At 38.5% G+C, this 210,385-nt stretch overlaps 4 protein-coding genes and 1 long non-coding RNA gene across 12 annotated transcripts; 2 read left to right on the forward strand and 3 right to left on the reverse strand.

The window, feature by feature from the left end:
* Positions 1-8,112: 8,112 nt before the first annotated feature.
* A4GNT (alpha-1,4-N-acetylglucosaminyltransferase) lies at positions 8,113-13,815 on the reverse strand (the record flags this gene model as incomplete). Its single annotated transcript, XM_081302068.1, has 2 exons — positions 8,113-8,727; positions 13,405-13,815. The coding sequence occupies 2 exons, from the start codon at positions 13,813-13,815 to the stop codon at positions 8,113-8,115; spliced, it is 1,026 nt and encodes a 341-aa protein (XP_081158194.1).
* Positions 13,816-46,441: 32,626 nt separating this feature from the next.
* On the reverse strand, positions 46,442-56,991 carry DBR1 (debranching RNA lariats 1). 2 transcript variants are annotated; one of them, XM_081301822.1, is made up of 8 exons: positions 56,657-56,991; positions 55,797-55,921; positions 55,061-55,141; positions 53,904-53,989; positions 51,694-51,918; positions 49,296-49,376; positions 48,489-48,634; positions 46,442-47,647 (listed from the first exon to the last, which is right to left on the reverse strand). In XM_081301822.1, exons 1-8 carry the CDS (start codon positions 56,851-56,853, stop codon positions 46,936-46,938), a joined length of 1,653 nt encoding a protein of 550 aa, XP_081157948.1. In that variant the 5' UTR covers positions 56,854-56,991; the 3' UTR covers positions 46,442-46,935. The 2 variants fall into 2 exon arrangements, with proteins under 2 accessions (XP_081157948.1, XP_081157949.1); XM_081301823.1 differs by lacking the exon at positions 51,694-51,918 and having other exon boundaries at positions 46,443-47,647.
* Positions 56,992-57,063: 72 nt separating this feature from the next.
* LOC308653609 lies at positions 57,064-73,116 on the forward strand. Its single transcript, XR_014023076.1, has 3 exons — positions 57,064-57,179; positions 57,467-57,598; positions 73,014-73,116. It is a non-coding gene; the product is annotated as an uncharacterized lncRNA (long non-coding RNA).
* A 3,419-nt stretch (positions 73,117-76,535) lies between these two features.
* On the forward strand, positions 76,536-179,022 carry ARMC8 (armadillo repeat containing 8). Of its 5 annotated transcripts, none has more exons than XM_081301013.1 (23): positions 76,536-77,162; positions 100,145-100,221; positions 106,505-106,549; positions 111,731-111,802; positions 114,495-114,637; positions 114,741-114,838; positions 117,901-117,993; positions 123,661-123,741; positions 125,632-125,707; positions 125,807-125,897; positions 127,573-127,633; positions 129,556-129,756; positions 132,239-132,334; positions 149,385-149,467; positions 149,776-149,857; positions 153,073-153,159; positions 156,436-156,528; positions 159,257-159,406; positions 160,376-160,471; positions 167,037-167,132; positions 170,692-170,764; positions 172,135-172,228; positions 176,582-179,022. In XM_081301013.1, the coding sequence occupies exons 4-23, from the start codon at positions 111,735-111,737 to the stop codon at positions 176,613-176,615; spliced, it is 1,896 nt and encodes a 631-aa protein (XP_081157139.1). In that variant the 5' UTR covers positions 76,536-77,162; positions 100,145-100,221; positions 106,505-106,549; positions 111,731-111,734; the 3' UTR covers positions 176,616-179,022. The 5 variants fall into 5 exon arrangements, 4 of the variants coding, with proteins under 4 accessions (XP_081157139.1, XP_081157140.1, XP_081157138.1 ...); XR_014022927.1 differs by lacking the exon at positions 106,505-106,549 and having other exon boundaries at positions 76,538-77,162; positions 176,582-178,631; positions 178,742-179,022; XM_081301012.1 differs by lacking the exon at positions 106,505-106,549 and having other exon boundaries at positions 76,537-77,233.
* Positions 160,483-202,317, reverse strand: NME9 (NME/NM23 family member 9). Of its 3 annotated transcripts, XM_081301015.1 has the most exons (13): positions 202,235-202,317; positions 201,743-201,779; positions 198,430-198,487; positions 193,594-193,697; positions 192,656-192,727; positions 190,796-190,912; positions 189,296-189,371; positions 186,598-186,680; positions 186,240-186,332; positions 185,220-185,374; positions 183,972-184,108; positions 180,412-182,043; positions 160,562-160,645 (listed from the first exon to the last, which is right to left on the reverse strand). In XM_081301015.1, exons 2-12 carry the CDS (start codon positions 201,773-201,775, stop codon positions 181,922-181,924), a joined length of 1,050 nt encoding a protein of 349 aa, XP_081157141.1. In that variant the 5' UTR covers positions 201,776-201,779; positions 202,235-202,317; the 3' UTR covers positions 160,562-160,645; positions 180,412-181,921. The 3 variants fall into 3 exon arrangements, with proteins under 3 accessions (XP_081157143.1, XP_081157141.1, XP_081157142.1); XM_081301016.1 differs by having other exon boundaries at positions 160,571-160,645; positions 180,412-181,986; positions 201,743-202,314; XM_081301017.1 differs by lacking the exon at positions 180,412-182,043 and having other exon boundaries at positions 160,483-160,645; positions 201,743-202,315.
* Positions 202,318-210,385: the final 8,068 nt, after the last annotated feature.

A 210,385-nucleotide genomic window follows, 5' to 3' on the forward strand; every position in this document is an offset into this window, starting at 1 on the left:
GTTTTGTCTTGCTTTGCTGTTCTGTTTTTTTGCTTTGTTTGATTTTGTTAAGGCCTTCCTTCCACAGCAGCCTCAGTCCTCTACATCTTGGGACAGTCAAGTGTTACCGCTGTTTACCAGTGCTTCCCCAAATCCTCAAGTATAACAGAGAAGCACCCAACGAGGCAAGTGTAAAGTAGAAAGTAGAAGGCTTTATTAAAGGACAGCAGAAAAGTCTTCTCCCCAGAGGAAGAATCTGCTAAAAGGAAAGGTGAGATCTTCCCTTTTTTATAGCTAAGGTCTTTTTTAGCTTTCCCACACTCATGTCCTTTGTTTCCCTTTATCTTGCAGTGATAGAATGCAGGTGAGAAGGCCTGCATGGGAGGTGGGAAATAGGTGGGCTGAAGGAGTAATCTGTTTGCTGGGAGCTGCTTCAGCATTAACATCCCTTAGGATGGGTTCCTAGCCTGGCCTTGGGGACATTAACATTTCAATTTCCGCAAGTGCTGCTCTGGTTTCCTGAACTCCATTTGATAATGGTCTCCATTTTCTTTATCTTACTCGATATTAGACTCGATGTACCTAACTACACTAACTACCTATCTGTAAATCTGGCTTCAAAAGCAAAAGTATTGGAGAATACATTTTGGCAAAGATGTAGAGAAACTGGAACCTCTGTGCATTGCTGGTAGAAATACAAATGGTAGAGCCACTATGGAAAAGAGGGACTACCAAAAAATCAAACAGAATTGCCACAGGGACCAGGCAGTGGCATTTGGGAGGCTGAGACAGGAGAATCCAGAGTTCAAAGCCAGCCTCAGCAAAGGTGAGGCACTTAGCAACTCTGTGAGATTCTATCTCTAAACAAAATAAAAAGTAGGGCTGGAGATGTGGCTCAGTGGTTGAGTTCAATCCCTGGTAACAAAAAAAAAAAAAAAAAAAAAAATCCATAGGCTCCAGCAATTCCACTTCAGGGTATATATACCCCCCAAAATTGAAAGCAAGCATTATTCACAATAGCTAAAAGGTAGAAACAACATAAAGGTACACTGGCAGATGAATGGATAGGCACATGTGGTATATACATACAATGGAATATTACCCTTAGAAAAAAAGGTAATTTTGATATATGCTACACCATGAATGAACTTGGAAACTTGTCTCATCCATTCAGGCTGCTATAACCAAATACCATAGACTGGGTAGCTTATAGACAACAGATGCATTTTTCACAGTTCTGGAGACTGGGAAGTCTAAGATAAAGGGATCAACATACTCAGTGTCTGTTAAGAGCCTTTCCTGATTGATAGTTGTTGTCTAGCTGTGTGCTCAATGGAGGAAGTACCTAAGTACTCTCTGGAGTCTCTTTTTATGAAGACACCAAACCCAGTCATGAGGGTTCCACCCTCATGGCTTAATGACATGCAAAAAGCCCACTCCTGATACCATCACTGTGGGGGTCCGGATTTCAATTCCATTGCTAGGGAACAAAACATTCAGACAAAAGCAAAATGTCATGCTGCTATGGTTGGATGTGTCCCTCAAAGTTCCCTGTAGTAAAAGATTTGTCCCCAGTGTGGTGCTATTGAGAAACTGATGTGACTCCATTTCTGAGAAACCAGACTCTACCTCAGAGCAAAGCCTGTCCAAGGAAGGGGGCATGACCCTTGTCCTTGGAAAAACCCACAGAGCACTCCTAGGCACATACCCACCCTGCTGAGTTGTTTGTCTGCAAATAACAGGAGAGATCTTTAGGGCGCCAGGTGTCCCTGACTCAGTTAGGCTAGGTGAGGACTCATAGCAACCCCCTAGTAACCCCCAATAAGCATGAGACAGAGAAAATACCTGGGATGCCAGATGACCCCCCAGTAGTTTATGGTGGCTGATAACATGTTGGGAAACCATGTAGTTTAGCACGTACACCCCTCGTGGCTTAAACCAATCAGTTCAAAGGAATCCCCTTCTTGTACTAACCAATCACCCCTACCCAACTTGTTTCCACCAGTGAATGTGCTAATCATTGTTAAGAGTTGTTGTTTGACTTTCCCATTGTGTGAAATGATTTGCTGTGTGATGTTGTGACTCACAGAGTATCCCCCCAAAACCTATAAAATCTCACTGAACAAAGGACCAGGACTCACTCCCTGGGATTGCTGCATCGGAAACGGTTGTGAGTCCAGGCTTGCAATAAAGACTCTTGTGTGACTGCATCGGATTCAGCTCCTGGAGGTCTGCTGGGATCCCACAAATCTGGCATTCTACTATGTGAATTCACTACCTTAACAGATGTGGCCAACTAGAAAGTCTCTAAATCATTGGGGTTGTGCCCTTGAAGGAGATGATGACATGCCAGTCCCTTCCTATTCCCTTGTTTTCTTCCCTGTTGTGAAGTGAGCACTTTTGCTCTGCCACATGGTCCTGCTGCCATATGCCCAAACCAATGGGGCCAATCAAACATGGACTGAAACTGTGAGCCAAAATAAACTTTTTCTCTTTATAAGTGATTATCTCAGGTATTTGCCATAGTGTCAGAAAGCAGACTAAGACATGCTAAGTAAAATAAGCCAATCACAAAAGAAAAAAACATTGTTTAATTTTACTTATACAAAGTAACTAGAAATGGTCAAATTCACACAGACAGAAGTGGAACAATGGTTACCTGGGCCTGGGGGGAGGGATAGGAGCTATTATTTAATATGGTTGCACAATAATGTGAATGTACTTAATGCCATGAATTGTACATTCACAAATTATTAAAATGACAAACTTTAAGTCAGGCCTGGGAACACAGCTTGTAATGCCAGCAGCTCAGGAGACTGAGCCGGGAGGACTGCGAATTCAAAACCAGCCTCAGCAACTTTGTGAGGCCATGTCTCAAAATTTTAAAAAGCCTGGGGATGTTGCTCAATCAGGGCTTAACCCCTGGGTTTGATACCTGGTACCAAAAACATAAATAAATAAATAAGGCAAACTTTATGTTATGTATATTCTACACAAATCTTAAAAGGTAAAATTATAATAATAAAGTGTACAGAACAGAGATCAGGATCAAGTGAAGAAGCCTAAATTAGCCTCTGCTCTGATGGAGAATCGTGTTCCTTTCCTCTTCCCCTGGTCAGAGAATCCTTTTCACTGGATGGAAGAGAAATATCCAGGCTTTGCAGTCAAAGACACGTCTAAGTTCTCACTTCCTAAGATGTTTAAATCCAAGAAAGTCTCTTAACCTCACTGACCTTCCTCTTTCTCATCTGTAAAATTGAAAAAATACTCTACCTAGCAAGGTTGTCATGAGAAAAGAATTGACTGATGTGTCTCTAGGCTCAGCAGGACCTGGACAGTCGGTGGGGTATCTTCCAGAACTCACACTATAAAATTGCTTGGACACTTGCTTCTCAGCTCTCTTCCCACTGTATCCCCGCACCCGCAGGAAGTGTACAGAAAGCAGCTCTCAGGGCACCTGTGTATGTTTGTGGGTATTCTTTCCACCCTCAATTTCCCCATGAGGTGCCCTCCTTTGCAGGGCTGTTTTAACACACAACCTAACAAAGCAGATTTAACACACACCCTATCCACCTTAGCCAAAATCCAAAGCCTCCAGCCTTGGCTGATCAAGATTTCCCACGTATATAACCCTTGTATCTTTTCCTTAAGTAGCCTCAGATCAGCATTCAATACAGGGGAGCTTTGAGTGCCTATTATGTGCTAAATTCTGTTCTTGGTCCTAAGAACACCCAAAGCTTATAGAGGACTAGACCACTTAGCACTGGGCAGCTATTACCCTCTGATGCCACAGCACTCAAAAATTTTGGTGGCACTAGTAGGGACACTATGTAGTCCATAATCTAGGAATAGGCCAGAAACTTGCCCTAGATGGCTAGACCAGGAGACATTCCTGCCACTCTGCGGAGGTGGGCTATGACTGTGGAGCACGAGAGGGCAGGAGGGTGGGTATTTCATATCTGCAGTTTCCACCTCGTCATCCTCAGTCCCGTGCCAGATCTGGCCCTCCGATCCAGTTCAGCCTGTCCTGAGCGTTCCCCTTCCTACACCTGGAGATATGTCAAGAAATAGTGGGCCACGTCTTGACAGCCACCAACTGCTAACATCACACCTCAGAAGCCAGCTCAGATCTCAGGCTTCAGGAGGAAAAATCTAGGGAAACTGAGGTCTCCCAGGGCCGAGACACCAGCCATCACTGTGATTGTAGGTCAAAGGTGCATTGTTGAGTTTTCATGGTGCTGATGTATAGACAGGCAGGCACACGATCTGAGGGCGGGTTTACATTAAAGTCTGATTTGCTAGTTTCTCTTGAAAAGTATGAGGCAACAAAGGATGTGTCTAGAGCTGATTAGAGCCCAGGGGGCAATTTTCCTTAGAGCCACAAGGGAGCCTATTCCTCAAAAGGTTATTTTGAAGAAGTCTGTGTACATGGAGAAGGGAACTTTCTCAGGAAAAAGTAATCTGGCCACTCATTGGCTGGAGGCTAATGGCTGCTGGCTGTAATCTAGCCACTCATTGGCTGGCAATGAGGGGGTGGGGGACAGGATCTAGAATGAACTAGTCCTCACCCTCCTTTCTGCTAGGAGATAACTTTCCTTTTTTGGGCAGGATTCCCATTTGTCAGTTGATGGAGCCGGTTTGTTGAAAATATAGCTGTGAAAACATTAGAAAACGACTTTATGATATAATAATATTCTTGTTTATTTATGAATGCATTAAATGGCAAGATCTAGCATCTGATCTAAAAGGAATGGGAGGGTAAATATTTCAAGATGTCTGCAACAACCTTAACGTGATATGAAAATACTTGTAATGTTTATGGCCAACAATAAAAATAAATATGTAAATTCACAGGCCTCCATCCCCCAATTCTGTTCACAGACTCCCAAGAATCTGTACCCCAAAATCACCAGGGAGAGCATATTAACCTTGTAATTCAGCTTAGAAGTTACAACTGATGACCCAGGACTTTGTCAATTCCCCAGGGAGGAAGGTGAACTTTCCTTTATTTGAAAAGATAAATGAATAGTAGAATAATATGGAAGCTGGCATGAAACCCAAAAGACATGAACAAAAAAATTACAAGTTGAATTACATATATGGTAAAAATCTAATAAATGAGGTTATAAACAAAGCACAGTCTGAAGACATTGCAACATAGTAATAAAGTACCTATACTTAATAAAGTATTATTATGTTACAAATCAACACAAAAGAGAAAACCCAATAGGAAAGTGGACAAATGATATTATGTAATTCATGGAGTAATAAAATGTAGATTGTCTGAAACTTGTGAAACACTGAACCTCACCAAAAGGAACATGAAAATTACATTGTTTAATTCTCCCTACCACTGTCATTACCACGTTTTGAATCATTATTTTTTTCTACTATAAAACTGCATTTATTACACAATACATTATTAATTTGTTTCCCACATTTTATTAAAAACTTATTTTACTGCCAAGCAAAAGTCACTATAAACTTCAATTTATCATTATTGTCACAGTACATTCATACAATCACAGACCAGCACGAAGAAACTTGACACTCAGGTTGACTTATTTGGTCTCATTGCAAGATACTTCATACATTTTTTAAATATTGAAAATATTTCTAATCAAGCTCCTCAAAACCCTGGTAGTTGGGCATGTTAGTTGAAGAACTATTTATCATGCCCTTTTCAGAGATGGATATGAAAGTCAATATGTGTGACTCTGCTCCCCTGCTGAGAGGGCAAACACCAGGAACCCTTCCCTGTGGAAAGCTGAAAATCAGCTAAAGTTCCAGGGATACAACCTCAAGGTCAGCCATGGGGGTGTCCTCCAAGCTTGACTGAAATGTCAGAGTAAAGGGCAAAATGATGGGAATAAATAAACCTGGGGCAGGAGACATGACTAGTGAATATTTTTCAATAAGACTATTAGCACAGTGATTCTCAGAGGGGAAAATACTAGAATGAAAGGAAACAGATGGATCTAGTTTCATAAAACATTGTAACTATATTTGGGGGGGGGGAGTCAATTTTGTCCTATAATGCAAACAACCAAAAGGAAGGTTCTAGAAAATCTTGGCCAGAGACTTTACCCAAGAAATATTCATTTTCATACCTCCTGAAAAGAGGAAATAAATTCATTTTTATTTTTTAATTGACAAATAAAAGTTACATGTATTTATGCTGCACAAAATTATGGGTTCTTTAAAATATTTTTTTAGTTGTAATTGGAACAATACCTTTATTATTTATTTATTTACTATGTGGTGCTGAGCATCCAACCCAGCGCCTTGTACATGCTAGGTAAGCACTTTACTGCTGAGCCACAACCCCAGCCCCACAACGTGATGTTTTGAAATGAAGGAGGTAAATGTTTAGGTGAACCTAAGAAGGGGCAGAAGTTTTAAATAGTTTGAGTTTGCAATTTGCTTTTATGAGCCAACTGGTAGCATAAATGCGTACATTGGGAAGGGGTAGTGTAGAGGATGGCAGATGCGGGAAGGGAGGAGACTATGCCAAGGACAAGTGGCGAGTGATTAGGATGTAAGTTCTGGGAACCCTCTGCTTGATTCTAGGTCTGCTACCTTCTGCCTCTAAACTAGTGTTTGGTGCACAGAAAGGAATCATCAATAAATACTTCTTGACTAAATTCATTCATGAATGTTGTGGTTTGGATGTTTTTGAGTGTGTCCCCCAAAGTTTCATGTGGTGGAAAGTCTGGTCCCCACTGCGGTGATGCGGAGAGGTGGCGGAAGCTAGGAAGTGGGCCCTAGTGGAAGATGGTTAAGTTATTGGGCTTATTATGTTTTATGAAGTGTCCTCCCAAAGCACCTGTGTTAGTGCACAGGTGAAATGATCGGAATTGGAGGGCTGTAACCTAATCAGTCCACTCTAGTTTAAATGGAGGGACTGGATGGTACTGTAGGTAGGTGGGTCATGGCTGGAGGAGATGAGCCTCTGCAGGGGTGCCATGGACGGGTGTGTTTTCCCTGCTGTCTCTTTCCCCTTCCCCCTCTCAGTGTCCTTGCTGCCAAGAATGGAACAGCTTCCTTCGGCCATGCCCTTCCACCATGATATTCTGCCTCACTTTCAGCCCAGAGCAATAGACTCAGCCAACTATGGACTAAGACCTTGGAAACCATAAGCCAAAATAAAATTTCCCTTCTCTAAGTTGTTCTGGTTGGGTATTTTGGTCATAGTAATGAAAAGCTGGCTAAACTAGGGGTGCTACTCTGGCAGAGATTAATACAGTTCTCATGAGACCCTGGTTAGTTCCTGCAAGAGTGAATTGTTCTAAAAAGAGGAAGCCTAGTCCCTGAGTCTCTCTGGCTTCCTGTATTACTACATGATTACCTCTGAGTGTGCTATTGCTGCCACTGTGGTGCCATTCTCCTTAAGGGCTTCACCAGAGACTAACCAGCAAGGGCAACCAGATCTTAGACTTTCAGTTTCCAAAACTGTGAGCTAAGCAAGTCTCATCTCTCTATAAGTGATCCAGTTTCAGGTATTTAGTTATAACAACAGAAAATGGACTAATATACCAATGTCAAAATCAGGACCAGAAATCAAGTCTCTCTTTCCCCTAGTCAAGGTTCTAACAGGTCCTAGAATTAATTTTACAGTATTAACTAGAACACGCAGCAAAACTATTAGCTGCCTACCCCAGCACCCAGCCTCTCTTGCAGCTACATTCTTGCCAGGGAGATGCAAGGGGAAGTTGTGATGGCACTCAATGGTATTTGCAGAAGTCTTTATAAAATAAGAGGTGTACCTCTTTTCCTTTATCCTATTGCCTGAAATGCAGACATGATGGGATGGAAGCCCAGCATGCACATGGGCCATGGTCTATAGTCCCTAAGGATGACAAGCAGAAAGATGTAAACCTGGGTCCTTGACAATCACCATCACCCTACCTGTACTGGATTGTCCAACTCCAGACTTCCTTTTCACAAAAGAAAAATGAATTTCTACGTCTTATAGCCACTGTTCTTTGGGATTGTTTTATTAGAGAACAGAGGAAGCTAATCCTGAGATGCAGGTAAGACCCCCCACCCCCAGGAGAGAGTAGAAATCAAGCAAAAGTATGGCAGTCCGGTAGTTTCCAGTGTCACATGCCCACAGTAACTTGTTGTTTGACTCTATTTGTTACCTGGCCCCAGCTTCCTGGTCACTAATCCTTCTGGGCCTTGGATCAGGTCCCTGTAGGTCCTGGGACAGTACTCACGAAAGAGATTTTCTACCAGTGTGTTGCTTCCTCGAACCACGGTCCTCCCCTCCTTGTTCATGTAGTTCCACAAATGCAGGGCATAAGAGTCATTGAAACTCAGGTCTCTGTCCCAGACTTCATAGTAACGCCTCCACTGGGGATAAGAGATTGGGTAAAATCTCTGGGGGTGTAGGAAGGACAAGTTCAGACACCTGAGGTCACTCAGCCCTTGGAAGTCTCCAAGTTTGCACCATAATCTCAACATCCTCGTCATCAAAATAGGACCTTGGTTGCCCCAAATTTTTGAATTGTAGTGTTCAACGAAGTTTTCCATGCATCCCCACAAGAAGGGGTGGTGGGGCAGGAACCCAAACACCCCATTACTAGAGTACCGAGAGGACTGAGCAGCCAGAAAGTTCTCCTGGGGAATAGGCCTGATGGAGATGACGTCAGTATCCATGTAGACACCACCGTATTTCCAGATGAGAGCCAGGCGGGATGCATCTGAGCTGACGTGGAGCCAATATGCCTGTGTACTGGCATTGATCTGTGGGAGCAGGTGCAAATCAGCCCCAAGCAGTGAGAAGAGGGAGGGGAGTCACAGTAGGAAAGCCAAGCCCAGAGTAGCAGGGGAAGGGGTACAATAAACCAGCTTCCCAAAATTGGATTTGGCAACAAGCCAAATTTTTCAAACTTCCCAAACTTACCTCCCCAAATTTTCCTTTAAGTGAAAATTTTCCTTTAAGTAAAAATTTGCAGCAATTACTATCAATGAAAAGATTTTTAGTAACTTTTAAAGATTTTCTGGAAAAAAATAAACCACAGCAGTGGAAAGAAAGAAGAAATCCAACAGGGATTTCACAATGAAATATCTGAGTCATTCTTCAGTGTGGGTGTACATTTTAACCACATATATGAAGCAGTGAAGGAAGAATCAAAAAGCCCTCAGAATGCTCATTGGTTAGACAAAGAGGAAAGAAGGGAAGGGAGGGGGACAGAAATAGGAAAAGACAATAGAATGAACCTGACATAATTTTCCTGTATTCACATATGAATACACCACCAGTATAACTCCACAATATCTACAACCACAAGAATGGGAAGTTATACTCCATGTATGTATGATGTCAAAATACTTTCTACATGACGCTGGGGATGTGGCTCAGCGATAGAGCGCTTGCCTAGCACATGCGAGGCCCTGAGTTTGATCCTCAGCACCACAAAAAATTAAATAAATAAAGATATTGTGTCCAACTAAAAAAATAAATATTAAAAAAAATACTTTCTACTGGGGCTGGGGTTGTAGCTCAGTCGTAGAGCACTTGCCTGGCAAGAGTGAGGTATTGGGTTCCATCCTCAGCTCCACATAAAATAAATAAATAAAATAAAGATATCATGTCCACCTATAACTAAAAAATATATTTTTTTAAAAAAATGCATTCTACTGTCATGTATAACTAAAAAGAACAAATAAAAAATTAAAAAAAAATGCTAAAAATTAATGGAGAAAAAATAAACTAGGAAACTAGAGGGAAAGTCAATATGTATGCTGGATGAGAAATTGGTTAAAGAATCTTTAAATGTGTGTATTCATTTGCTTCTTCATTGCTTTGATAATATTCATTGAGGGTCTATTTATTATGTGCCAACCTCTGTTAGAACTGCTAAGGATACAGCAGTGAACAGACAGGCAAACATCCCTACTGGGAGGGAATGGACAATAAATAAATAAATAAATACTCTGTTGGGTGTTGATAAGAACTATGAAGAGAAAAAAGCTGGGTGAGGGGGTTATGAAAGAGAGTGGAGCTCAACATGATATCAGGTTCCCTCAGAAATGTGAATGAAGTGGGTGATGAACCATTGCCATATCTGGGAGAAGAGGATTCTGGGTAGAGGGAACAGCAAGGGCCCTGGGGCAGGTGCACCCTGGCAGAGTGGCAGAGGCAGAGAAGAGAGCAGGGCAGGTGATGAGAATAGAAAGCGTAGAAACAGAGAGCAGTTGATGTAGGGTGGGGTCAAGACTTTGAAGTTATTCAGATGGTTTGGAAGAAAGGAGGGATGGGATCTGAATTAATTTTCAAGGGCTCACTTTGGCTGCTGTATAGAAAAGACCGTGATAAAGGGGTGAGAGATGAGCGGGGCAGAAATAAAAGAGCAAATGAGGAGGCTGTCAAAATGATCCAGGCAAGAGGTGATGGTGGCGTGGGCCTAGGTGATAACTTGGCTGGGGGAAAGAGAAATGGTTGAGTTCTGGCACATATTGCAGATAAAGCTGGAGGGGGAGTGAGAGAGAGAGAAGCCACAGACAACTGCAAATGCGGAAAGTGAACAAAACTGAAAGTGAATTTAAAAGTGAAATTAAAAGGAATGAAAACAAATCAGCATAAATAGCAGTGTTCCCACATGGGATGCTAATATTTTGGATACAAAAAACAAAATATACTTTTTTTTTTTTTGTACCAGAGATGGAATCGAGAAGCACTTAACCACTGAACCACATCCCCAGCCACTTTTTTATATTTTACTTAGAGACAGGGTCTCAACACTTTTTTTTTTTTAGTTGTAGATGGACACAATACCTTTATTTTGTTTGTTTATTTTTTTATGTGGTGCTGAGGATCGAACCCAGTGCCTCACACATGTTAGGTGAGCACACTACCGCTACCACTGAGCCACAACCCCAGCCCCAGGGTCTCAGCACTTTTTTTCTGAACTTCAATGTGTTGATTAAATGGTTAAACAACTGGGGCTGAGATTGTGGCTCAGAGGTAGAGCGCTTGCCTACCATGTGTGAGGCACTGGTTCGATCCTCAGTACCACATTTAAAAAATAAATAAAATATTGTGTCAACCTATAACTTTAAAATACATGTTTTTTTTAAAAAAGGTTAAACAACCACCTTGACTTTTGGTAAAAATAAACATTCTTTAAAATTCTAAAAAATCAAATGAAAGCAGGCCGACTAAACTTTGCAAAAATCTTCCCAAGTTGCTAAAAAATCATCACCTTGTTTATAATTGCTGAAAACCTCATAAATAAGAATAGATGACATTTACCAATACCTGGTCCAAAGATAGACAAATCCTCAAAGACAGGTTCTAAGATCATTTTTCTTTAAAAAATGAAAAATTTAGAAGGATCAGGAAGTTTAGTCATCTGTGCAAAGAGGAAGAGGTTGGATTTGAACCACGACTGGCTGACCTCAGACATCTACTCATCCAAAAGAAACAGGTTTTGATAAAAATAAGGAAGTATGATATTTTTGGTAAATTAGTGGTTGTTAGTGAACAATGAGTCGTAGGATATCAAAAACTGTACGGAACCAGAAGAGGAGGAAAACTGCCTTGATATAAACATTATACTAGTGCACCCTAAGCACAAGAGCCTCAACAGGGGTTTCAGAAGGAGGTTTGATGTTCTGGCTGTTGCCCCCACCCCCAATCCTATGCCCACAGTAGTCATTCCTAGGCATCTTCAAAGACTAAGATTGCCCAGATAAGTGTAGCAAACCCAGCGGTCACTAGCAAGTGATAGAAAGGTAGCCCCCAGTTATCCTGTGATCTTACTGGGGCAGAACTACCACAGCCTGACACCCTAAGGTAAGACAGTATGAATGCTATAGATATACAGCCTGCTGTAGTACCCTGAAGGCTCAAGTGGAACAGATATTTAAGAGTTTTGTATCTCACAGTCCACCTTGCTCCTAAAACCCAACACATAGGTGGAGCTCAAAGCAATGCCAGCTGTGCTCCATGTGATCAGAGATTTCCTTTTCTAAGGAGCAAAACACAATTTAGATAGTGTTAGTCTAGCCCAGGTAGGGGAGCACCCTCTAGCAGGCCCATACTGACAGCTGCAGGGAAAAAATCGGGTGTCCCCTTCACTCCCAGTGCCTGCCTCCCTGGCTTGCTGCATACCTGGCTTCTGCCCAGGGTAGTGCCACGTACTTGGCAGGAACCCTGCTGTTGCCAACTGCCAGGATCTAGCAGATAGCAACTAGGTCCGTTTTTCCACTTTCTTCTGGTAGGTCCCAATTTGAAGTCACTGGGGCCAAAAGATGGAACTGATCCCAAGGGCTGCTCCAGCCCTGTCCCCTACCTGCCTGGTCCTCCAGGCCCCTCCCCCTCAGGCCTATGATTTAATCCAAAGAGTGTTTCTAGTTGACTGCAATAAAATGCATGCATGCCCACCACCTATGACAGCTCACCCAGAGCCCAGGCAAATGTGGAAGAGTGAGGCAAGATTTTTTCTCTCTTTTATATAGATACTATAGTAAGATGAATAATTGCCACCCCAAAATATCTGATCCTAATTCCTGGAAACTGTAGATGTTGCCTCATATGGGGAAAGAAGCTTTTCAGATGTGATTAAACTAAGGACCTTGAGATGGGGAGATTATTCTGGATTATCCTCATGGAGGTCTAAAAAATTACTGATGTGCTTTAACAGAAGAATAGAGGGAGGTTTTACACCCAGAGAGGAAAGGAGAATTTGAAGATGGAGACAGAGCTTGGAGTAATGGTCTCCAGTCCAACAGATGCTGGCAGCCACCAGACGCTGGTAAGAAACGAAGAATTAGGGCTGGGATTGTGGCTCAGCGGTAGAGCGCTCGACTAGCATGGGCAGGACCCAGGTTCGATCCTCAGCACCACATACAAATAAAGGCATTGTGTTGTGTCCATCTACACCTCTAAATAAATAAATATTAAAAAAAAAGAAATGAAGAATTATTTTTCCCAAAGTCTCTGCAGGGAATGTGGCCCTGCCAATGCCTTGAGATCAGCCCAGTGAAGCTGATTTGGGACTTCTGCCTCCAGAATTGAAAAAAAAAAAAAAAAAATTCGGTTGTCACCAAGTTTGTGATAATTTGTAATAGCACCCATTGGAAACTAATTCAAGAACCTAGATAATATCCTCCAACTTTTTGCTTGGCCCACAAAGCCTAAAAAATATTTACTGTCCTGCCATTTGTAGAAGTTTGATGATATTTGGTCAAGGACTTTGCAATGGCAAATAAATAGTATTATTTTAATGTCAATTTTTAATTAATTTTTGTTTTTTAGTTACAAAATAAGAGTACAGACTGAATTCCTTACTCCGTTGGCCCTGATTCCTTACTCCTTTGACCCATCTGTCTGGTGAATAGTTGGAGTCATTTTGGGTGAGTCTTCGGTTGGTCCCTCCCAACACTAATTTTGTAAGTTTTCCCCCAAACACTTACTCGAGTATACCATGAATACAGGGGTGTGTCTTCCAACAGCTTTTTCATATCCAAAGGGAGGAGGAAAACATTGTCCAGGGCTGAGAGGAGGGAAAAGGCTGGGTAGCTGGAGTTTGAGGGCAGCTGAGTGGAACTGTTGAGACCTTTCATAAAGAAGGCCACTGGCTGCTCTGGATAAACCCTGGCAGCAGACTCCACGGCGCAGCAGACCAGTGGGGGTGGCTCCAGTCGCTCTGAGGTCTCTACAAATACAATGCCACGTCCATGGCTCAGGAGGGCTTCGGGGTCCTGCTGGAACTTGAAGGGCATCAGGCAGGAGAAGAAGCAGGAGGATCTCAGGAGGAACTGGTAGAGGAAGCCACAGGCAAACAGCAGGGTGATGGATAGGGAGAACTGGAGCTCCTTCAACATGTTCAGTGCTCTCTCCCAGCCTGCTCCTTAAACAACACCCACCATTCATTAAGCATCACATTCCCAAGTGGATGGAGATAGCACACAAGAATACCATGTGAGAATATCACTTAGAAACCTATACGAAAGAAATACGATCGAGTCGAGCAGTAATAAAAGGAAAACCTTGGCATAACCAAATTTGGGTTATCTTAGATTTAAGGATGAGTATGCATAGGAGAATAATTAATTTGTTGGTAGAAAGAAACTATTCATGAATGCATTATCTTAAGAGAATAAAGAAGAAAAGCCATATAATCATTTCAGTTCAATAAATGCCAAGACTGTGATAACATTTGACATCCATTCATGATTTTTTAAGAAGCATAAAAACTTTCTTCAGCAAATAAATAATGTCTATTTTAACATCTAAAATATCATACTTCATATGAAACATTTGAAACATCTGTTAATATCAGGAATGTGATAAAGATATGGCCACTATGACTGTTGTTGTTCAACTTCATTCTGCTAATTCCAACCAACACAATAAAGTGAAAGAAAGGAATCTGTAACTATGAATGTTAAAGAAGCAAAAACATCACCAGTTTTAGAAAATATGATTGCAGACCTAGAAAATCCAAGATCACTTACAGAAAAACTAATAGAACTAAGAAGAGAATTATCCAAGGAAGAAAATGGAATGTTAGAGAGTTAAATAAGTTTAAGATAAAGAGTTATCACACAGTTTGCAAGTAATGAAGTTACAACTCCCACCTGAGTCTGTCCAGCACCAAAGCCAGGCTCTGAACTGTCAAGTATCTGCCCCTCTGTAAATGTTAGCTCCAACTCCAGGAAAACGGAGATCTCAATTCTTGGGAAGTCTATTTTTTACAAACGATATAACTCTTCTACAAAATGCAAAATCAGTAAGTCAGAGCTTACCTTCTAGGCAGAAACTTGCAGTTAGCCAGTATTTGAAGTCTTAGAAATGAGGACAAGTTTTTTTCCTGGTGTACTTTCTGATAAATCACCGCCCAATCTTTCAGTCAACTACCCACAGGTAAGTAAATCATTGGCAGAGGATTAAGGCTAAACACAGAAGTTCCCTGGAAACTTCCCCCTTTACTAAATTGCCCCCCAAAACAGAGACCTGAGAACAACAGAGGCTTCAGAGGATTTTCAGTTGACCCACACACTAATCCAGTCTGACTGTGAATCTAGGAGAGCTTTAAGGGGTTCATTTCAGGTAGAAGAAACTACCATATCATAACATAAACCTGGAGCCAACAGATCCTGCACCTGATCAGAGTAGCTTGAATCAAATTCATGGAGACTAAGGAAGGTTTCATTGCCAGGCAATCCTATAAGTTGATCTAAACTGCTTCTTTGCAAACATAGGCTTGATTAAAAGAAAAGGAAGCCCATCACTACAAAACAGCAAAGGACAAACCCCAGTAGTTAGTTATAAGGCCTGGGGGTCTTTAATGAAAATAGACAGTATAAGTTACAGTGCCACAGAAAGGATACTTTTGCCATTGTCTCTCTTATCAGATAGAACCTCTTCTGACTCTCACAAACTCAGCTTTGTCACCCTCTACTGATGTGGCAATCTCCACCTCTCCCAAGGTGTTTTCACTCTCCAGTGGTCTTATTCTCATCACTCCTGAAATGAGCACTGAATATGCTCTTTGGAGCTATCCTCTGCTCAGAGAATCACCTGCTCTCAGTCCAGAGCCTTTTCTTAGCTATGTACAGGTATCCACAATTTCCTTTGGATGCTCTGGTATGAACAGCGAGGTCCCCTCCTGAGCAGACTGTGAATTCAAACATCACAGGTACTAGATTAAGCAAGTTAAAGCTGTCCCAATTGATGGCTCTGGTTTTCTCTGTGCCAATGAGCCCCCCAAACAGTTCTTGGATTTCCTTGTGACTCTTCCTTCTGAAGCTGAATTTCTTCTCTGAACTTCATCAGTTCTGGACTTAGTGTGCTTTGACATCTTTCCAAAGTTCTCCGGAAAGAGAACTGAGAGAATACATTGAATAGATTGGCTGCTTACTGCAAAGAGTAAGGGAGATAAATGCTCCTGCTCCCTGTTTGGGGTAATCAGAGATCTCCATTTGTGGAAATGATGCTTTCCTTGTGCCTGAGTCTCAGAAAGGTCACAAATCTTAGTGCCTTCCAGTTGCTTGCACAATGGCCCAGACCAAAGAACATGTGGATTCAAAGTAGAAAGCAGTGCAGTAGTTAGTGGTGTTGGTCAGGAAAGGGGTGATGTGAGCAGGACTGATGCAGTGAAATCCTGCAGGTCCTGTCTGAGCAGTCGGCTTAGAGTTGTGCCTCCATCTGTCACAGACTGAGGACCCAGGACATGTCTCAGGTCCCTTATAAAGTGCAGAAGTTAACCACATTCATACTCGCTGTAAGGATGAAAGGACTCTGTAAACCAAAGCAGCAACTCTCACCTTCCACTGGGGAAAAAGGGAAAGAAGGAGAAGAATAATTAATGAAGATGGTATTTACACTTTTGATTTAAAAAAAAAAAACATTAAGTTGTGTTGCTTAATGTTTTCAGATTAATAAAGTCTATGTTCCAGCGAATGTTTAAAAAGGAAATCCTTGACCCCAAGCAAGAGTTGACAAGATGTGTTCTGAAGCCAGGTCACAGGTACCTGGGGCCTCTTTGGGATCACAGCCTGATGTCCTTCCCTGGTCTTTCTTGAGAAGCCTCTTGTCGTTTGAACATCCAAGGGCCCTCACACACATCCATCAGCCTTCCGTCTAGTGAGAAGAGCAAGGCGGCCTTTCCCTCCTGCCACATCTGGTCTTTCTCACACTAACTTTCCATCTGTTCAGTCAGATGTCTAGCAGCAGCTCTTAATTTGAACTACACAAATCCCCAGAGGCTGCATAAGTGGACTTCAGGAAACCCTGAACCCTGGGGCCATACCTTGCAACAGTACCTTAGACCTGGGTGCCAATTACCCACAGTTTCTCCTATGTATTGACTCTCCAGGGCACTCTTTTCAAATTCCTTTGAATTTCTTCACTACATAATCTCAGACCTTCTCCAATCAGTCAAGCGACCCCCAAGAACTCCAATATAGGTACCTGAGTGGAGATAGACAAAGAGCTACTTGCCTCCGAGCGATGGATAGGGCTGAATAATCTAGTAGAAGTCATATATGCTTCTAGGTATTGTCTATTTTCCTAGGATTTTTTTTTTCTTTGTGTAAGAGAGTTCTTTCTCCAGGAAAGCATAAGCCAGACTTAGTCAATCTAAAAGTCTATAGAGTCTGGGTAATTTTCACTGACTGCCAAGACCTTAGGACAGGAAAAAAAAAAACCAAAAAACTCTGAATCCAAATTTATTTCTATTTTATAGTGTTGTCTTTTTGATGTTTGGAGATAGTGCAAATAAAAGGAAGACCAGGGAGGAAAAACACAGAACTGTAGAAGAAATTTCTCCAACTCTGAAGCCCTAAACATAACTTCTGATAACCTCAATTTTAAGTACTTCAGTGTTTGGGTTAAGCTCCCTCTTCTATAAAGGACCCACTGTATCAAGCAGGAAAAGTTAAAGGAATTTTTTATCAATAAGTATTTGTTGAACTGAACTGCACATGAAAAGTACACCCTGCAATTTTGTAGCTTCTTTGGACTCAGATTTACTGCAAGAAGGAAATGTTCCAGCAACTTCTCCTATTTGCTTTGGAGCCTTTGGAACCATAGTTCCGGTTTTTAACATTTGTTAAGCAAGTGGGACAGATAAATTTGTTAAAGCATTCAGCTATTAACAGGAAAAAAAAAATCCTATGTACGAAGTGATACCTTATCAGCATTACCAATTTGTTTCCCCGCTGTTCTGCTGTGGGAACAAAGACTGAGGGGTTGGATTTTCATGAATTGAGGGGAGATGGCTGGATAGAGGCATTTTATTGCACAGTAAGAAACAATCCCTTACATAGCACTTGGGAGCCCATGGAGGAATAATAATCAATGCATCCTGAGGAATGACATTATCTACATTAAATCCTAAAACAACAATAATAACAATAAAAACACCCATTTACTAAATCTGCTTGCCCTGTAGAAATATTTTGAACTATTTTACATTCCCCATAAAATGGTCCTAGCCTTGTGTTTCTGACTTTTTCTCCTCACTCAGCCATACCAGTCAAACATGCCCCTGTTAATAAACCTTACATAGCTATCAAGAATATGTTCCTGGGTTTGTTCTGGAAATTATTCTATTCACATGTGTAATCCCCCCCACACCTCACCTTTTAAAATTTATTTGCAGATAAAACAGTTGGTGGGGGATAACGGTGGGGAGATAAGGAGAGTAACTATTCTCAGGGAACAAATTATGCGCCAGACACCACTTTAAAGGTTGAAGCACAGTGTCCGCAAATACAATAGACACTAATATTGCTATATGTATATACGTGGCTGTATAACCAATGTGATTCTGCAACCTGTATGCTTGGAAAATTGAGAAATTATACCTTATTTGATTCAAATGTATGATATGTCAAGATCATTATATTGTCATGAGCAACTAATAAAAAAAAAAAAAAAGGCCTACAGAAAACAATGGCCTTTTTGAGAGTGGCGGGCTGTTCAAAGGGACTTTGTGGCTAAGCCATATGGGCAATAAGGTAGCTTCTTCTTCCTGTAAGGAACTGGGCACTTCTTAAAGCCACCTGCACTAGGTGTGCAGGTGGCACAGGACCTTTATAAAGACTGACTGTGAGAGTGAGTGCATCTCAATATGGAAGAAAGAAACCATTATGGGCTGAATGTTTCCCTCAAAATTCATATCTTTATTTATTTATTTATTTATTTATTTTGTACTGGGAATTGAACTCAGGGGTACTCGACCACTGAGCCACATCCCCAGTCCTATTTTGTTTTTTATTTAGAGACAGGGTCTCACTGAATTGCTTAGAGCCTCACCATTGCTGAGGCTGTCTTTGAATCCTGTCTCAGCCTCCTGCACTGCTGGGATTACAGGCCAAAATTCACATCTTAAAGTCCTAAACCTCAATGTGATGGTATTTGGAGGCAGTGTCCTTGGAGGTTCTTATTTTTAGATTAGGTCCCTTATAAGAACATCTTTCTCTCTCTCCACACATTTGCCCGGAAGAAAGGCCATGCAAGCACACAGTGAGAAAGTATCGATATACAAGCCAGCACCTTGATCGTGAACTTCCAGCTGCCAAAACTGTAAGAAATAATTAAGCATCCCAGTCTGTAGTGTTTTATTATAGCAACACGAGCAGACCAAGACAGAAACTCCATGGTAAGCTTACACATGTTTTCACAAAAACCTATTTTTGAGCCATCTGTAATGTTGAAGCTACTCTTAACAACAGAGGACAGGCCTCAGTGGGGAAGGGGAAACTGACTACCACATAAACTTGTAGTGGGTGGAACTTCTCTCCTTACCTGAGGCCTCTCTGCCTTCATACAACTCACCTGCTCCTGCCCCAACACCCCCACACACTATCTTCTTGCTATATCTTTTTTCTTCAAATGGAGATCTCTGGTCTCCCTTACCTCAACATCGCCTTGCACCCAGTTGCCTAGGCCAGAAACCACTGAGTCATTTTTGACTCTTCTCTTTGTTTACCCCTAACGGGCAAGCTATGTGAGTTCAGGTCCTCTGAGAAGCAGACACCAAGATTAACTGTTCAAGGATCACTGATCCTCCTCCCCACAGAAGTTCAAGGAACAGTGATTGTTCATTGGCCATTTTTTTCTGAGGAAAAACTAACAAGGAGGGGTGAGTGGGATGAACTACAAAAGCCCTCATCTCTGTGGTTGACCTCAGGGCTCCAGCTCACTCTCTCCCTCCTCCAATACTCAGTCTAAATCCCCTCGCTCTCAGAGCTCCCACCATCAGGCGTTGGTAGCTTAGGTTGTTGTGCTACTCACTTCTCTGAGGTTCCCGAATGCTTGGCAGCCGCACCTTTCTCAGTGCAGGATTGCTGCACATGTTTGTTCACCCCAGGAGATGCCAAAGTGGATCTCCTAGGTTCCATACCTACTCCTTCTTATTGCTATTATGGAAAAGCAGCCTCACCTCCTCCTGCCCATCCCAGTAAATCACTTCCACCAATGTAACTGCTCTTTCTACTTGCTGTTCCCCAGACACAAGAAGTTCAACACGTCCTGCAATTGTATGTAATTCAATGGGGCTCTTGCAGAATCACATGGCAAGAGTTTTCTCTATTTGGGACTAGAACCTCCAAGAGTGAAGAGCTAAGATTTGCTTCGACAAGAAGCATAGAATCCTTTAATAAATCAGTGGGACAGATCCTAATTATAAGCCCTTGATTCCTGGATTCTTCTTGTCCAGAACAGAGCACTATATACAGATTGCTGAACTGACATAAATACATTGTGTCCTGAAAGATGGCACTCCATTTTTTTAGAGAGTCTCCTCCAAGCTAACACTTCAGCTTCACCTTTATAAAGCCATTGCAAAATGTTGCCTCTGTGTGGTGTGATTTGTGATACAACCTGGAGATCCCATGGTCATGGGCCCACTCCTGTACCTCCATCACTGGAAAGTGATGGGCAAATGCATTGAAATCAGTAAAGTGAGCCAAGAAGATCTGCCCTCACCAATGTCTGGGCATCATCCTCTCTGCTGAGGGCCTGAGTATAACAAAAAAACTGAGAAAGAGTAAAACATATGACAGAATGGAACATATTCTCAGAAGAAATGAAGAAAAATTAAGAAGAGTAAGGGAAGGAGAAGGAAATTCAAGAAATGAGCATCAGCAGCAATTTGCGGGGGGCGGGGGGAGAATTTTTAACTATTTAGGAGAAGATAAGACAAACTATCTGTGAAAACAATACGCAGAGTTGTGTATCCATCACCATATTCTAAGTTTAAAACATTTCATCACTCCAAAAAGAAACCTTGTATCTTTTAGCAATCACTCCTTCTTATCTCCCATTCCCTTCTCCAATCCTAATCAACCAATAACATCAGATCACAACTAAAGGAAAGCAATCACAATTACTTCCAATTTCTCAGGACAAACTATAAAATCCAGGAAGCCTTGGGATGATGTGTTCCAAGTCCTGAAAGAAAATAACAAAATAATTCTTAATAAAGATTGTTGTATCCAGTAAAACTATCCTTCAGAATCAAAGCAAAAATAAAAACCATCTAAAATAAGCAGAAACTGTCATGACTTTTAAACCGGCACTACAGAAAAATAGTTAAAGAAATATTATACATAGAAGAACTCAAAAACAAACCCAAGTTCACAAATAGTCAAATCTCATTTGAAGAGTAGCTTAACAAATGATAAATGGGACCAACTTGAATATTAGAACTAAATCAAAATATCAGAAATTTAATAAATAATACCCCAGGACTGAAGATCAGCATACTATAGTAATGCAGCCACATCAATGTTCATAGCAGGTCAATTCATAATAGCTAAACTATGGAACCAACCTAAGTGTCCTTCAATAAATGAATGGATAAAGAAAATGTGATATATATATATATATATATATATTTTTTTTTTCCCAATGGAATATTACTTAGCTTTAAAGAAGAATGAAATTATGGCATTTGCCAGTAAATGGATAGAGTTGGAGAATACCATGCTAAGCAAAATAAGCTAATCCCAAAAACCCAAAGGTGGAATGTTTTCTCTAATATGCAGATGTTAATTCACAATAAGGCAGGGGGCACTAGAGAAGAATAGCATTACCTTAGATTAGATAGAGGAAAGTGAAGGGAGGGAAGGGGAGGGAATATGGGGATAGGAAAGATAGTAGAATGAAACAGACATTATTACTTTATGTATATATGTGACTGCATAACCAAAATATATATTCAGAAAAATAAGAGATTATATCCCATCTATGTATGATATATTAAAGTGCATAAATGCATTCCATTTTCATGTACAACTAATTAAAACAAATTTTTAAAAAAATTTAAAGAAATTAATAAACAATTTTCTATAAAAACATTGATGTAAACAGTCTCAACTTTCCAAGTAAAAGACATAGGCTGGCAGAATTGAAGGAAGAATAAGATCTAACCAAATTTTGCTTTCCAGAGATTCATCTGGCAGGCAGAGACAGCCACATGCAGAAAGTGAAAAGATGGAGCCCCACAACTAGCAGGAGTAGCTACTCTTGTGTCCAAGTAGATGTCAACTCAAAATTAATCAAACGAGACAAAGAATGTCACTTCACACTGGCAACAGGGACAATCCAACAAGAAGATATAAGAGGGGCTGGGGATGTGGCTCAAGCGGTAGCGCGCTGGCCTGGCATGAGTGCGACCCGGGTTCGATCCTCAGCACCACATACAGACAAAGATGTTGTGTCCGCCGAAAACTAAAAAAAAAAAAAATATTAAAAAAAAGAAGAAGATATAAGAATAGCAAATATTTATACCCCAAATGCTGGAATACCTAATTACAGAGAAAGAATACTACTCAGATTGAAGGCTTACATAGACCCCAGTACAATGATATTGGATAATTTCAAAATACCTCTCTCACCAACAGATAGGTTATCCAGATATAAACTCATTAAGATTCTTCAGGCCTAAAAATATTATCATTCAAAAGATCTTAAGAGATACCTATAGAGTATTTCATGCAACAACAGTTGAATTCACTTTCTTCTCAGATGCTCATAAACTCCATATTATACCATTTTCAGGCCACAAAGCAATTCTTAGAAAATACAAAAGAGAAAAATCGATATATTTTCCTTATCTGATCAAAATTGAATGTAATTGGAAATTAGCACACATACACACACACAAAAAAACCTACAAAAACTATAAACACGTGGAGACTGAACAATCTACTTTTGAATGATGAATGACTAAAAGAAATAATCAAGGGAGAAATTTTAAAATTCTTAGAATAAAACAAGAATAGTGATATAGCATACCAGAATCTCTGCAACACTATGAAAGTGTTTCTAAGAGAAAGTCTTATGCCTATGAATGCCTATAAAAGAAAAACAGAAGGATCACCGACTTAAAAAAAAAAAAAAACCTAATGATGCATCTTAAGGCCCTTAAAAAATAAGAAAAAAGCAGTTCCAATACCAAGAGAAAGAAGTAATTAAGACCAGGAGCAAAGTTGATGAAATAGAGAACAAAAAAGCAATACAAAGATGTTGGAAGCCATGTGTAAATTATGGGTTTGTTTGACAACATAAGGCAAGGAAGCTACTTTTCTGGGAACTCCTGAGTGAAACTCAAGAAAGCTCAGATCATGTTGGTGCCCTTCCTTAGCTCATAGCACTAGGTCCAAATGCAGCTGCCTGGAGATGGGCTTAACCTGTTAAGCCCCAAACAACTTGTTTTTCCCACTCTTATCCTATTTTCCTGAGGAAGCCTGTCACACTGAAACCCTTTAATATGTAAATAAAGCATAAATAAAGCATTCGTGGGTTTTACTCTTTTTTTTAAATCAGACCCATCAGATCTCTCCAACCCATAAATGCCCCCACTTTTGAATATATAATCCTCATCTTTTGTCTTTTTTTTTTTTTAATATTACTTTTCTAGCTTTTATTGCCAGCCGGCCCACATCTCACTGCCTCCTCGCACAGGATGCAGGCACAAAGAATTGATTAAATAGTTAGTTCTTTGAAAAGATAAATAAGATTGATAAATCTGTTTTTTAAAGAATTTTTTTAATATTTATTTTTCAGTTCTGGGTGGACACAACATCTTTGTTGGTATGTGGTGCTGAGGATCGAACTCGGGCCGCACGCATGCCAGGCGAGCGCACTACCGCTTGAGCCACATCCCCAGCCCAAGATTGATTAATCTTTAGTCAAGCTAACCACAAAAAAAAGGGAAAAGATCACAATTAATAAGATTAGAGATAAAAAGGGAGAAATCACCACAAACATCACAGAAATCCAAAGGGACCATTTTGAAAACTTATGCTCCAATAAATTGGAAAATCTAGAAAAAATTGGAAACATTTTTAGACACATGTGACCTGCCAAAATTGAAGCAAGAGGACATGGAAAACCTAAGTAGACCAATGACTAGCAATGAGATTGAAGCAGTAATAAAAAGCTTTCCAAAAATGAAAAACCCAGGACCAGATGGATTTTCAGCTGAATTCTACCAGACCTTTAATGAAGAACTAATGCCAGTGCTCCTCAAATTGTTCCAGGCAATAGAAAGGGATAAAACATTTCCAAATTTATTATATGAAGCCAATATCACACTCATACCAATAGCAGATAATGACACATCAAGGAAAGAAAACTATAGGCTAATATAATTGATGAATTTAGGTGAAAAAAGTTCTTTATATTAGCAAGTCATATTCAATGACGTATTAGGAATTTGCACATCATGACCAAGTTGGTTTTATTCCAGTGTTGTAAAAGTAATTTAATGTACAATAATCAACAAGTGCAATTCACCACATAAATAGAACTAAGGGGAAAAATTGCCGACATCTCAATAGATGCCTTTAGAAGATATAAGAATAGAAAATATTTATACCCCAAATGCTGGAATACCTAATTACAGAGAAAGAATACTACTCAGATTAAAGGCTTACATAGACTCCAGTACAATGATATTGGTTGATTTCAGAATACCTCTCTCACCAACAGATAGGTTATCCAGATATAAACTCATTAAGAGGAATAGAAGGAATAGAAGGAACTTACCTTAATATCATAAAGGTTACATATGACAAGCCCAATGTCAATGTCATAGTGAATGGGAGAAAACTGAAAGCATTTCCTTTAAAAACTAAGATAAGCTGGGGCTGGGGATGTGGCTCAAGCGGTAGCGCGCTCGCCTGGCATGCGTGTGGCCCGGGTTCGATCCTCAGCACCACATACCAACAAAGATGTTGTGTCCGCCGAGAACTAAAAAAATAAATAAATATTTAAAAAAAAAAAAACTAAGATAAGAGAAGAAGAGCTATTCTCACCAGTCCTATTTAATATAGTACTAGAAATTCTAGCCGGACAATTAGAGAAGAGAAGGAAATTAAAGGGATTAAAAATAGAAAAGGGAGAAGTCAAATTATCACTGTCTGGAGATAATATGATCCTATACTTAGAAGATCCAAAAAGCTCCACTAGAAGACTGCTCGAGATAATAAATTCACCAAAACCACAAGGTTATAAAATCAACATAAAAATTGGTAGCCTGTGTGTGTGTGTGTGTGTTGCTGGGAATTGAACCCAGGGCCTTGTGCATGCAAGGCAAGCATTCTGTTGACTGAGCTATATCCCCAGTCCCTCAGTAGCTTTCCTATAAACCAATCATTAATCTGCTGAGAAAGGAATCAGGAAAAAAATCTCATTCACAATAGCCTTTAAAAAATACCTACAAATAAATCTAATCAAGGAGGTGAAAGACCTCTACAATGAAAACTATAGGGGCTGCGGATGTGGCTCAAGCGGTAGCGCGCTAGCCTCGCATGCATGCGGCCCGGGTTCGATCCTCAACACCACATACCAACAAAGATGTTGTGTCCGCCGAGAACTAAAAAATAAATATTAAAAATTCTCTCTCTCCTCTCTCACTCTCTTTAAAAAAAAAAAAAGAAAAAAAAAAGAAAAGAAAACTATAGAACACTGAAGAAAGAAGTTGAAGAAGACCTTGGGAGATGGAAAGACCTTCTATGTTCATGGATCGGTAGAATTCATACTGTTAATATGGCCATATTATCAAAAGCATTACATAGATTCAATTCAATCCCCTATCAAAACTACCAACAATATTCTTTATAGAACTATTTAAAAAATTCCTAAAATTCACTTGGCAGAATAAAAGATCCAGAATAGCCAAAGCAATTCTAAATCAAAATTAGGTTTAGATTTTGTGCACCATTGGCAGTGTGTTGCACGCCTATAATCCCAGTTGCTTGGGAGGCTGAGGCAGAGGGATCACAAGTTCAAAGCCAGTCTCAGTAATTTAGCAAGGACTCAGTCAAATTAGTGAGACCCTGTCTCAAAGTAAAAAATAAATAGGGCTGAGGATGTGGCTCAGTGATTAAGTACCCCTGGGTTTAATCCCCAGAACCCAAAATCAAAAAACAAAAAAGCAATGCTGGAAGCATCACAATACTACAGAGCTATAATAAACAAAATCTGTGTGGTACTGGCATAAAAGCAGACACATAGACCATTAGAACAGGACAGAAGACAAAGAGACAAATCCAAAGAGACACAGTCATCTGCTTCTTAACAAAGATGCCAGAAACATACATTGGAGGAAAGATAGCCTTTTTAATAAAAAGTGTTAGGAAAACTGGCTATCCATATGTAGAAGAATGAGACTAGATCCTTATCTCTCACTTTACACAGGAATGATCACAGACCTAGGAATTAGACCCGAAACTATGCAACTCCTAGGAGAAAAATTAGGGACAACACTCCAACAGGCAGGAACTTTCTCAATAGAACCCCTGAAGTTCAGTAAATAATACCAAGTATTAATAAATAAATGGAATGACAACAATCTAAAATCTTCTAAATAGCAAAACATGCTGTTAAGAAAATAAAGAGAGAACCTACAGAATGGGGGGAAATCATTGCTAGCTATTCTTTTGACAGAAGATTAATACCCAGAATAAATAAATAATTTTTAAAAAATTATCACCACCTGGGGCTAGGGCTGGGGCTCAGTGGTAGCACACTTGCCTGGTATCTGTGAGGCAATGGGTTCAATTCTCAGCACCATGTATAAATAAATAAAAAAGTAAAGACCTATCAACAACTAAAAATATATATATTAAAAAAAATTACCACCACAGGGGCTGAGGTTGTGGCTCAGCAGTAGAGTGCTTGCCTAGCACATGCAAAGCCCTGGGTTTGATCATCGGCACCACATAAAAATAAATAAATAAATAAATAAATAAAAACAAAGGTATTGTGTCCAACTACAACTTAAAAAAATAAATATTTAAAAAAATTACTACCACCAAAACAACCCAATTATTAAATTAATTAAATTAAACCCTAAAGAGAGAAATAGAACAAGACCTTAGAAGATAGAAGGATCTACCTTGCTCATGGATAGGAGAGTTAATATTATTAAAATGACCATACTACCAAAAGCACTATAAAGATTCAACGCAATTACAATGAAAATTCCAATGACATTCCTCATAGAAATAGAAAAAGCAATCATGAAATTCATCTGGAAAAATAAGAGACCTAGAATAGCTAAAGCAATTCTAAGCAAGAAGAGTGAAACAGGTGGTATCACTATACCAGACCTTAAACAAAGCAATAGTAACAAAAACAGCATGGTGCTGGCACCATAACAGGTTAGTAGGCCAATGGTACAGAATAGAGAAAACACAGACTAACCCACAAAATTACAACTATCTTATATTAACAAAGGTGCCAAAAGCATGAACTGGAGAAAGGATAGCATCTTCAATAAATGGTGCTGGGAAAACTAGAAATCCATATGCAACAAAATGAAACTGAATCCCTATCTCTCACCATGCACAAAAGTTCAAAATGAGTTCAAAATGGATCAAGGACCTAGGAATTAGACCAGAAACTCTGCGTCTAATAGAAGAAAAAGTAGGCCCCAATCTTCATCATGTGGTATTAGGCCCCAACTTCCTTAATAAGACTCCTAAAGCACAAGAATTAAAACCAAGAATCAACAAATGGGATGGATTCAAACTAAAAATTTCTTCTCAGCAAAAGAAATAATCTGTGAGGTGAACAGAGAGCCTATATCCTGGGAACAAATTTTTACCCCTCACACATCAGATAGAGCTCTAATCTCTAGGGTATATAAAGAGCTCAACAAGATACACCAAAAAAATAAATAATCCAATCAATAAATGGGCGAAGGACCTGAACAGACACTTCTCAGAAGAGGATATACAATCAATCAACAAATATGTGAAAAAATGCTCATCATCTCTAGCAATCAGAGAAATGCAAATCAAAACTACTCTAAGATACCATCTCACCCCAGTCAGAATGGCAGCCATTATGAAAACAAACAACAACAGGTGTTAGCGAGGATGCAGGGAAGAAGTTACACTTATACGCTGCTGGTGGGACAGCCAATAGGGAAAGCAGTATGGAGATTCCTTGGTAAGCTGGGACTGGAACCACCATTTGACCCAGCTATTCCTCTTCTTGGACTATACCCAAAGGACCTAAAAACAGCACACTACAGGGACATAGCCACATCAATATTTATAGCAGCACAATTCACAATAGCTAAACTGTGGAGCCAACCTAGATGTCCTTTAGTGGATGAATGGATAGAAAAGATGTGGCATTTATACACAATGGAATATTACTCTGCACTAAAAAAGAATAAGATCATGGCATTTGCAGGGAAATGGATGGCATTAGAGCAGATTTTGCTAAGTGAAGTTAGCCAATCCCCCCAAAAAACAAATGCCGAATGTTTTCTCTGATATAAGGTGGGTGACTCAAAATGAGGTAAGGAGGGAGAGCGTGGGTGAAAATTACTGCTAGATAGGGAATAGGGATGGGAGGGAAAGGGAGGGAGAAGGGGAATAGCAAGGATAGTGGAAGGAGACCCTCATCATTATACAAAATTCATGTATGAAGAAGAAATGAGCTATCAAACTAAGAAAAGACATGGAGGAAATTTAAATGCATACTGCTAAGTGAAAGAAAGTGAATCTGAAAAATCTGCATAGTCTATGATTTCAACTGAACAGTATTCTGGAAAAAGCACAACTTCCCAACTGTCCCTATTGACAATAAAAAGGTGAGTGATTACCAAGGTGGGAGGGTGAAGGGAAAAATAGGTGAAACACAGGTTATTTCTAAGGTAGTGAAACTATTCTGTAGATACTGTTGTGTTCAATGTATAACATTATAATTTGGCAAAACCCATAAAAATGCATGACACAAAGAATCAGCCCTAATGTAGTGTGCTTCAACAATAATGTATCAATGCTAGTTCATCGATTGTAACAAACATCACACTAATGCAAAATGCTAATAATAAGGGAAGGTACAAGGAGTGTACGGGAACTCTTTGTAGTTTGTTCAATTGCTTTGTAAACCTAAAACTGTTCTGAGAAATAAAGTATTCATTAAAAATAATTTTAAAAAATTACCACCACATGGGGCTGGGGCTGGGGCTCAGTGGTAGCGCACTTGCCTGGTATGTGTGAGGCAGTGGGTTTGATTCTCAGCACCACATATAAGTAAATAAAAAAGTAAAGATCTATCAACAACTAAAAAATATATATTAAAAAAAAATTACCACCACAGGGGCTGGGGTTGTGGCTCAGCAGTAGAGTGCTTGCCTAGCACATGCAAGGCCTGGGTTTGATCATCAGCACCACATAAAAATAAATAAATTAATTTAAAAAAAGGTATTGTGTCCAACTACAACTAAAAAAAATAAATAAATATTTTAAAAAATTACTACCACCGACCTGCTTGGCGGACCGCCCCGCGGATGGAGTCTGGGGCACGCGCTGAGTAGCGGCGAGGTACCGAGGTACCCGAGCGGGAGTACAGCGATGCGGATTCTGGGGGCTCCTGCCAGCGGTGCACTGGCCGTGCTTAGTGCTGAGTTCCAGCTTTGAGACAGAGGAGAGAAGCGGTCCAGTTCGATTCTCGACACCGGTCGGACCACGGAGGAGGACAGCAGCCGCCATCTTGGAGAGCTGATGTAATGATCCCTGTTTTCTACTGATCTCAGCTCATTCAACTACAGAACAGGTGATTCCAGGCTGGTATTTGTCTCGCAGACAGATCGCTCAGGCTTGGGACTGGAGAACCTAAGGAGAATACTGTTTGGGGCTCGCTCCTGGCAAGGCGTGCGCCGGACTTTGAGCTGCCGGATTCTGGTTCCCCGGGCTGCTTTGGCCCAGGGCGGGGGAACCTGCGGGGACTGCATGCCGACGCCAGCTCCAAGTGGAACGTGCACTGAGGGGCGGCGGGGCTCTGACTCCCGGAACAGTTTTGGCCCGGGGCTGGGGAGACCGCGGGGACTGCGTCTCTGACCCTGCTCCTAGCGGAGCGTGCACCAAGCTGGGAGAGTTTGGAGAGGCTGGGCTCGGGCTCCCAGGGCTGCTTTGGCCTGGGGCTGGGGAACCCGTGGGGGTCGCTCTGTGGAGCCTGCTCCTAGCAGAGCGTGGCTGGGATCGGAGAGGCCGGGTTCTGGCTCCCGAAGCTGCATTAGCCCAGGGCTGGGGAACCTGCGGGGACTGCGAGTGGACGCCAGCTCCAAGTGGAACGTGCGCTGAGGGGCGGCGGCGCGCTGACTCCCGGAACAGTTTTGGCCCGGGGCTGGGGAGCCCGCGGGGTCTGCGTCTTTGACCCCGCTCCTAGCGGAGCGTGCACCGAGCTGGGAGAGTTTGGAGTGGCCGGGCTCGGGCTCCCAGGGCTGCTTTGGCCTGGGGCTGGGGAATCCGCGACGGTTGCTCTGTGGAGCCTGCTCCTAGCAGAGCGTGGCTGGGATTGGAGAGGCCGGGTTCTGGCTCCCGAAGCTGCTTTGGCCCAGGGCTGGGGAACCTACAGGGACTGCTTCTCGGTCCAGGTCCTGCTGGGTGCTGTGGGGGCCTGGGGGGCAGAGTGGAACTGCCACCTGCGCCCAGAGCAGGCCAAGTGACCCGCCGGCGTGGTATCACGACACCCCAACTGCAGTGGGGCCGAGGAGAGTAGCCGCCCACGCCTGGAACAGGACCAGCGACCCGACTACGCGGTAGCCAAGTCATCCTATTTGGAGTGGGGGCTCTGAAGAGCCGCTGTCTGAGCCTGCAAGGTAAGCAGACCTGCGACCCACTGGCAGGACAGGCCCGGCAGCCTGCCAGTGTGGTGGACAAGTAGCATCAAGGCAGTCACGTCACACTGGTTGGAGTGGGAGTTGAGCAGAGCCACCGCCCGTGTCCGGAAAAGGTCCCGCGACCCGTTGGAGAGGCAGTTAGGTACCCCCACTGGGAGTGGGGGTTGAGCAGAACTGCCGCCCGAGCCCGCAATGTAGGCAGATCTGCGACCCACCGGCGGAACAGGCTTAGAGGCCGACCAGCGTGGTAGACACGTCACACCAATTGGAGTAGGGGCGGAGCAGAGCTGCCGCCCACATCCGGATCAGGTCCAACGACCCGAGGGCATGGTAGGTACGTCACCACAATTGGAGTGGGGGCAGAGTAGAGTCACCACCCGCGCCCGCAGGGTGGGCAGACTTGCGACCAACCAGCGTGGTGGATAGATCACCCTAATTAGAGGAGGAGCACAGCCACTATCGGCCCTGCAAGAGAGATCTCCCAACTATACAAGAGCAATATAAATAAATAGGGGGAAAATTTCAAAAACACAACAGTTTCACCAAGCAGAAAGAAACGCGAGCAGTAGGAAAAGACAAGGAAAGAAAGGACCACAAGCAATGCAGGTCAACTCAACTCTAGAAGAGGTAATAGCTGCAACAGATGGAATGTCTGATAAAGAGTTCAGGATATACATGCTTCAGATGATCTGGAGTCTCAAGGAAGACATGAGACAGCAAAACCAGACAATGAAAGATCACTTTGACAAGGAACTACATAAACAAATCCAGGAAGTAAAAGACCAATTACACAGGGAGATAGAGGTAATAAAAAGCAAACAAATAGAAATCCTAGAAATGCAGGAAGCAATAAACCAACTTAAAACCTCAATTGACAATACTACCAGCAGAGTAGATCACTTAGAAGATAGAACATCAGACAATGAAGACAAAGTATTTCAACTTGAAAAGAACATAGACAGCTCAGCAAGACTGCTAAGAAACCATGAGCAGAACATCCAACAAATATGGGATAACATTAAAAGACCAAACTTAAGAGTCATTGGGATACAGGAAGGCACAGAGCTCCAAACCAAAGGAATAAACAATCTATTCAATGAAATAATATGAGAAAACTTCCCAGACTTGAAGAATGAAACAGAATCCCAAATCCTAGAAGCCTACAGGACGCCGAAAGTGCAAAATCATAAGAGATCCACACCTAGACACATTATAATGAAGATGCCCAACATACAGAATAAGGAGAGAATTTTAAAAGCTACAAGAGAAAGAAAGCAGATTACATTTAGGGGTAAACCAATCAGGATAACAGCTGATCTCTCAACACAGACTCTGAACGCTAGAAGATCCTGGAATAACATATTTCAAACACTGAAAGAAAATGGGTTCCAACCAAGAATCATGTATCCGGCAAAATTAAGCTTCAGGATGGAAGATGAAATTAAAACCTTCCACGATAAACAAAAGTTAAAAGAATTCGCAGCTAGAAAACCATCTCTTCAAAAAATCCTTGGCAAAACATTACAGGAAGAGGAAATCGAAAACAACATTGAAAACTATCAGTGGGAGGTAGGACAGTAAAGGGGGGAAAGTAATCAAAGAGGAAAACAAATCAGGTTTAGTAACATTAATAAACAAATATGGCTGGAGGAACAAACCATATCTCAATAATAACCCTAAATGTTAATGGCTTAAACTCACCAATTAAGAGACACAGGCTAGTTGAATGGATCACAAAACAAGACCCAACAATATGCTGCCTACAGGAGACGCATTTGATAGGAAAAGATATACATAGACTGAAGGTGAAAGGTTGGGGAAAATCATACCACTCATATGGACTGCGGAAACAAGCAGGAGTGTCCATACTCATATCAAACAAAATAGATTTCAAGCCAAAGTTAATCAAAAGGGATAAAGAGGGACACTGCATGCTGCTCAAGGGAACCATACACCAACAAGACATAACAATCATAAATATATATGCCCCAAACAATGGTGCAGCTACGTTCATCAAGCAAACTCTTCTCAAGTTCAAGAGTCTAATAGACCACCATACAATAATCATGGGAGACTTCAACACACCTCTCTCACCACTGGACAGATCTTCCAAACAAAAGTTAAATAAGGAAACTATAGAACTCAATAACACAATTAGCAACCTAGACTTAATTGACATATATAGAATATACCACCCAACATCAAGCAGTTACACTTTTTTCTCAGCAGCACATGGATCCTTCTCAAAAATAGATCATATATTATGTCACAGGGCAACTCTTAGACAATATAAAGGACTAGAGATAATACCATGCATCTTATCTGATCATAATGGAATGAAACTGAAAATCAACGATAAAAGAAGGAAGGAAAAATCATGCATCACTTGGAGAATGAACAATAGGTTACTGAATGATCAATGGGTTTTAGAAGACATCAAGGAGGAAATTAAAAAATTCTTAGAGTTAAATGAAAACACAGACACAACATATCGGAATCTATGGGACACATTGAAAGCAGTTCTAAGAGGAAAATTCATTGCTTGGAGTTCATTCCTTAAAAAAAGAAAAAAACCAACAAATAAATGATCTCATATTTCTTCTCAAAATCCTAGAAAAAGAAGAGCCAAACAATAGCAAAAGAAGTAGAAGGCAAGAAATAATTAAAATCAGAGCTGAAATTAATGAAATCGAAACAAAAGAAACAATTGAAAAAATTGACAAAACCAAAAGTTGGTTCTTTGAAAAAATAAATAAAATCAACAGACCCTTAGCCATGCTAACGAAGAGAAGAAGAGAGAGAACCCAAATTACTAGCATATGGGATGAAAAAGGCAATATCACAACAGACACTTCAGAAATACAGAAGATAATCAGAAATTATTTTGAATACTTATACTCCAATAAAATAGAAGATAGTGAAGGCATCGATAAATTTCTTAAGTCATATGATCTGCCCAGATTGAGTCAGGAAGATATAGACGACCTAAACAGACCAATAACAATAGAGGAAATAGAAGAAACCATCAAAAGACTGCCAACTAAGAAAAGCCCAGGACCGGATGGGTATACAGCAGAGTTTTACAAAACCTTTAAAGAGGAACTAACACCAATACTTTTCAAGCTATTCCAGGAAATAGAAAAAGAGGGCGAACTTCCAAATACATTCTACGAGGCCAACATCACCCTGATGCCTAAACCAGACACAGACACTTCAAAGAAAGAACTACAGACCAATATATCTAATGAACCTAGATGCAAAAATCCTCAATAAAATTCTGGCGAATCGGATTCAAAATCATATCAAAAAAATTATACACCATGATCAAGTAGGATTCATCCCTGGGATGCAAGGCTGGTTCAATATACGGAAATCAATAAATGTTATTCACCACATCAATAGACTTAAAAATAAGAACCATATGATCATCTCGATAGATGCAGAGAAAGCATTCGACAAAGTACAGCATCCCTTTATGTTCAAAACTCTAGAAAAATTAGGGATAACAGGATCATACCTCAACATTGTAAAAGCAATCTATGATAAGCCACAGGCCAGCATCATTCTGAATGGAGAAAAATTGAAGGCATTCCCTCTAAGATCTGGTACAAGACAGGGATGCCCTCTCTCACCACTTCTGTTCAACATAGTCCTCGAAACACTGGCCAGAGCAATTAGACGAAAGAAATTAAAGGCATAAAAATAGGAAAAGAAGAACTTAAATTATCACTATTTGCAGATGATATGATTCTATACCTAACAGACCCAAAAGGGTCTACAAAGAAACTATTAGAGCTAATAAATGAATTCAGCAAAGTGGCAGGATATAAAATCAACACGCATAAATCAAATGCATTCTTGTATATCAGCGACAAATCCTCTGAAACGGAAATGAGGACAACTACTCCATTCACAATATCCCCCCAAAAAATAAAATACTTGGGAATTAACCTAACAAAAGAGGTGAAAGACCTATACAATGAAAACTACAGAACCCTAAAGAGAGATATAGAAGAAGACCTCAGAAGATGGAAAAATATTCCCTGTTAATGGATAGGCAGAACTAACATCATCAAAATGGTGATATTACCAAAAGTTCTCTATAAGTTCAATGCTATCCCAATCAAAATCCCAACAGCATTTCTTGTAGAAATAGATAAAACAATCATGAAATTCATATGGAATAATAAAAGACCCAGAATAGCAAAAACAATGCTAAGCAGGAAGTGTGAATCAGGCGGTATAGCGATACCAGACTTCAAACTATACTACAGAGCAATAGTAACAAAAACAGCATGGTACTGGTACCAAAACAGGCGGGTGGACCAATGGTACAGAATAGAGGACACAGTAACCTATCCACAAAACTACAACTATCTTATATTTGATAAAGGAGCTAAAAGCATGCAATGGAGGAAGGATAGCATCTTCAACAAATGGTGCTGGGAAAACTGGAATTCCATTTGCATCAAAATGAAACTGAATCCCTTTCTCTCGCCATGCACAAAAGTTAACTCAAAATGGATTAAGGAGCTCGATATTAAATCAGAGACACGGCGTCTGATAGAAGAAAAAGTTGGCTATGATCTACATACTGTGGGGTCGGGCTCCAAATTCCTCAATAGGACACCCATAGCGCAAGAGTTAACAACTAGAATCAACAAATGGGACTTACTCAAACTAAAAAGTTTTTTCTCAGCAAAAGAAACAATAAGAGAGATAAACAAGGAGCCTACATCCTGGGAACAAATCTTTACTCCACACACTTCAGATAGAGCCCTAATATCCAGAGTATACAAAGAACTCAAAAAATTAGATAATAAGATAACAAACAACCCAATCAACAAATGGGCCAAGGACCTGAACAGACACTTCTCAGAGGAGGACATACAATCAATTAACAAGTACATGAAAAAATGCTCACCATCTCTAGCAGTCAGAGAAATGCAAATCAAAACCACCCTAAGATACCATCTCACTCCAGTAAGATTGGCAGCCATTATGAAGTCCAACAACAACAAGTGCTGGCGAGGATGCGGGGAAAAGGGTACACTTGTTCATTGTTGGTGGGACTGCAAATTGGTGCAGCCAATTTGGAAAGCAGTATGGAGATTTCTTGGAAAGCTGGGAATGGAACCACCATTTGACCCAGCTATTCCCCTTCTCGGTCAATTCCCTAAAGACCTAATAAGAGCATGCTACAGGGACACTGCTACATCGATGTTCATAGCAGCACAATTCACGATAGCAAGATTGTGGAACCAACCTAGATGCCCTTCAATAGATGAATGGATAAAAAAATGTGGCATTTATACACAATGGAGTATTACTCTGCATTAAGAAATGACAAAATCATAGAATTTGGAGGGAAATGGATGGCATTAGAGCAGATTATGCTAAGCGAAGCTAGCCAATCCTTAAAAACCAAAATCCAAATGACTTCTTTGATATAAGGGGAGTAACCAAGGACAGGGTAGGGATGAAGAGCTTGAGAAGAAGATTAACATTAAATAGGGATGATAGGTGGGAGGGAAAGGGAGAGAGAGGGAAATCGCATGGAATTGGAAGGTGAGCCTCAGGGTCACACACAATTACATATAAGAGGAAAGGAGAGGTTGTGAGGGGAATGGGAAAATAAACAAGGAGAGAAATGAATTACAGTAGATGGGGTAGAGAGAGAAGAAGGGAGGGGAGGGGAGGGGGGATAGTAGGGGATAGGAAAGGTAGCAGAATACAACAATTACTAATAGGGCATTATGTAAAATTGTGGATGTGTAACCGACGTGATTCTGCAATCTGCATTTGGGGTAAAATTGGGGGTTCATTACCCACTTCAATCTAATGTATGATATATGATATGTCAAGAGCTTTGTAATGTTGTGAACAACCAATTAAAAAAAAGAGGAAAGGAGGGGTAAGAGAAAAATAATACAAGTGAAGAAATGATTTACAGTAGAGGGGGTAGAGAGAGAAAAGGGGAGGGGAGGGGATGGGAGGGGAAGGGGGATAGTAGAGAATAGGATAAACAGCAGAATACATCAGTCACTAGAATGGCAATATGTAAATCAATGGAAGTGTAACTGTTGTGATACAGCAATCGGTATATGGGGTAAAAATGGGAGTTCATAACCCACTTGAATCAAATTGTGAAATATGATATATTAAGAACTTTGTAATGTTTTGAATGACCAACAATAAAAAAAATTACTACCACCAAAAGAACCCAATTATTAAATGTTCAAATGAACTAAACAGACACTTCTCAAAGGAAATACAAAGGGCCAAAAATATATGAATAAAAAATGTCCAACATCTTTAGCAATTAGAGAAATGCAAATCAAAACTGCAGACTTCATCTCACTCTAGTTAAAATAAAAATAACAATAAATGCTGATAAGGATGTAGAGAAAAAAGGAACTTTTACATTGTTGACAGGATTATAAATGAGTACAACCACCATAGATATCAGTATAGAGGTTCCCCAAAAGACTAGGCATGAAAGCACCATGCAATCCAGGTATACAACTATTCAGTATTTACCCTAAAGAATTAGTCATCATACTATGGTGATACATTCGTACCCATGTTTATAGCAGCACAATTCACAATAGCCAAACTATGGAACCAGTTTAGGTTTCCATCAGTAGATAAATGGATAAAGAAAATGTGACATATATACCCAATGGAATTTTATTCAGCTGTAAAGAAAAATGCAAATATATCAGTTGCAAGAAAATGGATTGAACTCAATAACATATAAACAAAATAAGCCAAACTCAGAAGACCAATTATCATATGTTTTCTCCCATATGTGGAAGCTAGAGAGAAAAAATGAAAAGAAATATGTGGGGGATCTCATGAAAATCAAAACAGTACAGTACAGTAGAGGAAAGGGACCAGGGAGAGGAAGAAGAAGAAAGGAAAAATACCAGGGGACATTGGCCAAATTGTATTATTATATTGTATGCATGTACAAATATGTAACAATGAATATCACCATTATATATAATTATAAAGTATTAATAAAAGGATGGAAAAAATATTTAGGTATCAGTTCATCAGGTAGACATTTGCATTTTTCCTACTCTTTGGTGATCATAAATAATGGTGCTATGAACATTTATGTATCAGTTTTTGTGTCCCACATTCTTCTTTAAAAAGCTTTATATTATTCTTTGGTTTGTCCAATCCTTTTCTTGGTGAACGTTTAGATTTTTTCCAGTCTTTACTATTACACAGAATGCTATAGTAAACAATTTTGTGTATATGTGGAAAACAGCTTGTGTGTGTGTGTGGTGGGTGAGGATTGGACTCTGGATTGAACCCAGAAGGTTGATGTTAGTCAATCACTGACATTTCCAGCCATTTTTTAAAAAATTTGAGACAGTGTTTTGATAAATTGCTTGTCTAGCCTTGAACTTGTGACCTTCCTACCTTAGCTTTCCAAGTAACTGGGATTATAGTAGTGAGCTACTTCTAGCTTATAAAGAGTTGCCTTTAGGGCCTATTCCTACAAGTGGGATAATACAGTTCAAATTAAAAGTTTATATTTTGCAAAGATGAGCCCTTTCTCTGTCATGTGAATTGCAAATATATTCTTCCAGTTTATCATTTATCTTTGCTTATGGTATTTTATTTACCAGTCAGAGGTTATGTACTTTATATACTGAAAATTTATTAGGTTTTTACTGTGTTTGGATTTTAAAATATAGTTTCATTGATATTTGTCAGTCCCAGGTTATAAGGTAATGTATCTGTGTTTTCATCTGGTATTTCTTCAAACTTAGAACTCTGATCTATTTGGAGTTTAGATATATAAACTAAAGTTTCTTTCTTTCCAAATGGATAGATAGGTAGACATCCAACCCTGTATATTTAAAATGTCATCTTTTTCTGAGTAATTTAAGATGCTATTACTTCTGGTCTTTCTAATCCGTGTCCATTCATGTACAAGCATCACCTGGTTTTAATTATAGAGGCTTCATAATTTTTTTGATATCTGACATATCCAATATACCACCATTTTTCTCCTCTGTCTTCCAGTTCTCTATACAAACACTAAAATCAACTTGTCTACCTACAGAAAAAAAAAAAAAAAACTGCGTATTGGCAGTCTGATTTGAATCATGTTAAAATTATTTGCTGACTTGGGATGGATTGACATGTTTAGAATTAAGTCTACCTATCCAAGAATAGAAGATGTTTTCCATAGCCTGCTTTTATATTTTTCAGGTATGTTCAAAGGCTTTCTCCAGTATAACTTTTACAGATGTAAAAGTATTTTTTGTTGGGTTTTTCAAGATGGCGAAATAAAGAAGGTCACTTTTCTGACTGCTTCATGATGTGAAACAAGAAAGCAGATAGGCAGCTTCTCAGCAAGGTTGGTAGGGGGAAAGAAAAGGAGATTTACTGAGAATTAAAGCAGATCAGGGACTCAGGAAGTTGGATATAATGAAATAAAAAAAAAATCCCCAATGCTGCAGCCACTGTGGCCAATAGCACTATCCAGAGAGGTCTCCCCATGAGCAAAATGGAGGGAATTAAAGGAACCCACATTCTTAGGAGGCCTCTGGCATGGCTCGGTATGAAGAGATCAGAGATCAAAGATACCGCCAGACTAACCTAAAAGGCATGCAGCACAATATACTTATGTGGGAAGGAAGCCACATTGCTCCCAGTTGCCCATGAGGACAAAGGAAGGAGCCATTTTGCAGCTGTGGCACAGGGGCTGGCAGTTGGAGGAGCCCATTCCTGGCAAACCCAAGTGGCCTAAAATATAGGCCTCGCAAAGGTATACCACAGGACATAGAACTTGCCTAAGGGACCAGAAGAAAGGGACCAAACAAGGAGGGGGGTTGACCCTCGATTCTTATTCTTCTTGATTCCTATACTTCTCTCCTGCGACCCGCGTGGGCTATGAACTTTGGGTTTTCCTTGCATGAAATGTGCTGGCTGAGAAATATGGCGAAAAATCACATGACGCAGAAGTAATTTTGAAATGCAGAGGTGGGATGGTTCTGTGACCTCGAGGGTCCTGTTTCCACAGTGGAGAGAGAGAGCATGAGAACCTGTGTTTTCTTTACTTATTCAAAGAGGGCTTCAAAAGGATTTTGATGGAATGTTCTTTTGCCAAGTAAGGTAGGAGGTGGGCTGTCCAAGCCTAAGGGTAACACCCAAATCCAAAGCTACAAGAGCTGTTCCACTAGTAGACTGAGGGCAGAGATCTCACGTCTTAGGCATTATACACATGGGAAAGCCAGGATTGTTCCCAAGGGGAGACCTAAGACCCCATGGTTCAGTAGTAATTTAAAAAAACACTCAAGTAGCATCATGGGTGGCATACCATAGTTTACACAGGAGCACACAGGTCATGGAAACCTGCCACACACACCGCCCCCTTTGCCTTGACTCCAGTGGCTCACAGGACTGGCTGGGCGAGAGGTTCATTTTTTTCAAAATGGGAGTGATTAAGTTTAGACTGAACCCAAGAGACCAGGAAACACAGGGTCCATGGGTGATGGAGGGACTAAGATTTGGTTCCTCCACTGCATGAATGAAACCCAAGAGAGATCCCTGGGATACAGTTTCCCAGTGTGGACCAGCTACTGCTGGGCCCTAGAGGTTCACTGATTTAAAATCTTCAAACCACTGAAGAATGTGGAGGCTACCTAAGCCTAAGCCCTACCTCCAGGAGCTCTGCCTATGGGATCTCCTCTCACACTCCTACAACCCCACACTGAAGGTGGAACAGATATCACTCTAGGCCACCCCACCTAACACTGCTGAAAAGGGAAATCAAGAATTTTTTGAACTCCAACAGAAACAATTCTTTAACTTTTAATGGAAATCTTTTTTTCTTTTGTTTTTTTTTTCTGTTTAATTGGGACCTGAATGATTCATGAAAACTTAAACATGTTTTTTCCTAACATTTTTTGAAGACAGTTATTTTTCATGGATCAGTATGTTGAGGACTTATGTATTCAATTAGTATATTTTGGTTTTGTTTTGTATTATTTTACTTTTAATTTTCTAAAATTTTTATTTTGTGTTTTGCTCTCTCACCTGTTTCCCTTAATTCTCTTTCTCACTGCTAATATCCAAATTTTATTGTTCTTTCACTCTTCCTATAATTTTTTTACTTCTAATTTCTCTCCTTTTCCCCCATAATCATCACATCCTACATCATTTCTGTTCTCTCCTTATTGCCATTTGAAATTGTAAACCCTTTTGCAAATATACTGGCTTTAGTGTATAATCAGAGCGTTCCTGTTTATTGGGACAATTAACATTGTAGATGTCATAGCAGGAACTATTTGGTTTAATGTTGTATATTGTTTGCATTGGTTGTTGTTATTATTTGTCTCCACCCTAGTGGGGAGGTAGTAGAAACTTTCAGGGACACTATCAGTCCATAGTGTAGAAATCTGCCTCAAATCCATACTGTTAGATGGGTAGACACACAAAAATATGAAAAAGCAAGGGAACACATCACCCTAAACAAACCAAAATACAATAACAGAATCCATCTACACCACAGTGGAAGAAATGTCAGAGAAGGACTTTAGAATGCCTATAAATCAATTCAGCTAAACTGATTGGTGAGGCAAAAAGATGATGTAAGGAGTGATATCAGAGATAAAATACAGGAAGTATAAAATCACTTCAATAAAGGCTAGAGATTCTGGGGGAAAAACTCAAGTAGAAATCCTTAAAATGAAGGAATCAATAAGCCAAATTAAAAATTCAATGGAAAGTATCACCAGCAGAATATATCACTTGGAAACGTAGTTTCAGGCAATGAAGACAAACTATATAATCTTTTAAAAAATATTTATTTTAGTTTTCGGCGGACACAACATCTTTGTTTTGTATGTGGTGCTGAGGATTGAACACGGGCAGCATGCATGCCAGGCGAGCACGCTACCGCTTGAGCCACATCCCCAGCCCCAAACTATATAATCTTGAAAACAAAGTGGACTGTGGAGAAAAGATGTTAAGGGACCATGAACAGAACTTGCCAGAAAGAGAGGATAACATGAAAAGACCAAATTTAAGATTTATTGGGATGAAGGCTCAGAGATACAAACCAAAAAATGCAGAATATTTTCAATGAAGTAATATCAGTACAAGAGTCTTACAGAAACCCAAGTATACAAAATTACAAACATTAACACCCATTATTATAAAAATGCCTAAAATATAGAATAAGGATAGAATTTTAAAAGCTGTCTGAGAAAAATGGCAAGTCACATTTAGAGGGAAACCAATCTGGATCTCAGCTGATTGCTCAACTCAAACGCTCAAAGTTAGGAGGCCTTGGAATAGTATATGCCAAGATCTGAAAGAAAATGGATGCCTTCCAAGAATAATACACCTAGAAAAATTAAGTTTCAGAATTGAACATGAAATAAAATTGTTTCTTTTATTTATTTTTTAGTTGTAGTTGCACACAATACCTTTATTTTATTCATTTTTTATGTGGTGCGGAGGATCAAACCTAGGGCCTTGCATGTACTAGGCGAGTGCTCTACTGCTGAGCCACAACCCCAGCCCAAAATAAAATTGTTTCATGATAAACAAAAGTTAAAAGAATTTACAACTAGAAAGCCTGCACTACAAAATATACTGAATAAAATATTTCAGGGGCTGGGGATATAGCTCAGCTGGTAGAGTGCTTGCCTCACATGCACAGGGCCCTGGGTTCAAACCCTAGCACCACAAAAAGACAACAAAAAATAATATTTCATAAGTAGAGATAAAATTTAAAACTGGCAAAGGGAGGATCTACACCAGAAGAATAGTCAATCAAAGGAGAAACTAATTCAAATTAAAATCAGAAATAAATCAAAATGACAGGGAATAAAAATCATTTCTCAATAACAACATTGAATGTAAATGGCCTAAACTCATCAATCAAAAGACAAAAACAGACAATTAGACCAAAGAAGGAAATGATAAAGAGATACAAATAGAAAAATAAGAGCTCAAATTATCCCTATTTGTTGGTGTCATGATTGATTCTATAATTAGAAGACCCAGAAAACTTCTAGATCCCATAAACTAATTCAGCAAAATAGCAGGCTATAAAATTAATACCTATGAATCAATTGCATTCCTATACACCAATGATGAACTAGCTGAAAGAGGAATTAAGAAAGCCATTCTATTCACAACAGCCTCAATAAAATAAAATATTTAGGAATCAATCTAACAAAAGAGGCGAAAGACCTCTACAATGAAAACTATAGAACAAAAGAAAGAAATCGAAGATGACCTTAGAGAATAGAAGGATCTTCCATGATCTTGGATAGACAGAATTAATATTGTCGAAATGGCAATTCTACCAAAAGCACTATACAGATTTAATGAAATTCCTATTAAAATTCCAATGGCATTCTTCATAGAAATAGAAAAAAAGAGTTCTGAAATTCATTTGGAAAAATAAGAGGCTGAGAATAGCCAAAGCAATTCTTAGTGAGAAAATCAAAGCAGGAGGCATCACAATACCAGACCTTAAATCATACTACAGAACCATAGTAACAAGAACAGCATGGTATTGGCATCAAAACAGACATGAAAACCAATAGAACAGAATAGAGAGAAACCCACATAAATACAGTTATCTCATACTAGACAGAGATGCCATAAACATTCATTGGAGAAGAGATTGCCTCTTCAACAATCCATATGTAGCAGAATGAAATTTAACACCTATTTTATTTTATGAAGGGTGAGAGCATCCTTCATAAAACTCAACTCAAAGTGGATTAAGGACCTAGGCATTAGACCAGAGACACTCCGTGCCTATTAGAAGAAAAAGTAGGCCTAACATTGCATTATGACAGCTCAGGAATGGACTTCCTCAAAAAGATTCTTTAAAGCACAAGAAGTAAAATAAAGAATCAATAAATGGGAAGGTATCAATCTAAAAAGCTTCTTCACAGCAAAGAATACAATTAAGAACATGAAAAGAGAGCCTATTCTGTAGAATGGGAGAAAATCTTTACCACCTGCACCTCAGATAGGGCATAAATCTCCAAGATATAAAAAGAACTAAAAAACCAACACCAAAAACACAAATAACCCAATCAATAAATGGGCAAAGGAACTGAGTAAAAACTTCCAGACCAAATACAAAGATCAACAAATATATAAAAAAATGTTCAATATCTCTAGCAATTAGAGAAATACAAATTAAAACTACACTGAGATTCCATCTCACCACAGTCAGAATGGCAATCATCAAGAATACAGTAAACATAAATGTTGGTAAGGATGTGGGGGAAAATGTACACTCATATATTGCTGGTAGGACTGCAAATTGGTGCAACCACTATGGAAAGCAGTATGGAGATTCCTCGGAAAACTTGGAATGGAACCACGATTTGACTCAGTTATCCCATTCCTCAATATATACCCAAAGGACTTACAATCTGCATACTACAATGACAAAGCCACATTAATGTTTATAGCAGCTCAATTCCCAAAAGCTATGTAACTAACTTAGGTGCTCTTCAAAGGATGAATGAATAAAGAAAATATGATTATATACCCAATGAAATATTATTTAGCCATAAGAAGAATGGCTTTGTAATTATGCCCTTAAATGGATGGGCCTGGAGACTATCATACTAAGTGAAATAAGCCAATTCCTAAAAACCAAAGGTTGAATGTTTCTCTGATATGCAGATGCTTACACACAATGGGGTGAGGGGGAGAATAATTCAGTGGATTAGACAAATGGAAATGAAGAGAAGGGAGGGGGGATGAGAACAAGAAAGACAGTACCACCAGTGAAACTCCACATATGTACAACCACAAGAATGAGATCCTAATCAAAATAAGTTATACGCCATGTATGGATGTCAAAACATACTCTACTGTCATGCATATCTATAGTACATTAATTTTATGTTACCACTTGTCTGAGGTATAGTGTTTTTTATAGATTTTGGTTTTGATTTAATGGTTTCTATCTACAAATCAGGTCATCTGCATTTGAATGCCTTTTTATTCTCTTATATTCTTTTATTGGATTATTTTGTTCTCTCCAAGACAGTGTTAAAACATAATGGAGCTGGGTACCGTGGTACATGCCTGTAATCCCAGTGGCTCAGGAGGCTGAGGCACAAGCTAAACCTCTCAGTGCTCTCTAAATACAAACTAGGGCTGGGGATGTGGCTCAGTGGTCAAGTGCCATGAATTCAATCCCTGGTATGGTATCAAAAGAAAAAAAAAAAAAAAAAACAACCCATAATGTAGATAGTGGGTATTCTTTTCTTGCTCCTTGGTTTTGAAGGAAATGCTTAGCTAGCTACCCATTAAGATGCTGGAGTTTGTTACAATTCCTGCCCCAACTCAGAAATGAATTCCAGAATTTTGTCAAGGGCCTTTTCATCATCTGTGTAGATCATTGTTTGTCCTTAGTGCTATTAACATGTCCATTCTATAAACAGATTTCCTAATAGTAAACCCACTTCTATTGATAAGATCAAAACACCTTAAAATTTACTATAGATTATTTCCTAATTTTTCTTTCTTTTTTAGTTGTAGATGGACACAATGCCTTTATTTTTGTGTGGTACTGAGGACTGAACTCAATGCCTCACACATGCTAGACAAGTGCTCTACCACTGAGCTACAACTCCAGCCTTTATTTCCTAATTTTTAAAGAACTTTTGCTTCAATATTCTCATGAGATTGATTTGTGGCTCTTTATTTACATACTCTTTCAGGTTTGGCTTTAATGACATTTTTTACTTCATAAAAATAGATCTTAAAACTTTCATTTTTTTATATTTGGGAACAGACTTTTAGATTTAGTAATTTCCTCCTGAAACCTTCTATATCAGGTAATTTTTTTTAATGGGGGTAAATCATGTATGGAGATTGTTTCTCTCCACTTCTGCTATGGCATCTGTAAATTCCATTTTCCTTGGAATTAACCATCTATGTATCAAATTCATAACATTATACAGACTCATTTTATTCATTCTGAATTTTTTTCATTATTTATTTTCTTTTTCTCATATTTGCATTTACTTGCTTTCCTGATTGGGTAAGCCAGAGGATGACTTTTTTTCTTTTTTAGAACATTTATTAATTCTAATATGTTTTATATCTAACTAACTTTTGCTTTTACCTTTAAGAGTTTCTGGGGGGAGTACAGTATTCCCAATGCCTTAGGCATGCAATATATTCTGGGTTTTCTTGCTAAAAAATGTTTTCTGGGAAAAACCACCAAATATCAGTTTTCATGGATTAAATCAGTGAATAGGAGAAATTTATACTTCCAAATACTTTACATAAATTAGAATCAACACATGGGAATTAAATATTCAACTCTTAAAAAGCAGGGTATAGAAGGAAATAAAGATAAAAGCCCCAAAGTCCTAGACCTTTATCAAATCAAATGCTGACAAGATGGAAACGAGTTGCTACATTATTTTTCTAAATGTTCTCCTGGATTTGGGCTGCAGGGAATAATGAGATTCTGGAACAATCTTTGAATCCCATGATTCCTCATCCAAAAGCTAGGGTGACTCTCCTCAGGTGGCAAAGGCATTAAAGCCAGAGACAACACAAGTGTAGATTTTCCACATAGATTTTAAAAAATACTTTTAACACTAGTAATCCATTATGCAGCATAAAGGGCAGAATTGTGAACTTAGCCCTTGTTTATAATTATGCAAAAATGATCTGTGTATAGTTACTATAGTTATATAAAAATTAAAGCTAAAATATAATAATTGAGCATCAACAGGATTACTAATTTTGGCAATTAAGTATAATACTTTATGTTTACCAATGTTCAGTATTTATAATTTATTTCCTGAAATCTTATCTACCATCTTCAATTTAAATTTATATTTGACAGACATTAAGAGCTGATTACGGGGAAAAATTATAATGAAAAGAAAGCATATATGATTATATATACAATAATGACATAACTTTGTAAAACAAAATATAAATAAATATGCTACAATTTACATTTTAAAACATTTACAGTAATAACTCCTTGAAGGCAAAAATCCCTGTTTTACTCATCTTTATAGCCCCAACTAACAGAAGAGTATTTAGCACAAAGTACACATGTAATAAGTATTTGATGGAAAAATGAAGTAAATGATGTCTTCAAAAAAGGGTAGTTGATCAAGTGAATATATGAAACTTTAATATGTTTATATTCAAAACATACAAAGGCCTTAAGACAAAGTCAATATCTAACTAAAATTCTCTTATGTAATTTCATTATTACAAAGTCTTTAATCAAAAAATTCAACTCTAAAAATAGGGTCTCAAAAATTACACATCTACATGTAGTACTAAGTAAATTGTCTTATGCATCATCATCATCATCATCATCATCATCATCATCTATTGCAGCATAGATTGCCTGATTCCTCCTCTTAATCTTCTTTCTCTGTTCAGGTTCATGTTCATCACTCCGCCTCTTCAATGGCATCTCAGTTAAGTCCTTTTCATTCTCCAACTCCACGGCCTCATCAAGTTTCCCTTCTCTATCAGTTGGTGAACCTGATGTATCATCAGAAGATACAATCATGGAACCTGGCAAGATCCTGATATCAGAGAAGCTTGCAGAAAAGTCAGAACCTTGATTCGAAGAAGGTTCTATGGATGGTGTGTTCGAGTCGCTATGTGCACTTACAATATTATCATCATCTTCCTCCTCTTCATCTAACATTATTTCATCTGGATTGATAGAGGATAGGGCAGATGTATCTGTATTGTATTCACTCCGGTCCCCTCCAGAGTCATTACTCTCTACATCATCCTGCTCTTCATATTCACCACATAAATGATGTTCTCCCTTGGCCTTCTGGAGGCTGACGTTAATGTCTGTGATGCCAAGCTGGGCACAAAACTCAGTAGTCTGAGGATTGATCCTATGAACCAGCTGCATTTGTGTTTGTGGCTTGTTAGGATCATAACAAGCAGCTGTTACACTAAAGTTACATGGAACTCTGAGGTCATGATTCAGTTTTTCCAAAACTTCCTTCATAGCTTCTTCTGTTGCACTATAGTCCCACCTACAAAAATCAGAACAATAGATTTTTACATTTTATCAACTTCACTCAACAAATGATAAACCTAACTATGGACTCCAGGTACAAGGATATAGAGTAAATATCTATCAAATTCCATGTAGTAAAATTACAGTTAAATTAGCAAAGGATCACTTAGAAATAACAAACAACTCTTAGAAAAAATCCTTAACTTGTAACTCAAAACAGTCACCATTATTTATTTATTAAAATATTTTTTTTAGTTGTAAATGAATCTTTTATTTATTTATATACATGTGGTGCTGAGGATTGAACCCAGAGCCTCACACTTGCCAGGCAAGTGCTCTAACACTGAGCCACAACTCCAGCCCCAGTTACCCTTACTTTTTAATGTGACTTCATTATAGTTTTATCCACACATTTCACTTACAAATTTACTCGGGTTGATGTTCAATAGTCCATTTGCTTATCTCCCTTGGAGGGAAAATTTGTAGTTTTCTAGACTATTACAGTCACTCAATTTTGCATTGTTCTTATACTTAATCAACAATGATTCCTGTGACTAAAAACAAAGGTGGGGCCCCGTAGCCAGTGTCTACTGGGGCCAAAGGCTGCAGTCACCCAGTCAGTCCCAAGCTGGGAACCCCAGGTAAGTACTGTGCCTAAAAAAATGTGTCACGTCACTGGGCAGGCAATTCACAGTAGGTTTGCCAAATACCCAGATTATAGCAAACTCTCTTATCCTGCTCCCTCCTCCTTTCTATAGATCAAACAAACACCTTGGGAACCCCAAAACAAAACAAAGTTGAGAGAGACATAATTGTACATGCAAAAGAGAAGGAAGTTCTAAAGAGGTCAGACTTACTTTGTATGCAGACCGTTATTTTCAGGCATATTCCATAGGCTTCCAGTCACATTAATAAGATTGTCAGTAGCCTTGAGAATAGTGAGCCATTCAATATCATACTCCAAGTAATCAGGAGCACTGGGGTCATGTTCTATTTCTAATACCTACAGAAAGAAATTGATATCTTTAGGTAATATAATGTATTTTTGGTAGTCCAAGAATTTGAATATTAAGAAAATTAAAAAAGAATTTAAAACAACTTAACTGTAAATCAACCATTTAATTTTAAAACATCAATATAACTTAAATAGCTTTAAAGATTCCCAGGGCTGGCGGTGCACACCTGTAATCTCAGCAACTTTGGAGGCCAAGGCAGGGGACTGCAAGTTTGAGGCCATCCTTTGCATCCTAGGTATACCCTGTATCAACATTTTAAAAAGATGGGGTGGGGGTAAAGGGCTGGGGATGTAGTTCACTGGTAAAGCACCCCTGGGTTCAACCCCTAGTACCCTTAAAAATTCTCTGATTGCTGGGGCAGCTCGGAAGGCTGAGACAGGAGGATTGCAAGTTCAAAGCCAGCCTCAGCAACAGCGAGGCATTAAGCAACTCAGTGAGACCCTATCCCTAAATACAAAATAGAGCTGGGGATGTGGCTCAGTGATTAAGTGTCCCTGAATTTAATCCCCGCACCAAAAAGAAAAAAAGAATTCTGATTATATAAATTACAAAGAGCACAAATAAATTCTGAAAGGAAAATCTAAAAAATATGTTTTTAACTATTGAAAGTATAAAATATATTATAAAGCTATTTCATTTTCTTTTTACCTGAAGAAAGTCTCTGTGTGGTAAGCACTTGTCCAAGGCCAAAAATTTGGTTGCTTTGGCAGTCTGTCCTTTTTCTGCAGCCTAGATAACATGAACCATGATTTAAGAAAAAAGTCCAAACATCACAGGTCAGTCATACATTGAATAGGACAGAAGAAATAATCTTTATTACACATGCCACATGCCTCTGAGTTTTGTGTCAAAAGAATAACTGTTACTTTTCAAAAAAAAAAAAAGTTCTATATCTACTTGTACAAAGGCAGGCAAAGCACTTAAAGTCTCTGGGCCTCAATTTCCTTACAAATTTCAAAGCAAAAACTGAAGATGATATTCATGTCAAATGAAAGCTTATAAAATATAAATCAAAGCATACACTACAAGGATAAAAGATAACTAAAGAGTGTAAACTAAACTGGCAGAACTAAAACTACCAAAGGTAGACGTACTGTATCCACAAAATAAAATACTAAGCACTAAAAAGGAATGAAATACTAATACTTGCTACATAAGTGACTCAAAAAATAAGCCAGGGAGAAAAACAGATGTCAAAACCTATTTATTTTAGGTTCCATTTATACAAACCATCTAGAAGAGGCAAACAAATTAGTCATTGCCTGGGGCTGAGGATGAGATAAGGATTGATTACAAATAGCCACAAAGGATCTTTTGGGGCAATGAAACTTCAGTATCTGACATCTGCAGAACTCTGGAATTTTACTTAAAAATCACTGAATTATGCATTTGAGATGTGTTAACAATTATGTTTCAATGAAGTCTTTTTTTGTTTTGTTTTGTTTTTTCAAAAGTGAACTGACAAAAGGAACCACAGAACAGAAACCACAAACATGAATGTTGTACTGGGAGAAGTACAAAAGTGACTCACTGAAACAAGGGACATGAAGGTTAAAAAAATAAAAACACAAGAAAGTAAGCTATTGTACATCTTGGTGATGACCAAGTACCAATTCTTTTCTGGGGAGGTACTGAAAAAGGTGGAAGAAGCAGAGATTAGAGGCAGATTTGGCAGCAAAGCAGTTTTGAGGAAAAGTGATCTTTGGTTTTTGAAGTGGCTAAAACAGAACAGCAAAGTCAGAGGAGGCTGAGGAACAAATAAAAAGGGATAAAACGTGGCATTAATTCAGGCTGACAACAGAAGATGAATGGGGAAAAAGCAGCACATCAGATGCTTCAATAAAAATTCAAGAGCCAAGAATGTTGCAAGTCCTAAGAAGCAGGAGAGAGTAGTACATTATGGAAAAGGACAGTGACATAAACAGGTGACTGGAACTGAGTGGCAGTGGCCTAAAGCTAAGTGGAAGAACTAACCTCTGCCCTTCTCTCAGTGAAACCTGGAGGTACTATTATATATTTCTGGTAGTCTATGAATTTTAGTATTACTTAAGAAAATTATTGTGAGAACAATAAGTCCACAACAGAAGCAGCCTTTGAAATGTTTTCAGATGAAATGACATTTTAGGGACATTGTTAAAGTGTACTTTTAACACAAAAAAAGTATGTGGTGAAGTAAATTTGGGAAGTACTACATATCACATTCCACTTGAGAAAGGCAATGCCCATTAGTGTATTAATAACTCCTGAAATTTCCATAGAAGACTTAAGAGCCTATTTAAAAGTATTTATTCTCTACTTTCCATTAAACATCATCACCTTTGCAATTACCCAAAGAAAACTCAAGGAGTCTTCTTAGATTCTCTTCTGTCATCAAACCCTGATGATTCTGCTTCCTCTCTCTCTAGAACCTGCTTCATTCTCCGTACTTTTTGTCTTAGACAGAACCCTCTCTTTTGCTAAAAGAGCCTCTGTGTTTCCCATTTCATATTACTCTAATCCACATACAAAACTACTGCCAAACTAATCTTTCTAAAATGAACATGCAGTTTCATTGCTCCCCAACTTTCTATATCATCTTCTGCTTTAAACCCCAACTCTGTAGTCTGGTCCAGAAAGCAGTTAAGATTTTATTCCAGCTTTATCTGTCCCTGTGCCTCAGCCACAGGGACTACCTGCAGTTTCCCAAATGCTCTTAGAACTCTAGCCTTTGCACATGTTGGTTCCTCTTATTAAAATACTCTTAGAATCTATTTCTTCCTAGAACTTCCAAGACTCAGCTCAACCTTGGAAACCTCTCCCTCTTCAGTTCTGCCACATCCCCATCCCACCACAATCTGGTTTAGGCATTTCTGTAGCACTTTACAACCAATCTTACACTGTTTTGTAATTGCGTGCTTATCTCTTCCCCACACTTTTGTATAGAGCTTCTCACAAGAGATGCATTACCTTTCATTTCTTTGTCTAACTAAAATAGACCAACAGTGCCTATTTCATAGATGTTCAATAAGCATTTGCAAAAGGAAGGAATACATATTTTGATTTCTACCTGATGCTGCATCAAGGCTGCAAATTTCACATGAAGGTGTGCAGAAAACCAGTAAGTAGGTTTTAGGTGCTCTAAAAGCTCCGAAGCAGCGGGACTTCCTAATGTGTTATTTTCCACTTCTTGTCGGAAAAAAGATTTGGTCTTAAGAAGTTGCTTCTTATTTCCATAATGATAAATACTTCTTGGCCAGTCATGAGATAAGAATATATCTATAGGCTGCTTCAGCTTTAAAAACAGAAAAAAAAAAAAGAAAAAAATTCTCAAAAACTAAAAACAACCCCTCCCTTCTTTCCACCAGCACACAACCACTCATGCATTTAAATATCTAGATGTATGTGTAATTCATTCTAGAGACAGTTTATTTAAAGAAGTAAAAAATATATATATATGAGGTTCCTCATTCATCTAGGCAAAGAGGAGCAGCTTTTTCTCTGCCTCAGAAATTACCCTATTTTCTGTGGTAAGGCAGAGCAGCAGAGACAGACTGATTAGACCGTCAATCAGGTGAAGTCTGTATCTGAAATATAATGATAACCAGAGTTCTTTTCTCCTTGGTAAAGAAATGATGATTTTGAAGATCCAGACAATTACATTACATTAACGTAACTGATATAGCAATCCCAAAGGCTTATCAGAAGGGGGAATAGGGAAGTAGCTCAGCAGTAGAACACTTGCCTAGCATGCATGATCCCAGGATCAGAGTGGGGTGGGGGTTGGGGGAGAGTGGAAATCTAATGGGTTCATATGGCATACACAAAAAACTCTCTATTTACTAAATAAATTAATATTTAATATATAAAGTGGCCAGCTGGTATCTTTATGAGGAGGACACAAAACACACTGCATACTTTACTTATCCCAGCACCTTCAAGTAATCTGAAATAAATTCTTGGAAAACTAAATTAAAACAACCAAAATAACTGGCCAACAATATAAAATGTAACCTTGATTTGACCACCCACTGAATAACTAGTATGGACAATAGGCATAGTGAAACTTCAGGGAAGGATAATGACTTTAAACCAGAAGTCTCAGTTGGGAAGTGATATCTAAGTTGGGTCTTAAAAGACTGGTAGGATTTAGACAGGTGAAAGGAAAAAGCCACCGAAGGGAACTGTATGAATGCCACATAAAAGTAAGGTGAGCGAGCAATCTTATGCCCCTGTGGAGGCTCTAGGGAGGGTGAAGGAGCCTGAGCAGAATCAGGCAGGTGCTTCCACTGGACTACCTGGGAGGTCCTGGCAGGTACTCACCTGTCTGAGCCCTGGCTTCTCATACTTCAAGTGATCCTGTAAGATCTGCCTTACAGGATTTGAGCTGATTACACAAAATAACGTGTATGAAAACTGCACAGCCCAATGTCAGCCACATAAGTTTTCAAACAAAAACTTAGTTTTATCTACTCTCCCATTAAGTCAACATTTTAATACTATCTTCACAACTTTCCGATATCGTCTATCATCTTTCCCATTATTTTCTCTTTGATACCATTATTTCATTACTATCATATAAAATGTTTAATTTTTTTCTTCAAAATATCACTAGAGTTTAATATGTATTCTTTTTTTTTTAAAGAGAGTGAGAGAGGAGAGAGAGAGAGAGAGAGAATTTTTAATATTTATTTTTTAGTTCTCGGCGGACACAATATCTTTGTTGGTATGTGGTGCTGAGGATCGAACCCCGGCCACATGCATGCCAGGTGAGCGCGCTACCGCTTGAGCCACATCCCCAGCCCTTTAATATGTATTCTTAGGTTTACCCTAAGTATAATACCTGAAATCAGGAATTAATTTATAATTTATAATTACCAACCAAAATAAATTCTTTTTTTTAAAATTTTTTTTAAATTTTTTTTTTAAAGAGAGAGTGAGAGAGGAGAGTGAGAGAGAGAGAGAGAATTTTTTAATATTTATTTTTTAGTTCTCGGCGGACACAACATCTTTGTTGGTATGCGGTGCTGAGGATCGAACCCGGGCCGCACGCATGCCAGGCGAGCGTGCTACCGCTTGAGCCACATCCCCAGCCCCAAAATAAATTCTTAACAATTAAAAAAACTTATTCATCTATGAACCTCCTACAAGCAATTTGAAATCCACATTTTTGAAATATTGAATCAATTGTTCTCAAAAGTAGGATGCCAATATAATCAAAATACATTTTGTTTCAAAATTAATTTTTTTTCAATCTGCTATGATAGACTTTTGACATACCTGTTTTAATTTATAGACTTCAATATTTCTCACATGATATATACTTCTTATTGTAGATGGGTTATAAGGGGGGTACTCAAAATGACCTTAAAGTAAAGAGAAATAAGCTTTATTATTGTAGATGTCTTCCCAAGACTGTTTCAATTTACACTAGCATGTGCTACAACTAGACAGCCTATTTTTGTACATCATGTAAATGGTTCAGAATCATGGAGAGCAGAGGGGTGGGGAACAGATTTGTGATTTGACAGATTGAGGATTTAAATTTTAACTGGCAACTTAACCCAAGAAATTTGTGAAATCAATATGAATCCAAGCTGTTTCTCTAACTTTAAAAATCAAGGTCTAACTCTTTCAGATACAGTGGAATGACTGGTACTTTGTGGAATACTTTACACAAGAAAATATTATATACCAGTGAACCATGTAGTTATATATATGAATTCAGAGTTCAAAACATGTTAAAGAAGCAAGTCGCAGAAAGCTACCAGCAATAAGATACATTTATATAAAGTTTAAAATACACTATATAATACATTGTTTAAAATTCTTATATGTGCATCAGAAACATAAAATACTAAAGTGAATAATAAACACCAACCTGAGAATAGGAACTGCCTGGCAAGGAGAGGGAAGAAAAAGAGTGAAAATAGAGGATGGGAAAACAATGAACTTCAGTTCTATCTCTACTGATTTATTTTTTAAAAATCAAAGTTAAAATGGCAAATACAAGGAAAACTAGATGGTGGATACACAGATATGATAGTGTGGTCTATATTTTCAAATATATAAAATATTTTATAATAGCTGGGTGTGGTGGCACATGCCTGAAATCCTAGCAGCTCAGGAGGCTGAGACAGGAGGACAGCAATTCAAAGCCAGACTCAGCAATGGTGAGGCACTAAGCAACTCAGTGAGACCCTGTCTCTAAATAAAATACAAAAAATAGAGCTGGGAAATGTGGCTCAGTGGTTGAGTGCCCCTGAGTTCAATTCCCAGCACCCTCCCAAAAAAAAAATTTATAATAAAAAGTTAAGGAAAAAAAATCATTCGCAGAAAAAAAAAATGTAAAGAATAAGTTAAACTACATATGTTGCTTGTTATTCTGAAGCACACAAGTTTTAAAATTTAAAAATAATTTCCAAAAACAGCAATACCTTTTCGATAGTCATGAGATTTAAAGATACCAGAGATTCCACCAATCCTTACACCTCGGTATTTTACCACACCAGCCAAACCTGAAAAATCATGCAATTAAATAAAGTTACTATAGACAAAAGCAATTTCTTTACTAATAATAAATCATTTAGAGGCCTGAAATTCCATACAGTCCTAAAATTATTTGAAAATAAGTACCATGATGAAGTTATTCTTCTTACATAGTACATCAACAATATATAAGGTAAGACTAGGGTGAAAAGGCCTAGAAGCAAGTCAGCCAAGAGACTAAGCTCATTCTGGTCCATAGATGAAGTAGAGTGTTAAAAGGGAAACAGACATGATTTGGTAACTCACTGAACATAGCGGTGAGGAAGAATGGGGGAACATAAGGAAAAATGTCCTATAATGGAATTATGCATTATACATCTGCAAGTCATCAGGTATAAGTACCTGAAGTTTTACATTTCAATCTCTAATACTGCAAATAATAACAACTACAAATAATAAGGTCTCTGCAGTCTTATTAAATATCTCAAAACATTAGATGAAGCGAGGACATATTTTTGTGATTAACCATTTAGTAATTATTTTAACTAAATTTTCATGATTAACTATTTAAATTCAGAATATTCCCCCAAATACTATATACACTTCAAGATGCTGCCCTACTAATATAAATCCTAACAGGCTCTTCCATCCCATCAAACCAAAAAATTATACATGTACACATACCTAAATAATAAATGTTTGGTGCCACCCAGCCACCATAGGGTAACTCTTGCAAATGATTTGAGGCTTCATGGTTTCCGCCAATGAAGACTGTAAGAACTGGGGCCTTCTTCTCTCCAGAGTAATACCTAGAAAGAACATAAGGGTAAAGTTGTCAATTACTAAAACAGGCATAACAAAAAAGCAAAATAATGTTGCAAGGAAAAAAGTTAAGCTCATCATAAAGTTAAAAAGATCTTTGTAAACAATCCCAAGTATCCATCCTTGTCCTTAAGAATGAAGACCGAATTTCAAGCAGGCACACTTTCAGTGAGGTCAAGAACTTTGTCAGGGGCTGGGGATGTGGCTCAAGCGGTAGCGCGCTCGCCTGGCATGCGTGCGGCCCGGGTTCGATCCTCAGCACCACATACCAACAAAGATGTTGTGTCCGCCGAACTAAAAAAATGAATATTAAAATTCTCTCTCTCTTACTCAACTTTGTCAGGTTCACGGCTATAACTCAAAGCTTCTAAAACCAGTACTAGCACACAGCAGGCGTCCAATAAAAACTCCTGGATCATTAAATGAACTAATTCCAGAGTCCTGTCAAATACAAGATATTGAAACCTGTTGGCTTCTTCCTCCATGTTTCCCCCTCAGGCTGCCTGGGAAACAGAACAGACAGATGCATAGAGAAAAAGAAAACGAAAAAAGGAAAGTGACATTTCCTAAGCGCCAGGTCTTAGGTTGAACAAAGACGGGAACCAAAGGAGAGAGCTTGTCAGGACAGCAGGGGATTCGAACCCAGTTCTGGGTCTCCGTCCGCGGCTGACCGGTCACACGCTCCGCACCGCCGGATCAAAGGCCCAGACCGCGCCCCTCACCTGTAGAAGGTCTGCATGTGGCGGTACTTGGGGGGCACAGCCATGCAGCGCAGGTCGGCCTCGTTGCGCACAGCCTGGAAGTCGCCACAGCACAGAAGGAGGTCCACGGGCCCCGGGCCACGCCGCTCGGCCAGTGCCAGCGTCTCGTAGATCTTGTCCAGCTCGCCATGGCAGCAGCCGGCCACAGCCACCCGCATTCTGTCGGCCTGGGGCGTTAAGCACCGCCCTCAGCACCGGAGACCGCCTACGGCCCGGGCCCGACAGCGCACAACTCAAAGCAGCGCACGGCTCCCGCCAACTTGCACTGAGCCGCCGCCGTGTTTGACTCCGGCAAATGTAATCTGCTTCCGGTTCCCAAATCTCGCGAGAGAGGGATCGGGAAGGGCACGGCTGACACCAGGATCTCGGGGGAACTCTCCAGTCGAATTGGGTTGAGCCTGTTTTCGCGAGTCCTACCAGTCTGATGGGATGATAAAATTTAAAACCAGAAGAGTAAATAAAATCCTCTGAGGCAGGAATTTAGGTAGGAATGAAACCAAGGCAAACCAGCAAGAGCGACTGGCGAATTCCCTAGGACGAAACTTCTCCCAGCAATGACAGTTGCCTGATAGTGAATTAGAAATTAATCAAGAGATTTTTAAAGGACATTCAAAAATAATAATTTTAAGTGGAATTTAAAAACTGAGGATTTAAAAATTACCCCACAAAGAGTTTCTAAAATTATGATGTGTGTGTGTGTGTGTGTGTGTGTGTGTGTAAGAGGACTGAGAATTTTGCCTTTTGCTACCAAATAGTTGTTTGCCTAATTAGGATGCAAGCTTAATGAAAGCAGAGGAGTGTCTTGAAAACTGAAGGAGAGAAAAGGACCAAACTGATTAATGAAGAATGAATGGCCAAGACAGAAACAAGGAAAACACCTTTGAAAAACTTAACCAAGAAAAGGTAATCTTATCAAGGAAATACACGGAATGATAAGTCCATCTCTGATCAGCTTTAAACTAGCTAACATCCCCATTATGCCTGAAAGTACCCAAATACCTAAGACTACCCAGAGGATCCCTGAGGAAAGGGACCTAAACTCTCCACCTGAACTGCCCAACCTAGTTGTGCCCAGCATTTCAGAGGAGAACACCTTGGGAGCTCCCTTGTGGAAACTACTGCTAAAAACTTATGATGTTGTAAACAAAACCCGACCCCAGGTGACAGAGTCCTGTTGGATGTGTTATGACATGCAACTCCCCTTTTATGAGGATTTAGCTCTCCCAGGAAGTTATACACTGACTAGCAAAGTACAGGACTGCAGTTGGGAACCAGTGGAATCTGGATTTAGCTTAGAGAAGGCAGCTGTGTGGGAAACCCACCACCCTCTCTGAAGCATTTATGCAATCAGACTTCCCCTATACCCACCCAAATGACTTATCTATTACCATCAGAAAACAGTTGGTGGGCATGTGACACAGGCCTTACCCCCTGTGCTCACAGGGCTGTGCTCAACCCTACCCACAGATTTTGTGTTATGGTTCAACTTGTACCCAGATTAATTTACCACTCTGAAGAAGTGATACTCAGATTAGAAAGTAAGGAATTACAAAGGAAAGTAAAGAGAGAAGTAGCTGTAGCCATATTAACCGTAGGAACTCTGTTAGGAGCAGTAGGAGTGGGAACTGGAACAAGGGCCCTGATTGAACAGCGCTCCTATTTTTCCAGTCTGAGGGAAGCCATAGATGAGGACATCCAAGAGCTACAGAGACATTTGGTGAAACATTTGGAGGAATCACATGCATCCCTTGCAGAAGTTGTGCTTCAAAATCGAAGGGGCTTAGATTTAGTCTTTTACAACAAGGAGGACTTTGTGCAGCGCTAGGGGAAGAATGTTGTTTTTATGTAAACCATTCCGGGGTAATCAGACAATCAATAGCCAGAGTACAGGAAGGATTGGAGAAGCGGAGGAAAGAGAGAGAGCGACAGAAGGGATGGTTTGAATCATGGTTTGACTATTCCCCCTGGCTCACAACTTTAATTTCAGCTTTGGTTGGACACTTACTTGTAATTATGCTTGCCCTAATAGTAGGACTCTGTATTATAAATAAGTTTTCAGCCTTTGTAAAGGAAAGGATCAATACAGTCCAGTTAATGGTGTTGAGGGCCCAATATCAGCCCCTAGACAGAGATAATAGAACTGAATCTTTTAAACTCACTCAGAGGAACCCATGATTGGCTTCCAAGGTACCCAAAGAAAGAAATGGGGGAATGAAAGACCTAAACAATCTCATTCTGCTTGTGTTAGGGTCTGTAAACAAATCAAGATGGCGCCTGGCAAAATGCCAGAGGGAGTGGTTTGTGAAGAAACGCCAGATAGCCATTAAGTGTGGAGATTCCTTATTGGTTGACTGCTGTATCTAGTTTATGTTAATTAGATGAGCTGTGTGGAATGTATATATTCCCCTCCTGTCCTACAATAAACAGGCTCCCACTCCTGCTGTATCAATCTACACAAGTTGCTCCTCACCACCCCCCACACACACCCCACCCCCGTTATTTTGCTGCAGCCGGACTGTGGCATGCTTGGGAACTCATTTTGTTCTGAAACTCTGTGGAAACAGTTCTCGGAAAAGATGGTGATCACCTAAGATAGGCCAAGATAACCATATATCTGAAATTCCAGTTGGCCCCTCACCTAGGTGTGGTGACAAGTATCTAAACTAGAAGCCCTGCAGTTTGGAACATGCTCCCCTGTGACATCCTCACAATTTAAACCAATCAGTTCAAATGAATCCCCCTCTTGTAGTGACCACCCCTACCCAACTTGTTCCCGCCAGTGAATGTGCTAATCATGTTTTAGAGTTGTTATTTGATCCCCCCCCCCCCCCCCCCCCCCCGTGATTTGCTAGGAGATGCTAATGATGTATGTGGGGGTCCCTGCCTTCTCCAAAGAATGTATAAAACTGCTGCAAACCCTGGGCTGGGGGGGGTGCCTCTTAGTGTCACCTGTTGCTGTGTGTTCGAGGAGGACCGAGCTACCTTGCAATAAACACCTCTTTGCTGCTTACATCCATCTTGGTCTCTGGGTGGTCTTTAGGGGGTCCCAAATTCGAGCATAACAGCAGGAGATTGCAAGTTCCAGACCAGGCTGTCTCAAAATAAAAACTAAAATAAAGGGGCTGGGGTTGTGGTTCAACGGTAGAGCGTGTGCCTCACACGTGTGAGGCACTGAGTTCTATCCTCAGCACTACATAAAAATAAATAAACAAGATAAAGGTATTTTAAAAAACTAAAATAAATAATTAATTAGAAAATAAAAGGATGGGGGATATAGCTTAGTGGTATAGTGATGCCATAATTTATCACAGTGTATCTCACAAAAGTTGAACTGGTAAGAACAAACTTATTAAAAGCTAAGACATAAAGTTTATATTTTTATGCCATGTCATGTGACTACTTGAAAAAAAGCTGAATTACTGTAATTCATCTCAGCAAAGTTTTCCTATACAAATTAGAAGAATTTTGATTTCTAAATCTTTTGAAAGAGCAACATTAAAGCAATTCAAATCAGAATATCTAATTAAATAAAAGTAACAAACCAAAGCAATTTCATAACCTAAATTAATACACTTATCGTTGGCTAATGATATCTCTACTGGTACAGCTTCTACAGGTCTTTCAGTCCCTTCAGTTTTGTTGACAAACTTGTCTGTGATGATGGCAGTGGTGTTGTAGGTTCAGACACCACTAGATATACTTTTCATGCAGGAACCACAGTGTCAGATCCCCATAGCTCCCCTGTTCTCTTTGGAAGAGAAGGAGTGAGTATATTTATGTGTTGACTGATTTCAATTTTCTTCATCACTTTCTGGAGGAAGGCACCATAGTGGCTCCAGGATTTATCCATGATGCCAACCTGCAATTAGCCATGTTGTGTCAGTTGACCAGAGAAGACTTCATGTTTAAAAAATTAGATATAACATAGAGTACATAAATCAAACCTTAAGTGTACAGTCTGGTTAATTTTTACATAGATAATCACCCAAAATATCACCTGCCATTTTAAGGTACATTAATATACATCAGCCTCTTAAAAAGACTCTCTTATGCTTCCTTCCAAGTCCCTTCTTTCAGAAGAAAAGCACCATTGATCTGTCATCATAGAAGGAATACACTATTCTGACCTCTGTCACCATAGATCAATTCTGCCCTTCCATTTTTTTTTTACAGAATATTTCTATTTTATTTATTTTTAAGTAGTGCTACTGAGGATTGAAGCCAGTGTCTCATACATGCTAGGCAAGCACTCTGCCACTGAGCTACATACAGCCCCAGGTTCCCTGCCCATTTTTAAATGTCAGATATTTGTCAGTTTGTATTATTCACTCTTTTGTGTCTGGCTTCTTTATGCCATGTAATGCCTTGAGATTCATCTGTAAATCTGTACTATAGATAGATAAAGCCATAGTATGCTATTTCTTATTGCTGTATTCCATGTGTTGAATATATCACAATTTATATATTTCCCTATTGAAGCACAATTGAATTGTTTCCAATTTATGGCTACTATGAATAAAGATGGGATTCACATTCTTGTAAAATCTTCTGGTGAACAGAAGTACTCATTTCATTGGATTATACCCAGGAGTAAAATCTCTACATGAGAGAGTATGTTTAACTTTAGCAGTTAGTGCCATTTCCAAAAGGATTATGCTCATGTATGCTTTCTTAATGTAAGAGAGTTCTGATTATTCCACATGATCAGCAGCACTTGGTATTGCCTGTTTAACTTTAGTCTTTTTTTTTTTTTGGTTGGGTAATGGTATTTTCTTATGTTACCATGCAACAAAATTTTGATGTATCAAACAATTAGAGCCAGACATGCTGGTGCACACCTGTAATCCCATCGGCTCAGGAGGCTGAGGTAGGAGGATCACAAGTTCAAAGCCAGCCTCAGCAAAAGCAAGGTACTAAGCAACTCCAGTGAAACTCTGTCTCTGAAGCACTAAATAAAATGCAAAATAGGGCTGGGGATGTGGCTCAGTGGTGAAGTGCCCCTCAATTCAATCCCCAACACCCCCAAAAAATTTTTTTGAATTTTTGTGACCAATAGTAAACTAACTCAGTACTATAATATTAAAAAATTAATGATTAAAGAAGGAAATAGATTATGAATAAGAATGAAGAAGTGCATCATGACTCAGTTCCTAATTATATTTCCAATACAAATCTCAATTCCAGAGGCCATATTGGTGAGTCAACACACTGGATAATTTTTACTGGTTTTTCTAAAATCAGTCAAAAAGTAGTCAAATGAAATAGGAATCCTCACCCTCCCCCTCCCCATTATGAATGAGGAGAAACAGGAGGGTTTTTGGAGAAATTTTTTTACAGTTTGGATGTAAGGTGTTCCCCCAAAAGCTCATGTGTGAGAAAATGCAAGGTTTAGAGGAAAGATTATTGAGTTAGAATAATCTTAACACAATCAGTGAATTAATCCCCTGATGGGATTAACTGAGTGGTAACTGAAAGCAGGTAGGCTGAAGGAAATTGGTCACTGGGGGCGTGCATTTTGGGCATATATTTTATATCTGGTGAGTGGACTGTCTCTCTTTGCTTTTTGGTTATCATATGCCACACTCTTCCACCATGTTGTTCTGCCTCCCCTAGAGCCCCAAGGAATGGAGCTGGCCTTCTATAGACTGAGACCTCTGAAACCATGAGCTCCTAAAGATACTTTTCTTTTCCCCTAAAATTATTCTTGTCAGATCTTTTAGTCACAGCAGTGGAAAAGCTGACTAAAACAAAAATGGATTGAGCAAACAAAGAAAAAGAACTCTTATTTTAGTCAGCTTTTTCTCTGACTAAGGGGATTGAACTCAGGGCACTTGGCCACCCAGCCACATCCCCAGCCCTATTTTTGTATTTTATTAGAGACAAGGGTCTCACTGAGTTGCTTAGCTCCTCGCCATTGCTGAGGCAGGCTTTTCTCGATCCTCCAGACTTAGCTTCCCAAACTGCTGGGATTACAGGCGTGCGCCAGTGCACCCAGCTGAAAATAACTCTGACATATGTGAAGGGTTGCCTACTGAACAGGCAGGTGCTGTCAAACTGTGAGGGCCCATGGGGGAAAACAAACAAGTCTCACATATGGTTGGAAAGAAGTTCTTTGATTCTATCAGAACAGTGTCTATCAGTGTTATATAAGTAATGCCAAATGATGAGCAAAGTTGTTTAAAAGAGCTAGAAGTATAACCAGGGGCATTATCTGTTTTTAACTGTTTTGGAATGCCCACAGTGGCAAAATTTTGTAAGCAATGAGCTATAACATCTTTAGTTTTTTCTCCGGCATGAAGGGAGCCCATCAAAAATCCAGAAGAAGTATCAACTGTAACATGCAAATATTTTAATTTTCCAAATTCTGGCAAGTGTGTGACGTCCATCTGCCAAATATGGTTAGGTATCAATCCTCTAGGATTGACTCCAAGATTAACTTGTGGTAAAAAGGTCACACAATTTTGACATTGTTTTATTATTTGTCTAGCTTGTTCCTTAGTTATTTTAAAACGCTTTTGTAAAGTATTAGCATTGACATGGAACCTCTTATGAAAATTTATAGCTTCTTCTACTGTAGAGAAAATATGTATGTCATGTGTAGTTTTATCTGCTAAATCATTGCCCAAACTAAGGGCTCCAGGCAATCCTGTATGTGCCCTGATATGTCCTATAAAGAATGGATCTTTTCTGTCCCAGATTAAACTTTGTATAGTGGAAAACAAAGAGAAAACAGTAGAAGAAGGGGAAATCCTACCAGCATCTTCAAGGGATACTATAGCATTAACTATATACTGACTATCAGAAAATAAATTAAATACAGAATCTTTAAACATCAAAAAAGCTTGTAATACTGCATTAAGCTCTACCTTTTGAGCTGATTGTTTGGGTACTAAAAATGTAAAAGTTTGATCAGGTGTAACTATTGCTGCTGTACCATTATTTGACTCATCAGTGAATATATTTGGAGCATTCATGATAGGTGTTTTTCTTGTCATTTTTGGAAAAATTACAGGATGCAATGACCAAAAAGACAATAAAGGATTAGATGGTAAGTGGTTATCAAATGAAACATTAGATTTGCACATGATTATTGCCCAAGTATTTAACTCATTAGCTAATTCATCAATTTGATTCATAGTATATGGAGTAATAATTTTATTGGGAGAAATTCCAAATACTCCCTTTGCTGTTTTTATTCCTTTGAGTATTAATTGTCCTACAGCCTCAGGATACCTAGTAAGAATAGTGTTAGGAGAATAAGATAAATGTATCCATAATAATGGACCTTCTTGCCAAAATACTCCTGTAGGAATATTTTTTGTTGGTAGTACAATAAATAATAAAGGCAAACTTATATCAATTCTATCCAAATGCATATTTTCCATATATGTTTCAATGATTTTTAATGCCTTTCTTGCTTCAGGCGTTAACATTCGGGGTGAATTTGGATCTGATGGACCTTTTAGGATATCAAATAAAGGTCCTAATTCTCCTGTTGGAATACCTAGATAAGGCCTTATCCAATTTATGTCTCCTAATAACTTTTGAAAGTCATTAAGTGATTTGAGTTGATCTACTCATATTTGAATTTTTGGTGGACGGACCATGGTTGAGGTAATAGAACTCCTAAATAATTAATTGGAAAATTTAATTGTACTTTATCTATTGCTATCTCTATATTATAATTTTTTAATAAATTTGTAAGTGTGGCATAACATTCTAACAATGTGTTTTTAGCTTTGTGTGCTAATAATACATCATCCATATAGTGAAATATTTGTAGTTCAGGATTTTGATTTCTAAGTGGCTGGATTACTTTGTTAACATAAATTTGACACATAGTTGGGCTGTTAGCCATCCCTTGAGGGAGTACTTTCCATTCATATCTCTGATCAGGACCTTCATGATTTAGTGCAGGGATAGTAAATGCAAAACGTGGACTATCCTCAGGATGAATTGGAATTGAAAAGAAACAATCTTTAATATCTATAACTAAAACATACCAAGTTTTTGGCAAAGCAGACAATTGAGGAATCCCCGATTGAGCAGGTCCCATAATGACCATTTCATTATTAATGGCTCTTAAATCTTGCAATAATCTCCATTTACTAGATTTCTTTTTGATGACAAAAATGGGAGTATTATAGGGAGATACAGAAGGTTGTATATGTCCTTCCGCTAATTGTTGTTTGACCAGATCATGGGCTACTTGTATCTTTTCTTTAGTCAAGGGCCACTGAGGAACCCATACTGGTCTTTCTGATTTCCATGTAATTTTTATTGTCTCAGTGGCCCTTTGTGAAAATCCAACCCATGTCTGTCTGTTCCTTGATCTATTTGTATTGGTGCTGCTATACCTTGTTCTTGTTTTTCTAATCTTTTTCCTTTCCTAAAACCTTGTCTAGCCACAATAGTGGGTGCATTTTGATTGGTGTTATTTGTTAATGTCAAACCTAATTGATCTAAGACATCTCGTCCCCATAAATTTACGGGAAGATGATCCAATACATATGGCTGTATAGTTCCTTCACATCCTTCAGGATCCTTCCAATCTAATACCATTGCGCTTCTATCGGGATTAGTCGCCACTCCTAGGCCTCGAAGCGTTTGAGTGGCTTGTTGTAATGGCCAGTGTTTTGGCCATTCTTGATGAGAGATGATGCTAAGGTCTGCACCTGTATCCAGTAGCCCATTAAATTCATGTCCTTGAATATTTAGTTTTAGCATGGGGCGAGAATCTAAATTTAAAGAAAGCATAGCCCAATCTCCACCTGTGGAGCCTAATCCCTTGGAACCTCTTTCTACAGCATGACTGGAAAATTTATCATGTAGGCTTGGTATTATTAGTAACTGTGCTATTCTATCTCCTGGTGAAATTATTGATATACCCTTTGGAGAACTGGCTATAATTTTTATTTCACCTTCATAATCGGGATCAATTACCCCAGGACTTATCAAAAGTCCTTTTAGAGTAGAAGAGCTGTGTCCCAATAATAAGCCTACTGTTCCTTTGGGAAGAGGTCCTTTTACCCCTGTGGGAATGATTTGAACTCCCATCTCTGGAGTTAGTACTGATCTGGCGGAGGCGCAGATGTCCAACCCTGCGCTCCCTCTGGTTTGTCTGATGAGGGATCTGATGGACAATGTGTCCTGGGCACTACCCTGATGGGGTTGCTGGGTTCCTCCAGTGCTCCGTATATTTGTGGTTTGGGGCCCCAGAGCATTGGGGCCCCCTGTCCATTTTTTGGCAACGGAGCCTGATGCCTTTGTCCACGATATTGTGGATAAACACCTTGTCCTTGTTCGTTTTTGATAATGGAGTACCTTCTATGGTGGTTTGAGAACGGCATTCATTAGCCCAATGTAATGGAGTACCCTCTATGGTGGTTTGAGAACGGCATTCATTAGCCCAATGTCTCCCTCTACGGCATCGTGGGCAAATACCCGGTATTCTACTCCTTTGATACCTAGTTTTGTTAAACCCTCCTCCTATGGGGCAATTCCTTTTAAAATGACCTGTTTGTTGACAAATGTAGCATGTTCTTGGCCTGGCATATAAAGCCTGTTTTACTGCAGCTGCCACAATTTGCCCTTGTTCATTAATGTCTCTGGCATCTAAAGCCTGTTTTACTGCAGCTGCCACAATTTGCCCTTGTTCATTAATGTCTCTACATAATTTAATATATGTGTTTAAATCTCCCTGTTTCCATGGTCTAATGATATCTCTGCACCAACAATTCACTTGGTCATAAGCCAGTTGTTTTATTAATGGCATTGCTTGTTCTGTATTCCCAAAAACTCTGGTAGCTGTTTGAATAAGCCTATCTACAAATTCAGTGTAAGGTTCATTAGCTCCTTGTATTATCTTAGATAATTGACCTTGTAAACCTCCATGTCCTTGTAAAGTCTTCCATGCCTTAACTGCATCTACAGCAATTTGTGAGTATACGCCAGGATCATATGCAATTTGTTGCTGCCGATCCTCATAAGGTCCCTTTCCTAACAACATATCTAGATTTCTCTGAGAATAACCAGCTGCTGCATTTCGCCTAGCCGTCTCCTTGCAAAATTCCTCATTGGCAACCTTCCATAACAGGTATTGTCCTCCATTTAGCACAGCTTTACAAATATTAGCCCAATCTGCTGGCGTCATGTTTAAGTTGGTAATGGATTCGACCAAGCTTACAGTGAAGGGTGCTTGAGGACCATAGGTTGTTACAGCCTCTTTTAGCTCCTTCACTGTTTTGAAATTTAAACCCTGGTAAATTCGCTGCCCTCCTACCTCAAATACAGGGCATACTTGAGATCCTGTCTCAGGATCCCAACTATCAACTGCGGGGGTTGGGAGCCTCCTAGCATATGGAGGTGGTGCTGTTGATTGGACACTTATGCCCTCTGGTGATAGAATGCTGTTAGTAGCAGTCTCCTGTAGAGGTGGTGCTGTTGGTTGGACACTTACGCTCTCTGATAGAAAGGTGTTATTAGCAGTCTCCTGTTGTAACTTTTCCCCTGATGGCTTTTTCTGCTCTAAACTTCCTTCCTCTGTCTCACTAGCTTGAAAGACCTTCTCTTTTACTTGAATCAATATGTCTTCTCCTTCCTCTACCTTTGTCTGAACTGAAGGCTTTGGACTAAGCAAACCAGATACGAACGTCCACAATGGCAATGTGCCAACTGGCAGAGTCCCTGGGTTGTTCTTTTCTATTCTTTTTAAATCTTCACCATGATGGTTCCTTTGTGATATATCTAACAACTCCTCCTTAAAAAGCCATGGGCTACATTTTTGTATTGTATCAACGTATGCCCTGACTGTTCTTGATTTTACTGAGATGCCTCCTTCCTCCAACAATTTACTTAACAGTCTTTCGGTTTGTTTTTTACTAATTTCTGTTCCCGTATTTCTACTATAATACAACCCAACGAGATAACACCAAACAAAACCGAGACAGAATGAAATAAAAATGGAACCAAACAAAATCATTATATCAGCCTTTCTATCCTCCTGACATGTGCATCCGTCCTTTCTCCCCATCTGTTCCTCAGACGCAAATAGTTTTTCCTCAGATGTGAGCGGTTTTTCTTCCGTCTTACTCATCTCCAGGGACAGGCAACTTAAAACAAAAATGAAGCAAAACAAAAGAGGAAACTTAGAATGGCTACCCATCCTCTCGCCCTGCCCTCAGGGGCGAGCAGTTTACTTACCCTCAGTTGCTCCCCGTGCGAGCCACCAAATGCCGCTGTCTGGCTGGGCACAATTCAGGAGCCACTTGTCAAAAGAAACTAACTTTATTTTTAGAACTACAAATGCCAAACAAAACAGCTCCTCAGGAAAAAACCCTCAGAGCCCAACTGCCACCACCGGCTTCCCACAAGCCTCTCACCCCCACACAAAACCTCACCACCTCCCACAATCCTCCTGCTCTTGAGGCTGATTGGCTGGGTCGTGTGGGCGGAGCCAAAGAAGTCCCCCAATGAGCAGCTCCGTGGAGGAGCCAATCAGCTAGATGTTGCTGGGGCCGCTGTGAGCCAATCATCAGCTGGCAGTCTGAAGGGCAGGGAAACAGCCCAATGAACATCACTGCAGAGGAGCCAATCAGCTAGATGTTGCTGGGGCTGCTGTGAGCCAATCATCAGCCGGCAGCTGGAAGTTTGCTGGGGCCCCTTTGGCTGTGGCTCTCAACACATATCAACTATGGAAACATGGTATAAAGAGCATTACCCAGAATGAGTCTGTCAGAAGTGCTTTTAAAACTTCTTTTTTTGGGGGGTGGGTGGGGGTACTGGGGATTGACGCCTGTAGATTCTCCTTCTAGAGAGGATGAATTGGGAAGACCACTTGAGTCCAGGAGTTTAAGATTAGCCTGGCCGCTAATTTTTAATCCCAGCCTGTAATCCCAGCCACTTGGCTCAGGAGGCTGAGGCAAGAGGATCACAAGTTCAAACCAGACTCAGCAATTTATCAAGGCCCTAAGCAATTTAGGGAGTCCCTGTCGCAAAATTAAAATAAAAGGTCCTGAGCATCTGGCTCAGTGTTTAAGTACCTACTTAGTGGTTAATAACCCCTGGGTGCTGTTCCCTGGTGCCAAAACATAGCCACTCAACCACTGAGCCACATCCCCAGCCCTATTTTGTATTTTTATTTAGAGACAGGGTCTCACTGAGTTGTTTAGTGCCTAACGTTTTTGCTGAGGCTGGTTTTGAACTCATAAATATCCTGCCTCAGCCTCCCAGGCCACTGGGATTACAGGCAGTGCCACCATGCCCAGCCTTTTAAGACTTCTTAGGGGGTTTTGGCTAGGTGGTAGGGTACATGCTTATCATGTGCAAGGCCGTGGATTTAATCCTGTTATGGTTTGGGTCTTAAAAGCCTCATATGCTAAAGACTTGTTCAACAGGCTGCAGTGCCATCGGGAGGTGGTGGAGCCTTTAGGAAGTGGGGCCTAGTAGAAGTCAGTTGGTCATTGGGGAATGTGCCCTTGAAGGGGATATTGGGACTGTGGTTCTTCTTCTCCTTTGCTTCCCAACTGTGATGAGGTGGACAGCCTTGTCAGCATGAGCTCCTGTCATGATGTACTGCCTCACCATAGGCCCAAAGGGAAGGAGTCAAGCAATCATTGTCAGAAAACTTTGGAACCATAAACCAAAATAAACCTTTTCTCCTTTAAATTATTTTTAGGCATTTATTTTATATAATATGCCAGGAACAGTGGTACATCCTCTAGTCTCAGCTACTCAGGAGCTAAAGCAGGAGACCAGCTTTACTCTGGGAGTTCGGGGCCTACTTGAACAAATGACAAGATTCAGTCTCTTAAAAGAAAAGAAAAGAAAGAAACCCAAAACTTTCTTAGGTACACACCAGATATTGATGTCTAAATACAATTTCAAAAGAAATCAGGTCAGCTTGTTGAAATGGTTGATTCTAGGGCAAGTAAAGTACAAAATGAGCCTGAATTATCTTCTTGTGCTTGAAATTAAGGAAGTACATAAAGGATCTGGGAACTTCAAAAGATGCCAGATTGAAGGTGTTTCCACTGGCAGACCTGGAACAACTTTAGTATCAAATACGTTGTTATGGTTTGATTGTGAGGCGTTCCCCAAAAGCTCACGTGTGAAACAATGCAAGAAGGTTCAGAGGAGAAATGATAGGGTTGTAAGAGTGTTAACCCAATTAGTGTGTGTGTGTGTGTGCGTGTGCGTGTATCATAGTAACAAGCTACAGATCATTGAATAAAATAAGAATCTATTACATTTGTTCCTCAACTTATGTTGGTTTGACCAACGATTTTTTGACTTTACAATGTGTAAAAGCAATATGCATTGAGTAGAAATTGTATTTAATCTAATTTTGTTTTTATATCCTTTTTAAAACTAGCAATATACAGTATGATGATACTATGTCACGAAGCTGGGCAGCAGCAACAAGCTACAGCTCTCAGTCAGTGAGGCAATCATAAGGGTAAACAAACAGTAGTAAGCTATGACAAGCTTAGGTTACAATAGGTTAGGTGTATGAAATACACTTTGAACTTAAGGTGTTTTCAATTTATGATAGGTTTACTAGGACAAAACCCCATTATAAGTTCAGAGCATCTTATTTTATACTGGTATAAATAAATAAAATATACCGATGAAGGGAGATCTCTTATTTACACAAGAATATTTGATTGATAAATATAGAAGAAAAATGGGAATTAGAAATTATCATATAGCAATCATCATCATCATCATCATTGTTTCAGATAAGAATTTCAATGATAGCTAAACTGGAGGGTAATCTTGGAAGAGTAACAGGTTCCTTACATAGTCTTAACATATCTATTACTTGAGACTACTTACATAGTAAAAATATCTTTCCAAAAGATACTTTATTAATAACAAAGAGAAAATATGAAATTTTACACTAGAGAAGTTGCCGGAATGATCAAATTTAACCTCACTAGAATTGACAAATCCATATCATGAGCCCCTAATCTGACACAACATCACTTCTGTGGTACTCCTGCCAAAAGTGCATAACCTGTCTGAAATGAAATTTATAGGAGGCCATTGGTTTGGACTGACCTTCTGGACTAGGCTCAACAGATCAAACCAAAATGGAGTTACTCATGCTAATGTTTCATGCCAACAAGGCAAAATTAACTTGTTTATCTGACCTTCAAAGAAATGGAGAAAGTAAAATGTAATAGAGAAATCCCCAATTGAGTCAGTTTTAGTTTTCTTTAAGACTCAAGGAAGTCCCTCTGTTTTAAACCTAACAGAGAAAACAACTTTGTCCATCTGCTTTTCATTCTATTTCTGCTTTCCTTAGTCCTCTTCTGTCTATCAAGCATACCTTCTCTCTCAGCCCATCAGGGTACTTATCCAACTTTATAGAATGGAGTATTGCCCAAGACTAGAATCACACATAAGCCATCTAAGATCTTTTTGAAAAGTTTATTGTAATTTTGTTTTTGACATCTGAATCTAATCTTGGAAAAATAGCAGACAAACTGAAATTGAGAAAGATTTTGCAAAATAAGTAGCACATATTTAAGACGTGTGTATTTGTATATGTGTATACTTGTATGTTATAGTCATAAAATACAAAGAGAAAGATGAAAAATTAAAGGAAACTAAAGATTCATGATATTCATTGTGGTACCATAAAATACATTATTAGAGCAATTGGCAAAATCTGGGAAAAGTTTACAAATTAGATAATATCATATCAATACTAATTTCCCAATTTTGATCATTTTAGTGCATTTATATAATTCCTTGATTTTAGGAAACACTGCAATGTTTAGGGGCAAAAGATAAAATTTCTTCAACTTACTTTTAAATTATATATATATAACTATATATAATTATATAGTTCTCTATGTCTGTATTGAAGGAATTAGAAGCTAAGAAACTACATTTCTTGGACTTCGTTGCCAATCAGGGTCTGGATTAGGTTTGACAACTTGTTCTGGGTTGTATGCGAATAGAAGATAGACGAAAGATAAAATTTACTTCTTATTTCTTTTGGCTCTTATGCTGGCAGCAGACAAGCCTGAACCTCTACAGTGACAGCCTAGATCCCAAATCCTTCAGTGGTTATGGACTCTGGAATTAGTCTTTCCAATAAGTTGTAAACTTTTTTGTTAAATTACCTAATGTGAGCTCTGTTTTTCTGTGTGATGCACCAGCTAAGAAGTTTTTGGTTTACATCTATCTTTCTGTCCTTTAAACTTTTCTAGTTTTACATAGATATGTTTTTACTTTTAAATATATAGTTTATTATGCATTTTGGGAAGTTCTATGTAACTATTTTTAAATGCTTCCCATTCATGTAAAAGGCAACAAGCAGATGTTTTTGAACATGGAAAGAATTTCAGGGAGACAACACCCATGGCCCCTTCCTGGGGGAAAAAAAATGACGTGATAATGAAATCCAGTCAAATAAAAGTTGAATAGAACTAAAGAAGTTAGGAAGGAAGAAACGTATTTAAACAATTAATAATTTAAAATACAGCAGATAAGGAGTTAGGGATTATTGTAGAATACCTGAGACACAGTCATTCAGGAAGACCTTGCTGATGACATTGGGCAGAAACTTCATGAAAGAAAGGAGTGAACTCTTGGGATTCCTGCAAGTCAGTCTTATAAACAAAATGTTGCAAACATCAGGAAAAACATTTATCTGCTGTGTCTTAAAATTGAACTAAGTTATTCTGACACCTATCACCACCTACTGGTTCCCAATTCTATAGGAAAACTAGGGAGAGAGCATGTCTAGTGCTAAAACTCTAGGATGCAGTTGTAATGAGAAGCAAATAATCACAAATGGGGAAAAGAGTTCTGTGATATCTGTAATCTCTCAGTCTCAACTGGTCAGACATCTTGTCAGACATTCTGATTTCAGCAGGATAAAAACAGACAATATCTCTTGTTTAGTGTTCTGAGGATTTCTAAATTCTATTCCTGTGTTATAAATGATGAAAAGATCAAACTTACTTTGCCTAGCTCATTACTTTTGCTCCTCCATTTTGAAACATCCTCCTAAAGTGGTTATGTTGTGTGAAGAGGATGAGGGAATCTCTCTTATCTCTACAATCCAGAAGATGCTATAGCTCTCAGAAGACCAGCTGATTCTGGAATGTCTCTTTTTTTCCCAGAAATACTTGGTAGTTCTTGTCCTGGTGATAATTTTTGGAGGATCCACTAGTGTTTCCACTACTAAATCCGGAGAATTACTATTTTAATTCTACAATTAGAGAAATGTTTCTGGTCAAGCCAGGCCCTGTGAGGAGTAACACATAGGGCTTTGCCTGGTCCATTCCTGGTTATATTTCAGGTCAGTACTTGGGTACCAGCTCCACCGGAAGGACTTCCTGTGACCTTGGTCCTGGTGAGATTTCCTTTCTATATGCTCCCTGAGTTGCACTCTGTCACTTATCTCCCTACATTCTAACCTTGTGTGCACTTATTTCTCTTTTGCTCTTGCCTGAAAGATCCTCTTGCTCATAATTGTATTCCCACTCCTGGGCATAGTACCTGGAATGTAATAGATATCTAGTATATATGTATATATGTATGTATATATGTACTCGTCTTATCTATCTTAGTGAATTAATTTCCAGGATCCTTGGCTAAATCCTACAGATTTTTAAAATTATTATTTTCTAAATGAGTTACTTTTTCATTAAGAAAACAATTGTTTTCCTTGTCCAAAAGTCAACCCTAGCTCACAAGCTGCCTGATTTGTTATATCACTTTATTGTCCTTTGATCTGGAACAATTTCTCTGTCTTTTTTTTTTTTTGTACCGGGGATTGAACTCAGAAGCACTTGAACACTGAGCCACATCCAGCCCTATTTTATATTTTATTTAGAGACAGGGTCTCACTGAGTAACTTAGCACCTTGGCTTTTTTTTGCTGAGGTTGGCTTTGAACTCATGATTCTCCTGCTTCTTTCTGCCTGCTGAGCCACTTGGATTACATGTATTCCACAGCGTCCGGCCTGTTTTCCTTTGTCTTTAGTGACATTTTTGAAGGGTTTAAGTGTGTTATTTTGTAGAATGTCCCTTAAGGTTTATTTGATGCTTCCTCGTTAATTATACATGTGCATTTTTAGCAGAACCCCTATATAGAAGTGATGCATCTTTCTGAGTGCATATCATGGTGTCCATCTCATTACTGGTGGTTTTATTTATAGCCACTTGAATAAGTAAACTTTTTTCATGTCTTTTAAACTTCATTGTATCTCCTGTGTATCACAGTTAATTAATTTTATCTTTCTTATTAAAGACTATCCTGTTTTCAAATCTTTTAAAAGATTCTTCTATATCCCTTTTGAGACCACCAAGTTTTTGGTTTACATCTATCTTTCTGTCCTTTAAACTTTTCTAGTTTTACATAGATATGTTTTTACTTTTAAATATATAGTTTATTATGCATTTTGGGAAGTTCTATATAACTATTTTTAAATGCTTCCCAGATTTTTTCCCCTGGCAACTTATTTCTTGTTCTGTATTCTATTTTTCATCATTAAACTCTCATTCTTGTCATTATTTTTCAGAAATTAATACTGCTCTGAGAGAGAGAAGTTTCATTTGCAAGGAAGTTGGTGTGGGTGTTTGCCTCCCCTCAGTGCAGTACCAATATTAACTGTTTCCTCCTTATGTGGAGGCGGAATCAGATTTCTTCTTACCCCTCAATTTCTACTCTTGCTTATATTCAAACTCTACCTAAAGTTATTTAGCAGCAAAGTTGAACTAAAAACAATATTTCTGACCCTCAAATTTAGAGGTTTTCTATTCAATGCTTCCATCACCTAAAATGGCCATGTTAGTCTCTTGAATAAAACAGGGAAGCCTGATAGCAGAGATATTGGATGCCTCAGGTCACATTTCCTACCCACACCCATCCCCCATTTCAGCTCCAGCTGTAGTGACAATTCTGGGTGAGGTCAGATGTATTCTGACTGTATCCTACCACAGGAGCAAACCTTCAGACTCTGCCTTTGTACACCTGCTTAAGGAAGCCCTCTCTGTTCTGTGCACAAGTGCAATCCAGGGGTGTAGGAGTTAACAGCTCTGGGGAAATCCTCAACCAATACAGCATGAGGGTGAGTGGTAGGCAATGCCCCAGCCTCAAGATGAACAATCCAAGGTGGAATTTGTGTTTCCAGAGGTGCTCAAAGAATAAACCGTGCCCTTTTATATTGACTTTTTATTGACTTTTCCTTTTTTTCACTCTCTCTAACCGATCAATTCTGTACCCTGGAAGTACTTCCCAAATAAACTACCTGTGTCTACATCTTTGTCCCTACATTCTAACCTTGTTTGCACTTATTTCTCTTTTGCTCTTTCTTGAAAGATCCATCTTGCTCATAATTGTACTCCCACTCCTGGGCAAAGTACCTGGAATGTAATAGATATTTAGTATATATGTACATATATGTAGTATATATGTCCCCATCTCAAACTAAGCCAGAGATTCAGCAAACATTTTGTAAATGACTATGTTAGACAGTGAGATAAAAGCCCTAGGAGATAAAATCCCTATTGCCTGATGAGGAGACAAACTAGTATAATTAAGAAAAAACAATACAATAACAATATATTGTACAATGTATTGGTAGCTGCAAGAAAAAGTGATGCGTGAAGATTTGGGGGAGGGATCACCTATGGCATACTTGGGGTGGGGCTTCCCTGCCAGACGTATAGCTTGAGTGAACTGATGAGCTTAAATTGCATAAAGCTATAATGACTGCATCATACAATAGTTAACTGAAAATTAAATTAATAGTTTTGTATGCTATGTGTAAGTTATGCACTGCCAGGTTGTGGTTTGCAATATGTGACAGGATTTTAAATGTTATAGGATGGGCATTTAAACTTTTTTTAAAAAAAATAGTTATGGATGTTAATGCACTAGAATAAAAATAGAGTGCTTTATAAACTTGATTTTTATGGTTTAGGATGAGGCTAAAATTTTAAAATGTGTTAAAATTGGCTTTAAAGAAAAATATTGAATAATTAATAATTCCTGGGTGCAGATTGGCAGAGATTGTGTAGGTAGTATGCAGACTTTCGGAGCTTGGGAAATAATTATAGCAAGGTTGTCTAAAATATAATTCCTGCCTTCTGGGAACACAACATTTTTAAAGGCAAACAGATCCATAAACAAGTATGATAAATGTTACCATGGATTTAGAAGTCAAGTACAGTGGGAAGACAGAACAGAGGTAAAGCTCAGACCAGTTGGAAGGCTACTGCTTTAGTTCAAGGGAGAGGTAATAGCACGGATTAGGGAGTGGCTAAAGAAATGGAAGGAAAGACAAGTAATGTAATAGGCTCATTGCACTCATCCTGTGAAAACCCTACTGGTTGCAATAAGCAGGAAGGTGAAACCCGTCCATTGAGTCAAGAGCAGTGTTTCACATAAGCTCAAGCGCCCAACCTCACATGAAGGAGTAGGAGATTTGAATTAATCGGAAAATATAATTAAGGACGTACTTTTGTTTGACTTCAGTTATCGGGAGTGTTCCAGTATGAACAATTCAGATATTTGACCCATTTCCCCCCAACTTGACATAGAGGCTTCAGAAATACTCATATGTATATTGTGTAATGCTTTCTAAGATTCCAGACATGTTCTAAGTGCTTCATGTTTATTAGTTCCTCTATTCTTATAAAATTGATTTTACAGAGGAGGAACCGAAACCTAAGGAGGTTAAGTAACCTGTTCAAGGTAACGCAAGGCAGCTAGTAAGAGAAACAGCGAGGGTTAAACCCAAGCGTTTTTGCTCCAGAGTGTCTATTCTTAACACTATACCAGAATAAATAGGTCGGGCACTCAACGCTAAAGCAGGTCACAGTTAAGGGCTGGATCGTGAAATAATCACTGTTCTTGGCGGCAGAAACCTTGGTTTTGAGATCACAGTTTCCCTACCTATAAAATGGAGATGATAAAGACGCTAAGAGTTCGGTGCAAATGGAGAGATAATGAATGTGAACTTCAAACTATGTAGGTGGCACCATATACTAGTTTTCCGGAATGTGAATACCGGAACGCATAAAATGCAATTTATCAGTCTGGACAGCTCGCAACGCCAGAGCGAGACTCCGCCCCCGAGGCTCCACCCACCACTAGCGGCAGGTGGGGCCGGCAGATCTTTGCGCATGCGGAATCCGCCGCCCGCGCCCACCTCTGACCCAGGCTGACAGTAGCTGCCGTTTCAGAGAGGACGATTCGTAAGGAGGCTCTTGGAGAGGGTCCCCTTTGTTCGCCCTTCTGCGGGCCCTTCCCATACTTGAGCGGCATCCAGAGAGTGGTCGGTCTCGTCTACCTGCCTGACTTTCTGCAGAGGCTCCTGCCGTTGGCCCAGTAGTTGGCTGTCGAAAGTGCCGGCCCCCGCGCCGGCGCCGGCAGCAGCCGGGTGGGAAGGCTCAAGATGGCGTGCCTGTTGGAGACCCCAATCCGCATGAGCGTCCTCTCGGTGAGTGACCCGCTGCGGCCGCCTTCCTGCCGGGGAGCCCGGGACCCGCCCGCCGTATTCCCCCAAGCGCGGTGCGTCTCCTGGGCACCACCCCCTGCGGTGTCCTCTGGTTGGGGCTTGGGCCGGGAGTGAGGGAGGGTGGACGGCTGATAGACGGGACCCCGGTGGAGACCACTCCGGGAGCTCTCCCCAGTGCGGGCTCCCAGCACGGCGTGCCACAGGCGGGGGGATTGGGCTATCAGCAGCCGGCCCAGCGGCGCAGGCTTGGGTTTGGCCAGGCGTTTCACTGAGCCTTCCCGGCGATGCCGCTTCTCCCGGGCCGGGCGCGCTGCCCTGTGGGGCTTGCCGCCGGCCTGGGAACCAGCGCCCACTCAGCTCCCCTGGGCTTTGGCCAGAAGAGGTGCAGGCTCGTTGGCCCCCGCAGCCTCCGAGCCGCCAGGCAGGTCCGTGTGTCTTCTGTCGTGTCCCAGCACCTGGGTACTGGCTGGAGCTTGCCTCTTGGCAATGGAGATTTCATAAATCAGTTGCAACTCGTGTGTGTGTGTGTGTGTGTGTGTGTGTGTGTACACGTACGTGTGTGGTTATTTAAACCCCCTGCCGGAGCTCTGCTCCGGAGGTCACGTCTCTGTTCCCTGTGGCTGATATTCCTCTTCTCTTTAAGGGGAATGGTTAGATATCCCCATTATTAAGAGAAGGGACATATTGATATGCTAAGAAGCAATACCTAGTTTTGTGGGGTTTTTTTTAAGTTAAACGAAAAGTGGACGACAACGTTCATCTTTCTCTGTGTTGTCCTTGAAAAAATGGGACCAACAGAGAAAGTTACTGAGAGATAACTTCTTAGGCTTTAGCACCAATCTTACCTGTCTGACTGTCAGAATGGTCAGTTTATCAGTGGTTCATTTGCTGTTGTTGGAAATATGTAGACAAAGAATGACCATCTTTTAAACTCATGGAAGGCAGTCTAATGCTGAGAGGGTAGTTGGATTATAGACGACTTGTCAGGTTCCTGGAGTTGCCATAACTCCAGCTGGTTTCTTTTCCCTGACTTCTCCCAGGAGCAGGCCTACCTAAAAACACATTGCTTGATTCAGGGTTAGAGTTAAGTGGCAGACTGCAGCCTTGAGAGGGCTTAATTTGGCAATACAGTGGTAATTTAATTTTGGAAGGCCGTCAACAAATTTGTCTCCCAATCCATTTTATTAGCTTTTCTTATATTTAAACTACTACTACTACTGTTCACTCAAGTATTGGGATTTTTTTTTTTTTTTTTTGAGGGATTGAACTCAGGGGCACTCCACCACTGAGCCACATCCCCAGCCCTATATTGTGTTTTATTTAGAGACAGGGTCTCACTGAGTAGCTTAGTGCCTTGCCATTGCTGCGGGCTTTGGACTCCCGATTCTCCTGCCTCAGCCACTTGAGCCGCTCTGATTACAGGCCCAGGCCACCAGGCCTGGCTACTCAAGTATTGAAGCAGATTAGTACATTAGCCCATTTTGACTGAAATACTCATGTTTTGTGGGAGAGCAGGTCAATGACTTCTTCCTCATTTGTAAAAAATATTTTATATATGTATTTTTTGACTATCCTCAGTTTTGTCATTTAGATTAGTTATCCTTCAATTCACCTGAAGCTTCTTTACTTTTTGAGTTAGAGTGTATACAGTTGAAAATTTTCATTTGTTTCATTTTCTTATTGTTTCAATGAATTTACTTTAAATAATTTATCCAAAGCTCTGATTTCCCAAAGCTTTGGATAATTGATTTAAACTAAGTTCGGTGATTTTACTAATTGAAAGTGAAGCTTCTTCCTTTCAGACAGCATTTTTTATGTCAATCAGAAATTGAATGGTTGATTCCTTTAAAAAGCTACTTGTTATGTACCAGATTAAGTACAAAGTTGTATATTATGTGCTTTAGGGAAGGCAAGGAGGATATCAGAAATGCTGTCAAGAAGCTGATTATCTGGATTACTCTTGAGTTTGATAAATGCATAAATTGACCAAGGGACAATCGAATCATCTTAAGTGATTTCCATCCAAGACCCATTACACTTTCTTCCTGAGAAACTTCATTGTTCTTCCAACCTTAACCCCTCAGTTCACACTTCTACATTGCCAATCTTGACTTTTCTCCTATGTCTGATCTCATATCTTAAATTGTGTGGATGCCCCCATCACTTCCAACAAAGCACATTTCTTCTAAGAGGACTTAGTCATGACTTTTCAACTTCAGTTATTGGTACTGTCTTTCGCTGTTGAGTCTCCTGAATCATCTTTGACTCTTCCCCTTTTCATTCCTCCCTATCTAATCAGTTGTTAAGCTCAAGCTCTGTTGTTCCTTTATTCTTATTGTTTCTCACATTTTTCTATTTCCATGGCCACTCTAATTCAGGACCTTATCATTTTGTGCCCTGCACTATCACAGTATCCTTTTAATCCTACAGGGTCATTTTAGTTAAAAAATTAATTATTTTGAGATGAAGGTCTTAATATGTTACTGGTCTTAGGTTCATGAGTTCATGTGAACCATGAACCTTATACTTCTAAGTAGCTGGGGCTATAGGCATGCTACACCACAGCTGGCTTTAATTATTTTTATTGCCCCCTTACTTTCTCAGTTCAAGTCCATTTTCACATTAATTCTTCTAAAGAACACATTGGACCACCAATCTCATTTTAGTTCTTTGATAGATTCCTGTTGTTGAAAGGCTAGACTTCAAGTTTCTTTATCATCTACATGAACCTTTTATTCCATATAAACTGGCCTCTCAGGTTGAAGTTGATAATTAGTTTCTTCCAAATTCCAGTAGCTTATTGTCTGCTCATTTGTACATATGAACTACATCTTTGCATGGATTTATTATCTAATATGTTTTGAGCTTCTGTCATTTGCCAGGCATGGCATTGGGTTTGGAATACATTGATGAGACACATAGACCTATGTCCCTTCAGAGATTTTAGCCCAGTGGGGAAAGTGATATCAAATAATCACACAATTGTTCATGACTGGTGATTAGTATTATGAATGAAACATATAGGGTGCTGTTCAAACATGTAATACAATAAACTGATCTAATATGGTGGGCAATGAGAAGATCTAGGATAATTTCCCTGAAGAAGTGACACTGAGTGAGGGTTCAAGGATGAGTAAGAACCAACTAGAGAAGAAAAAAAAAAAAAGGCAAAACAACATTCCAGGTGAAGGAAAACTGCTTTTGTGGAGGCCCTTGTCTTAGAGAGTAAATAAATTCAGAGCTAAGTGCTCAATCTTTTAACCCTATAATTGCTTAAAACACTATGTCTTGCAAATACCAGGTAGTCAGTAAATGGTTGATTGAACTGTTTTGGGAGTTGAACAAACTATCCAACTCTTTTTTAGATGGCATATGGCCACTCTATTCCTCTTTGGTTTGCATTACCATTACAACCTCATTCTTGTCAGCAAATTTGCAGATTCCTTCTATGCTTTCCAGACTTTTGGATTGTTTTATGTTGAGTTCATGTTAACAACTTTTTATTTTGGAATAAGTATAAATTCACAGGAAGTTGCAAAGTACAGTGGGGTCCCTGTGTATACTTCACTCAGGTTCTTTCATTGGTTACATCGTACATAATTATAGTACAGTGTCAGAACCAGGAAACTGGGATAAGTATGTACATATTTCTGTATCATTTTATCTCAAGAGTATATTCATGTAGCCACCGTTACTAAGATACAGAACTATTCCATTACCACAAGGATCTCCTTCCTTCTACCTCTTTACAGTAATACCTGCCTGACATTCCTCCCATTTCCCTCCCCCCCACTGCCCTTAATTTCTGATAACTACTAATCTGTTCTCAGTCTCTATAGTTTTTTCCGGGCGGGTAATAGGGATTGAACTCAGAGGCACTTAACCACTGAGACCACTGAGTCACATTCCCATCCTTTTTGATATATGTTTAGAGACAGGGTCTCACTAAGTTGCTTATGGCCTCACTAAATTGCTGAATTGGTTTTGAACTCACGCTCCTCCTTCCTCAGCCTCCCAAACTGCTGGGATTATAGGAGTGTGCCATGTGCCACTGCCCAGCTCCATCTCTGTAATTTTGTTGTTTTCTATAATGTTATATAAATGGAATCAAACAATATGTAACTTTTTGAAATTGACTTTTGTCACTAAGCATAATGTTTTTGAGATCCATCCTAGTTGCAGGTATCAATAGTTTGTTCCTTGTATCAGGCTGAGTAGCATCCCTTGGTATAGGTGTACCACTGTTTGATTATTCATCTATTGGACATTTTGGTTGTTTCCAGTTTCTGATTATTATAACCTGCTTTGAGCATTTGTATATACATCTTTGTGTAGACGTAAGTTGAGGTGTCTGAGATAAATGCCCAGCAGTGCAATTATTACCTCGTATGGTAAATGTGTGTTTAGCTTGATGAACTTTCCCAGAGTGGATGTACCATTTTATATTTCTACCAGTAGTATATGAGAGATTCAGTTTCTCTGCATACTCACTAGCATTTGATATTGTTACTTTTCTACTTTAACTGTTCTAATAGATGTGCAGTGATATCATGGTCTTAATTTGCATTTATTTCCCTAATGATTTGTAATGTTAAATCTTTTCATTGCATATTTGCTATCCACTTATCCTCTGGTGAAATATTTCTTATTTTGCCAGTTTTCTCACTGTTCTTTTTGACTATTGAATTTTGAAAACTCTTTATGTATTTTAGATATGAGCACTTTGTGATATAGGTTGTTTAAGTATTTTCTCTGGGTCTGCAAGTTGTCTTTTCATCCCCTTAATTGTAGGTTAAAAAGTGAACCTTGAGGTCAGAGGTGTAGCTTTGCTGTAGAGCAGAACCCTGTATTCAATCCCTAGCACCCTCCAAAAAACAAACAAACAAACAAACAAACAAACAAACTTGATCTCAACTTCATACCTTATTACCAAAAGTAGCTCAAAGTGGATCATAGATTTTATTGTGAAGCATGAAATAAAACTTTTTTAGAGTATAACAGGGAAAAGTCCACAGAACCTTGGACCACTGAAGGATTCTTAAACCTATTTTTTTTAAAAATCAATAAATCAGACATAAGGAAATGAAATTTTGCACCCCTGAACAGAGGATGATTACATTTTAGTTTGGTCACTTTGTATTGGGTTAAATGATACATTGTAGACTAGTATAGACAGCTAAGGCACTTGTGGATTTTAATTGCCTTTTTTTTTTTTAAATAACAAAGGACTGTCTTTTACCTTTATCACTCTCTGGAGATGTTCTAAAGCCAGCATTAGGATTTTTGTTGTTGTAGATGGAAAATTTATTTATTTATTTATTTAAGTTGTCAATGGACCTTTATTTTATTTATTTATATGTGGTGCTGAGAAGTGAACCCAGTGCCTCATACATATTAGGCAAGCACTCTACCACTGAGCCACAACCCCAGCCTTTATGTATTTATTTTTATGTGGTGCTGAGGATCAAACCCAGTGCTTCACACATGCTAGGCAAGTGCTCTACCATGGAGCCACAACTTCAACCCTTAAGTGCCTTCTTTGCAGTCTTTGCCAGTGCCATTGTACTTTTTCTGACAAGCAGCTATTGGACCTACGTAGGATATTTGAAGTCTAGGTATTCCTTGATTTTATTCTGTCTTGACAGCTATTAGCATGTTGTTGGCCTTGCCTATCACTACATATTGATTTATTCTCTTAAGTAGGCAATTGACAATAATTAGAAAAAAAATTTCTGTGAACTTAAACTTACTTAAAATTATGCTCTGTACTCAGACAATAATTTGACCTTCCCTAGTTTTTCATAATAAATGCAAAATGAAATTGTTTCAGTGTATCTTCAAGTTTGCCATTAGTTCACTCTACAAACCACAGCATGTGTCAGGAGATGATCTTGAAAGAAATGAATCAAGGGCTGGAACTGTAGCTTAGTGGCAGAGCGCTTGCACCTGTGAGGCACTGGGTTCAATTCTCAGCAGCACCATATAAAAATAAATAAATAAAAATATGTTAAAAATGAAATGAATCAACAGGAACTTCCTGATCTTTAGTGATGAAGTGTGAAGAATAGGGGTGCTCATTGTATATTTAGCACATCTTGCTATGTCTTTAAGGAAAGATTGTCACCTGAAATTGGATACTTAGTGCAGGAAGTCCTTTAAACTATCAAGAATCAGAAATACCTTAATGTAGAGTCTTCAGATTTTTCCTGAAGAGTTGGCCTTCCTATTGCCTCCCATTCTCATTACTTAAAATACTTAGTGCCAGGGGTCAGGGATTGCAGTTATTTTGACTTGTGTCTTTTTCTTTTTTAAAAAATTTCTGGTTTGGCAATTGTTTTCCAGTACCATCTGCCATGTTGACTTCTGGGTACAAATATAGTATTATTTGACAAAATCAAATTCCTGTTATCCCCTGGAAGATGGAAAGCAGTCTTCGCTGAATGGTGGCTCTGTGATGACTGGAATTGTTTAGATAGGGATTAAAGGTATTTCAACTGAGAACAGTTTTGCAGGTTATCCCCCCACCCCGCCAATCATTTTGATGAATTCCATAAAATAAGAAGAATAAAGAGTTAATTTCATTCTTTGGCATATTCATAATATAGGTATTAGGGGAGGGACAGTGTTATGCTTCATATTATAAACAAAAATCATGATCTAGTGGGAGGAATTTTTCAGCTCTATTAATAGTTGGAGAGTTGTACCACCTGAATATGATTATAAAACACATTATTTTGCTTTCATCGAGGTAGGGATTAAATTAGACTTTCAAAACACTCTGAGTGGTGACTGATGGGATAAGAGGAACAAGGAAAAGGAAAGAGTCCTCATTATGACCAAACATGGCTCACAGAAGTTTTACCTTTTCGTCTAGGTAGTATCATTTATGGAGATGGAGCTGATCAGGAGAAGAATGTATTGGGGGAGTAAGGAGGAAAAATGAGTTTAATTTTGGGGCATGCTGAGTTTGAAGTGTTTTCTTCCAGATGCTTATTTGGGCAGTTGGATATAAAGGTTGAGTGCTTAAGTCTGGGATAGTGATCATTAATTGAGAGTTATCAACATGTTGATCATTGGTTCTTAGCCTTTCTAGATAAACATTTCCACACCCTCTTCCTCAGAAAAACATATATATGCCTGAAAAATTGCATAAGGAGTTTATAGACTCTCTTGAATTAACTCCTATTCTTGAATTAACTCCTTTGCTTGCCCCAGTGCAATGTTAGTCACCAAAACTTAAGTCATTTTAAAGCATTTCAGAATGGTAAAGATTATAACAATAAGGTTTTAAAACTTGTGTAAGGTATCATGACTTGGTTCTGAAGTGATTTTTTTTAAATTTTTTGTCCAGTATATGCTGGTGATCTCCCCCAAGATGTTCTGTATCTTAAGAAAGGGGTTTGTTTAAGCAGATGTCATCCCGGGTCTGGGGTGCAGAGCTGGGTTAGCTGGAGATCCAAGCCAGGACAAAGTAAGGTGTTTGGGAACAATCAAACTGGACTAGGCACAGCTCAAATGTCAGTCATGATATTGCCATGATAAGCCACAATATATATGAGAGGTTAGATAGATCCTGAAGGATATTATAAGAAAGCGAATGGATTAACTGTTAGAAGAGACAGCTGAGTCTGAGTCAAGCACCATGGATAGCTCCAAGGCAAGGGTAGTACTGCCTGTAAGCATCTGAAGCAAATAAGGCCCTTTATTGTCAGGAAGCAGCTGGCCTGGCTGAACAATACTACTGCTGAGGTGTACCATATAAATGGTACCCAGGATCTCTTAAATCATTACATGGTTGTAATCTTGAATTATAATTTAGATCATTGTTGTATGTAGTCCAGGACAATACCACACCTGTATCAGGATTGAGAAGTAAGTATTTGAATGCATTTCATTGTATTTCCTGACCACCTTTGGAGGCATCTAAATGAACCTCATCTAACCTAGAGAATATCTCAGTCTTTGTAAAACTCCTCACAAGCCTGTCACTCTATATATGCTGTCCAGAGGTGGTTCTTCTTCCCTTGGACTTCCATATTATTCTTTTTTGCACCATAGGTGCTTAGTTCATTCACTCTCTCTAGGATGATCTCTTCTTGGCCCTCAGTTCAGGCTTTCTCATCTACATTGAAAGTTAGTGAACACAATTTTTAATAGGGAGAAGAAGCTTTAAAGATCATTTAGACTCATATATCTCTTTGTGATTTGCACCACACTTAGAAGGATAAATATCATAGTACTTGATTTTAGATGCATGAATGCTAAATTGCTTTCAGTTTTTGTGACCATAAAAGCATGTTAGTACTTGTTAATAGTGAACAGGGCTAGAAGAATGTGCTATCACACTGGAAACTCCAGAAAAAAGGGAAAGGTTCTTCTTCATATCCCTTTTATCTAGCTGTTTTCTGGCATTTTTTATGAAAAAAAAATACTCCTCCTTCTGTGATATAAAATTATGGATTCTTTGCCTGAAAAAACCTGCAAATAATCTTTAGTTCACCCTTGTCATTTATTATTGGGGAAAACAGAACTGGAGATAATTGACTTGCTTGCTGTCATATGTTATGTGGCAAGGTCAGATCTACAAATTATCTCTTTTTAAAAACAGAATTGTGTGCTCAGCTTTCTGTTTTAGAATTTCATGTTCAAATTTTATCAGCTCTGATGAAACTTATTTTTTAATAAATTCTTTTAACATTCAAAGTGTTTTTCAGTCTATTGAGAGGTCAGAATTCCTCTTATACAAGTACACTAAATAAAAATTATATTTTTTAGTATTTTCATATTGGTATTTGAAATCAAATCAGATTACATTCTACAAATCTTATTGATCTAAGTACATTACATTCCACACTGATGGGGTCCAGCTAAACTGTGAAGTGACATTTTGAAACTTTCCACAGTTGTTTGAGGCTACAAAACACCAAAGCTTTGCTTAATCTGGGGAGAGAGGATGCTGTGAAACTCCAGAAATACTGAAGAGGTAGTCCCATAAGAAAAAAAAAAGTAAGGATAAAAATAATTGCAAAATTACTCTGTGAGAGGTATAAAACAAATGTTTTAGATCTGATTGGTTTCTAATAGGGCCAGAAGTTTACCAAAATATGAAGAACAAAACAAAGCAAACAAACAACAGCAACAAGAAAAACAAACAATAAAAACCTACACCAAAATCTTGGATTTTTAAATAGTGCTTGAACATTTTCTTCTTTCTTTTTTTTTTTTTTCTTGGTTTGTAGGCAAGTGGGAATTTTGGAATACATAGGAAAGGCATCATAGCTGCCTGCAAGTAAAGGGTATCTTATGATATTATCATCCTTTTTTGGTATTGTTCCAAATGGAGGTTTTTTTCCTTTCAACACAAGGAAAGAATTGTCTAGCAATTTGAAATTAATCCTATGTCAAGAGAAGCACTTACATTACCAGAACTCTTCAAGTGACAGATTTTGCATCTTGCATGAGCTTACAAGAATGTAAGCAGAACAAAGAGGGAAATGTGCAATTTGAAATTAAAGCACAATTTAGTAAAATGCCACTCTAACATATTGGTTTCTGATATTCTGGATTGTGGCAGTCTTCTCTACGAACAAGTATGAACTGGTAAGTGTCCCCAGGTTTTAAAATAAATATTGTGAGATTGTAGCTGATCCAAGCAGTGCATTTATTTGGCATTTTAGAAAATTGTCATACTGACCAAAGGAAATTTTTTTTTGGATTGAGGGTTTTGGAAGCATTAGAAACTCAGATTTTTCCTGTAATCCCAGTGGTTTGGGAGGCTGAGGCAGGAGGATCGTGAATTGGAAGCCAGCCTCAGCAATTTAGCAGGGCCCTAAGCCTCTCAGTGAGACTCTGTCTCTAAATAAAATATAAAAAAGGACTGGGGATGTTGCTCAGTAAAGCACTCCTCGGTTCAATCCCAAGTACAAAAAAAAAAAAAAAAAAAAGAAACGCAAAATTTTAGTTTTACGCTATTTTGGGGATACAAAACAGGTTTGGGGGCTCTCAGTTGACTGGCTCATTAAGAGCTGTTTTAGTGAATGATTACCAACCTTATCAGTCACATTCTTATAATTATTTTGTGGTGACTCCTTGGCTTTCCCAAAACGAAATGCATAGATAAGTTAATTATCCTCACATGTAATTTATTTATTTATTTTTTTTAACTTACTTTATTCAAAATTGTTTTCAGCTTTATCAGGGAACTGTAGTATACATCTGCATCTTTTAAAAAAAGTGCTTATTCTGTGTAGTGAATACAAAGCACACAAAATGAAAGTTCTTAAGCACAGAGGGTTACACTGAGAAGGCAGCCTTACTATTTAGGCACATTACAGTAATTAAGGTAACTGTACTGCAGATAGCACATTCTTCGTTCTCTCTCAGCACACCATTGGCGGTTTATGTTCTTATCCCGGAAGGTGAAAAGCTACTCCAACCACAAAGCCTCTGACTCTCAGAGCAGGAACTTTCAAAGTTGGCATAATATTCCAACTGAATTAAGGGAGAAAAACAGTAAATGAATTTACAATATAACTTAAATGTGTGAGTGCTCAGGTACTACTATACCAGAAAATAATAAAGTAGTGATATTTTTGCAAATGTACACAATTTGACTGTGAATGTGACAGCACTCTGCAGACTGATAAAGGCATGCAATTATTTAAATACAATAAAAAGTCATTTTTAAAAATATTATTTTAGTTGTGGATTAACACACAGTATCTTTATTTATTTTTATGTGGTGCTGAGGATTGAACCCAGTGCCTCACAGCCCCAGCCCAATAGTAAATTTTTTTAATATTTATTTTTTAGTCAGTTAGACACAATACCTTTATTTTATTTATTTATTTATTTATATGTGGTACTGAGTAAGGATCGGACCCAGGTCCTTGCACGTGCTAGGCAAGTGCTAGGCAAGTGCTCTACCACTGAGCCACCCCCCCCCTTCCGCCATAGTCATTTTTTATATGACTTTCTGAAAAGTCTGAATGTTTGGTAAAGTTCCCAATAAAATAAAATATAACCTTTTCTTTATTCATGTAGGAATTGCATTCTTGGAAAATCATGCATTAACATGGTACACAATGTATTTTGTGTTTATATGTAGAATGGAATTAGATTCTAGACATGACTGGATTTGGCAAAGTTGCGGGATATGAGCCTGCTGTCCCAGGACATATAGTATCCTTAGTTCTTGGTCACTAAATATCAGAGGTACCTTGTTGTCATTGTAACAGCCAAAATTGCTTCCACAGATATACAGAATATATCATAGGGAATAGTACTGCACCTGTTCAGAGCTACTGGGGGCATGGGACTTTCTGAGTGGTTTGTGTATCTTATTATACCCCTCTCTCCCTCCCTCTCCCTTTCTCTCTCTCTCCCTCTCCCTCTCCCTCTCCCTCTCCCTCTCCCTCTCCCTCCCTCCCCTCCATTCTCCCTTGTTCCTAGCTGGTGATACTATAGTTGTGGTATGAGGACTTGGAAATAAAATATGCTGTTGAACATTTTTCTCATACTGTACATCTTCTGATATACTAATATGCTTTTTAAAAATTATGTTTATTGCTTTTTTATATAAGCTCTTGCAAAAATAGACTTTTTTTTTTTTGCTTTTGCTTATTTTCTAGAACATTGCCTTTTATAACTGTTAAAAATCTTATTGACTAGATTATAGAATACTACTTCAGGCCGAGAATGTAACTCAGTTGTAGAGGTCATGCATAGCATGCAGGATGAGACCCTGGATTCAATCCTCCAGTATGACAAAACAACATCATCATCAAAACTACTTCAGCATTGTTTTGTATTCCCAACTGTATGCAACATGATTATAATACTAAATTGCATTTTCTTTCTTGAACACACCTTATTGCTTCAGAATTCTCTTTTGTATGTATATATTATGCTGTCTTCCTAGAGTACTTACCTTTTTTTCTCTCTCTCTCTCCCTTTTTCACCTGGAAAACTAGTACTAATCTTCAGGTTAATCATCTTAACTGCTTAGACATTACCTTCCATCCCAACTCTAGTGTTGGTTAATTATATCTTAAACTTTTTATTTAACACTCACTTTTATGCATGTGTTACAGGTTATACTTGTAACTTACTTGCTTTCATGTCTTTCTTTTGGTGCTATGAGCCCCTTGAGGACTCTTATCTCTCTATTCCCAGCACCTACCATATTACCCCGTAAATTAAAAATATACAATGGGGCTGGGGATATGGCTCAGTTGGTAGAGTGCTTGCTTCACATGCACAAGGCCCTGGGTTTGAGCCCCAGTACCACAAAAAGCAAACAAACAAATAAAAAAGTAAAAAAAAAAAAAGAATAATGATTTTCAGCCTGAAAAAGGTTTAAAACTGAGAGAGAGAGAGAGAGAGAGAGAGAGAGAGAGAGAGAGAGAGTGTGTGTGTGTGTGTGTGTGTGTATGTATAATAGCAGTCTTCTTTGTATACTTGCCCCAGGGTGAGACTCCATAATTTTCTTGTTTACACCTTATAACAGGAGCACATCTACTAACAAATGTTAAGTTTTAGAAGTTCAATATTAGAAAAGAATGAGTAAATTCTTCCTATAAGCAAGAAGTCTTTAAAATTCCTCACTGGTGTCCCATTCAACTCAAGAGACTACAGTTGTCTGACGTGGGATGATTGGGATGTCCATAGTTGGGTAGAGAGACTTCCTTTTTGTTCTTTTCTTAAGTCTATGTGTTAGTTTAGGCTGCTATAACAAAGTACCACAGTCTGGGTAGCTTATAAATAACAGAAAAATTGACTTCTTGTGGTTTTGTAGGCTGTGAAGTCCAAAAAAAAAAAAAAAAAAGGTGTCAGCAGATTCAGTGTCTGGGGAGGGCTGTTCCTTGGCTCACAGATGGCTGTCTTTATGTTGAGTTCTCAGACTGTGTATGGTTGGGGTCTTTTTTGTAAGGGCCCTAATCCTATTCATAAGGGTTCTGGCCTTATGACCTAACCACCTCCCAAGGGTCCCACTTCCAACATTGAAGGTTAGGATTTCAACATATGAATTTCAAGGGGGAAATAAGTATTCAATCTATAGAAGTCTGTTTCAGTAGTTCATAAACGTTGGTAGAATAAAACTTCCTAAATAAGTCATGCATCTTGCACTTGATTAGCAATTTAAGGAAATTTCAAGGGCAATTTAGTTGATTTTTTTTTTTTTTGGCCTTGGTTGTTTGTTTTACAACCTAAATCTATATGAGTGCTTGGAATATAGCATAATCTGGGACTTATTCTTTTTCCATAATTTTATTAGTGCATTATACTTGTACATTATGGTGGGATTTGTTAATGTATTCATATATTCACACAGTGTAACAATTTACTTTGGCAGGTATCATCCCAAGTGTTTCCTTAGTAACTTGCCTGAAATCATTAGGGTACTTTTATTGTTTACAAGGGATTTCCCTATATATTAGCTCATATGAGCCACACTTTGAGTGCTGTGATAATATCACCCCTTTATCATTGAAGAAACAGCCTCAACATTTTATTTTTGCCCATAGTTACGAAGTGGTAAAATGCATTTTCGAAGTCTGCAAATGCAGATCATTTGTTGTTCTACTACACAATGCCTATGTTGGAAATAAAGAATACTATATGTTAATGACATATACATGGAGCAAGTCTTTTTCTTCTTTCCACATTTTTTTATTGGTGCATTATTGTTGTACATAATGACGAAATTTGTTGTACATATTCATACATGCAGATAATATAACAATATATTTTGGCCTACATAGAGCAAGACTTTAGTGAAATAAAGTAAGTTTGGTATTTTTATATTAACCTTTGAACATTCTTCATTGTCTAATAAACTCATAGTTTCACCCCCAAAATATATCTGATTTTGGAGTTAAATCCATGGCAAGTCTGGGACTTGGCAAGCAGTTGTAACAAGATACTCTTCTTGAATTTTTTTTTTTTTTTCTTAAAGGGTAGTGGCTTAAATTCGACCTGGTCATGAATAGTTTATTCAGAGGGGCAATGAGAACCTGCTCTGGTTTGTCTTTTCAGGGCATCTGACTAGTGTTCTGAGACAACTAAGTATTTCCTCTTTGCTCTGGTATTACTAAGGATGAATGAAAGCCCAAATTGTCTCCATTACTCTTGGTTTATATGTATTATTCTACAATAATTATTCTGGTTTTGGTGGTAAGTTCAAAGACAATGATTATGTATTGCTGTGTAAAAGTTACTCTAAAGCTTAGCTACTTAAAACAACATTTATTATTTCACAGTTTCTGTAGGTCAGGAATATGTGTGGAGTAGCTTGGACTTTTGGCCTTAGGTCTCTTTATGAAGTTGTAGTCAGTGGGTCAGGTGGAGCTGCAGTCTCATCTGAAGGCTGTTCAAGGAGAATACAATTCCTTGCTCACTACTCTTGTCATCAGGCAGAGTTTTAATTCCATGCCAGTGGACTTTTCCATAGGGGAACTCCTAACCAGACAGGAGGCTTCCATCAGAGAGGAAAAAGTTTGTGGTGGGGAGAACCTTGAAATTTCTAAAATAACATCTCATTACCTCTGCTACATTTTGTTTGCTAGAACCAAGCTATAGGGTTCATTCCTCACTCAAGGGAAGACTACACAAAGGCATGAATACTGGGAGGTGGGAATCATTGGGAGCCATCTTGGTGGTGCCAGTCACATGTAGTCACCCTAATAAGAGGTACATTGTTTCCACATGATACTCCTTATGGTAGAGTGCAAGTAATTATTTGCTGCTATTTTTGTTTTTCTGAAAGAAGAAAATTGGTTCAGCTGTCCCCTTCCCATCTTTTCTGTGTACTTGTTGGGCACACAGTACAGAATTTACTGTACACTGAACTTCTTAGAATAAACCCTAATTGGCAGATTTGATGTTCACAAATTTTCTGCTGAGGAATGCATGTATAGTTTCACATAATATAATTTTTGGGTAGTACTATTAATCATAAAATGTAACAGTTTATGCATTGTGATGGCTTTATTATTTTGAATATGTAAAGTGAGTTCAGAGCCAGATTTAAAGCTTGCTGGTTCGATTATTTGGAGCCCTATGCCAAAAGGCTGCAGAACTACAAGTCTGACTCTGATTAATTTTGCTGTTCAGACTGTGCCCTGAGCTTTAGTTGGCTGCTCTTTTGTTGGGAGAATGGAGGAATCACCATGTATACAAATCCCTTGCTTTTATTTTGTTTCTTTCACTCTACTTCCCTTATGCTCAGCCTCTTTGAACATTCCCTTCATCTTTTTATTGAAAGTGCAACCAAGATTTTCATCTGTTGACACTCTTTCCCTAGCCTCTCAGTCTTCTCATCTCTTTTTCTTCCTATATCCCTCATAACACCCTTGAAAAAAGATGGTTTAGAAGTCCTCCTTGTTCCTCTTGGTGCTTTCATAACCTGCTCTTTCCCTCTTAAAAACCCTACCTTTAAATCTCATTATATTCTACCTTATATTCATCTATAGACCTCCTGATTGTTCCCTCATTTCTTTAGGATTATAGCTCATCATAAATTTTTTCTAGCACTACTTCTGTGATGATTTATGGAAATTTCATTATCTATGCAATTTTGTAAAATTCTAGACTTCTCTAAAGATCATATCCTCAGTCTTACCTTGAGGTACTTGCTCCCATGGTTGTTTCCTAAACCTTGACCAATTTCTAGTGACTTGACTGGCACCTTCTCTCAAATCACTCTTAGTACTCCAATGCCAGCAATCCTTCATTGCCCATTACCTACAGTCTATTAATTATACCACTTTTGCATTGACCTTTAGTAGGTCCATCACTGTTATCACACCTTTGCATATACCCTCAATTCAGTTGACCCTTTCTGTAGCCTTTCTATCTTTGCCTGGAAAAATTCCCATCCTCTTATTCATGAATTCTATTATGCATTTAAATGTAACTGGGAAAAATAGCTGTGCTTACTATTCTCACTTTGAATTCAAAATCACAAACTTCAAGGGGATTCTTAGTGCTCCCTAGTAGTCATGGTAAACTTTCCCAGCTCATTTAATCTGTGTCTTATTCCTTCATTTCTATCTTCAAACCACTCAACGCTTCTTACTTTTATTCTTAGCAAAAGAGAAATTCTACTAGCTCTCTCACTGATTAGTGGATTCCCTCTGGGTTTTGCTCTCTTTGATCAGTAAGCCCCATTCCCTTTCCAGTATTTATGAACATTGTTCTATAAGTTCTCCCCCTTCTCATGCAGCATTGGTTATTTTTTCTCTATTAAGAATTTCCATTCACGAATAAACATATACTAACTTACTCCATCTTAAAAAATAAAGTCTCAAAAAAACCCTCCCAAAATGAAATGAAATAAAATCTCCCTTGACTCTCCTTTTCCCTCCAGCTACTACCTTATTTCTTCTTTTCCTTTTACCCTGAAACTTCTTGAAAGAATTGTCTATATTTAACATTCTCTAGTTTCTCTTTTCCTATTCTCTCTTATACCCTGTCTAAACAGCTGTCAGCTCCACTGTACTGCTGTTGTCAAGGTCAGTGATGCCTTGCATATTCCTAAATCCAATGGTCAGGTCTTTGTCATTTTCTTATACTGAGCATTGCTAGGATTTGTCATGGGTGGTTATTCCCTCCTTGAAATGTTCTCTGATTTGACTTCTTGGAATTCTCCCATCACTCTGGCTGTGAAGCACAGACTTGCTCTATCCATGGTCTGTCCTGTTTACAAGCTGACAGCTTTCTGATTTGTATCTCAAGCCCACAACTTTTCCCTAAACTCTAGACTTATATATTCACAGCCGCTTGACAGCCTCTCTTGAATGTCTGATTGGATTCTCAGTCCTAACATGTCCAAAGCTGAACTTTTGCTCTTCCCATTTAAATCTGCACCTCTCACAGACTTCCTTATCTCATTAACTGGCAGCTCAATCTTTCCACATGCTCAGGCAAACATTTAAGTGTTGCCATTGACTCTTGTCTTTTCTCTTACCCTACATCCTGTCTGATAACACATCCAGTTTGACAGCTACTTCAGACTACCCCATTTATCTGGATTCTGAGTGAATCTTACTACCTCCTAATGTTTGCCCTACCCCAGGCTATTTTTGTGTCTGAAATACCAGCATTTCTGATTATTTAAATAGCCTCCTCCCTGATCTCCCTGTTTCTGTCTTATAACCCCTCACTCTTCTCTACACATTTGTCTGTTCCTAAAATCACAACCAGAATGATCTAAAAACAAGTCAAATTGTGTCTCTATTTAACATTTTCTAGTAGCCAATGCTATTAAAGAAAAAAATGTAATTAATTAATTAATTAATTTTTGTGGTAATGGGGATCACACCCAGGGCCAGGGGCATGCTAGGCAAGTGCTCTTCCACTGAGCTATGTCTATATCCCCAGCCTGAAATTAATTTTAATGTTATTTAAACTCATATGTCAAATATAATTCCTGCATGTAATCTATGTGAGAAGTTATTAATGAAATTATTTTACTTTTCATATAAATTCTTCAAAATCTAATGTGTACTTTATACAGTTTGGATGCTAAATTTTTATTAGAAATACTCAATTTCTATTTAGATTCCATAAAATTTGTAATTAAAAAAGTAGATTCATATGCTTCAAGTAGTCTTAAAAGTTTTCTAGTCACTGAATCCACTATTGGTTTTTTAAATTTTAATTAATGTTTTAAAAATTAACAAAATTGGGCTGGGGTTGTGGCTCAGTGGTAGAGTGCTAGCCTAGCATGCATGAGGTACTGGGTTTGGTCTTCAGCACCACATAAATGTAAAATAAAGATAATGTGTCCACCTAAAACTAAAAAAAAAATAAATAAATATTAAAAAAATAACAAAATTGAGTTCCTAGCCACATTTTAAATGCTTAAAAAAGAAAAAAAGTCATTTGAGGCTAGTGACTATCATATTGGACATTGTACCTCTCTTTTATCATCTGGCTCCTGTTCTTTCACCTCATCTCCTACTACTTTTTCCTTTGGTCCTTCTCCAGCTGTAATGGCCTCCCTTGCTTTGATTATGTCAGATGAAGCCTGTTTTAGAACCTTTGCATTTATTGTTTTCTTTGCCTGAAAAGTTCTTCTTAAATAGCTGCACAGTGTGCTCCTTCACTTTCTTTAGGTCTTTTCTCCAGTGTCCCTTTTAGAGGTGTTTTCCCTTGCCAACCTATTTAATATCTGTACAGGTTGTCTTCTGTATCTAGTTCTTCCGTTTGTAAGCTGCCTTCTGAAAGAAAAGAGAAGTAAGAGGGGAGAGGTGACCTGATCTACAAAGGAAAGCAGTGAAATAGAAGAATTGTCCCATACAGACATCCAAGTAAATGAGTACGTTAGGCAAAAGCACAGAGTAAAGTAAAATTGAGTAAGTGACCATATCCCCTGAGCTTGCTTGCTACCTTACGTGATATTTTTGTATGCATGCAGACCCCTTATAGATTGTATAAATGCAGCACTCTGCCTTAATGTCCTCTTGCACCTTCTTTGGCACTTAGTATAGCTCTGAACAAAAGGCAGTCTGGAATCTCCTGTATGGGCCTTTTATGTTATATATTCTATGGTGGCCACTCTACCTCTTGTTCTTTTTCAGTACCACCAACTGTTATACTTGCTGATGGTGTAAATGTGTTGGCTTCACGTGTCCTGTGGCTGTGATTATAAATTAAAACACTGACTCATTCTTTCTTTCCTTGTTCATTGTGGTACACTCTTAGTCATTTTCTAAAACCAATTCATCTAAGAGGCCTTCCCCAATTCTTCTAACTTAACTCTTCCTCATTGTTGCCTTTACATTCAATGTACTTCTGTTTTTTATATTCTTAATAGGAACACAATTAAAATAGGATATGAGTTTTTGAGGGCAGGAACTATGCCTTACTACATTTTTCATCTTTAATGTTTTCCTCACTGCCTTGCTACAGGGACCTAGTCAGTACTTGTTGTATTGAATGAATCAGAACACAGAGGAGAAAGCAGAATTGCTATTAATGGAGGAAATTTGTGTTGTTTAAGATATGTGTCTTGAACCCAAGTATTGTACCTTTTTTGTTATTTTATTATTTTTTGGTTCTTTTTGAGCTATACATTATAGTAGAATTCATTTTGATATAATTATATAAGCAAGGAATATATCATATTCTAACTAGAATCCTATTCTTATGGATGTACTTGATGGTGGGATTCACTATGGTGTATTCATATGTGTACATAGGAAAATTATTTTAGGTTTATTCCACTGTCTTTTATTTTCCTATCCCCTCTCCCTTCCCTTCATTCCCTTTGTTTGTTGATATTTTAACCGCTTTGGGAGACAAGAGATATAGAGCCATAGTAAAGGTGGGGAACAGTAAAATTGAAGATCAGTCCCTGAATAGGAAAGAGGCTAAGGATTGCAATGCTCAGATGAGCTTACTGTGTAAGAAAATCAAGAGAATAAATATAGGGCTCAGTGGCAGTGTGAGACATTGGGTTCAATTCTCAGCACTGCGTATAAGTAAACAAAATAAAGGGTTCATTGACAACTAAAAAAATTAAAAACAGAATGCAAATATACTGCCAGGTACACTGGCACACTCCTGTAATCTCAGTGGTTTGAGAGGCTGAGGCAGAAGAATTGCAAGTTTAAAGCCAGCCTCAGCAACTTTGCAAGGCTCTAAGCAATTTAGCAAGACCCTGTCTCAAAAATAAAAAAGGGATAGGGCTGTGGTTCAGTGGTTAAGTGCCCCGTGTTCAATACCCAGTATCCCCCAAACAAACAAAAAAACTAAACATAAACAGAATGGCAGAACCTACCTGTTTGTAATACAGATGTTTTTTTCTCTTTTATACTACCTTTGTCCTTATGTCCATTTGATGGTCTGATATCTGGGTGAAGAGTGTTAGGAAACCTTATTTGTAAACCAAGGGATGGGGAATAGATAATTAATAAGCATCTTTCTAACTCTGATTTTGTTTATATTAGAAGTGCTTTAATGATACCCTGGTGGGCACAGTACTTTTTGTAACTTCTGCTTTTTTGCTTCTGCTGTTTGGTCTTTATAGATGGAATTCATACTAAAACCACTAAACTGTTTGGATTGTCTATGAGGATATTGGGGTAGCAAGTTCAGAGTATGAAAATGTGTATTAATTTTTAAAAATTATGTGTAGATGGACACAATACCTTTATTTATTTATTTTTTTAAGTGTGGTGTTGAGAACTGAACCCAATGCTTTACACATGATTGGCAAGCGCTCTACCACTGAGCCACAACCCCAGCCCTATTTTTGATGACTTTATTATCAGGAACTAGAGTTTGTGCAGTTCTCCAGAATTATTTTTGGTGACTTAAAAATTTAAACCAGCACCCTATCTTGGCAGTGAGCTCTTTACTGAATTGGGTATCTGAGTAAACTGAAAAAGTTACTTCTTTCTTCCTATGATAATTCATTGCTAATGGGTGGTGGCAGTGTGTAAGCATATTCTAGCAGGAATCAGAGAGCGCAAAGGGACAAAAACTTCTTTCCCTTATTCTTCATTTTATTCATTTTTTAAAATTTGTTTTACTAGTTACTCTTCATTTTAAATAATGTTAAGTATTGCAAATTAATATAAAAAGGTATTACTGACCAAAATAGATATTCAAGAAATAATATAGTAGAGCAAACCCCACATACAAGTAAAATGAGGTAAGTGTCTGTCCTTTATTCTTTATATTCTTAACTTTCCACGCTTACCCAGCTTTACCCAGTTCAGATAGATTGCTCTGTTGGACCCATAGATCACCCTACTTCTGAACTGTTTCCTTCAAAGAAGGTATGTCAACTTCATTATTGTAGTCACTGTTTTTGCTTACATCTGCCTCCTTGCATTGAAGCCCCTCTGCGACTGTCTTAAGGGACTTCCACTTGTATCTGCTTGATGACTGTGAAGTCTGCACCCTTTTCTTGGCCCACAGCCAAATATTATCTCCTTAATTGTATACTGAACAGTTATTCCTATCTATTGCTCACATATGTGACATCCAACAGTTAATGAAGAAACTTAGCTGATTTCATAGCACAAATGCCCAGTTGCTTTATTGACAGTTTGCAGGACTTCCTTCCCACAGTTATTTTTAGTGAGGACTATCGGATGTCTTCTTTCTTCTTCAATTTATTATTTATGGTATTGTCACATTTTTTTTCTCAGAATAATTAATAAAGTATTTACAAAATATATTTACTATTTCCTCTCTAATTCTAACTTTAAAATGAACCAAGTTGTTGTATACTCTATAAATTATGTTGATTTCCCAAACTCTTCTGCCAGTTTCATTTTCAAAATTTGTAGTTTTTCATTGATTTTCTTTTTTTTTGTCATTTTTTTTGAGAGAGAGAATTTTTTTTATATTTATTTTTTAGTTTTCGGTGGATACAATATCTTCATTTTATTTTTATGTGGTGCTGAGGATCGAACCCAGCACCCAGCGCATGCCAGGCAAGCGCACTACCGCTTGAGCCACATCCCCAGCCCTCATTGATTTTCTTATTTTTGAAATTGAGTGTTCTTTTTTTTGCCATTATACATGAGCGCTATTATTATTATTATTTTGCATTATTTTTTTTTGCATTTCTCTTCATATCTACATTATTTATTATTTATTTATTTATTTTGCATTGCGATTCTTAATACACCTTTATACCATAATTTATCATATCTCTGTATATAAGGTATGTTGACACCAAATTCACATCTTCATACATGTATTTTGTATGATGATGGTCTCTTTCCACCATCCATGCTATTCTCCTTCTCTCTCCCTTTCCCTCCCACCCCTATTCCCTATCTAGAGGTAATCTTCCTCCCATGGTCTCTCTCCCTACCCCATTTTGAGTCACCCCCTTATATCAGAGAAGACATTCGGCATTTGTTTTTTGGGATTGGCTAACTTCACTTAGCATAATCTGCTCTAATGCCATCCATTTCCCTGCAAATGCCATGATCTTATTCTTTTTTAGTGCTGAGTAATATTCCATTGTGTTTATTTTTTAATTATTATTATTTTAATATTTATTTTTTAGTTATCGGCGGACACAACATCTTTGTTTTGTGTGTGGTGCTGAGGATTGAACCGTGCCGCACGCATGCCAGGCGAGCGCGCTACCGCTTGAGCCACATCCCCAGCCCTCCATTGTGTTTATTTATTTATTTTTATTTTTATTTTTAAAGAGAGAGTGAGAGAGAGAATTTTTTAATATTTATTTTTTAGTTTTTGGCGGACACAACATCTTTGTTTCGTATGTGGCGCTGAGGATCGAACCCGGGCCGCACGCATGCCAGGCGAGCGTGCTACCACTTGAGCCACATCCCCAGTCCCCCTCCATTGTGTTTAAATGCCACATTTTTTTAATCCATTCATCCACTGAAGGACATCTAGGTTGGCTCCACAGTTTAGCTATTGTGAATTGTGCTGCTATAAACATTGATGTGGCTTCCTCCCTATAGTATGCTGTTTTTAGGTCCTTTGGGTAATAGCTGGGTCAAATGGTGGTTCCATTCCCAGCTTTCCAAGGAATCTCCATACTGCTTTCCGTATTGGCTGCACCAATTTTCAGTCCCACCAGCGGTGTACGAGTATACCTTTTCCCTCCGCATCCTCGCCAGCACTTGTTGTTTGTCTTCATAAAGGCTGCCATTCTTACTGGAGTGAGATGGTATCTTAGAGTAGTTTTAATTTGAATTACTGAAATTGAGTGTTCTTTAGGAGAAAAACAGAAAAAGATCTTTGGCATTTTGAACTGAACACTGCAGTTTCCATTTATTTTGATACCTGAGAGAAAAGTCACCTGCTTAAGTGTCCCACATAGTAAGGAAGCAAATAATACTTAGAGGAATCTTGCTTCATCTTCCTTAGGTTAGATTATAAGTAGCTATTTGATGTTGTGGGTGATGCTATGAATTTGTGATTTGCATGGCTTCAGATGTCGTAATTTTTCCCCTACTTTCTAGGAAGTAACAGCTAGCAGTCGCCACTATGTTGACAGGCTATTTGACCCTGATCCCCAGAAAGTTCTACAAGGTGTCATGTAAGTAGTATGTATTTAAGAGTCTATCAAAAAGTCTTGTTTGTTTTCATGTTTTAATCTGCCAAATTTTATAATTATGAAAATGCAATTTTCCTTCCATTTGGCTTCTTTTTGAAAAGACTGCTTGACATTCATGACTTTTAACATTTTACTATAAATAATTGTCTGTTGGATAGCTATTAACTGACATAATTGTCTTTATTTTTTTGTAGAATTATTGTTTTAAACTTAAAAATTTTCCTCTGGAGAATTCTTTTGCTACGTTAATATCCACAGAAGCCAGAGAATAAAATTAATCTTTTGTAATTAGAATGCAGTGGGAGAATAGGTTAGTAGGTTTTGTTGTGCTTTGTTTTTTGGTTAACTCACCAGCTGCCACTGAGTTTCCCAGTGATGTTTTATATATCAGAATTTCGAACTAAACAATCATCAGAAAATCGAAACAACTCTTGATAAGCTTAATGCCCTTTTTTTTCCTCCAAAATTTCATCATGTTTAATGAAAAGAAGCATTTTTAAGCAGTATCCTGGAGGTGATTATGTTTTTAAAAAATGAAATGGGACAAATGGGGTAAAATTTCAAGTGACTGAAAGGTGAATTTTCTCTCCTTTTGATGTTTAACACAGTATGCTCCTAACACATTAGTTTTAAGGAAAAAGTTCTAACCTAAGGCTCCTCACAGGATTAGAAACACCCAGGACCCACAGACCTGAACTGTGTTCAACGAAAGAAGGATACAAAAAATGGTAAAGATGAGGTACATTAGTGGTAGCAGTGAGGGCACAAATGCCTTTTTTCTTCTCTTACCCTGTTGTTGGTGTCAGCCTAATAGAACCTTAAGTGTAACTCTTTCTCAGCCATACAAGGCTAGGATGCCTTATTTGTAGAAGTTTCTTCTGACTGGAATTTGTTTTCAAAGCTCCCACTGCCCCAAAAGGCAATATGGAGGGATGTTTGGGAGATGTGAATTTGTAAAAGGAGGCAAAAGAAGTGTATATTGTTGTTCAAACTGAGCTGGAACTGCCTGGGACCCACCTAAGATAATTGACACTTTACCTTTACATCTGCTGTTTACAGAAACAATAATAGATATATTTCTTGTTTTCTCATTGTGGTAGTGTTTGTCTTTGTCCCCTTAACTAGGACACTTTGTGATGATTAAGTCTGCTCTTTTAAAAACTAGTTTGATTATTGCCAGGAGAAGTGGTATTAAATCCTTCTATTAATCAAATCAGTTTGGATTATACTTACATGCACAAATTAGTTGAGGGGATAGGTTTAATTTGACATTTCTCCTGAGACCAGACAAGCATTCTCCACGTGCAGCCAGACAGCTCTATATATTGACAGTCCTAAATAACTATCAATAGTTAAAATATCGAAAACATAAGACTCGTTTAAGATTAGAAGATGATGTACTAATGCTGCTACAGTTGTTTAGGAGGAAGCTAGTTATTAATCAAAGATTTTTCACGATAAGTATGTATACTGAGTTGTATTTGATGAGTAGCTTGTCACTTTGAGAAATTTTTAATTTACCAAAGAATACTATAACTTTTTAAAAGTTGATAAAATATCAAATAAGAGACAAAAGAACATTGAGAAAGATTGAATTATAACAAAGCAACTAAAGTGTGGTTTGATAGCCTTACTGCCTCTTGAACAATTATGAAGTCTCAAACACAATTAGCTGCCAGCTAGACAGACAAAGAAAGGCTGTTCATGTGGGATGGTGGAGTGGAAAGAGCAGGGACTTTGGTGTTGGACAATAGTGGGTTATGACATTTCCTGGTGGGGTTCCTTCCTAGCTGTGTGATTGGGCAAATTACTTAATTTCTTTGACCCTTCATTTCATCGTCTGTAAAGCATTGTTTTGCCAGCTGTTTGTGAGAATTAAGTCAGAAATAAAAAATTCAGTGCCTGGTGTGTTGTGGATGCCCACCAGCTGGCACTTAAGTAGTTAGTTGTTATTAGCTCCAAGATAAAATAACTTCAAAAATAAGATGATTCTCTGCACAGAATTAAAAGGAAAGTTCAAATTAAAGAATCAAACATAAAACAATTTGAAAAAAAGAGGAAGTGGGACTAGAATTCTTGACTTAAACAAGAGAATACAAACCATAACACATTCTGGTAAATGTGATTGCTACTTATATTACTAACATCTGTTTATAGTTTGAAAAGAATAGATTACCCAGCATTTTTTCCCCTTATGTCAGAGTAGAGCTGGCCTTATGGAGGTTTATTTGATATGATTTTACAAAGCTTCCTTTTTTCTAGGTAGAAATACTTATTCTTTCTGACTTAATTCTTTCTTGAGTTACAACATTATCTGAAAATTAATTTTAGAATGAAAAATAAATTATATTTTAAACATTTTATTTATTTAATACAATATTGATAGAGGGAAAGGGAACCAAAATGATACTTAGGAAAAGAAAGTTGACCAATTTTTTTTTCCCTTTTTATGTATCTTATACAACTATTGAGTCACACAGAGACCATTACTAGACCAAAATAGGTAGGTAGGTAAAAAAGATGGCCACAGAGTGTAAACAAGTAAGATACTATGCTAATTTTAGGCAAGAAAAAGAGAGGCTGAGGTAATCTTATTTAAATCCAAAATATCCAATTGGAGGGACATAAAAATTTGACAAGAATTATAGCTTTGTCTGTAAAACAACTACAGTTTTATAATTTTCTAGCTACATTCGATTTGATTTTTGTCAATAAAGATTGAAAACATCTAAAACATACTAACAGAAAAAAACAAAATTGAGGAAATTGAAGGTATCAGTTTTCATCAGTTTATAATCTACTCTACTGAGTTAGAGCCATAGCTCCACCCGTAAACATAAGGAACATTTTTGTAGATAACCCATATCACCGAGGAGTGTTTTACCCAATCAGTGAAAAGTAATATTCAGCATCAGAACTGGTTGTTTTTCAGTTGTTGAAGAATGGGAGTTATCAAAACGTAACATTTTTTTGGTATAATATTTGAAATAAATTTAAATGATCTTACTGTATCAAAGGCTTGAATACAAAATCAGGTCTTTTTCTCTATTTTTTAATGGAATACTTCATGAATTTACATGTCTTCCTTGCAGAGGGGCCATACTAATCTTCTCTATATCATTCCAGTTTTAGTATATGTGCTGCTGAAGTGAGCACATGTTCTTTTCTCTACAAGAGCAAAATATCATATGCATAACTGAATAGATTATTAGACATGGTATAAGATATGAATAGAGAGAAAAGGGAGGTCCCTGGTGTAAGTCATGAACTATATAGCCTTTGTAACTACATGAAAGAATATGCATCTATATTGGATGAACTATCCTGCATTGCAGATTCTGGGCTTCCTCTCATGTGGAGATCTGCATGTGATTTTAAGAAACAATTGCAGGGCAATTTTTAGTGAGGTTATTATGGTATTTGTTCAATCATGTTAAATCTCATAGTTGAAGACAATAGCTTTTCAAGTGCTTTTGTAGCTCGAGTCTAAGTTAGTTAAATACTGTGTAGTATATGTGTCTTTTAAAACATATCTAAACTAGAGCTCTTGATCTGGTTCTTACTTTACTGATTCATAATGAAAAGATTGGCAGATATTCCTTCGTGGCCCTGTGTTGATATCCCCATGATAAAAGGCAAAAAACTGATAGAAGCAAATGTGACTGGACTTGTCCTTTCAAAGTTGAATAGAATCAACTAGACTCTTCTGATTTAATATACCGACAGTTGCAGATGGTTTAAAATTGTGTGTGTGTGTTTTTTTAAACCAAGAATCCATTTCTAAAGTGTCTTATTAAGTATTTTACTGTATTGATGAAATGAGTTTATTTTGATAATGATTTTCTGGTTCAATTTACTGGTCCCAGAAATGATCTAACTCTGATTTCAGTATAGACAGATTCCATTTTCTTACATGAGCTAAAGATAAATTTCTATAAAATGAAACATTAGGGTTTTGAGAACTAAGGGTTAAGTTTTAGGATAATTCTAAATATCCTGAAAAAGAAATGCCTTTAGAAAGCTTATCACCTAATACATTTAATCTGTAATTTTAAAAAGTGCTTTGAGTAGCCAGGCATGGTGGCACACGCCTATAATCCCAGCAACTTGAGAGTCTTAGGTACTAGGATTGCATGTTTGAGGGCAGCCTGGGCAATTTAGTGAGTCCTTGTCTCAAAAATAAAAAAAAAAGAACTGGGGTTGTAGCTCAGTTGTAAAGTGCCCCTGGGTTCAATCTCCAGTACGCACGCACCCATACACAAATGAATGTCTACAAAGACAGTGCTAATATCAGATGTAATAGAGTAATCTTGAGTCTTACTTGTTTAAAACTATGTATTCTGAAACAGAATTTAGTCAGAATTATGGTTAAAAGGGTGGCAAGATTTCCAGACTTTGTTAGATAATATTGGGAGTCCTGCATACATATAAGCTGTTTGTATTTGTATGTGTGTAATATTAACTTTGAACATCAAGAATAGCTGTATATTTGTATGCCTATGTGTATATATATTTTTTCATATATATAAATTGCCTATTTGCTGCCACATTTTTCTATAATGTTTAATACATTTTTATGTGTCTTTTGAATGATTGTGTTTAAATATTCTACAAAAATATTTGGGCATTACTAATGCACTTGTTTTAAATTGTACTCTTCATTTTTGGAGAATGTGATTTATATTCATATATTGATAAAGAATTAAATACAATAAATATCCTACTTTCTGAGCTAGTATTTAATTTTAAAATTTATGCATTCACTTGTTATTAAGGAGCCATTAAAATGCAGTAGAAGGAAGATTAAATATTTACAATAATTTTTTGATGGTCTTATACATATCAGAACTATATCTGAAACTACATGTATTCCAAAAATTTGCATCACAGAATAATTTGTAAGAATGAGCTGGGCGCAGTGATGCACGCCTATAATCCCAGTGGCTTGGGAGGCTAAGGCAAGAGGATTGCGAGTTCAAAGCCATCCTCAGCAATTTAGTGAGGCCCTAAGCAACTCAGTGAGACCTTGTCTCTAAATAAAAACAAAACAAAAAAAAAAAGGGTCTGGGGATGTGGCTCAGTTGTTGAGTGCCCCTGAGTTCAATATCCCCATTATAAAAAAAAGTATGAAACTAAATTTGCTGTCAATTCTCAGGTCTTTTTGGTTTACATATCTAGTAGATATACAATAAGTACTTAAGTTAACTTGAGCTAAAGTTTTCTGTAAAAAGTTTGCTCCCTTTTAAAGCTTTTTGTAAAAATAACTTTAGTTTGAATAATAGATCATCATTATGAAATTCTTTTTAAATTGGCAATTTACATATGGCCAGTTGTTAGTTTGGAATACCCAAACAAGCTTGGTAATGGAAAGCTTATTGTACTGGGTGTTTTAATACTGCGTTTTCCAAAAACAGCTTTATAATAATCGTGAGGGCAGAAAATGAGTACTTTTATAATTTTCAAACTTCAAATAATTTTTATTGGTTGTTTATTTTGTTACCTTATTCTTAGCTACCTATAAATATGGTTTTCCCCCCTATTTTATGGGTGAATGTCTTATGAACAGTGAGTGTTCATAAGTAGGTCAAACCTTATCAGATTGTAGTTTTTAGTATCCACTATAATGTTTGGTTACTTTATATTGATTAGACTAAACATAATTATAGAGTTGTGTTCTAAATAAGAGCTGCTTCAGGTAAGTGAAAAGTAATACTGGTTCAAAATGAAACTAATATTGATCTTTAGCTTGGGGCTTCAACCTTCAATACTTTTTTAAAGATAATTTTTGTTTTTAGAGGATAATAGGTTTTCAGTTAAAATTTATGCTATTTTTGACTGTTTAGAGGTAAATGCGCTTATACCTGATTGACTGAAACTTTGTTTCTCAAGAATATTCAAATTTTTTCTTTAGCTTTTGTTAGTGTTAGGCATAGTTAGTGTTTACTTTCTCTCACTATTGATTGCCTTTACGATCCTCTAATTTAGAGGTAACTGTGGTATGTTTTACAGTGTATGTTTTAATATTTGAGCCTTTTTTCTCTAATTTCTTTCAGAGCAAAAGATGCTTATTGACTGAAATTTTGTTTCTCTAGGAGATTCCAATTCTTTTGTTAGTTTTTGCTACTATTTTAATGGCATAGTTTAGTGTTTATTTTTTTCTTAGTATTGATTACCTTTATGATCTTCTAATTTAGACATAATTGCAGTAGGCATTGTGTATGTTTTAATATTTGAGACTCTTTTTTTCCTAATTGATCTCTTTCAGAGCAAAGAAAGGAAATGAAGTACAAAGTTTAACCTACATGTGAAAGTGGGTGCCTCATTTATTAGTTTGCAAATTTAAGATTCTGTCTAGATTTTAGCTGAAATTGTTACTTGACAAATGCATGTTTAGAACATCTTAATATTGTTTTCTCTTCTTTCATCCCCTGGAAGTGGGATATCCTCAAGGCTTACTTTTTTTTTTTTTTTTTTGCCTTTCTACCTGGATATTCTTATCTCACCTCAAAATAATTCAGTGTGTTTCAAGTCAGGATAGATGCTTATCTTTAAGCTTCCTAATGTTTTCTGTGTCCAGACATGAATTAGTCATTCAAGATATGCCACAAAAAATTTCCTGTACCTATTGAATCATCTCATTAACTTCTTCCTCAAAATGTCCTTTGTTTTAATGATTCCAGTGGCTGTTATCCTAATTATTCTCACATAATCAGATCACCAGGGGGTTTGGTTAATTCCTTTAACATTTATTAAGTGCCATGCATTGTGCTAGTATAGGGGTGTTTAAGAATGAATAATGTAGTCACTGGCCTAGAGAATTTAAAGGTCTAATGAAGAAGACAAATAACTAAAGAGGCAATCCACATATAGTTTGGTGAATACTAAGATGATAACAAAGCACAGCCTCCTTGGAACCATAAAGGGGAAGCATCAGCCATTTAGGTCCCCGTTGACTCTAGTCTTATCAGCATGCCAATACGTTCCACATTCAGCTTATCTTACTTAGGCACTGCTTCCTTCATGCCACTTCTGTGTTCAAAACCATAATTGCTCCTTAATCCATCTCCCTTTAGTTTGTCCTTTCTCCCTGTTACTTTTCTAGCTTTGTTTCATGCTACCCTGAAATTAACCTTCTTTTCAGTTCTTGTCTCACCCCAGAAACAAGCTATATTCCTTTCTAATATGATCATCTGTGAAGGCTTTTCATTTCGCCCTCCCCATCCACTTATCCTAGTCCTGATAAGGATTTTAAGGATTGTCTTAGTTCCTACCATAGCCTCAATGATATGTTAACCATCAAATTTTCCTGTCCATATAAACACTGAGTTTATAGCATAACACTGCCTTACATTGTTAGTGTTATTTTTATCTTTCTAAAGAGATCTTAAACTCTTCAGAACAGGCATCTCCTTGTGTGATGGTTTTGGGTCCTTCAAATAGCCCACTATAGTACTGTGCTCAAAAACTAATAGTTGAGTTTCAGTAGAATATAAGTAGGGCATCACTGTCCCACATTTAAAGTTGATAGGCAGAAGGTTATATTCCATTGATCTCTGGGAAAAGGATGTCTGAGTAAAACTTAGAGATACTTTTATTTTGTATAACAATGTAAAAAGTGAAAAAGGAACTGAATTTATCAAATTCATTTTTATTTTCCATCTGTTATAAATGCCTAATGTGCTGGAGGTAAGGCAAAACTCATTTGGCTTAAAAGACATTGGTTGAGATTATTGACTCTGTCATTTAATATGGAGTTCTGAAAAAAATCTCCAAACATGAGTTATAACTTCCTCATTTGTAAAATGGGGTTAATATTATACAAGATGTAATGAAGGTGAAATAATGTAGTGGTTATGGCATATTTTAGAAGCTTTAAGTAATATATAGATTTTACATAGTTTTGTTGTATTCCCATCTTGGATGTTAACTGCGTTTGCATTTTTAAAAAAGTATGTATTTCTGGGCTGGGGATGTAGTTCATTGTCATTGGTGAGGCCCTGAGTTCAATCCCCACAGTGTGGCAAAAAGAAAAAAAGTACATATTTCTATGTAGTACATTTTCTCAAATCACTATAATTAATGATCCCTTGATAGTAACTTCTCTGATATTTCCAGGCCAGATTTACTTTAATGCTGCTAAAGATGAATAGATTTCTATTCTAACAAGTGATAAGTTTATTTTGATGGAGGGACACCTAGCCCAGACCTTGAGGTCTCAGGTCATGCTTCCTAGAGGAAGTGACATTGACACCTAAGTTCAGACTGGAAGGATGAATGAAATTAGCCAAGGGACCATATGAAGAAGGGGATAAGAAATGTTGAGTGAGTGAGAGAGAGAGAGAGAGACACTACATTGTAATTAGATCTGCCAAAGAGGGGGAAATATGGTGATTATTGTCTCTTTTGGTTTTATCCCTTTCATAGAAGTGACCTACTAGCATCCCTTTATAATAATAACTGAATAGAATTTATTTGCTGGGCATGAAAATTCCCCCCCCCCCCCCGCCGCCAATTAGCATAGATATATTTTCTTACCAGAGCCAAAAAATTCTTTTTTCCTTAGACATTACTTCATTTTTATTAATAAGTGTTCTCTTCAGCTTGCATTTAGTCTTTGACCACTGGCTGCCTCTTCATGTCTTTTTTTTTTTTTTTTTTTTGTAAATTAAGAGAACTGGAAAATTGGTTTTGGAATGGTTTTTGTTTGCTTTGTCTATAAAAACATTTACTTTAGCACAGTTGCCAATGTTTGAAATGGTCTCATAGGTAATATGGAGACAAATACCTCATTTCTGCTTAGTTTTGGAAGAATGGAGAGGAAACTGGGAAAATATTAAGGTGGGGAGTTCTGTAATAGGGTACCCAGAATGGCACCTGGCACAAAGTAGACTCTTAAGTAGATAGTTAGATGATTGCGCTGCATTTAGTGAAGGCTGAACACAGTAGAGAAGGGAAAATGACAAAAGTAAATGAATAGCCGCAGAGTTAAGATCTATAAGCTGATGAATTGAAACTAAGCCTGTGAGAAGGAAACAGAGGCATCCACAAGGAGGCAGGAGCCTGGATGTGAAACCTTTCCCAAACTACAATTTACTAACTGAACTGAGGCTTTGATATTTTACCATTCTATAATCATATGTCAGAACTTGGTAAAAACTTCAGTAAACTTCATTTGGTTTAGTAACAAAATAAAAAAATTATTGTTATATATCTCTTATAAACCATATAGAAACCTGAGGGATAGTTTACAGAGAGGGATATCTCAGCCTGTGTAAGACCTATAAGCAGATACTGAGAACAAGTAATTTCAGTGTTTGGCTCAAGGCTTGTAAAAGTGCTGTTCAGAAACTTGTGGGGAGAATCTACTTTCAGCACCTCCCTTGTCATAGCAGTATTTTTCTATAGTAATTGAAGAAGGTAAATGTAAAGAAGGATCGTTACCACCACCACCACAACCCCACCATGCTGGGGATTGAATCCGGGCCTTGCACATGCTAGACAGATGTTCCACCCCTGGGCTGTATTCCCAGCCCATCACCAGAGTTTTACATGCCAGTGAATATATCTGGTGTTGTAAATATGTATTTATTTTCTATATGTATTTATTTTATATATATATATATATATATATATATATATATATATATATATATATATATATATTAGTTGTAGTTGTACACGTATCTTTATTTTTATGTGGTGCTGAGTATCAAACCCAGGGCCTCACACGCGCTAGGTGAGCATTCTACCGTTGAGCCACAACCCCAGCTCCAGTTATTTATTTTTTTAAAGTAACTTTTCCCCTCAGGTTTTCCACAAGATTTATGTTTTGCTAACAGTACAACTTCTTGAGATTGTAACTTTTAAGGTTGTCAGAAAATTTCTACGTATTATAGAGCTCTACTAGCCAGAAGAGGAAAAGTAAAAAGAGATGTTGAATCAGTGTTTAGGAACTTATTGGGATGTAAAAGAAATGGTTGAGCTAAAAACTTCAATGCTACCAATGATCTTAATATTTGCATACCTAACTTCCCTGTATTAGAAATATTTTTTAAAATATTTATTTTTTAGCTGTAGTTGGACATGATACCTTTATTTCACTTATTTATTTTCATGTGGTGCTGAGGATCAAACCGAGAGTCTCGCATGTGCGAGGCAAGCGCTCTACCGCTAAGCCACAACCCTAATCCCTTATTAGAAATATTTTATAATGCCTCTTGTTCTCTCTTGAAATTAAGTTCACAGATATATAACCTGCTTACATACATAATTCCAAAATAATATAATGCCTCATCTGCTTACAATATAAAAAGAGAAAAGAAAGATATAATTTATAATGTTGCGATATGTAAATGCTTTGGTCTAACTGCAGTAGGAGGTAATATGGATGCAAGAACCACAATGTAAACTGATTATGGATATGTGGTATTGACTGATACAAATGCCACTGAACTGGTGATCTGATTTTTCCATAGTGATAAAAAGCACATCTTTCTTTTTTTTGTCAGGAGAAGCACAATACTGAAAAATTCAGTTTTCTTTTAAACTACGCAAAGATGCTTTTTATCTGTTTCTAAAACCATTTCCTGCCTTTCTTATACACTTCTAAAAACTGGTTGGGGGCGATAATGCCTCCCTGCCCACTTTGAGAACTCCTGCTGTATATTAAGATAGCAGTGCTGTCCAATCAGGGAAGTATTTTTAAAACATTAGTAGTTCTGGGTTTGTTTTGAGCTGTACATTTTTTCTCAACATGTCCTTTGGAACCAATCATCAATTTGTGAGCTAATTGATAGAAGTCCTCTTATTATGAAGTAGAGTTTTACTTGTGGGGAAGGAAATAAAGAGTTCTTTGTATCTAAACCAAAAAATACTGGTGAATATGTTTAAGAAATATTACAATGGTTCTTAAAATATTTTAATCTTACAAGACAGTTGGCTGGTTAAGCAAAATAGTAACAATGTACTATGTTGTTTCTGTCCAATTTAAAAGTAAAGTGTGTTACACTAGTAGCGGAAAGAACAGGAAATGGAAGTACACTTGCAAGGCTCTTAAAACAAGTGCACTTTAAGATTATGATAAATTGATGAATTGGAAATTCTAAAATGGCCACTAGAAAACCAATAAAATGGTGCCCCAAGCCATATATGCTGAAGTTGTCCTGTATTCCTTTATGGGCAAAGGACTGGAGCCTTTTTTAGAAGAACCCAACTCTGCTTGTATTGGAGGTCTTAGCCAGTATGCAGGATATCTCCCACTTTCCACTCTACTCTTCTATTTTATAGTTCCCATGGTCACTTAGCATCTCTCAGTCCCTTTTCTTTAGTAGTCCAGGTGAAAAAGGGTCAATGCTTTGACTTTGTCACTGATTTCTGTACTTGCCAGCCCAACTTGTTGCATGATAAAGTGGAATGAATTAATCTTTGATGTTTATATTTCTCTGTGATATCTCAACATACTTCATACCTTTTTCTCTTCCCCTGAATTCAGAGACATGAAAAATGCTGTAATTGGAAACAACAAGCAGAAAGCCAACCTCATTGTTTTAGGAGCTGTTCCAAGGTATGTTGGCTGTCTGTGCCCTTTCTGCCATTCATGCTAAATACATTCTTAATGTATTTCTTACTCTTAGGGACAAGACCCCTTTTTTCTGTATTGTCTTTTTTTAAAAAATGAATGCCTTGACATATGTAAACCATCTCTAAGAACCATCTCCAGAGAATGGAATAAGAAGTTAATATATTAATACTCTTTGGAAATTCAGAAAGATCATTAACCCTGCAGTGTAAGAAATTGTTGGATGGATCCATAGGACTGTATACCTGCCTGATAATTTCTTTTCCATCTCCTTAGAGTCCTCAAAGTTTTTGTGTGAGTGGATAATTTATTAGAATTTTCAAGACATTTTTGAATTAAAGAGAGGGGGAAAAAACTCTGCTTGGTTTTTTTAAATTAATTTTTTTGTTGGTATATTATATATAATATACATGCACATAACATTAATTTGATCAATCTCATTCCCCAGTACCTTCCCTTTCCTTCCTCTCCAGCCTTATTCCAGCTTGCCCCACTCTGCTAATCTCCTTCTATTATTGTTGTTTCAATTAGCACATTATTATAGTATATATAAATGGAATTCATTGTGGTATATTCATATATGGCATAGCATTATTTAGTAGATTTTGTTCCTCAGTACTTCTCCACACCCTCTTCTCCCTTCTTCTCTAGCCTCTTCCTCTACATTGTTGGTCTCCCTTTTATTTTCTTGAGATTCCTTTTTTTTTTTTTTTTTTATGGAATTCCCCCCATCTTCCACATATGAGAGAAAACATTCAACCCTTGACATTCTGATCTGGCTTATTCTACTTAGCATGGTGTTCCACAGTTCTATCCATCCATTTACCAGTATATGACATAATTTCATTCTCATGACTGAGTAAAATTCCATTGTGTGTACATACTACATTTTCTTTATCCATTAGTCTTATTGATGAACACCTAGGCTGTTTTCATAACTTGGTTATTGTGAATTGTGCTGCTATAAACATTGGTATGCATGTATCCCTATAGTATACTGATTTTAGTACTTTTGGATAAATATCAAGGAGTGAGATAGCCAGGTCATATGGTGGTTCCATTCCTGGTCTTTTGATTATATTGATTTACAGTCCCATCAATAACATATAAGTGTACCATTTTCTTCTTATCCTTGCCAGCATTTATTATTATTTTTATTCTAACTGGAGTGAGATAAAATCTCAGTGAAGTTTTGATATGCATTTTCCTGATTGCTAAAGAGGTTGAACATTTTTTTTCATACATTTGTTAGCCATTTATATTTCTTCTTTTGAGAAATGTCCATTTATTCATTTGCCGATTTATTGATTGAGTTATTGGATTTTTTTTCCTTTTGGAGTTTTTTTTTAGTTCTTTATATATTGGATATTAATTATCTGTTGGAAGAGTAGCTGGCAAAGATTTTCTCTCATTCTATAGGTTCTCTCTTCTTAATTGTTTCTTTTGCTCTGCAGAAGCTTTTTAACTTGATGCCACACACTTATTCTTGGTGTTATTTCTTGAGCTTTAGTATCTTATTGAGGAAGTTGGTGCCTGTGCCATTATATCATACTGTTGACCCTGTTTTCTTCTAGCAGTTTCAGACCAGAGTCTAATTCCTAAGTGTTTGATCCCTGAGTTGACTTTTGTACAGGGTGAAAGATAGAGATCCAGTTTCATTCTTCTACATAAGAATATCCAGTTTTCCCAGCACCATTTATTTAAAAGGCTGTCTTTTCTGTAACATGTTTTTGGCAGCTTTGTCAAGAATCAGATGATTCTATCTATGTAGAATTGTCTCTGCATGATTTTTAATCCTGCTTTTTTTTTAAAAAAAATCTGATTTTGAGAATTTGTTGTTTCTTGAGTTATCATAGGAAGTTAGATTTTTCTGACGACCTTTTCTTTTAGGCAGGCAGTGACATTTATATAACTTTCTTTATGCTTTTGCTACTTAGAACCAAGGTTTTTTTTTTTCTCAAAAATTGTTACACATTTTGAAAAATATTTTTATTTTTTAATACAGGATTAATGGTTTTAATGTGTTTGACCTCACTGACCAGTAGCCATTCGTAGGATTTGTGTGCAGTATATCTAAATAGTGCTTTAGGGAGCATGAAATTAGAATGTAAAAGAGAAGATCCTAAGTGGTAGACCATTAGCGTTTGGGGATTACCTGTTTGGCGAGCTGGGCTAGAGTGGAATTTGGAGGATTTCCTCAATCCCCACATGGGAGAATTGAAGAGAAGAAAGCTTTCCTTGTTTGAAAAACTGCACAAAGATTATTCCCTGTATGTTAGACCTGTGCCATCTCAACACTATAGCTCTGGATTTCTGGTTTGAGTTTGTGATCCAGCATGTTTTGAAAAGACCAACCAGGGAATAGCAGATAACATGGACTATCACACTTGTTCTGCAGATACCACTTGTACACAACTCTCAGATTTACAGTTTGATAAACTCTGAGATCCTATGATAGTCCTGTTGTTCAAAATGAAGAAAATCTCTTCTAGATTTTTTTTTAGATGTTTCTTTGTTGAAGTAGCAGATAATATAAATAAATATTACCTAGAGAAATTCAAATAAGCCTAATCAACTCTAATTTTAGTATGTAGAATGTATCACATTCCTTTGTCACAATATTTTAATTTACTTTTGTTCTTTTAGTCTCTTTGTTTATCAAGTGCCTTCTTTTTAGATTGTTGTATTTGCTTCAGCAAGAAACGTCAAGCACAGAGCTGAAAACGGAATGTGCAGTGGTATTGGGAAGTCTTGCTATGGGTACTGAAAACAATGTCAAGTCTCTGCTGGACTGCCATATTATCCCTGCCTTACTACAAGGTATGCAGGGAGGACATTTCACACAAGAAAAGATTAGAATGAGTTTGCAGTGTTTTAAGTACTGGTTGAGAAGATGAATCTTACATGTAGTTTCTGTTAATAGGACTACTGTCCCCAGACCTGAAGTTCATTGAAGCTTGTCTCCGATGCCTACGTACCATCTTCACCAGTCCTGTCACTCCAGAGGAGCTACTGTATACAGTGAGTTTGGGATGTTTTGGGGTCATTGGTTATATTTCACTAAAGGCTATTTGCTTATCACTTCAGACTCATAGCTGTGATATACAAAAAGTCTCAAGAAGTATTTGAGTTCCTGATTATTTTCAAATATTAAATGTTCTAGGCTTTGTTTAAAAATGAACAATGGTAGAGCATTTGCCTATAATAAGCAAGGCTTTAGGTTCAATCCCCAGCACCACAAAACAGACAAATAAGAAGATAGCCTCAGATCCTAGAGGAATTTGCAAACTGTTAAAAATAAAAAAGATCAATTTTTATCTCTTTGCATATTAAGGGAATATATTTTATGCTAAATGAGTGATAGGGAGTTCTTCTCACTGTATGTTCTAGTTCAGGAAAGTAGGTTTTGTAGAGTAGCTACAATTTGTCCTGGGTCTTGAATAATAGATAATTTAGAGAATTGGAGAGGAAGGAGCCATTCTGGGAAGGATCTCTGTGAAGCAATTGCAGTATGTTGGGCAGAACAGTCTGATGTGGAGAGGGCATTGCTGTTAGTCTCAGCTGGAGAGAGAGACCAGAACCAGTTTGCAGGAGGCTTAGCTGACAGACCAGAATCAGAGCATACCCATAAGAGAATCCAAAGATGTTTAGAGTCAGTCAATGGTTTTTCAGAAGCCTCAGGGACTTATCAAGGGTTCTTTTTAATCTGTTGGTGGGACTTTCTTAATGAAAATTACCTAGGCCAGTGTTGTTGAAGCACTATCTACAATCTATAGTAAAAACATATTTTTCACTGCCTCAGTATACACATGTATAACTTTGTGTGTGTGTATGTATGTGTGGAATTCTGAGACAACTATCACAACACAGTTCCACAAATTTGATGTCCTCTGGTTTCTCTTTTGTTGTTTCTCATTAAAAACAAGTAATGCCATTTGTGGTTCTCAGAGTTCACAAAGAATCATTTGTTTGATCAGATACACAGAAATCAGAAATCTTATCCATATTCAAGATTTATAAGTATTTCAAGAATATAAATAAACAGGAGGCACAGGGAAAACAAGCATGGAAAGAGATGGTACAGGGCTTCATACTCCATCCTACATCAGACAGATACATACTCTTCTGGCTCGATGATACATAAGGTCTCTAAGTGAGCTTTGTGGGTCACTTCACAAAGTAAGAAGTGTATAAGTTATGAAACGTCTCAGTTTTATACCTTAGGGTTTATGTGACCTTCTTGAGAGACTTATGCCTCATAAGTCTAGATTGTTTACTACAGTAGTTCTCAAACATGAGCGAGTTCCAGATTACCTAGAGGATTTGTTAAATAGATTCTGGACCCCACCTCCAGAGTTTCTGAATAATAAGATGGATAGGGCCTCAGGGTTTGCCTTGCCTACAAGTTTCCAGGTAATTCAAATGCTGCTGCTTTTTGGACTGCTCTTTGTAGTAAGTGTCACAGTGTTTTTCTGGGTGTCATATTGTCATGTTTACAAAGAGATTAAGCCAATGACCTGTCTTCTCTACCCTAGAAATTTCTCACCCACCCCAGCCCTGGGGAAAGAGGGGGAGAAATTAATCCTAGCCAGCTGTTTTGACTCCTTCCTCACTCTCTAAACTGATTTATGTCCCACTAATGGATCATGGTGCAGTTTGGAAAATTCTCGTCTAGGTCAACTTAACTTTTTTACATGACAACAGTTAAGATACAGGTAGGTTAAATTTAGACAGTGAGATCATGGAAATTATGAAACATTTCAGTTTTATGCCTCAAAAGATTTTATACTTCAGAGTCAGTGGGGAATCTGTAAAAAGTGTCAGATGAGGGGAAGCAACAGAGAGCAGTACTTGAGTGTAGGTAGACCCAGCTGCTGTAGCAGCTCAAGTACTAAATAGGACTGTCTAGTCAGAAGAGGGCAGGATTTCTAGTTTGAAATCCTGTTTATGGATGTTCCTGCTTCCCTCTGTCCTGCCAGTGGAACTATTGTTTCCCCTTGCTCTGTTTGAAACTCCATTTTCTCTCTTCCTTTTCTTTCTCTGCATTTAGTACCTAACTTTCTCTGAGGTTTTCAGGTTTTGTGTTTTGTTTTTAAATTGCTGTTGACAACACAGAGATTATACTAACAAGCAGGGGAAAATATTCCATCTTAGGGAATGAACAGCCTGCTATTTTTCTTAGCTTTTATGTGTCTTGGCATTTTTTTCTTCGATGCCCTTTGTGTGAGGGTCTTCAAAATGTGGTCTGTTGATCAGCCTCTTTGGGGAGCTAGTTAAAATGCAAACTCTTAGATCCCAGTCCAAATCAGAATCTGAACGTGAAGAACAATCTCTGGGAATTTGCAGGCACATTTGTACTTGAGAAGCATAGCTTGAGGACTTGTGACAACATTGACTAGGAGACTTGAGCTAAGTCCATCTGTGTTTAAGGCCAAATTCTCTTTCAGTTTGTAATTCCTTTTGTATTAAAAATAGTTACTTGAAGAACCTGCAGCGGGTTGTTTGATTTTTCTTTTTTCCTATGTCACCATGTAAGTGTTAGTGAAGGTGATAGGCAGTGGGTTTTATGGTTGAAAAATTGCTAATCATATAAATTGTCTTGTACAGATTGCAAATAGCCAACTACAGTCATTATGCGAGATTATAGTTGTTACTGATGCTTACCATATATCTCAGATCAAAATGGTCAAATTTTATTTTATAATTCTTTCAAAATACTTCTTTATACTCTATATCTCATTAATCACCTCACATTTTGATTCCAGAAATGATTAGTCTTATTGTAATATATTATTTTATTATTAGGATATAGGATGTTTGTGAGAGAGCTGTTAAAAGGTTCCTGTCCTCATATGTATATAGTTTTCAAGGATGGGTATTGAAGTCCCTTTCCTTGTCCTTGACCTCAGCTGTTTTGATGGCCATGTTGTTTTTGTTTTGCTCTGTTCCTTCAAAAGAAACATGAATTATTGCCATTAGGATAAGAGGCTTAAACTATGTACCTGCTCATGTAAGTACTTTGTCAAATGTGTATACAGTGCCTAAGTTCCTTGTTGCTGTGCTCTCATTCCCATCCACTCCAGGATGCCACAGTGATACCACACCTCATGGCACTGCTGAGCAGGTCCCGCTACACCCAGGAGTATATCTGTCAGATCTTCTCACACTGCTGTAAAGTAAGGACCAGAAAAAATACTTTCTGTAATGTCAAATCTTACATGCCCTTAAAAGATGTGCCTTATTTGTATGTCCTCTCAGGATTTTATGTGTATATTTTATCCTTTTTTTTTTTTTTTTAACACAAAAGGCAGCATGTAGTGTATACTGCTTTACATCTTGCGTTTTTCACTTAACATATCTTGAAGGCTGTTCCATATCAGTACATGAGGAATTTCTCTGTTCCTTAAAAAAAAAAAAAAAAAAAAAAAAAAGGCTGCATAGCATTTTACTATGTAAATATACAGTAATTGAATTTAATTAGTCATCTGTTTTTAAGCATTTAGTTTGTTTCCAGTCTTAAGCACAAAGCAATGTTCCAACAAGTATTTTGGGTAGAAGACATTTTATAAGAAATGGAATTGCATCAAAGAATATGTACAAATTGTAATTTTGCCCATAAGGTCCTGTCTGGAGGTTGTAACTGGTATTACTACCAGCAGCATGAGATCATCTCTGTTTCCTTTCAACCTCAGTTTCTCATGTTGTTAGAAACAGTTTTTAGTGATCTCTTATAAGAAATAAGAATGATTCTTGTCTGCTCATGGTTAAGTGTGCTCTCTCCCCCATCCCTTTTTATAGTCATATTCAGGTAGGTATTTATGCAAGTATCCTGAGGTAAATAAGTATAACAGAGATAATTTCGTATAATTAGAAGAGCTTGTACATTGTAGCCATTAACACCCAGTTTTAAATTCCAGTTCTGATTTGTGATGACTGAGGGACAGTGAGTATGTTATTTGACATCGCTGAGCATTAGTTTCCTCATCATAGATTTTAGCAACCTTAGCATATGATCGTTGTCTTTCCGTGTTAAGTGGAGAATTTTTACCTTTTCACTTAAAAAAAGAGAAAAACACTTTATGGCTTCTCTTTGGCATATCTGAATTACCAGCCTTGCTATTCTTGCCAGATAAGAAATGAACAGGGTGGGATATGAGATAAAGAGCTCAGAGCTTCCATACCCTCTTCAGATACATCACCCTATAGGATCCTCCATATGTCTCATCTCCAGAAGCTCCAATTTCTCTGTGTAGCTTCCAAACCTAAATAGCTGGGTACTATGAAGTGCTACTTATTTTCCTTCATAGATTATATTTTGAGTGTACTCATTTTGGTAGCCATGGGTAATGATTTGAGAGTTTTCTTAATTTTAAGCAGTTTCTAATTCTCACCAAATAATTGGTTATCTTCTGAGGGAGGATTCTGTGTTTCAGGATAGCATTACCTGCCTTCCTATCATTTGTAATATAGATACCAAGTGAGGTAAGAAGGGCTAAGAGAAATGAACACCTACATTGCAAAGTGGAAAGATCACAAGTCTTTGCTGTTTTAGAACATCTCCCCCAAATAAATGAAAATTAGATCATTTGGTCCCAGAAAAAATACCTACATTAAAATCTAATCATTTAAACTTCTTCCCAAACCCTAGCTGATTATCACAGTCTCTTTACTTCTGTTTAAGGTACTTTGAAGTTAAGATTTTTGTCAAAAATTTTTGAGGTTTTGCTTCTTGATTCCTTTGACAATGTGTAGGTTAGCTCATAGAACCAGGGATATCAAACGGTGCCTCTTTTTGGTTTTTTTGTACCAGGAATTGAAACCACTGAGTCACATCCCCAGCCCTGTCCCCCAGCCTTTTTAAAAAATATCTTTATTTTGTTTACTTATTTATTTTTTAATGTGGTGCTGGGGATTGAACCCAGGTCGCTCATGTACGAGGCAAGCTCTCTACCACTGAGCCACAACCCCAGCCTCCCCAGCCCTTTTTTTATGTTTTATTTTGATATAGGATCTCCTTAAGTCCTTAGGCCTCACTAAGTTGCTGAGGTTGGTCTCAAACTTGCAATTCTCCTACCTCCTGAGTCGCTAGGATTACAGGTATGTGCACTCCCATGCCTGGCTCCTTCACCATTTGAGGTGGACAAAGGAATACTCTAAGAAAATGAAGTTTTGTTACAATTCATTTGCTAAAAATGAATTCAAACCAACAAGATATAGAATTTTCCAACAATAAAATGAAGTCTTGCCTTCCATGGCAGGTGAGTAGAGGATGATATTCTAGAACTCAGAGCCTTATTACCAACCTTTCAGCATCTGTTCCTACTCAAGAGAGCATGGTATCTATTAGTCATAACTACAGTGATTCCAGAAGGGTACTGAAATTTGGACCTGGAAAAATAACTACATATTATTTTGTTAAATTATAAGAAGTTTGAATAATGCCATTCCTGAAATTAAAACTCAGTTAGCCTTCAGGACTACTCATAGAGATTTCTCAAAACTTTTGGATTTGCTCATCTGAAATTTCCCAGCGCCATCTTAGCTGAAATCATAGATAAAGGAGTACCATTAAATCACTATACCTTTTATTAGACAGAAACTTCTCTTGAGGATAATAATTTACAGCCAGCCTGATGCCACTGATAGAACAGAAGATGTTATCAGAGAGATTCACCTTTAGTAAGCTTTTTTTAACCTGATAGTTATCATTTTCTACTGTAATTAAATTACCAAATTTAAGTATTCTGAGATATAACTAGACTTAAAGAAACATTGCCCTATTTATAAACCCAGCAAGAATAGTAATTGTTAAAATACAATATTAACTTTCTCCCTAATACACTAACAATGTATCTTTGAAAACAACTTATTTGATGGTCTATGTATTATCATTAATTTTACAAACCTCTTATTTTCATGTTATTTTTTTTAGTACCTAGATGCAAAATAACAAAATTTGTAATAAATACTTTCAAAGGGGCCTAGTTAGATACAAGTAAATGGGATAAGACATTACTAATTTTCACAGACTGGTATTGTATCAATTGGTACAGTTGGAGGGGAGACAGAAAAAGGGAGACTATGAAAGCTTTTATGTATATAAACTCATTATATAATAATTGTATCTTTGGAATTTTTTCCATGATTTATTAAGGATCAAAAAAGGCTAGAAATATTTGATAGAATTGTAACTTATAAATTGTTGCTACTTCCTTAGCAACAGATTTGCTCAGATTTCTAAGTCCTATTTTTTGGAGTTTAAAGCAGGGGCTTATGAATATCCAACCAGGTGAATGCTGCCTTGTTAACCACCACCTGTCTGCAGAGAGACTTGATAAGAACCAAAGAATAGCTACTCCTCTCCAGTTGTTTCTGCCACTAATTCCTTCCTTGTGATCATTTTTACCCAATCTTATACACAGTCTTGGAGAGGAGGAAGACCTTTGATGATACATAGTGGTTGCCATAATTGAGGCAGAGTATTTGAGGGATTAAAAAGTAAGGTATCTTAGCAGTAGGGAATTATTATGTAGAGTGAGAATTGTAAATGCTTGATCTTTTCACTGCCATTTGTAAATACAACTCTTTCAGTAAGGATATTTCAGAATTATTTAGATCTTAGAAAAAAGATACATGCACATGGGTATACTTTGAAGTGATATTGTAATAGTGAAAGACTGATATTCTAAATGTCCAACTAAGGGGTACTAGTTGAATAAAGTATGAGACTTTTATGCGATGAATAAAATGAGAAAACTGACGTGAGTGATCTCTGAGATATTTAGTAAAGGAAATAAAAGGTTTAGAGTAGTACATATAGTCTTCAACCATTTGTGTTAAAATGGGAGAAAGAATATACTTGTATATTTATAAAATGTCTAGAAGAATATAAAATAATATAATTAGGTCATTGCAAAGCACAGGAACCAGTTGGCTACATTGACCAATGAAGGACAAGAGGTCAAGGAAGCACCCTGTCTATATTTAGCCATTCTGATAAGCTCTGCCAGTGTTTAAACTGAGACCAATAGAACTTGACCATGCTGACATGTAAGCTGGGGCTAATTTAGATTCACCTTCATAATTGATTCTAGTTTCTAGATAAGAAAAAAAATGGGTCATATTCTTAGGAGAGTTTCATCATTATTTTTATATGAAATAAGCCAGAGACCCTTTTATTTCAATCCAGAGAGTGCTAGTAAAGCATTTAGAGCATTGTCCAGTCCACTGCACATACCCCTTAAGTAGGACCTATAATAACTCCTTGAGGTGGGAAGAAAGGGAGCTCACTTAAAATCTGTGCCCTGAGAATGGGATTTGCATGTGTAAACTATGAAATACTCTGTAATAATTTAAAATAAGAAATTAGGGGCTGGGGATATATCTCAGTTGGTAGAGTTCTTGCCTCACATGCACAAGGCCCTGGCTTTAATTCCCAGCACCACAAAAAAAAAAAAAAAAAAAAAAAAAAGAAAGAAAGAAAAAGAAAGAAAGAAATTAGAAAATGAATAGAAATTAAGAGAGATTGTTGAAGTTCCTTACTTTTTTTTTTAAGGACCTTTTTAATAGTGTATGAAATGTTTAGGGTATTGTTACCTATAAAGTAGAATACTTGTGTTATTTAGAAGTATGACTATTAATCCCACTTCAAATGATGTATGTTTTGACCCAAGAAAGAGTGAATTGACTACAAGATAGTTTTTAGTTGGCTAAATAATGGATTAGAGAAACTATTTCTAGAGCTTTTATTCTAGACCAATAACTGACTGTTGAACCTAGATAGATTTCCTACCTTTGGTGGTATGTTCTTCTCTTCTGAATAAGAATAAACATGCAGTACTATACCTGCCTTGGCTTTAATTGACTTTTAATTAATTGGTTGGAAGAGATTGGACGCAAATGATTGAATAAGAGTCATAGCAAAATTAAAGCTTTGTATTAACCTTTAGCTTCTTCCCCTTTGAAGATCTTCAGTACATTGTTTAATAGAAAACAAAGTGATGAAGCCAGGTGCCTGGCACAAGCCTGTATGTAATCCCAGCAGCTCAGGAGGCTGAGACAGGAGGATCGCAAGTTCAAAGCCAACCTCAGCAAAAGCAAGGCACTAAGCAACTCAATGAGACTCTGTCTCTAAATAAAATACAAAATAGGGCTGGGGATGTGGCTCAGTGGTTGACTCCCCCTGAGTTCAATCCTCGGTACTCTCCTACCCACCAAAAAAAAGAAAACAGTGAATGAAAAACAAAATACCATTTTTTTCCTATCTCTTCACCTTCCTACTCTAAGAAGTAATCATTTTCAAAAAAGAAATGAGAAACAGAAACCAAAACACGTTCACTTCTTAATTATGGAGTATTGTGTTTCTTCTCATTATAGCATTGCTGAAACCTCCCTGATGTATTATCGTAGATTAGGTTCTTGGAATTAGTTTTAGAGTTTCCCCTGAGTAGCTCTTCAGCCCTAAGTTGTAAGAATGGCCATGCCCTTGTCTCTTATGGGCATAGGGTGAGGGTGTACACATGAAATATAGAATTCATAGTGGCTCTGTGGTGATATTGCTATGTAATCATTGTGAAGGTCCTCTGCTGGGACAGCTTCTCTGTCCCTTTCCTTATTTCTGGAAGTTAAGAGAGCAACAGTTCTCAAACTGGAATGAGGTAAGACGTGGCAGCCCCTTGCAGGAATAAAACCTGTCTGCCTTCCTTTTGGGGGTTGAGTTTACAAGCAGAGGGTAACTAAGAAATCTATAGTGTTGTGGATGTGGTTTTCAACATTTATTAAATGAGATTTTGTTGGAATGAATCACTACTCTTAATTTATTATTATGTTCTCTGTTTTTACAGGGTCCAGATCATCAAACAATTTTATTTAACCATGGTGCAGTTCAGAATATTGCTCACCTACTAACCTCACTCTCCTACAAAGTAAGATGTTAAAAATTGTGACCGGATTTTTAACTTGTTTTTGGTTTATAGAAAGAGGTCCACATATTTTATTGTTTCTTTAATAGATGTTGTAATCAGGAGTAGTATTTTATCAGTAAAATGTTTTAGGGAATTATGTTACCTCTAGAATGTTCTTTCATTATAGGGGGAAAAAATGTTGCCCTTGCATCTCAAATTTTCCAGGCTATGGTTGTGCCATGAGTCACTGTTGATTTTTTGCCTGTTCAGTAGTATTTCAGATCTTTCCTGGGCAGCTTCCATGCTAAAGCTGCTCTTGAAATGCTGCTTTAAAATGTGTAGAAACAATGGCTGGCTAGTTCAGGAAAGACTTTGGAATTCACAGTTGAATAACTCAAACTTATAGCCTCTACTCCCATATATCTCAATATGTGTAATGTGTTCTGTTTTGTATTTTGAGTTAAAAAGTCAAGAATTTTCAGACTTACTAATTAAATTTTCCTTACTATCTTTTGTATATAGCTAACAGTTTCATAGTATATTATCAAGCATTGAGTTAAAAGTTAGGCCATTTGTTGTTGGCCAGTTAGCAAACTGTGGCAAATATTAGGATATTGTTGGTATTGTGAGACATCAGAGCTGGGTATGGCAGAACAAGAAGCAGTCATTTTTGTCCTGTATCTCTTTGTAGTGACCCTAGTCTGCTATTTTGGTTCTTAGCTTTATTTCAGGTAGGGCCTGCTAATGGGTATGTTTTCCCTACCCTAGACATCATCCAAGGTTTGGTCTTGGGGAAGAGCTCACAAGGATAGGAATGGGGAATGGAGTAGCTTGAAACTAGCCAGCGGCAGGAGAAGGAAATATCTACCGAAACTGCTTCCTCTGTCCTGTGCCACATAGAAGCTGAACTCAGTCAGCACGTGCATATCAATAAAATGTTGTTTGGGTCGCTATTTATTGTCTCTTTGTTATTCTCTGGTTTCATTTATTCCCCAGCTCTTCCTCCATTTCTTGTCTTTTCTGCATTAGACTTGCCTATTATGTCAAATTTTAAAACTTATCAGTTGTGGAAGGGCAAAATGGTAACATTACCTTTTGCTAAGGTTTGTTCCATTGTTAAGAGTGTTGTGACATCTTCTGGGGTCCACCTATGGGGACGTGCTAGTGGTGTAGAGCGTTGTCCCATGAAGGACATTTCTTCACACTCCACCTGTGTGTCATGTGGGTGCCTTCCAACCTCATAAAAAGGTTATGTGTAGACTCAGGTTCAGAAGTGAGGATGACATCTCCTAGTGAAAACTAAAGGAGACAGTGAAAATTAACAGCTCTCATAGGAACCCTTTCATATTGTAAAACGAGAGTGAGCTCTTGATATCAAGCCCAGTAACCTGGTTTTGAGGAAGAATAGCACAATTCCTAGGTATTTTAAAGTGAAACTAGTCCTTCTCAAACTTCTATTGTAACGCTGTTTCCTCTCCTTCTGTTCTCTTGGCCCTGTTTTCATCCCATACACATTTATAAGAGTACTCTTTCTTTTTGTCTTCCCTTTAGTTCTCTGGTTTATAGTCAGAGAAGAAATGTCCCATGTGTTGGTTACATTCCCATTGTCTTAACCAACACTATACTTTGTACAATGTTCTTTTAGATTTGATTAGGAATCTGTCTTGTTCACTTTTAATTTCTGCTACTTCTTCACTTTTTTTTTTTCTATCACTGCAAAGTTAATTTTAACTTTTTATAACAAACTTGAACTTTTACTGTACTCTTCAGACAGGTGTTACTTTTATTCTCTGAATAAAAGTACTTTAGTACTTTAAGCAGAATTAAATGGTTATTTCTTCAGAGGTTCTGAGACATTCAAATAATATTTGAAAAATTAAAATAAATGCATTTTCTTGTCTAATTTTATAGGTTCGAATGCAAGCACTGAAATGCTTCTCAGTTTTAGCTTTTGAAAACCCCCAGGTATCGATGACCCTGGTAAATGGTAGGCTGGAAATTTCAGTGGCACCTACATGATTCAATTTGTCAATTTTGTAGATTTAAAGAATTTCATTAATACTTGTTTATTTTTTTTTATTTCTAGTGTTGGTTGATGGAGAATTGTTACCACAGATATTTGTGAAGATGTTACAGAGGGATAAGCCTATTGAGATGCAGCTTACATCAGCAAAATGGTAAAGGTCAAAACAATGACAGTACTTTTATCAATATCTTAGAGAATTTTTGAATGACCTAATTTGCTCACTTCCAGCTGCCATCTTATTTTGGGATATTGAAATTAGATAGTCATTGGGCTTTCTCACGTTTTCTTAAATGGATATAAGTTTTTATACTTAGTTTATTACTATTAGTATGTAGAACAAGAACTCTTGTATCCAAGAATATCTATACAAAATTACTTTGTTATTCTCAACTTATAGTCCTTGTATGCCAGCTGAAATAATACAGAATTATATCAAAATTAACCAACACATATTACAATAAGCATGAAGCCAAAAAAAAAAAAAAAAAAAGAGAGAGAAATATGGAAAGAGAAGTTGAATTATCAGTACATTAGCAGATATGTTGAGCACCTGTTGTGCAGAATTTACCTCAATAAATCATTCATGCATCATGAATTTTATTTTATTTGTATTGTGCTTTGTTTGCTTGCTTTTTGTCTTAACTGCAAAATTAGTGTTTGCCTCTTTGTTAGTAAGGTAATGTTCTCTTATAAATAGTTTAAAAAAATAATATGGTAACAAACCTCTCAGTAATAACAGCTACAAGGAGTTTGAGCCTTCTACAGTAGAAAAGAATTTTACTCATTTGTTTATAGTGTTTTTAAAAAATATTTTTTATTTATACATGGACACAATATCTTTATTTTGTTTGTTTATTTTTACGTAGTGCTGAGGATCGAATCCGGTGCCTCACATTTTCGAGGCAATCGCTCTGCCACTGAGCCACAACCCCAGCCCTGTTTATAGTTTTGTAAAAGCCAAGTATGGAATGTTTTCAGTCCATACTCCCTCCACCAGCTTACTAAAGGACTGTAACTCAAAAAGGAAATTCATTAATATAAGTTTCTGAAATAATGTTCAGTGTCTGCATATGGAATACAAATTAATTTTTTATTTTTATTCAAAGCCATATATAATTATGAAGATAAATTGATTTTCAATAGAACCATTGATGAGTTCCCAAAGCCACTGCTGGTTACCTCTAAATAATTCATTTTTTTTTTTTTAATTATTGTTGGTCGTTCAAAACATTACAAAGTTCTTAATATATCATATTTCACAATTTGATTCAAGTGGGTTATGAACTCCCATTTTTACCCCGTATACCGATTGCTGTATCACATCAGTTACACTTCCATTGATTTACATAAATAATTCATTTCTGATGGATAGCTGTATAATTTAAATACCTCTTCTGTGATATTTCTTCTGCTTTTGGAGTTGTAATATCCCAACTTAACTTCATCTAAGCTATCTTAAGATACTTTGTTAATCTTATATTTTATTAATATTTTTCAAATGTAAAAAGTATGGAGAAAATAATAAAGAACCCACACATGCCCAGTTTTCTTAAAAATGTGCATTCATTAGGCTGTTTATTTTTAAAACAATTTTGTAGGGTTTTTTCCTAAATATCTGACTGACTGTATGTATCTGTTAGTTTTCTTTGATGAAAAAATTAAATTGAACCACATAAAAGAATGTCAAAGTGTTCTCTCTCAAAATAAATGATAGTATTTATTTTCTTGTGTGTTTTTTTGTTCAAAGAAATCTTAAAGGCAAATAATTTTTTCTTTTACCATTGTAAATCTCAAGCAAAAACTTACTTTCTATTATTTTATTCCAGTTTAACTTACATGTGTAGAGCTGGAGCGATTCGGACAGATGACAACTGTATTGTATTAAAAGTAAGCTAACCAACTCTTTCTAAAAACGTTTGAATATTATGTGATCCTATAAGTGTTAATATGAATGTTATTTGTTTCTTTTTACATATTTATCATTGTAGTAGTGTACATAAGAAAATAATATTAAATGCCATGTTTTCTTTTCTGTGGGAAGCCATGTAGCTTTTAAAACTTGGTTTAAAGAAATTTGGAACATCACAGTGAAATAATTCTTCCCGTGGCACAACTCCTCCCACCTATTTTGTGGTAATTAAGAGCATATGGAAATTGTAAAAAGTAGGTAAAATTCAGGTGAAATAGGGAATGTATTTTAGTCCTTGGTTTTCATTAAATTTGCAGTATAATTTGCCATTCCTAGAGGTATAGACTTTCTATCATTCTGGTAGCCAGTAGCCATTCCTATAGATATAGACTTTCTATCACTCTGGTAGCCAGTAATCAATAGCATAAGAGATCAGTCCTGAAAGTCCTAATTAAGACCTGAATTCTGGTTTTAGCATCTCCACCACTGACTGGTTTGATCTCCCTTATTCTTTTGTTGCCTCGGACTCTCAATTATGAAAATGGAGGTGATAATTCCTGCTCATTTGTCTCAGAGTTATTGTGAGGATAACAATATATTAAATACAGTAAAATGTCTTATTTGCTATAAAGAACAAAACAGGTATAAACAGAGTGTCATTTTATGAATGTAACATCTTTTATTACCATTATTCAAAAGGTGAACCCAAGGATAAAGGAGCATTAAGAAGATTAATGTTTGCTTTAGTCTTCTGGGAAGAGAGTCAGCTAATTTTATGTGTGCTGAGGCTTTCTGTACTGTTTTTTTTTTTTTTTTCCTCTTACCCTTATTTTCTTTCTCATTGGTAAAAATAGGTTTAGTAGCATTACCTTCATGTAGTAATTGGAAGCATTAAATAGAATGAACTGTGATTTTTTAGTACAGATAAATAGTAACTAGTAATGTTGGAAAAAGAAGAATGGCACCTTCTCAGAAGCCTAGGCTTGAATTGTAAAGCCAGAAGTAGACAAATATGAAATCAATAGTGAACAATAAAATGCTGAATTCTGTGGTAAAAATATGATAGGATCATAGAAAACAGTAAAGCACAGTAGATGGTAGCTGTTGAGGAAGACTTCATGTCATTATAACATTTCCATTTCTGCTTCTACATTATCCATCAAATTGGATGCATAAGCCTTAAGAGTAGTAAACACATAGAACATTTCTGTTGAGATTCTAAGGTAGACAAATTACTAAGACCGGTGCCAAGATTTCTGAAGGACCTTAGAAGTAAAATTGAACTAGTTGATAATACAGTTATTCCAAAAGTTCTTGGGAAAACCTAATGATTGTGATTGTTGCCATTCACTTACATTTTTAGGAGAAATGGTGGGATCTGAGAAAGATAAGATCACTGAATTTTTAAAGCCATATTTTGTTTTTACAGTTATAGATCTTAATCCCCAAAGCAAAAATAAAAGCCATTCCAGCCATGTTACTCACTAAGGAAAGAATTACGTGCTTTTTGTAAGGCAAAAGTCATTCCTGATTAAACTGCTGCATTTCTTTTAGGTAAAATAAATACATACATGGGGCAGAACCCTCAGGCATGATTTGTAAAGGGTTCTTAAATATCTTGATAAAGTTGTTCAATAGAGTTTGTCTCGTCACAAAAGCAAATTAGAGTTTCTAATAAGTTGCATTGTATTAGAATGTAGTGTGCCAACACAAATGATTAATCTGCACTCAGTTTTGTTTGGTTTTGCATTTTGAAAAATCTTTTATTCTCTGAAAGTCAGTGAAGGAAATACTTGGTCACAAGCATGACTCCCAGTGAAAACCATTGAGTTAATCACTATATGCTCTTCATCAAGCTTGCCCTTACCAAAAAGTAAATAATAATGTCCCTACCTTTCAGACGTTGCCTTGTTTGGTCCGAATGTGCAGTAAGGAAAGATTACTGGAGGAGAGAGTTGAAGGAGCTGAAACACTCGCCTATCTGATTGAGCCAGATGTTGAGCTGCAGAGAATCGCTAGCATAACTGATCACCTCATTGCCATGCTTGCTGATTACTTTAAGTATCCCAGCTCAGTGAGTGCTATCACTGATATTAAAAGGGTATGTTCTCTCTTCCTTTTTAGCAGCTCAGGAGTTTTTTTAAGTTTTCTTATTGCTCACAACTTTGAACCAGTTGGTCATTAGAGCTTTGCAAAGCCCTTTTAAAAGAAAAAGATTATTTCTTTTATATTGGGTAACATAGGTGATATGGCTTTGTATGTTTTTAATCCAATTTGTTTAATGTTTAATGTTTATTTTCAGGAAACTTTTACTAAGCACATAAGGATGATATAAGAAAATTGCATCCCTGGCCGTAACTGAAACCCTTAAATAGTGGTCTCTAAGCTAGATATTGACATCATACCAACATCATCTAATTCTATTCAAGGTCATGCAGTCATCTCTGTTGGCATATTCTTGTTGTTTAGGTCAAGGGTGATCTTTTTTACAGGTGACTGAGTGTCTGCATTTTATTCTTCCCTCAGTCTTTGATTTTTACCACCCTTTCCCATTCTCTTTTTCCGTTTTGCACTGTGCTTTCAGCTGCCTATGGAGAGCTAAAGCACTATTGAACCCTAGTTTGGGACGATCAAGGGCCAAAGTGTGCTCTTTCTGAAAATGTAATTTCCTTAGAATTGGAATTAGAATTCCTTTGACCTATTGTTCCTCAGCCTGTTTGACATGCCCATTTTCCTAAGCATGAGTGATTCTACTAGAGGAAGTTTATTATAGGAAGTCATGGTAGAGAGACCATAATTAGTAGCCAGTACGATTTCATGAATGTGACTATGGTCCCAATTTTAACTGTTCTCTTAACTTCCCCCATGCTCTGAGTTCCAAAAAACCCCATTCAGTAGTCAGTAGTTCACTTGGCATTAAGGGTATACCTTTTCTCTGTCTTTGGAAGGGCCTAAGAGCACCTTTGATGATAATTCATTAGTAATTTGCACCACCTTCTGTCTGTCTTAATGTCCTAGGCGTTCTCTTCCTCGGTAATCATGTTTTCCTAGAAGAGGTGATGGGATACATTGAACCAGTTGCCTCCTCTTGTTTCCCTGTGGCTGTTTGTTCACACTGACACGATATCTCATCAGGCCAAGATACATAAGCAAGACCTAATCATAGCCTGATAAATACCTGACAAATACCCTGAGATGCAAAGAGAATGCTCTGCTGGGCTTGAGAGTGAGGAAACATAATTTTAAGAACTTCTAGCATAAACTGTGCAGCTCATTCAACTAATATGTAGAGGATTATCCTTGCTGTCACAGTTTTTCCATTTCATTTCCATCACAGTAGAACTGAAATGACAATCTTTTAAATGGCCCCCTAGTGCCAAACTTAAATAATAGATTGTTTTATCATTTTGGTGGTAGATTATCCAGAGGTTTCTGGCTATAAAAGTATCCATAGGGAGAAATTCCCACATGTTAATAAATGTGTGGGAGATTTTCATGGCATTTTAGATCCAAGTCAGCATTAGAATATGTAGGCTATGGCTAGAATGTAGTTAGGACTTTAAGGATAGATACTTTACATACTTTGGAACAAAAAATAAGTATTGTATATTGCAGAGCTCCTCCCATAATCTGTCTGTGCCTGATGTTAATCAAAACATTTTTGGAACTACTTTTAAGTCCTGCCTACAGAACTACCTCAAATGTGGTGTTATTCTTTACTTTGTATTTAGTGTAGTTATCCTAAATTGTATTATCCAGCTGGATTTATCCATCTCCATACACCACAGTGACAGTTATATTAAAACTCTTAGGTTGATGAAGCTATATCTTTCAGGGTCTTCTAACTAGTTATTTCTTTAGTGAATTTCAAAAGAGGCTCTCCGAATGTTTTGAACAACATCTTCATCATTGGATAAGAATTAACCTTTCTAAGGAAAAGATGAGTAAGTTAGGGCTTTTAGTTTAAATTAGAATATGCCTTGTGTAGTTACTGGTTCAGAGTCATTGGAAGTAGCTAAGAACATGTTTCTATTTTGTTTTTATGATACTTTGTTGGTAAGTCAGTTTTACAAACGAAATGTTAACTTAGGCCATTTTAAGATAGCATTAATTGCTTCATACCAATAAATAATTAATTTTCTTAAAGAAAAATGATATACTCTGAATATGAATCTTAGGTAACTTATGATAGTAGTGATTACCATGGTATGTTGTTTATTAAACATTTTCACAGAGAATTCCCTGTTTGTAAAGCTTTTTGAATATTGAAATTAGGCCAGGACTATTGTTAATATTTAGGAAAATCTAAAGATATTGATAGAATAGAATTTAATATATCTGTGTCAAATGTTGTGTTTTTGTTCTTAGAAGCAGACTGCATTTTAGGTCCCATTGATACAAATTCAGCATGGTCTCATTCACGTGAATAGAACTAAGGAAAAAAAAAACTTAGGGAATTGAATAACATCACTAATGTTAATAGTCATTAACACACTCGTTTTTGTAATCTTCAAACTCAGTTATTTTTGTTAAAAATTTAACTTACGGACTGAGTTAGAATGTATCTTTTCTTTCTCTTGTAGCTTGATCATGACTTAAAACATGCTCATGAACTCCGCCAGGCTGCATTCAAGCTCTATGCCTCTCTTGGAGCAAATGATGAAGACATCCGGAAGAAGGTGAGTCTGGGAGAGGGGCGTCCCCCAGTCCTGACAGCCAGCAGGCAGGGAGTGACATCAACCTGAAAGTCCTGGTGAAGAGCACTAACAGTGACTGTTTGAATATAATAAAGCAGAGTGACAAAAGGCAGAATTGAAGAATGAATGGGACCTGGATTTGGGGGTTTGTTTGTTTTTAGAACATAGAGTGGCATGGCCATGATGGAATGACAAATAACTGGCCTGCTTTTTTTTGTGTCATTAATATGGATTATTATGTTGCACATTTTTGCATGTGTTCTGATAAAAATCAATTCTAGCACTGTGAAGCTTCAGACACCTTGAAAGACCTAACACTAGAATTGTAAATGTTATTTATGGAAATTCCTTCCAATGCCATTAAGAAGTTCAAATCTCTATTGTATATTGTTCTTTGATATGTGGCTTAGTTTTATGTTTTGATTTTTTCTTTTCTTTTCTTTTCTTTTTTGCTACTGTGCAAGTTTAATGTGAATAAAATCTTTGTGGAATGATGATTTTATGTTTAGTGAGTGGTCATCTGAATTTTCCAGCTCCCCAAAAGTGTGTCTTTGGTATAGCACCTGTATGTTACTAAAGTCTAGTCTAACACTGAACTTACGTTTTTTATGAGAGTAGTTCTAGACAGGAATAAAGTATAGTGGTAAGTTCTGACCTGGCTCCCTCCACAATCTAAAGGCTGGAGCTTCCCACTCAAAATTGTATGTAATTTAATAAGTGCCACACAAGGCTTTTAAAACCATCAGTGAGCAAAATGACATCTGTCTTGAGGAGCAGTAGTAGAAGGAGCAAGTGGCATTATTTACTGAACATGACAATTTACTGACTCTCCCCATCTATGTTGGTATTTTAAGGAGAACTGAGGAGAGAAATCACAAAGTATTGGACTGGCATTTACATGATTCAGGAAGTACTGCAGGCCTGTAGAAAGAGAAATATGGAACAACCTTACGTTTGTTGAAACATTCTTAGAGAAATTGAAGTAATAGCAATAAGATTAGATGTGTGAGTAGCTTTGATTTAAAATCAGCACAAAAACGCACAAGAAGCTTGTTGTTTTCCATGTAACCTCAGACTAGTTCAGTTAACGAGGTTTTTGATCTCTTTTGAAGTGTTTTTAGTACATACCTATAAAAATAATTTTTGATACCTCTAAGCTTTCATTTGTAAAGTGTTACTTCAAGACACACATACTGGTGATAATGTTATTTCCTGTGTCTAAACGTAATTTATGAATGTTGACACTGATGTATTTCATTCACTATAGGTATGTGGTACATTATAAGGGAAGAGGCTTTTCTGGTAATTCATAGATAAAACTAGAGAAGACATGGACTGTATAATTTAAATACATAATGATTTGTTTGGGGATGGTGATTAGGACCTGTTGAAAACAGAAGTATTTTACTCATTCTAAAACCTCCACAAGACCGTGTCTTGGAATGAAAGGAAGATAAATAGATAGGTAGATAGATAGACCATATGGGGGAAATAGGATGTGCGTTTGTACTTATTTGTACTTTTTTGTTAATAAACTATTGTTTTTGGAATTAATGACTTAATTTGTGATGTCATGTTCTAGAAAAACTTTACAACACAACAGTCTAAACAGTAGTCTATTAAAATTTGTATTTATAACATGTATAATTTGCTGGTAAGGCTAACTCCTGATCATTTCTGTAGAAAGATGACAAATAAAGAATAAGTTATAATTATTAAATATAGTTTTTTTGTGTGGTAAAGAAGACGCTATGACATTCTTGTGTGATTGGGATCACATAGTGTTTTTAGGAAGATATTTAATTTCTAGGAAATTAAATGTTTGGATGATTTACAGTTCATAATATTTATTTTGAAGAGAGAAATGTAAAATGGAAAATATAAAAGAATTTTGTGACAAAATCTGCTTGAAGTCTGGTCATAGGAATGAAAAATCCTTATTTTCAGTGTGTAAAAAATGATAAATAGCTCATTTCCTTTGGATGCATTTGTTTCTATTCAGCTTTTTGTTGAAATAATTATTTGGATAGATTTTAATTTACTTTTCCCATGAAATATTTATTTATCTTTTATGCTTATGCCTTATAAACATTGATTGTAATCCCTTTTTATATGTAGATTCTTATAGTTAAATGTTTATTGTTTTATTTTTCATGTATTTTTAATGAGTGAATAACCTCAAAAGAAATGCCAAGGAATATAGACCTACTCTCTCTGTTCTTACTGCCCCCTCCCCACAAACAGCAAAAACAAAAAACAAAATGAAGTTTTTTTTGTATCATCAGAAAAAAATGAAATATTCAGTTGGTCTGCTTTTCAAACTAAAAATGGGAATATAATTCAGTAATTAAAATTAACGATATGTGCCCTGCTATATCCAATTAAGGAAAGGAAGCAGAATAAAGAAAACAAGAGCAAAGAAGTAGAGACAATGAGAAGTATCCACTGCAGTAAAGGGAAAGGACACTGGCCTTCTCTCTTCATAGAATTTTGTCTCCATCTTAATGCTTCTAAAGACTTCTGAAAGTGTGCCGTTTTCATTTCTTGATATCTTCTCTTTTGGCCAGATTTAAGCTGAAGACTGAATGTGACTTCCAAGTCAGAGGTTAGCCAACCTTTCTTTGGAGCAATGTTGTCATATTCCTATTAAAAGAAATTAATTTTCTGGAACCTAATAAGCATTCAGTAAATATTTGTTACATAAATATAGAAATGACAATGCAGAAATCATATGCAGAGTGACATTTCCTTTAATCTGCCTGGATCTTTCTGTATCCTGTGCAGAACAAAGTTGGGATCCTAATTCCTAACTTTGCATCTTTTATCACTCTAGTGATTACAAGTGTGTGGTGGCACACACCTCTAATCCAACTATTTGAGCGACTGAGACAGAAGGAGTATTACAAGTTTGAGGCCAACTTGGGCAACTTAATGAGACTCTTATCTCAAAATAAAAAATAAGAAGGACTGGGGATATAACTCAGTGGTAGAGTGCCCCGGTACTAGGGTGGAGAGGGGGAGAATTGACCCTGATTCTGAGTGGATTATGGTTAGGGAGAGTCAAGGTATAGGTAGGAATTGAGAGCTCAATGGAAGATAGGACCAGAGCACATTAACTACTGACAGCAATGTCATTAGCTCTAATCTCTGCCAGGGGAAATCTAGTTTCTAATGGTGGCTTTTACCAAAATATCAATGCTATTTAGGAATCAGAAGTCCACTTCATGGGACAATAAAAGCAAGAGAAGTTAAGATATTAAACAAATAGATCAGGAAATTACTTCATGTACTGGCATCATTAACAAATGGTTAAGTATTAGGCAGTAGTAGCAAACAATCCTATAATTTTTAAGAAATTCTTTTATAAGAAAGTATTGTTTTTATGAAGACCATCACTTGTTGGATAATTGATCATCAGAATGGAAATTTTTAAATATTATCTCTCTTTTAATCTCTTAAAATGAAATAGTATTTATCAGAAATGTTAGAAGGTACAAATTGAAGAAAATTAGTGGTAGTAAAGTATACAGAAAAATTAAAGTGTAAGGAAATTAAATTAAGCAGGATGCTGTTTTTATTTTTAAGAAAAATAAACAGATTACAAATGTTAAACTTGTAGCTTTGCTCCTCTAGGTTATCTGATCCATGGAGACTTTCAGAAAGCTTTCCTCCTATATTTGAATACTTATATTTTAGCTGGAGATACCTTTTGAGGATTTAGAATGTAAGCTCCGTGAGGGCAGGGTTTTTTTTTTTTTTAATGTTTCGTTCATCATTATGTTCCCAGCATCTACAATACTGTGCATAGCTGACAATAAATATTTGAAGAATGAATGAGTGAATGAAAAAATAATGAATAAATGCAGAATTGTGTTACTCTGTACCCATTATCAAATTATATACAGTCCTTTCTACATTAGGAATGTTGCTAATCTTACTAGCAATTCTTGTGTATGTAAAGAGAGGAAATATAAAATAGTAGAAATACATATGTGGACATAGAGACAAGAGGTTTCACTATACTTACTATAGAGAATATGCAGAAATTCCCACTTTTCAAGTTGCAGGTAATCCAAGGATATGTATTCTTTCTATTCACTTGGGTATAGGTCAAAGAACACATTTTATTTCAAAATAATTTTGACCATTATTTCTTAAATTAAAAAATATAGTTTTCTTTTCCTTTTCTAAATATATGATTTAAGGCAATTTATAGAATTCACAAGTGTGACTCTGGTCTAAATTTTCTAGGGATGAAGATATGATTTGGGCCTGGGGTTGTGGCTTAGTGGTAGAGTGCTTGCCTAGCATGTGTGAGGCACTGGGTTCGATTCTTAGCACCACATATAAATAAATAAAGAAAAGATCCATTGATAGCTAAAAGAAGAAATTAAAAACAAACAAACAAAAATATGACTTGATTTATAGAAATTAACCTGACTTTTTAGGAATAGACTTACCCTGTAAAGTGGTATTATGTGTGAAATATTATCTTCCCACTTATTGGATGTCTAATTTTGAAAAGGTCATTAATTTAAGTCAGTTCTAAGCAGATTGATTGAATTACCTCCATTGTACAAATTATCCACTGAGTAAGGGGAACTATCTAGAAAGGAGAGATAAACAACAATTAGACAGCCCTAAAATTTAGTATGTATAATAAAACCTTGGTACTAGAGAAAAACATGAAGTGACCAGTGAGAATTTGCCAAGAGCTCGAAGAATTATTTGGAACCAATTAAAATGAACATCTATGGAGCTATCCTTGAATCCTTTTGGAATTGAACTTTTTTTTTTTTTGTCAAATTTTTAAATGCTTTTTAGTTTACATTTTTCAAAAATTGAAAATATAAACTCTTTTAAGTTTTGCTTCTTATCCAGAGAAAAGTTATCCATTCACAGTAGTTTTCTATGACATGAAGAAAGTATCTGACAGTGGACAGTGGATGTTTTCTCCTCTTCCCTCCCCTTTCCTTCCTTTCTCTTTTCTTTTCTCTCTCTCTCTCTCTTTTTTTTTTTTTTTTTTTTTTTGAGGCAGGATCTCTGTATATTACCTGTCAGCCTCCTACTCCTAGGTTTAAGAGATCTCCTGCCTGAGCCTTCTAAGTAATTTATTTCTTTACAGTTATAACTGTAAAGTAAGTCATTATGTAGCTATAAACACTGCCGCTGCACCTGAATTATTTTTTCTTTTTAAATTGAACTTTTTTTGTTATTTTTAGGAAGCATAGGCAGAGTAATATTCTATTGTGTATATATATCACATTTTCTAAGTCCTTTGGGTATAAACCAAGGAGTGGGTTAGCAGGGTCAAATGGTAGTTCCATTCCAAGTTTTCTGAGGAATCCTCATACCACATTCAATAATAGGTGCACCAATTTGCAGTCCCACCAGCAGTGTTTGAATGTACCTTTTCCTCTGCATCCTCGCCAATGTTTATTGCTTGTATTCTTGATAATTGCCATTCTGACTAGAGTGAAATGGAGCTGGAGAATATCATGCTAAGCGAAATAATCCAGTCCCAAAAAACCAAAGGTGGAATGTTTTCTCTGATATGCATATTCAAATTCATAGTAGTGGGGTGGCTAGGGAAGAATAGCATTACTTTGGATTAGGCAGAGGGGAGTGAAGGGAAGGGAGAGGGTAAGGGAGTAGGAAAGATAGTGGAATGAATGGGACATTGTTACCCTATGTGCATGTATAACTACACGACCGGAGTGATTCTACATCATGTACAACCAGAAGAATGAGAACATATACTCCGTTTATTTATGATGCGTCAAAGTGCATTCCACTGTCATCTATAATTAGAACAAATTTTAAGAAAAAGTATAGGCAGAGAAAAATAAGAAAAGGAAAACAAAAAAGAATGAGAAATTTTCTTTACAGTTATAACTGCAGAGTAAGTCATTATGTAGGTGAGACAATTTGTAATATTTAGTATGATACCTGCCACATAATAGGTGTTCAATAAGTGGAAGCATTTATTAGAATGTCTTAAATTACTTTGTTGGAAGAATCAATATGTATGCTGTATTTATTTTAGTCTATTAGGAGAAAAAGTGAGCAACATTGGAGGTATAATTAAGAGAGGTTTACAATGAAGAAAGTGATTTTATGCTGTACATTCACAAAATTATTAATTCATTCCAGTAAAAGAATACTAATATTCAGAAATATACTCTTTCTATAGAATATCTCTTATTAATGACAGGTAGTTTTCTTTATCTTATAATTTTATTTTTTAAATATACTTAAAAATCTGGATTTTAAAGAACTTTCTTTTATAAAATGTCCTCCAAAGCACCAAATATAATTTTGTTTGTTTTTCTTGGTGCTAGATAGAATATATAGTACAAATCAATAGTTGGTTAAAATCAAAGATAACAGATCTCTTGAGAAAAGGAAGCTGACTGAATTCTATCTTTTTGGGGTTCTAAGTATTACTGTCCATGGTTGTCATAAATGTCATTTCTCCAGAGGACCATCATTCTTATGAAACCAAATCCCTAAATATGTTCACATTTTGAACACATGTAAATTTTTTCTGTATTTTTAATGGTATAAGATTTTTTGATGTATTTGTAAGTTTAGGCCTTTTTTTTAAACATCTTTCTATTATATGAAAACCTTGCTAAACATTCACTTTGAATGTTTTTATCCTTTGTTATAGCTTGATTTTATTACTAATTGGTCTTCTGGTTAACTGTATAAATATACTGTAAGTTTATATTTTTAGATATTATGCAAAGTTTGTTGATTCTAAATGACCATTTAAAGGGCACAACATCAAAATTCTGTATTTGTCTCTATCAGGAAATTAAGCAGATGTAAGGAATTATTTCTGAGACCTAGCCTGCATATTGAAACAAAGTACCTTGAACATTTTAAGGCTTTCCATGATATCACTTCAGTAGCACCCTTTAGAACTTGGCTTTACTATTAAATAGCAACAGATTCATTCAGAATTCAGAATTCCTTAAGTTGTGGCTAAATTGTTGGCTATCTTCTTAAAGCTGACCTACCCAAGAATTTTTAATGAACCCTGCAACGTTTATTCACGATGGTAAGTATTTTTAAGGAGATAACAGTAACAGGGCCAGGTTTTGCCCCTTGCCCAGTCTTAAGACCCTTGATTTTCAGTATACCGAAAGAAACAAACCTGGGAGTGATAATGCTATATATATAATAGAGGTATTTATAAAATAAAGTAACAGACTTTTATCTCAGAGTTTCATTAAATGGAGATATAAAATTTTAGTGTCATATACAATTTGTGGTATGTAGATGCTTAAACTATTGACTTATAAAACTTTCTGTTTTTAAAGCATAAAGTACAGGTTGGTTGTTTATAATCTATTTAAAAGCTATAGATATCTTTTAAACCAAGTAATGAGCCCAAATATCATCTATATTGCATCTGTAAAGCTAAAATGAGCGACTTTGTTAGATTTTCAAGAACATTTTATGTGGAAATGGATGGAATGTTTGGGATAGTTAAATATTTTTAGAATAGTAGACTTTGAAAACATTGTGTTTGTGGTGAAGAAGCAGGACTATTGCTGCACTGTTCTTCCATGATTAAAATGCTAGTGCAGGGTCAGCGGATGCCACCCTGTAAGTACTGTTACTCATGTAATTCTGTCATTCTATAGCCTATGAGGAAATAATGGGTTTTGTATTTTTAAATGCTTGGGGAGAAGAATAGTTAGCATTTCCTGACATACAAAAAGTAGATTAAATTCAAATTTATGTCCATAAAGTTTTTTCCTCCCCCAGTGCAGTCATATACATTTGTTTATATGTTGCCTATGACTGTTTTGTATTGCCAGGGCAGCTTGAGTAGTTGAACAGAATCATGTGACCCCTAAAGCCTAAAGTTTTTACTGTGTGGCCTTTACAGGAAAATAATTTGCCATCTTATGCTAATACTTCATAGCTAAATAGAAATTGTCATAAGCTAGTTTTAGTGAAAAACTACACTTCCCATTTGCCTCTCTGTCCTGGATTATAGAAAGAAATGGGATCCCATTAAAGCCAGGAGAGGGAGAGTTGGTTGTCTGACATTTTGAAGAAAGGTATTATCAAATGTTGATAGTATGACATTGTCACTTGGTATTTCCCTACAGGGTGATTCCTTTGTTTGAATGATTATGGCATGTGACAGACTCTAGGTGAATTGGCTTTTAGTTATGATAGGAAATGTTATTGGATTCTGTAGAGTGGTTAACAAAGTTGCTTGAATAAGATGCCATGTCCAAGAAAAAAATAAAGATCCTGTTCATTGAATAAGCTTTGCCAAATATAAAGCATAATGTTAGGTGGCATAGGGACATGTAAAGATCATTTAATTTAAATACTTATGTCAAGATATAATCTCTTTAAGAACCAGGAATGGTAGTGCAATGTCTGTGATTTCTGCAACTCAGGATGCTGAGTCAAAAGGACCCCCAATTCAAAGGTAGCCTCAGCAACTTAGAGAGGCCCTAAGCAACTTAGTGAGACCCTGTCTCAAAGAATAAAAAGGTCTTGGGATGTGGTTCAGTGGTTAAGCACCCCTGGATTCAATTCCTGGTACCAAAACAAAACAATACAAAAAAAAAAAAAAAAACCTGTTTAAAGCTGTATTCAACATTAATATAACAACTGCTCTTTATTGAATACACACTATGTGCCGGGCCCTGTGCTAAGCATTGTACATTATCTTTCTTAAACTCATTACCATCCTGTGAGACAGTCATTGTAGACCAGGAAACAAGACCATGGAATTAGAGAAATTGAGTATGAATATGGGTAAAAATAGAAAAGTAAGAACAGGGAAGAAATACTTTGCAAAATGTTTAGTAAAGCTCCAGAATATGTATTTTTAATTTTTTTTTGTAGTTGTAGATGGACAGAATGCCTTTATTTTATTTGCTTATTTTTATGTGGTACTAAGGATCAAACCCAGTGCCTCATGCATGCTAGGCAAGCACTCTACCACTGAGCTACAGCCCCAGCCCCAGAATATGTATATTAATCAGTGATCTAAGAGAAGCCCAATGAGCTTTTGGTTAAAAGTTTTTTTTTTGTTTTGTTTTTTTTTTTTTTTAAATGAGCTACCCTTTCTTTTCTTCTTTCTTTCTTTTCAATATTTATATTTTGGTTGTAGTTGGACACAATACTATTTATTTATTTATTTTTTAACTGTTTAATGACCATCCTCCTTGAAAGTAAAACTTGATATGATAATTGCTTAAGACAAATTCTAAAAGAATTTCTGGCAAAAGGAATGAACATTTTTATAAATAGAGTTTTTTTGTTGTTGTTGTTTTAATTAGTTATACATGACAGTACAATGGCCTTGAATTTTTTTTTTAATTTGTAAGAAGTCATATATTGTTGTATGTGCTCCTCACCAGATGACAGCCTCTCTTTTTTTTTTTCCACTTTTTTTTTTTTTTTGTGTGTGTGTGTGGGGGGGGTGCTGGGGATTGAACCCAGGGCCTTGTGCATGCAAGGCAAGCACTCTACCAACTGAGCTATATCCCCAGCCCTGTTTGTTTTTATGTGGTGCTGAGGATGGAACCCAGGGCCTTGAACATGCTAGGCAAGCACCCTGCTGCTGAGCCACAACCCCAGCCCCAGCTATCCTTTCTTTTAAAAATGATTACTATGGGCTGGGGATGTGGCTCAAGTGGTAGCATGCTCGCCTGGCATGCACGGGGTGCTGGGTTCGATCCTCAGCACCACATAAAAATAAAATAAAGATGTTGTGTCCACCGAAAACTAAAATATTTTTTTTTAAATAAAATGATTGCTAAAGGAAAGCATCAAAAATCTTACATTGGAGCACTGACAAATATTACATAGACTATGGGGCTATCGTTGGGGAAAACCACAGTCCTCTACAACAAAGAGGGGGAATTTGTGGCCTGAAGGCAGGAGAGTGTTAGTTCCCTTTGGCTTATATCTGAGAGAGTTTGATTCTAGAATGGAAATAGATCAGAAGGGAATGGAATTGAAAAGGTAGTAAAACTCTACTTTGTGTTTTCTTCCCAGTTTTTCTTACCTTATCTCTATATTAGCTATCTGACCATCTTCTTTTTTTTTTTTTTTTTTTTTTTGGTACTGGGACTTGAACCAGGAGTGCTTTACCAACTGAGCTACATCCCCAGTACCCTCCCCACCTTTTTGTTAAGTTGCTTAGGGCCTCACTAAGGTGTGGAGGCTGGCCTTGAACTTGTGATCTCTCTGCCTTAGCCTGGGTTTACAGTGGTGCACCATCATACCAGCCCTCTCTGACCTTTGCAATTTGTAGTCCAAACCATAGCTGAATCACTTATTTTCTTGGAGGTGCTGTAGAATGTCTTCTTTTACCTTTTTCCCTTGTTGGTACATTCATGAAGACCTCTCTTCCCTACTGTAGTTACATATCCTTATTGGCCTAGGATGTCAGCATATGGTCTGTGATTCCTAAAGCACTGAAAACTTTTCAGACTTCTTTTCCATTTTTAAAGTGAGATTTCAATTTAGTTATGAAGCCTAGGTGAAAAAATAAATCTTATCCCTATAGCACATTGATTAGAAAGGATCCCACACTCGAAGTAAGAAAACCCAAGAGAATCATAGCTCAAAAATAAACAGATATCACTAGTTCTTTCTGATGGTCTGTTGCTATTACAGCCATGTAGAAGAATGTAGTAAGAAAATTTCCTAGCTGAATCTATTTAGGAACAAGCACCAAGATTGCCCACATTTTATTGATCCATTCTTCTTTTGATGGACACCTTAGGCTCATTTCATAACTTTACTATTATGTTCATAGTGCTCTTCTCCTAAAAAGAGAGAGGTAAGCCATTAGACCTCAACTACGTGTTCCCTGTTACGAAAGGCCCACCCATATTGACACTTAAGAAACAGAGCACTGCCGTTCACATCCAGTCTAGATCTTTCTTCCTGACCTCCTTGTACTGTATCCTGCTTGGCTGCTGGATTATAACTAGACTTTCTGGATTTGATAATTTATGCACTTAGATCTTAGGAGACTACCTTGCCTAACTTTCAAAGTTTAATTTCAGGTCTTTACTTTTTCAGGCTAGTTCTGTCTTGTTATTTATCACTCACACTTCATTAGAACTTCTTCTGGAACCTTTTACATTAACCCATTTGGAATTAAATTATATTTGCCTGGCTATTGTATACATAAGCGTAAACAGTTGATGTAAAGATAATGACCACTTTGCCATCCCTACCTCATTGATCCCAAGCCCATCCACTTTGAGTTGTCCAAGAAGTTCGCTGATACCATCAGGAATCTGACTGGATTCCGTTTCTCCATATTTTGCTTGACTTTAGCTCAAGTCCAAGCTAAAGTTTTTCTAATACCTAGAGAATGCTTCATGCTGAGTCATGCCAAAAGAATAATTGGATCTGTTGTTTTTTTTTTTTTTTTAAGACTATATCTCTGACTTTGCCAGTTCTTAATATGTTCTGAGAGAGGTAGTTTGTGTCCTGGACACAGTTAAGTTATAAAACTAGAGCTCATGGAAAGCTGGAAATTTCCTTTCAGTCAAAAGCCATCTTCAGATTGTTGACATTCCCATGTGTATGGTGAACCACTCTCCTAGTATTGTTTGGGTTCTGTGTTTTGCCCATAACCCATAATGTAGGCTGATTGCTTCTCTGTCTTACATAGGCCATAAGGGTCACTTGCCCTGTTGATCGGGAGCTTCAGTCTTGTTCTAATAGATCAGTTTCCATTTCTGCAAGAGCTGTATTGCCAGAGACAAGAAGCTTAGCTAAAGCATGAATTCATGAAGACTAAAAACACTCACACAACACCAGTCCATCCTTGACTTAAAACTTGATCAATTTGGGACACAGTGATTAAATTCTGTAGTTAGATTTAAAGCCCAGGCCCCTAGAAGAAGAAAAGAAATGGCCTTCTCCTCTCTATGAGGATTCAGTCTATCACTAATTCCTTCTTACGTCTTACTTGGCACCCTCTATCATGTAAGGCTTTGGAGCAGAGTACTGGGGTTATTAAAAGGCACCATAGAGAACAGGTTTTGTTGCTCCTGACTTTCAAACCATAGGTCTAAAAAGCTATCTGGTGCTCTTTTAGACCATGGAGTCAAAGGACTTTGGCCATGGACACCACCAGCTCCTTGTCTGCTGACTTAATGTTTTTTTCCTCTGGATTTCCAAACCTCTCCTGTCTCATAATCACATTTTCCCCCTGATTTTGGTGCATGTGTTCACTATAATCTCCCTTTTATCCACGCGTAAATGGCCTTACTGTCCTGAAGGTTGTAAAACCTCCGTTAGATCATGTTACTCATTTATATGGCTTCTCTGCATACCTTTTGGATTAGAATCCTAGGTTCACATTCTAATTTTGTGTTATTTTTACTCTCTCACTGACTGATAATCTTGATGGAGGTCAATCAGATACTCTGGTAGTAAACTTTCTGGAACCCTAGAGCAGGGTTACTGAAGTCTTTCATAACCAGGTTACAAATCCAGACCTCTTGCTATAGGCATTTTGATAGACTTTGATATAAGAAAGGTCAGCTTGTGACCAAAGGTAAGATAACTCTAGATAGTCCTACTATTTTTTATCCTGACTCAAGGAGAAAGTTCAACAGCCACTTAATAGCTGTACTACATCTCCAAAGGATCAGGCACCACATGCTTCTAGAAAACTTGAAAGTACAAAGTTCCACTCTATTAATGTTACAGTATTTGAGTACTAATAGTTCACCGTCCTCTGATCTGAGCCTGGATATTCTCTGGCTAGGTCATTAAGAAACACTTCCCAATGGATACTAAAACTCCCATTCTTGACGATGGTTGTCTTTCCTACCTTCTCTGCTTATTTCACTGGGTGCCTTGAGCCCGTGGCCCCTGTCATTCCCATGTTCTCTGCCATAGACTCAGTTGTCTTAACTCAGATAGTTAATTGTACTTAATCCTACTTGCTTATTCCACAGTGAGTTTGGTGGTAGAAAGAGTTTTCTTTCCTTCACTGTTTCTATGAGTTTTTATGTTTGACATTCTCTGAGAACCCAGGTATTTTCTGAATAAATAATTATTTATTCAAAGAAAAAATATTTTCAGGACTGAAAATAGGAGCTCTACCCTGTTTTCCCTTGCCTTCTTCCTGATTTTGGCACCCTAACTAGACCTTGCTATCTCTAGCCTCTCCTCACCTACCTTGTTTCTCATCTTGCTTCTAAATAGCATGATAGTTTTACCCAGACAGATTTTGTTTACCTGCTGATTGCAAAGGATTGGAGGTAAAGTAACCATTGCTATGTCCCCTTATTTTATTTTATTTTTTAAAAGAGAGAGAGAGTTTTTTTAATATTTATTTTTTAGTTTTTGGTGGGCACAACATCTTTATTTTTTTATGTGGTGCTGAGGATCGAACCCAGTGCCCCGCGCATGCCAGGCGAAAGCGCTACCACTTGAGCCACATCCCCAGCCCCTATGTCCCCTTATTTTACTGAGGTCCCAGAGAAGGTAAAGTGAGTGAGTTGCTCAAGGTTAATACAGGAAACCCACCCCATAACATTCACCTTACTGCTTCATCCACTGAGTTGTCTACCCACTCATTTTATTTTTGCTTACACCCTGTTCCCTTTCTCCAGGTTCTTTGATTGTCAGCTTTATTAACTTTGGGAAGGATCAGTCTGGACTTCAGCCCATATTAAGCTTGTAGAATCATCTGGCCCATCTCATGTATAGAATTAGGATTTTTCATAGTGCCAAACAATTTCAAGGATCTGTGACCCGTGGCCCAAGCTCTATGGAGATAAACTTTATAAAATACCTAAATGATTGCTGCACTGGTCCCCTCCCTTGGTAGATTTACATATTTGGTTAAATTGGCCAGTAAATTTTATCCAGAAGTGTCTTTTACCTTGCTGGGCCTTAGGTTCTAAGCACTTTTGGAAGCAGTGCTAATAGTATTTCTAGTTCTTCTTGGAGAGTAATCACTTGTCTCATCCATTCAATCCCGTACTTCTCTCCCACTTACTCTCTGATATTGTAACTGTCCAACACAGGCAACTGTTTCTTCCCAGTTACTACTACTCTTTCTAAGTAAAAATAATTTCCTAAGGCATCAGAAGGTTCCAGGATTCACCCCCCAGCCCTTCAGTGCCTGAGACTTTGCCTCCAGGTTATAATTTTTTCTCCTTGGGGAAGGTCCTGGTTTAGCTTTGCCTCTTTCAAGAACAGTGACTAGTGCTTGACTGAAGTAACTAATCCATCAACCAGCCAGTCTTCTGTGGTTGCTGTAACAATAAAAGATGAAGCAATTTGGAAAACATATTACTGTCACCCCAAGGGAATAGTAATAAAGTCCTAACTATTTTAATGGAGTGAGAATGGTGGTGGGATGAATATAAGACATAGTGCAAAGGAAATTGATTAGGTGTTAAGGGAGAGAGTTGAAGTAAAAATTAATAACAGATTTGGGGCTGGCACTGGGGCTCAGTGGTAGAAAACTTGCCTAGTACATGAGGCACTGGGTTGATCCTCAGCACCACATAAAAAATACATAAATAAAATAAAGTTTAAAAATAATAATAATACAGATCTAGTGCCTGGGTGGCTGACTAACAAAATAAGCAGAGACAGACAAAAAGACATAAAGAAGAAACAGGTTTAGCCTGGACTGGGGGGCAAGGAAGTAGGCAGTAAATGTGGCATGGGACATGAACAATCAGAAATTCCACTGAACATCCATATCATTGGAAGTATGGAACTAGATATGAGGAAAGAATTCTAGGAGCAAACTTTAGATTAGGAAATTACTCATACCAAACTGGTTTTGAAGTCACAACATTGTCTTATGTAGAGTGAGAGTTGGACAGAACCTTTGGAACACAGATCCCTCTAAGGATGAGAAGCAGAGAGGAGATTGTAGCTTCTAGAGGTTAAAGTGTGGGCCCTTTGTCTTTAGGGGTGGAAGTAGGAGGTGAGGCAGGCTGAGGGAGAGAATCCGGTGGGCAAAAAGGAATGAGAAGGTGGTTTTTGGGTGAAGATAGAAGGGCTTTGAGTAAAAAGTACTCAACTTCAGCCTAGCAAAGACAAAAGATATTTCAATAAGAAGTGGGAAGTTGAGCCAGGCATGGTGGCATACCTTTATCCCAGCAGGCCCAAGTGGGAGGATCACTTGAGTGCAGGAGTTTGAGACCAGCTTGAGCAATATAGTTAGACCCCGTCTTTAAATTAATTAATTAATTTGATTAAAACAAAATGTTGAGGTAGCTTGTGGCCCCAGAAGAAAGCATATTCCCCTACAAATTTGAGGTAGGCACAGAAGGGCTGAGGGGGTGAGTAATGTTGGAAGAAATTGAAATGGCAGGTAGGGAATATGGAGGTCTTCTGCAGGTGAATACGAGGCTGGTGGGCCAGCAGTGAGGACACCCAGGTGCTGTAGTGTTTGCTGAGAGAGCAAGCAGTCAGGCTTTCATATTGGGGTTGGGGTAGAATTGAAAAGAATGAATGGACCGAGAAAGGGGTAGGAGCCAGAGATGGGAGAATAGAATGGGTGAGCATAAAGGTCAGCACAGGATTAGATTTAGTCTAATAAGGAGTGAATCGACATATTCATGTACTTTGGCCACTTTGGGAACTTATATGAAAACTACTGTTCTGAACCTACAGCTAATGTGTGGCTCCCTGTTTTGAATAGTAGATATTCTTCTTCCTGGTCAATGTTAATTTCATTTCTATTTCCTGCAGTCTTCCTGTTTGGCTTGGAAGATCCTGAGGTTTCCCACCCTTGCCTGTTCTGAAATCAGGCTTCAGAATCCTCCAGATTTTACTCCAGATCAGTGATCTTCAACATTGGTTCCACCAAACTCAGGAACTTTTTAAAAAAACATACATTCAGGTTCCTGGGCCTCACCCCAGAGAAAAGGATTTAATTGGTGTGACCTAAACATAAGGATTTTTTTTTTCTTTTTGTTTTTAAAGCTCTTTAGAAGGTTGTTCTGTGTGGCTAGGGTTAAGATCTTTGGTATTCTGCCAGGCAAGATAATGACTCCCATTAATGGAAATATGACTCCCATACTGGGAATACCTGATAAATATAGAACTATTTCTCTAACCAGGACAGAATAACAGGTACGGCTAAGCATATGGACTCTGAAGTCAGATCCTGGGTTTAGCACTTTGATCCCAGGAAAACTGTATTAACTAGAATTTCCTAATGTGTGGATGGGAATAATCATGATAATGCTCACAAGAGATTGAGGATTAAATTAGGTGATATAACACGTTTAGCACAATGCCTGGCACGTAGAAGTACTCAACAAATATTAATTGTTTTTGTTAATATTTTTTGTGATGGCATTAACATTTTATTCTTTTTCCATGTGCCCACACAAGTTAAACTTCATTTCCTCTGAATACTTTATTTTGGCTCTGTACATTACTTGAAGGAAAATTGTAGTCCATCTTATAAAGAATAAAGCTTCATGATTGAAGCTTGACTTGCTTCATGGGTGATACAGCAGGAGTTGGTGCCATAGTGAAAGATGGCAAGTGTTGCTTTTCCAGATATTTAACTTTGTTTCAATGGTCATGGTAAGAAAGTAACCACAGGGTGACTCTGTCAGAAAAATGATAAATTTCACTTCTTGAAGACTGAGTGTGAACTATGATTTTCTAGAATCTTTCTCTGGCAGGAACTAGCCTAATAGGAATTTAGTTATACCTCTCTTTTTTTCCCCCCAAGATTATTTATGCAACACCTCTGCAATACTTAATGCCATTTAATTTTTTTTAATTGTCTTTAAAAATAAAGAAACATAACCTGCCCCTATGCCCGTCGTTCATCCTGGCTTGTCCTTAGTGGGCTAGCCCTACCTTTCTGATGAGCTGCCTTCCCTTACTGCGAGATGATTGTTCAAGAGGTAAAAACTTTTACCAAAAACATTAAACGTTTAATGGACATTAACATACTTGCATTTACAAGCAGTGAAGTTTGTCACCTTCATGTTGTTATTTATGCAGCATTAACCTTTTTCTCCAGATCATTGAGACTGAAAATATGATGGACCGAATTGTGACTGGCTTGTCTGAGTCTAGTGTCAAGGTGCGGTTAGCTGCCGTCAGGTATGAGCTTTAAATGGTCTGAATAAACATCTTTTGCTGTGTGTTTAACTTGTTTCCTCTCCGGTCCTTCACCAAGTAAGCACAGAATCCAAATGTTACTGGAAAGTATGCTCAGGTGAATTCATACAGTGTGTAACATCACCTAACAGAAAACCCAGCCTCCAAAGCCCATGAAGTGTCCTGACATAGTTGACTTACTCTCTATAGATGTACTTGAAATGTACACTAGTAATAGTGAAAAGCCAAGCAGTTTATTTGAGAAGTAAGATTTGGCTTCTTAGAAAGCTAATTTTGATTATTCTTTGTAGATGTTTGCACAGTTTATCGAGATCTGTACAGCAACTTCGAACCAGTTTTCAGGATCATGCTGTGTGGAAACCTTTAATGAAGGTAAGAAGAAAGGGACATTAAGTGACCCATTCACACAGCGGCTTTGTGAGCTGAGTGAGCCAGTGGCACTCCCAGGGACAAGGAGTGTATCTGACTGGGTAGGACATTTTGAACATTTGTCTCCTTGAATCTGATATTTTGAGCATCTACAAATCTACAGACTATGTTTCTGAGATTGACATCTTGTGTGTGTGTGTGTTGGGGGGGGGGAATACAAACCTGGTTTGCTGTAGTTACTCATCTGATCTTCCTTCATGTTGAGTATTACTCTTTGAACTTGTAGTTTTTAATTATAAAACAGAAAAGCATTATCCATTTGCAGATATAACAGGTTATTCTTAGTCTTTTGGCAATCTTTGAATTTTTTCTTCATTTATTTATTGGCACATTATAGTTGTATGAATTGATGGGATTTATTGTTACATATTTGTGCATGCATACAATATAACAAAATAATTTGGTCAACATTTCTCTGGAGCATTTCCCCTCTCCTTGTCTATGTCCCAACTCTTGGTCCCTTTCCTCTTCTGATCTCCCTTTGATTTTTTAGATCACCCTTACCTTTGTTTTCTTCTCTAGTTTCCACATATGAGAGAAAACATTAACCCTTAACCTTGTGGATTTGACTTATTTCACTTAACAGGATGGTCTCTAGTTTCACCTGGATATTTTTTAACAGTAACTTTTTTTGGCATCAGATCTGCTCTTGAGGGCTCCCAACCCAATTAAAAAAAAAAAAAAAGGTTGGGGGGGATTCAGGGCAAATGAATATGAATTGGGAGAGTAGCAGGTTGCTGCTAATAATATTAGCTCTGTTATATCACAGAACCACAGGTTACCTTGATCTTTCATCTTTTTCCCCCTTAAATGAGATATATGTATATATATATATATATATATATATATGTATATGTATAAATGTATGTATATATGTATATGTATATATATACACCTTGCATTTAGTTCAAAGAATTTTCTGTTTATTTAGGTTTTTTTCTTTTGTTTTGTTTTTGAGTACTTACTTAAGACTAAGCAAGCCTTCAGACACGGTGGGCTACTAAAAATTTTTACTACGGAGCTCTTGCCCTGGCTTAAACTTCAGGTTAGAGTAAGTGTGACAGAAACAATCAGGAAAGACTTCACACAGAAATAATGTGATGTGGCTCAATGTTATAGCAGCACAATTCACCATAGCTAAACTATAGAGCCAACCTAGATGCCCTTCATTGGATGAATGGATTAAAAAAAATGTGGCATATATATACAATGGAATATTACTCAGCAATAAAAGAAAATAAAATCATGGCATTTGGAGAAGATAATGCTAAGTGAAGTTAGCCAATCACCAAAAAACAAATGCTGAATGTTTTCTGTGATCTAAGGAGGCTGACTCAGTGGGGTAGGGAGGGAGAGCATGGGAGGAATAGATGAATTCTAGATAGGGAAGAGGGGTGGGAGGGAAAGGGAGGGGGCAGGGGATTAGCAAGGATGGTGGAATGTGATGAACATCATTATCCAAAGGACATGTATGAAGACACGAATTAGGTGTCAACATACTTTATATAAAAACTGAGATATGAAATATTGTGGTATATATGTGTAATAAGAATTGTAATGCAAAAAAAACACAAAGTACATGTATAAAGACATGAATTGGCATGAACATACTTTATATATAAAGACTTGTGCTCTATATGTGTAATAAGAATTGTAATGCATTCCGCTGTCGTGTATTTAAAAAATAAAATCAATTTAAAAAAAAGAAAAAAGAAATGTGATGTGGCTTTGAAGGGAAAAGGACCAGGAGAATTTTCTAGGGAGAGGAATAGCAAGAGCAGAAACATTATGTGTGGTATATGTAGGAAATAGCAAGGATCCCTTTATGACTGCCACAGAGGGGTCAGGTATGATGAGACAGGCATACCAGTGAACAGATAAGCACCAGATAGATAGAAGAGATGAATCGGTGCCATAGGCTTTGGAAATTGACATGCTGAGCCTTTCTTATGGGGAGGTTCATGATGGCAGAGTACATGATTTATGTGTTGAGGTCCTGGAATAAGGACAATGTGAACCCCGAAAATTTAAGTGGAAGGAATGACAGGATTGGGTGTGTAACCACCCAATTAGGAACTGTCAGAGGACACCAAGAGGTTCTAAAAGACTGTCACAACATGGCCTTCTGAGACTTATCAGAATTTCTGCTTTCCAGTTGGCCTACCTAAGCAATCTGTGACATTGAACTTGACCCATTTCCTTCCATTGCCTCTCCTCCCTGAGTTTCACCCTGTTTCATCCAATTGGACATATGTCAGCCCTTCTGAATATTCCTCATTCTCTGCTCTCCTTTTGCTGCCTGAACCTAAGAAGCTATAAACTCAGGGGATTTGCCCACTCCCCATTCTCCAACTATAACATCAGTGCCTTTCTACACCGGGTGGACACTTTGTTCCAGGAACATGCTGGCTCCCACCAACAAAAATTCATTTCAGATCCCTTATCTAAGACCATTGGGAATGGGTTTGGCATTCCTGGATTTTCGGAGACTCTCTTCAGTTATTTTCTTTTACTCCATTTTATTATTTTATTCTACTTTTTCTTGTTCTCAGATTGTACCTTTTTCATAGCAACTTGACTGCTACTACCCAGAATAACTCCCTTTGCATCTGGAGTCTCTGATTGCTCAGTTCAGAACTCCTCTGACATACAAATCAGAATGGAACATTCTGTCTAGTTCCCCCAGGGAAGGGGTCTGTTGAGCAGTAATCTAGAAAGATTTTGTGCATTTGGGTACATGTGGGTATAATTACTCTCAAACTATAACTTTTAAATAATTAAAATAATATTAAAAACTTGGAAGAAAATCAATGATTTGCTTTAGATATTTTTTGGTTCCTCATATTTCAGAGGCTATCTATCTGCAGATCTGTTGATATTTCTCTTGTTTTTTCCATTTTTTAAACTGTTGGTTAGCAAACTGCAAGAGAATAAGCTTGGACTTTAATTAAAAGTTTTATTCATGATTATTTTTTGTCCTTCTTTTGGTGAAATTTAGCATTAGATGTCAACTTCTGAATTTCATAAGTTATATTTTAAACCTTGTGTCTCTTCCATGTGAGAAATCAAGTTTAGAGATAATTATTTTTATATCGTCTTCTGTGGTCTCACCTCCATGATTCTAAATCATTAATGGTATCCTTTTGTTTATTCCAAAGGTTTTACAAAATGCACCCGATGAAATCCTAGTAGTAGCATCTTCCATGTTATGTAATCTTCTTCTTGAATTTTCTCCAAGCAAAGAGGTTAGTATTGATATTCTTTTCATGATGTTGCCTGTTCCAGCTAGCACTTAGTCAAATTAACTTTTCACAGTTGTTGACATTGAAATACATGGATTGGGTATAAAAACTACTTCTGAATTGTTTGGTGGGGGTGATCATTTTTTAATATGACTATTATTTCCCAATATTCTTTCTATTCTACCTAGCATATTCAGTTTTTTAAAAGACATTACAAAGCTAGACAGAGTAGCATGTGCCTGTAGTCTCAGTTCCTCAGGAGGCTGAGATGGGAAGATCCCTTGAGCCCAGGAGTTCAAGACCAACCTGGGCAACATAGCAAGACCCCACCTCAAAAATAAATAAAGAAGTACATTAATTAATTAATTAATTATTAAGATATTACAGTTGATAGTCAATCTAAACTGCAAATATAAGAAATAATTATACAAACAATAGACTATTTTCAAACTATACCTATACTAAAGAATAAATTAAGACTCATTTTTGTAAACCAGGATTAGTTTTTGGTTTCTAATGTTGATGGCAGTTGTTTGGGAAAGGAGAGAATATGTTTTCCCACCCCTCTTTCTGCATTTTATGAATTAATCAAATTGTATTTTTTTTTAAATAGGGAACACTAGAATTAGTAGAGGGGTAAACCTTAAAAAATCAGCTTGGATGTATTATAATATCTCTGGTTTGGTGCTGGTAGTGTCTGTGCCTTGTATGCATGAGGCCCTGTGTTCAGTTCCTAACACTAAAACAAAACAAAAATCTGGCCTACCAAATCATGAACTCAAGTGTATTGGACATTTAGCAGTCCCATTTTTGTTTTTTGTTTTTGTACATATCTCAGACCCTATTTATTTATTCTTTTAATTTTTAAAAATTCTTCTTAATATTTTTAGATATATATGACAGTATATTTTGATATCTTATACATACATGGAGTATAACTTCCCATTCTTGTGGTTGTCCATGATGTGGAGTTACATTGGTTGTGTGTTCTTATATGAACATAGGACAGTTAATGTCTGATTTATTTTACTGTCTTTTCTATTCCCATCTCACTCCCTTTCCTTCATTACCCTTGTCTAATCCAATGTACTTCTGTTCTCCCCTGCACACTTTATTGTGTGTTAGCACCTGCATATCAGATAAAGCATCTAGCCTTTGGTTTTGGGGGGATTGGCTTATTTCACTTGGCACAGTAGTCTCCAGTTTCATCCATTTACCAGCAAATGCCATAATTTCATTCTTCTTTATGGCTGAGTAATATTCCATTGTGTGTATGTGCCACATTTTCTTTATTCAATAATCTGTTGAAGGTCACCTAAGTTAGTATCATAGCTTAGCTATTGTGAACAGAGATGCTATAAACATTGGTGTGGCTGTGTCACTATGGTATGCTGACTTTAAGTATTTTGGGTATATGCCGAGATTTGGAATAACAGTCAAATGGTGGTTACATTTTAAGTTTTCTGAGGAATCTCTGTACTGCTTTCCAGAGTGGTTGCCCCAATTTGCAGCCCCACCAGCAATGTGTAAGGGAACCTTTTCCCCCACATCCTCACCAACATTTATTATTACTTATATTCTTGATAATTGCCATTCTGACTGGATGGAGTGAGCCGAAATCTCAGTGTAGTTTTTATTTGCATTTCTGTAATTGCTAGAGATGTGGAACATTTTTTTCATATATTTGTTGGCCAATTGTATTTCTTCTGTGAAGTGCCTGTTCAGTTCCTTGAGTAGTCCCATTTTTGTTGAATTGATTTTCTTCAGGAAGGCAGTATTGACAGGTGGAGGTTCAAAGACAGTTATTAAAAATTTTAGAACAAAATGGGAGAGACTGGAAGCAGAGAAAGGCAGAAGAGTAGGGCAGAGCTTCCAACATGTTCTCTGCCCAGTAGTGGGGTCTTGGCTAGATTATGATCAGATCTACCTTCAGAATATTTAGGGTCCACTATTTAGGGAAATTTAGGTGGAAGAACTCAGGCAAAGAATCATTAATAATGATCATTTTTTAAAATATTAAAAATAAACTCGATTCTGTTCTAGAAGGGAGGGAAATGCTATAAGAAATTGTTGGGCCATTAGTAAAACTGGAATAGAGACTATAGAATGATAAAAGTATTGTTTTAATTTAATAGTAACTTTTCTGAAGTTGTTAACTATACTGTGTTGTGTAAGGGAATAAACTTCTTAGGAAATACACATTAAGGGTAAAGGGCATGGTATGTGCACTCAGATTTGAAATGGTGAGATAAAATAATGTGGATGTAGGTGAACAAAATGAGAGATGATAAAGCAACTATGGAAAAAAAATGTTTAAAAATACCACAATTTGTACAAATAGAAGAGTATATAACTCTTTCAAAAATGTCATCTTGCAAGGCACTGCACTTTTAAATATGGAAATCTGAATTGCTTAAGACATTTCTAGAATCCACTTGTCAGATGGCCTTTAAACATTAATTAGTGATAATAAATCTTAATCTTCTAAATTTTGAATTTTTCTAGAAATTGCCAGAAAGAAACTCATTATCAACCTAGTACTTACTACAGTAAGTGGTCAGACTGAAGCATGCTATTTTCAGTGTAAAATGTGGCATGACTATAAAAGTACAAATCTGTTTTGCTTACAAAATTAAAAAGTAGTCCCGAAAATAGTTCTCAAAGATGAATTCCATAGCATTTAGGAATAAAATTGACTATTTGGTTTTGAACGACCAACAATAAAAAAAAAAAAAAAAAAAGATTTGAAGAAAAAAAAAATTTGACTATTTGGTAGGAGGACGATTTGGTTATCTAAGTTCTGTTATATTTCTTTCCTAAACCAACCACTGCTTCATAATCCTAGATGGTAAGCAGCACACAAAGTCCATACACAAATGAGGCAGGCAGGGCCAGTGTCAGAGGGTGGTGAGAGTGAGGGTGGGGAACTAGACGGTGGTCACACAGGTTTGTGTGTGAAGTACAGAAGGTCAGAGTCTCCAGAGTCTGTCAGGACTGCAAAGAAAGAATATGGCACAATGATGATGATATTTGTGAGAGAAAAGGTGTCCTTTCCCTCCTCAAGGTGATTTTTGTGGCTGTATCATTCCTGCTTTTTGAAGCTTGCTTGGAACTGAGTAAGAATGGGAAACAAATTATATAATACTAGGGTATATACACATTTACTTTGCAAATTGGACTATAAAGCGCTCTCTCTCTCTCTCTCTCTCTCTCTCTCTCTCTCTCTCTCTCTCTCTCTCTGTTTTTTTTTTTTTTTTTCTTAAACTTTTGCAATCACAGCCAATTTTAGAATCAGGAGCTGTAGAGCTACTTTGTGGATTAACCCAGAGTGAAAATCCTGCTTTACGAGTGAATGGAATTTGGGCTTTAATGGTATGTTTTACATTTTTTATTATTTCACAATTTATGTAATTCTCAAAGTTAGAACTAAAGAATGTATTATTTGAAATGTCAGGATTTTTCTGTTTTAAAAACCTGGCTATTATGGCCCAGTTTTCTAATGACCTAGAACCTAGAAGATAGGGTATTCAACTTTCAGATTTGACTGTAAGCAAGTTGCTTGGCCACAGTATGCCTGTTTTCTTATTATTATGAAAAGTGAACAGATGTTAAAACTTCAATTACTTAATCTTGGGAAAACAAATTTTTTTTTTACCATGAATATAGTGATATTTCTAGAGAGCTGCCTACTTTACAAAGTATTTTATTCTCTTCTTTGCTCTAAAGAACAACATTATGAAGTAGACTGAGTATTCTTATCATACTTTACAGCTGATTTTTTAATTGACAAAAATTGCTTGTGTTTAAGATGTACAACATGTTTTAAAATATATACACATTGTATAATACCTGAATTGAGCTAATAACACGGATTGCCTCATATGCTTTTCAGAGTGATTAAATAAATTGCCAAGATTATAGGTTTGGAACGTAAATGCTTAATAATTTAACATTTTTTAATAAATAATTTATAATAATGGATTTTGAAATTATGACATCAACTAGACAGTGTGGTGCACACCCATAATAACAGCTCAGAAGGCTGAGGCACAGGATTAAGGGCCAGCCTTGGCAACTTAGTGAGGCCCCATCTCAAAATATAATAAAAAGGGCTTAGGTATAACTCAGTGGTAGAGCACTTGCCTACCATGAGCTGAGTCAGTCTTCAGTACTGCAATAAATGAATGAATAAATATATGAATTAAAGAAACACACACACACACACACACACACACACAGAACCCTTTTTCCTTAAGATCATTAAAGTAAGTTTTATTGAAATTGGAAAGGAAGTAATCCTACATGATATTTTAAAAACATAATTATAGTAGTTATAATTTAATTGCTGTATACCAGATATTCTTGTTTCCTCTATTTCTTATTTTAAGTTATATTGGTATATATCTACCTTAAAATGGGAAACTAGGGCTCCAGGAAGTTAAATGAATTGTGAGGGAGAAGGCCTCACAGCTAGTAAGTATGGAAATGGGTTCTGAAGCTGTCCCAATCTGTACTCTTCTTCCTGTTCCACGTCTGCTTTGTTTTCATCCAAACTTTGAAATAGAAATAACCATCTTCTAAGAAAGCACCAAATCCAGTGGTATCATAGTTATTTTTCCCCTTAACTTCACACTGCTTTTAAAACTCTTTTTCTTCTTAAAACTCTGTCCTGGGACTTTTTTTTTTTTTTAATTCACTTTTTATGAAGCCTCGTTTTCAACCTTCTTTTCAGGGAACATTCCCCCAAGTTTCACTTCACACTTCAGTTTCAGGAACTCCCCATAATGGAAAAGGTTACTTCAAAACCTACATATCTGGATATGGCTGTTATCTGTTCCCAAGATCTATCACTTAAACAACCTGTGGAACTTCATTTGAGAACTCCCTGAGAATAGCAACTTTAATGTGAGAAACTGAACTTACACCCCACTCTAAAAGTTCAGACAAACAATCTTATTTTCAACAATCTCCATATTATTAGTTGCCATGTTCTCTACCTACAAAATATACAACATTGGACTTGTCTTCAGCCTGGATCTCTTCACTTGATCTTAATCAAAAGTCCAAGATGCAATGGTCTAGGTCTAATACTCTTTTTGCTCTACCATATTGTCTTGCATCATTGGTAACTTTATCTCTCATGTTTTAGCTCCTTAATTAAAATAAATTCCTGGAAGGCAATAGCTAAATATAACTTAAAGAGATTTTTATATCAAAAGTTGATGAGTTATGATTTAGAATTTGCCATGTTTTTGTTTTGGGTGGGTAGGTTGTTTCTTTTTAATTCAGACATATTATTATAGTTTTCAATTAGCTGGGCTAATTCATAATGTGAATAATAAAAAGGAACAAAGTAGCTACTGTTTGCTGGTAGCCAGGACATACCTTCTTCCCCCTGGAAAATTTCCTGTGTGATAGGTCCTAGTCATCCAATACCTAGCATAGTATTAGGAACACAATAGGTGCTCTCATGCTGGTAGAATTAGCACATCACTGCTTATCTTCATCTATAATAAGTGAGTACTTTGAAATTGTTTTCAAAATGCATGGCACAGTATAGTTATTAATAGTCATATGGTTAGGGCTGGGGTTCTGACTCAGGGGTAGAGTGCTGGCCTAGCACGTGTGAGGTGCTAGGTTCGATCTCCAGTGCCACATTAAAAAAAACCTAAATAAACAAAGGTATTGTATCTGTCTACAACTAAACATAATTTTTTTTAAAAAATGGTCATATTGTTACTAAAATACAGGGAAAGCAACTTGATAACCATAAATATAAAATGTATTTATTACTTCTCAAAAGTAATAAATACATTTTGTATTTATCTGAAAAACCTTAAGACCTTCAAATGCCCATGCCAGAAAGTAATCATATTCATCATTATAGGTGTATACCTAAGAGTAGCAGTTATCCTTCTCTTGACAAATAGAAATATAGGAAATTAACAGGAATCAGAAAAATAGTATTACTCATACTTAAGGATTTTAACAGATTCTGTTTATACTTTGAAAATTATCAGAATTAATACAAAAATTAAAATTATATAATTTAATAAAATAAATATAGAAATGATTCTTGCAACTTCTTTAATCCTTTCAGAATATGGCATTTCAGGCTGAACAAAAAATAAAAGCAGATATTTTACGAAGCTTGAGTACTGAACAGCTATTCCGGTTATTATCAGATTCAGATTTGAACGTGCTGATGAAGACATTGGGACTTCTTAGAAATCTCCTTTCTACTCGGCCTGTAAGTAAAATCACCCAGGCTTCCAGATTAGCTAGCCCTCCGTGTCCATAACCCAACACTGCTATCTCTGCTCCCCAACATCTACCTATGAGTATGACTCAAATGTTGCCCCTTTTCAGAGAAGCATGGAGTTGATGTCTTGACCTGCCACATTCATAGGTGTTCTGGGAGCCCCCCTGCCCAACACTGCTGTACTGCCCATCCTGTCTGTCTCTCCTCCCTTTGCACCAAATATATATCTGCCTTGATTTGTTACTTTATTCTTGCTTGGTTTGCTGGCCACATTTTTCATCTGCCTGAATCATTTATCTCTGAGGCTTCTGCTTGATTGGATTTAGAGAACTCTTCTTAATGCCATTCCATAGACACTCCCATACCTTCCCCTCCCACATTTACTGGATTAACCTCTGGAGATGTCATTGTGGAAATTAGTGGGTATTTGTCAATAGAAGAGGCACAGCTTTGCTGGTGGGGTCACACTCAATGTAGTTCTGTGATGTTCCCTGACCAACCATGTCAGGTGACCACTTCAGGTGGATGAAGAAACATGGTCATATTTTACTTCTCTGTGCTTTGCTTGTCTTTTGAATCATCTTCATACAGTTGTGCTCCAAGATAGTATTAATACCTATACTGTATTTTCCATGTCTGCCCCCCAATCCATAATTTTATGCTTCCTTTTTGTTTAATATCCTTGGGCTTGAGGACTCCCACTGATTTTAGTTCTGTATTCTATCAGACCAACACTATGTTCTTTTTGTAGTAAAGTCATTCAGAAACGTATTTGAAGGCAAAATGCAGCTTTACAGTATAATAAATACTAATTCTTTGGCATCTCGTTCCATATGCTGTGTTGTTCTGCTTGAAGCAACTGTGTATCATAGAATGTTAACTTTTAGAAGCTTTCTGTTCTTTCTTTGGGCTTTTCATTTCCCAGATGATAACCGTGGCCTTCCCATTGTTTTACAGCATATAGATAAAATAATGAGTACTCATGGAAAGCAAATTATGCAAGCCGTCACCCTTATTCTGGAAGGGGAGCATAACATTGAGGTCAAAGAGCAGGTATGTGTCTTTTCTCCTGGGGAGTATTTTCTGAATGTGAGTACAAAGGCAGATCTTAGTTAGGAACCTCCTAAAATGTTCAGGTCTGAAGAAGACAGGGTGCTGCTGCTATGGAGGGTCCATAGGCAAGAGAGAGGCTCCATCAGCCCTTGAACTCTTCAATATTTCTTCTTCCTGGAATAGAAAAAAACATGACCAGAGTCTATAGTTTCCCCCTGTGTCACACATTGTATACACTCTCCCTGTCTTTAAAGTAGCAGCCTTCTTTGGTCATCCTGGAATTATTCCTTTCTCCAGAATTCACTATTTCTAGCCCTTTCTGCCACCGTGCTATAAACCTAAACTCTTACAACTCCCTGGTCAGAGAATTTCTTATCCTGTTGATGGTTTTGGTTTCTTTACTCTTAGGCATCTTCTGTTCTTAGTCACCATCTGAACTCCTCCTTTCTGTTGGATTTTAGTAGGGCAAGATTGTGGTAGACATAAAAATATGGACACTGCATTTATCAGGGAACCTCATGGGAATCACTTTTCTGTATTTTCTGGGAGATATCAAGGCAATTTTAATGTTATATATATTTTACTTTGCCATAAAAATAAAGGTCACTTGCAAATTTAAGATTTTTACACAGAATCTGAGGTGTTAGGTTTAAATTTATTGAGTCATACACATATATGTATGCCTATATTAATGCCAGAAACTTGCCAAAATCATTAGTGGAAAGTTGGGCATAGAGAGTCTAAGTGCAGGGCCCAGACTTCTCCTCCTCTGTGTTCTGGAGCTGGAGTAGTTCAGCCAGCTTCCAAAGAGCAGTCCCAGGAGTAAGAGCAGAAGGACTTAGCAGCTGTGATGTAATTCATGAACAGAAAATGTTAGATTGATGGACTGCTTTTAAGATGTTTTGATGATTTTTTTCTTAAAATTAATCTCCAAAGCATCACTGAAGTGAAATGAGATGAAATTCATTACTGGAAATCTTATTAACAGGAAATACATTGTTCAGAAGAAACTATTCTATTTGGAGACCAGTGGAATAGATTTTGTCTAGGAAAGATAGCTCACCTGGATAGAATTTCCCTAACTTGAAAAGTAAAGCAAGACAGGAAGGCTAGGTGAGATTTAGATGAGGACAAACAAAAAGACCAACAACAGTGGGGGTTTTTTTTGTAAGAAACAGATGACACTCTCATACAGATTTTGGAGATGATCCAGAAGTAGACAAGTATGGAATGCTTAAACTGCCTAGTCCTTAGCTGGAAGTTTACTATAATGCTTCTCAAAAATATCTAATGAATAATTTTTTAATCTAGGCCTAATTGATGTTCAGTATGTTGCAGTGATAAGTTTGTGTATGTGTAAATACCCATGAAACCATCACCATAACCAAGATGATGAACATATCTATCACTCTCTTTAAAAAAAGAGGAACTAGACAAGAATGTTCATCTGTCCCAGTCCAGTTCAACATTATACTGTTATATCTACCAAGTATAGTAAGTCAAGAAAAAAAGATATCCAGATTGGAAAGGAAGAAGCAAAACTACACCCAGACAACATAAATAGAAAGTGCCATAGATTCATCATAAAAATCTAGAACTGATGGGCGTGGTGGTGCATGCCTGTAATCCCAGCGGTTTAGGAGGCTGAGGCAAAAGGATTGCGAGTTCAGAGCCAGCCTCAGCAAAAGTGACGTGCTGGGGCTGAGGTTGTGGCTCAGAGGTAGAGTGCTTACCTACCATGCGTGAGGCACTGGGTTCGATCCTCAGCACCACATAAAAATAAAATAAAGATATTGTGTCCACCTAAAACTAAAACATAATTTTTTTTTTTTTTTTAAAGTGACGTGCTGAGCAACTCAGTGAGACCCTGTCTGTAAATGAAATACAAAATAGGGCTGGGGATGTTCCTCAGTGGTTAAGTGCCCCTGAGTTCAATTCCTGGTACCCTCCCACCCCCCAAAATCTAGAGCTAATAAATAAGTTAATAAGCAGGTCACAAAATAGAAAAATTGATTTTATTTTTACATACAAGCACTGAACAATTAGAAGTGGAAACAGTGCCATTTGATAGTAGCTCAGAAAAAAATGAAATGCTTTGGTATAAATTTCAGAAGGATCTGTACACTGAAAATGACAAAACTCTGATAATGAAAGAAATCCAATAAATAGAGAATACTATGTTAAAATTCCATTTAACATTTTAACCATTTAGAGAATATTATGTTAAAATTCTCCCAAGGAGATTTACTGATTCAACATTATCTTAATAAAAATCCCAGCATACCTCTTATAAACATTAATATAAATGTAAATGCTAGAATATCTACTATGAAATAGAGTAATCAAGACAGTATGCCATCAGCAAATAGTTAGCACATTAATACAACAGATTAGAGTCCAGAAATAGGCCCACACATATATGGCAATTGATTACTGACAAACATGTGAAAGCACCATTTTCAACAAATGGTGCTGTAATAATTTTTGACAAAATATTTTGCCAAAAAATTTAACTTGGATTATATCTCACAGCTTAGATGAAAATTTATTCATAGGCATAACAGAAAAGGCATAGAGAAAATCTTTGAAAGATTAGGCAAAGGGTTCTTAGATATGATAGTATAAATATCCAAAAGGGACAACTGGTCTTCATCAGAATGTAAAACTATTTTTGAAATGAACTGTAAGAGAATGAAATGACAAAGCATCCACCTGAAGGAAATATTTGTGAATCCTATGTCTTATGGACACATTGGACACAGTGACTTTTGTCCAGAATATATAAAGAGGCTCTCAATAAGCAAAAAACCAACCAAATAAAAAAGCCAAGTGAACAATATTAACAGACACTCCATGATAAAATATCAGTACACTCTTTTAGATTGGCTAAAAATATTTTAAAACTGATAGTACATCAAATGGCAATGCAGATGATACACTTTGGGTTTTGCAGTGTCTTTTAAGATTGAAGATATACAGTTATCCCTCAGTCTCTGTGGGGGATTGGTTCCAGAACACCTAGGAATACCAAAATCTACAGACCCTCCGGACCAGTACATAAATTGGCATAGTATTTGCATATAACCAAGGCATATCCTCCTGTATACTTGAAATCATCTCTGACTACTTATAATATCTAATGTAATATAAAGGTTATATAAATAATCATCATTTTTTAAAAAATAATGACCAGAAAAAGTCTGTACATGTTCAGTATGGACACCTTTTTTTTTTTTAATATTTTCCATCCATGGTTGGTTGAATCCATAGAAATGGAGTGCCAACTGTACTTACCATAAAGCCAACAATCCCATTCCTAAGCATGTGTTCACATAAAGCAAAAACCTATATTCACACAAAAACTTGCATATGAACAACAAAAAAAAGTTTATAACAACTGTTTTGGTAATCACCACAACCTAGAAACAAGCCAGATGTCCCTTAACTGGGCAGTGAATACACTGTGGGATACCAGTCAGCAATAAAGAAAGACAAACTGTTGATGCATTCAACAACATGGATGAATCTTAAGTGCCTTATGCTACATGAAAGAAGCCCAATTTAAAAAGAAGCATTCTCTATGCTTCTATTTCTATGAGTCTGCAGAAGACAAAGTCATAGAAGAGAGAACAAACATATCCCAGACTTAAGGGAGGAGTAAGGGACTGTAAAGGGATAATATAGGGCAAGTGGGGAGGGAGACAGAAGAACATTCTGCATGCTTAATGCTGATTGTGGTGAGAGTTATAAGATTTTATACATTTATCAGGTAGAAGTCAACCCAAAAAGTGAATTTTATTGTATTTAATAATTGTGTCCTTATTTTTAACCCCAAAAAGTCAACTTGAATTTTATTTGTAATGACATCCAATAGATCAGTTTGGGAAGAAGTGACAATATTGAGTCTTCCAATCATTGAATACACACTATCTTCCCAATTAGTTAGGTTTTTAAAAATTCTTTATAGCAATATTTTAAAGGTTTTTGTATATAGATCATATACTTCTACATTCTGAGAAATACTAATGGATAGTTTTCTTGTAATGTGTTTATCTGGTTTTGGTATTGAGATAATGCTGGCTCTAGGAAACAAGATGGGGGTGTTCTCCAATCTTCCTTGAGAATTTGTAGAGAATTGGTATTCTTTTTTTAAAATGTTGGTCGAAACTTCAGTGAAGCCTTGTAGACATGGTGTTTCTTTTGTGAAAAGATGTTTAGCTACACATTCAGTTCTTTAATAGGAACAGGACTGTTCAAGTTCTTTATTCTTGAGTGAGCTTTGGTATTACGAGTTTCTGTAATGCTATACAATCTCTATAGTAACCCTTTACCCATGCTGTTCTATCCTGAAAGTAACTAAAGATAATATGTAAGTGAATATTCATGGCCTCTTCAGAAAAACTTTATTTACTAGAACAGGCAGTGGTAAATAAATCACCTGTCTTCATGAAGGAGGCTCTGCCAGGCTAAAACCAACAGGAAAAGAATGAGCCAGCAACAGGGACAGAAGTAGAGCCTGGCTGAGGGTGCAAAGGGAACATGGAAGAATCTTTCTTCTTCTCAATTTTCTCCCCATTTCAATCCTATGAATTAGCTAAAGCAGAAAAAGAAATAATGGAAATGACTCTGACCATGGATAGGAATTCTAAAAGATTTCGTGACCAAGGTGCCCCTGGGGAAAGGAGAATACATTTAGATTCATTGGGAAGAATGACATTTATAGGGAGATACCTCAAAATAGACTAGGGCAGCAAGATAAGTGATTGATTCCTCTTTTTGGAGTGTTAGAATAGACCCATGGAAAGCATACTATAAACATTTCTGTGGAGATAAAACCAAATGTTAAAAAGTTCAATTAGTTCTAGGGCCAAATCAATTCAATATACCGAACAGCAGAGATAAAAAAAAAAAAATACACACGTGTGTATATCCACTAATATGAACAATTGGAAATCAATGAAACAGACTAGGGATTAGCAAACTGTGGCCTGAATCCAGTGGGCTAAATCCAGCCCACTGCCTCTTCTGGTAAATAAAGATCACTCTTAAATCTGACATCTTCCCTAGGTCAACTCTAATTTATGGGAAAGATCAGAGTCTCCTCATCATTACCTAGCTAGTCCTCCAGTGCCCGCTTAGGAATATATATATATATATTCCTTATTTTATTTATTTATATATATATATATATATGTAATTATATCCTTATTTTATTTATATACATACATATGTATGAATGATTCTAAATTGTATTTCTTCCGTCTCTTGTTTCCCAGAGGCACCCTTTTCCTAGTTCACAACTCAGGGTTCACTCCCTAAAAATCTAGTTACTACACTGTATTAATCTAGATGAATAAAACTACATACCCTTTAGTATATTTGAGGGTTTAGGCCTGAGTAAAAAAAGAAAAAAAAATCTCAATGGCATAATAAACTGAAGTCTTGCAAAGAATAAAGTTAGAATTTGAGATAATTATTAGTCTCTCCCCCACTTCACCACTCAACCTACTGGAGCAATTGTTGACTGTACTGCAGGAGGGGTCAGTGTCGCTTCCTCCAGGAAGCCTCCTGGCCCTTGCAGGATTCAGCAAGTGCTTGCTCTTCAGGCTTTCTTGGTTCTCTGTTCTGCTTTAATCATACCACAGTGAAATGTAATTCCTCATGTCACAGTTTACAAGTTGAGGAGTGTATCTTATTCCTGTCTCAGCCTCATGCCTTGCAGAAGGCAGCTCCATGATAGATGTTCAGTAAATCTTTTGAGTTACTAAGTCTGGCACCAGCTTATTACCCCTACCACAGCCCTATCTCCTTTACCTTAACCCTTGCCATCTGCTGGTTTAGCTATCAAAAAGGACCAGTGGACAAGAGCAATCTCTTCTTCTGAGAAGAAACTCCAGGCAGTGCAGTGGTTGTCCTCTAGATGTCCCATTGTCCCATTGAACTGGTGGGTACGGGCTTCCTCCAGTCTGCACGGCAGGTCAATCTGGACTTCATTCCTTCACATATTTTGCTTCCTTTTCTATTCTTCTAACAGGGGTCAAAAAAAGTTAAGAGGTTCTAATTGCACATGGTCAGTGTAGCTGGTGGACATGGTCTAGGCTTTCACCCAGAGGTTGTTAGCTTGGGAGCAAGTCACAGGTGGAGGCTTGGGGAAGGGAGGGGGACAACACTAATGAAGTATTCACCAAACAGAATGCACTTTGAAGAAATCTGTGGGTTAATCACAAGAGCTTCTCTCAGAAATGAGCTTTCCAAGACAAAAAATAATAATAAAATACTTTTTCTTTTTTCCTTTTGTGGTACTATAATATGACCTATATGACATGACTTTACCCAGCTTAATGCTCAGCAAGAAACCCCAGGAGTGTTTGATGTGTTTTTGCCTAAAGTAGACTCAGGTTGGGGGTGGTTACTTTTGTTGGCAGTGTCAGGAGTTGAGAAATCAGGGCCATTGATAATGAAACCTGTGAGAATACATGTACCTTCAGGTGAGAAATTGCCCAAACTCTTGAGAGACTGGGAGCCTCAGAGGATTCTTGATTTCTGGGTCCTTGTTCTTTTTCAGACACTCTGCATCCTAGCCAACATAGCAGATGGGACAACAGCAAAAGAACTTATTATGACTAATGATGACATCCTGCAGAAAATCAAATATTACATGGTAAGCCCTTGTCCCCTTCACTGCAGCATTGGAAGGCAGGGACTATGGTGGTGTTGCAGGAATTTTTTAAGAAGAATAAATTATTGTGACAGATTCAGGGGACTCTTCCATCCAAAAGGGTGGAAAACACTAACTCCTTGAAGCTTGTGCCATTGGAGATACTAACATCTACCACCCCAATCCCCACTCCACTCATCTGCTGATTGTCTCCTTGCCCAGTGAAGCTGTGGGCTCTTGGCTTTCTCTCAGTGCCCCAATTCTGTCTCCCTTCTCAAGACTTCAGTCCCATGGAACTAAGGTGCTTCCCTGGCACCTTAATTCCTCAACCTGTTTGCTTCCAAATAGCATGCCACCTACTGCTGTGGCCATGCCCTACATCATTTCATCACCCATGGCTAAAATCTGTCCTCCTCTTTTCATTTTCAACATATCCTAACTGAATTCTAACCACAGAGGAACCTGCCTCCTCTTGGCCACCACACGATTAACAATTGCAGAGGAAGGACAGAACAAGCTGATTGATCCACTTCACAAAATCCACCTGGACACTCAGCCTCACTGGGTATCCTTCAGTGACTCTCAAGCAGTTTGGTACCCCCATTCTCCACAAACAAGAATAGGTTCTTACCCTCTCCTCATTCTTTAAACTTCATTTCTTCCCTCCCCGTTACTCTTAGTGATGACCTAGTTTTTTGCTTTATTAAAAGAATAGAAGCTAAAACTTTTTGAGGCTCTTGTTACACCTTGAAGTCAAATCCATACTCTCTTATGACAGCCCATCATGTACTGCAAGATTTAACCCCTCCTTATCCCCCGCTCATTGCCTTGCTCTCTTCTTTGCTTAGTACGTTGGCTTCTTTCATTTCCTCGGCAAGGCCATGCTCTTGCCTGCCTGAGGATCATCACACATACTGGCTTCTCTTCCTGGAACACTTTTTTCCCACTCCTTCTCACTCTTCAGACCTAAGCTGAACTGACCCTTCCTCTCTTATTCTGTGTTCCTGCATCCTGTTTCTTGCCTTTACAGCATTCAGCTCAGTTATAGTGAGTGTACCACCTGAGCCTCTCCTCTACCAGGCATAAACTCCATGACATTAAGGACACATCAGTTTGTTCACAGTTCTGTATCCAGCACCTTGTAGTACCTGGCCTTTCATATAAGCTCAGTAAACTTGAGTGAAAACCTCCTGCTTCAACCAGGAATTCCCTGATCTTTCCACATAGTAGCTTTCATCTCTTGACAGTCCTTCCATCAGCAGAGGAGTGCTTGCCTAGCATGTAAGAATCCTTGGGTTCAATCTTCACTACAAAAACAAAAAGCAAAGAAAGTTTCCCTTAACCTTGCATACACCTACCTCTCTGCTTCTGTTTGAAGTTACATTTCTTAAAAGCATCTTCTGCACATGCTTTCTCCCTCCTTACCTCAAAGTTCATTCTCTAACCTAATTCATCTGGCCTCCATCCCCATCACCTGAAACTCTTCTAGTCAGGGTCACCAGTGATCTCTGTGATGCCAAATCCAAACGGTGCTTTTTCTCCACTTCTTACCCCACTTACAGCAGACTTCAGCATTGCTGTTTCTTCCTCCAGAAAAATCTCTTTGTCTTGGCTTCCATGACCTTCTCTTGATCCCCTTGCTTGGGCCGCCTTCTTCTACAAGCTTTCCTGAATCACTGATTCACAGCCTTGGCTATACAACATAATTTCCTGGGGAGCTTTCAGAGACTATAGCCTTGCTTCTCCCAAGATTCTGATATAAAAGGTCTGAAGTATAGCCTGGTCATCAGGATTTTTAAAAGTTCCCTGAGTGGTTCTTACATAAAGAGTTAAGAACAATTGGCATGGGGAATCTTGTCCACTCTGTGGCTTGTACTGTCATTTCTATGCTGATGATTTCTAAGTATCTGCCCCCAACCTCGACCTCTCTTCAGAACCCTAGACTCATGTTTTCCTGTCTACTCAGTATTTTCATGTGACTGTCTGATGGCCTCGTAAGTTTGGTATTCAAAAATGAATTCTTAGCTATCTCCCTTAGATTTACGTGTCTCACCTCCTGGTCTTTACCATTTAGTTTAGTGGCTTTGCCATCTACCCCATTGCCAAAACCTGGGAGTCTATCTTAATTTCTCTAGCTCTTACCTTCACTCATGTAATTTATTGCCAAGTCCCATGAGTTTTTCCTCCAAAACTAATCTTGAATCTGTTCATATCTTTCTATCACCACTGACCCTTTCTGGTCTAAGCCATAGTATATTATGACTGATTGACTACATAATCATAGTAGCCTCCAGGTTCTTCTGCTTTGTTACTTCAGTCCCATCAGCCAAAGTGATTTTCTAAAAGTGTAAATAAGATCTTGTCCCTCCATTGTACAAATCCTATAAGAGCTTCCTCTGAACTCAGAATGAAATCCAGAGTCCCTGCTCTGGTCTTCAAGGGCCCACAATTTAGCCATGCCTCCTTCTCTGAATATATATCTTCTTACCTCAGATCTTTTCAAGAACTGTTGTTCTTGGAAACCCTAGCCTCTTGATTTTTGCACATCTGGCACCTTCCTTCTTTAAATCTCTGTTAAAATGTTGCCTCTTTCAAAGAGATGTTCTCTGCACCATCTAAATTAAGTTCCTTCCCTCTAGTTTTATTGATTGATTAATGAACTTATAAATAGTAAATGCTTTTTATAGTATATGCAAGTTCATTTATTCAGTTTACCCATTGATGGCCTGAGGCTGTGAGCAGATGGTAAGTTTTATTCTGTTTGGTCTTAAAGGAGTTCAAACTGGACATCTCTTAAAAACTGTTGCCAGGTAGAAGATGAATCACTAAGCATAGAATTCTAACAGAGGAAGCCATGTCCATTTCTTTTTCTTCTTGGTAGAGGTGCAGTCCTACTTAGGAGATAAATCTGTCTTGACCTTCAAGAAACCATTAAGAATATTATGTAATTGGTAGTCCATTGGTTATGCATGAATTATTTAAATATGCTAGCTTTTTTTTTTTTAATTGACCACTAAGTAAATAACCTGTAAGATTATTTTACTGCTGGGCGTGGTGGCACATGCCTATAATCCCAGTGGCTCAGGAGGCAGAGGCAAGAGGGTCGAAAGTTCAAAGCCAGCCTCCAGCAAAAGCAAGGTGCTAAGTAACTCAGTGAGACCTTGTCTCTAAGTAAAATAGAAAATAAGGCTGGGGATGTGGCTCAGTGGTCCAGTGCCCCTGAGTTCAATCCGCAGTACCAAAAAAAAAAAAAAAAAAAAAAAAAATCTTTTACTCACGAGTCCTCTTTCACTTAGGAAAAAGCACTCTATAAATGATCCAACTTAGCCAGAAACAGTTGTACTTTTAGTATATAAACAAAAGTAAACAAGAATTATGTTTTAGAAGATAGAAGGCTGCTCAATGATAGTTGATACATTTGATAAAGTAGAGATTGGATCTAGTCTTTTAGGATCCTTCTACAGAAATAGGAGTAATTTAATTATCACCTATGACATGTTACTCAAAAAAAATGATCTGAAATGAGATCACCTCCATTTTTAATCCTTTTCTATATTACTAGGGTCATTCACATGTCAAACTGCAGCTTGCTGCTATGTTTTGTATATCGAACCTCATATGGAATGAAGAGGAAGGTAAGAGTCTGGTGAGATTTTTCCTGAAGAAAAGTATGGGAAGATAAAAGTATGGCACAGGGAAAGCAGAAAGTTCCCCTGAGATTTTAGACAGGGGCCCTACTCATTGGCCTAACTGGCCCTCACCACCCTACAGAGGCACCCCAGTAGGAGAGTCAGTGGGACTAGCCTGAATCAGCTGACCTGAGCCAACACTGTTGGAGCCAACACTGTACCAAATTACTAGGGGTGAGAAGTGAGTGACAGTCCTCCCCTTGGGAGAGCTGATAAGGAGGATGTAAGAAGCACTTGAAGAAGGTGAGAGAAGAGTGGATAAGAGGATGGCCTTCTGTTGTGAGCATAGGAAGCACATTTAAGGACTACTGGCAGATAAGCATGACAGAGAAGAGGATATACTGGTGAGATATAGTCTTACAGTAAGGTGGCTAGGGGTAGTGATCAAAGGTTCTCCATGTTATCTATGTATTAGAGTCACCTGGGGATTTTTGCAAAAGACCAGTTCCATTAAAATCTCTGGGGGTGGGTCTAGGTACAAGTAGTTCTTAAAGCTAACAGGTTGTTCCAGTATACAGCCAAGGTATGGAGAAGAGCACTGGATCTCAGTGCTAGGCTGGATGCATTAGAATCACCGAGAAACTTTTAGAAGGCAAGTTTCTGGGCTTTGACCATAGAGATTCTGGTTCACTGGGTCTAGAGGGTATGGTGCCTCAATGTAGGTTCTTCAGTGCATCAGTGTAGATTTTTCAGTGGGGAGGAAAGATTCCAGAGGGATTGTTATATTTAGCACTTGTATCCAGAAGTGGTAGGAGGCAAAACTGGATTTAACCCACAGGTCTCCGTACCATGTAGCATTTGAATTCCGAGAGAAAAAGCCAGGCCTCAAAGTTTTGGTCTAGTTGGAAGGTAGAACAACAGAATGGTATGAAATTGGAACTGCCAGTTGTGCTGAGAGGCAAGAAGTGCAGGGAGGAAGGAAGAGGACAGAAAACAATAGAAGGAGGGGGAAACAAGGTCTCTTAGGAATAGGAAGAGACTGTCCTCCCCAGTGCTGTGGCAATGTCCTAGAAAAGCATCAGAGCTCGGGGCCAATGACAAAGGACCTTGTACCAGACTGAAAGAATCTGATCTTGATCTTAATAGTCTGTGGGAAAATTAGTCTAGCAGCAGAATATGGGGTGGACTGCAGGAAGGAGGGACAAGAGGTACAGAGACCACTTAGGCTGAGAGTCCAAGCATGAGAGGATCCGGTACATTGTAGGAGGGTGGTGGATAAGAGGCAAAAAGGGTGAGGAGTGAAGGGTCCCAGTAAGGCTGAAGGAGAACAGTTGCTGCATCATTTTCCCAGTAACCTGGTAGCTTTAATCTTTTAGGTTCACAAGAACGCCAAGATAAATTACGAGACATGGGCATTGTAGATATTCTACACAAACTGAGCCAGTCACCAGATTCCAACCTTTGTGACAAGTGAGTATCAACAAGAAAGGGGCCTCTATTTGAGCTACTTTGGAGTCAAATCTTTTATGAAATGGTTTGAATTGCTTAGTAATTCACATGGCCAAACTTTTAAGATCTTTTAGATTCTTAGAATTTCGTTTTTAATTTTCTGAGTCAACTGTGACATTTGAGTGAGGTATAAACTAGTAAATACCAAATTATTAAAGACTCTCACTTACCCTGAATTAATGTTGAGTCTGCATCATCTTAGTTGGTATCTAAGATCTAGAGGCCATTCCCTTACTTCCCAAGATCATTAGAATAGAAATGCATGTAGCCTTTTGGAAAGCAGAAAGACAACTATTGAAAACGTTGATTAGATCACTGAAATCAGATCATTGAGCCTTGTAATCTAGCCTAGCCTACCCCTGCTGCTGGGAATCAGCAGTGACCACTAAGTAGTCCCTGTCCTCAGACAGCTTGCCATTCCCCAGGAAGGGTAGGAGTTACAACCATACATCCAGCTAACCTCAAAGTAGTCAGAAATACTCTTCCTAGCTGTGTACACTCCCTTTTAGCAGACTTCATGTGCCAGCTTACTTCTGTGTGTAGCAGCAGGAGGGAACATCAGCTGTCCTTCTCCAAACACCTGAGCAGAGCTCAAAAGCCCTTCAGCTCCTTGTGAATTGGTTCTGCCTATCCCACCTCCACCATACCACCCTATACTCCAGCCTTACCTGCCTGCTTTCAGTATCACACTTCAGGCATTCACAAACTCTCTTATCTGTTTTGCCACCCTGGGTCCTTTTCCTCCAAGTCCCCATTCATTCTCTCTCTTTTTTTTTTTTTTTTTTTTTTAATACCTACCCTGCACTCACTCCCCTCACTGTTTTAGGCATTGGAGATGTATGGTGAATAAACTTGGTGAAATCCTTGCTCATGGAACTTACATTCTACCATAAAAGACAGATAATCAACAAATGAATGTATAGTTCAGTTGGGTAATGACAGGTACCATGAAGAAGAACAAAGCAAAGGTAAGGGAATGGAGATTAAAGAAAGTTGGTTATCATACTGGTTAGTCAGTAAATCTCTCTCAGAGGATGTGATATTTGATCAGAGAACTGGATGGAATGAAGGTATCTGCTAGACAGATGTTTAGAGGGAGAATATTCCAGGCACAGGGCATGGTGGGTTCAAATGCCAGGTAAACTTGGCATTTCCAGAGAGCAGCAAGAAGACCAGTAGGGTTGGAGGAAAATAATGAGGGGGAGCATAAACGTAGGCGGAAGGAGCTAGATCACAAAGAACCTTGTAGGCTATGGTAAGAATTTTGACTTTTTATTCAGAATTTGGAGGTTATTGGAGAGTGTTGAGCAGAAGAGGCATTAAATAATTTGGATTTTTAAAAGATCACTCTGGTGGCTATGTAGAGAATCATCTTTAGTAGGCAGAAGGGAAGGAGGGAGACCAGTTGAAGTCTGTTGAAATAACCTGAGTAAGAAACAACAATGGTCCTGGTGAAGTATTGAGAAGATGTTGGATTCAGAATTTAATCTGAAGACAGAGCCAACTCGACTTGGTGGAAGGTATTAATGAAAAAGAGGAAAGGAAAATGCCAGTAGCCTGAGCAACTGGATTGAGGTGCAGTTTACGACAGTGGTGTGGAACCTCGGAGAGTGAGTTGGGGTAGAGAGAATCGAGTTTTTGTTGGGATGAGCCAACTTTAAGAGGCCCATTAGGTATCTAAGGTACTCAAGGGAGATAAGAACAGGGATATAAATTTGGATGGTGTTTAAAGGGAGCTGGAAGAGTCACCTAACTAGACTAAAAGAGGGAGAGGAGAAAAGAGTGCCAACAACCAAGCTTTGGGGCCCTCCAACAGTTAGGGGAAGATGAGAAACTTCCAGTAAAAGAGCATAGGAAAAACCAATGGGGTAGACTTGAGACCTAGGCATGTAGTGTCCTAAGAGTGAAGAAAGAGTGTGCCTAGACAGGCCTTTCATCCTTCTAAACTGGATCAGCTTGTCACCTCTTCCAAAACATCTTGTCTGACCCACTCTCCTGCCTTGACCCAGGCTATGCTAGGAACCCCTTCTGTGCGCCATAGCATGCAGAACACATTGCACTGTGTTTCTGCTGCAGCCTGTTTTCTCTGCTGAAGGGACAAAGCACTTAGTAACTGCTCTGCCAGTGAATGGCTATTCCTGACTCTGGAACACAAGAGTAGGCTAGGCTTTTGCCTCCTTGGAGCTTATTATCCTATAGGTCAAAGAGGGCAAGCCCCTGAATAACCACAACCCCAATGCTGGTCAGATAAGTGTAACACCAAAGGCAAATCCAGGCCAGCCACATGCCACAGGCTGGATTTGAACTTTTGCTTGAGGTTTGGCACCTCTGCTCCCCTCCATAGATGCCACCTTATATGGAGGGCTGTACGCCCACCTCTTCTGGCTGATAACCAGGTCATTTTCTGGGGGTTTTCTCTCATAATTGTTCAGAAGTGAAAACTCTTCTTCTTAAAATTGTCTCTGGGATGATCTAGATTGCCGAGAGAGGCCTCACCAAGATGTAATGAGGGGTTTGTGGGCCCTCCCTGCATTGCTATAGACAAGTCAGGTGCTTTCTCCCCCAAATTTGTATGGTATATAAGTTTTCACCACTTCTTACACTTCAGCCCACTAAAAGAAAAAAAGGTGTGAGTTACCCAGTCTAAGTCCATCTAAGAAAAGATGATCACACCTCCGAAAACATCTGTCTAAAAAACTTCTTAGGTAATAATAGAAAGCAGAAAGATTAGAGAACTTTCTGAGGCACAAAATAATCAAACATAGCCAGCCTCTGAGTAAGATCCAGAAGGAATTTGAATTGACAGTTTTTTAAAAGAGTAACATAGGATTTTGATTAAGACCCTCAAATGGACATTCCCATAATCATACAGTAAAGTCTGTCATCTAGAGAAGACCTCTCCCAGGTACTTCTGTATTTAAGTCTTTGTGATCCTTTGACTTTGAAGTACTTAACAGTTGAGCTGTTGCTAACCAGCCTTTCCAGCCCAGGCTCAGAGGGCCTCAAGGTCACAAGGCCCTGGCATTCTCACCCCCCCCACACACACACACTGCTCTTTCCCACTTCCTTATGGATTTGGGGAGGCAGGTGAATGGTCCCTAAGGGGTACTGTGGCATTATTTGAAAACTTGTTTCTGAAAATGTCCTTTCTTAAAACCCATCTTGCCTGTGGCTCAGGGACAGTCTTTCTAGAGATTTCTGTTCTGATGCTTTGGACTGTTCACAGTTATCATCTCTAGAGTCTTATGTAATTGCAAGAACACTCCTTAGTGTACCACTTTACAAACTGTAGACTAGGGCTGGAGTTGTGGCTCAGGGGTAGAGTGCTTATCTAGCATGTGTGAGGCACTGGATTTGATTCTCAGCACCACATATAAATAAACAAAATAAAGCCCATTGACAACTAAAAAAATATTTTAAAAAACCCTTTAGTATATTACTTTACTATCAAAACCGCACTAAATCCAGCTAATTTCATGCCCAATCTACTTGGTGCTACTTTTGTCAGCTAATAGAACTGGAATTTTAGACTTATCTTTCTGTAATTTAGAAGGGGAGACTGTTGCTAAAACCAGACTTCCTAGCTCCACAATTGCATCCTCTATAGAAACTATAAAGCTTATGATGGGAGTGGTAAAGGAGGCTCAGAGGAGTGGAAGAGGTTGGAGCACTGTTGACATTACACCTTTTCCTCTCCACCTGACCCCTTTCTTCCCAGTCACCTTAACAAGCTGCATGTCCCACATTGATGGTATCATCAGGCATATAGAACAAGATGAAATTGTACCCTTCTTCCATGGTTCTGAGGCATTTGAATCATGAGGCGCTTCATCCCATGAGTAGCAGCTAATCCCTGGGTCAGATTTCCTTCCCCTTAGCTTCCCAGAACTCAAAGGGTCCTTCCCTAGTGTTGTGTATTACTATGTAAAACCTGCATGGCAGTAGGAGAAAGTAGAGAATTCCAGATCCATCACAACTCTGGACTGGTGACAAAGGAAAACTATAAAATGTGAGCACATACAAGGGGGTGTAGAATGTCACCAAGCTATAGCAGGTTTAAGGGTAAGGATGGCTGTCTAAGAGAACCACAGGAAGAAGAATATACCCAGTGTAGGTTTCAGAGCTCTTTGAATATGGCCATCTGCTCCTTAAGTTAGGTGCCCAGCTGGTCACCCCAGTTCACTCTGGGAATCTACTTTTTTAGGACACATCACCGCCAACTACCATCATTGAGCCACAGGGTTGTTTTTTTTTTTTTTTTCTCTCCCTCAATTACAATTGAGATGATGGCTGACAGGAGAACTGTGATTTCAGGGCAAAGACGGCACTGCAGCAGTACCTGGCATGATGGGAGCGCCGGACATCTGTGAGCATCCACATCCTTGTTTAAGGAAGTACAGGAACTAGCCTCAATTGATTCCTTCTATTTGCACAAGTCACCTTGGACTGCAGGGAGCTGTTTTGCAAAAGCATTTTAGTAGGCTTAGATCTCAGATTCATCTTGAGGACATTTTTTTGAGGTAGTAATTTCCTCAGAGGACTATTGTGTTTTGTTTTGTTTTGTTTTCCGAGCTACCTGGACTCTTTATTAGAACAATCAATCATTTTCCTTTGGACCTACAATTTTTTGCCTATGCTGCAGCCACTTTGTGAGTAAGAATGAGTTTGTGTGTGTGTGCTTGCGTGTGAGTCAGAGTGAGTGGATGTGTGGGTGAGGGATACCTCAGATTTTTCTTTTCTTATTTTGTGTGAAAATCTCTTTTCTACAGATTTTCCAGGGTTTAAGCATTGCTTGCTGTATAAAACAAAAAACAAAAAAAAACTTTACTGAATTATATACAGTTTGAATGAAATGTTATTTTAAAAACAAAACAATTGTTTAGTGTTCCATAAAGGTTATGTTGAATTTTGGTCAGATGAATATTTGTAAGTAAAAAAATATATGCATTTCTGAACCTCAACTTACATAGACTTTCTTTATAAAACAAAAACAGAAAAAGTTGGCTATAGTTGGCCTGAATAACAGGCACTCTACATGGTGCTGTGCAAATGAGTAAGCTAGCATCTTACTGCCATCAATGTTAGCAGGTCAAGCCACCTTTCAGCCTAATTTAATAAGTTCTCAGGCTTCCAAGTCAGAAGGACAGAGTGGAGTGGAGTAAGGCCACAGATTCACAGTAGGGTTTTTAAAACATCAAAGGGAAATATAACTACTGATAGTGAAACCCAGTAGGCTCCCTTGACAGGAGACCAAGAGCCTCCCAACTACCCTAAATCCTATCATTGGTGTGGCAGTCTGGCAGAACTTAGCACCAGATGTGGAACCTTATTCTGAAGCTAAAAGTAGGTCGTCACTTCTTGGAAACAATGTCAGATCACTTTGTGCTTACTGAAACAGTATATATCACTGTGAAACTAAAGAGTGTTCTACAGACACACTTATGTAGGAAGAAGCAAAAACAGAATAGTTCAGAAAGCACTCTTCTCTCAGCTGCTACAGTGGTAGCTCGGAGTTGCTAGTTGGTGTGCTTTTGTGAAAACGAGACCTGAGATCTTCTACAGGAAGCTAAGAGCTTGAGAGAAGGGAAGGGAATCTGCCCTGGATGACTGAGGATGGCATCTTTTTACAGCGAGTACTGCTTAGCCCTTCTACAACCCTTAGCTCGGCACCGGCTCCAGCTTCTGGGTCAGCTTCAAGGTGAATTCAACAGCGGTTTCTCTTGACTGTTTGAAGGTAGAACCAGCCTTTTCCCTTTGCTAGAAGGAGGCCAGAGGCACCAAGGCCAGGATGAGAGGTCTGCGGTCCAGAAGTTTGCGGTGAGTGTGTGCCACTGATGGGGCCCCACGCCCACCCACCAGCCACTCCCAGTGGGGTTGCTCACATCTCAGCTGCCCTGTCACCAACCTGCACCTTCCTTGGAAGATTTCAATCTGATTGATTACAAATGAATGTTTTTTAGATGTATTTAATTCAATGTTTTCTGTTCTCAACATGGCCACTCAAGACTCAAACACAAGAGATTATTGTTTTTTCAGAACATCACTGATTTTCTGTCCAACAGGAACTTGGGTTTTGTGCAGATATTAGAGTGCTAATGTGAGAGATACAATTTAAAGAAAACCTAATTTATTGGGAGTACAGCCTTATTTAGGGCCCATTCACTGTCATTTTTAGTACTGAGAAAATATCGTTGGTTGGCATTTGTAACACAAAACACTATAGTGTTGGTATTAAAATGTTTCAGGTAAATATGAGGAAACCAATAATGAATTGCTGAGACAATCTTGAACCCAGATAGCATTATAGAGCTGAAGGCCCAAGGAAGTGACACTTTCACACTCCAACTCTGCATGAATCTTGCCTGTGGGTATACACAATGGTCAAGTAAAAAGTGCTTTACAATAAGTAACTTTTCTGATTTGAATGAAGGGAAATGTATTTATTAAAACAAAGCTGTTTGCTGCTTTACGCAGGTGCAGTGTTCAGTCAGCAAGGAAGTGGGAAGAATGGGACATGGTCTTGTGTCTACACCCAAGTTCTTAACTAAGCTTCTCGCTCTCTTTAATACTGCATTCTGTTCCTCCTTTTGTGCCCTGATTGTAACCCAAAATTTATGAACTAGAAAAGAATGTCCAATTTAATAAGTTGCATTTTTTTTTCCTTAAGCACTTTATTCAGAACAATACATGTTCTTCTGGTAGTGTTTGGATAATATGATTTTAACACATGCTAATAAAAGCCAAGAAAAATCATAGCAACTTCTAAAAAGGAGTCTGTTTTCCAAATGTCTGGAGCATTAGGAAACCTTAGGAGATGGTGTGGAGCAGCTTTTGGAACCTGTGATCCATGTGAAGGGCTGGGAGCCCCTTTGCTTTTCAGGGTGGAAGCTAGTACCTCAGGCAGTTTTGCTCCCAGGGGCATCTGCCGAAGTCTGGAGACCCCACTCTTCCTGGCCTCCTGATGGCCAGCAGACCCTTTATAGGTGGCCACTCCCAACCAGCATGACACCGTTACCACCAGTGTTGGGTCCTCCACTGCCACCACCTGCTGGACACAGACCCGAAGTTTGGCAGTTCACAGCTGCATGGTGCCCAGCAGCCACCAGCCCTCTGCAAGGGCACACAGGTGCCCTTCACTTAATTGTATATCACCATTTCCCATTTCTGAGATGCAGATGGCACTCCCAACTCCAGGCCTCACTGGAAGAAGGCTAAAGACACCTGCTGCAGAGCATGGGGTAGGGGGACAGTGCAGTGGCTATGGAGGAGGGAGTCCTAGTGGAGCGGAGCTCTGGGAACCCAAGGAGAGACTAGAAGGAAGGCCAAGCAGGTCCCCTTTTTCATAATTGCAATGGGACACTGGAATTGAGGGCTAGAAAGGAAGAGAGGAAAGGGACATCCCACCCTAGGTCCTGATGGAAGGCTAACAGAAAGGGTTCCAAACACCTTGTGACCTGGAATAGGGACTGGTGCTATCCCAACCTGCCCCTTGTACTGATCTTCCCTGATTACTGAGCAGGGAGGCACATGTGTCCTGCATAATGGAAGTTTCTGTCTAGTACCTGGCCCCAGGGAAAGCTGTGGGAGCCCTCCAAGGGCCACAGAGTCAACTACTGAACCTTCTCTGCAGGTCCTGGCATTGGTTTTGCCAGGCCACCAGCTCTCCCCTGGGGGGTGGGCCAGAGCCCATCCTTAAGAGTTGAGTCCACCTCCTAGACTTAATGGGGCTAAGCCTGCCCTCCTCCCATCAAGCACTTGCATCTAGGGGATGAAGCCCAAAGCAGCCTATGGCAGGAAATCAGGACCAACCAGGGTCTTCACAAAGGAGTACTGTCCCCTTGAGAGTGGAATGGTCTTACAGCCACTCTCAGGAGCCCTTACCCTATCCCCCATTCCTTATGCACTCTTAGAAAAGTCACTCCCTACAATGCTGAAGCCACAGCATCCCTAAGCCTCTGACAATGGGAGGAAGGGGCAGGTCACCACCTTTCCCACTCTGACCGTCTCACCTAGTACCTCTCCTGCTTTTCCCCTGCCCAGCCCTGACCTTCTTGTCTGTTTTCTGGAATGTTAAAGATCCCTCTCACTGACAAAAAACGCTTCTCACCCTGAGTCTCAGTTCCCCACCTATTCTTCCCCATCACCCGCTTTTCAGAGGCCCTGGTTTCTGCATCTGTCATGTCACCAGTGGTGGGAGAGTCTTGACTTCCTGGCTTCTGGGGAGATCAGATAGCTATCAGCTCTGTGCACCTCCTCCTCCAGGTAACTCATTCAGAGCCACATTGACACCTGTGGTATGAAAGCCCGGATGTATGACTTTTGTACTCCAAGTCTTGCCAGCTGTGTCATGGGCACAGACTTGAGCCCATGTACAAAGGAAGAGCACAGCCCCTTGGTGAGCAGTGTGCCCAGGGCTCTGGAACAGTAGATCCCACTTTTCTGACGGCTCTGCTGGGCTTATTGTTTGATGCAGGGGCCCAGGACAGATGCTGGTTTGCACTGGGGGCTTGCACGTCTCCATTCAGAGGCAGCACAAGGTCATGGGAATGCAATGGCCTTCAACAGTAGGGTCCATCCAGTGTCTCAGGCCGTAGTTCTTCAGGCCAGGCTTGTCCATTTCTCTCCAGAACCAGCACAGTTTCACACTAGGCTGACAGGAAATGTAATGTCCCTGTGAAGAGCTGTCTTCTGGGAGCCAACTGCCCATGTAAAGAACTTCTTTAAGTTGGAAGAGTGGACTCCTCTGGGGGAAACCAGCAAATGAGATTGCTGGCATTTCCCTCTTGGTTTTAAACAATACAGCCTTTTCCTCAGAAAAGACAGAGGATGCCTGCACTTGGTGAACTTAAAATAGCTTGAGAACAAGCTGGTAAGAGGGAGTGGGAATATTTGCTGGAAAGCTAATAGTTACTTTTTACTAAAACCCTGCATCCTTCAAAGGAAGAACCTGGAGAGACAGCTAACCCAGGCAGTTCAGTGGAAGGCAACCTGGGGCCCCACTCAGAGCTCTAAAGTCTGAAATTAGGCTTTAGCCAAATCAGAAGCCAAAGAACTGGGGAGGGAGATATCAAGTAAACTGGGTGAACTCTGGTTCCACGTGTAACTTCCAAGTATTGCCGATGAATGTGCCCTGCCGCATGGAGAACCTCAGGTGGGCAGATCAGGCAGCACTGAATGGCCATGCATGACTGGGACAGGAAGCAGGAGGCCCCGCCAAAAGCCAGTTGACACCTGACCCCACATTGGGAACCTGCCTTTGTCAGACCCTGGCTTGTTGCACTACTTTTAAGTCCATAGTTACCAGGTTGGGATCTAAAATGGTTTAACCATAAAGGAGGTTTACTCTTGGGAAGACACTGCCCCCATGTGGCTCAGTATCCTCTAAGATGACACCAGAGTACAGTAACCGATGCCTATTTGTTTTTTAAAACCTGATGACAGGATGTGGGAGAATGTGTTCTATATACTGTTTAATAAGGAGAAAGTATATGCTATTTTTTATTTCCACAAAAGACAGGTAAACAAGGAAGCATCGGTGCTTATAAAAGCATGTTCCTATTCTGAGGTTCCTTCCAGGCAGGCTCCAGTGTACTGACATCTCGTGGCCCTGTGGCCTTGCCCTTGGTCATATGCTCAGAAGAGCAGCACAGCATCTCAGTCCATGTCCTCAGGGATGCAAAGCACCTCCATGGCGCGTGCTGCTCCTTTGGTTTCAGTGCCTGTGGGATGACAATGTTCTGCAAGACTTGTGAAGCCAACCCTGCCCCACCCACCATCTGCAAAGAAACAGGGAAAGGAATAGCTACCATATCACTGAGGACCAAGCTAGGTGTCAGGCTAAGAGGTCAGCAGAGGGGTCCCAATATGTCTTAGAATTAAAGAACTAGGAGAACGAGTAACATCTGTTGAGTACTTAAGATATGTCACCAGGTTAAGCTTTACATCCTGTCTCTGCAACATTTCTGTGGAGGTGTGCCCAGGGCTCTGGAACAGTAGATCCCACTTTTCTGACGGCTCTGCTGGGCTTACTATTTGATGCAGGGGCCCAGGACAGATGCTGGTTTGCACTGGGGGCTTGCACGTCTCCATTCAGAGGCAGCACAAGGTCATGGGAATGCAATGGCCTTCAACAGTAGGGCCCGAACCAAGTTATTGGTTTGGGGTTATAATGGGCATATCATTATCTCTCCATTTTCACAGATGAAGAAACTGAGGCCCAGAAAAGGTAAGTAATTTTCCAGAAGTTATTTAGCTGGTGAATAGTAGAGCCAGGATTCAAATACAGTATCATCGTGTCCTGAACCTTTGTCCCCTGCCCCCATGCTTTCTTAGCAGAAATGCTGGGTAAGTGAAGGCACATGCTGCTCCCCAGAATTGAGAAGACGAGACACATCAAAACAAATAGGCAGAGGAGCAGCATTCCAATCAGGTAGCTTCAAAGTGGTGGGCAGTTCCTTCTGGAACTATCCCCTTTGCTCAATATCACCTGGGGCCAAAGTGAGATTTGACATCTCCCAATACTCTCCCCAGCACCCCAGTGAGTTCACCCTCCTCTCAGTTCTGAGTGACACCTCCATGCCTCCAGTCATCCCTCAGGTGGATGAAGATGTCCCATGACTGTGAACACATAGGAAATGCATCATAAGCTGTCCCAGGCCAGATCCTTGGGAAAGCTGTCCCCAGCGGGGAATGACTGGAGAATAACAGGTACTTGGATGTGGCTTGGGTCTTTGATCCACAACAGTCACACTTCCCTGCAGGTTCAGACTCCCTAGGCTCTAGGTGCACTCAACCTGTTCCTCAATTGCCAGTGGGAATAGTCACATCAGGGCAGTGGCAAGGACTCAACAAGGGCCAGTGCAGGTCAGCCCCTGTCCACCTTTCTGTTATGGCTGGGTTTGAGACCTTGAAACCATGAGCATAACAAACATTTAGCCAAATACCTTGGGTTAAACCCAAACATTTGGACATACATAGGTTATTACACTTCAGATCTGCACGCAGCCTTCTCCAAGAATGACCTTCATGTCCTTTGGTTTTTCCCAGAGCATTCATGTGGATATTCCCAGCTCCTTCCACCTCACTACAGGCTCAATGCAGATGTAACTTGGGCACAGGAATAATCCTGGCCAATTCCTCCACTGGTGGCATGAGCTGTCACATGCACTCTGGACCCTGTGGGGTTCTTACCCAGATTTGGAGGTGGTGATGACTCAGGCTGCCTTTCCCAGAGGCTGAGTTCTCTTCATGGAGGAGATGACCTGGAGCTCGTGCCACAGTGGGCTCCAGGAAGAGGGCCCTCCCCTGCAGCCCTTGCTTCTCAGCCCACTAGGGGATTCAGGAAGGGGGAGGCGGAGCACAGGGGACATGCAGGAGCAACACCGGTTTTTGCAGGAGATTTCACTAAGTTGCTAAGACCTTCCCAGTGGTTTTCACAGAGAAATACAAAATGCCTTTATAGTGAAAATAGGATTCCAAGATAAACTAAAGATGTAGTGAGGTACAGAAAGGCATCATCGTTTCTCTATGAAAATATAAGACAGTTTAATATTCATATCCAAGTTACCTGATAACCCATATTTTCAGAACAGAATTTTTTTGAATTAGTTACCAAATGATTACCAGTCCCACACACACCCAAGCACTTAGTCACAAACTCCTATTCACCGAGATTGGTCTCCCACAGACTGCCTTGGTGACTTACCCTGAGGGGCCTCCACATCTTCATCTGAAAACTTGACACTGGGGAAGAGTAATGCCAGCTCTCTGCTGGCATCTTCTCGGTCGCGGCTCCCATGGACAGCGTTGAAGGGCATCTCTGTGCCATACAGAGCCCGGAGACTGGGGACATCGGTAAAAAGTGAAAGAAACAATTGTTTCATTTGAAAAGAAATGTCTTGCTTTCTGGCAACATGATTTCCAGATACAAATCAGCATTCTGCATTTCTGTGAAATTGCTTTCTTTGTAGAGATGCCAAGAACAATAGCGAAGACAGCAGTAGGCAACATTCATTTGGTCCTGGCAGTGGTCTGGACCCCCAGCTGGGTGTTTTACATGCAGAATCTCCTGCAGTTCACCAAAGCCCTCAGAGGGGAAACCCTGGTATTTCCATTTTAGACAGGTGTAATTGTGTAAGCACTGAGCTGCCATGTTGTCAATATTACTACCATGCACTTGATACAACTATTTAGCTGGGACTTCCTGTGTGTCCAACAGTGTTCTAAATGCCTCTGTCCTCCAGTGATGGTTATTTTACTTATATCCTCATTTTATAGATGAGAGAACTGAGGCTCAGAAGGACTTGCTTTTGTGACACCCCAGGCTTTCTCACTAGCCCAGCTGCCTTTATATGAATGCTCTCAGCCCCTCACAACTGTAAGTCCGACTGCAGCTCCTTGGCTTCTTGCTAAGCTCCTTTCTGTTGTCTGGTCCTCTCAGCTTCAAAGGCTAAGACATGCAGATTTGGCATTGGTGACACACAGGGCCAAGGAGAAAGCTAAGTCAACTCAGAGCAGTGTGCAGGCAGGGTACTCCAGATTTCAGGGGCCTTGGGACACCCTGGGTGGAAGGGGTTGTGTCTATAATGCAGTTTCTCAGGCAACACGGCAGTGTCTCTGGCTTGACAGGCTTGAATGGGGCCCCAAAATCTGTATTCTGGAAGCACTTGGTGGGACCCTCTGGCTGAAGAGAGAATGGTGACCAAGGACCATTGGACCAATCTAGCAGCAACCTTTAGAAGAGGGTAGAGGAGGGGAGGAGGCAGCTCACAGGGGTGCTCAGCAAAGACTGGGCACTGGATCAGAAGGGGATGGCATCAGGGTCCCCCTAAATTTATAACAATGATGAGGTCTCCTGGTCAACAGAGAGCTTCGTTACCCACAATTCTGCACCGAACACCAAGTGGGGTAGAGGTTTTGAGATGGACGGAAGGACCACAGCTGCTGACATCACCTTTCAGGCTGCTCTCTCCTGGCCACACAGGGGTCACAGGGCCCCATTAGGGTTCGCCAGGCAGTAATCACATCCTCGCTGTCCTTGGTCCTGGTGAGGATAAGGAGATGGCTCGGTCCACTGCACATGTGATGTACCAGCTTTTCAAATGCCTCCTGGGCACAGGGAAGAAAAACTGTTGACATGGGGCAGGGTATACTGGGGCCCGAAGAGGGTCAGCGAATCCATCCTACCCACAGGTTAAGAGGGAGTCAGTGAGCAGCCTTGCTGGTGTGTGCCTGTGGACACTTAGCCATTTCCTGGCCACCTCTGCCTGCTGTGGGGAAGATGGTGGTAGTGACCCCCCACCCCCAGAGAACCCAGAAAGGTGAGCCTTGAAGACCAGGTATATGGAAATTGTGTTGATGCTGCAAATCCAAGGGGTGGGATGTAGCTAAGTGTTTTGTTGTTTTGAGATGCTTCTCAACCCTTCTTCCTTCTTCAAGTACCAAGGCTCTGGCTCCTCTTTGGGGAACAGCTCTTCTCCATTTCATTTGGTCCTACTTTGACAACCATGATGCTTAGCACCCCCAACGCACCTCTAACCTGAGAGGTAGGGGCTATGACCTCTGCTAGGTCAACTAGACTCCCAAGGAGGTGAGTCTGAAGTAAAAGCAAATGGAAAGCAGCTGAATCTGGGTTGTCTTAAGTTTTGTGTTGTGAGGCTTTGGCTTCTGAGCTCCCTTCATTCCTTTTCTCTCCAAGCACTTCGTTCAATTTTTTTTTGTTTGTTTGTTTGTTAATTCTGTGAGCTCCAGAGTACCCATCTAGTAATTTTTTTCTTTTGTTACTTAGTGTCAAAATCTTTTCCTTGAACTGATAGAAGCTATGACTGTGATTCTGAGTGCAAATTCATGACCCACTTGCTATTCATATCCTTGTCCTTCATAATGTTCTATCATCTCTCAAACTACTGTTAATCTATAGGCATAATGTTGGAGGAGGAGAACATGGTAAGCAGATGGGAGCAGATGAGCTGACCTCTCCAGCTCTGTGTTGGTAGAAAAGACGCATTTCTGCCTCGGTCATGGTTCTCTCTTCATTTGTTAAAATGTCAAACCCAGCTTCTTGGATCTATAGAACATATATAAGTATTCTGAAAGGGTAAATCAAATCCAAATGTGCATTTAAATTAGTTGAAATTTTAAAAATAAAGATAAGCAACTTTAAAAACAGTGAGGACCCTCATTCCCCCAGCATCTGTCCCAATCAGATTGGAGTTCCAACCCTATGGAATCCTCCTTTCCTCAGCAGGAATCCACTGCCTGCTACCCCATCCCTACTTATCCAACAGAGAGGAAATGAGGACAGTCGTGCTTGGTAAGTGTTTCTCCTTTACCTTCATAATAATCTCATCAGTCTTTCCATGGACCACTGCATCTGGCTTAATGATTGCCAAGGTACAGGTTTCCTCTGATGATACTGAAATAAGCCAGGGGATGTGCAGTCAGATTTTGGTGTTTGAGGCACTAAGAGGCCACTTGAGGGGACAGTGCAGCCTCTACATAGATTCCATTGCAAACCATGTTCCAGGCCAAGGCTTGAGCTCCTGGTTCTCTCCCCTGGCCTCTTTGCTTACCCTGCAGACCCCGACTCTAGTTGATGCACCCACCTAATTCAACTTCAGCTGGGCTGTGGGGGACAGTACTTGGTCCCTGGATCAGGGGACACACAGGTAAGAGGATTGCTGAGAAATTAGGAACAGGAAGGCAGAAACAACTCAATGAGTAGGACTGGGAACAGAGTTGCACAGAGGGTGCTGGAGCAGAGACAACACGGGCCCAGGAATACTCACCCCTTCCCATTAGCTCCTGAAGACTCTGAGCCTCTAACTGCTATCTGCCGTGTTCCCCGCTCTGCTGGCTCCTTGTCTCTGCCTCTTTGAACCTTTCCTGCCATGTGGTAAGTATGGCTGCCCCAAGTCCTGAATCAGCATGACTTTCCAGCTCCAGCACATGCTACCAAACTGCAGCTTCAGTGCTCTACCAGTGAACTCATCTTCTTGATCCAAGGCACCACCCAAAGCCCACTGGCTAGTCCACGGGTTGGCTGCCCTTCAGTCAGTGCCCACCCGTCCAATCAGATGTAGCAATGAGAAGAAAAGAGTCCACTGCTTAGGCCAGGTTCTGGAAAGGTCTATAAGGAAACCAAAGTCTGTCCACAAGCCCATCTCCATCACACTCCTGCTTCTGTGGCCTTGATGTATTACCTGCTCTCCCCACAGGATCAGCATACCCCCCTCATCTATTTTCTGTTTCTCAACCTTTATACTTGATTATGTTGCAGTGAAACAAAACAATATCTCCATATAAGGAGGACCTTTGACTCTGAAAATCTGAATAAGGTGCTGAAAATACATGTGCTATAGTTTGGGTAAGTGAAGTCTGGGTCCTAGTCTGTGACACTATTGGTTGATGGTGGAACCTGTATGATGGGGTCCTGGTGGGGCCCTTGAAGGATGTGCCCCTCTCCTCCCATGCTGTGCTCTTACCACAGGCCTACAAGTAGCAGGCCCATTCAGTCATGGACTGAAACCTCCCAAGCTGTGAGCAAAATAAATATTTCACCTTTATAAATCGATTATTTCAGGTATTTGTTACAGTGACAGAAACCCAACAGTATAAATCATTTTAAGCAATCAAACCTGTCAATTTTCCCTGGATTACCAACACGCTATGAGCACTTAGTCTTTTATAATAAATTCCGTTATACATTGGCTGACTCACAAGACCACCTGGAGGGTAGAGTGAGAAGAGGCCTAAGCAGGGCCCTGGAGAACTCTAGCTGGAATGAAACTCAATGAAGGAGATGCTGAGGAGGGGCCAGGGATGTGAAGGAAAAGGAGAAGAGTCATGATACCTTAGTGCCCAGAAGAGAGGACAGTTTCGAGAAGACGACGCTATGAATATCATCCTGCTCTGCAGGGAGATCCCACAGAATATGGACCTGGCACCAAGGAGGTCCAATGCCCCCTGTGGGCACCCTTTCGCAATGGGTACACCCAGAATGCAGCAGGTCCAGCACGAGTGGAGGGTGAGGGGTGGCCCCAAGAGTGTGGACAAAGTTCAGGAAGCTTGGCTGTGAAGGAGACGGCTCAGGACAAGGACAAGGTTTTGTGTGGTTTTCCAGGTTGGAGAGACTTGGGAGGAAATCATGGAGGAAGAAAGAAAGAGGAGATAATTCAAAAAGGAGGCAAAGAATGTTTCCTGCAGAGTCAAATGGCTGATTTTCTTTTTGCACTTGATGTTTTTTTGCTTTCCTAAGCCACAACTCCAAATAGCCTTATTTAACAAACAAAAATACTTAAAAACAGTCTCTCTACTTTGTGCAATAATAATTTAAAAACCTGCTTTTGTGTACAACCAGAGATATGAAAAATCTAAATCTAAATCTAAAAATCTATAATATGAATTGTAATGCATTCTGCTGTCATATATAACAAATTAGAATAAAACATTAAAAAAAAACCCTGCATTTGTCATCAGCTCAGTTCCTGAACTTGATCCTGGTTCCCCTGGCATCTCAGTTGCCACCAAGAGACGCCTTCCCAGCAGTAACTTGACTCCCAGCTGTCTTCACTGGCCAGCCAAGTTGCCCATGAGTGAAAATGAGTTGATGCTTCAGCAGTAAGGGAAGAAGAGCGCAGAGCTGGGGGGAGGGAAGGTTTTCTGATGTTTGAGAAAGAGATGATAATAGAAACTCGAACTTTCCAGATCAGCCAACGACCAAGGAAACACCAGCATTATTGCTTTGCATGACCAATTCTTCTACCCTCCATGTAACACTTAACAGAGGCCTGGTGATTGCCATGAAATCCATGCTTGTTATATTTGAATCATGATCCGAAAGCTGTGAAATGTAGCCAAGATGCTTTTATAGGGCAGAAGGGAGATTTGACCACAGAACATTTGAACTCAGGTGACTGGAGACATTTCATGGTCAATATTGCCAGAGTCCAGATAGCTCAATGACCTGATTACTCACATCAGATCTGAACCTCCTTTGCCTTTGGCCTTGCTCATTGGTTCTGCACTCACCCACATCCTCATCTTCTCCATCGTTTTTTTCATGGAGAAAATATTCGTCTTCATCAGAAAGAGCCTCATCTTTAATCTAGTACAAATTGGTCAGGAACAGAAAATAGTTATCCAATTTAAATTACCCCTAAGACCTTCAAAACCCTACAGAAATGACAACAAAAAATAAAGCTACAAGAGGTGGAACAAGTGGCAAGGGCAAGGTGATGAAAGTCCTGGAGACTTAGAAGATCCTTTTTAGTAGCAGGGTGATGGGTCACAGAGAGGACCAAGAAATTCATGCTGATCTTAAATGTTAGAGTCTGCCTCTTTTCACAAGCATTAAGTAGAGACTAAGGAAAAATAGAAAGTTGGCAAGAGAAAGAATTAAACTGTAAGTAAATGTTAAGTGATAGGCTAAACAGTGCAGAGATGTAAAGGGAGAGATCATTGTTCCCCAGAAGACGCATATAAAAATGGAAGCATTTGCAGATTTCTTTCTTGAAGAAAACTGGTTTGGGGAAAAATATGATTCAATGCTAATTCATTCCATTAAAAAAGAGCTTTGCTATTTGGAATTGAATAAGAAAACTTGAGCAGTTTAGCAGATTACAAAAGCACCTGGAAATACTCTCTGTGTGTTGGTTTTCAAAAGCAGACAATTATTTGTGAAGAATGTATAGTCTGTTATTGTGGAAGTAATCAAAATCACTAGCTAGGCTGATCCTGTTTTTATAGTAATGACAGAGCTTGGTTTCTAAATTAAGGGGATTACAAATAAAACCTTCAGGAACTTGAGTTTATGAGTCACCCAGAGAGACTTTACCCCAAGGCTGAGTGGGAGACTCTTCCTTGTTATCATTTGGATAGGTGTCTCCCAAAGGCCCAGGTGTTGAAGGCTTGGTCCTCAGCTTGGTGCTATTGGAAGGTAGTGGAATCTATAAGAGGAGGGGCCTAGTGGGAGGTCTTAGATCATTGGAAGGGAATTGTGAGACAACATGGTCTCTTCTCTGCCTTCGTGAGGGAAAGTTTCCTCCATTGCATGTTTCCATCATAATGTGCTGCCTAGCCACGGGTCCAAAAGCAACATGCCCTACTGATCATGGACTGAAGCCAGCCCCTAAAACTGTGAGCCAAAATAAACCTTTCCACTTTTTAAGTTGATTATTTCAAGTATCTTGTTATAGTAACAGAAATCTGACTAACATGCCACTACTCAATTCTGTAAATTTATTTTCCTTTCTGAACTAATGGTTTAAAATTGAAGTGGAGGGTGAAAGAAAAATGAATAAAAGAAATTAAAGGGTCCTGGTTGAAGGGGACAGCTTTTAAAAGGCTTCAAAATGCAGATATATCACAGCATTGTGCACTCTCAGTGAGGAACAGATCCAATGTGGGACATTCATGAAACTTCCTCTCATAGCTCCAAGAAAATCAGGTGAAGGTGGGAGTGGAGAGACTGCTGGCTTCCCCATACAAGCAGACATAAGTTTGTTGTTTGTGGAAGTGACCTCTACTTACCACTTTCCGTTCTCTGCCTTCAGCTAGCACCTTCTTTTCAGCCTCCAGTTGGTCGAGGATGGTCTTCTCCAGCAGTGGAGCATTTGCTCCCCTGACCACAGCCACCAGTTCTCCTCCCTATAATAAACCGCACACCTCATGAGAGCCTCTTCACACGTTAATCTCTTTCAACATTGGGAGTGTTTAAGAGTATGCCCGGGTCAAAGTCCATTGACCCCAGGCCCACAGCCTCTACCACCCATTTTCAACATGGGATATTCACTTCTTCCGCCACCTTCTGGGACCCTTCCCAGTAAAGTCAAGTCTGCTTTAGATCTGCTTTAGTTCCTCAGGTCTGCTCTTAGTTCTAAAATAATCTCTCACTGTGATCTCTACCTTCCACCTTGTGCCCCTCCTTTCAAAGCTTCCTTCAGGGCAACTGGTAGTTAGTTAAAGGAAGAACAGTACACAAAAAGTTGGGGGTGACTTACATATAGCCTATTTTTTTAACAAATATTTATTGAGCACTTACTATGCCAAGCACCCAGGCAGAGGCACACACCCTGCCCCAGAGGGGCACTAAACTTGAATAGGCACTAAACTTGAAAAGACATAGTCACTGAATGAATGAAGGATGGAGTAATCATTCCAAATAGACAATTAGGCTATGATAAGATAATCACTTTAATAGGGGAACTTATAAGGTGTTTGGAACTTGGGGCAAGAATCCCCAACACTGGCTGGGGTAGTCAGGGAAGACTTCACAGTGGAGGTGTGTTTAGGGTGAGCCTGAATTCTCTGCTTTCACTTTACAAGAGTCTCTATATGCAGTACTCAAAAGGAGTGAATCTGGAGAGAGGGAAGGCCATGTAAAGCGAGTTCCCTTACATTTCCAGCCATCCTGTAGTGGCCCATAATAGAGTTGGAGATTGAGGCTTGTGTTCCCACCCAGCCAGGAATGGTTTATATGCTTTCATCACCAGGGACTTACACAGCCAAACCATTGTGAAAATGATCCCCTTCCTGCACTTGAGCTCCGTCTGGTGTGGCCACAGACACTCATCTCTGATCTTCCCACTAATCCCTCCCTTCCCCCAATCTCAGTTCATGGTATAACTTGAGTCTCTACCGAAAACTGAAGCTCAAATGTTTCATTATGTTTCCCAACTTGTAAGACTTGCAAGGCTGTAACAAGCCCAGGAGGCCTACATTTTCCAAACTAACAACCCTGGGAGAGAAGATCCCACTTTCTCTTAATACAATGAGGGGCTGGACTGGGTTGGAAATAGCCTGTTATTCCATTTCCGTCAGGTATAGCAGTTGGCCTCAACCTGGGAAGCCAGATCTGACATTGGGCCCTAAGGGGCATGGAGTGGGGCCATGGATGTCACACTCAGAGACAACCACATTAGCTTGTCAGAACACGGTGCCATATAGCTTTCCTCAATAGTCTCTCATGTTTCTTCACATTTTATGATTGAAAAGATGAATGCAGAGCTTCTCTGCCCCATAAGGAAGTATTCATTTTTGCTAAAATTTCCTCTTTATGAACAGAGGATAGAAATCTTCAAACCCTGTGCTCTGAGAGTGAATCCATAGTCTAAAGTGTACAAGAGCCAAGAAGGAGCACGGGTATTTGAGTGACTCATTCTTTCCCAAGTACGGCCAGTCAGGATGGCTGCCCCAGCCAACTGTGACCACCAGAGAACTGTGTCCTCTCTCTCTCCTGGGGAGTAGGGATGGTCTGAAGGCCACTGTCCTAAACAGGGTCAGGATGGTGTGTGTCATCAGGTCTGAGGGAATAATGACATTGAGTTGCATCTATCTGAAAGCTAATGATCTGTAACCATCAAATAGTTCTTATTCTACAGATGTACTTACTGCATAAAACAGAAAGGTTGGCTCACACTTCCCTCGGTATTTTTCGAGGACATCAAGACAATCTGCCTCTGCCTAAAGAAGACAAAAAACTGTCAGCAGGCACCCACTGGACCTGGGCACAGGGCCCTGGGAACTCCATACCCCCATGACCAACCTCCCCAGGTGAAGCCCAACTTGCTCTCCTGCTGCTCACTCTAATCACAACTGTCCTGTCAACATACTGGTAATTGTGAAAAGTGTACTTCCTTAAAGAGTCTAATGAGGAGGAAAAAGACTCTCTTTTTCTCACCCAGCTGCTCCACCAGTCCAAGGAAACTCCACCATCTTGTGTCCTTCTGCAGCCATGACTGGCAACAGCAGACATGAAAAATCCTCAGACATTGCCTTTGATGTCTGATGAACCCACTGTATGTAGACACCACAGATCCCCCAGGTGAGCCAATCAGCAACACCCTTCCTATAGAAGCACCAAGTCTGAGTCCCAAGGAGAGACTAAGTCCCAAGTGGAGAGTCCTGGAAATCCAACTTCTTGAGAGATCAGTGTATGTTATATTATCTCCTGTCTTCACTGTCTGTGAACCTTGAACCCATGCAGCATATGAACAGTGTCTCTTGCACACTTCTCTGAAATTTATTTCCATTTCCACACATGAAACAAAGCAAGCCTTTGCTATAAGTTCCCCTTTATGAAACAGTGGTTGGAAATCTTGAAACATAGTACTCTGAAAGTGATGTTTCAATCAAAAGTGTTCATGAGACCAGGAGCATATGCATAGGAGTGACATGGATTCCTTCCTTTCACACAGCATAAAGAGACTGCCTGAGCCAAAAGGACTGCAGGGGGTGGAGGGGTGAGGATCTCTACATCTAGAGAAATTAGAAGGCATCATGACAATGTCAACAGTGTTTTATGACCTTTTGTTTGGAGGGAATCTTACTAATGCAAAGTGCAGAAGGTCCAGGCCAACCTCGATCCTCATCTTCTGGAAGAGGCTTACCACAGGTTTGCAGGGGCCACACCAGCCTTGGTAGACATCAACAACTGTGAGGGGCCAAGAAGCAGGGTCAGCAGGCACCCTACCCTCCAGACAGGCACAGCCATTCCCGTACATTCTAATGCCCTCAAGTCTCATCTGTTTGCAGGGATACTTAATGGTTAAAGGAGTTTTTTATTCCATCAGACTGTGAGCAAGCATGTCCCTTGTTCTTATGAACTCAGTATTCTGAATTCAAAACATATTGAAGAAAGTATGACAGAAAATAATTTTCTTACAGTGGCCTCTTTACCTTACAGATTTTTCAGGCTACATTTAGGGTCAAACCTGGCACAGGGTGACCCTCAATGATTATCTGAATTGGACTGAAACCATCTGTTCCAAAAGAAGAGCCATGAAGGTTACTGTGGGTGACCAGTCAGCATATAATTGACTCACCTACTCGAGAGTAAACACAGTTTTAAACTTTTCCCTGATTGATAAAAGCCATTTGCTTTGAGTAAAAGAATTTAATTTATTTTATAAAATCAGTACTTTTCTCCTGCAAAGAGAACTTGTTGGAGAATGAGATGGGAACTTGGATTCCATTATCTTTTTTGATCCTGATCTATAGAGGGTATCATGGCTAGGCAGGCTCAACCAACTCCTGTGTACCAGATATATGCAGGAACTGCCCAATCAGGAGGCAGCAGCAAGAGCTAGACTGTCACTTACTGGAGGCCACATTGTAGAGGAATGTTTTCCAGGAGCCTAATCCACACAGGTGGGTATTTCCATTCAACAGCTACCATAACATAGTTATAGGCAAATAGTGTAAAAATTGCTTATAATTTATTAGGTCTACCAGCTTTAATAACATGCCATTTTTAATTTTTTAATGCAGATTTATATTTCCATACTTTCACATCAAGTGAGTACGATTACTCTAACAAACTATCATGACTAAAATTAAGCATAGACTCTGGTGGCACAGCATTAACACCATTTTGTACTAGCCAGGGAAGGCAGCCTTCTGGGTGGAGGGAAGGTGTACTGGGCATTGCAGAAATGCTGGCCATGCATGGGCAGAGAAGTAAGCATGCTGCAAAGCCTGGGCAGCCAGGCACACACAGGGGGAATTCAGGGACCCTGGGCTGCCTGCCCAACCAGACCTGCCCAGGCCTGTGTGATGGGAAATGGTGGTGGGGCTCACTGGAGAAGTCTGAGATGTGGACTTGAAGACCTCCATCTGGATTTATGTGGCCACAAGGAAGGAATCACAGTAAGTTTCAGAGAGGAAAGGAACCTAACTTTTCTTGAGCCAAAGCAAGCATCTGTGCTTTGCTTTTTTTCTCAAAAAGCCCACTGAGTTGAGAATCATCCCAAGATAGAGATGAAGAAACTAAAGTTCATAGAGGTGAAGCTGCTGGCCAAAGGTAAGAATTCCACACAGGGTGGTTTATAAACAACAGACAGCTGTTTCTCACAATTTTGGAATATAAGAAGGCCAAGACCAAGACTGGCAGTTTCGGTGAAAGCTGTTGTGTTCACATGTGTTGGAAGGTGAAGGACGGGAGGGACAAACTCCCTCCATCAAGCGCCAATCCCATTCTTGAGGGGAAGAGCCCTCGGGGATCCACCTCTTAATGCCACCATTTTGGCCATTAAGTTTCAACACTGGAGTTTTAGAGGAGACATAGTCAATCCCTAACCTAGCAGAACCAAATACTGCGCCTGGCTCTCTGAGGTCACAGGACGCGTTCTTTCAGCTGCTCCTGGAAAGGAGGAAGACACGCCAGTTCAAGAGCAAGGGCTGGCTCAGCAGGCAGCAGCATTTTGCAGAATGTGAGACCTAGGCTGGGTGGGAGGGAAGGCAGCCAGACAGGAGCTGCAGTGGGGTGAGAGGCCAAAGAGGTGGGGACCACAACCTCTGCAAAAGGAAGTGGAGATGTGGATGAACACCAAGGGGTGTGAAAGGGACTCCACCTCTGAGCCTGGCAGAAAAAGACCTGGGTGGAGTTGGAGAGAGAGTTGAAGGGATGGGGAATGTTGAACTAGTTCTAGTTGGGCTGGTTTTCTGGTGCTAACCAAGAGATTGCACAGGCAACCAGACACTCAGAAGGAGAGCAGGGGCAGAGAGGGGGCTTTGGCCTCCTCAGTGTCCAGGTGGAGGGATCAGACGCTGGGCTTGAGAACAGGACTCACAATTGGCCAATGTTTGGATTTCAACACTCCATGGTGATGTGGGCAGAGGCAAGAAAGCATTGGAGTCAAGCTAGGAGGGCAGGTTCTACTGCAAAGAAAGACAGTGGGCCTGGATCAGCTTAAAATCCCCAGGCAGTGTTTGCATCGACAGTTCACCTGCCGCTTCTACCAGCTTCTAGTCCCCTCTCATTCTCCTTGGCTCTTGGCAGGAGCCATGGGAACAAACTCCACCAACTTAGGAGATAGTCAGGTGGGGCCTGAGGGACGCTGGAGAGGGCATTAAGAGGTTGACTCTGAAAGGCAGGAAGCAAAATGGAGAAGACCCCTAGAAGAAAGGGCAGAGATGATGAGAGTGCCTGAACCGTGTGACCTGACTAGACTCCCATGTTTGAAGGCAGGTGCAAAAGAGCCAGCACAGGAAGACTCCCAAGACCGTTGTTGACCTTGGAAGCAAGTTTCTGCTGGTTCCAGGGAGAACGAGCATCTATACTGTGTGTGTGTGTGTGTGTGTGTGTGTGGTGTGTGGTGTGGTGTGTGTGTGTGTGTGTGTGTGTGTTTTCATCTGGCTGCCTGATGATCAGGGGCCAGGAGGAGCCTGGCTGCCTACAAGGCCCTAGAGCATTAGAGTAGGCTTGGCAGAGTCAGTGTTTGGTATGGTGTTGGTGCTTAGCAAGGTAGCTGGCATGCAGGAAATTATCAGGAAATCACTGCTGCTGAAGAAACAAGCAGTGGTTGTCTCACCTTGGAGTTGGGTTCCAGTTGCCCAGACAGGACACAATAATTCAGTCTTGGCACATTGAAAAGGCTTTATGTAATTCCTCAAATCGGAGCGTGTGGCAGTACTCACACCCACACAAATGGATCAATGAAACCAGCATTTATTTAGCATCCACTTGGCCCAGGTCTGGGAAGGTGGGCTATAGATGAGAGATGAGAGAGCCAGTGCTGTGGTGTTAAGAATCTGATGGTACCCACATGGATGGGGGTGAGGGGCTTGACAGAGTCCAGGGGCTCCTGAACCATACAAAGTTTCCGCAAAGATTTCACCCGGGGAGGCTACTTTGGAGCTGGGTCTGGGAAGGAGAAAGCTCTCAACAGGCTGAGATGAGTCATGATATGCCAGGGAGTAGGGACAAGAGTCCTCTTCCCCATGTGGAAGAGTCATCCAAATGGGGTGCAGAGACATGGATAAGAACAGATAGAAGCAGACATGCAGAGAATAACAGAGCCCAGAGGTAATCTGGAGAAAGATATCTAGAGGAAGAGAAAGGAATAATGAGTGCGAGGGAGGTAGTAACCTCTAAGATGTCTCCAAAGATCAGCTTCTTGGTACTCCCTGGGCTGGACCTAGTGGGTTTCTAGTGATCAGGAGAGGCAGGAGGGTACCACTCTCAAGATGAGGTTAATAAGGACTGACTTCCATCACATGTGCTCCCAGAGCCCTGCTTTAAAGGAGCAAATTGCCATGTCCTGAGCAGCCTCATGGAGAAACTGATAGCAAGAAATTGATGTCTCTGGCCAACAATTAGTGAGGATTTGAATCCTGCCAACAGCCACATGAGTGGACCTGGAAGTGGACCTTCTAAATTTGGCCAAAAGCTTAGAAGCCAATCTGCCCCAAATTGAGCTTCAAAACCTTCCAACAACTGCACTCCTGAGCCAGAGGCACCCAGCTAAGCTGCATCTGAATTTCTGACTCACAGAAATTGTGGGATAATAAATGTTTGTGGTTGTAAACCACTAGTTTTGGGCAGCAACAGATGACAGATACAAGAAGGATAAGAACAAGGAGGCCCCTGGGCAGTGGCTATGCTGCTTCCTAGTGATTACTGTGCTGTTCCTGGTTCCAGTGCCTTATGATGCCTGGCTCTTCCTCCTATCTGAGAGTTCTAAGAGATCCCCATTTTCCTTCTAATGCATTCTCCTTTTGTGCCTCAGGTAATTAGAAGAAGTTTCTGTAACTGAACACCAAACAACCCTGAGAATGACAATCAGCTCTAAAATAAGGAAACCCTGCTTTCTGACAGTACTGACTCATTTCCTGAACCAAATTTATGATGTTCAAGCCAGATATAAATACAATACCCATCTTTCTCCTCAGGGATTTGTTCTAAAACCCCTAGAGGATGCCTGATACTTCAAATAGTACCCAACATTTTATAAGCACTTCAATACCATGACAGTCTTTTGGATAACTAAGCAGGATACTTAAAAGACTAACGGTCAGGTAGCATATACAGTGTCTATTCACTGAACAAAATGATGATTCATGTCCCATCAACCCATGGGATGATGTAAGAGTCCATCATGCTATTCAGATTGGTGTGTGTTTTAAAATTTATGAAATGTTTATTTCTGGAATTTTCCATTTAATGTTTCTGAATTGTGGTTGACTGCAGGTAACTGAAACTGGAAAGCAAAACCACAGACAAGGGGAGAACTACTGTACACACAGACACAAAGAAAGCACCTGGCTGTTTATGAGGCTCAAGGTTATAGGAAAAGGTTATTGCAGCCTTCTCTTTATGGCTCAACACTTCAATCAACATTCTTGAAAAAAATGGATCTGAAAAAATATATTTTATTTTGAATTACCAGTTAGTCCTTTGGAACTCAGCATTTCTTCCCAAAGCTCCTGGGTGCTGATGTTGACCTAAATTCAGAGAATCAAATGCTGTAACACTGAGGGCACAAATGGGGAAACAATTTCATGAATTTTGTCTTTCTCCAAAATACTTAGAAATACATTCAAGTTTTTCTCTCTCCCCAATCTTCTTTAGTCCTTCCCTTTCTTCCTGTTTCTTTCCCCCAGGAAAAAAAAAAAAAACACTAAACTAAGAGTGATACATATTATTATTAGCATTTTAAAAAATGTTACATGTTATTTCTTCAGAAACAGTATATAAAATTTCTTGGTGTCTTTAAAATGTACATGAACAGTATAATACTATAGCTTTCCTTTTGCAATTTATATTTTCACTCAGTATCACAAATAATTAAGAGTTGAATTTATTACCATTCATTCACTTCTTTTTCTTTTATCTAAAAAGAGTTCTGGTTTATATTAGACATGGAATTCAAGGAGAAGTGCATATTATCCCTCTTCATTAATAGTAGACATTTTTATAAAGTATACAGAATGTATTTTTACTTTGAAACAATTTTAAACTTACAGAAATTTTGCAAGTACATTATAAAGTATGTGTGAGGGTATACTTTGTTGATATTTGAAAGTAGATTGTTAGCCTGATATTCCATCACTCCCAAATACATTATCCTATATATCCACAATAAAATCATCAACATCAGGGGGAAAAACACTGATATACTCTTACATTTAATCCTTACATGCCATTAAAGTTTTACCAATTGTCCCAATAATGTCCTAGATAGCAAAGGAGGTAATCAGAATCCCACACTAGTCAAATCTCTTAGCATCAATTCACCTAGAATAATTCTTAACTCTTTCTTTTATTTTCAAAATCTCAAAACTTTTAAAAACTATATGCCAATTGTTTTGTAAAATGGTGTGTCTAGTTTCTGCTGATTAGGTTCAGGCGGTACATCTTTAGATTGGTTGGAGTATTAGAGAAGCTGAAGAGAGTTCCTCTCCTTACATCCAATCAGGTGATACACAATTTCCATCTGCCGATTAACCACCGGAACAAGGTGCTACTCTGACTCCTGCACTAAAAAAACCACTCTCTTTCCTCTTGTAATTAATAATTGGAATACCATGAAAATTACAAATTGTTTTTAATACAAGTATGCTAGGGCTGGGGATGTGGCTCAAGCGGTAGCGCGCTCGCCTAGCGTGCGTGCGGCCCAGGTTCGATCCTCAGCACCACATACAAACGAAGATGTTGTGTCTGCCGAGAATTAAGAAAAAATAAATAAATATTAAAATTCTCTCTCTCTGTCCCCCTCTCTCTCACTCTCTCTTTAAAAAAAAAAAACAAGTATGCTAAAGTCTATATTCCTATAAAAGGATAGGATACATTATCTGTAATAAGGGCAGGAATCATGTAACATCTGCAAGTCCTCTGTGAGAAGTCTCTTTTTTTAAGAAAGCATACTCCTGACTTTTTGTTTCTATGACAAAAAAAAAAAAATCAGGATATAAAATTTCTTAGTGTCTTTAAAATGCACATGAACAATATCATACTGTAGAGGTAAGAGCCTTAAACATCTGTCATCCTGGAGGCACAACTACAGTCCTGGGGCAAACGACAGGAGAGATCAGAAAAGCTCCCACTCCCACCCAGAGGCTCAACTATAAGTCACTGGCAAACTCTCTGTGGCCCTTCCTGTCATGGAATGAGCTACATCACCTCTGGGCCCAGGACTCTGGGTAGCTGAAGAATCTCACCCCTAGAAGAAGGGCAGGAGGAGAACAGAATAGAAACTATTTGAACTTCACTAAGCCCCACGTTTGGTAGGGAAATAATGGGAAATGTGTTAACACCTTTGAACAGATTGCCTCAATATCCTATCATTTCTGATTCTTAGTCACAGAAGGAAACCCAGAGAGGGGACAGGGTTCCTAGGATGGCAGACCCTAGGAACTGCTTTCAAGGGGTTTACTTTATACGTAGGTGATACACAGATTCCTTGGTGTGAGTGGGGAGGGGCTGCTGCTCCCCCTTCTCCTCAGCAAATGGTACTTAGAGCTCTGAGGAATACACATGAAAAAATAATATTGCTAACACATTACCCCCAATGGGGATATAGGACATAACCTATGAGATGATAATCATACGGGCCAATAACATCAGAGAAACCACAGAAAGCATTCAGACCGATCTGGAAACTTCCAAAAGAATCTCATTACAACTCTGCAAGTTATGTATTCCTCCCCTCCCCATTTATATAAAGGATATGGGGCTCATATACGCTGAAAAAAATGATACACACAGAAAAAGTGGGAAGGCAAGGTGCTCAGAATCTACTATAGACAGAAGATTCCCACCTTCACAGTCCTAGAATAGCAAAGCCAGAAGACCCTTAGGGATATCACACACACCCTCATCCCACAGATGGGCAAGCCATAGCCCAGAGAAGTTATGTAATATATTTTAAATCACAGAATTGACTTAAGAGAAAATTTCAAGAACTATATCTGGCTTCTGCAGCCTAAGCATGTATCTTTTAGGGTTCAGTTGATTTATGAGACATTCTAAAGCTTGTTTTTAAATGTACCCATATTACAGATCATTCAATGAATTTATGACAAAGTCCTCTCTCCCAATTCCAGGGCCCAGGCATGCATGTTTTTACCATAGCTGTAGAATCACCTGCTACTTACTGTCCAGGACCAAGAAGAAAACAAGAGGTAACAAAAACTTAGTTTTACTTGTCTTAAGTGCAAATGAAGTTAGGCACTCTGTATAACAAATGCTCATCACATAATACATCTCAAAGCATAGTGTTAATAAACGAAGAGAACAGTGATGGAGAAATCTGCACAAAGCACAGAGGTACAGAGCCATGCCCAAACTCAAAATCATCTATATCATATTCTCCATGCAAGTTGCAACTATGTTTCAGCAAAGAAGTTCAACTATCACCTGGGAATTATGCTGGATAATCTTTCCTTAGTTTTGATTTGTGATAACGCATGTTCGGGTCCTTACGGTTGTATGTGCAAAAAAAAAAAAAAAAAGCAAAAAAGCTTTTGCCCAATTTTGTTTATATATATTTATGCATAAAAAGTTTGTCATCACGAGGGGTCCGAGATAATTTTTTTTAACTTTAAGACATAAGGGTAGAAAACTCAAGTTCTAGAATACCGTTACATACTGCTAGCAAAGAGAACGTAACTTTCATACTGCACCCTCCCCTTCTCTCCCCTCCACACCACCCTCCAACCCTAACCAAGTGCTGGAAGCTAGCGCCCCTGGAGGCTTACCTGCAAAGCAATTTCCTTCTTCTTGCTGCCCATGGTTCTGCAAAGAAGACGAAGCCCTGTTACCGTCTGGGCCCTTCTGGCAGCGGACTCCCTATAACCGCTGTGCCAATCAGCATGCGCAGAGCCTTCTTCACAAAGCCCCCCGCCCCCTTTTTAAGGTGCTTCTAAGTGGCAGCAAATCAAGTCTCTGATAGCAAATGAACACCGCCTGAGGGGAGCGGAGCCTGCAGGCCACGGTGGGCGACCCGCCAGGAGGTTTTCTGGGGATCTGCGAAGCCCCTTCGCCACCCCGGATCCGGGCTCCGCTGGAGCAGCCCGTCACACACCAGAGGGCTGGGGTGGGGGGGGGCGGTAATAGCGGGTGGGGAGGAGAGGATCCTGTTGTCCGCGCGGTTCCCCACGTACTACCGGGAAGCGGCCACTGCGAACGACCTCTCCACCGGTACTCAGTCCTCTGCGCGCCGGGAGTCTCCAAACGACTCTGCTACTAACCCGCTACGGTCGTCCTGGCAACCCAGCACCCCGCCCAGCCGGCCCGAGACGCCGCCGACACGTAAGCCACGCCTCCTGGGGCTTTGCGCAACCTCCTAGCCGCACTCCCGGTACGTAAGTGGCACGGGGAGTCCCGCCCCTTGAGGGCAGCGTTGGGCTCTAGGAAGGCCCTCATTGGCTGGAGCGTACGTATGTCAGTGTCGGGCGGATTTGAGGCAAAGACCTGACCCTTGCGTGCATCCTAGAATTGCCTTGCTGGGTCCCTGCATCCTTCCTACCCGGCCTGAGCTGGTGTGATGCTTTTCTTCCATTATGTACTTGCATAACGCGTCCCAGGCAGGATAGGTTTTGAGGGAGTTTGAAAGGGTTCTCTTGAAGACGAAAAAAATAAATAAAATAAAATAAAATTATGAATTTAAAATTAAGTATGAATGTCAAGTATAATAAATACAAATATGAAGCAGTTGCAGACAGGGTAGTTATTAACCCAAGTAGTTCAATAAATAATCACTTTAAATGTGAACAGTCTAAATTACACCAATTAGGATATTGGGGATTTTTTAATATTTATTTTTTAGTTGTAGTTGGATACAATATCTTTATTTTCTTGATTTATTTTTATATGGTGCTGAGGATCGAACCCAGAGCCTCGCACGTGCTAGATGAATGCTCTACGGTTGAGCCACAATCCCAGCCCCGTAATTAGGATATTGTAAAAAGCAAACAAAAAACAAGGCTGAATTGTGTGTTGTCTGTTTAAAAAAAAAAAAAAAAAAAAAGACAACCTCTTCATTTTTGTTGTTGTTCCAATGTTGTATTTTTGTCCCTATTTTTATCGGCGCATTATAATTGTACCTAACAATGGATTTGTTGTTACATTTTCATACCTGCTCACAATATAACAATGTAATTTTGGTCAGTATCATTCTCCTGTATTTCCCTTTTCCCCCTTTGCCTCCTCTTATTCCCTTTCCTGGACCACTCTAGTGATCTCCCTCCAATCTTCATGAGATTTACCCTCCTAACCTTTCTTTTCCTTTTTCTTCTTCAATGCATGAAAGAGAACACAAATTTTGATTTTCTGAGTTTGACTTATTTCATATAACATAATGTTCTCAATTTCCATCCATTTTCCTGCAAGTGACATAATTTCATTTATCTTTATGGCTGAATAATACTCCATTGTGTATATCTACCACATTTTCTTTATCTATTCATCTATTAATAGATATCTTGACTGGTTTCATAGTATGACCACTGTGTATTGTGCTGCTATAAACATGAGCATGCATATATTAATATAGTATGCTGACTTTAATTCTTTAGGATAAATACCAACAAGTGAGATAGCTGGGTCATATGGTGGTTTCATTCCTCATCTTTTGAGGAACCTCCATACTGATTTCCACAGGGGTTGTAGTAACCAACAGTGTAGAAGTGTTCCTTTTTCTCCCCATTCTCTCCAGCATTTAGTATTTGTGTTCTCCATGGCTGCCATTTTAACCAGAGTGAGATGTAATCTTAGCGTGGTTTTGATTTGCATTTCCTTAATTGCTAAAGATGTTGAACACTTATTCATATATATGCTGGCCATTTGTATTACTTCTCTGGAGAAGTGTCTGTTTACTTTGTTTGCCCACTTATTAATTGGGTTACGTGTTATTTTTGTGTGTGATAAGTTTTTTGAATTCTTTATATATTCTGGATATTAATCCTCTGTCACAAGAGCAGTTAGCAAAGATTTTCTCCCATTCTGTAGGTTCTTCACATTAGTGTTTTTTTTTCTGTGCAGAGGCTTTTTAATTTGATGCCATTCCATTTATTAATTATTGATATCATTTCCTGAGCTTTAGGAGTTCTCCTAGGAATGTCAGTGCTTATGCCTATATGCTGGAGTGTTGACCCTACATTTTCTTCTAGGAGTTGCAGTTCTGGTCTGATTCCCAGGTCTTTGATCCATTTTGAGTTGACTTGTGCAGGGTAAGAGATAAGGATCTAATCTCATTCTTCTACATTTAGATAAGCCATTCTCCCAGCACCATTTGTTTGAAAGCCTATCTTTCCTCCAATGTATTATTTTGGCACCTTTGTCAAGGATTAGACAACAGTATCTGTGTGGGTTTGTCTGTGTGTCTTTTATTCTGTACCATTGGTCTGTTTTATGCCGGTACCATGCAGTTTTTGTTACTATCACTCTGTGGTGAAGCCAGGTATTGTGATGCCCCCAGCATTGTTTTTTAACTTAGAATTGCTTTGACTATTCTGAGTCTTTCATTCTTCCAAATAAATTTTAGGACTGTTTTTTTCTATTGCTGTGAAAAATGTTATTGGTATTGGTTGCATTAAATCTATCTATAGTTTTTTGGTGGTTGCATTAAATCTATCTATAGTTTTTTGGTAATGTGACCATTTTAAAATATTAATTCTGCCTATCCATGAACATAGGAAGTATTTCCATCTTCTGAGGTCTTGTCCAATTTTTCTTCAATGTTCTATAGTTTTCATTATAGAGGTCTTTCACCTCCTTGGTTATATGTTACTGGGTAATTTTTTTAGGCCTCTGTTAATGTGATTATAGTCCTGATTTCTTTCTCAGCAGATTCATTATTGGTATATAGGAAAGCTGTTGATTTTTGTAGTTAATTTTGTAAACTTGATTCCTTTCTGAATTTGTTTATTATCTTGAGCAGTCTTCTATTGGAGTATTTTGGATCTTCTAATTATAGGATCATATCATCTGCAAACAGTGATAATTTGACTCCTTCCTTTCCAATTTTTATCTCTTTTATTTCTTTCTCTTGCCTAATTGCTCTGGATAGAATTTCTTCTAACCCTACCTTCCTTGGTGATTTTATCATGAACAGTTGCTGGAATTTTATCAAAGGCTTTCTTTGCATCTATTGAGATGCCTATGTGATTTTTAACCCTTAATTCTATTTATGTGGTAAATTACATGTATTGATTTGTGTAGGTTAAACCATCCTTCAATCCTGGAAGAAAATCATCTTGGTCAAAATGTGCAATCTCTGAATATGGTATTGGATATGATTTGCTATATTTTATTAAGATTTTTTTCATCTAAGTTCAATAGGGACACTAGTCTGTAGTTTTCTTTTATTGATATATCCTTACTTAGTTTGGGTGAGAGTACTACTAGCTTCATAGAATGAATTTGGAAGTGTTCCATCCCCTTCTTTTCATGGAATAATTTGAGGAACTTTGGCATTAGTTCTTTTTTAAAGGTCTGGTAGAATTCAGCTGAGAATCCCTCTGGTCCTAGACTTCTCTCTTTTTTTTTTTTTTTTTTTTTGAAGGCTTTATTATTTATTAATTTTTACTTATTATCTTTATTGTTATATATTTATTTATTAATGGAAGGCATTATTGCTTCAATATCGTTGCTAATTATTGATCTGTTTAGATTTTCTGTGCCTTTTTATTTAATTTTGGCAGGTTGTATGTGTCTAGAAATTTACCCATTTCTTCTAGGTTTTTAGTATAAGTTTTTAAAATAGACCCTAATGATCCTCTGGATTTCTCTTATATCCATGGTGATTTCTCCTTGTTCATCTCTAGTTTTGTTTATTTGGGTATTCTCTCTTTATTTTAGTTAGTTTCGCTAAGGGTTTATCAACCTTGTTTATCTTTTCAAAGAACCACCTCTTTGTGTATTGTTCAATCTCTATGTATTTATATAGTTTCCTTAGGGTTTTTTTTTTTTTTGTGTGTGTGTGTTGATTTCTAATTTCATTCCAGTAAGATCAATAAGATACAAGGAATAATATCCATTTTTTTTTTGTATTTGCTAAGAGTTGCTTTGTGTCCTAAAAGATGGTCTGTTTTGGAGAAGATTCCATGGGCAGCTAAGAAGAAATTTAATTTATCTGTTTTTGGATGAAATATTCTATAGGTGCCTAAAAGGTCCATTTGATTTATAGTATTTTTTAGATCTAAAGTCTTTACCGAGTTTATGTCTGGATTCCTATCTTTTGGTGAGCAATGTGTGTTGAAATCCCTCAGTATTATTTTACATTTCCTTTCTTCAGTAACTAAAAAGACCAGTGGAAATAATACCCAAGTATCATTGAGGACATCTAACACTGAGATTTAGGTTTCTTTCTTATATTTATTTTTTTTAAATTTTAGTTGGACACAATACCTTTGTTCCATTCATTTATTTTTTATGTGGTGCTGAGGATCGAACCCCGGGGCCCCTCACATGCTAAGCGAGCGCTCTACCACTGAGCTACAACCCCAGCCTGAGATTTAGGTTTCTAATACCATTCTTTGAGAAAAGAAATCAGCGATCCTTAAAGAAGTACCTGATTCTAGGACTATAGTAGAAATATGCAAAATGAGCCTGGGATATTTTGTGGAGTCAGAAAGTAAAGAAGTGGAAATAACTAAATAAATAATAAATAAATCCCACATTGATGGACTATGTTAAAGAGACAAGATTCAAATGAAAGAAGTCCTAGTGACCAAATTTTAGCAAGAAGTGGAATGAAGGGCTGGGGATATAACTCAGTGGCAAAGCACCTCTGGGTTCAATCCAAAGGGAAAAAAAAAGGAAAGAAATAAAGAAAAAGAAGTGGAATGAGCAAGAAAATAATGTAATATTGGATTATAATCCAAGTTATAAATAAATATCTAGTAATTCATATTGGTATAAATAGATTATTGAAAAAATTAATAAATGGGAGCAAAGAGACACATCTCCTCTACAGAAGATATCCAGATAATTTATGTAAATATTCTTCCCTAAAGGAGGGGAAGCTTTATTTACTACTCCTTAAGTATGGACTGTGCGTAGTAGCTTCCTTCCAAAGAGTATGGAAAGGGTCAATGAGAGAGTGATCAACAATGGGAAAACATGGCAAATACTACCTCAGCTAGGTGACCAAGATCAACGATAGTGACAAATCAAACTTAGTATGAACCCTTGTATCTTTGATATGATATGATGAAACTGCATTTTACCTCTGTGATTTTCTTCCCCCTACATATAACCCCCGGTACAGTTATGAGAAAAATATCAGATGGATTCCATTAGATGGGCATCCTTCAGTATAACTGACCAGTACTCCTCAAAACTGCTAGGTCATAAAAAATGAGAAAAGTCTGAAAAGTCTCTCAAAGCCAAAAGATGCCTCAGGAAATGTGATGACTCCATGTAACAAGGTATCTTGGAAGAGATTCTGAACAGAACGTAACAGAAAGGGGAAACTGGGTAAAAATTAAGGAAATCTGAATCAACTGTGGGTTCCAGTTCATAATAATGTGTCAGTATTCATTCATCGTTGTAACAAATATGCTAATGTGCCATGAGCCGTCCATGGGCTGTGTGTCCCCCCCAAGCTCTGCCTTCCTAGGATCCCACACAACACCTGAGATGGGTGTGACCTGCCAAGATGTCAATCAACCTGACTGCAAGACATTACCAAGCAAGACTCCACCCTTGAAACCTTACTCCTGCCTTTGATGTGCCCCCTTTAATAAACCACAGGAGCCATTTTGTCTTTGTCTAGTTCAAGAACCCATGTGAACTAGATCTATCAGGGGCTTGCTTCGCTTTTGTAAATATATTTCTGAGTGTGTTTTATTACTTGTTAATTATTTGAGATATTAAGATTTAGGGTGGCTTAAGTATTTAAGATATCAAGACTTAGGGTGGTCATTTAGGATGGCTTGGATTCCTCTAAGCTAAAGAACCCTCCAAGGAGACACTGGCCATCTTCCCCTTGAAACAAATGTAAGATGGTAATAGGGGAAGCTGTGAGGAGAGAACTCTGTACTATCAATTTTCTCATAAATCTACATCCATTCTAAAGAAATAAAGTCAGAATTTGGTTTTAGGCTTTGTTAGATATGGTCTGAGATGTTGAATTAATACAGTTTTATGTCCACATTCCTATTTTTTGTTTTGTCTTGATGTTCTCCTCCTGAAAAACCACAATGTAGAAATAAACTCTGGAATTATTCTTTGTTTCCTTATTATAACTCCTCAGTCAGCAGGAAAACACAATAGCCAGAGATACCTCCATACCTTTCTCCCCAGTTTTGATATTTCTTGCCTTTGGCCAAGATCTCTAGGTACTTCCTCATTACTAAGCAACACTCTAGGTTCTTTGGGAAATGAAAATGTACAAAACAAACATTTTGTATGTGGAAGGCTCAAGGCTGGTTTAAAAAAAATGAAAAACAAACAACAACAACAAAAAAAACCCCAGATGTTTACAAATCATTACAATACAGTGAGGGGCTGCATGGAGGGCAGATCTTTGAGGAATATCAAGCATTCGAGATATTGGGAAGAAGAGCTGCCTGCTAAGGTAACCAAGAGGGCCCCATTAGAGAAAAGGTAAAAAGAAACAGAAACTGAGGAGAGGGCTCCAAAGAGAGGGGGTACTAAACTATTGCACAAAGGTTAAGTAGGTTGAAGGCTGAAATGCATACATTGAATTTATTGATTTGAAGGTCAGTGGTTATTATGTTAAGGGTAGTTCCGTGAAATAATGGGGGAAGGAGGCTGGAAACTTCTATACTGAGGAGTTAGTGGGCACTGAAGAATTGGAGACTGTGGACAGAATGTGGTGCTAAAACGTACACCAAATAATCTCCATCTAGGAGCATTGGTACTTGGCCAACAATCTTCCATGAAGTCCAAGGAGATGGAGATACTAAAGACTGACTCCTAACTCTGATCCCACCACACTCCTGCGGTCACCCACTTCCACTATGAAGCCACCTATATTTTTCTTGCATTTAGTTCCATGACAGCATTTAGTCCCATGACAACCTTCCCCAGAGCCACGGAGTCAGTCCATAGGACAGCATTTCAAACTGAGTTGACCCTATGCAAGTCATGTTCATTTCCCCCAGATGGTGGCTATTCAAGTTCTTGAATTGTTTGGCATCTCCCTTCAAACTTAGTTTCTCACATAAAATTCCAATCAGATGCAAATTCCTCCTGCCAGTGCTTTGAAAGAATTTTATTCCTTTTAAGTGCATTTAATTTCTTACCACATGGTCTCTACTATAAAACGTAGTCACATATTTTCCAGGCCGAACCCCAGAAACCAATTTAGAAGAAATACATTTCCCCATTTGTCTGGGATACCCCTAAAATTCCTGTAATCCTATGCAATTATCAATAGTGTGGACAATATGGAACTTTGTTAACTTTTCTCCAAATGGATCATCTTGAGCCACCCCTGCTTTTTACATCTTGATTTAATGAAAATTCTGTCTTTCTCATGTTTGATGATAAAGGTCAGTGACTTGCTCTTGTCCAAAATCCAGATGTCTTTCTCAGAGACATCTGTTTTTAATTAACCTGACATAATGAATGTACTTTTTTTCATTTTAAAATTTGCTTTGCTTTGTTTTAATGCATAACTTTCTAATTTTAAGGGTTACTGAAATGTTTTAACATCTGTAAAATTTTTAAAAACAAATTATTTCTCCTGCAACTCATGTTCTTTGCCACCAGGTGGCGGGTTACTCAAAGGAATCTCTTCTGAGAGTCAAAACAGCAGGAGCATTTTCTTTATCAAAATGCTCCAGAACTTCTTCTGTTGGTTTTATATAAAGCAGAGGGAAAGTGTATCAGGAAATGCACTAGAATATTAAGCATGTACACGTGTGGCTGGTAATGGCAGAGCTGATATCCTGGCTCACTCAGTTAAAGCCATCTGTTTAAATGGTTGTTATGTATCAAGTAGAACTGGCTACTTTACACCTTATAATTAGTTATTTTGTCGCTGTGTTGACCCAATTTATGTGAAAGGGTTTTTTTTCTTTTCCTCTAAGAATCCACACAACAGTTGAGCTTAATTTAGCTACAAATATTAGTTTTGGGGTGTTGGGGGAGCTATGCACTAATGTCAAAAATGATTTTATCTTATAGGTCAGAACTATCTTGTCTCCCAGAACATCTTTTTCTTTTAAGCTGAAAAAGGCCTAATAAGTTTTGGTGTTTACAACTCCTCTCTCAGTCTTGGGGAAAAAAAAAACATTCTCCTTTATACTGCAGCTAGGCAATTTATGTGAAAATAAATATGCTTCAAAACTGTGCATATTCACAACATAAGAAATTCTGAATTTATTTGAAAGAGATATCTTGCCTTGTGGGCATCTGCTCTACAGAAA

Source organism: Spermophilus citellus (genome assembly GCF_964194105.1).
Source record: "Spermophilus citellus genome assembly, chromosome: 7".
Classification (NCBI taxonomy): domain Eukaryota; kingdom Metazoa; phylum Chordata; class Mammalia; order Rodentia; family Sciuridae; genus Spermophilus; species Spermophilus citellus.

Excerpts from the sequence above, each read along its gene's own strand:
- NME9 (XM_081301015.1), bottom strand. The coding sequence starts at position 201,775 with ATGGGCAGCAAGAAGAAGGAAATTGCTTTGCAG. Across the intron at positions 190,913-192,655 it reads CAACCTTTCTGTTTTATGCA|GGAGGAGAACTGGTGGCTGT; the intron begins GTAAGTACATCT and ends GGTTTATTATAG. Across the intron at positions 185,375-186,239 it reads ACCAACACAGAGCTGGAGAG|GAGGCATTTGAAAAGCTGGT; the intron begins GTCAGCTCATCT and ends CCCTGTGCCCAG.
- ARMC8 (XM_081301011.1), top strand. The coding sequence starts at position 77,118 with ATGGCGTGCCTGTTGGAGACCCCAATCCGCATGAGCGTCCTCTCG. Across the intron at positions 132,335-149,384 it reads ATGAAGACATCCGGAAGAAG|ATCATTGAGACTGAAAATAT; the intron begins GTGAGTCTGGGA and ends CTTTTTCTCCAG. Across the intron at positions 149,858-153,072 it reads TGTGGAAACCTTTAATGAAG|GTTTTACAAAATGCACCCGA; the intron begins GTAAGAAGAAAG and ends TTTATTCCAAAG.
- DBR1 (XM_081301822.1), bottom strand. The coding sequence starts at position 56,853 with ATGCGGGTGGCTGTGGCCGGCTGCTGCCATGGCGAGCTGGACAAGATC. Across the intron at positions 49,377-51,693 it reads CAGCCTTGATGCAGCATCAG|GCTGCAGAAAAAGGACAGAC; the intron begins GTAGAAATCAAA and ends CATGTTATCTAG. Across the intron at positions 48,635-49,295 it reads CACACAGAGACTTTCTTCAG|GTATTAGAAATAGAACATGA; the intron begins GTAAAAAGAAAA and ends TTCTTTCTGTAG.